We start from the raw sequence: 288,358 nt of genomic DNA, 5'->3' as shown, positions 1-288,358 counted from the left end.
ATATTTTAAAATGTAATTCCATGAGAGCCATACGGTATATTTCAAACTGGGACAGTAGGGCTCACGTCCCTGTTGCTATGGTGATGTGTATACAGTTGATCCACCAGGCAGCGGAAGTGTCAGACACGTCTTCAGCTTCTCTTGGGTTTCAGCAACATCAGCAATTTCCCTGAGAGCCAGACAGGAGAATTACTGACTAACATCTTGTACAATTAGCTAGCTGACTTGGGGGTTGATTAACTTTGTAGGATGAGATCCCCGAACTTTTGCCCAATAGGCTGCCTTTCAAGTGACAGGCAGCCTATTGGGCCAATCAAAGTGCAGGGATCTTGTTCTACAAAGTCACTGAACCTGACAGGGTCCAGAGTTGGACAGTTGGAGCAGCTGTTAGTTTTGGGATAGTGTGAGTAAGTTAGCAGTGCATGCTACAGCAGTAGCGTGCACTACTTTGAAAGTTTTTACATGCGCTGCCACACTAAGCTGCGCTGCTTAATCAGTGTAGCTTAGTGAACCAACTTTTACTGATTTGCCAGATGTAGCCATCAGAAGAGCCACACCTGGCTCCCGAGCCATAGGTTCCCTACCCCTGCCATAGAGCATTTGGTACTTTATTGTGGTGAGCACCTTAGGCAGCAGTGGAGAAGAGTGCAGAGCAGTGGACTCTGAGCCAAACACCTTGTTTTCCACTTTTCTCAGAGATCAGAGGCAACTCAGCACATAAAAATATATAAAATGCACCACCCCATAAGGGAGGTTCATAAAAGAGTGTGCTGTTATGGGTGTCAGAATTGGGGTGATGGGCATTACTTACCTATGGGGGGGGGGGGGGCTGCTTTGGCTTCCCTTCAGTATGTGATAAGCCATTTCCCCATGGAGAGACCACAGCTGCAGCATGTTGTGCTGTGCACTCCCTTCCTGGGGAAGATATATGGATGAGGGGGAATCATAGGCGCAGACCCCTGTAGGTAAATAATGCTGATCACCCCAACCCCCGCCCCCCAACAGCATACTCTAATTTTATATATTTTCATTCATTCAAGTAATGGTACACAGCTAGTAGAAAAACCTGTTGTTACTTTTTCTAATGAGATGGTTGGGGATACAGTATGGATTTCAATGTAGCTTCAGATAATCTTTTTATGCACTACTGTGTTTTCTTAATGAGGCACAACTGCTGGTGTGTGACCTCTTGGTCATCAGTGATCCATCCTGGTACCACCTTGGAGCTACAAGTCTTTAGAAAGTCAGTAAAAGGCCACCTGCTGGTGGACAGCAGTAGTTTGCCACAATACTGGCACACAGTGCCACTAGCAGGAAAAACAGTATACTGTGCAGTTCCCAACAAAAGCCAGTGCATATTTTTATGTATTATATTCATTAAAAGCGTAAGACCTTTAGTGTGATTGTTTTATTACTATTAACACTTTGGGTGGATGGGTAAGATATCTTGAAAAGATCCCTGTACTTACGGAATGGGGTAAAGGATGGCTATGCACATAAAGCCCCTCCCCTTATTACCAGTCATCTCCAAAGGCCAGGGTCTGAAAAGCCTATGTCCATAGGATGAATTTCCACGTTGGAGATTTAATCATTATAATGGTTCCCAATTGGCTGACTCACCTGAGCTAGTTTTCTCCTTTCTCTGTGATAGGATTTCTTCTGCGAGCAGTTAGTCTAAAGTTCATAAGGAATTAGTGTGGATGTAGTTTTTTAGGATGTTTTGATGCGCAAACTTTTCTCTGTCATGAAAATGGTTCTCCATTGACCATTTACCAGTTTAATGTGGTTCTCAAGATACGTGCGGGTTTTTTTGGGTTGCAACATTTACGTATTTATTCATTTAGGATTGAGGCGCTTTGGTGGGTCAGTTTTTTGGCAGATTGGTAGATGGGAGTCAGATCGAATGCTGTTGGGTGGTGGAATACTCTTTGCCTTCTGCATGAAATGAAAGAGGACCTGTCACTTGTTGTCCAGTGGTTTCCTCGGATCCATTAAGGTATTTAGCCTTAAAATAAAAACCCAAATAAACAGGAGGTTATAAAAATTCCTGCCCTTGTTAGGTGTTTTCTTCTATTGCCACAGGGGGTTGGAGGAAGGGTTTTTATCCTGGCCTTTTTTCTGAACGATAGAGTTTATTTATTAGATATTGGACTCAATATTATTCCATAACAACCTGTAAGACGCAATAGAGATGCCCACAGATTTGGAAGGGACTGGCCATTAGTGCCTGTTGCTTGGGAGATACCAACCTCTTTTAAGTGGATGAAGGCTCAGGGCTGTAATGTCAAGCAATGTTTTGAGAAGTATTGATGGATTTTAAGTGTTAAATGTTTGAAGTTTTTTTGGTGTATTTTCTATGGTCGGTTTATAAATACATTTATAGTTTACCCCCCTCCCCCACACCATCTATTGAACACTAATAAAAGGCAATGCTCATTTTATTGCATCTAGTGGTAGTGTCTTTAATATTTTTTATTTAATCTTGTTTATTGCAGGAGGTAAATATGGTTTCATGGGAAACCAAATTATGTCTTTTTCGGGCAGCATTTCACAGACCTGAGACTGCTTTTCTCCTAAAATACCATACGAGGCAGATAGACGCAGCATCGCGAACATCGGTGGTTGGCGTTCGTGGTGCACCGCGAACTATATGCGAGTTTGACCTGCCCCCTATACTACATCATTAGGCTAAACTTTGACCCTCTACATCACAGTCAGCAGACACATGGTAGCCAATCAGGCTGCAATCCCTCCTGGAGCCCCCCCCCCCCCGTATAAAAGCTGCAGTGTTGGCCACTTCCTCACTCTGTGTGTTGCGTAGGTAGTGAGAGAAGGGGGAGAGATTGCTGCACGGATTAGGGAAAGCTTAGTTAGGCTCTTGTTAGGCTTGTTAGTCACTGCATACCTGTTCACGGTACCTGTGTGTGTGACAGCTGCACATTTGTAATATCAGTCACTGCATACCTGTTCACGTTACCTGTGTGTGTGTGACAGCTGCACATTGTATTGACACCAGTCACTGCATACCTGTTCAGTGCACCTGCGTGACAGCACACAGTGTTACATTATATACCAGTCACTTACCTGTTCACGGTACCTGTGTGTGCGACAGCAATGTGTGCTGCTGTGCATCAAATCCTGATTTTTCCCCGGGACTTTTGGCATGTATCCCACTCCGCCATGCCCCCCTCCCTCCCCTTGAAACATCTTTTCCATCACTTTTGTGGCCAGCATAAATATTTTTAGTTTTCAAAGTTCACCTCCCCATTGAAGTCTATTGTGGTTTGCGAAGTTCACGTGAACCTGAACTTTTGCGGAAGGTAGCGTTCGAGGTTCGCGAACCTAAAATCGGAGGTTCGAGCCATCTCTACTTGCCAGCGCATTTCTCTCCAGAGAGAGATAGCAGCAAGAAATGCATCCCTTTTTAACACTGAGTGCTGAAGGGATAAAGGGGGTGAAATTATGGATGAGGTCAGCGAGTGGCCCATAAGCCGGAGTAAGAAATATTGTGTATATGTACAGTAATTGATTCAGAATAAAGGTCTTTACTTTCTATAGGCACTTACATTTACATGATGGACATGATGGCCAACATAGATTCATTTACTTTTCCACGGACTGTCCGTGAATATACAGACAGTTGGTAACCCCGCCCCACACTGCTCTGCCAGATCTCTTTAGAGGAAGAGAGAAGTACAGCAGCTAGAAGGATCTGCTCAACAACAACATTGACACCACGCCACTCTAACTCCCCAGGATTACATACTGTACATTTCCATAGCACAACTGCAGCGGATAAAGACTTGTATATTGCTGTCTACTGAAAAGCATCTGTTTTCTGCACTTATTAGCAACTACAGTCTTTTTAGGTCATGTTAACCTTTTGCCTTGTACAATTTTACAGTTACACTGCTATAGCCAAGGAAAACTCTAACATAGGAACTAATATGCTCAGGAATCATTCTGCTTTACTTGCTGCACTTCTTATGTCACAGCGCTCTTGGTTACTCTACTTTGCTGCAGGTAATATGTAAACCAGAAAGGTTATTTACTTCAGCTGTGACAAGTATTAGGGATGAATATATGTATGCACATGACTCAAATAAGGAAGATTCATGGTTAAGAACATTAAGAAAATACCCCAATCCTTTAAAGAGCATCTCCAGCATGCTCAATACTCAATTTACTGTTTAGCTTATTTAAATATAAGGTACAATCAGTTTGTAAAGATAAAATGTATTCACCCATTTGCCGGTAAAGCTCGAATACTCTGTCGACAAAACTGTCGTGGCGTTTTTTACTAGAGATGTCCCGAACCTCCAATTTTTGGTTCGCGAACTTCCGCGAACCGCAATAGACTTTAATGGGGAGGCGAACGTTGAAAACTAGTTGAAAACTTATGCTGGCCACAAAAGTGATGGAAAAGATGTTTCAAGAGGTCTAACACCTGGAGGGAGGCATGGCGGAGTGGGATAGAAGCCAAAAGTCCTGGGGAAAAATCTGGATTTGACGCAAAGCATCGTTTTAAGGGCAGAAATCACATTGCATGCTAAATTGGAGGCCTAAAGTGCTTTAAAACATCTTGCATGTGTATACATCAATCAGGGAGTGTAATTAGAGTACTGCTTCACACTGACGCACCAAACTCACTGTGTAACGCACCGCAAACAGCTGTTCGTGTAGTGACGGCCGTGCTGGACTGGTGCGCACCATGGCAAGAGTGCAGGCCGTGGCAGTTTTCAAGCCCATATGGTTGCCGGGCTGAGGTAGCTGAATGACAGAACAGTGACTGTCCAGCTGATCAAATTTGGTAAAGTGGGTGCACTCAACACAACAGGTAGGTATATGCAGTGATGAGGTGGGTGCACTCAACACAACAGGTAGGTATATGCAGTGATGAGGTGGGTGCACTCAACACAACAGGTAGGTATATGCAGTGATGAGGTGGGTGCACTCAACACAACAGGTAGGTATATGCAGTGATGAGGTGGGTGCACTCAACACAACAGATAGGTATATGCAGTAATGAGGTGGATGCACTCAACACAACAGATAGGTATATGCAGTGATGAGGTGGGTGCACTCAACACAACAGGTAGGTATATGCAGTGATGAGGTGGATGCACTCAACACAAAAGGTAGGTATGTGCAGTGATGAGGTGGGTGCACTTAACACAACAGATAGGTATATGCAGTGATGAGGTGGATGCACTCAACACAACAGATAGGTATATGCAGTGATGAGGTGGGTGCACTGAACACAACAGGTAGGTATATGCAGTGATGAGGTGGGTGCACTCAACACAACAGGTAGGTATATGCAGTGATGAGGTGGGTGCATTTAACACAACAGGTAGGTATATGCAGTGATGAGGTGGGTGCACTCAACACAACAGATAGGTATATGCAGTGATGAGGTGGATGCACTCAACACAACAGATAGGTATATGCAGTGATGAGGTGGGTGCACTGAACACAACAGGTAGGTATATGCAGTGATGAGGTGGGTGCACTCAACACAACAGGTAGGTATATGCAGTAATGGGTATCACAATGTGCACCTGTCACACAAACAGGTAGTCACTAAATGTGCTGGGCCTGGCAGTGGCACACACAGTATGAATTATCAAGGCTGTCTATGCAACAGAAGTGTCAGTGGGACACACATACACAAAAAAAAATAGATCACAAGAACAAGATTAGCTCTCAAAAGAGCTGTTGTGGGGTGCTATTTTAGCAATAACTACTCTTTCACTATGAGAGAGTCTACAGCAGCTGTCACTTCTCTGATTAGTGCAGGCACACGAGTGAGTGTAATGGCCAGCGGTGCCTGCCTTTTATAAGGGGGGGGGGAGTGGCTCCAGGAGGGAGTGTAGCCTGATTGGCTACAATGTGCCTGCTGACTGTGATGTAGAGGGTGAAAGTTGACACTAATGGTGCATTATGGGGGCGAACCGAACTTCTGGAAAAATTCGCCTTAGATGGTGAATGCAAACCACCGGAAGTTCGCCGGGAGCCGGCGAACCATCTCTAGTTTTTACCTAGAGCCTCTCTGAAGAAGTCAGGAGCTTTGTGGCTACCCCCACCTGTGTTGCCATGGCACACTCCCTGTTTGGCAGCCGCCCACAGCAACACAGGTAAAGGCCACAGAGCTCCGGCTTTGAGAGGTTTTGGACAAAAAATGCTGGAAGTTCGACTTAAAGGACCACTATCGTGAACAATTGTGAAAATGTAAAATACTTGTAAACATATACAAATAAGAAGTATGTTTCTTCCACAGTAAAATGAGCCATAAATTACTTTTCTCCTATGTTGCTGTCACTTACAGTAGGTAGTAGAAATCTGACAGAGCCGACAGGTTTTGAACTAGTCCATCTCTTCATGGGGGATTCTCAGCAAGGCTTTTATTCTTTATAAAGACATTTCATGAAAAGGATGTATACAAATCCAGCCTTCCTGCTCGCAGCACGCTTTTTGGCAGTTGGACAGAGGACCTGCCATTCAGGCTTTTGAAACTAAACAAAACCCTGAGCATCCCCTATGAGGAGATGAGCTAGTCCAAAACCTGTCGGTTCTGTCAGATTTCTACTACCTACTGTAAGTGACAGCAACATAGGAGAAAAGTAATGTATGGCTCATTTTACTCTGGAGGAAATGTACTTCTTATTTGTATGTGTTTACAGATATTTTACATTTTACAATTTTCGCGGTAGTGGTCCTTTAAGCTCCAAAAATGTAAAGCACTTTGCTGACAACTGAAAATCTGTTCTGAATCAGTCACTATTAGCTCAGCTGAATTTGTGGCAGTGTTGGAAACATTTTTTCTCATAAGCACTAGCTTTGATGAATTTAGGAGATACGTGTGCACCTTAAAAGGAACCCAAGGTGAGAGACATATGAAGGCTGCTCTATTAATTTCCTTTTAAACAATACCAGTTCCTTTAACCTCCTTGGCGGTAATGACGAGCTCAGCTCGTCCATTACCGTCGGAGGGCGTCGCTCAGGCCCTGGTGGGCTGATTTTCTTAATTTTTTTTTAAATACAAGCAAAGTGCTAGCTGCGTGTTTAGGACGATCGCCGTTGCTACCCGCCGATGCGCCGCTACCCGGCACATTACAGGGCCCCCCCGAGACTATGTGCGCAGCCTGACCAATCAGTGCCAGGCAGCGCTGAGGGGTGGATCGGGACTACCGATGACGTCACGACACCGATGACGTCATCACGATCGTCGCGATGGCGACAGGGGGAAGCCCTAAAGGATAGCCCGTTCAGAACGGGATTTCCTTATGGGCATACGCGCCGTCGGGGATTGGAGGGGTGGGAGGGTTGCCGTAGGGAGGAGGAAATCATGTAGCTAGCGCTAGGCTAGCTACATGATTTAAAAAAATAAATAAAATAAATAAATAAAAATCAAAAAATACTGCTGCACCGCCACCCTGGCGCATTTAATAGAACGCCAGGGTGGTTAAAGTTCTAATGATCTTTCTGGTCAACGCCTGAAACAAGCATGCAGCAGCTAATCTTGTCAGATTTGTAGATGAAATATCTGATTTGCATGCTTGTTCAGTGTCTATGGTTAAATGTATTTCACGCAGTGGATCAGCAGGACAGCCAGGTAATGTGCATTGTTTAAAAGGAAATAAATATGTCAGCCTCCATATGTCTCTCACCCCTGGTTCACATAAAAATTTAAAAGAATTAAGCCACCTCTTTCATCACCACTTTCACTGCTATAAACTGGACTTAAATCTTACTCTAAAACTTGTAGAAAGTGCAGAAGTGTAAAGTGTACATTGTTAAAGAAAAAATTCAATATATATATATAAATAAATACATATATATATATATATATATATATATATATATATATATATATATATATATTTATATATATATATATATATATATGGCACACCACACTTTTCTGAAGCAGAATGTATTAGTTGGCATGGTTCCTTTTTGGCTGAGCTCTCACAGTATGGCATCTTCAAATTAGAGAGAAAGCAATATACGCCAATAAATCAGTGACTAAACCATCTGCTCAAAGATAATGTAGCATTACCCTTATTAAATTGGCACTGAGTTTCTCTGCGTGTTCACTTTACGGGAAGACACCAGTAATATTTATGGCTTGAATCTTGTAAGAAATTTATAAGGTGCCCTTTGCACAAGTTGGTAAAATCTTCTTACCATTGAAAGGATGTTTCTCTCTTCTCACTCTGGCTCTTTTTTATGTGGAGATTGCAGAATACCTTAATGTACTTTGTACTGGAAGGAAATATGATGACATATGAGTTGGAGGGTGTGTTTGTGTGAGCGTGTGAGTGTGTGTATGTGTGTATGTGTGTGTGTGTGTGTGTGTGTGTGTGTGTGTGTGTGTGTGTGTGTGTGTGTGTGTGTGTGTGTGTGTGTGTGTGTGTGTGTGTGTGTGTGTGTGTGTGTGTGTGTGTGCGTGGGGGGGGGGGGGTACAGTAGTATCTAACATCAGGGGGCTGTCAGGATTATTTAAAGGGAATAATAATTAGCACCAGTTAACAGTTATTCTGGGCTTGGAAAGATGAGAGTAGTGTTTTATTTTTTGGGTTTTTTTGCACCTGTGAAATTATGCTATGCTTGGGGTGAAGGGTGGGGGGTATACTATTTTAGACCAGAGGGACTATGTTAAGATGTGTTCTTGGGGGGGGGGGGGGATTTGTGGTGTATAGCTTTTAGCTCTATGGGGAATTCAGTGGGGTTTAGTAAGGACTATTAGCCCAATCTAACATTTTGATTCCAAAATACTAATAATAAACCTGTCCTGCATGCTAAAATGCTCTTCTTGGGCAGCATGTTGGCCCTAGACTACGATACATACACTACACGATATAGACATAAGACTATGGTAGGGATTAGATTGTGAGCCCCTCAGAGGGACAGTTAAGTGATAAGACAATATACTCTGTACAGCGCTGTGGAAAATGTCAGCGCTATATAAATACGAAATAATTATCTTAGAAATTAGGCATATGGATTTATCTATCTCAGTTCAAATTCAAATAATTTCAAATTTAACTTTTGCAACAGATGACATTTTACATAAACCAATAGAGCACATCATTATTAGCAAATCACATTCTATTTATACTTAGAAAAAGGATTTATTAGTTGCGCTGCATAAAAATCTTTGCTCCTGTACTCAAGGCCAGGGTTCTACTTTTTTGTCCCTATGCCAACCTTCTTGTGTTTCCCCTTCCGTGTGCAGCAGCATCTCCCATTCCATGTGCAGCCCCCTCTTCCATGTGTAACATCCATGTAAAACAGTCCTTCTCTATTATATATTGCTTCCTTAAATATCAGCTCCCCTCTTCAATGTGTTCTCCCCATCCACAGCCTCATCTTCCATATGTAGCAACCCTCTGGACAGCAGCAATCCAAGACCCACACCTTTGAAACCTGACCCTCTTTGTATTGCCATTTCTTATGCCTAGGCTGCAGAAGAGTATAATGAGCAAGAATAAGAGCTTTATCTGCTTATTAACATTATCATTTTCAGACACATACAGTGGGAAGTGAAATGAAGTTTAATGTATTTACAGAAAGTGCGCAGTAATTGTTTAAATAAAATTAGGCAGGTGCTTAAATTTTATTGATTTCAAAACCTTTAGAACTAATTATTGGAACTCAAATTGGCTTGGTAAGCTCAGTGACCCCTGACCTACATACACATGGGAATCCAATTATAAAAAAGAGTATTTAAGGGGGTCAATTGTAAGTTTCCCTCCTCTTTTAAATTTATCTGAAGAGTAGCATCATGGGGGTCTCAAAACAACTCTCAAATGACCTGAAGACAAAGATTGTTCACCATCATGGTTTAGGGGCAGGATACAGAAAGCTGTCTCAGAGATTTCAGCTGTCTGTTTCCACAGTTAGGAACATATTGAGGAAATGGAAGACCACAGGCTCAGTTCAAGTTAAGGCTCGAAGTGGCAGACCAAGAAATTTTTTTGGATAAACAGAAGCAACTAATGGTGAGAACAGTCATAGTCAACCCACAGACCAGCACCAAAGACCTACATCATCATCTTGCTGCAGATCTAGTCACTGTGCATCGTTCAACCATTCGGCACACTTTACACAAGGAGATGCTTTATGCTGAAGAAGCTTTTTCTCCGCCCACAGCACAAACAGAGCCGCTTGAGGTATGCTAAAGCACATTTGGACAAGCCAACTTCATTTTGGAACAAGATGCTATGGACTGTTGAAACTAAAATTGAGTTATTTGGGCATAACAAGGGGCGTTATGTATGGAGGAAAAACAACACAGCATTTCAAGAAAAATACCTGTTACCTACAGTAAAATATGGTGGTGGTTCCATCATGCTCTGGGGCCATGTGCCCAGTGCAGGGACTGGGAGTCTTGCCAAAGTTGAAGGACGCATGGATTCCACTCGGTATCAGCAGATTCTGGAGACCAATGTCCAGGAATCAGTGACAAAGCTGAAGCTGCGGCGGGGCTGGATCTTTCAACAAGACAACGACCCTAAACACTGCTCAAAATCCACTAAGGCATTAATGCAGAGAACCAAGTACAATGTTCTGGAATGGCCATCTCAGTCCACAGACCTGAATATAATTGAAAATCTGTGGTGTGAGTTAAAGAGAGCTGTCCATGGTCGGAAGCCATCAAACCTGTATGAACTAGAGATGTTTTGTAAAGAGGAATGGTCCAAAATACCTTCAAGCAGAATCCAGACTCTCATTAGAACCTACAAGAAGCGTTTAGAGGCTGTCATTTCTGCAAAAGGAGGATCTACTAAATATTGATTTAATTTCTTTTTTGTGGTGTCCAAATGTATGCACCTGCCTAATTTTGTTTAAACAATTATTGCACACTTTCTGTAAATCCAATTAACTTCATTTCACTTCTCAAATATCATTGTGCGTGTCTCCTATATGATATATTTAACTGACATTTTTTATCGTAACAACTAGGGATGGGACGAATCCACAATTTCTTCGAATCCGAATCCGGATCCGAATCTAAAAAGGTTCTCGAATATCTCAAACCTTTCGAATCCCGAATCTAACGAATTCTGCACATAAGAATTGTGCGATCCGTGGTATAGTTGCCCGCAGTATAGGTACCCAGGCATAGGTAGCGAGGTGAACGTGCCTTCAGTATAGCTAGCTAGGTATGGGTGCCTTCAATATTGGTAGCTTTCAGTATAGGTAGCAAGGTATAGGGGCCTGCAGTATAGGTAGCAAGGTATATGGGCCGGCAGTATAGGTAGCAGGGTATATGGGCCTTCAGTATAGGTAGCAGGGTATATGGGCCTTCAGTATCGGTAGCAGGGTATATGGGCCTTCAGTATCGGTAGCAAGGTACGTGTGCCTTCAGTATCGGTAGCAAGGTACATGTGTCTTCAGTATCGGTAGCAAGGTACGTGTTCCTTCAGTATAGGTAGCACGGTACATGTGCTTTCAGTATTGGTAGGTAACTAGGTATAGGGGCCTTCAGTATAGGTAGCAGGGTATATGTGCCTTCAGTATAGGTAGGTAGCAGGGTATAGAGGCCTTCAGTATCGGTAGCAAGGTACGTCTGCCTTCAGTATCGGTAGCAAGGTACATGTACCTTCAGTATCGGTAGCAAGGTATAGGGGCATTCAGTATAGGTAGCACGGTACATGTGCTTTCAGTATTGGTAGGTAACTAGGTATAGGGGCCTTCAGTATAGGTAGCAGGGTATATGTGCCTTTAGTATAGGTAGGTAGCTAGGTATAGGGGCCTTCAGTATAGGTAGTAAGGTACATGTGCCTTCAGTATAGGTAGGTAGGTAAAGGGACCTTCAGTATAGGTAGCAGGGTATAGGGCCTTAAGTATAGGTAGGTATGTAGGTAGGTAGGTATAGGGGCCTTTAGGTAGGTAGGTAAAGGGACCTTCGGTATAGGTAGCAGGGTATAGGGCCTTAAGTATAGGTAGGTAGAAGGTAGGTAGGTAGGTAAAGGGACCTTCAGTATAGGTAGCAGGGTATAGGGCCTAAAATATAGTTAGGTATTTAGGTAGGTAGGTATAGGGGCCTTTAGGTAGGTAGGTAGGTAGGTAAAGGGACCTTCAGTATAGGTAGCAGGGTATAGGGCCTTAAGTATAGGTAGGTATGTAGGTAGGTAGGTATAGGGGCCTTTAGGTAGGTAGGTAGGTAGGTAAAGGGACCTTCAGTATAGGTAGCAGGGTATAGGGCCTTAAGTATAGGTAGGTAGGTAGGTATAGGGGCCTTTAGGTAGGTAGGTATAGGGGCCTTTAGGTAGGTAGGCAGGTATAGGTGCTTTTAGGTAGGTAGGTACGTATAGAGGGCCTTTAGGTAGGTAGGTGGGTAGGTAGGTATAGAGGCCTGTAGGTAGGTATAGGCGCCTTTAGGTAGGTAGGTAGATACGTATAGGGGGCCTTTAGGTAGGTATAGGGGCCTTTAGGTAGGTAGGTATAGGGGCCTTTAGGTAGGTAGGTAGGTATAGGGGCCTGTAGGTAGGTAGGTATAGTGGCCTGTAGGTAGGTAGGTATAGTGGCCTGTAGGTAGGTATAGTGGCCTGTAGGTAGGTAGGTATAGGGTCCGGTAGGTAGGTAGGTAGGTAGGTATAGTGGCCTATAGGTAGGTAAGTATATAGTGGCCGGTAGGTAGGTAGGCATAGTGGCCTATAGGTAGGTATAGTGGCCTGTAGGTAGGTAGGTATAGTGTCTGGTAGGTAGGTAGGTAGCCCCCCGTGCCTCCTCCGCTCACCCCCAACCCCCCACGGCCTCCTCCGTCCCCCGTGCCTCCTCCGCTCACCCCTGCATAAGTATCTACTCACCTTTCCCATGGAGTGCAGAGCGGCAAACCTCTTCATTACTTCCCTGTTCCCTCTAGTGGCCGGACCGGCTTTTACTGATGACGTCATTGTAAAAGCCGTCACTAGAGGGAACCAGGAAGTCAGCGAGAGGTCTGCCGCTCTGCACTCCGCTCTGGATAGGTGAGTTGATACTAAGTTTGCGGGTGGGCGGAGGAGGCGCGGGGGGTCGAAGGAGGACGAGTGCGAGCGGCTGGTGTGTGGCGATGCAGCGTCGGGATTCGGCGGATTCGTATAGTGGAAAATGGCGTCGGGATTCGAATCCACGAATCTCGAATATTTCCCAATATTCGAGGGATTTGTGGATTCGCCGGATTCGTCGTCCCATCCCTAGTAACAACCAACGATTTATACAGGAAAATCATGACGATTAACAAGGTTGCCCAAACTTTTGCATCCCACTGTATAGATAATGTATTGAATAGCTTTTTCGAAACTCTGTCTGAAAGAAGAAATGCGATAGACATAAAAGCACAACTATTTTCTAAAGCCCACCATTAAACATGCAAACACGGTTGCCTCATTCTGACTGGACTTTAGCGAAAAAGGGGAACAAAAATCAATACATTGCAAAGTGAGAAGTTAAAAACAGAAGAGAGATCAGGAAATTATTGATAATCGCCATGTCATTTGTTCATATTGTTTGATCCACAATGAGCCTGAACATAATCATCTTTACTACTGGAAGACATGAAAAAAAAAGAACCAACTGCCATTATTTTTAACCACACCCCCTAAAAATGCAATAGAGTAAAAGGTGTTTTTTATAGATACACATATGCACAGAGGGAGATACTGGTTGCTTGGCAGTTGGAAACAGTTGGTATCTCCCACAATGCAAGGAGACTTAAACTGTGTGAAGTCAGGACCTAGGTTCTGACATCACACTCTAGAAGGGTTTTCGGCACAATATCAACCATACAGATGTCCCTGATGAACTGTTTGCGAAAAGGTAAAGATTTCTTTTGGGAAAAGGTGTATCAGCTTCTGACAGAGATAAAGCTCAATCCTTGGTTACAGTTCCTCTTTAATTGGACAAAAGGCATTACCAGGTTGTGATTTCTGTAAAAATTAAATGGCTACTAAACATGATGTGGATTACTGTAGGGAAAGTTCACATTTAAAGTGGAACATCCTTTCTTTTTCAGACAAAAAACAAAACAAAACTGAAAAACTGTTTCTCATTTCAGATTAGTTCAGACTTTGAAGCCCTTTGTTTTTCAATGAATTTGTGAATCATAGCAGTTTAGCGCTTCAGAAGCCTTACAGCAAAATGTGTTGTGTCTGTGATCAATGGATTACAGCATGAACTACTACAGTGACAGGTGATATTAACCTCTCCTTTACAGTGCGTATTGAACGCTATATACAGCACATGTTTATGAACTTTCAATCCTTGGGACACGGATATAAGCAATTTACTATTTATGCTAGCAGTAGAACTGCGGAATTGAATAGAGACAATACAGAACTATAAAAAATAAAATTTAGCCTTTAAAATCACTTTTTAAAAACCCCGTAGGGTCTCTAATTATATATGAAATTAACTCATTTTTATATTGGACACCATATGACTCCCATGTATGTGTTGGTATTGCATGCGTGAGGGTAGTGCATGTGGAGTGTACATATTTCTGATTTTACAATAAAATATTTATTTATTTATTATTGATTAATTTTTTACCTATATAGTACAATCACCTGCGCGCCTAAAACTTGAAATTTTGTGTCTTCCTAATGTTAACATGTGCCTGATGCCTAATGTTGTAACCCACAGGCTGAAACCACACTTTCATCCAAGGAAACCACACTTTCATCCAACATGTCTGACATGTCCGACTGTATTTCTATCGAAAAAAAATGAGATAATCGTTCATTTTTCTTGATCGAAAAAAAAGATTATTTTTGACTTTCATTCAATTCGATCGTTTTTGTCGAATAAATGGGAAAATCTTCCCGTTTATTCGACCAAAACGATCGAATTGAATGGGAAAATCTTCCCGTTTATTTGACCAAAATGATCAAATTGAATGAAAGTTTAAAAGAATCTTTTTTTTTTTTGATCAAGAAAAAAAGAATCGATTATCCAATTTTTTTCAATAAAAATCCGATCGGACATGTTGGAAACATCTTTATATTCGATCTAACGGAGTAATCGACCAAAATTATCAAAATCGAAAAAAAATTTAACCACTTTAACCCGCACGGTACGAATTTCTCCATCCCTTTCCCCCCCCCCTAAAAAACCAAGGGACGGAGAAATCCGTACCTTTCGCGCTACCGCCGCTGTCCGCGCTCCCGCTGCTCGTGCGCGTGCTCCCGCCGCACGTGCACGCCGCCGCCCGCTCGCCCGGAGATCAATGAACGGGAAAATCCATTCCCGTTCATTGATCTAAGCCCCCGCAATGATCTGCTGCTTCTATGAGAAACAGCGTAATCATTGTGATTTTCCCAGCCTCGTAGTGCTTCCTGTCAGCGTCCTTCCGGACGCTGAGGGCCCGTTTCCACTATAGCGTTGCGGAATCGCCGGCGAATCACCGCAGGCAAATCGCATGCGGGTGCGATTCCGCATGCGTTTTTTGCCGCGATTTCGCATGCGATTTCGCATAGGTAAGGGTGATGCGATTTTAACCATGTCACTGCCTGTGTGAATTAACATGGGTACCTATGCGAAATCGCATGCGAAATCGCGGCAAAAACGCATGGGGAAAACGCATGCGATTTCCCTATTAAATACATTGCGTGCGATTCGCCTGCATTCCACACGCAGGCGAATTCTGAGGGCCCTACCCTGCAGATTTTTTCTGCACAGAAAAACATGCGGGGAAACGCACAAGTGGAAACAGTCCCATCCACTTGCACTGGCTATGCGAATTCGCATGCGGGCAACGCATGCGAATTCGTGATAGTGGAAACGGGCCCTTACAGGTCACATGAACACAAACTCACTGTGGCCATCTTGTGGCCAAATAGTAAAACTACACCCTAAAGCATTTTACATATACAAACACATTCGTTTTACACAATAAATTAACTTATTACCTCCCACACTCCCCAATTTTTTTTTTTTTTGTAATTAAAAAAAAAAAAAAATACAATAAAAAAAAAACATAATTAGTTACCTTAGGGACTGAACTTTTAAAATATTTATGTCAAGAGGGTATAACACTGTTACTTTATAAACTACGGGCTTGTAATTAGGGATGGATGCAAAACTGAAAAAAACACACCTTTATTTCCAATTAAAATATTGGCTCCAAACATTGTGATAGGGACATAATTTAAACGGTTTTATACCCGGGACAAATGGGTTTTCATGGGTTTTTATTACAGTAGCATGCATTATTTAAAAACTATAATGGCCTAAAACTGAAAAATAATAATTTTTTCCCACATTTTTTTCCTATTTTCCCATTAAAACACATTTAGAATAAAATAATTCTTGGCATAATGTCCCACCTAAAGAAAGCCTAATTGGTGTCGAAAAAAACAAGATATAGTTCATTTCATTGCGATAAGTAATAATAAAGTTATAGATGAATGAATGGAAGGAGCGCTGAAAGGTGAAAATTGCTCTGGTGTTCAAGGGGTAAAACCCCTCAGTGGTGAAGTGGTTAAAAATTGTACCATGTATCTGCACCATAACAGTTCATCTGATGAAGTTATTTGTTGACTAATGCTAGGTACACACCATACAATTTTCTGGCAGATCTACCTGCCAGATTGATTATTTCCAACATGTCCAATCTGAATTTCGATCGATTTTTCATTCTTTTTTAAAGGGACTCCGAGCAGTGCAGAAACTATGGAAAGATGCATATCATTTTAAAGCTCTTTTTCTCCTCTTTCTAATGATATATAAACCACCACCCTACGCCTTGTAGTTTTCGCTATTTTCGCGATCGAAATTGCCGCGGCCGCGACTTTGATCGCGAAAATAGAGAAAACTAAAAGGCGTAGGGCTATGATTTAGCTGTCGTCAGAAAGAGGAGAAAGAGAGCTTTAAAATGATATTCATCTTTGCATAGTTATATTGTATTACATAGGGCGACTTTTTCTCAAAGTCAGCAGCTCCATTCAGCAGAAAAAGTCGCCCTGTGTAATACAATGTAACTATGGAAAGATGGATATCATTTTAAAGCTCTCTTTCTCCTCTTTCTGGTGACACCTAAATCGTCACCCTACACCTTTTAGTTTTCTCTGTTTTCGCGATCGAAGTCGCGGTCGCGGCAATTTCGATCGCGAAAATAGCGAAAACTAAAAGGCGTAGGGTGGTGGTTTATATATCATTGAAAAGAGGAGAAAGAGAGCTTTAAAATGACATGCATCTTTCCATAGTTTCTGCACTGCTCGGAGTCCCTTTAAAATCTTTTGTTTTCAAAGGTTTTATTGACATTTTAAGGTTTTAAGAAATTCAAACAGTGCATAATATATCAACACAGAGGGAACAAAATGAATATCTTGAACAGGTATGCTCATCATGTAAACATTACATAAAAGGGGAGAAGGGTGTAATCATCAGTAGTTCAACTAGATAGTCATTTGTATCATTAAAATATAAACACTACTATCAGGAAACTTCAAAGTGCCCTCAGAGGACATAGTCCAGCTATCTGGGGCTTGCTAAAGAGAATCAAAGGGATGGGGGAGGGCCCAGGTAAGTAGAAGGCCATGCAATTACAATCCTTGGTGCCTGTCGTCCAGCGATCGACAAGCAGGGCAGGAAAGGTTATATCAATTAGCTTCATCTGGGGGTCATCTGGGTAAGAAGAGGGAGAGAGAAAGAGAAGAAGAGGAAAGAGGAAGAGAGAAGGAAGAAAAGACAAGGGGAAAGGTCCACCTCACAGCCTTGTGATGGAAAAAGATTCCAGACTTGGATGTTCTAGACCAGCCGTGCCCAACCTACGGCCCGCGGGCCATTTGTGGCCCGCGAAGCCAGTTTCTGTGGCCCGCGCGGTGTCTGCCTGCGGAGGGGGAGAGGAGCTGGCAGCCCCCTCAGCCCCACACAGAGCTGGCAGCCCCCTCAGCCCCACACAGAGCTGGCAGCCCCCTCAGCCCCACACAGAGCTGGCAGCCCCCTCAGCCCCACACAGAGCTGGCAGCCCCCTCAGCCCCACACAGAGCTGGCAGCCCCCTCAGCCCCACACAGAGCTGGCAGCCCCCTCAGCCCCACACAGAGCTGGCAGCCCCCTCAGCCCCACACAGAGCTGGCAGCCCCCTCAGCCCCACACAGAGCTGGCAGCCCCCTCAGCCCCACACAGAGCTGGCAGCCCCCTCAGCCCCACACAGAGCTGGCAGCCCCACACAGAGCTGGCAGCCCCCTCAGTCCCACACAGAGCTGGCAGCCCCCTCAGCCCCGGCAGCCCCCTCAGCCCCACACAGAGCTGGCAGCCCCCTCAGCCCCACACAGAGCTGGCAGCCCCCTCAGCCCCACACAGAGCTGGCAGCCCCCTCAGCCCCACACAGAGCTGGCAGCCCCCTCAGCCCCACACAGAGCTGGCAGCCTTCTCAGCCCCACACAGAGCTGACAGCCTCCTCAGCCCCACACAGAGCTGGCAGCCCCCTCAGCCCCATACAGAGCTGGCAGCCCCCTCAGCCCCACACAGAGCTGGCAGCCCCCTCAGCCCCACACAGAGCTGACAGCCCCCTCAGCCCCACACAGAGCTGACAGCCCCCTCAGCCCCACACAGAGCTGACAGCCCCCTCAGCCCCACACAGAGCTGACAGCCCCCTCAGCCCCACACAGAGCTGACAGCCCCCTCAGCCCCACACAGAGCTGACAGCCCCCTCAGCCCCACACAGAGCTCTCAGCCCCGCACAGAGCTGACAGCCCCCTCAGCCCCACACAGAGCTGACAGCCCCCTCAGCCCCACACAGAGCTGACAGCCCCCTCAGCCCCACAGAGCTGGCAGCCCCCTCAGCCCCACACAGAGCTGGCAGCCCCCTCAGCCCCACACAGAGCTGGCAGCCCCACACAGAGCTGGCAGCCCCTTCAGCCCCACACAGAGCTGGCAGCCCCACACAGAGCTGGCAGCCCCTTCAGCCCCACACAGAGCTGGCAGCCCCTTCAGCCCCACACAGAGCTGACAGCCCCCTCAGCCCCACACAGAGCTGACAGCCCCCTCAGCCCCACACAGAGCTGACAGCCTCCTCAGCCCCACACAGAGCTGACAGCCTCCTCAGCCCCACACAGAGATTACAGCCTTCTCAGCCCCACACAGAGCTGACAGCCTCCTCAGCCCCACACAGAGCTGACAGCCTCCTCAGCCCCACACAGAGATTACAGCCTTCTCAGCCCCACACAGAGCTGACAGCCTCCTCAGCCCCACACAGAGCTGACAGCCTCCTCAGCCCCACACAGAGCTGACAGCCTCCTCAGCCCCACACAGAGCTGGCAGCCTCCTCAGCCCCACACAGAGCTGACAGCCTCCTCAGCCAGCACACTACAGGCCACTCTGATACCATTGCTGCATTAATCTGCCCTGTGCATACACCCAAACAGCCACAAACTTCTCATTTAGAAAATGTGCTTCAAATGGTGAGTACAACAATTCTTATATTGTCGTTTTCTTTCCATTTCCAACACCATGTTAACTGTTACTAGAAAAACGTTAAACGTTTTACATCGAAATTTTGTATGCATGTGTTCCGGCCCTCGAGATTTTTCTTGATTTGAAGTTTGGCCCTCGGGCCAAAAAAGGTTGAGCACCACTGTTCTAGACGGATCCAGGGATCCCAAATTCCCTCAAACTTCTTGTGGGTATGTCTGAGGATACTGGTTAGCTTCTCGCTGACCATAATTGAGTTAATTCTGGATTTTACTTCGGTAATGGAGACCGAGGGCTTTTTCCAATTTCGCGCAATTGTCATGGTAGCTGCAGAGAGTACTACTGAGGCTAATTTATTTTGCGTTGAAGTAAGAGATCCTATTTTTTCATGTAATAAAGCTTGCCAGTGATCTCTAGCCATAGGCTGACGAAAGAGGGAGGAAAGTAACTTATATACTTGGCACCAGAAACGTGTGAGTCGTGGACAGGTCCACCAAGTGTGTAACATGTCACCAGGTACTCTACAGCCTCGGAAGCAATATGGATTTGCAGATGTCTTTTTTAAATCTTTTTTTGATCGATTTTCATAGCATTGTACGACGATTAAAAAACAATTGGTGAAATTGAAAAAACAATCAAAATTCAGATCGTACTTGTTGGAAATATTCGATCTGGCAGGTAAATTGTATGGTGTGTTGGTAGTAGTGTTGGGCGAACATCTAGATGTTCGGGTTCGGGCCGAACAGGCCGAACATGGCCGCGATGTTCGGGTGTTCGACCCGAACTCCGAACATAATGGAAGTCAATGGGGACCCGAACTTTTGTGGTTTGTAAAGCCTCCTTGCATGCTACATACCCCAAATTTACAGGGTATGTGCACCTTGGGAGTGGGTACAAGAGGAAAAAAAAATTAGCAAAAAGAGCTTATAGTTTTTGAGAAAATCGATTTTAAAGTTTCAAAGGGAAAACTGTCTTTTAAATGCGGGAAATGTCTGTTTTCTTTGCACAGGTAACATGTTTTTTGTCGGCATGCAGTCATAAATGTAATACATATAAGAGGTTCCAGGAAAAGGGACCGGTAACGCTAACCCAGCAGCAGCACACGTGATGGAACAGGAGGAGGGTGGCGCAGGAGGAGAAGAAGGCCACGCTTTGTGAGACACAACAACCCCGGCCTTGCATGAGGGCAAGAAGCATGCGGATAGCAGGCTTTGTACCGCCATGCAGTCATAAATGTAATAAAGATAAGTGGTTCAATAAACAGGGACCACGCGGCAACGCTAACCCAGCAGCAGCAGACGTGATGGAACAGGAGCAGGCGCAGGAGGAGAAGGCCACGCTTTGTGAGACACAACAACCCAGGCCTTGCATGAGGGCAAGAAGCGTGCGGATAGCATGCTTTGTACCGCCATGCAGTCATAAATGTAATAAAGATAAGTGGTTCAATAAACAGGGACCACGCGGCAACGCTAACCCAGCAGCAGCAGACGTGATGGAACAGGAGGAGGCGCAGGAGGAGAAGGCCACGCTTTGTGAGACACAACAACCCCGGCCTTGCATGAGGGCAAGAAGCGTGCGGATAGCATGCTTTGTACCGCCATGCAGTCATAAATGTAATAAAGATAAGTGGTTCAATAAACAGGGACCACGCGGCAACGCTAACCCAGCAGCAGCAGACGTGATGGAACAGGAGCAGGCGCAGGAGGAGAAGGCCACGCTTTGTGAGACACAACAACCCAGGCCTTGCATGAGGGCAAGAAGCGTGCGGATAGCATGCTTTGTACCGCCATGCAGTCATAAATGTAATAAAGATAAGTGGTTCAATAAACAGGGACCACGCGGCAACGCTAACCCAGCAGCAGCAGACGTGATGGAACAGGAGGAGGCGCAGGAGGAGAAGGCCACGCTTTGTGAGACACAACAATCCAGGCCTTGCATGAGGGCAAGAAGCGTGCGGATAGCATGCTTTGTACCGCCATGCAGTCATAAATGTAATAAAGATAAGTGGTTCAATAAACAGGGACCACGCGGCAACGCTAACCCAGCAGCAGCAGACGTGATGGAACAGGAGCAGGCGCAGGAGGAGAAGGCCACGCTTTGTGAGACACAACAACCCAGGCCTTGCATGAGGGCAAGAAGCGTGCGGATAGCATGCTTTGTACCGCCATGCAGTCATAAATGTAATAAAGATAAGTGGTTCAATAAACAGGGACCACGCGGCAACGCTAACCCAGCAGCAGCAGACGTGATGGAACAGGAGCAGGCGCAGGAGGAGAAGGCCACGCTTTGTGAGACACAACAACCCAGGCCTTGCATGTGGACAAAAAGCGTGCGGATATAGCAGCAATGCTTTTTGCCGCCATGCAGTCATAAATGTAATACAGATGAGAGGTTCAATAAACAGGGCCCGGAAACGCAACACCATCCCAGATGTTCATTGGTCATGTTACTTGGTTGGGGTCCTGGAGTGTTGCGTAGTCATTTCCAATCCAGGATTGATTCATTTTAATTTGAGTCAGACGGTCTGCATTTTCTGTAGAGAGGCGGATACGCCGATCTGTGACGATGCCTCCGGCAGCACTGAAACAGCGTTCCGACATAACGCTGGCTGCCGGGCAAGCCAGCACCTCTATTGCGTACATTGCCAGTTCGTGCCAGGTGTCTAGCTTCGATACCCAATAGTTGAAGGGTGCAGATGGATGGTTCGACACAGCTACGCCATCTGACATGTAGTCCTTGACCATCTTCTCCAGGCGATCGGTGTTGGAGGTGGATCTGCACGCTTGCTGTTCAGTGGGCTGCGGCTGCATGGGTGTCAGAAAATTTTCCCACTCCAAGGACACTGCCGATACCATTCCCTTTTGGGTACTAGCTGCGGCTTGCGTTGTTTGCTGCCCTCCTGGTCGTCCTGGGTTTGCGGAAGTCAGTCTGTCTGCGTACAACTGGCTAGAGGAGGGGGAGGATGTCAATCTCCTCTCTAAAGTCTCCACAAGGGCCTGCTGGTATTCTTCCATTTTGACCTGTCTGACTCTTTCTTCAAGCAGTTTTGGAACATTGTGTTTGTACCGTGGATCCAGAAGGGTATAAACCCAGTAATTGGTGTTGTCCAGAATGCGCACAATGCGTGGGTCACGTTCAATGCAGTCTAGCATGAATTGAGCCATGTGTGCCAGAGTCCTACCAGAATCCTCATCATCCTCTTGTGAGCGTTGTGATAGTTGTTGTGATGCATCATAGTCGTCACCTTCCTCCTGGTCTGCTTCTGCTGACCATTCGCGTTGAATTGTGGAAGTCCAACGTGCACCGCTCTGGCCCTCGTCAGTGGTGGCATGAAATTCCTGCTCCAACTCCAGCTGTTCCTCCTCCTCTTCTTCGTCATAGCTGCTGGGGCCAGCGTTCCCTGAGGCGGATGGCCTGATGTTGGTACCATCACGCTGATCGTTTTCTCCTTCAGATTCCCCCAGTTGCATCATGACAGCTGTTTCCTTGATTTTTAACATCGACCTCTTCAGTAAACACAGCAGTGGTATGGTAATGCTGACTGAAGAGTTGTCACTGCTCACAAGCAACGTGGATTGCTCAAAATTTTGGAGGACTTGGCAGAGGTCCAACATGTTGGCCCAATCGGATCCACAGAAGCTTGGCAGCTGGCCGGATGCGCCTCGGTACTGCGCCGTCATGTACTGGACCACTGCACTCTTCTGCTCGCAAAAGCGGGCTAGCATGTGCAGCGTAGAATTCCAGCGCGTAGGGACATCACACAGCAAGCGATGGTGGGGGAGATTGAAGCGCTCCTGCATCTTGGCGAGTGCCCCCGAAGCAGTACTGGAATTTCTACAATGTTTGGACACTCGACGCACCTTCAACAGCAGATCGGGCACGCCTGGGTATGTCCTCAGGAACCGCTGAACTACTAGGTTCATCACGTGCGCCAGGCAAGGGATGTGTGTCAGCTTAGCCAACCTTAAAGCGCGAATGAGATTACTCCCATTATCACACACAACCATGCCCGGTTTCAGGTCCAGCGGTGCCAGCCACAAATCCGTCTGTTCCTTTATTCCCCTCCAAATTTCCTCCCCTGTGTGCTGCTTATCCCCAAGGCAGATTAGCTTCAGCAACGCTTGCTGACGCATGCCAACAGCTGTGCTGCACTGCTTCCACGATCCTACTGCTGCTGGGTTAGCGTTTCCGGATGAGGTACAGCTTTGAGATGCGTTGGAGGAGAAGGAGTCAGAGAGGTAGGTGCTGCTGTTATCCAGTGGGAGGGACGGCGGTGCAGCTGTTTGTGGCGTGGGCAACACCCGTGCCGTAGCAGGTGAGGAATCGCTGCCAGGCTCCACAAGGTTCACCCAGTGCGCGGTAAGGGAGATGTATCGACCCTGGCCGAACGCACTCGTCCAGGTGTCAGTGGTGAGGTGAACCTTGCAGGCAACGGCATTCTTCAAGCTTCGGGTTATTTTGCTGACCACGTGCTCATGCAACTCAGGCACTGCAGAGCGTGCAAAGTGGTAGCGGCTGGGAACCACGTAACGTGGGATGGCCACTGACATCATGCCCTTGAAGCTGTTTGTCTCCACCAATCGATATGGCAGCATTTCGCAGGCCAGAAGCTTGGCTATGCTGGCTGTTACTGCCACGGCCCGGGGGTCATTTGCTGGCAATTTCCTCTTGCGCTCAAACATCTCCGACACAGACAACTGAACCGTAGCGCTGCACACGGAAGGGCTGTTGGTTGTTGTGTTTGATGAACACTGGGAGACCTCAAGAGCACTACTCCGGAAAGTGACAGTGTCAGCGTCGTCTGATGTTTGTGAATGTTGTGAACCACGCAATGGCTGGGCTACTGCTGCTGCTGAGGCGGGTCTGGTGGTGAGTCTGGTGAACCCAAGGGAGGCAGTGTTGTTTCTGGTACCCTGTCCTGACGCGTTTGCCCAAAGAGTGGGATGTTTGGATAGCATGTGACGGCTCATGCTGGTGGTGGAGAGGTTGTTAATATTTTTCCCCCTGCTCAGGCGGGTCTTGCACACCTTGCAAATCGCCATGGTAACATCCTCAGTGCAGTCTTCAAAGAAAGCCCAGACTTTGGAGCACCTGCCTCCTTGCTGGCGATTTCTGTTTGCTCCTCTTTTGCCTCTCACTTGAACTTCCACGCTTGTGGTGCCTGAAATTGCGCGCCGCCTACCTTGTGGCACAAGGCGAACTCGTGCAGCAGTGTGTTCTTCAACAGACTCATCTGTGCTGCTGCTACGACGGCGATGTTCTCGTTCACAAACAAAATCTGGGTCTCTGTCCACATTGTCCATACCCTCCTCTTCCATCTCCTCAAACTCGTCATATGTCATTGTGGGCCACCGCCGTGGAGTAGAGCTCCCCACAACAACCTCTGCGCAGCACACTCCAACGTCGTCTTCCAGATCTTGTCGGCCGACCTCCTGCAATTGCAACCCCTCCTGCCCAAATTGCTCTGGGATTTGGGTTTCCGAGTCCTCTTCGGACTCGCCTTGTATTTCAGTGCGCGGTGCATTTCCCACAGTTAACGGTTGTGAATCCAGGCACAACATTTCTGGCTGTTCCTCCATTGACCTTTGAAAGGTGGAAGTTTGTTGGGCTGGGAATAGCTCCTGCGAATACCCCATTGTGTCCTGAGGTAATTCATCGGACTGGTTATCTGGCAGTTGTGTGCGTGGTGTCGCTGCCGGTTGTGTCAGCTTTGTGCCCACTGGCTCCTTGTAACTGGCTGAGGACTCGGACCTCGTGCGTGATGTGCTGGTGCTGCTTAACCCACTGCTGGACGCTTGAGAGGTCATCCAAGTAATTATCTGGTCCTGTTCTTTTGGATTTGTGAGGGTTGTTGTCCTGGACAACATGGGCGGTATTGAGTGGGTTTTCTTGGGTGCTCCCCTGTGGCCTGTACGTGAACCGTCAGGGGAAACACCTCTTCCCTTGCCCCTCCCTCTTTCACCGGATTTCTTCCTCATTTCACTTATCCTTACAGTACACGCTGACTGGCAGCAGTACAGTGGCAGTACAGAAATGCTATACAGTACCACTATTCCCAGCAGCGACACAGAGCACAATGCTATACAGTGACGGGTGAGCGGTGTACCACTATTCCCAGCAGCGACACAGAGCACAATGCTATACAGTGACGGGTGAGCGGTGTACCACTATTCCCAGCAGCGACACAGAGCACAATGCTATACAGTGGCGAACGAGCGGTGTACCACTATTCCCAGCAGACACAGAACAGTACACAGAATGCTATATAGTGTGGCTGAACGAGCGGTGTACCACTATTCCCAGCAGACACAGAACAGTACACAGAATGCTATATAGTGTGGCTGAACGAGCGGTGTACTACTGTTCCCAGCAGACACAGAACAGTACACAGAATGCTATATAGTGTGGCTGAACGAGCGGTGTACTACTGTTCCCAGCAGACACAGAACAGTACACAGAATGCTATATAGTGTGGCTGAACGAGCGGTGTACTACTGTTCCCAGCAGACACAGAACAGTACACAGAATGCTATATAGTGTGGCTGAACGAGCGGTGTACCACTGTTCCCAGCAGACACAGAACAGTACACAGAATGCTATATAGTGTGGCTGAACGAGCGGTGTACCACTGTTCCCAGCAGACACAGAACAGTACACAGAATGCTATATAGTGTGGCTGAACGAGCGGTGTACCACTATTCCCAGCAGACACAGAACAGTACACAGAATGCTATATAGTGTGGCTGAACGAGCGGTGTACTACTGTTCCCAGCAGACACAGAACAGTACACAGAATGCTATATAGTGTGGCTGAACGAGCGGTGTACTACTGTTCCCAGCAGACACAGAACAGTACACAGAATGCTATATAGTGTGGCTGAACGAGCGGTGTACCACTATTCCCAGCAGACACAGAACAGTACACAGAATGCTATATAGTGTGGCTGAACGAGCGGTGTACTACTGTTCCCAGCAGACACAGAACAGTACACAGAATGCTATATAGTGTGGCTGAACGAGCGGTGTACTACTGTTCCCAGCAGACACAGAACAGTACACAGAATGCTATATAGTGTGGCTGAACGAGCGGTGTACTACTGTTCCCAGCAGACACAGAACAGTACACAGAATGCTATATAGTGTGGCTGAACGAGCGGTGTACTACTGTTCCCAGCAGACACAGAACAGTACACAGAATGCTATATAGTGTGGCTGAACGAGCGGTGTACCACTATTCCCAGCAGACACAGAACAGTACACAGAATGCTATATAGTGTGGCTGAACGAGCGGTGTACTACTGTTCCCAGCAGACACAGAACAGTACACAGAATGCTATATAGTGTGGCTGAACGAGCGGTGTACTACTGTTCCCAGCAGACACAGAACAGTACACAGAATGCTATATAGTGTGGCTGAACGAGCGGTGTACTACTGTTCCCAGCAGACACAGAACAGTACACAGAATGCTATATAGTGTGGCTGAACGAGCGGTGTACCACTGTTCCCAGCAGACACAGAACAGTACACAGAATGCTATATAGTGTGGCTGAACGAGCGGTGTACCACTGTTCCCAGCAGACACAGAACAGTACACAGAATGCTATATAGTGTGGCTGAACGAGCGGTGTACTACTGTTCCCAGCAGTGACACACAATGACTGGGGGGGACCCTGGCTAGCGTGGCTGGAGCGCGAACTACCCTGCCTGCCTACCCAAAGCTAAACCCACAGACAAATGGCGGAGATATGACGTGGTTCGGGTATTTATTTACCCGAACCACGTGACAGTTCGGCCAATCAGAGCGCGTTCGGGTCCGAACCACGTGACCCGTTCGGCCAATCACAGCGCTAGCCGAACGTTCGGGGAACGTTCGGCCATGCGCTCTTAGTTCGGCCATATGGCCGAACGGTTTGGCCGAGCACCGTCAGGTGTTCGGCCGAACTCGAACATCACCCGAACAGGGTGATGTTCTGCAGAACCCGAACAGTGGCGAACACTGTTCGCCCAACACTAGTTGGTAGGCCAGGACATGTTAAAGAGGAACTGTAACCAATGATTGAACTTCATTCCAATCAGTAGCTGATACCCTCTTTCCCAGGAGAAATATTTTCCTTTTCTCGAAAAGAAGGCTGATATTGTAGTTTAACACCCCCCCCCCCACACACACACACACAGTGGGATGTCATGACCATGGACTGTAAACCTCTGTATTGTGGAGAATAACGGCTTTTTCCACCAATGCCAAGCAAACAGTATCTCCCTCTGTGCATAGGACTCTTAGTAATGAACATTCCATACAGATCGCCTGACAGGACTAAAGATGTCCTCACCTGTGATATATTTCAGAGTGTAAATCAGAGTGAGGAAAGATTTTACAATAGGCAAACACTGACTAGAAAAACTATAAATCAATATTGTAAACAATAAACAATTTTATTCATTATGTTATTTCCGTCACTACTAAATTTAAACCCTTTTTGGGACATTTCATTGTTTGGGTTCATCTCAATGTTATTACTATGTATATCTATGGTAACTACCTGCTGATGTCAGAACTTTGTCACTTTTAGTTTCTGCATTTTTCAGTCTATAAATAGGCTGGAATAATTGCACATTATTCATGGTATTGTAATCACATGGTCTACATTTTAATGTTTAACTAACTCAATTGTAAAACATTGTTAATAAAACATTCATTTTCATTTAAAATAATTTTCATTTGGTTTATTATAATGATTGACTCAACTAGAAGACTGAACATTTGGAATTGCCACATGTCTAGGTACCGTTAGGGACGCCACATATCATCTAGGAAGATAGGTGAGAAGAAAACTGAAACAGCTGCACAAATCAGCCGATCAAAATAATTTGAATTCAGCAGCTGAAGACTGTTTGGTTGCTCAGAGAAACTGTTGATCCGGTCTCCTATACAACTATCTTGATAATTCATAACCTTATTTCTTTAAAGCCATCATAAGTGAGATGCTACATAATTAGATATGTTGGCCAAATATTATTATATTCATTTAATTCAAGTCAAAACTTTATAACATTTTGCACTTCTTAACCTGCTAAGAATTCTCCTTAGTCTGAATTTCACTTTAGTCAAAACATAACATGCAGCTATAAATAGTTTTTTCATTTGGTTGTAACCATGGTAACCCAAGGGCTTTTATACTGTGGTTCTAAAGGCACATGTTACAAACCGACTTTATTGTATGACAGGGAGACAAATGCTTTTTGACATCATCACACGTAGATGTATTGATTTAACACTGTAATGGCGTTTGTATCCCTTCACATCGAAAAGGCAGTGCAGATCTGCTATGTTTGGCGTTATGCCTTACTTTTAGAATCCTGTGTTTGAATCTCACTGCTTTTCAGTGTAATTTTGGCTGCTGCAATGGATCCCACCGCAAAGACATGCAGGAGTTTCTCTGGCTGTATCCCTTGTGTTACATCATTGGAACCATTGTCCAGCTGTTACTGTAACGTCAAGCAAAAAAACATATCCTGTCATCATCTCCAGAATTCATATTTACACAGTAAACCAGACTATCGATGGAAAAATTACCTTTGTTATACCTTGATTAAAAGTGTTCCGTGATAAAAATAGCTCTTATACTTTATTCTTTTACAATGACATTTTGGAGCATCAGCACCTTTACCTCAAGATGCTATAATTGTGACAATCCATTAGTTAACCTTTAGACTGGGGGGTCAGGGTAATTACAGGTGCCCACAGGCTGTGTGCACACTCCAGTCACATGACCTACACGGTGTAACGCTATCTTCTAGGTAAGGCTGTGAAATGATCTCCTTACTGCAAAAATGACAAGTCTGCATGTTCTACTTTATAATCCCTAAGAAAAAGGATGATTAAAGGGACCCTGAGCAGTGGGGTAAATTTTAAAGGATACCCGAACTGACATGTGACATGATGAGATAGACATGTGTATGTACAGTGCCTAGCACACAAATAACTATGCTGTGTTTCTTTTTTTCATTCTCTGCCTGAAAGAGTTAAACATTAGGTATGCAAGTGGCTGACTCAGTCCTGACTCAGACAGGAAGTGACTACAGTGTGACCCTCACTGATAAGAAATTCCAACTATAAAACACTTTCCTAGCAGAAAATGGCTTCTGAGAGCATGAAAGAGGTAAAAAGGGGAATTTCTTATCAGTAAGGGTCACACTGTAGTCACTTCCTGTCTGAGTCAGGACTGAGTCAACCACTTACATACCTGATATTTAACTCTTTTAGGCAAAGAAAGAAAAAAAGAACAAAGCATAGTTATTTGTGTGCTAGGCACTGTACATACACATGTCTATCTCATCTTGTCACATGTCAGTTCGGGTATCCTTTAAATTGGTACCCACCTGGGGCTTCCTCCAGCACCTGGGGCTTCCTCCAGCCCACCGTAGGCTGCGAGGTCCCCCGGCGTCCTCCTGGCTCTTTTCTAGGTCCCTTTGGTGGCTCCGTTACCGGTGAGTGTTAGGCCTTGACTTCCTGATCGGTGGCGCTCCTCGTCATCACGCCGGCCGCTACGCGACATTGCGGCGGCCAGCATGACAACACTGCACATGCATGGTTCATAGTTAGAAAACTGAGCAGGAGCATTACTGTCACGCCGGCCGCCGCGATGACGCGTAGCGGCCGGCGTGATGACGAGAAGCATAACTGATCTGGAAGTCAAGGCCCGACACTCAGCGGGAGTGTTGCCGGTAATGGGGCCACCAGAGGGATGGACCCAGAACGGAGCCAGGAGGACGCCAGGGGACCTCGCAGCCTACGGTGGGCTGGAGGGAGCCCCAGGTGAGTACCAATTTTAAATTTACCCCACGGCTCAGGGTCCCTTTAAATAAAATTGTAGAGCATTTTCACATAAAGAATGCATTTTCTGATTTCCGCAGGTACCTTTCTAAACAACTTGTTTTCATCTGTTTCTTACATGAACATTACTCATTTACAGTATACTAGACAGTGAGAAATGTGTAAAGAACAATTGAAATGCAAAATGTGGCAGAAATAGTGTATAGCTATTGATTTTCTTTTTTAAACTTTATTTGGAATTCTTTATTATTAAGCATTTATATGGCAATTACGTCTTCTGCACCACTTTACAGAGTATAGTTTTGTCACTAACTGCGCCAATTTTAGGGGGAAGCCAATCAAATTATCTGGTCCCCCGGCGTCCTCCTGGCTCTTTTCTAGGTCCCTCTGGTGGCTCCGTTACCGGTGAGTGTTGGGCCTTGACTTCCTGATCGGTGGCGCTTCTCGTCATCACGCCGGCCGCTACGCGTCATCGCGGCGGCCAGCATGACAGCACTGCACATGCATGGTTCATAGTTAGAAAACTGAGCAGGAGCATTACTGTCACGCCGGCCGCCGCGATGACGCGTAGCGGCCGGCGTGATGACGAGAAGCATAACTGATCTGGAAGTCAAGGCCCGACACTCAGCGGGAGTGTTGCCGGTAATGGGGCCACCAGAGGGATGGACCCAGAACGGAGCCAGGAGGACGCCAGGGGACCTCGCAGCCTACGGTGGGCTGGAGGGAGCCCCAGGTGAGTACCAATTTTAAATTTACCCCACGGCTCAGGGTCCCTTTAAATAAAATTGTAGAGCATTTTCACATAAAGAATGCATTTTCTGATTTCCGCAGGTACCTTTCTAAACAACTTGTTTTCATCTGTTTCTTACATGAACATTACTCATTTACAGTATACTAGACAGTGAGAAATGTGTAAAGAACAATTGAAATGCAAAATGTGGCAGAAATAGTGTATAGCTATTGATTTTCTTTTTTAAACTTTATTTGGAATTCTTTATTATTAAGCATTTATATGGCAATTACGTCTTCTGCACCACTTTACAGAGTATAGTTTTGTCACTAACTGCGCCAATTTTAGGGGGAAGCCAATCAAATTATCTGGTCCCCCGGCGTCCTCCTGGCTCTTTTCTAGGTCCCTCTGGTGGCTCCGTTACCGGTGAGTGTTGGGCCTTGACTTCCTGATCGGTGGCGCTTCTCGTCATCACGCCGGCCGCTACGCGTCATCGCGGCGGCCAGCATGACAGCACTGCACATGCATGGTTCATAGTTAGAAAACTGAGCAGGAGCATTACTGTCACGCCGGCCGCCGCGATGACGCGTAGCGGCCGGCGTGATGACGAGAAGCATAACTGATCTGGAAGTCAAGGCCCGACACTCAGCGGGAGTGTTGCCGGTAATGGGGCCACCAGAGGGATGGACCCAGAATGGAGCCAGGAGGACGCCAGGGGACCTCGCAGCCTACGGTGGGCTGGAGGGAGCCCCAGGTGAGTACCAATTTTAAATTTACCCCACGGCTCAGGGTCCCTTTAAATAAAATTGTAGAGCATTTTCACATAAAGAATGCATTTTCTGATTTCCGCAGGTACCTTTCTAAACAACTTGTTTTCATCTGTTTCTTACATGAACATTACTCATTTACAGTATATTAGACAGTGAGAAATGTGTAAAGAACAATTGAAATGCAAAATGTGGCAGAAATAGTGTATAGCTATTGATTTTCTTTTTTAAACTTTATTTGGAATTCTTTATTATTAAGCATTTATATGGCAATTACGTCTTCTGCACCACTTTACAGAGTATAGTTTTGTCACTAACTGCGCCAATTTTAGGGGGAAGCCAATCAAATTATCTGGTCCCCCGGCGTCCTCCTGGCTCTTTTCTAGGTCCCTCTGGTGGCTCCGTTACCGGTGAGTGTTGGGCCTTGACTTCCTGATCGGTGGCGCTTCTCGTCATCACGCCGGCCGCTACGCGTCATCGCGGCGGCCAGCATGACAGCACTGCACATGCATGGTTCATAGTTAGAAAACTGAGCAGGAGCATTACTGTCACGCCGGCCGCCGCGATGACGCGTAGCGGCCGGCGTGATGACGAGAAGCATAACTGATCTGGAAGTCAAGGCCCGACACTCAGCGGGAGTGTTGCCGGTAATGGGGCCACCAGAGGGATGGACCCAGACATATTTTTACTTTTTACTGTTGTGCTGTTATAAATCTTTTGAAAAATTAAAGCCAATGTTTTGTACATAAAGTAAGGCCATAATGTTGCATGCAGCTCATTGAAGATGCTGCCTGACATATATAATTGATCATCAATTAAACTAGCACTCAGTGCACACTTACATTTTACCCCCAGATAGGCCCCATACATCTAAAACCTCCTATACACCACTGGACTTTTTTTTTAAGATTTGACATTAGAAATGATTAAACAATAAATTACACAGAAGGATATTATAAAATAGAGGTTAATTGATTTATGATTTTAAAAAAGTAGATGCACACTGATTGGGAAAGACCTTGATTTTATTGATTTTGTAAATCAGGTGCACACGGGTGTGGGGGTGAGTGGTGGGTAGCTGATAGCCACTTAGCTTTGCATTGCATCAAATGATACATAGAGCCACCTATGCTACTGGGAGTCACCTGTGATTGCTGGATGATATTGGAGTCCATTTATGAATGCTAACAGATATTGGGGGCCATCTATGTCTGCTGGCTGATATGAGGGGCCACCAATTAATGCTGGGAATTGTTAGGGGCCACCTATTACTGCTGGTAGATATTGGGAGGAGTCATCTGTGACTGCTGGCTGATATTGGGGTTTACCTATGGCTGCTGGCTGATATTGGGAGCCACCTATTATTGCTAGGAAACATTGGGGGCCACCTTAGACTGCTGGGAGTTATTGGGAGTCATCTGTGACTGCTGACTGATATTGGGGTCTACCTATGGCTGCTGATTGACATTGGGAGCCACCTATTACTGCTAGGAAATATTGGGTGCCTCACATTTGACTGCCTGGGGATACTGGGAGTCAAATGTGACTGCTGACTGATATTGGGGTCCACCTGTGGCTGCTGGCGGACATTGGGCATCACCTATGACTACTGGCAGATATAGGAAGCCACCTATAACTGCTGGCCAATATTGAAAGCTACTAATTCTTGCTATCCTCCAAATTGTCATGTCACTGAGAATGAGGAAAGGCTGGGAAAGTCATGTCCTCAGGAGTTGCTGCTAACAGAGAGGACAACACAGGAGCAATGGCTGGATTAGTAACAGTGTGGTGTATGCAAATGTGCCCAAAACAAATACCTCCCTGTCCCTCCTGGATCAGTCTTACCTGACAACAGCTTTTGCACATCTCTTCTGCAGCCACTGTTGATGTCAGGGCTGGATTTACCATAAGGCGCAGTAGGCACGTGCCTACAGGCGCCTGATGATATAAAGGCGCCTCACTCTGCTCCTCGAGCGCCTTCCGGCCACCTTCCCTATGCAGAGTCCTGAGTGGAGTGTAAATGAAAGATAACTTGCCCAGCTCTCGAGATTCCACTGATGAGATCTCCCTTCCATCCGAAGCAACTTAATACTGAGGGCACCTCTGGCTACCTAATACTAAGGGGCACCTATAACTACTTATGACGGGCAAAGAAAGAAAGGAAGAAGTGACAACTTGGCCAACCAGCACACTTCCGGTGCAGTTTGGCAGGGGTTTGTAGGTTCATGGAGGGAGAAGTCTACGGTGCCAGGACATCTGTGCCTATAGGCTCCTGTGAGGTAAATCTGGGCCTGGTTGATGTTATTCAAGGACGTTGCTGCTAACCATGTTACATCAGCATTACATGAAACTCAGTAGACTTATATTGTGAAAGCAACAATCTTATGCATTCAATCGGAATATAACCCTGCATTTCAACTTTGCTCTAAAACATTATTTACAGCATATTATATGCAACCAGCATTTTTTTTTTACTAGACCAGCATTGGAAGGGTTACACTCAGAGCTTTACAATTCCGTGGAGAGAAATGCTGCCACATCCAAAGTTTAGATAGATACATTTAAGTAAACACAATGTAACAAGTGTGGAATGTGACACCCACTCTGACTGTGCAGGAGCTCCCAGACACAGAGAGAGAGTGAGTCACATTCCTCACTTGTTGCATTGTGTTTACTTAAATGTATCTATCTAAACTTTGGCTGGGGCAGCATTTCTCTCCACGGAACTTTAAAGCTCTGTGTGTAACCCTTCCAATGCTGGTCTAGTAAAAAAAAAATGCTGGTTGCATATAATATTCTGTAAATAATGTTTTAGAGCAAAGTTGAAATGCAGGGTTACATTCCACTTTAAAGAAGCAGATATACTACCTTAGGGGCAGGTTGTTGCTGATACAAGTCTATAAAGCATCAGGCTACTGTTGGTGTGACATGGTTAGCAGCAATTTCAATAGACAGCTTTAGTAGGGCTGAAGCTAAGCATACATCACCAATGCAAATATCCATGTTTATGTAGCATAGTCTTTAGTTTTGGACGTAGCATTGAATTGTTAAAATCACTGTTTGGATCCTAATGCTACAATGCCTAATGATGTTGATCCAGGGATTTTATCTGATTGCCATCTGGAGTCGGGAAGGAATTTTTTCCCTTTTGGGGCTAATTGGAGTTTTCGCCTTCCTCTGGATCAACAGGGATATGTGAGGGAGCAGGCTGATGTTGTACTTTGTTCTCTGGTTGAACTCAATGGACATATGTCTTTTTTCAACCCAAATAACTATGTAACTATGTAACCCAACTGTTTTTTTTTTTCCATATACTGTATTAATAATGAAAAGTCCTTAACTGTCAAACTATCAGGAACAATGCCACAACTGTCACAATTTTTTAAAATAGACATGTAGTGCTTATTCAGTCATGGTAATTGGTAATGTACAGACTTGTGCGGTTTGGCTGAAATTTTCCCAAATGTAACCATAATTTTGAAAATGACATTTTTTCTTGCAGTTGTATATTCAATTTGTGGTTTTCTTTTTTACTTGGCAGCACTCTCAACAAAAACACCCCAAAATCTATTGTACCATTTGTCACAGTAAAGTTTATAGGTCTCTGTAAGCAAAGTACACTAGACCGTATTTCCTCTTTATAGACCAGAGCAGTGTTGACATTTTAGCAGCAATAACTTTATCCCTATCTAAGCCCCTATGCCCCTTAAAAAATGTGTATATATATATTTTTTTTTTTTTTTTTTTATTTTTTTTTTCTTAAAGCAAACTTGATTTTCATTGGGCAGTGTTTTTCCCCCAAAACAATTTTGTTTTCAACACATTTTAGTGGGAGAAATAAGGTAATAATTAAAAAAGATAAATGAACTCAAACACAGACTAATATTCAAGTTGTTGCACTTTACAGGGGGTACTGCAATGACGTTAATATACTGTAACTAGGTAGCCAAGTGAAGTTAATACCAGTTGCCCGGCAGTACTGCTAATCCTTTTGGTCAGTAGTGTCTGAATCACACACCTGAAACAAGCAGCTAATCTTGTCAGATTTTGTCAGGAACATCTGATCTGCATGCTTTTATAGGGTCTATGGCTAAAGTTATTAGAAGCAGAGGATCAGCAGGACAGCCAGGCGATGTACATTGCTTAAAAGGAAATACATATGACAACCTTTATAGGTGTCCCACCTCTGGTCCCCTTTAAAGAAGCATCATAGTGACATATAGTAGAGTGCAGTAAATTATTGAGGATACTCACTTTAACGTTACGGTAATTTTCCTATTTTCAGCATCAGAAACGCTTCCTATATCTATATATTGCTGTTACGTGTATGTAACCCTGCCAGTGATGTGACAGCCTAGTCTGTTTAGCTATGCAAAATTTTCCTCCCAGAGCAGTCTGGGAGATCAGGTGTTATTTCTACTGTCTTCGTGAAGCAACCAGTAAACAAATATTCTGCAGAGATGCACCAGCAGCACTAAAGATGTTGTCACTTGTGATAAATGTAAGAATGTAAATCATGAGAAAAGATTTTTACAATGTGCAAACACTGACATAATAAAGTTATATTGTAAAAAATAAGCAATTGTATTCATTATGTTATTATTAAGTGCAGATCCTCTTTAACACACAGTTTTTCATGGAACCAAGGAGTAAGAGAAAGACTATTGAAAAGATGAAAACATTTCTGTCTATGTAAGAGTAAACAATGAGTGATGACTGTGCCAGGTATCTTATTCTTCCTAATTTTAGCTTACTGCAGAAAACCCCTTTTGTGGTCCTCTCATTGCTTCTTTCCAGCTTTGTGCACTGGCAGATGAATTATTTAAAGCTGTTTCTGATCTCAACGTTCCAAATGTACTATTTGCATGAATTACAAGTTCTTTGGGGAAGATATATCGATAACTCCAGGCAAAGTACAAATTTACATGCTCGGCTTCCAGCAAATATAAAATAATCACCATTAATTATGCTTATGTAATCAATAAAGAATGATTACAGTCATCTGTTAATACAGTGACTGGACCATTTATAGGGGTACCCCAACATGAGGATGACATCTCCTTCCTCTCGTCTGAGGAGCACAGGTACCGTAGTGGTAAGGATGACAATCTGACACCTGATGGTTGTGTACTGGCAGATTAGGGCATTTAAAATATATTTATTTTTTATACTCAAAAATAATTATACAGTACTAGACAGCGCATCTCTGTACTGCAAAAATTGTACCTCCAGATAACCCACCCTCCATAAAAACTCAACCATACTGTGGTAACGGTGTTGGCAGGTCAACCCCCCCAGTGGCATAGCCAAAGAGCTACAGACCCCAGTGCGAGTTTTACATTGGACCCCCAAAGCATTCTATACATAACAATTCATATGGCGCATCAAAACCTGTGTATGCAAAGTAAGGAAACAGTTGTTAATGACTACCACTATTCAAAGCGTATATAGAAGTGATCATTGCCAGCATAGCACAATTAACTAACTAAAATTGGGTTTGAGTGATGGCTTCTAATGGGGTCCGAGGGCCCGGAGTGGTCACAACTTCTGTATCCCCTATTGCTACGCTATTTCCCCTCTCTCTTCGTGGCTATGGTAGAAATGCCACTGTTGAACCAGTCCAAACACACCTCCACACTTCTCTCACTCTCATTCACACTAGTGTACTGACCACTGTGCAGAATGTGCAAAATTCTCAAAGTCCTAACGGCTAGTTGATGTCATATGGACTTTGAAGATCTTGCACAGTCTGCGCACTAACCAGTATGCTTAAAGAGAAACTCCGACCAAGAATTGAACTTTATCCCAATCAGTAGCTGATACCCCCCTTTTACAGAAATCTATTCTTTTTCACAGACCATCAGGGGGCGCTGTATGACTGATATTGTGGTAAAACCCCTCCCACAAGAAACTCTGAGGACTGTGGTACTCCTGGCAGTTTTCTGTCTGTGAACCTTGTTGCATTGTGGGAAATAGCTGTTTATAGCTGTTTCCAACTGCCAAAAAATCATGCAGCAGCTACATCACCTGCCAACAGTAAAATTGTCACCATGTAATAAATGTCTGAATGTAAATCAGGAATTTAAAAGAGTTTACAATGGGCAAACACTGACTAAATCATTTATACATAATTATTTAAAAAATGAAGCACTTTTTTTATTACATTATTTTCACTGGAGTTCCTTTTTAAGTGTCAGTGCGGGTGTGAATGGTGAGTTTTATAAGAGTGTGAATGATGCATGGATGTGTGTTTGGACTGGTTCATCAGTGACATACTAAAGGATATTCAAGGAAAACCTGAGGGGAAAAAATAAAGTGCTGAAACATGATGATCTATAGGCTCTATGGGGTCTCCTCACTCCTTTTTCTACAACTCTGCAACGCCTATCACTTTGCAAGGTGACAGGCTGTACATAGCATGGCTGCATTGAAGAGGTGTGCAGAGGTCCTGCCCAAGAGCTGGAAACATTTTCGGGGAGGGGGGGGGGGAATTGGTGCAGCATACACAGGCATCGGTTGCCAGCATGTTTAAAGAGGACCAGAACTTCCTCTCTGCTTTAAAAGATACACAACAGCATAATAGCATTTAAAATAAGCATTTCTTTGTCACAGCTAATACAAATTTGAATCTGCGCTGTTTTTACTTCCTGATTCATGGAAGAAGACATATTGTTAACATCCTGTGCTTTCAAATCAGCTTATCTGCCATTTCTGCCGTAGCAGTCAAGTGACACAGGGGAGAGATCAAATTACAACTTGTGATTAGACACAGATGAGGGGGAATTAGACAGACTAAACTCTCTAAATACAGTACAGTCTCGGTAATCCGAGAACCAACGAGGATCGGCTGATGCCAGATAAGTGTGTTCTCTGGTTGCTTGAGATTCAAAGTTAAAAATAGGCCTAGCTAATACAATGCAATACCCCACTCTATATACTGTACATATCATGAACTTGGGAGATCCAGGGAACCCTTTTACTATATCAGTTGCTGTCAGTTATAACTGAAAGGAAACTGATGTGCAAGGTAATGTCCATTTTACCCTATGGCTCAGGTGAGCGATATTACAAGTTAATGGAGTGTTGACCTGGAAGCTGTTTCGGGGTAATGGCCATTTTCAAGATGGAAGACAGAGAATTTTGTTGATCACAGTGGACAAACAGGACACATGAGAGGGAAAAGAAATTGATGAGTGGACTACACGGGAGGTAAGTATGACGTGTGTATGTTTATTTTGTCTTTTATTTTTCAGTTCAGGTTTCCTTTAACTGACAGGGCACTTAGATCATTTTCCATACTGCTCACAGAAACATGCTAGGTCTTCTGCTGCTGTTCTCAAGACAACTTAGCTCTTGCACACAAGCTTTGCTTTTATACAGTTACATGGTTACATGCATTGAGAAAAGATATACAGTATATCCATTAAGCTGAACCTCACTGTTCTGCTCCAGTTGTTTAATCCATAAGAAGACAAAACAAAATCCCCTGGAAACTTGTAGCTAATTTTACCTCTCAGGGGAAGTAAATTCCTTCCTCACTTCCCATGACAGTCTGATGAAATCCTTGAATCAAAGTCCCTTGCCTGGCATTGTACTCTTCTTATATTCCTTTATTGGAACAAAGTTAATTATACAGTATATTTGCATTTTTACAGATCAAAAAGTAAAGGACGTTTTTCCACTAAAAAAAAATATTCTTAGAACCACAATAAAAATTAAACCTCTGCTTCAATAGATTAGTCACAGTGAAAGACTTAATAGGTTTAGTTCATTTTCTCCTGGAAGCATTATAAGTGTATCCCAATAAAGCTACATACACAAGCTAGAGTAAAATTGGATGAGGCAGCATATAAAGACTGCCTTGAACAATCTAGCAGGTGTACAGGAGCCCCATGACCAGAGGCGGCCTTTGGGGATGGCAAGTGGGGCGATCGCCCCAGGCCCCGCACATGAGGAGGGCCCCCATGTCATGCCCGCCATACCATGATCATTTTGGTGGCGGTGAAGGAAAGGACTACAGAAGTCTAGCTGTTTGTGTTCTGAGCAGTGTGCCATTCACAAATACTCAGATTTTCCTATTTTGTTTTACACACCTTATATTTTGCACCGCCCCCCCCCCCCCCCTTTTATTGCTTAGGTTTTCGTCTTCAGCATGCTTTACTTTTGTAATGTATTTCAGCACTGACATGAAGCTTGCCAAATGTCAGATTAAGGTAACATGCAAGAGCCTCAGCCTGAGGGCCCCAGGGGCATTTAGGTCAGTCAAGCATGGACTGGAGCTAGAGGGGGCTCAGGCTGGAGCTTCCAGACTGGCTGGGGATTGGTGCTAGGTTTCATGGGGAGCTAGGAATAGGTAGAGGCTGGCTGGGGAGCTAGGGATAGGTAGAGGCTGGCTGGGGTGCTAGGGACAGGTACAGTTTGATTACATTACATATTGTAATTGTTCCTGTATTGGTTGGCTTAGGGGCCTTTAACAAGTTTTTAAACAATAATAAGGCATACTGCTTTAGAGGTGGACAAGCCCGTGACTGTGTTGGTACGGTACATAGCCTTCACTTATTCCTCTAGGCCCCACATATGACACTCGCCCCAGGCCCCGCGTACTCTAAGGCCGGCTCTGCCCATGACATTGGCTAAAGATTTCCCCACTTACCCCACCCAACAGAAGCTGCTCCATCATGCACTCCACATCCTTTTCCCCTACAAATCCCTGCCTGATCCCTGCTGGGCAACAGGAGACATTGGCAAAGTTGAGACAATATTTTATCTCTTACTGCAGGAGATAAGGGAGTTTTTTTGTTTGTTTGTTTTTGTTGTTTTAGCAGAGAAGTTCTGCATGCAAGGTAAACTAATAGAAAGCTGTACATTTCAGAAAAAGGTGTAGTTCTTGTAGACTGAACTGGATATAACATTATTATGCAAGATGGCAGCCTCCACATTGGCTACTAAACGTATAGAAGCTAATGCTGTACATTTTAGGAAAATAATGTGATACTTATAGACTCACCTGTATGACACAGATTGCAGCTATCACACTAGCTGTTATGGCCATGAGGGAATTTGCGATTTTACTGATTTAAACACAGAAAACATTTCTTTGGGTCAAAGGCAGTTTGAATAACTATATAAGAAATTAGGGAACAGGGTTTAGATTGTGTGTGATTCCAGACTGTAGCTCTGCATCCAATGCATAACTGTTACTGACACCCCACCCCTGTCGATATTTATTGCCTAACTCTACCCCATTCTCACACTAACCCTCCCTCTACCAATGCCTAACACTAACCTACCCACCACCACAATCTCTGATGATCCCAGCATTGCGTTCACCCCTAAAAACTCCCATCACTGATAAGTTTGCCGCCCAATACTGCTGGTGCACAAATTGCCCCCTAGGTTCCACTAGAGCCACAATTAACAGTGACCCATTTCTGAAGACCTCTAAGGTGGCAAATCCTGATAGTGTGCCCCGTTAACATCTGTTTAGGATTCAGCAATCCACTACTGGATCACTTAAAATGAATGGCTTTGCGGTACAACCTATAGCAACACATAACACACCATTGTTATATAATGTGCAAGATATTAAACTGTAAAGAAACCGAGAGCCCAATATAGTGTAGTATGTCAAAAGCAAATGGAAAATATGAACAGTGAGATGTGAATACTCACAAATATGGGTTACCACAGGGGCGTCGCTAGCCCTATTTTGGGGGGGCACGTGCCCCCAATCTGTCCTGGAGTGCCACGGATCTCCCGGCCGCCGCTGCCCCCTCTGTCAGCGGCTCCCTCCAGCCGCCGCCGCCGCATCTCAGACCTCATGATCAGGCGGCGAGCCGGCGACCAATCGTGCGGGCGCTAGGACCCAGCGCCCGCACTGATATGCGGAAGTGACATCACTTCCGCATATCGAGCGGGTGCGTCCGGCGCCAGCTGGTACTGGTCGGGTCGCCGCTGATCATGAGGTCTGCTACGAGGTAAGGGGGGGGGGGGGGAGCGGCGGCGGCGGCTAGAGGGGGGGGGCCTCCCTGTCACTCACTCCCTAAAGGGGCTCCCTGGCACTCACTCACTACCTAAAGGGCCTCCCTGTCACTCACTCACTCCCTAAAGGGCCTCCCTGTCACTCACTCACTCCCTAAAGGGCCTCCCTGTCACTCACTCCCTAAAGGGGCTCTCTGGCACTCACTCACTCCCTAAAGGGGCTCCCTGGCACTCACTCACTTCCTAAAGGGGCTCCCTGGCACTCACTCACTCCCTAAAGGGGCTCCCTGGCACTCACTCACTTCCTAAAGGGGCTCCCTGGCACTCACTCACTTCCTAAAGGGGCTCCCTGGCACTCACTCACTTCCTAAAGGGGCTCGATGGCACTCACTCCCTAAAGGGGCTCCCTGTCACTCACTCACTTCCTAAAGGGGCTCCCTGGCACTCACTCACTCCCTAAAGGGGCTCCCTGGCACTCACTCACTACCTAAAGGGGCTCCCTGGCACTCACTCACTACCTAAAGGGGCTCCCTGGCACTCACTCACTACCTAAAGGGGCTCCCTGGCACTCACTCACTACCTAAAGGGGCTCCCTGGCACTCACTCACTACCTAAAGGGGCTCCCTGGCACTCACTCACTTCCTAAAGGGGCTCCGTGGCACTCACTCACTCCCTAAAGGGGCTCCCTGGCACTCACTCACTACCTAAAGGGACTCCCTGGCACTCACTCACTACCTAAAGGGGCTCCCTGGCAATCACTCACTACCTAAAGGGGCTCCCTGGCACTCACTCACTACCTAAAGGGGCTCCCTGGCACTCACTCACTACCTAAAGGGGCTCCCTGGCACTCACTCACTACCTAAAGGGGCTCCCTGGCACTCACTCACTTCCTAAAGGGGCTCCCTGGCACTCACTCACTTCCTAAAGGGGCTCCCTGGCACTCACTCACTCCCTAAAGGGGCTCCCTGGCACTCACTCACTGCCTGAAGGGGCTCCCTGGCACTCACTCACTACCTAAAGGGGCTCCCTGGCACTCACTCACTATCTAAAGGGGCTCCCTGTCACTCACGCACTACCTAAAGGGCCTCCCTGTCACTCACTTACTTCCTAAAGGGCCTCCCTGTCACTCACTCACTTCCTAAAGGGGCTCCCTGGCACTCATTCACTGCCTAAAGGGGCTCCCTGGCACTCACTCACTACCTAAAGGGCCTCCCTGTCACTCACTCACTCCCTAAAGGGGCTCCCTGTCACTCACTCACTCCCTAAAGGGGCTCCCTGGCACTCACTCACTCCCTAAAGGGGCTCCCTGGCACTCACTCACTTCCTAAAGGGGCTCCCTGGCACTCACTCACTTCCTAAAGGGGCTCCCTGGCACTCACTCACTTCCTAAAGGGGCTCGATGGCACTCACTCCCTAAAGGGGCTCCCTGTCACTCACTCACTTCCTAAAGGGGCTCCCTGGCACTCACTCACTCCCTAAAGGGGCTCCCTGGCACTCACTCACTACCTAAAGGGGCTCCCTGGCACTCACTCACTACCTAAAGGGGCTCCCTGGCACTCACTCACTACCTAAAGGGGCTCCCTGGCACTCACTCACTACCTAAAGGGGCTCCCTGGCACTCACTCACTACCTAAAGGGGCTCCCTGGCACTCACTCACTTCCTAAAGGGGCTCCGTGGCACTCACTCACTCCCTAAAGGGGCTCCCTGGCACTCACTCACTACCTAAAGGGACTCCCTGGCACTCACTCACTACCTAAAGGGGCTCCCTGGCAATCACTCACTACCTAAAGGGGCTCCCTGGCACTCACTCGCTACCTAAAGGGGCTCACTGGCACTCACTCACTACCTAAAGGGGCTCCCTGGCACTCACTCACTACCTAAAGGGGCTCCCTGGCACTCACTCACTTCCTAAAGGGGCTCCCTGGCACTCACTCACTTCCTAAAGGGGCTCCCTGGCACTCACTCACTCCCTAAAGGGGCTCCCTGGCACTCACTCACTGCCTGAAGGGGCTCCCTGGCACTCACTCACTACCTAAAGGGGCTCCCTGGCACTCACTCACTATCTAAAGGGGCTCCCTGTCACTCACGCACTACCTAAAGGGCCTCCCTGTCACTCACTTACTTCCTAAAGGGCCTCCCTGTCACTCACTTACTTCCTAAAGGGGCTCCCTGGCACTCATTCACTGCCTAAAGGGGCTCCCTGGCACTCACTCACTACCTAAAGGGCCTCCCTGTCACTCACTCACTCCCTAAAGGGGCTCCCTGTCACTCACTCACTCCCTAAAGGGGCTCCCTGGCACTCACTCACTGCCTAAAGGGGCTCCCTGGCACTCACTCACTGCCTAAAGGGGCTCCCTGTCACTCACTCACTGCCTAAAGGGGCTCCCTGGCACTCACTCACTACCTAAAGGGACTCCCTGTCACTCACTCACTTCCTAAAGGGGCTCCCTGGCACTCATTCACTGCCTAAAGGGGCTTCCTGTCACTCACTGCCTAAAGGTGCTCCCTGTCACTCACTCACTGCCTAAAGGGGCTCCCTGTCACTCACTCACTGCCTAAAGGGGCTCCCTGTCACTAACTCACTGCCTGAAGGGGCTCCCTGGCACTCACTCACTGCCTGAAGGGGCTCCCTGGCACTCACTCACTGCCTGAAGGGGCTCCCTGGCACTCACTCACTGCCTGAAGGGGCTCCCTGGCACTCACTCACTGCATGAAGGGGCTCCCTGGCACTCACTCACTGCCTGAAGGGGCTCCCTGTCACTCACTATCGGGGTCCCTGTCACTCACTACCTAACTGGAGGCGCCTGTCACTCACTAGCTAACCTGGGGGTCCCTGTCACTCACTACCTAACTTGGGGGGCTACCATATTAAGGGGGCATTCTGCCTATTTATGTGAAATGCTGTCTATTTATGTGCCTCATGACTGCTGAATTTGTCTTGTTGGGAGCCTTATGATTTGTTGGGGGCCTCAAGATTGCTGAATTTGTCTTGTTGGGGGCCTCATGATTTGTTGGGGGCCTCATGATTGCTGAATTTGTCTTGTTGGGGGCCTCATGATTTGTTGGAGGCCTCATGATTGCTGAATTTGTCTTGTTGGGGGCCTCATGATTTGTTGGGGGCCTCATGATTGCTGAATTTGTCTTGTTGGGGGTCACATGATTGCTAACTGCGAGACTATGGGAAAAGCTGAATCCTTATCATATAAGACAATAGCATTAAACCTACTTTTTTAGCTTTTTAAAACAGAAAATAAAACTAGGAGGTTCTAAAAAATTGAATACATTTTTCAGGAGTAGGATGGATGAAATTGTTTATCTTCACAGTTTATTTTCAACTTGGATTTTCCATAATGTTCATGTATGAGTTAAAACGTTTGTACAGTATTTAGTTTAAATTGCTGTTGCCACTTTGCGATAGATAAGTGACTTTTGGGTTGCAGTTTGGGCACTCGGCCTCCAAAAGGTTGGCCACCACTGTCATAATCTAATGTCTCACCATTGCTAGGTTCATGTAAATTTGTCTCCACCCGTTACCACACCTATATTCTGGTCCATGGCCCACCCATTTTTCGGTGCGGCGCGATAAGCACGCCGCACAACGTGATCCGCATATTTTCGGCACGCTAGCTGCAGTGTGCTGAATTCTGCTGCCTACAGTATGTACAGTATACGCTGTTCTCTAGTGCCTGCACTGTGTGCTGATTTACCTCCAGTGTGTACAGTGTAAGGTGTTACTCTGTGCCTTTACTGATTGTAAACCAGCTATATTGTATGCTGATCCCTGCTACTTTCAGTATGTACAGTATTAGCTGTAAAGCCTGGTACACACATACAATTTTGATTAGCCAATTTTAGCTCTGTTCATAAAATTCATTGTCTGTTGGCCCACTTACTGCACGGGGGTGGTAAAATTGGGGGTCAGTGATTGACCAATCAAAATTGTATGCGCATATACATCTTTGATCTATGCCTATACTGATTGTAAATTATCTAAATAAAGGACAGGGGGCTCCATCCAATATTTTGATGGGCAGGCCCGTTATCTGTAGCTTACACCGCTGCTAAGTTCATGTACATTTGGCCCCCACCCATGGCCACGCCCACTCACATCATGGCCATGCCCATTTTTTGCCGCATATACCTCCCCGCCTGGTGCCCACAGGTGCCCCCGATCTCCAAGGACCCTAGAAACGCCCCTGGGTTACCACATAGGCAACCACTGTATAGGCAGGTGAGGAGATTAGACCTGTCCTCAATCAGGATTAAGAAGTTGCTCTCTGTAGGTCAGAAACAAGGGGGTAGGTCACCCCTCCACCAGGGGGATACACGGTATCGCAGTAAGAGAACAGAGAAGCCAGCAGGATAAAAATTGATAAAAATGTTTTAAAGTTGCTGGGAGGCTGCGGTGTACTCACCTCCGGAAAGCAGACACAAATACTGTCTGAATTAGTATAAACACATTTATTTAAAGGTACCCCAAAGATACAACGCGTTTTGCAGGCACAGTCCGCTTCATCAGGCAATAACGTGGGGACAAACTGTGGACAAGAGACAATAAACATTGCTATAGCGATTTCTGCAATAAATATCCTGCAAAATATATGCAAAATCTAGCTGAGATTGAAGGCAATTATGTGCGGAGAACATGATGTCATAAACAGTATTGATGTCATAAACAGTGATATATAACTGAATGTTCCTTAGGCAACAAACTCTGACAGAAGCATCTACTGAAGTTCTCTCCAGAGTAATTACAACATAGTACAGTTCCTGCTCAACAATTACCTAAAGAAGCCAGAAACTCATTATCAGCAATGACAATAGGAAAGCCGCTGAATACATATTAAAAAGATGCTCTTGTAATGCATGTGACCTATTTTAGTTTGTAACACTCTATGCTCGCTAAAATTTCATCACAAAAATGCAGAGGCTTTAACTTGTTGCAGAACAAAATAAAAAAATAAAAGGGGACTGTTTCAACAAAGCGATTCAGCACGATTTGTTTGTTTGCTTGTGATTCCCATCAATAGAATGATAATCACAGTGCAATCATCCCAAAGACGCTGCATGCTGCGCGTTTGCGATTGATTGAAATCACAAATGCTGCGGTGTGAATGTATCCAGAGGTATACATTAGTAGCAGCACTTTGCTGATCGCCGGCGATCAGCATAGCGCTGAAAAAACGCCCAGTGTGAACCAGCCTTTAGGGAATGCAGTTTGCATTTGTCTTGTACCTGATGCTCACTTCTGTTATGTTATCTGTTATGCTGCCCAACAATGTTTGGGGGATGCAGGCAGCAATCAGATGTAGCGGCAGTCACCAAAACATCTAATTAAATGCTAAATTATTGTCATTCTGAACAGCACAGTAAAGGCAATTCAGTAATCAGTTAATTTACTGAGCCAAAGGAATGCTATTTGTGATCATTTGGATTAACACACCTGTTGTTGGTTGCGATCATCAAGTGTTATCCTCCACAGGTGGCAATGCAGATGTTTAATATTCACCTGGATGAAAATGATAAGAATTTTTGTATTCATTATTTTAACACATTTTATCTTAAGAACTCAAGAGTTCCAGCTCAATATTACTTAAGCGCGCTGAATGAAGAACCTATTTTACAGGAAAAAAATGTTCCATTTCTTTGAACAGGCTGGAAAATTATCAAGGCTCTCTCACCCTTTTGTGTCTTGAAATTTGCTATACATTTTGTTTATCATGTTACATTTGATGCTGTAATTACTATGTCTGTCATTCTGTGTTATGAACCAATGTCTATATTTTGTGTATACCATTGTCGGTATTATTATGTACCCCATGTTTGTTTCGTACTCTGTACAGTGCCATGGCATATGTTAGTGCTTTATAAATCAATAATACAAATGTATGGCAGAACTGTACAGAGGGTTTGGTAGTTAAGATTATATTGCATTTGCAATGTTTAAATAAGCTCTGTACCACTCACCTCCTCCCTTTGCCCCTGATTGGTCGGAAGACATGGTTATCAGAGCCACGTACCTTACCCTCAGTATGCTGAGGAGTTGGGGAGGGGAAGCAGTGAGGTTACGTTAGGAAAGCTGGGGCAGTATTGTTAAAGAGACTCCGTAACAAAAATTGCATCCTGTTTTTTATCATCCTACAAGTTCCAAAAGCTATTCTAATGTGTTCTGGCTTACTGCAGCACTTTGTACTATCACAGTCTCTGTAATATATCAACTTATCGCTCTCTTGTCAGACTTGTCAGGCCTGTGTCTGGAAGGCTGCCAAGTTTTTCAGTGTTGTGGTTCTGCTATGAACTCCCCCTTCCAGGCCCCTCTATGCACACTGCCTGTGTGTTATTTAGATTAGAGCAGCTTCTCTCTTCTCTCTTATCTTTTACAAGCTGGATAAATCATCCTCTGAGCTGGCTGGGCTTTCACATAGTGAGGAATTACAGACAAGGGCAAAGCTGTTTGCTTTGCAGGAAGAAAAGAGCAGCCTGAAACTTCAGTGCATGAGAGATGCAGGGGGAAAGAAACACACAAATGATCTCTTGAGATTCAAAAGGAAGGCTGTATACAGCCTGCTTGTGTATGGATGTATTTTCTATGTGTGGACATACTGTACATCAACCTACTTCCTGTTTTGGTGGCCATTTTGTTTGTTTATAAACAAACTTTTTAAAACTGTTTTTAACCACTTTTAATGCGGCGGGGAGCGGCGAAATTGTGACAGAGGGTAATAGGAGATGTCCCCTAACGCACTGGTATGTTTACTTTTGTGCGATTTTAACAATACAGATTCTCTTTAAAGCTAGTGGGGTGTTCTTGCAATGCAGCCAGGGGTTGATTGGGGGAGTTATGAGGAGGGTAGGGGAAATACGACAGCACTGGTTGGAGCTGAAGTGGCTTGAAATGAAGAAGCAGGTAATTTTGGCGCACTCTCTGCCGCGCTGCTCCTGACCTGAGCGCTACCATAGGCGTAATGTTATTGCATCTATAGCTGCTCAGCGGGTGTAAAAGTGTAATCAGGGTCCTGCCAGATCCCAAATTACTTCTCCCTCTGAGTTGCATGACTTGGAGGGGGAATAGTATTTAATGCTGCCTGAAAATTCAGCGGCAGTCTCCCTGGATTATTTGTACTGTTGAAATGACTTTGGCACCATAGCTGTTTGTGACCCCAAAGTGGTTTCATTTGATCTCAAAGTGGAAGGAAAATGTGGAGGAATTTGGAGGGTGGGGAGTGCAGTTATAGTAGGAAATAGTTGGAAAATAACTTCTCAGAAACACTTGGGTCACATGACATCCTCCTATCACTTATACCTTTAATAGTGACAAGGAAATCTCCCACCTTATTGATGATCCCTGTAGGTCATGTCAGATCTGTACTCCCTAGTCCACATGATGTAAACAGACATAAAACCATGCACAGTGTTTGAGAATTGAGTCCCAAGCCTGAAACTATAAAGGGATCCCATGACCTTGCAAGACTTCCTCCATCCCCCCCCCCCCCCCCCTTCTTTATCTCTCTCTGGCCCATATGCAATTCACTTTTTCACCTGACTTTTTTCCCAGGAGATGATCTTTCATCTTCGATTTAAAATAACTTCTCAGCACTTTTCAGCTAAAAAAGTACTAAAAAGTATGTGAGATAGTACTATCAAAATTATTTCGAGTATGTTCTTGCTTTCTGGTGGCTCAAAAGGCATTTTATTGTCAAGTTTCAAAATATCCCCTAGGAGAAAACTCGGGTGAAAACGTGAATTGCATATGGGCCTCTGTCTCCAAATTAAGCAATTTTTCATAAACATTTGTGCTCTACAATATATAAATTATAAGTTCAAGATTATATTAAGTTACAGCCTGCTCATCTTACTGTTAGTGGAATGTGGGTCATGCCACCTTCTGGCTGAGTGACTGAGTGAAGAAACATGTAGGAAGCATCACAGATAATAGGAAACCCATTGTAGTAGAGCATTTTAATGAGGTCCATTCAGGCCAGACTGATCTACTTCTCATCCCAGGAGCTAAATGGGTGACAGTATTGGTAAAAGGCAGAGATATGCCTTGCATGTGTGTACATAGAATGTTTGCTGGATACACAGTCACATTATGAACATCCTGAAAGATGTGTAGTTTTACAACTATGTTTAGGCTACTTAATTTGTGTTCAGTGGCGTAGCAATAGGGGTGCAGAGGTTGCGACCGCACCGGGGCTACTGGACCAGAGGAGCTCTCTCTCAACCGCAGTATAAGCTCTCTATTGATCCTGTGCTTGTAATAATCACTTCTATAGATGCTTTGAATAGAAGTAATCATTAATAAACTGTTCCCCATCTCCTTCTTGTACCTCTGACACTGTGGCTGTCCTTGGCAGGTTTTGGTGCGCATCAGCTGTTATGTATAGAGTTATTTGTGGGCCCACTGTAAAACTTGCACTGGGGCCCACAGCTCCTTAACTACAACACTGTTTGTGTTAATTATGTGCCATCCAATATTGCAGGTGATTGGTCTAGATGATGTATTTCTGCAGTCCCAGTGAAATACCATTATAAAGGAAAACTCCACTCTGTTTTAAATAAAATTATCCTCAAGTCACACCAATGATTGTAATTTTTTTCTCATTAAACCAAGGTGTTTATTGAGTGAAGAATTATCACAATACAGCAGGGGTAGGGAACCTATGGCTCGGGAGCCAGATGTGGCTGTTTTGATAGCTACATCTGGCTCATAGTTAGGGGTTGATTCACTAAGCTACACTGCTCAAGCAGCGCAGCTTAGTGTGGCACTACTAACTTACTCACACTCCCCTCAAAATTACCAGCTGCTCCAATTGTCCCACTCTGAACCCTGTCAGGTCCAGTGACTTTGTAGGACAACATCCCTGCACGTTGATTGGCCAAATAGGCTGCCTGTCACTTGACAGGCAGCCTATTGAGCCAAAGTGCAGGGATCTCGTCCTACAAAGTGAATCAACCCCCAAGTCAACTAGCTAATTGTACAAGCTGTTAGTCAGTATTTCTCCTGTCTGGCTCTCGGGGAAATTGCTGATATTGCTGAAACCCAAGAGAAGCTGAAGATGTGTCTGACACTTCCGCTGCCCGGCGGATCAGGGACGTGAAACATATTGTATGGCTCTCAGGAAAATACATTTTAAAATATGTGGCGTTTATGGCTCTCTCAGCCAAAAAAATTCCTGACCCCTGCAATAGATCGACCAAGAGTCAGATCTCTAATGCTGGGCATTCACGGGAGTTGTGCAGCCTTATCAATCGAGCCTGATGGCTCGATTAATAATATCCGACAGGTCCGATGACCTGCCGGATAGATTTCCTGCCCGATCCCCGGCGGCGAACAATAGCGGGGAATCGAGCGGCTGATAAGGAGCGCAGGCGGGGACGAGCGGGGCTCGATCCAGCGCATAATTGTATCAATGTATGCCCATCATAATGCCTAGTACTCACCGTACAATTTTCTGTTAGATTTTTCTGTTAAGCCGGGTCTACACGGCACGATGTGTCTTTTCAATCGAGCCACTGATGAGCCGTGGACGATTCCCCGAACTAATCCAACGCACGCGCGGACGAGCGGGGACACGGCGGGTACGCGGGGGGATGCAGGAGAGTCGACCCGGCGGCTAATCGAGCCGGATCGCTCCATGTAGACCCGGCTTTAGATTTTCTGTAAGATTTTTTGTAATTAGATTATTTTCTGTAAAGTACTGGTAGAGACTGGTCATTATCTCTGGTGCATTGTCTTCTGGTTATCTCCTGCTGAGTAGAACAATGCCTAATTGCTCGTCAGATAGGTAGTTAGATAGATAATATCCAACATGTTGGACATTATCCATCTGGCAGGTAAATCTTACAGAAAATCTTACAGAAAATTGTATGGTGTGTACCTAGCATAACTCTGATCAAATCTGATCGTAAAGAGATCTGTTGCCTGCCCGTACACCGCAGACCGATTTCCGAACGTTTTCAGAATTGTGACGCAGCATCCGCCGCCTTGCTGGCCCCATGCTGCTCCCAATGTAAAATGTTTTCCCCTGGTGCAGTATACTTTACCTGTCCATATCAGCTGTTGGCTCCACTGGCATGGTTGCCGGCATATAGGTGGGCACATGTGTAATGTCACACATGGGCCCATGTTACACCGATAACCAAGTGGGGTGTGTTCATGTGGATTGCAGACGGAGCTCGGAGCCACTGGTGGACACGGACAGGTAAAATATACTGCACATTTTACATTAGGGGAGACAGCTGCAGGGGCTTCGTCCCATTTGTCACTCGTCCTGTTATTGCTCCCCGTTACCGCTGTACACCCAATCGACCACGACGGCCCGACATCTTGCAGCATGTCCGATTGACACATGTGGCCACTTTTGGCCCCAAATTTAGTGCATCGTTGATTGGGATTGCCCTTGGCAGCACCAATTTTCATCCAATACGATAATAATAATCGAATCGGATGGCCGATTGGCTGCAGTCGATAGATGTCGATAGATGTATGGCCACCTTAATATACATAGATAACAATATGTCAGCTCAGGATACAGTTACAAATGCTAGTGCAGGCAAATAACATTACACTTTTGTTTAGGAAAAGTATTGAGATGTAGGCAGGTAATGAAAACAGGAACACATATAAAGTAAGGATCCCTCCTGTAGTGTATTCTGTCCGTTGCAGTGGAGCTGCAAACGGACAGTTCTGACTTATCTGCTTGCATTCGGTTGTGCATTTGCTATGGGTCTCATGGCAAATGCACAACCGCATGCTTGATGGACGTTTGCTGCATCCGCGGTGAATCAGTGAAGTCCATTATCCAGATAGCTTGGATTCTGCCATCACCACATTGGTGACTGGTAGTGTTCCTGCTACTCTAGTTTCTGGGAACATAACTATAGGCTGCAGTTGCTATTGGTTACGTTCTATCCTGTAGTCTTGCCTGGGTGGATGCTTGCTGGTGACTGTTGTTAGCCAGCTTGCTCTGCTTTTGTGGACGTGACTGTGAGCTGCGGTTGCTACTAGTTAGGCTCCAATCTATAGTCCTGTCTTGTACCTGTCTGAAAGCTTGCTATCGCTAAGGCAGCACAGTGCGAACTAAGGCAGCGCAACATCGCACTGCGCTGCCATTGTGTTTCATTTGTAGCTATATCGGAAGCCCAGAGCTGCAGTTGCTCTGGGCAACCCGTGTAACCTCTTCCATTATCCAGCTCTTAGCCTTGTTATGCTGGGTGGTCAGAAAGTATGACCCCCCAGCATTACATATATTCAGTTAAATAGAGGACAGACTATTAAATATGTGGACTGTTCAGCCATCCATCCCAGACACGGGAGAATTTATGAAGACATCCCCCTGTGTTTGTAAATTAAATGTTTAAAGGCAGCATATTCTGTACCCTGGTCTTCCAATCATCGATGGAAGGGCAGAGTGGGGGATCATGAATGTCTTACTATTTTTGGATAGCCCCTCTTCATGTTTATTTAAAGTGAACCTGAACCAAGTAAAATTATGTAAAATAAACATGTACCTGCAAATGAAAGACAAGAAAAAACACAACCGAAAGCCCCCAATAATGAATTACCAATGGTATATGGGTTTTTAAAGACAGCGAATAAAATATACTCACAAGTATGGGTTGCCGAATATAGGCAACCACTATAAGCGCATATGGGGATGTTAAGCCCGTCCCCACTCAGGCTAAGAAGTCGCTCTCTGTAGTAGAAGAAATAGGGCGATCACACCCTTCCAGCAGGTGGATAGTACTTACGAGAAGAAACAGAGGCGCCAGCAGGATAAAATTGGATCATATATGAAAACAATAAAATCGGGGGGGGGGGGGGGGGGGGGGGTAAGGGTGGACTTACCTCCCTAGAAGTCACAACATAACCACTGTATATGGTATTACGTACCTGCAAATAAATACTACATACCTGCAAATGAATATTACATACTTACCTCACCATCAGTTCCTCTCAGAAGCTCACCATTTTCTTCTAACAATGATTCTTTCTAAATATTGATATGGTGGGTGACAGCCCTGGAACTAAGGATCAGTGAGGATCCGTGAAGGTTCCATAGGATCCAGAGCCTTCCCTCTCCTTAGTTAAGTACCTGTTTGTTTGTTTTCTTTCCAGGTTCCCATTACCTTTAACTTATCTCTCGGGAAGCTGAAGCATTAGGGTTTTCAGCTTCTAACTACTGTATATCTGGTGCTGTCAGTTATAACTGAAAAGACATCTGCTGTGTAAGGTAATGTGCATGTTTCCCTATGGGTCAAGCAATATTACTGGTTAATGGAGTGCTGACCCGGAACCTTTTATGGGTTCATCGCCATTTTTAAAATAGAAGATGGAGAATTCCATTGATCACAGTGGACAAACAGGATGCAGAAGAGGAGAAAGAGATTGATGAGTAGACTATGCGGGAGGTAAGTAGGACATGTGTATGTTTATTTTGACTTTAATTTTGCAGTTCAGGTTTACGAAGTACTGGAAAGTGGGGTTGTTTAGAGAGCATTTAGAACACATTTTAGAGGACTATGTGAAGTATTTTATAATATGGGCCAGAGTAAGATAGCTCTCGTGTATATTACAGAGCTGTGTAAGTCTTTTTTGTGTAAGACATATCTCCCAATCCTCCTCATCTAATTCAACACTCAAATTTGTATGGCAAAAGGGAGATTGTTGCCTTTCTCAAGATCTGAAAAGCCCAAAACTCAGGAGCTTGTGCAGAGTTATAAACAAGCCATTTTAACATATGTTCCAATTGAGAGGCCAGGTAACAGAATTGGGAGACATTGTAAAATGGTGTGTTTAAATGTGGGCCTCAACTTGCCACAGACAATGGATAATAAAAAGGATTTAAGTCTATGAAAAAATGACATCAGAAGAAAGACAGGGGAATTATGTAAAATATAAGGTATTTTTGGAAGCAGAACTAATGCTGCTCCGTAGACCCCCGTCTATAAGAGAGCATCTTCTCTGTCCCTGTGCTACAGAACTGCAGGTTGAAATACTTGTGGGAAGGATATATGCTCCCGACCACTGCAGTGCATGCTGAGAGATGAAGGCCATGCAGTTACACTTACCTGTGTTTTCTTTGATGTGCCTTAGTTCACTGCTCAGTTGCTCTGATGGTTTCATTGCAAATGTTTCCTTGCATGGCTGGGAGTGATGACTCCCATTTATGTGTTCAAATAGTGTGCAAGGGAGCCAGCAGCACCACTTTGCAATCCTAATCCTTTCGTATGCAAGCTTGTGTTCTGCAACTATATGTGCACATATCCTAAATCAATTTGGATGCATAGGAGCTCTCCTCCCAGGGAATGTGGAAAGCAGGTGGAAAAGCCTGATTTATACTCTTTCTGCCTCTAAGTCAACTTTCTTGTTGGTCCCTATTCATGTTTAACAGCTGTTGTCCCATTTCCATGTGCAGCCTACTTTTCTGCGTGTAACATTCATGTACAGTATCCCTCTCTTTCATCCATGTACAGTAGTCCCTTTCTTTCATGTATAGCTTGCCTGTTCAGCATCTTTTCTCTTCCACATGTTAATCCCCATTTGTAGCCTACCTTTTACTTTTGGAGCCTCCTCTTCCATATTCAGAAACCCTTTGCCCTCCTTGGAAGCAGCTGCTCAGTAACTGGGCCTTTGTGGCCTTACCTGAAATCTGGCCATGGTAGGTGGGGTGTGAAAGGATGCAAAAGTTTTATTTACTGCTTTGTGCAGACTTAATTTATGAACCAATGAAACAAACAGAGAGAGAATTCTGGGTATCATTTAACACAAAGCTGCACACTGTTGCCATGGTTTAGCTATACTCCATTACCAAGGTAGCCAGGAAATTTCCTACAAAAAGTTATAGCACCCTAAGGTTAAAAGATAATACACAGTGAAATTCAGTTACACCACTGCTTGTGTAGTGATGCCATATGTCATATAGATTTTTGTATTTATATGGGTAACACTTTAACATTTCTTCTCGATAAAAGACATGGCTATAAACTATAAAGCAGCATCACCTAATATTTGCTGGCAATCACTGCAGCCACTACCTGGGGCATACTAGCCAGAAGTGCTCTCTAGCAAATGCTTAATAAATCCATGCTGTCCCATTGTATGTCAGCACACAGTTACCCACAGGCATGCTTGCTGACTTCTGATAATAAATATTGCAAGATGGATTTTACCTGCATTATAGTGGATCACTGCTTAACACAACATTAGCAAGTCAACCTGTCTGTTGATCTATGCTTGAAAAATGTTAGATATTCATGTTCTCCACTGCCTCTAAAGCCTTCCTTTCTTTATGTTTTATCTGTATACATTGCTTTTCTGTACTTCAGCCCATGCTGAGTAAAGGTGGCCATTAACTATACAATTCCCTGGACGATCGACCATTTCCAATCACCATGGTAACTATTGGTCATTCCCATTAACGAGTGAATACTCGCTAAGCACTACTAACAGATTAATGGAATCAATCTATTTTTCAGATCAACCCCATCAATCTGATCAGATTGGTTAGGAGGAAGCAGAGGGACACAAGGACAACTTAATAATGGCTGGCAGGAAAGGGGCAGGGGTCATCCAAAATTTTGCCATGGGTTAGGAGGGACTATCTAGTTATGTTGCATGATACCCCTACACTACCAGCGCTAGGGGTATCATGCAACTAGCGCTGGTAGTGTAGGAGTATCATGCAACTAGCGCTGGTAGTGTAGGAGTATCATGCAACTAGCGCTGGTAGTGTAGGGGTATCATGCAACTAGCGCTGGTAGTGTAGGAGTATCATGCAACTAGCGCTGGTAGTGTAGGGGTATCATGCAACTAGCGCTGGTAGTGTAGGGGTATAATGCAACTAGCGCTGGTAGTGTAGGAGTATCATGCAACTAGCGCTGGTAGTGTAGGGGTATCATGCAACTAGCGCTGGTAGTGTAGGAGTATCATGCAACTAGCGCTGGTAGTGTAGGGGTATCATGCAACTAGCTGTGGTAGTATAGGAGTATCATGCAACTAGTGCTGGTAGTGTAGGGTTATCATGCAACTAGCGCTGGTAGTGTAGGCGTATCATGCAACTAGTGCTGGTAGTGTGGGGGTATCATGCAACTAGCGCTGGTAGTGTAGGGGTATCATGCAACTAGCGCTGGTAGTGTAGGGGTATCATGCAACTAGTGCTGGTAGTGTAGGGGTATCATGCAACTAGCGCTGGTAGTGTAGGGGTATCATGCAACTAGTGCTGGTAGAGTAGGGGTATCATGCAACTAGCTGTGGTAGTATAGGAGTATCATGCAACTAGCGCTGGTAGTGTAGGGTTATCATGCAACTAGCGCTGGTAGTGTAGGCGTATCATGCAACTAGCGCTGGTAGTGTGGGGGTATCATGCAACTAGCGCTGGTAGTGTAGGGGTATCATGCAACTAGCGCTGGTAGTGTAGGAGTATCATGCAACTAGCGCTGGTAGTGTAGGGGTATCATGCAACTAGCTGTGGTAGTATAGGAGTATCATGCAACTAGTGCTGGTAGTGTAGGGTTATCATGCAACTAGCGCTGGTAGTGTAGGCGTATCATGCAACTAGCGCTGGTAGTGTGGGGGTATCATGCAACTAGCGCTGGTAGTGTAGGGGTATCATGCAACTAGCGCTGGTAGTGTAGGGGTATCATGCAACTAGTGCTGGTAGTGTAGGGGTATCATGCAACTAGCGCTAGTAGTGTAGGGGTATCATGCAACTAGTGCTGGTAGTGTAGGGGTATCATGCAACTAGCTGTGGTAGTATAGGAGTATCATGCAACTAGCGCTGGTAGTGTAGGGTTATCATGCAACTAGCGCTGGTAGTGTAGGCATATCATGCAACTAGCGCTGGTAGTGTGGGGGTATCATGCAACTAGCGCTGGTAGTGTAGGGGTATCATGCAACTAGCGCTGGTAGTGTAGGGGTGTCATGCAACTAGCGCTGGTAGTGTAGGGGTATCATGCAACTAGCCCTGGTAGTGTAGGGGTATCATGCAACTAGCGCTGGTAGTGTAGGGGTATCATGCAACTAGCGCTGGTAGTGTAGGGTTATCATGCAACTAGCGCTGGTAGTGTAGGAGTATCATGCAACTAGCGCTGGTAGTGTAGGGGTACCATGCAACTAGCGCTGGTAGTGTAGGGGTATCATGCAGGACTATCTAGTTATGTCCCTGGTGGGAGCACATGCCATTTAATGTTTACATCCTGAAGAATATTACATTTTCACTGCATTATTATTATTATTATCAACATTAAAGCAGAATATAACCCAGCATTTCATCTTTGCACTAAAACATTATTTACAGCATATTATATGCAACCAGAATCTTTTTTTTACTAGACCAGCATTGGAAGGATTACACACAGAGCTTGAAAGTTCAGTGTAGTGAAATGTGGACGCATCCAAACTTTAGATGATGTTATTTTGTGTTTACTTAAATGTATCAAGTGAGGAATGTGACACATTCTCTGACTGTGGAGAAGCTGCTCAACACAGACAGAGAGTCAAAGCATCTCTGCGTGAATGAATGAATGAATGAATAAAACCAGTTATTAATAAAATGCAAAGTCAGCTCACAAAGCAAAAAAACTGTACCTTTGGGAAGCTATAACTTCTAAATGAATAATAATACTTATGCACAAATGCAAATATGATAACCGTATGGCATATAAAAAGTAGGAAAACATGTTTTTATTGAATATTATGTCAGGGTTTTAAACCGCTTTAAAAAAACGTCAACCTAGTGCATTATGCTTAAAAACAAGAAGAGAATCGAGAGCCCAATATGGTGCAGTATTGTCAGGTAAAATGAAGAGTTCAATACAATTTTATGTGTATATACTCACAAACACGGGTTACCAATAGGCAACCACTTTAAATGCAGGTGGGGAGCATTAGGACCTGACCCCACTCAGGTTAAGAAGTCGCTCTCTGTAGATAGTAGATGGGGATGCACCCCTCCACCCAGGGTGGACTAGAAGATCAGCAAAAGCTCGGTATACAGAGGCGCCAGAGTAGAGTAAAACGTTTTAAAAACCGTTTAAAAGCAGAGGGGGGTGTTAGGGTGGACTTACCTCCCTCTTACAAAAAAGAAAACTCACTCGAGTCTCGATAAAACAGAATTGACAAATGATTTATTCAACTCCACAAATGCAACGCGTTTCGCGGGCGTGACCGCGCTTCCTCAGGCAAAAATGGGAGCACAACTCAGTGGGTCAAGCAGTAGGTTTGAGCGCCTCTGTCTAGTGCATTAGAATGACTTTAAAGAGGAACTTGAACCAAGGATTTAACTTCATCCCAATCAGTAGATGATGCCCCCTTTCCCACAAGAAAACTTTACCTTTTCTGAAATAGATCATCAGGGGAATCTGTATGGCTGAAATTGCGGAGAACCCCCTCCCACAGTGTGATGTCATGACCATGTTCCTGACCGTTTGCTTCTTGTGAACCTCATTGCATTGTGGGAAATAATAGCTTTTTCCAACTGCTACACAAGCAGTATCTCTCTCTCTTATAGAACTCTTAGTAAACAAACATTCCGCACTGATCTCCTGGCAGAACTAAAGATGTCACCACCAGTGATAATCAATTTCAGAATGTAAATCAGGGGAGGAAAGATTTTACAATAGGCAAACACTGACTAAATAACCTAAAAAGAAGCAATTTTATTTATTATGTTATTGTCACTACAATTCCTCTTTAATCGCCTCCATATCACCTGTTAAAGTTAGTTTGTTGTTGTTTTTTGTGTATATATTTTTGTTTGTTCCACCATATATAAAAGAGCAAAAACTTTGACATGGAATATGAAGGGAAAATAGTGCATTATGACTCATCTTAAAAAGTTGTAAATATGTAAAAAAATAACCAATATTGTGCCAGAAAAAAATCGCTTGGTAATACCATCTCTCACTGACATTCACTACTATCTTGAAAATGGTCATGTTACTGCTGAGCAGCCAATTTAGGCAACCAAAAAGACTTAATGCACTTGTCTAAATTGCTACAATAACCTCCATACTGTGGCTGATTAGATGGCTAATATACTAATTATTGCTTCCTGATCAATAGGTTATGGTAAAACGTTATACAACGTGCTTAAGGCCTCTTTTCCATGCACTGTTGAGCTGGGTGCTCAGCAAGTAGTTAGCAGGCAGCAATAAGCAGTTAGCAGGCAGCAGTGAGCAGTTGTGAGAGTTTTAGAAGCATTTCACTGCCTATCAACAGTCCGTGGAAAGGAGGCCTTAAAGAGTTTGAACAGCACATCTTGAAACCTCAGTCTGCTTTAAAGAGAACCCCAGCTGACACCCAGTTAAAAAAAAAAACATACTACCTGACCCGGGTGGTTAATTGGATCAGGTACAGCCAGTTTTCAACCGCTCCCCGCCATTCCTCTGCCCCGTGTTTCATTACTTTTCATTACAACAGTCCGTGGAAAAAAGCCCTGAATTGAAAATAAATACATATTACTGGTCTATATATCTGAAGCTTATTGTTGTTATCATAATATGATTTTATAGCAACGCCCTCTTTTCCTGCTCTTTTCCTGCATGTCATACAGAGTGCAGTTCATGTCACTAAAATCTGACTGCTGTTATCCAGGGACCTCATTTACTATATTGTTCACACCAATAGAAGCAGCATAAAAATGTGTACAAGAGCATTTTTTTGGGCTGTCTCATTCACTTGCACAGAAGTGAACAGAAGTTTCTCTATGATGTGTTCAAACCTAATGACTCTGAACACAACCATGGACAATATTTAGGGAAGCTTATTAGCCTGCCAATATGTTTCGGGATGACAGAGGAAACTCAAACTAGGGGAGAACATACACATTCTATGCAGACTGGCTGTTTGTAAGGAAACGCGGAAAATCAGCCGCCTCTACTCAGCGGGAGGCGGCTGTTTCCATGGAGAGCATGGCGGTACGCGGAAAAACCGCCGAGTCTGACGCGGCGGTTAGCACGCATGGCCCTGTTGCTGACACTTTGACCCAGCGCGGGGAGGCAGCCGCCGGTGCAGATAGCGGTGCTACCAACCCCGCGCATGGGTCAGCAGAGACATTGCAAAGCAGTACTGGTGTGGCTGGGACTGATAGTCCACCTAGGTTCAGAATGACGCGCGTGCGCGCGGAAAGGCAGAACTTTTATGGCAGTCAGAGAAAGGTCAGCTGACCAGGCCGGTCAGCTGACATTTTCAGCAACTTTCATTGGTCCAGCACTTAAGGGAGGTGCTGGAGAGCACCCCCACATGGGTTCGTGTGGGAGGGTGGTTTTACGTGGGTGACCATGGATGTCACATCGCTTTATTCCTTCATCCCACACGACCTAGCACTGAAGGCCATGGATTTCCATCTTTGTAAATATTCTTCTTTTGATGCTTCTTTGCGGGCTTTCCTCAGGAGGGCTGTGGAGTACCTCCTCACACACAATTATTTTATGTTTGATTTGGGGTTTTATCTTCAGAGATGCGGAGCTTCCATGGGGGACAAATTTTCCCCCTCTGTTGCGAACCTCTACATGGGGTGGTGGGAGGAGCTCCGCATCTCTGGGGATGATAACCCCTATGCCTCCCATGTCATTTGGTATGGGAGGTTTATTGATGATTTGCTTTTGGTGTGGGGTGGCCCTCCTGCCCTCCTGGGGGAATTCTTGACCTACGCCAATGACAACGACCTCAATTTGAATTTTACCATGAGCTCAGATCCGGTCACAATTGATTACTTGGATCTCACCCTTAAGGGAGACCCTCTATCACACTCAGTTACCACACGAACTTTTCGGAAACCCACAGCGGGCAATTCCATCCTGCTTGCCAATTCGTGCCACCCCAGACACACTATCAATGCCATCCCCACAGGAGAATTTACTAGGGCGGCACACAATTGTTCGAATCCATGTGATCTGGAACAAGAGTGTGATCTGGTAGAAACCAGACTTAAACAAAGAGGCTACACAAAGAAACAATTGGCCGTGGGATGACATAGGGGTCTTAGGAGACCACGTTCAGATTAATTAAAGAGTAGAACCTGGGGTGAGACCGGAGAGGACAAGGTTACTTTTGTTACCGGCTACAGCCTGGAGTTCAATAAGATTACTAGTATTGTTAAAAAATATATTCCGGTGCTGCACCCGGACACAAAACTTAAAACCATCCTGGATAGAGGATGTCGTTTTTCTGCCAGAAGGGCCCGAACTCTAGGGTCCATTCTTTCACCAAGCCTTTTTCGGTCCCCCTCAGCTTCTCATACCCCTACATGGTTAGCCACAGTGGGCTCCTACCCCTGTGGTTTCTCCACGTGCAATTATTGCCAATGTCATAGAAGGGGCAACTCAGTGTTCTCTTTTGTGCATAACAAGAGCTTTCCAATCAAACAATATGTAAACTGTAACACCAAGTACGTTATCTATACTATTTCTTGCAACCTGTGTCGTATTCAATACGTAGGATGCACTACCCGCAATTTGAGAGCTCGCGTAGCGGAGCACTATTGTGGTACCAATTGGAATACTTTTCGTAAATCTGCAGTTTCAAAACATTTTGAAACTGTGCACAAGGGTGATTTAACTTCCTTCACTTTTCAGGGAGTAGAACGGATAGTGAGTCCTATTAGAGGGTGTGACATGCAAAGATTGCTATTGAAACGTGAGGCTTTTTGGATTCACAGACTGGGCACCCGCATTCCACAGGGTTTGAATAAAAAGTGGGATTTAAGCCTGGTCTATACATACTGAGGATTTGTTCCTCTTTAGATTATACCCATAATGCCTCTCTATTGTGCTGTTTTCCTTTGCTTATGTATCTTCTTTTCTTTTGCCCAGCGGTATCCATTATATGTGTATATATAATATATATGTATATGTATTTGTATCAACACTGCACGACTTTAATATGCATATGAATCTTTTGTCGAACTAAGTAGCAACACTTTTACATCTTTAATACGTTGTCTTTTGATGTTATTATTGTATTATTGTGTTTCCGATGTATGTCCCTTTAAGGAGTGATTTGTAGACTTCCAGGGGTGGAGTTCCTCCCTCCTGGTCTCATATAAATTTCTCCTTGAACAGGTTCACTTTTAACTATGATTAAGGGCAGATGGTAGGCCCAATATACGCGTGAGTTGATCCTGTGATTTTATTGCCATGTCTGTGGATTTTTCTAATAAACTACAAACTTTTTATACCTCTACTTGGTCTGGCTTGCGGATCCTCTATCTCTGATATCCTGTTGCCAAACTCTGCTCGTTCCTGGACTCAGTATTTGCCTCCTGATTCTGTACCCCGCTATTCTGATACCCCGTTGCCGAACCCTGCCTGTTTATTGTATTCCGTATCTGTCTCCTTAATCTGTACCATATCTGTCTGTGTGTTTACGACCTGGATTGCCCAACCTCGAGAACTGGCCTTACTGTTAGAGGCAGTTCCCAGACATGTTAGTGACACCCTCTCTCTGGTGTCACTCACACTCTGTCCTTCCTACTTTCAGCTTAGCTCCTCCCCCGGGAGAGTCTAGGCATACGGAAGGAACATACTTCTGTGCAGTACTCCTTACTGCTTCTGTACCTTCTCCTAAGGTGCAATACTCAAAGTATTACTGTCACACCAAAACACTCTTATCTCTCAGGTGTCCAGAGGTTAAAATATATATCTGATTATCGGTGATACTGCAGATCATCAATAATCGGGTATATTCTGCATTCTCGGTGATACTGCAGATCACCGGTAATCAGACCCTCACTGTGTTACACCGATCGTTACAGAACGACAGACCAAAACAATATGGACGCACGCTCTGACCATCTGGGCGCACTTGCCACTTCGGTGGATAACATCAACCAAGTGCTGGGTAATCACAAAGCGTTAATTGATGCCCTATTAGGGTCTGTACAAACCCTCCAGACGTCAGTGGACGAGGTACAATCTCCTCCTAGCATTGACATACGTATGCCTGTACCTGAAAGATTTTCTGGCCACAGATCTGATTTTCGAAATTTTAGGAGTAGAGTTTTGTCTTATTTTGAGTTGAGACCCCGATCCTCGGGGACCGAGACCCAAAGTGTCACATTTATTAAAACCTTGTTATCTGGCGATTCTCAGACGTGGGCGTACAGTTTGCCCACCGGAGACCTAGCCCTTACTTCTGTGGAAGAATTTTTTAAAGCTATGGCGGTAATTTATGATGATCCAGACCTTGCCTCGACTTCTGAGCAGAAGCTCAAGCTTTTGCGTCAAGGCAAGGGTCCGGTCGAAGATTATGCAGCTGAATTTAGGAGGTGGGCAGTTACAAGCCGGTGGGACACTTATGCTCTGTTAGATTGTTTCTTGTCAGGGCTGTCCGATGAGGTCTCTGATCTAATGCTAAGTCAGCCCAAGCCCAGAACAGTCGATATGGCCATTTCAGCGGCCATTCGAATCGACCGCAGGCTGCGCTATCAAAAACAGACCAGGGGTAGTCACCGTGTCTGAGTAGTGTCTTACGCCACGACCCCAGTGTCCCCACCTCCTTCTGCCTCACCTCCTCCCGTCTCGCCTCCACCCGAGCCAATGCAGATTGGTCGGTCTAAGCTCTCCCAGGTGGAGCGAAGACGGAGGATGTCTGAACAGCTGTGTCTGTACTGTGCTGAAGGGGGACATAGAGTACGAAACTGTCCTAATAAGCCGGGAAACGCTACCGCCTAGGAGTTGTAGGGGGTAACACCCTAGGCGCCCGACTCTTACCCCTAGAAGATAAACGGTTGCTTCTTCCTTGTACAGTTACATGGGAAGATAAGACCGAGGTCACTGAAGCCTTTGTTGATTCAGGCTCTGCAGCTAATTTTATGGATTTTGAGTTTGCTAAGAAACTGGGTATTTCACTCACCCCGGTAAAACCACCCATCCAAGTGACAGCTGTGGATGATTCCCCCCTGCAGAGGAATCATCCGTTATCACAGACACCAGAGGTGGAAGTCACTATAGGGGTGCTGCACAGAGAAAGACTGCAGTTCTTTGTGCTACACATGACAACCTCCACAGTTATCCTGGGTATGCCCTGGTTGAACCTCCACTCCCCACAGATCGATTGGGCCACCGGTCAGTTAACTAGCTGGTCAGATCATTGTGTTCAGCAGTGTTTAGGGAAGGTGAAGTTAGGCCAGACCAGGGTTCATTTGGAGGGTGTACCCGTGCAGTATTCCGAGTATTCAGATGTATTTTGTCCCAAAGCTGCAAATAACTTACCTCCCCATCGCCCGTTCGATTGCCCCATCGATCTCCGATCTGGTTGTATGCCTCCCAGGGGCCATCTTTATAATTTGTCTGGGCCAGAGAAAGTGGCCATGCAGGAATACATCCGTGAAAACCTAGCCAAAGGGTTCATTCGCCCGTCCCGGTCGCCCGCTGGCGCAGGTTTCTTTTTTATTAAGAAGAAAGACGGTGGCCTGCGTCCCTGCATTGATTACCGGGGTTTGAATAAAATCACAGTGAAGAATCGCTATCCTTTGCCCTTGATAGACGACTTATTCACGCAGATTACTGACGCTCAGATTTTTTTAAAATTGGATTTACGGGGTGCATACAACCTGGTGCGGATTAGAGAGGGCGATGAATGGAAGACAGCCTTTAACACGCCCAACGGGCATTACGAGTACTTAGTGATGCCCTTCGGGCTGTGTAATGCCCCGGCCGTCTTCCAAGAACTAATTAATGAGGTATTCAGAGAGGTGTTGGGCAAATTCATCCTGGTTTACCTGGATGACATCCTTATTTTCTCCAACAACCTCTCCGAGCACAGATCCCATGTCAAGTTTGTGCTGAATAAATTAAGGCAAAACATGCTTTATGCGAAACTGGAAAAATGCACCTTTGAGGTCACATCTGTTGCCTTCCTGGGATATATAATTTCCACCTCGGGCCTGTCTATGGACCCTGCCAAAGTCTCCGCTGTTCTGGAATGGCCGCAGCCAGTGGGGTTGAAGTCTTTGCAGCGTTTTTTAGGCTTTGCAAATTACTATAGAAGGTTCATAAAGGGGTACTCCACTGTCATTGCACCCCTCACCAGTCTCACTAAAAAAAGGGCAGATACCACCCACTGGTCTCCAGAAGCCCTGCAGGCATTTTCTACTTTAAAAGATCTGTTCTGCTCTGCACCCATCCTAAGACATGTGGACACTTCCTATCCCTTCATCGTCGAGGTGGACGCCTCAGAGGTTGGAGTGGGGGCTGTGCTGTCTCAGCGGTCTGGGTTGCAGGGAAGATTACACCCGTGTGCTTATTTCTCTCGTACGTTCTCCCCAGCAGAGAGAAACTATGATATAGGCAACAGAGAGCTCCTAGCCATTAAACTGGCCTTTGAAGAATGGCGTCATTGGATAGAAGGAGCAGAACATACGATCACGGTTTACACTGATCACAAAAATCTGGAATACATCGAGGGGGCTAAAAGGTTAAGCCCTCGTCAGGCTCGATGGTCACTGTTTTTCTCAAGGTTCAGATTTATTATTATGTACACGCCGGGTAGCAAGGATATTAAGGCAGATGCCCTCTCCAGGTGCTTTGAACCAGAGACAGCACAGCCCTCCGTTCCTGAGACCATTGTCCCACAGAAATTGGTGCTAGCTATAACTGAAACTTGGGAGGACTGGAAGGAGACTTTAACTCCCTTCCAGCTGGACATCCTGGAAGGGAAACTGGATGGGGTCATGTTTATTCCTCTACCATTTCGTCTCCAGGTCTTGGAAATGTTCCATTCACACAAGAATGCGGGACATCCTGGGGCGTCTAGGACGCAGGATCTTGTGGCCAGGTGTGCTTGGTGGCCTTCTCTGGCAGCAGATTGCAAAGAGTTTGTTAGAGAGTGTACGGTATGTGCAAAAAGCAAGCCCTCCCGGCTGGCACCTGTAGGTACGATGCAGCCTTTGCCCACCCCGAGTGAACCGTGGACCCACTTGTCCATGGGTTTTGTAGGTGAGCTCCCCAGGTCTGAGGGCATGTCGGTCATTTGGGTGGTAGTCGACCGCTTCAGTAAGATGGCCCATTTTGTGCCCTTGAAAGGACTCCCCTCGGCCCAGGAACTGGCCGATTTGTTCATCATCCACGTTTTCCGGCTGCATGGCATTCCGGAAAACATAGTGTCAGGTCGGGGAGTCCAATTTATTTCTAGATTCTGGAGGGCATTTTGCCACCAAATGGGCATGAAGCTGTCATTTTCATCAGGCTACCACCCACAGACCAATGGGCAGACTGAGAGAGTCAATCAGTGATTGGAGCAGTTTTTGAGGTGTTACGTTGCAGAGGCGCAGAATGACTGGGTCAAATTTCTGCCCTTCGCCGAATTTGCACAAAATAATTTGAAAAGTTCTTCCTCCGGATTTTCTCCGTTTCAGGTAGTGACGGGGAGATTGCCCAAGTTCTCCCCATTGCCAGTGGCCTCCACCCCGTTTCCAGCTCTGGAGGCCTGGCAAAAGTCTTTTTAAGACATTTGGTGGACTGTTAGAAATAATTTGGAAAAAGCGTTTCAGAGTGTAAAGGGTCAAGCTGACAAGAGACGTTCTTTAGAATGGAGATTCCAACCAGGAGACTTGGTGTGGGTGTCCACACGTCACTTGACTCTAAAACAGCCCTCAGACAAGTTGGGCCCCAGGTTTGTCGGTCCATTTCCGGTGGCTAGAAAGATCAATAATGTTACTTATGCCATTGATCTTCCTGCCAGCATGCGTGGCGTAAGGTCTTTCCATGTGTCACTGCTCAAGCCAGCAGTCCATGTGGGTCCCACTCCTCCTCCTGTGATGATAGATGACCAACCTGAATACGAGGTAGAAAAGATTTTAGACTCACGTGTGGTGCAGAATTCAGTTCAGTATTTGGTGCACTGGAAGGGGTATGGGATTGAGGAAAGGACATGGGTACCTGAGTGTCGCATGCACGCTGACAAATTGAAAAGGGAATTCCACGCCTTACATCCTGAGAAGCCGGAAAGGAGCTGTCCGGAGTCCACTCCTCGGGGGGGGGGGGTGTACTGTAAGGAAACGCGGAAAATCAGCCGCCTCTACTCAGCGGGAGGCGGCTGTTTCCATGGAGAGCATGGCGGTACGCGGAAAAACCGCCGAGTCTGACGCGGCGGTTAGCACGCATGGCCCTGTTGCTGACACTCTGACCCAGCGCGGGGAGGCAGCCGCCGGTGCAGATAGCGGTGTGACCAACCCCGCACATGGGTCAGCAGAGACATTGCAAAGCAGTACTGGTGTGGCTGGGACTGATAGTCCATCTAGGTTCAGAATGACGTGCGTGCACGCGGAAAGGCAGAACTTTTATGGCAGTCAGAGAAAGGTCAGCTGACCAGGCCGGTCAGCTGACATTTTCAGCAACTTTCATTGGTCCAGCACTTAAGGGAGGTGCTGGAGAGCACTGGTGTATATATACTGGGTGCTGGTCATTCTCTGGTTGTCTGTCATTGCGATCACATCGTGGTAGCACTCAGGCCTTGTCTGTATCTATGTTCTAGCATAGTTTCCAAAGGTGTTGACGATCACGGACCTCACACCTTAGCGTTAGGAAAATTGAACTGTATTATTTGTTATGACATTCTGCCTGCCTGACTATTCTTCTGTACTCTGATTCTGTACCTGATATCCTGTTGCCAAACTCTGCCCGTTCCTGGACTCTGTATTTGCCTCCTGATTCTGTACCCCGCTATTCTGATACCCCGTTGCCGAACCCTGCCTGTTTATTGGATTCCATATCTGTCTCCTGAATCTGTACCGTATCTGTCTGTGTGTTTACGACCTGGATTGCCCGACCTCGAGAACTGGCCTTACTGTTAGAGGCAGTTCCCAGACCTGTTAGTGACACCCTCTCTCTGATGTCATTCACACTCTGTCCTTCCTACTTTCAGCTTAGCTCCTCCCCCGGGAGAGTCTAGGCATACGGAAGGAACATACTTCTGTGCAGTACTCCTTACTGCTTCTGTACCTTCTCCTAAGGTGCAATACTCAAAGTATTACTGTCACACCAAAACACTCTTATCTCTCAGGTGTCCAGAGGTTAGAATATATATCTGATTATCGGTGATACTGCAGATCATCAATAATCGGGTATATTCTGCATTCTCGGTGATACTGCAGATCACCGGTAATCAGACCCTCTCTGTGTTACACCGATCGTTACACTGTTATTTTAAAAGTAGGATGTCTTATTCTGGTTCAGGAGTTTAGTTGTTGAAAAGATGTGGGTCTCCTTCATTGGAATTTTCATTTCATAATGTGCCAAACATTTTCAGTGGCTGACAGGTCGGGACTTCAGGCAGGTCAGTTAAAGTAAACCTGAGATGAAGGGAAATGTTGAATTTTACATACCTGGGGCTTCTTCCAGCCTCCTGAAGTCTGTTAGATCCCTTGGTGTCCCTCCTAACCCTCCATTGTTCAGCTGTTACATTGGTTAAATTGTACCCGAGATGGAGTGGAAAAGAGGAATTTTACTTTCTTGGGCTTCCTCCAGCCCCCTGAATTACCTGCAGTGTCCTCCCAGACCATACCATCAGGGTAGCAATTTGCTCTAAAACATGTATATATCATTCAGTATTCAATGTGCCTTCCCAGATGTGCAAGCTGCACATAGCAACCCACATGCACCCCTGTGCACTTACATCCAGCCAAGCGATGCTTCTCTTCTTTAGCCCAGAGGACACAAGACACATCATTTACACATCAGTGTTTATCATTTTGATAGGTCAGACTAAAGGATAATTTTCCAATCTCCCTCAATCCATCTGAAATGAGCCTGGATCCATGCATCCTTTTTATTTGGTAGAGTTTTAAAGGGGCACTGTAGTGTGAGGGATATGCAGGCTCCCATACATTCTTTTTTATAGAATGCTAATTACCTGGCAGCCCCGCTGAACCCCTTTTGTATCGGTAGAATCTGAATCAAATAGCATTTGGCTAATATGGCCAGACTTCAATCCTAGCATCGGATGTTCATACTCATTCTATGTCAGTGGTTGAAAATATTACAGACACAGTATCATCAGGACAGTCAGAAAATTGGCACAGTTTATAAGAAAAAAAGGCAGGCCTCACATCATTCTCACTACAGGGTCCCTTTAGCTTGCATTTCTGAATGCAACAACAAACCTTGTTCACTGAGAATAGCTTCAGAAGTGTCCGTGAACTCATAAAGTTATTTTCACTGTCAAATCATGTCTTTTGTTCAATGCAGTGCTGCCTGATGGGCCCAAAGATCACAGCCATCCTATAATCCCTTTTGGCCTTGTCCCTTGGGTATGGAGTTTTCTTCCGATTGTCGCAATCTTTTAATCATAGTATGTACTGTAAATGATATAATCTCCTTTTTCTGCAATTTTATGTTTAGGAATATTGTTGGAAAATGGTGGTTTACCCCTTACCCCTTTACTTCTGGGAGACTCGGTATCTCCGGGATGCTATTTTTGTATGCAGCAATGTTACTTGCCAATTAACTTAACTACCGTAATTGTAAAAAGTCCCATTAGGTGTTTTCCATCCTTTTGGTCCCAACCCCAATTTACTGTAAAAGCGTTACAGGCATTACATTAAAATAGGCATTTATTTTTCTAAAAACAATAACATTGCTTATTTTCAACATTACATTTTTTGTGCTGTTTTTAATTTAATGAAGGGATTAAAAAAATTGTAAATCAGTGCATTTGTTTTTCTCTATACTTTGCACAGTGTCCCAGCTGTTTTAGAAGCATGGTTGTTTTACCTAGTTACACATTGATAACTATTGGCAAAAATAAATAATTGCACTGCAGGTTAGGTTCACACTCATTTCTGAATAACCACATTATAACTATTTCTTACCATCTGCCTTCACTTTCCAGGCTAATGCAGTTACTAAATCAATTAAAAATTACTCTTCTGTACATTCCCCTATTGATTTCATATTTAGACTTTAGTATGAACTATTACTGTGTACTGAAACAGCTTTGTCTACAGTAAAAGGCAATGCTTTATGGTATGGTGAGTTATAACATATAACCACTACAACGGCAGACTGATATGAAAGAACTATGTGCATTATAAAAAGCACAAATAGCCATAAATAACTTAAAGACATTTATTTCCTTTTAGAAGTGAAAAATTCTGCCTAATTTATTCAAATACTAGTCGGAAGCCAGCTAGCCATTTTTTCGCTGCTGTCATATTGCTAAAAACAAATAAACAATCCGGAATAGCTTTTCAGTTCTCTGTGTTTACTATGATTATACAGGTAATGAGATTATATTCAGCCATGCAGAGCATGATCCCAATATCTTTTTCTACTTATTCTGTGTAATTGGTATTTATTGACATGTATGGTTGTGGGGAGGACTTGCAGATAGAGGACCCTCACTATACCTTATTTCATGGTAAAACAATAGATCATCAGTGGTGGAAATTCAGTATGGCCCTGCAGCGCTGGGTCCCTGGTTCGAATCCCAGTAGGGCACTATCTTCATAGAGTCTGGACGTTCTTCCTGTGTCTGCATGGGGTTTTTCCAGGCATTCGGGTTTCCTCCCATATCCCCAAAACATACAGATACGTTAATTGACTCCCCCCTAAATTGGCCCTAGACTATGATATATTCATTACAGGATACATACATAGACATATGACTATGGTAGGGATTAGATTGTGAGCCCCTCTGAGGGACAGTTAAGTGACAAGACAATATACTCTGTACAGTGCTGCAGAAGTTGTCAGCGCTATGTAAATACTAAATAATAATAATAATAGTGGCCGCTCAAAAGTCAGCCATTGCAAATCTTGCCCAAATCAACACATATTCCATGAAGCTGATATTAACACAGATTCAGGAACTTACACAAATATATTTATAATGCACATAAACTAATTTTTATTGAATACAAAATTAAATTAAATAGTGATCGTTTTACATTTTCATTAAATTAAATTCCAAACATAACCCATTCTTCATAAAATATAATGTTATGCCCATTATGTAATAGTGTGTCTGCTAAAAATGAAATATTGTGTGTTCGCTTGCATACATTATGGATAGTATGCAATAATCTTGACACTGTGACAGCTTTGGTGTCAAAAAATGCACAGTAAGCAGTATATCTACAGTGAACACCAAAGTCAGGAGCACCATGGTAACACACTGGACTCTGTCAATATAAGCTTAGCTTTCACTACTGTTAACCATACTTAGTAAGGATTATTTTCCCACTTCACCTTAAACAATGATAACAATGAATAGAGAGAGCCAGCTGTTACATGGTATACCCAGACATAGAAGACTTTCTATCTGGGGTATTTTTGCCTCATAAAATCCTCCTCTATAACATACAAAGAAAACTGTGCCAACTTTATGGCCTAATTCTCATGGCTGTAATTCAAAGTACGGTATGTTACTTTTTAACAATGCAGATGAGTAAATTATTTAAAGCGGATCCGAGATGAAAAACTAACTATAGCAAGTAACTTGTCTATATATCTTATCTATAGTTAGATCATGGTTTACACAGTAAATCTAGCTGTAAGCAGCTTCAACAGTACATGATTATTTCTTCATGTGATACAATGAGAGCAGCCATATTATGCTTGTCATCATTACACATGCAAGCTGCTCTGCATCTCCTCCCCTCAGCCTGAGAAAACTCCACTACTCCTCCCTCCTCTCCTCGTCACCCCCTTGCCTCTGAAATCTTGTGCATGCTTCAGCAAAAGCCTCCTCCTCCCCAGGCTGAGTTCCCATGAGCACTTGGGGGCTTGGATACTTTCATTTACAAGCAATTAAGTAATACATAAAATTAAAAAAAAAAAGCATTTGGGGGAGAATGCCCAATAAATTACAGTATATGTAAGGGGCAGAAAAATGAAGGCTGCAAAAGTTTGTCTTGGATCCACTTTAAGCAAGTAAAAATACATTGCTGGCATTACAGTGTATATTTTTACATAATGCAAAATTACATAGCATAACTTTACAGACATACGGTAACCAATTAGCTTATGAAATAGAGCATTGCTTTGCCTTTCTGTACCATAAAATTTGTGATATATGATAAGTGCTTTGGTGCATCATGTAAAACTTTGTGCTCTGCCTGGCACTAACATCCATGCACAAATAACTGCCACTATTGCTGCCCAGGACTTTTTTCTTTTCCAGCCACTCTCCCAGCCTTGTATTAGTGGATGTGGACTGGCCATGCATCAAGCATGCCTAGTGGAACAAAGCACTTGTGCACAGAGGAGAAAAGCCATGCACATGTAGCTTTGTTCTACTGGGCATGTGCAGATCTTACTTGCACATGCCCAGTTGGGATGTGCTCATGCACTGTGGGAGCACAGCCACAAAAAACTTATTAAACAAGCTCTTATCGAATATGTTTAAAGGGACCCAGTGCTGGAACCGTGGGCCCCAGGAAGACCCGGTAAGCCTGTCCAGTGACTTCCAACTACTATGGTAACTATCTCATTTTAACCAATTTTCTCACTTCAGGTATCTTTTTTTTTACTTCAGGCTGATTTTACTCCTCTGATAAGATCTGACAATAGTTACCTGCTGTTCCAAACACTTCTCCATACAGGGCCAGCACTGAGGTATTAGTAGCACTCCAGGAATGTGGGATGCAGGAGGGGATGAAGAGTAAAGAGTACAGCTGAAGTATATCTTGTATAGGGCCCACAACATGTTTATGGATTATATCTCTGTGCTCTTCCAATGTACCCTTGACACAGAATCACTAAAGAAAACATCTGTCTGAACAGCCTAATAAGCTGGCTTCACAAGTTTACATTTTAAGGGATTGTTCTAATGGTATCTATGTTCAATGTTATTTTATTGAAGGGAGGTGCCCTAAAAAAAACTAAAAATAGCTTGCCTTGCTTTAAAGAGATATTAGCTAAAGACAGGGCGAGTTTCCGGGGTATTTTGCAAGGGTGACAATACATCTGATCAGCAGGAAACTTCTAAAATATTTTTATTATACGTTTTATAATTTTTATTTTACATTTTGAAAACACCACATTTATATAGATGTGGTCAGCCATCACTTTGCCATTCAGTAAAGAGACTCTGAAGCGAGAATAAAACTCGCTTTTTCCCTTATATTCAGCAGGGGCATGTTTACCCCTGCTAAAACGCTGCTATCCCGCGGCAGAACGGGGGTCCTTTACTCCCCAAATCCCCCCCTGCAAAATCCACAACCAACTTGGTCGTAGATTTTGCTGCTCATGGAGGCAGAGCTTTCGGCTGTAGCCCTGCCTCCATGTGCATCTATCAGCGGCGGATCTCCGCCTCCTCCCCACCCCTCCCAGTGAAGGAAGACTGAGATGGGTGGGGAGAGGCAGCAATCTGCGCTGATAGACACGCTGAGAGGCAGGGCTGCGGCCATTAGCCCTGCCTCAACAGGAAGCGATCCCCGGACACCACGGAGGGGATTTGGGGGGTAAAGGACCCTCGTTCTGCCGCGGGTTAGTGGCGTTTTAACAGGGGCAAACATGCCCCTGGAATATAAGGGAAAAGCAAGTTTTATTCTCGCTTCGGACTCTCTCTAATAACACTTTAGTGCCATTAATTAAGAACACTTAAGTGACAATCACTGTACTTATAAAGTATTGATCAGTCTGACTGCCATTTTATAGATTACCAAATAGCGTGCAGCAACTGAAAAGGGCAAAGGGCTTATTATATACTGTTTCTGCAGATTGCCACATTAAAGTAACAGTAAGCAGTTGCAATGGAAATCTGTGGGTTGCTTACCACTAATTCTTGTAGTGAGAAGTAGAGCCCCATACACACGTTTGACAATCTTCAGATGACATGGTGCCCAAATCTAGTGTGTGTACAGCTGCCTCCTGATGCCATTTAGCGATCCAGCTAGTGCCTACAGGCGCCTGATTATTATTATTATTATTATTATTATTTATATAGCGCCGACATATTACGCAGCGCTGTACAGTGTATATATATATCTTGTCACTAACTGTCCCTCAAAGGAGCTCACAATCTAATCCCTACCATTGCAATATGTCTATATTATGAAGTGTAAGTACTGTAGTCTAGGGCCAATTTTAGAGGGAGCCAATTAACTTATCTGTATGTTTTTGGAATGTGGAAGGAAACCGGAGTGCCCGGAGGAAACCCACGCAGACACGGAGAGAACATACAAACTCTTTGCAGATAGTGCCCTGGCTGGGATTTGAACCAGGGACCCAGCGCTGCAAGGCGAGAGAGCTAACCACTACGCCACCGTGCTGCCCATGATGATGGAAAGGCAGCTCACTCCCTTCCCCAAGCGCCTCCCTCTCTGCTTCCCTGAGTCCTGATGAGAGTGTTAATGAAAGGTTACTCACCCTGCTCTCTGCATTCCACTGACAAGATCGCCCTTCGGTCATAGGCACCTCTAGCTATCTAATACTGTTGTTCCTCTAGCTACTTGGGGGCACCTGTAGATACCTGTGAAGGGGAAAGGGAAGTAAGGAAGTGACTGCTGGGACAGCCAGCACACTTGCGGGGCAGTTTAGTAGGGGGTTTGTAGGTTCATGGAGGGAGAAGTCTAAGGTGGCAGGACATCTGTGCCTATAGGCTCCTGTGATGTAAATCCGGGCCTGGATCCAGCATACAAGTGTATACGTCTTACAATCCTGGCTGCCAATCATTTCCAGTGAATAAAGCTGTGGATCACCCGTTTTGTTTAATTATGTTACTGATGATCATTCACTGATCACTAATGAAGAAAATAAGATCAACCTTTTATAAACAATACATTATAAAACTGGCGATCACCATTTCATTATGATTAACCCTTTCTGTGTACATTGGTATATAGGCGTTCTGTCAAAATACTGTAAGTCTCTATTATTTGTGTTCATCTAGCGCTCCATCTATCTTTGTAAAGGATAATTAGAAGATTGATACATTTATTATAGGGGAAGACATTGAGCTATCTGGGGAGGACGCCTGGCTATAAACCTGTTAATACCCCGAGACACAAGCACACGATCTCTAATCTATTTCACAGCTATTTCTCTATACCCAGTGGATGTGTTTGCCTGTCTCAAAGAGACTCTAATGACCTGCTACGCGCATGCTCTTTGTATTACTTACCCCCCTCCTCCTCCACCTCCTCCTCCTTTCCACAGCAAGTAGCTTTCTAATTCCATCTATTAATACAAACAGGGGAAGCCTGGAAAAACCAGGATCTACACTATTTGGAAACCACACAGATAAAGCGTTAGAGAGAGAGAGATGTTTGATTGATGCACAGAAGCAGGATTACAAGTCAGCCACATCAGCCCCGGCACATAGTCAACAAGAATATTGTAGCCCAGAGCTGCAATGAGAATGCCTTCATTTGGGATTTTGTCACATGCAAGTTGGACGGGGTATTGGGACTCCTAGCTGGACGTGCAGGCTGAAAAGGAGACAAAACAAAAAGGTAAGAGGCACAATGAGCTGTTGTGACAAGCAAATGCTGTTTGTATGGGGGGATGCTGCTGCCTCAAGATAAAAGGAAGACAAATCCTGCTGTGATTTAGGATGCTATAGTATGGAGAGGAGAGGTGCTGTTGTGCACCTGACTGTCTCTACATAGGAAGGGGGTTTTACTGCATGCACATATTCCCCTACAGATACCCTACAATGCCTTTGCTTTATAGCCGTGACAAATTATGCAAGATGCTGCAGCCTTGAATACCAGCACAGATTTATATTCTGTCACACACCAGCTAATTCAGCCTGGCATTCATAGGGTCTAGTTCTGCATATAGAGTTTTTTTCCTCCCCCTTATTGGATGGAGCTCTCTGGAATCTAGATTATGCAGGTTAGCCCAGTTATTCCTATTGTGTGGTCAGTTTGAAAAGTAGCAAGGAGGGATGCGTGAAATTCACTGTGAAATTGGAAAACAAAGCATCGTATTTACCCAAGAGATGAAGGGCCCCTTCACACTGTGTCCGTTGCGTCGCGTCAAAACGACGTTATCATCGCAACGCGATGCAGTTGTATTCCTATAAGGCTTTCACACTGAGTGCAGTGCACTGGGTTCAACACAGCGCACTGCATGCCGTGCATTAACCGGGCAGCACGCGCGTTTACAGTGGCAGTGAAGCATAGTTTTATTGTACTATATGCTTCACTGCATAGGTGCACCACACTTCTAATGCCTGGTGTGAGTTTTACACACTGTTGTGATGGTATTGCAACCTGCCCAGTGCAAAAGGACTCAAAGGCTCTCTCATTTTCTGTTTAATTACTGGACTGGAAAATAGAAAAGAAAGGGTGATGTTGAGGTCACCCATGGACATGATGACTTATTATTTAATACCGCCACAAACTGTCTGCGAGCTTGTGGGATAAACCTGGGGGGCTGGTGTTGCTTTCAAATAATCATTGGTGGCCACGCTCCCAAGGGAGGGAATGCAATCTGCACAGGAAAATTAGGTTTTAATGACAGGGGGGATGGATGGGATATTTGTGAGCATGCGACCCCCTATAGATGCCATGCAGAAGGGGAACATGGACATGTGACATCATGTATATACGCTATGCAGAACAGGAACATGGACATGTGATCATGTATAGATGCTATGCAGAATGTGAGCATGAACATGTGATCATAGATAGAGGTTATGCAGAATGTGAATATGAACATATAAAGATGTATGCAAAATCTGTTCAACATGAAAATGCAAGCTATTATGTCATATTAAATGCTTATTTATTTTTTTATTTTTTTTTTCAAATGTGCTGGTAGGTTACCTGACTAGTAATCAAATTGCTTCTGATTATGTACACCATCTGTGGATGCTGGTATGACTGCTACTAGTTTATAAGCTTATTTGTGGTCCACACTGATGTAAATGGTTCTATGCAACGTGCAAAGGTCTGTTTAATAATCAGTGCCGTATTATTATTATTTTATGTGTTATTATTATTATTATTATTTCATTAGCAACTTATTGATAAAGGATGTATCTTTAATCACAAGCTCTTCAGCTCTTGAATAAGCGGTGCATCTGCTGTGTGTTAATTTATAATGGAAAAGCGCTGTGCCCACTTTGCAGGGTGCACACAATGGGAAGGTTAGCAATGAATGGAGGAGGTGGATCCAGTCTGTTCACTGACAACTTGAGAGTTTTATTTTGGTGCCATTTAATTGGAGCACATGCTATGGACAGTGCAGCAGAAATGCCCCGACTCTGGCCTGGTCTATATTATTTTACAAGCAGTGTTTTAATTTAGTTTTAGAATTGGATTACAAGGCCAAACATTTGTCATGTTTATATCTCTAATTTAATCTGGGAAAGTAAGTGATTCACGGTGCTGTTGTGATTTACTGGATGCTTTACATTTTATTTGCGGAAATTGAATACATGCACTGTAGTTGCTGTTATAATTTCTGCGCTGGGACCAATTCTCAAGTCAATTGTCAGCAATCACATTACAGCAAATGACTGCTGTGGATGTAATGTGAACAAGCTGAGAAGGGGTGGTGTGAAGACCCCATTTTAGGCTATGAAGCTTGTTTGTACCGGACATTCTGGGTTGGGATTTATGTCTTGTATATATGGCTTTATTTACTTTTTGAATTTGTCACAGTCTGTAGGTGAAGTGGTATGTTAATGGTGTGCATATGCTGTAGATGATAAAAACCTACTTTTAACCCTTACACTGCTGCCAACGTCTATAAGTGTTTTGTGTTTTCGCAATCCATATGCCACGGACGTCTAAATGCTTCTTAATACAAAGCTACTTCCACCTGCTGCGGACGTCAATGGGCATTTTTGTATCCCTATGTTCTTTAGCCACAGACCTCTGAAAGGCATTTAGTACAAAGTTTTGAAATGGCCAACTTTCTACTCTACTTGAAATATGCAAATAATTCTAAGTTGATACAGAAATATGCAAATGTTACTGCAAATCTATGCAGTTTGAATATGGACCTGTGAAATGCTTTTACTGCAAGATTTGATTAGTCCATTTTTCAATAGATGTTCATAATAATTACAGTAGTATAATTTTGTATTGTATAATAATTAGTATTAGTATATATGTACTAGCATAATTCTCAATCATCTCACATTTATTTGCACCTTAATAACAATCCTATTGACTGATTTGGACTTTGATACATCTAGATTTGGGCAAGATATTTAATAAAAACACAGCACAAATATAGCTGGCAATGGCATGTAGCTTTTGTAAAAGCTGTTAAATTAAAGGACCACTATCTTGAACATTTTTAAATATAAAATACATGTGTACACTTACTTATATGAAGTACATTTTTCTCAGATTAAAATGCAGTATAAACAACTTTCTTCTGTATTCCTGTCACTTACAATATGCAGTAAAATCTGACAGATTTGACTGGTTCTGGACTATTACAACTACTCATGGGGGATTCTCAGGGTTTTCTTTGTCAAAATAGTATGCAAACAAGAAAGGAAGGCTGGTTGCAGTCTCTACATAGATCCTTTTCAGGGATTGCTTTTGTAGAGAACACGAGATATACTGAGAATCCCCCATAAGGAGATGGACTAGTCTAAAACCTGTCAGCCTGTAAGCAACAACAACATAGGAAAAACTTAATTTATAGTACATTTCAATCTAAGAGAAATGTTTTTTCTTATATGTATGTGTACACATGTACCGGTATTTTAAGTTTTACAATTTTTTGAATAGTTGTCCTTTAAATAGGTTACCAGTTATCACATCCTGTTAGCATTGCCGTCTATGCGGTGCCCATTTCACCAAATTACCTGCTTCGCTTGTAAACTATCGTTCCGTGAATAGTTAGATACAAACAGATTGAACATTAGGTGAGAACCACCATGTTGTTTGGATGGCTCTTTCACTACATATTTACCTGTAACGATTGCATTAGATATGCAGGAATAAGCATCCATATAGCTGACATCGGGTTTGATGGACAATAATTGATGATGACAATAAAACAGATTGATTGCATTTTTAAATAGACAGCATTCACTAGGTGTATTTGTAGCAGTACAGTCAAAAGACATTTGGACTATTTGTATGCCTGAAGAATGTTTCACTTGCTAGGTCAGTACAGTAAATGTAACCAGTAATACTTGCTTCCGGAAATCCATCAGCTGTTGTTTCCTGATGTGAGGGTCTCAAATATAGTTTAACCATTATTTTTAGTGTAACTAAAGTCTTGAGGGGAAAGAAATGGCAGAGTTACAGGATGTATTATTATATAGCTCACACAAGCTTTGTGACACACAGAAAAGAACGATAAACGTATCCACATTCAAGTTCCAATTTATCTACGACGCCAGATTCTAATGCCTGATAGCTACAAGTAGCCTGTCTTGCCATACTGTCACACTCTGCTTATCAGTACATATATCCTGTGAGGTTTAATACTAAATCTATAGAAATCTCAAATAAACTGATTTAACATTGAAACATTGACCAGATCTATCTATCTATCTATCTATCTATCTATCTATCTATCTATCTATCTATCTATCTATCTATCTCACAGCAGCTATGAATTACAGTTTTTAAAACAGAACAGTCAGTGAATTGATTACTTAGCATTCAAGATCACTGTAGAATTTGAGTGGACTGTATTTCTCAGAAAGTCTGTTAAAAGAGGCCAAAGTTTTCACCTCTGCCTGGGTTACATCCGAATATAACGATGTTGCATCCAGGACTTCTCACGAGTGTCACCTCTTCTTTGGAACTCTCTCTCACAGCCTATCCGTAATGCCCCAATCCTGGAAATTTTTAAACGTTCTTTTAAGACACCCCTTTTCGAGCAAGTTTATAATTTGCTATAGCTAGAATGTAATGCTCACTGCCTCATCTGCCAACCCCTTTGCCTACTCCCCAGTGTCTCAACTCCACTACCCTCTAGATTGTAAGCTTGCAAGGGCAAGGACCTCCCTTTATGTCCCCTGTTTGTATGCAATTCATCAAATTAATCAAATAAGCATTTATCGGTATTGGTGATGTTATTCAAACTACACATCAATTGTATGTATTTGTACTTGTGTCATTGATTGTTCTGATTGAATAGTATGTTGAGCTGTTTAAGTATCTATGCTCCCCATTGTTGTATGTTTTGTATGTTGTACAGTACTACGGAATATGTTGGTGCCCCATAAATAAAAATAATAATAATACTGTTGGTGGAAGGGTAGTTAATTAGCAGTTGGGCAGTCACATGTATGTACTCATCACAATAATCCATGGTACAGCACATAACTACAGTCACACAACTACTAATTTAATAGCCCAATTTACATTTTGAAATGACCCAGGGCCTGTGGGGATGCGGGAATATGATTTACTATTACAACTTGGTTTCCTTCAAAACAACCCCTCCTGTCTTTTTTTGCCAGGCAAAGGACCTCAGCTCTAAGAGAATGCTGTATTTATAAAACATTTGTTCCATAACATTTTGTTCTTCCATTTTTAGGAGCCATATTGCCACACAGACAGCACTTCACTTGTTGCTCACTTGTGTGTAGCAGAACTCATTTAGAAGCATGTGATCTGTTTGATCAGGTGACAGATTTGTAAGGCTCTGATTTGCTGCTTAATTCCTGCAGAAAACAGAAGTGACAGATGACTGTGGGCAACAAATCAGAGCCTTACAAATCTGTCACTCGTTAAAAAAGAATCACTTTTATCTATGCTTTCTGCTACACACAAGCAACTCTATTCATTGCAGGGGTTAAAGGAAAACTATCTTGTACACAAAATGTTCATTTGTCTGAGAGTAAAATGCACTATGGAATACATTTTCCCTACGTTGCTTACAAAAGGTAGTGAAAGATCTGACATTTTTTTTGACTAATCCATCTCCTCTAGAAGAATAACTGAACAGCGGATGATCAGTCCAACTGCCAAAACAGCGTGCAAACCAGTATGAAGGCTGGCTGGCATCTTTGTATAGATATTTTCTAGGGAGTGCTTTTGAGAAGCATTAAATAAAGGACCACTATTGCTAAGAATCGTAAAATTTAAAATAGGTGTAGACATATAGAAATAAAAAGTATGTTTCTTCCAGAGTAAAAGGAGCCATACATTACTTTTAACCTATGTTGCTGTCACTTACAGTAGGTAGTAGAAATCTGACTTAACCAACATGTTTTGGATTAGTCCATCTCTTCATGTGGGATTTTCAGCAAGGGTTTTATTTTTTTATAAAGACATTCCCTGAAAAAGCATTTATAACAATGATGGTGATCAGTTTTCTGGCTCGCTGCACACTTTTTTGGCAGTTGGACAGACCAACTGCAATTCACTAAGTGCTTTTGAAAATAAACAAAACCCTGAGAATCTCCCATGAGGAGATAGGCTAGTCCAAAACCTATTAGCTCTGTCAGAGTTCTACTACCTACTGTAAGTGACAGAAAAATAGGAGCAATGTAATTTATGGTTCATTTTACTCTGGAAGAAACATACTTCTTATTCATATGTGTTTACATGTATTTTAAATTTTATGATTTTCGCGATAGTGGTCCTTTAAGGAATTCTTGAGAATCCCCTATGAGGAAAGGGACTAGTCCAAAACCTGTTGGATCTTTAAAAAGTGATAGCAACATAGTATACAAGTAATTTATAGCACATTTTAGGCCTGACTCACATGGATGTTAAATGCAGCAGTCGCAACATTCATCGCTCAAGCTCTGTCCATGCAAATGAATAGACATCGCTTTTTAAATGTCAACACAGGCTTTTCTCATCATTTGCGCGAATGCCACACTCAATGCCATCATCTTCTTTCATGTAGCGTCCAGGATCGGCTGGACGCTACATGAAAGTCACCCTACGGTGATCAAAGCAGTACCCGGCGGCCGAATAATGGGAATTGATGCCACACACTTTTCTGCTTGCTTGCAGAGTAGCGTTTGGCATCGGGTAAAACGAGATGTGCTGGAGTGCCTCCCTGAACCGGCCTTAATCTGGGAAAAATGTACATGTTATATCTGTGTGTGCACATGTATCCTCAATTTCACAATTTTTTACAATATTGGTCCTTTAACCCCCATTTAGGTAAATATGCATTCCCTTGACTTCAAGATTTCCAAAAAAAAAAAAGAATAAACAGCGTATTTTGCAATACCAGTAGCTGGTGATGATTGCCAATGATACACAAGCAGATTGCTCACCTGTGTTTATGCAGATGACTGCTTCTTGTTTTCAGCAATTACCACATTTGTAGAAGTCAAGCCTGAGGTCACTGCAGTAAATTTAGCACAGTTCATAAGTTAACAGCATTACAGCGTGTGAGCAGTGGTAGGCTGAACGTGTCTCCATTGATCCATTTCCTAGTGGAGTTTAAAAACTTTTCTTTTTCTTTGCTGCCAAGATAAATTGTACTTTACTTTGACTTCACTTGGTTTCAGATCAAAACCATGGCAACGTGTGCTGCTACAGTATTAATTTTCTGCTAGAGACAACTTCAGTAAATTATAGTTAACACATCTGTGCTTATATATAAAAGGACTGACACTGCAGGATAGAGAACATAATGAAGGTATAAGTGAACATGTCTTGGTAAAGGCACAGTTCAAGGGATCTGCTGAGATGTACATAGCGAGAAGATAACTGAACATAAAGGACATTGCAAGGGTTATGTTAAGAGCTGAGTGACCTGATCCCTCTAAATTGGAATTTGTGATGGGTTGGAAGACTTCACCAGTTGGGTGGGCACAGGAAGCACCCTTTCCATTCTTACATGCCAAGTCTAAAAACCATCCCCATGTCCCTCTCATCAGGCAGGTGGCTGTGTGTGTTTCTGAGATGTGCGGCAGGGGAGGACTGGCCAGGGGGGAAAGGGGGAGATTTCCCCCCAGGCTGCCTCTCATTTAATGATTTAGGGCTGGTACAGTGCTTGCTGCATTCAGGTTTTTGTATAAGGCAATGTGAAACATTAGGCTGGCTGAGAAAAATAAAGGTGCGATTACGGAGCAATCAGAGGATGGGTAAGCTGGTAAATGTACACAGCAACATACAGAGCAGAGGCTTGCCTGCAGGGTCCATAGAAAAAAAACCCTCGGTCTGCTTTCACACCATAATCGCTATAGTAAGAGTGTGTGTGTGTGTGTGTGTGTGTGGGGGGGGGGGGGGGGGGAGTCTTGGGGAATTAAGCTGGCCATACATCTGTTGTCTCAGCAATCAACCAACTGTTTTGATAATCACTATCGGATTGGGTGAAAATCGGTGCCGCCACAAGCATGCCCAATGACGATTTGACTGATTTTGGGCGGAAATTGGTTGAATCTGAGATGCTGGGAAATCTCAGGCCGATGTGGTTGATTTGGTGTGCAGCGGTAACGACGTGCGATAATCACAAACGACGGACACAACGGAAAACCCTTGCTGTCATCCCTCCAAATGTATTATGTGACCCCCGGTCACACTGCCCTGGAAGTGGCCTTGCAGTATTTCCACATGGGCGCCCCACTTGACTACCAGCATGGAGCACGTGGGGTAAGTGTCTGACGTCATTTGGGCTGGGGCTGCCATGGAAACGGGCCTCTAGTTTGTGTTTTACCCCCAGGCTGAAAGGTCCCAGTCCTCCCCTGATGTGCGGCAACCCCTTTCTGACATATCGTAGCATATACTGCAGGAATCATTGCGGAGTTGAATGACACAATTAACCTGAAGTAAGAGGAATACAGAGGCTGCCATATTTATTTATTTTTAAATAATTCAAATTGCCTGGCTGTCCTGCTTATCACTTGTCTCTAATACTTTAAGCCAGTGTTTCTCAATCCTGTCCTTGTGACTCCCCAACGGTGCATGTTTTGCAGTCAACCTCACCTATGGTGGGGTAATTAGTGTCTCAGCTACATGGAATCTACCTAGCTGAGACACTAATTACCCCACCTGTGCATAGGTGAGGTTGCCTGCAAAACATGCACCGCTGTGGAGTCACACAAGGACAGTTTGAGAAATATTGCTTCAAGCAGACCCTAACCAAACATTTTTTAATTCAAAATATTTAGTTGCACCACTCTGACACATACAAAGATAAATAAACAGTCCTTCAAGCCTATGAGCATTTCAGTGCACGCTTTTCACCCTTCTCTTTTCATAACTAGAGTTATACTGGGGGCAGCCATTAGCAATTCCTCCTTTGCTGGATGCCACCTACTCCACCAGTTTGCCGGATTCTGTCCCTGCAATATGAAAGGAAGGGAGGGGTTCCTCCAATAAATGTAAAATATTTTATATTTGTCATCATGCAGCTGAAAAAAGGATTCTATTTATTATTATAATTTAAAAAATAGATTTTATTTCTGAAATCTTGTATTTTTAATTTGGGTCCACTTTAAGGCCTCTTGCACACTGCAAGCAAATCAGATTCAGATTCAGATTTTTAATCTGTTTTTACATCCGATTCCGATTCAGATTTTTAATCTTAACTGCATGCTGCGTTTTTTGATCCGTTTTTCTGTTGAATGTATTCAAGGAAAATCGGAAACGGAATCGGAATCGGAATCGGAAAACGGATTTGCAGTGTGCAGGGAGCCTAAGGCCTTGCTCACATTATAAATCGCCAGTGCTATTGCAAGCGCTGAGCGATTTATAGTGTGATTTTTACAGCACTTTTATAAGTGCTTTTGCTCAGTGATGATTTTTTTTAACCTTGAAATGAATAAATACAATGTATTTGTTCATAAAAGCGCTCGGGAAATCGCTATACACAGCGCCTTTTCAAGCATTTTGCGATTTCCCTATACCTTTCATTGAGCCAAAGCACTCAGAAAATGATACATGTCGGGCGTTTGCGATTTTAATAAAATCGAAATGCTTACATGTGAACACTGTCATAGGAAATTATTACACAAGCGCTTTTAGGGCCGTTTGCAAAATCGCCAGCGCTTAAAAAAAAAATCAGCAAACGCTGATAGTGTGAACAAGCCCTTAAGCCATAGTCCCTGAACAAGCTTGCAGATCAGATTTCTAACTGATGTTTGACTGGATTAGCTGCATCGTTGTTTTTGGTGTGATTCAGACACTACTAATGCATGAAAGTTCAGTAGGACACCAAGAGCCTGAAAAGATATATTATGTTGAAATTTTAATTTTTTAACCCATTAAAGTAGAACTAAATAAAAAAAGAGCCACCCTAATCATTTGCACTCTATTTTGGCAGTTGGACTGTCATTTCCAAAATTCCCAATCTGTAAAAGGAATAGTTACAGAATTGTGATTCACTGTGTGGGGGAGTAACAGCAGCCACTGCAGCCCCCACCGTTGCTGGGGCCGCCCGGGGGCTTCGCTGTCGAGAGATGCAGAGTGTGGCAGCAGAATTAGCATACATTACCTGTCATTGGAGCTAGTGGCACTTCTCTCTTCAGCTGCACCATACAGTGTAGCTCTGTGCGGTTTTTGTCCCTGCATGTCATGTGACGTGCATCAGAGAGCCGCAAGGAGTTACACTGTACTGCCAGGCTGAAGAGGACGTGTAGCTTGTTCCGCTGACAGGTAATGTTGAAGCAGGTTATTTCGGCGCCAGGCGCTGAGCGCTTGAATTGGATACTGCAATGGCACTACTGCTATAGTTCGCAACCCGCGCAAGGGTAATTCGGGGTTCCGAGACGGATCCCAAATTACTTCTCCCTCCAAGTTGCTACGACTTGGAATGGGGATAGTATTTAATACCATCAGGAATTTGGGTGGCAGCAGGGTGACCTGTCATTTGGCTCACCCTGCACCCGACTCACTGGCGACCACAGAAGAAGCCGGCCCCATCCGTTTGTAATATGCTCTTTTATTTAATTTAATATCAGACTGTCACAGTTATGTGACATTTCAGAGCATAGACTAGCTCCTTTCTCAAGCTGTGACCGCCAGAGATATGTCTATGCTCTTCTGTGGATGTGATACTTCCTGAGTGGCGTCCAGTGTCACATCCTACCACTTCATCTCCAGGTGTGCATTCCATTCACTTCTACAAGAAACTCACTGGCGACGACGTTATAATACGCACATGGTAATGTATGAGGCCAAGCCCTGCCTGCTCTCTTCTGGAAGTGGGGGGAAGGGGGTGTTAAGGGTTCTACAGGGGCCCAGTTGGCTCACATTTGCTGGGGGCCACTGGCTGTGGTTATGCTCCTCCTGTCACTATGAAAACATTTTTGAAGAAATATTTGCTGGCAGAGAATTTACATTTTTTGCTGAATACTAAAGCAAAAAAGAAATCTGCCTAGTGATACAGCTGCTATGTATGTATGTATCTATGTATAGTATGAATCCTTGCAACAGTTGTATTATTTAGAATCCTTATAAAATTGTCTTTCCTGCACCTTTCTTTGTTTTTGTGGCAGCTGTTTGTTAGGTCTATGTGGAATGGAAAAGAAGTGTTCATAAAAAGAGAAATCCCATTTAGTAAATGGAGAAAGTCAGTGTTCCATGAAAGCCTAGTCTGGTGCACATCCAAAATTTATTTAATTGAAAAAATAGAAATGACTTGTTGTTAGAAGAGTGCATATGAAAATGTTTAGTTGATCCAGAGACACAGGCTACCAATCTTAATGCCACTGGAGCTTATTCACAAAGCTTTTCTGTTGATTATCTCATTTTACTTATTAACTCTCCTTACCTCATGGTTTATCTGTATTTATTTGACTTGATTTATGATTTATCTCTCCTTAGGGCCCATTTGCAATTCATTTTTTCTCCTTAGTTTTCTCCTAGGTGGTATTTTCGCGACTTGTTAATAAAATGTTAATACACCAGCAAGCAAGAAAATACTAACAATAATTCTGATAGTAGCTTTTAATCTACTTTTTGGTACTTTTTATTTCAAAGTGCTGAAAAGTTAATCAAAGGCAAAGATAACAAATGAAGGAGAACATTCAGGAGAAAGCGTGAATTGCACATGGTCCCTTATCTGTTTACCTCACAAATTAGCTCTCCTAACAGTTAAGGTGAAAAATAAGTAAGCTTTGTGAATCAACCCCAAAGTTTGGGTGAAAGTTAAATGAATAAAGCTCTGTGTTGGTCAGTTACCTCATCCTTCACATTAAAGCATGTCTAAATTGAAAATAGTCAGCCATATTTTTGTCAATGCTCAATAATGCGGTCTGCAGGGACATCAGAAAGCGCATAGACTGCACTTTTTGATGTTCCCATTCATTTATTGCGATTCATAGTGGAATCGCAATGCATAGCTGCATGCATTTCTATGTGTTCGTGGTGTGATTCCTTTCACTATAAATGAATGTGATCGGAAATGCATTGCGGAGAATTACATAGCAATGCAGTGCCTTGTGTGGTGACAGGCAGCCACCTGTGTTGCACACCGCACAACTGTGGAAACGAGGCCTAAAATAATCAATAAATAATCCTCAAGGCTGGAAAAGATAGAGACAGGCAGCCTAAGCCTTTAGGATCAGTACAAATTTGATTTAAAGCTGTGTCCTGGCTGTCCAGTGTATCCCCAATAGGGTATTTTAGGTGTCCTGTACTCAAGTAGTATGCCCCAGTCTGTCAGTGCCTCCTCAATTGTGTATGCCAGGTTTCCTGTGCCTGTGTGGAATGTCCCAGTTTTCGAGTCCCTAACCAATAGTGTATGTCAGGTTTCCCGTGCCTCAGCTTTCCAGTGTCTCCTCAATAGCGACTTCCAGATTTCCAGTACTTCTAGAAGGGTATTCCAGCTTTCCAGTGCCTCCCCAATAGTATATTTCAGGTTTCCTGTACCCCCCCCCCCCCCACCCACCCATTAGTATGTTCCAGCTTAGTAGTGCCTCCAGTAGCCAATGCTAGATTTCCAGTTTCTTCAAAATGTTTCCCAGCTTTTCAGCGCCCTGGCCAGTGCTACTTCATTATGTTCCAGCTTTCCAATACCTCTGTAATATGTCCCACCATCTAAGTGTCCCTGTATTGTGTTCCAGCTTGCATGTTCTCGTGCCTAGTGATCCCCAGTGTGTCAATTACTTTTGTGAACTGATGCACTTTGCTGTGAGCCTGTGAGGAGCTTTTCAGACCTAGTAGTTTTTAGGTGATCTGTCACTCATCTGTAGCAGCTTTGGACTTCTAAAGTGGTCTTATATATCAATGCTCCTTAAGCTGACCATACATCTACTGATATTGTGACCCCATAGACCATCCAATTCAACAATTTTATGAATTGAAATGAAAATTGGTGCCGCATTGGGACGAAATGAGTTGAATGTATCAATTATACTTTATTTTCTGCTTGAACTTAATGGATGGATGTCTTTTTTCAACCCAAATATCTATGTAACTATGATCAAAGAAGCTGGAAATTTGCAGCTCAAAAGGGTTGACTGGTGCAAAGTGGTAACGGCGTGCGATATTGCAACCATCCATGAATGCGACAGACCCCCAGCCACTGTCTCCCCCTCTGCCTGTGCATTGTAGATATCCTTTGTCCAGCTGCGGCGACTCCCAGTCTCCTCTACTGTCACCGCGTGTGTGTGACACCACACATGCACCACATGGTATACACGCAACCACGTGATGGTGTTGGTACCAATTGGGTAGGTGCCAGGCGGGCAGCATTGGCTGATTCCTGAGAGATTTCATGCTGGAATTGATCGGTATTCGGCCTACGGTGTATAGGCAGACAACAGATCTCTCCCTGAACACATTTGATCAGAGAGAGATCTGTCTCTTGGTCAATCTGCCCATACATCGCTAGATATATGGGCCCCTTTATACGATATAGTTGTAGAACAGAAGCAATGGAACAATGGTCAGAGCCTATCACAGAATTTAACCTTTTAGGATGAACTGTTAAAGACCTCTGTAACAGCTGATAGAGTTGGATGGCAAAGGGGTGGGGTATAGGTAACATTTTAATTAAAATAGAAGTGTTTTTTTGTTTTGTTTTTAAGTTACAAAATAAATCACTGTATGTAAGCCATAATAAATATGTGGCTATGAATGTCAACAACATAGAGAACTATTTGTACTTAGACAAATTATAAAACTTGTCAAGCAAATAGAATGTAGGAATCATTTTTAACACTGAAGCGTATAACTATTGACGCTGTCATTATCACGCTCCGTTAAAGGGCACCTGTCAAAATAGAAATGTGAGGCGAGTTATCGACCTGGAAGCGTACATATCAGCGGTTCTGACACTTTTCTGGTTGCATGCTTGTTCTGGGTCACTGATCTGTTAAGGTGGCTCAGCCTTGGATGGCCTGCGCTTGATGTATTTTGCTTGGAACATTTATTAGCCTTTATGTAGCTACTCTGTAAATGTTGCACAGAGGGAATACTAGCGAATGCAGAAAAGATAGTGTGTGAATGTGTGGGTAATCCACAGCTAATCTGTAGTGAATCTCTCTGGATTTGTAACACAGAAAACTTAAAGCAGGTCTTCATAAGGTGCCGTTAAAGAGGAACTTTATGGCCCTTTCACACTAAGTCCATCGCAATGGATAATATCACTGTGATGCAATAATATTCCTATGGGGCGTTTCATATCTAGTGTAGTGCTTTAGATAAAAAAAATATGGAATAATACTAATCAATAATTTACAAGCAAATACTAATCTGGACAGTGTATATAGCAACCAGAGGAAAAAAAAACAGATGTATGCAACTATTGTAAAAGTAGCAAAATATCTTTTTTCGATAAGTGAGGTGGGATAACAATAAGTACATGATGACCAGCTGGCTTCTATGAAACTTTGATGGAGATAGCCTGGGGACATATGGTATATTAATAAAGTGCCTAGTGCGAAAAATTCTTAATGCAAGAAACTGCAATAAACAATAATAATATGCACACAGAAAGTGATTTAGAAGTAATTGTGCAATAGAACAATAATAAAGCAATTCATATGACATACTGTATAGACCATAAGAGTTCAAACCTTTAAACAATTAATGTAATAAATGGACCAAACAAAAAGTCCTACACAACTCAATTAATGCAATGAATAGGTGATCTAAAGAGAAGCAGGAAATTTGGGCACCCATTATTGACGGCAGAGTTTGTGCGCCTCATAGGTGCCCATACAATTTATCATTTATAGGGTGAACTTTGGGATCCAGTCACCGTTATTTATCGGCCGCCACCACCACCCAAATTTCACACTGTAAATGATCATTTGTATGGGCACCTCACTTTGCAGGTTTTGGCATCAGGATAGATAGAAAGAGGGAAGGATGGTACAGGTATTTTGAATAAGTGTAGTTATGGAGACACCTGTTCTGATGATCATACTCGATACTTAACCCTCCTTTCTTGGAAAAATATTCTCTTGTTATGTCTTTGGCGACAAAGTAAGTTAATATACAGCAAAACAAAGCTAACATTCGCTCAAATTAAAGAGTATGTGTGGTAAACAATCCATGAAGTGGTCACAGGTCTGCAAATTCAGGCAGTGCCGAGTTCCATTCATTACCATTGGGCTGCCGGCATATCATAAGGCTGTGTGTGGGTACAGCACAGTGAATGTGAATGAAGCTCAGTACCACTTGAAATAGCAGACTGATGGCTGGTTCCATCTTCCACAGGAAGAACTGCTGTAGTGACAAATACAATTTACCATGATTCATCTTTAATCGGGACATTAGCTGTAATTAATACCTGCACTTGTGTATTTTGCCAAGTCCTCAGACCCTATTATTTAACCACAAGCTTTAATAAACTAGTTGGGTTTATTGTTTCCATTGCGTCTGATTTCTTTTTAGCTTTTCCTTTGTGTCCTCAGAATACTCAGGACATTAACTTATGGCTAAGTTATTTCCATGCATGGAAAGGTTTCATATTTATAATCACGGTGATAGCTCTGGTAATTGTCTGTTCCCCAATCTGTCATCAACCATCCATGGCAGCAGTTTTTTGTCTATTCTGTCACCTTTATATTGGATTACTCATCAGAGCATTGCACTGTATACAGAAGCCAGGATGCTTTAATGTGTACATTTGTTATGCTAAGTCAATAACTTTAACTCTTATTTTTCCTCTTATCAGTTAGCTACCATGATATGACATTTTGCTGTTCCTATTTGAAAAATACTTTTTCCAGTTCAAAAAAATCACTTCTTTAACCTTATGGAAGCCGGTTTACGTTTTCTTCAATGTCTGCTGCAGTGTTTTAATGACGAGCGTCTCCATACTGCACATATGCAAGTGCGCGAGGGAACGTGCTCGCCAGGGCTGTGGAGTCAGAGCAATTTTGGGTACCTGGAGTCAGAGTCGGTGGTTTCAACAAACTGAGAAGTCGGAGTCTGATGATTTTCGTACCAACTTCTCAGCCCAGGTAACAATTAGACTAAGGAGTCAGAGAAGTTTTAGGTGCCTGGAGTCGGATTCGGTGGTTTCATAAAGGCGTCAGAGGATTTTTGTACTGATCCCCAGCCCTAATCCTCACGCATGCGCAGTGGCCCAACTTCTGAAGCCTCCCGAAGCGGAAGAGAGCAGTCTCCGACCCAGCATTCGGAGACTGCTAACAGGGGAGCGAGCACTGGAACTCAGGGACTGTGAGAGGAACGTAAAGGCACTGTAGAACTCAGAGCCTTCCCTATTCTTATGTATCTGTTTAGGGGCTTTTTGAGCCTGTGGCTGTTTAGTGTACTGGTTAAGGGCTCTGCCTCTGACACCAGGGTTTGAACTTCGGCTCTTCCTGTTCAGGAAGTCAGTACCTATTCAGTGAGGAGACGTTGGGCAAGAATCCCTAACACTGTTACTGCCTACTGAGTGGGCCCTTGTGGCTGCGTCTCTGGCGCTTTGGGTCTGTCTGGAGAAAATAAATGTTCTGTGTCTTGTCACCATACAATGACCATGTCTCACATCTGAAAGAGACATACACATGGTCAGCCAATCAGAGAGTTACTAATCAATAAAACTGATTATAGGCTGTATCAATCAATCAAACTGATTCTCCTGTACACAATATTCATTGGCTCTGCTCTTCACTAAAGACATCTGCAGGAAACCTGAAGGCAGGAAATGTGAGAAATGGCCAGATTAAGTGGCTGTCACCTTGTGGCTGTCAACACCTTTTACTTGAACAACACCCTGAGTTGAGTAATAGCTTTTGCTGGTAAATAAGTAGATTAAAACGTAAACTTTTGAAACAGCTCAGCTTTTTTTTTTCACACTTGATAGCAGCAAATTAAATTTTTCATAGTTTCTAAATAATAGAGCTGAAATATTTTTGTAACGTCTTCTATTTGGTAATCCTATATTTATGAAAGCACTTTGTTCACAATGGTTCTAATTTGGCGATTTCAGCTTTTCCCTAAATTATGCTAGTTACTTTCATGTTCACTACTTGAGAGCCAGCCTAGTCAGTAGAAAACACAATTTAAAGAAACCATTATAATACAGTAGCAGACATACAGAACATAGCCTACCCATTTTCAACTAAGCCTGGTGTTTTTACTGCTTTAGTTACGGTAATTTCCACCAACCATTAGAAACCTAGCTGAGAGTTTTACAGCACACAGCACCCAGAACAGGATTATGTGTAAAGAGGATACATGCTTGACTGGGATTTGTTTAATTAATGTATCTTAGATGCCATTAGCTGCTCACTGATGGGCAACATTCGTTCCTAGGAATTTACATTTAAAGTAGATGTCCAGGGAAAATAAATGTGGGGAGAACTGGTTGTACTCGTCATGTGGTACATATTCTCACCTGATTTCCTCTTCTTAGATCAGAGGACCAATGTTTTCTACCAACAGTCTTTCTGAAGTCGGTGAGAACCATTTCCAGTATGTCCACCACATTCTGATCTTTCTGGTTTAGGAGCTCTGAGGAAACAATGGGGACAGAATTGACTAACAACCTTTAAATGTTACCACAATTTGCTGAAACGAAGACAAAAGCTAATACAGCTATAATAAAGTATTACTTTAGGGCCCGTTTCCACTACTAAGTGATGCCAATGCAGCTACCTAGCCACATTGCATCACTTCCGCCTGCAGCCGCATCTCCTCCGCATCTCCCGATGCAGAAGTGTATTGGAGGAGATTGGACTCGGCTGCGGGCGGACGCGGCCGTGCGAGAATCTGCAGCATGCTGCAGATTCTCGGATCGCTCCGCACCGCTCCGCACAACATGCACGCAGTGGAAACTCTTCCATTGCCGTGCATGTGTTTCAGGACACCTGTGGTTGCGATGCGGCTATTTAGCCGCATCGCACGACTCCTAGTGGAAACGGGCCCTCACTGAAACCTCATAATAATATTGCCATAAATAAAAAATAGCATATTACAAGTGCAAAAACAACAACAATAGAGATACACTTTGAGTCCCGCCCTCAAGACTAGAAAAAGATTCACAGTGTTCCATCCCTTTGTACCAACTAGGAGGGTGCATTAAGCTGATTTAATGATACCTGTATTACTTGAAGACTACTACCCAGTCACATTAGTCTTCTGGATTGCAATAATGAGAACCCAGGGTACAAATAATAAATAATTAAACAAAACAAAAAGTATACCTTTTAACAAAATGCAAGTATTGCAGCAATGCATTGGTCCATTCCTGGAAGAGTGATCAAGCCAATAAATAAAGAGCAGGGGGAAAGGAGAAGACTAAGAGCAAAGAGTAGATAAAGGAATTGGGAAAGAAGACGAAGACAGTGCTGGATCCCAATGAATAGAACAGAATTGTTAAAGAAAACCCGAGGCGGCCTGGAACACAAAAGAGAGATTACCAAGGAACAAGCCTCTGGATACTCCAGAGGCCTACCGTGTCCTCCTCGCCCCTGCCACCACTTGCCAGGGCCCTCTGGCAGTTCATGCGAGCACAGCCAGCCACGCCTGTGCAGTAGCAAAGAGCCACTAGAGGACCAGTGGCTCTGGCTTACTTCACAAGCATGGCCATACTCACACAGGCGCAGTATGGCTAGATGCTTCACTCTTCCTCTGTATCTATCTTTTGTTCCCAATCCTCTTCAGGTCCACTCTAAGTGCAGCCAAATTGTAGGGTGTACACCAGGCTTTACGCTGCCTTGTTGGATCCATCAAATTGTGAGCTATCCTCTCAGTGAGGCAGAAAAGATGAGACAGAGAGAAGAAGAGGAGGTACAGTAAGATGGTGCATAACGGCAGCCTCCGTAGAAGCGCATCTGCGCGAAACGGTGTAAGGCTCTCATCCCCCAGCACCCACCGCACAGCTTTACCAGCAAACCAGTATGTTACTTCTCAATATGCATAAATTTGAATCCACAATGTTGCACCGTGTGTTATGAATAAACAAGCAGTTTACAGCAGTGCCGGCATTTCTCATCTTTTTATCTGCCTGCATATAACAATAAATCTATAACAGCCAACCTCTTCTCTTTGTAGCTATTCTTTTATTAGTGCACAGAAAGTCACTTTAAAGGAATTATGTCAGGAAGAAACAATGTATACAGTTTCTAGAACAGCAGCAGCGTAGGCAGGTTTAGATTAAGTAGCCTGACAACTAGTACACAGTAATAATTCACCAAACAGCTGCTTTCATAGGACTGGAGTCCAATTACTAAGAGATGGGTGTTACTAAACATTTTGTGTGTAGCACATATAACTTGTGGTGGGCCCAGTAGCTGTGGAAGCCTAGTACTGTTTGGTTATATAATGCTTTACGGCTGTATTTCATTCACTTAATAATTTAGTAAAGTGATTGCCTGCATGTTTAGCATTACTTACTGCTGTGTTAATGTAAAAAGTCTTATTTCCAGAACATATGTCATTGAAATGACTGTAATTTTTATTTGAAAAATGCAATAAAACATATTGGAACAGCATCACTTACTGCTGTAGAATAGCACACATCTTTTGCAATGTCTTGAAGATGGAGAGCTAGGAGGAGGTTCTATAATGGCTTTGCTATAAAGCCTTTCTGCGCCACGACACAAAAATGTTCTGCTTAGTGACAGATTCCTTTCATGATTTTCACAGCTGATTCTGCACTCTTTCTTAGCTCCAAAATGCTCATTTCTAGCTTTTCAGTAGTATTTCATTAACTATTCAGATCAATATAAATAAAATAACTGTCTATTTTTTGTTAGCCATGAGAAAATTCAACTGACAGAACTGATGATTATAACTTGTAATTAACACAGCAGAAATTCTGGATTGCTGCTAAACTGCAGAGAGATGTTCTATATACAGTTGGTGCAAAGACGCAAAGAATGCAGATGGCAAATAAAGGCACACTTTTTTATTTAAAGTGGACCTGAATTTAGAATTTCCTCTCTGCTCTAAAAGATATGCAACAGCAAAATAACCTTTAAAGAAAAATATATATTTGTTACAGCTGATACAAATCTTGCAATAAACCTGCAGTTTGTCTACTTCCTGCTTTTATGGAAGCAGATATAATGTTAACATCCTGCTTTTACAAATTAGCTGCTCTGCCATGGCAAAGGAGATTCCGGAGCTGACACGACTGAGAGATCAGATTACGGTGGTGATTAGTCACAGATGAGGGGGACTTAGACAGGCTAAATTCTCTATATACATACAGTGTGCATTTCTGTTTTCCATCTGTTCTGTGCAAGAGTTCAGGACCACTTTAAATATTTCCTATTCCTATATTATTTCCTATACTATAATAGTTTGCATAGATGGTTGATTCACAGCCTGCTAGTCCCTCCCATAGAGCACACTTGCACATGCTGATGGCTGGAAAAGTTTGGTGATGTTGTTGGTATGGCATATCTAAGCTGGCAGTAATAGCCCGTCACATGTTAATTGTGAATGCAAGGACATACAATGGCATAATTGTGTGGCCATAAACCATTTCTCAACAGACAGCACCAACAGCATATATAGAGGTCCCCATTCTTTGCTATGTTATTCTCAGCAGAGTGGCAATTGCTTCTAATCGAGGTCAGCTGACCAGCATGGTAGCCATGGGTTTCAACCGTCCAAGTGAACGGTCAGTACAGGGGTGCCCAGCCATGAAGTCAAGCACACATGTCACCTTTCATAAGTCTTAGTTATCTTAATGTACTTTTCCATAACTTAAATTTTAAATGTGCTAATTATAAGGCTTTTTGCAAGATACAGTCATATCAGCCTGTACTGATATTAACCAGTTGCCGCCCGCGTCACGCCAATGGGCGTGGCCGCGGTAGCAGCCCCAGGACCGCCTAACGCCAATTGGCGTAAAGTCCTGGGGCTGTGTTTTGCAGGAGATTGCGCGCGCATCTCCTGCTTGGTGGGCGGAGCAGAGCTCCGCCTTCAGTCTCCGAGCGGCAGTTGCCGCTCGGGAGACTGTTAGACGGCGCAATCGCCGTCTATTTACATGTACAGCGCTGCGATCAGCAGCAGCTCTGTACTGGGGACAGCCGTGTGACACGGCTGTCCCAACCTGAGCAGCAGAGGTGATCGGCTGTCATAGGATGAAGCCTATGACAGTTGATCACGGGGATTGGCTAGCGGGGGGAGAGAGGGAGGGGGGTTTACCATATTTAAAAAAAAACGACATTTTTGAAAAAAAAAACCACAAATAAACAAATACAAACAAACAAACAAACATTGGGGGGGCGATCAGACCCCACTAACAGAGAGCTCTGTTGGTGGGGAGAAAAGGGGGAAAGAATCACGTGTGTGCTGTGTTGTGCCGCCCTGCAGCTTGGCCTTAAAGCTGCAGTGGCCAATTTATTGAAAAATTCCCTGGTCTTTAGGGGGGTTTAACACTGCGGTCCTCAAGAGGTTAAATAAGCTGCTGCAGTCTGCTTGATTAATGTGTTCTGAAATTGTCCCAACTTAAAGGGAACCTGAACTGAGAAAAATTATTTAAAATAAACACGAGGTAACTTTAAATGAACATTACATAGTTACCTCGCCATCAGTTCCTCTCAGAAGCTCACCATTTTCTTCTGACAACGATCCCTTCCAGTTCTGACAACATTTTGTCAGAACTGAAATATATCAGTTGCTGTCAGTTATATATCAGTTGCTGTCAGTTATTGCTGAGAGAACAACTGATGTGCCATGTATCCCTATGGCTCAATTTGGCAATGTTACAGTTTAACAGTGTGCTGACTAGAAAGCTGTTATGGGGTAATGGCCATTTTCAAAATGGAGGATGGAGAATTCCCTTGATTACAGTGGACAAACAGGACGCAAGAAAGGAGAAGGAGATTGAGGAGTAGAATACACGGGAGGTTAGTATGATGTGTGTATGTTTATTTTGACTTTTCATTTTCAGTTCAGGTTTTCTTTAGGTGCTTTTACAGTTTAAAGGGACACTGTAGGGGGGGGGGTCGGGGGAAAATGAGTTGAAGTTACCCGGGGCTTCTAATGGTCCCCCGCAGACCTCCCGTGCCCACGCAGCCACTCCCCAATGCTCCGGCCCCGCCTCTGGTTCACTTCTGGAATTTCAGACTTTAAAGTCTGAAAACAACTGTGCCTGCGTTGCCGTGTCCTCGCTCCCGCTGATGTCACCAGGAGAGTACTGCGCAGGCCCAGTATGGTCTGTGCCTGCGCCGTGCGCTCCTGGTGACATCAGGGAAAGCAAGGAAACGGCAACGCAGTCGCAGTGGTTTTCAGACTTTAAAGTCTGAAATTCCAGAAGTGAACCGGAGGCGGGGCCAGAGCATTGGGGAGTGGCTGCGTGGGCACGGGAGGTCTGCGGGGGACCATTAGAAGCCCCGGGTAAGTTCAACTCATATTCCCCTGACCCCCCTACAGCATTCCTTTAACATCTGCAAACACTGAGTGCTGCTAATGACTAATTTTTGTAATGTAAACCTGGCAAACATAATGAGTACTAGGACTGCCCACTGCGGGGATCAGACTCAATCCCTTGGGTGACAGTTCAAGGCCGAATGCTGTTCAGATGTGTTGCTAGGTCAGTGACGCATTCTGTTGCTATAAAAATGAAGAAATCGAGAGCCCAATATAGTGTAGTATGTTAATAACAAATTGAAAAATAAATAGTGAAATGTAGATACTCACAAACATGGGTTACTGTATAGGCAACCACTGTGTATGCAGGTGAGGAGATTAGACCTGTCCTCACTCAGGATTAAGATGTCGCTCTCTGTAGATCGGAAAGAAAGGGGTAGGTCACCCCTCCACCAGAGGTAGACGTAGTATTGTAATAGGAGTACAGAGGCGCCAGCAAGATAAAAATTGATAAAACTTTAAAGTGAACCTAAAGCCGGGGGAAAAAATGAGATTAACTCACCTGGGGCTTCCCGCAGCCGATTGGTGCCCTCGCAGCCCCGCTCTGACGCTCCAGGACCCGCCGGCGAGCACTTCCGGTTTGGCTGTCACCGGCCGACAGGCATGGGAACATGAGTGATTGTTCGCGTTCCCAGCCTGTATATCGCCCCCTATGCTGCTATTGCGGCCTCCTGGCTGCAGGGGGCTGAGGGAAGCCCCAGGTGAGTTAATCTCATTTTTTCCCCCCGGCTTTAAGTTCACTTTAAACATTGCTGGGAGGAAGAGGTGGACTTACCTCTGGAAAGCAGACATGAAAAACTGTCTGAATTTATACAAACACATATATTATACGTACCCCAAAAGATGCTAGCATCTGTTCTCCTATTACGATTCTGTTGCTATGGAGATGTGGGCAGAGTGACGACGGTACAGAATGGAGGGAAAGGGATGAGTAGAAGAACAGTGGCTTCTGCCTGCACTCAGACGAGATGATCTAGCGTTCCGAATCTCTGACCTATGCGTCGGGGTCTGCAAATGAAAAAAAAGTAACTTTAATGGAAACATATTTTCAGAGCTATACTGTAGTTTGCATATGCTAGATTTGTATAATTATTGATGATCATTACTAATCATCTTGGGCAAAAAGATGTCCCTCAACGTTCCTTAGCAAACCATGAGCTACAGCTGCTGTGTTTTAGTGTTACTTCTGCACACAAGACACTCTCCTGTCTACTGCTTTTTGTCCTCCTCCTCTTTCCATAGAGCAAGCTGCTCAACCAGGGCAGATTCTAGCCTTTTTTCTGCCTGAAGCAACCTTGTCTTTTGAGGATGTGCCCCCTCCCCCAGAGAAACACTGCAAAATACACACACAAACATATATATTTTCTGTCCACTCCATATAATAACTGTCTGTAACATATAATTGTCAGTAACATATAATAATTGCCTGTTCCACTCTGTACAGAATGGATCCCCACAAATGGCAACCGAGCTTAAGGCTACGTTTGCAGGGGGCATTGTGGTGCAGCGTTCTGGACACGCTGAACGTGAAGTTCACAGTACATACAGTGTGTTAGCGCAAAACAGGTGAACTATTACAGTGAGGCATATATTTTATTGACTGTATGCTTCACTGTATGCAACCCAACAAGCGGAAAACATGCAGGCCAACTTTTCCATTCTGATGTGTTTTTGCTATTATGCTGGGAATACACGTTACCTTTTTTTCTCAAAGAATCGTTCCAATAGATGCCTTCGATGATAAAATTCCGACATGCCCGATTCTCCGCTCGATACTGTTCCGCACGATCTCTCATAGAAGTGAATGGAAAAAAGATAAGAAAAACAAAGATAAGATAAGAGAATCGAGCAGAGAATCGAATGGCTAAGAGATCGCGCGGAGAGAGAATCGAACGCGAAAAACGTACCGTGTATTCCCAGCATTACAGAGAGCGCAGCACCTGCTGTAAATCTACCCTTACATTATGTGCAAATGTGTGCGCATTTTCTGCTTTGCAACAAACACATGCAGTTTTAATGGGTGTGCTCCCTGCCTCTTTTCTCTCTCTGACAAGGCAGCTGAAGACAGTCATCCCATTTCCCAGTCTGTGTCTGACAGGGAGAAGGGAAGGGCTGAGGAGGGACAGCCTACAAATTTTTCAACCTGTGTCTAAAACCTTATTTGTGGCTGTGGACATGCAGTCATTAGAACATTAGTGCAGAGAGAGCTTTTTATATGAACCCTTAGGAGTAGCTCAGGTGAAGGGAGGGGAGAAAGGAGGGACAGTCTACAAATTCAACATTTGTATAATTACTTGTCTTTGGCTGTGCACATGCAGTCATTAAAACAATTGTGCTGAGACCTTTATCAGTCTCTATAGACCTGCCACCCCTACAGTTTGCCACCCTTTATTACCTTATTGAGGTCGCTTCATGGTAGGTCCAGCCCTGTGCGCAGCTGTAACTAAACAGTATGTCTATATAGCCATTGTTCTTACTGTCATTATCATCCAAAATGATCCAGTTAGTGAACTATCAAGCTTGTGTACTAGGTTTTATTGCTGCAGAGAAGAGTGCCATGAGTAGGGATGATAAGTTTGTAAACACAATTTTTGATAGCAGCGTTTCAGGGGTAGCAATTCATTCCATTGAAAACATTAGAGAATTGGCCAAATTGGTGCTAATTAAAAATAAAAAGCAGTGCTTTAATATTTACAAGATATCTAAATACTTCTCTGTATTGAAACATAAATCAAGCAAAGTTAGGGGAGAACTCTAACCTGCATCTGTTGTGTGCCCATAAATGTGTGTAAGAGTCTCTGGGGCTCAATTTCTGAGGTACTATACTGTTACTTGCTACCATGAGGTCGTAGGTTATGGGCCATCTCCAACAGAACTTGAAGGCATAGGAACTCCTTTGCTGTCAACCTCTTGAACTCCCTCCATGCATTCCTACCTTTAGCACCCACCTCCCTCACTCCCCCTCCCCACCCAAGGTTGCAGCCGCCTGACGCATAGACTGTCTAGTGAAACACTGTTTTCATAGGTACAAGCATATGTAGATCAGATGTTTATGACATTATTGTCAGATCTGACAAGATTATCCGCATGCTTGTTTCTGGTATTATTCAGACACCTCTGCCACCAAATAGATCAGTAATACTGCCAGGCATCTGGTATTGTTTAAAAAGAAATAAATATGACAGCTTCCATATCCCTCTCACTTCAATTGTCCTTAAAGGGACACTTAAGTGGTAAAAAAGCGCCAGTTTTACTACCTGGGGCTTCTATCAGCCCCCTGCAGTCGCCCTTTGCCCACGCCAATAGTCAACAATCTGGTCCTCCACCACGGCTCAGTTTCACTTTCAGCAACTGAGTCTGTCGCTGGCCACTGTACCGTACGCCCTTGTTTACACTTCCATTGCCGGGAGTGTCCTGTGCAGACACAGTACGAGAAAATCTTTTCTGTGCCTGCGCAAGACTCTCCCGGTGACAAGAGCGCAAACGAGGATGTGCGTGACGCAGTGGCCAGCAACAGACTCAGTCATTGAAAATGGAACTGAGCCATTTTTAACCAGTTTAGTATCTCTTTAAGCCTGTTTACCATAAATGATAGGGATTTGGGGAAATAATGGTTTAAAAAAAAAATACTGCACAGTATTAATATTATTTAGTATTTATATAGCACCAACATCTTCCGCAGTGCTGTACAGAATATATTGTCATGTCACTTAACTGTCCCTCTGAGGGGCTCACAATCTAATCCCTACCATAGTCCTATGTCTATGTATATTATGTGTAGTGTATGTATTGTAGTCTAGGGCCAATTTTAGGGGAAAGCCAATTCACTTATCTGTATGTTTTTGGGATGTGGGAGGAAACCAGAGTGCCCGGAGGAAACCCACACAGACACGGGGAGAACATACAAACTCCTTGCAGATGGTGACCTGGCTGGGATTTGAACCGGGACCCCAGCACTGCAAGGCAAGAACGCTAACCACTATGCCTCCATGCTGCAGGCATGGATGTATTATACACACACATGGCAATCTTTTGTATTTTATTTTCATCACAATGTCATCATGTACAGTACAGTGTGTCCGCTTGTTGGCTGCTTACTGGCAACCCTTGCTTGGAAACAGGCAAGGCAAACAGTTTGTTACATTGTTTTATATATAGAGCAAAACAGGTCTATTAGCATAGGTCTCAAGAGAGCACAGATACTGACTTGTTTGTGTTAAACTATATGTCGTCCAGTGACTTAAACAGAACCTTGGTAATGAGGTTGCATCATTAGTCAAAGAATTATGAAAGTGACAGGAGTACAAGTCATAATTTATGATGATGTACAGTGGGATGCGAAAGTTTGAGCAACATTTTGTCATGATTTTCCTGTATAAATCTTTGGTTGTTACGATAAAAAATGTCAGTTACATATATCATATAGGAGACACACACAGTGATATTTGAGAAGTGAAATGAAGTTTATTGCATTTACAGAAAGTGTGCAATAATTGTTTAAACAAAACTAGGCAGGTGCATAAATTTGGGCACCACAAAAAAGAAATGAAATCAATATTTAGTACAGGGGTTGGACAAAATAATGGAAACACCATGAAAATCAACAAAATATATTTTAATATGGTGTAAGTCCAACTTTTGCGGCAATTACAGCCTCAATTCTCCGAGGTATTGATTCATACAAATTGCAAATTTTTTCCAAAGGAATTTTAGCCCATTCTTCAGTTAAGACACCCTCCAGTTCTTTTAGAGACGATGGCGGCGGAAATCGACTTCTTACTTGAATCTCTAATAACAACCATAAATGCTCCATAATGTTGTGGTCTGGGGATTGTGGTGGCGAGATGAGATGCTCAACTTCATTAGAGTGTTCCTCATGCCATTCTTTAACAATTCTAGCTGTATGGATTGGGGCATTATCATCATCAAAGATGGCATTCCCCCCTTGAACCATAGGATGAACTTGGTCGCCCAAAATTCCTAAATAGTCTCGGCTGTTAATTCTTCCAGGAAGGGAAATCATTGGCCCGGCGTATTTCCAAGAAATAGCACCCCAGATCATCACAGAACTCCCGCCATGTTTTACGGTTGGGAAAAGGCAGTCTGGATGAAATGCTTCTTTCGGCTGTCTCCAAACGTACACTTGGCCGGAGGTCGGAAATAAGGTAACGATGATTCGTCAGAGAAAATCACATTTTTCCACTGCTCGAGGGACAAATTCTGGTGGTTTCTACACCGCTCTAAACGCTTTGAAACATTTGTCTTTGAGCGCAGAGGTTTTCTAATTGCAATTTTCTGTGGAATTCAGATTTGTGCAGCTCCCAACGAAAAGTTTTTGTGGAAACTGGGTTCTGTAGGTGTTCATTCAGCTCTGCAGTGATTTTAGGAGCCATGGTCTTGCTAGCTTTTCTAACAATTCGATTTAGAGTCCGACGGTCTCTCTCAGACAACGTTGACTTTTGGCAACAACTGTGCTTTGCTGAGGACGTTTTTCTTTCTCTTTCAAACGCAGTCATTACTTTTGAGACAGTACCTCTTGAAATGCCAAGCAGTCAAGCAGTTTCTGTTACAGTAGCGCCTGCCATACGAGCACCAACACGTTGGCCTCTTTGAAAGTCTGAGAGATCTGACATTTTTATAAATTATAACCAATTTTGTTTTAATCTGTAAAAAAAACAATTATTTGAATTAAACACATCAAATAAAAATAATAAACAAGAAATTAACATATGTCAAGTTTTTATTGCTTAAAACATGTTCAAAGATTATGATGCCAAAATGTTAGGTGTTTCCATTATGTTGTCCAACCCCTGTAGATCCTCCTTTTGCAGAAATTACAGCCTCATGTAACGGTTGGGTGTCGCAACTCACACGGGCAGCATGGTGGCATAGTGGTTAGCTCTCTCGCCTTGCAGCGCTGGGTCCCTGGTTCGAATCCCAGCCAGGGCACTATCTGCAAAGAGTTTGTATGTTCTCTCCGTGTTTGAGTGGGTTTCCTCTGGGCACTCCGGTTTCCTCCCACATTCCAAAAACATACGGATAAGTTAATTGGCTCCCCCTAAAAAATTGGCCCTAGACTACAGTACTTACCCTACATAATATAGACATATGGCAATGGTAGGGATTAGATTGTGAGCTCCTTTGAGGGACAGTTAGTGACAAGACAATATATATATATATATATATATATATATATATATATATATATATATATATATATATATACACACTGTACAGCGCTGCGTAATATGTCGGCGCTATATAAATACTAAATAATAATAATAAAATGTCTGATTATTTGGTGATCTGTAGAATCACCAATAATGCAGACGCTATACCTGATTATGTGTGATCTGCAGAATCACCAATAATACCAGTATAGCAACACAACGAGCTGAGTGTGTCGTGTTTGGTGCAACCGTAACTTTAATAGTATATGAGACCTCACCAGAGGGGCTGGTGAGGTACTATCGGTACACTGACCGTGTAATAGAGTTCAAGCTCCAGCAACCTGGAGATACAATACTGAAGAGACTGAATCTCCAGAGGAGCGGGTGATTCAGAGTGTACTGCAGCCGAGTGATCACCCGAGGAGCGGGTGACTCAGACTGTACTGCAGCCTAGGAGCAGGAGACACAAACAGTACTGCACTAATGATCGCCTGAGAAGCAGGTGATTTAGACTGTACTGCAGCCTAGGAGCAGAAAGCGCAAACAGCACTGCACTAAAGAATAACTTCACCAGAGGAGCTGGTGAAGCTAGCACCTCACCAGTGGCGAGGGCCCACTGGTGAGTAGAATGGTCTGACAGGCAAGGTTCGGCAACAGAGAGGTAAGTATCGGTACAGAATCGTGAGGCAGGAGAGTAATCGGTAATCAGGCAGAGGTTCAGCAACAGAGAGGTAAGTATCGGTACAGAATCAGAAAGCGAGATCAGAGTCAGAGTTTAGCCAAGAGTCATACACAAATAATCAATACAATATCAATAATTCCTAGTCTAGGTGTGAAGTCCTTGGCATCAACACCTGGGGTCTAGTCTAAGGCCTGAGCGCTAACACACGAGGCATTCACGACAACAGACAGCTCCAGACTGAAGCCCGGAGGCTTAAGAAGCAGAGGAGACCTCACTGGCGCGCCCCCCTGCGCACAGCCAATCCAGGGCGCCATGAGTCTCCTCTGCGATCAGCTGACCAGCAGGTCAGCTTCCTCCCCGTATAAAGGTCCCGCTTGTGCGCGCTCCCGTGCGGGACGGTGACCTCCCTACTAAACGAACGTCCCGTCCTCGGCGTCCTAGACGCCGGGAGGACGGGTGGCAGCATGGAGGCAGCTGCGGCGGCACTGTTCGCCACAGCTGCCCCGTTCATGACACCTCAAACAATGAGAGTCTGGATTCTGGTTGAAGGTATTTCAACATGGACAGCTCTCTTTAACTCACACCACAGATTTTCAATTATATTCAGGCCTGGGGACTGAGATGGCCATTCCAGAACGTTGCACTTGTTCATCTGCATGAATGCCTTAGTGGATGTTGAGCAGTGTTTAGGGTTGTTGTCTTTTTAAAAGATCCAGCGCAGCTTCAGCTTTGTCACTGATTCCTGGACATTGGTCTCCAGAATCTGCTGATACTGAGTGGAATCCATGCATCCCTCAACTTTGACAAGATTCCCAGTCTCTGCACTGGCCACACAGCCCCATAGCATGATGGAACCACCATCATATTTTACTGTAGGTAGCAGGATTTTTTCTTGAATTGCTGTGTTGTTCCATGCATAACGCCCCTTGTTATGCCCAAATAACTCAATTTTAGTTTCAGCAGTCCACAGCACCTTATTCCAAAATGAAGCTGGCTTGTCCAAATGTGCTTTAGCATACCTCAAGCTGCTCTGTTTGTCCTGTGGGCGGTGAAAAGGCTTCCTCTGCATACAGCATCTCCTTGTGTAAAGTGCAACGAATGGTTGAACGATGCACAGTGACTCCATGTGCAGCAAGATGATGTTGTAGGTCTTTGGTGCTGGTCTGTTGGTTGACTCTGACTGTTCTCACCATTCGTTGCTTCTGTTTTTCCAAGATTTTTCTTGGTCTGCCACTTTGAACCTTAACTTGAACTGAGCCTGTGGTCTTCCATTTCCTCAATATGTTCCTAACTGTGGAGACAGACAGCTGAAATCTCTGAGACAGCTTTCTGTATCTTTCCCCTAAACCATGATGGTAAACAGTCTTTGTCTTCAGGTAATTTGCGAGTTGTTTTCAGACCCCGACGTTGCTACTCTTCAGAGAAATTTAAAAGAGGAGGGAAACTTAAATTACTCAACTCAAATTAAAATTACAAGATTTCAGAAATAAAATCTATTTTCTAAATTATAATAATAGCAGCCTTTTTTCAGCTGCATAATGACAAATATAAAATATTTTACATTTATTGGAGGAACCTCTCCCTTCCTTTCATATTCAATAGTTAATTTGCATATATTCAGCAGTGTTGCTCTGGGAGACATCTCAAGCTCACTCCAACCTGAATTATCGCAAATTCTTTCTGTTTTAGGAAAGCAAACTTTTGTTTTCCTTTCATATTGCAGGGGCAGAATCCGGCAGACTGGTGGAGTAGGAGGTGTCCAGCAAAGGAGGAATTGCTAATGGCTGCCACCTGTATAACTCTAGTTATGAAAAGAGAAGGGTGAAAAGTATGCACTGAAATGCTCATAGGCTTAAGAAGCAGAGGAGACCTAACTGGCACGCCCCCCTGCGCACAGCCAATCCTGGGCGCCGTGAGTCTCCTCTGCCAGTGTTTATTTATATTTGTATGTGTCAGAGTGGTGCAACTAAATATTTTGAATTTTAAAAAAAATTGGTTTGGGTCCACTTTAAATACTCTTTCTTATAACTGGATTCACCCGTGTGAATCAGGGGTCAGGGGTCACTGAGCTTACCAAGCCAATTTGAGTTCCAATAATTAGTTCTAAAGGTTTTGGAATCAATAAAATGACAACAGTGCCCGAATTTATGCACCTGCCTAATTGTATTTAAACAATTATTGTGCACTTTCTGTAAATCCGATAAACTTCATTTCATTTCTCAAATATCACTGTGTGTGTCTCCTATAAGATATATGTAACTGACATTTTTTATCTTAACAATCAACGATTTATACAGGAAAATCATGACGATTAACAGCGTTGCCCAAACTTTCGCATCCCACTGTACCTTTTGATCAAGTGTACATGTAGCTGTAGTTAAAGCATTCTCGAATAAGACTTGCATGGCTTATTAAAATTTAGTTTAACATTAACTTTGCCTACTGCATTATACCTGGTCAATCTCTGTTGTATTTCAGACCATTTATATTAGATGATTGTGTGTGTGTGTGTGTGTGTATATATATATACAGTAATGTGTATCTATTTTCCAAAAGCTTTAATGTCTTCACTACTGTTTTCTCTTAGTATTCGTTTCTCCTTCTTCTGGCTTGATTGCAGAACGCTGCCCGCAGCCTCTACTCTCCAGAACACTAGCAGCACACTGACCAGGACCTGAGCATCAAGATTGCAGATTATGCAACAGATACTTAGGTTGTGTCATCAGCACTTCACACCTTCGCTAAAGCAGCTGCTGTCTCCTGGAGAGTAGACAGGCTTCTAGGAACACATGAAATGTCAGGAAGGTTTGCGGTGTTGTGGCAGACTCATCATCACACTTCTGTCTGCAATGCCGGATATAATAATGTGGGGGAAGTTTCTGAAGTAGAGTGTATTGTTTAGCTTTTTTGGAGATTGATGGATCTAGTCTAAAACATAATGATAGAGAGAAATGCTTGTTTTTTCTCCCCTGAAGACTTTATTTAACAGCAGATTTGTCATGTGCAAACACAATGGCATTGTAATTCATTTCTCAGTAGGCTCTTGCATAAAAACAAACTAATGAACTAGGCTGCATGATACATATTGTTGCTGGGCAACAAACTGTGTATACTCCTACACACTTGGCGATGTCCTGCCGATTGGCTGACCCCCCCAATGTGTCAACATCACCCCTCATGAAGAGCACGCCATTGGAGCGTGCTGGTTGGTGCAGAATGCATGTTAGAGTGTGCTTCAGCATGCATAGCTACCTTTTCTCACTCCAGCTTGCATCCTACTGTGTCCCTCTTTCCTGTGTTCCTGATATTAACTCTTTGTAGCCAGCACTACAGCTCTATCACTTTCTGTCTAGTTCCTCCATGCTTAATGTGAAGTAAAGCATTTACTCATCACATACACATTCCACATAGCCTTTATAAAACACACTAGGAAAGTTGTGAGAAATGTAAAATACTTTATTACCCGCCAGGCAGAGGGAAACTGCTGAACTGTAGTTTTAGTACTGTCTGGAAAGAGTTAATATCTCTCCGCAGTAGAAAGATGTAGCCTGGGTCAGTTGAACTTAATATCAACATTGTCACATGATCAAAAGCTATGCTAAGCTAGAAGCATTTTTTTTTTTTTTTACTCAACAGGTAAGGCAATGACTAAGTACAAGTATGATAATAAGAAGTGGTGCTGATGCCTGCTAATAATAGATTTAGAGATCAATTACTCGTAGAGATGTCTGCTTTAAGATGCAAGTAATTGTTGGCTTTTTGTGATTGTGAACCTCACCGTGATGTTTGTATTTCTGATGATGTGAATTGTGGCTTCAAATGGACAGAAAATAATACAGTAGTTAATAAATATGTAGTGCTCACTCTCATCCTCCCATGTGAATATACATACTGTACTGCTGGCGCTATATAAATAATAATAATACTATGGAAGATAGATCGATGAAACAGCACTCTTACTTTGCTGTGCTGGGTCCCTAGTTTAAATCTGGGATAAGAAATTATCTGCAGGGAATTGAAGGTGGCAAAAAGACGCCGGGGGTTGGAAGCTTGTGCTCCGATGAGCTTGGTAAAGTATTCCTGCTTTGCATGAGCAAGGGCAGTGTGGAACTGCAGCAAGTTGGTCTTGTACTGTAGGAAGTCCTGTTTAAGTCTAGTTTTTCTCCATTTCCGTTCAGTGGCACGTGTTTTCCTCTGGAGGATGCGAGTATGGGTAGTGCGCCAGGGCTGGGGGTTAGAGGGTCGGTTGCGGCGAAATATTGGTGGAGCAGCTTTCTCTAGGGCTGATGAGAGAGTTTGGTGATACTGAGCTGCAGCAAGATTAGGACAGGTTAGGGTGGGGAGAGTGGAGGAGAGGGCATGGAGGGGGTCAGCAAGGACACTAGGGTTGAGCTTGCGTAGGTCTCGCTGCCATCGACCAGGTGGGTGGGTGGCTAATTTGGAGGTGCCTTCCGTGAGGAGGTTGAAGGTGAGAAGGTGATGGTCTGAGGGTGGAAAGGGTGCGATGTCAAGGTCTGCAATGGTGGTAGATTTAGTGAATACAAGGTCGAGAGTGTGACCTGCAGTGTGAGTGGGGGTGTTGGCGTGTTGTACTAGTCCAAGTGAGTTGGCAATGGTGAGTAGCCGGGTCACAGCAGAGCTCTGGGCTTCATCGATGGGAATATTGAAATCCCCAAGGATGATGGTGGGGAGGTCAGAGGAGAGGATGTGAGGGAGCCAGGAGGCAAGGTCATCGAGAAATTGTGGGGTGGAGCCCGGAGGGCGGTATAAGACCGCAACAAAGGCAGGGAGGGGGTGGTAGAGGCGAATGGTGTGGGCCTCAAAGGATGTGAATTGTAGAGAGGTAGGTGGTGTGAGGACACGGAAGGTGCAGGATGAGGAGAGGAGCAGACCCACCCCTCCCCCGGTCCTGTTATCTGGTCTGGGGGTGTGACTGAGGTGAAGACCCCCATAGGAGAGGGCAGCCTCCGCGGCAGAGTCAGAGGGGGTGAGCCATGTCTCAGTGAGTGCAAGGATGGTGAGGGATTTGGAGAGGAAGAGGTCGTGGACTGCTGTAAGTTTGTTGCGGACGGATCTGGCATTCCAGAGACCGCAGGGTAGGGGGAGTATGTGTTTGTGGGTGGGATGGATAGAAATAAGGTTGGAGCGAGGATGGGTGTTAAGGTTACTTGTGGACAGAGGGCTGTGAAGTGTATGAAGCAGGTCAGCAGGGGATGCTTGTCTGGCAGCAGGCTGTGGCCCAGGATTGGGTGATATATCACCAGCTGCAAGTAAGAGTAGGAGGGAGAGAGTAAGCAAATGTGAATGGGATTTAAATGTTTGTGAGGTTTTTGAGCTGCTGGAGGGAGAGAGAGATTTCAGGAGAGCTAACAGCTCATGAGAAGCTGAGTAAGGTGAGGAAAGCAGAGCAGGTGAAATGAATATGGAGTGTGGTACACTGGGAGAGATCTTAAAATGACTGTGCACCATCGCTTTCCATCCAACCTGATGGAGCTTGAAAGGTGCTGCAAAGAGGAATGGGTGTAACTGGCCAAGGTGTGCCAAGCTTGTGGCATCATATTCAAAAAGACTTGAGGCTGTTATTGCTGCATCAACAAAGTATTGAGCAAAGACTTATGTACGTGGGATTTCTCATTTTTTTTTCATTTTTAATCATTTTGCCTAAACCTCAAGTAAACTTCTTTCACATTGTTGTTATTATGGGGTGTTGTGTGTAGAATTCTGAGGAAAAAAAGGAATTTAATCCATTTTGGAATAAGGCTGTAACGTAACAAAATGCAGAAAAAGTGATGTGATGTGAATACTTACCGGATGAACTGTAGATCTAGTGAAATGGCCGAGATAATCTACCTATATGTTGGCAGGGGCGTAACAATAGACCCTGCAAGGGATGCCTCCGCAGGGGGGCCCCAGAAGCCACAGGGGCCCCCATGGGGGAAATGTTTGACAACTAAGGGCATGGAGAGAAAACATATTCTGCTCTTGTACCATTGTTATATTGACTGCATGTGTCCACCACACAGATAAGGAATCACACACACTTTGGAATTTGCACACTATCCCAGCTCCCTAGGGTTTGTAAAAAACATCTGTCTCACACTGCAGCAAAGTTATGATGACTTCATGTACAACTTTACAAACTAAGGACATCCTCCTGGACATAAAGTCACAATATCAGGTTGTTATTATTTTTATTGCATTTTTTAATAATCATTATGTAGTCTGTGCAGACACACAAATAAGCAAGTGGTCGAGATTTGCGACACTCTTTTCAGTACTTTTTAGGAAGTTTGAGACAGTTTTGACTCACGTGACTCCCGTGTTGTACAAACTAAGGAGTCACAGGTTGAAAAAAGTTGTAGACTGGCTCTTATTCAGCAATCCCTCAGAAGAGATTTCTAGATTCTTATCACACACAGGCTAGTGACCTTATTGTGTCCGATTACTGACACAGTGGAGTGGGTAAGATTGATGTCTGACTGTCGCTGTCTCATTGAGAGCTTGTTGTCCAAGATCCTGTAATAACAATATCAATCAGTTACATTCTGAATGTTTTGCCAAAGTTACAGTGAATACTATATCTTATGTTCAGCATGTCATTGTTGTTCCTCCATATAGCATGTGCTCTCATGTAGTAAAACACGGCTGTGTGTATATATGTACTGGGAAAGAGCTGCAACGAGGGACTTGACGGCTGCAAGGTGCTGGAGGTGGCCCGGGTAAGTAGATCTGGGGGTAGCATAGATTGCCTGACGTTTCCTTTGAGTCTAAGTGTTTTTATCTGCATGGGCAAAACGCATTGGTCCTCAGTTTTCCTGTGCAGCAAGCGAGGGAGGTGGGGGTGGGGGAGGGCCCATCCAAAGTTTTGCAGGGGGCCCAGTGATGTCTAGTTACGCCCCTGTATTTTGGGTAATGCTTACTCAACCTCAGTTATAGTTGTATTGCAGTCCCTGTAGTGTCGTGCCTCTTAACTCACTTCGCCCTCCCCATTTCTCACCATAGAACAGAATATTCTGCAGCTAGCATGCCTATATAGTAATTGTTCCTAAACTGTTATTCAAGAGTATTACATACTCTCATTTTGATTAGAAGTCAATCTAGCATCTGTCTATATATTTAGTAGTTGGCAGTGCACTCCAGCCTTCATACATTATGCACCATCTGTATGTCCAGCAGCTATTTGCATAGTGTGATTTTGTGTTACCGTCAATAGATAAGCCAGCTGTTGTAAACACAATCCTGTTTGAACAAAAATGTACACGTACTGCGCTGTTTTATATGCTGCTGATAGGGAGAAAATACAAAATATTGCCTGCCACACATTGATAAGATACTGGTAAACATGAAAAACGTACAACATACGGATGCTGTCTCTCTCTATCTCTCTCACACACACACACTGTCTCATGCAAAACCAAAAATATTGATTATGTTTACTATTGCTTTTCATATATTAAATATTATTTTTGATGGCACCAAAGAATTATTATTAGTATTTATATAGCGGTGACATCTTCCACAGCTCTGTACAGCGTATATTGACTTGTCACTTACTGTAACTCTCCCTCAAAGGAGCTCACAATTATTCCCTACTATAGTGATATGTCTATGTATGTATCGTATAGTGTATGTATCGTGATCTAGGGCCAATTTTAGGGGGAAGCCAATTAGCTTATCTGTATGTTTTTTGGGAATTGAGAGGAAACTGGAGTGGCCGGAGGAAACCCATGCAGACACATTGAGAACATATAAACTCGGCGGCGATAGTGTGCTGGCTGAGATTTGAAATTAGGGACCCAGCACTGCAAGGCAAGAGCACTAAACACTACTCCACTGTGCAGGCAAAACGTGCTGCCCACTGTGTATGCATGTGTGTGTGGCCACGCTTTTATGCACAGAGGTGTATCAACAGAGGTTGCAGAGATTGTGGGTGAACCTGGGCAGAGATTGTGGCAGCGGCGTAACTAGAAATGATTGGGCCCCCCTGCAAAACTTTGTTTGGGGCCCCTTCCGCCAACCACCACCCCTTCAACCCCACCTCCCTTAAGAGATGCTGGGGGTAGAGCAGCGCTGTACACAAGACCCTGCTGAACACTGAATAGGGATTGTCTACAAATCTTTGTCTGCAAAACTGTGTATGATTCCTTATCAGTAGCTGAGCAGATGCAGGCATTAGAACAATTGTGCAGAGAGCCCTTAGTTGTCAGTCTCTCAGGACAGGGAAAATAAACTTCTCCCCCCACAGGGCCATATGTGGCTTCTGGGCCCCCTGCGGCTGCATCCCTTGCAGGGTCTTGTGTTACGCCCCTGGATTGTGGGTAAATCTGGACCCTTGCATTATCTAGGAGTCTTCTGCAGCTGTTGTGTTGTTTTTTTTAATTTACATTATTTTGGCATTATCGTGGTAATGATAACGTATCCAGTGGTGTAACATCAGCGGCCTGGGCCCCCTAGCAAAATTATCTTGGCATATTTATATTTCCCAAGTCCATGTGCCAGTGCCACATGCTACATCTGAGAGACAAAGGGAGCTTAGGGAGTTAAATAAGTGGCTGAGAAATTGGTGTAGGAAGGAGGGGTTTGGGTTACTGGAGAACTGGGCAGACTTTGCAGTTGGCTACAGGTTCTACAGCAGAGATGGTCTGCACCATAATGGGGAGGGTTCAGCTGCATTGGGGGAGAAGATGGCTAAACGGTTGGAGGAGATTTTAAACTAGGATCTAGGGGGAGGCGGGAGGGTAAAGTCTCAATATGCAGACAAGATAAGGTAAAAAAGACAGTGGGAGCCTAACATTATGGGAGGTGGAGAGGGGGGTGGGGACCGTGTAAAGAGTAAGGAGGTTGGTAAAACTTCAAGTAGCCCATTTTAGGTAACCAAAATTGGAAAATGTGGTGGTAAAAATATAAAGTGCATGGTAACCAATACTAGGAGCCTTACAAATAAAATAGACGAACTAGAGTTCATTCTGATTGACAAAGGCTATGGCATTGTGGTAATAACTGAGACATGGATGGATGAAAGCCATGACTGGATAGCGAATTTAGAGGGATACAATGTGTTTAGGAAGGATAGAACAGTGAAAAAAGGTAGAGGGGTTTGTCTCTTTGTTAGGAACTCTTTTACAGCTGTCCTCAACGATGAGATGGATGAAGATTTCGAAGATGTGGAGTCCATTTGGGTAAATATTCATGGTGAAAATAAAGGTTGGCAATTGCTTATTGGGGTATGCTACAGGCCACCACATATTCATGAAGCTGCAGAACTGCAACTACTACAGCAGATTGAAAAAGCTGCAAGTAAAAATGAGGTCATAGTTATGGGTGACTTCAACTTTCCAGACATTGACTGGAGTATTGAGGTTACCCATTCTGGTAAAAGCAGCAGATTTCTGGCATCACTACAGGACAGTTACCTGACTCAAATGGTAACAAAACCAACTAGGGGAAATGCGTTACTGGATTTGATCATTTCAAATAGACCAGATAATGTATCAAATGTGCAGGTTCAAGAACATTTGGGAAATAGTGATCACAACATAATAACGTTTGATCTGGTGAGGTGACTGATAGGCCGCGGGGCAGCGGGACCACTAAAACTATGAATTGTAGAAAAGCAAAGTTCAAACAACTCAGGCAGGCACTAAGTTTGGTGAACTGGGATAATGTACTACAAGGGGAGAACACTGAAGGGAAATGGCAAGCATTTAAACTTATTCTCAATCAATATTGTAGTAGGTATATCCCACATGGAAACAAAATGTCTAGGAATAAAAAAAAAGGCCTCTATGGATGAATAGAAAGGTTAGAGATAAAATGAAGGGGAAAACGAATGCCTATAAGGTCCAAAAACGTGAGGGGACCGAGGCTGCATTAAGCAATTATAAGGAGTGCAATAAAAGTTGTAAAAAAGAAATTAGGCTGGCAAAGATTGAAGCTGAAAAAATTAAATCGCTAGGGATATCAAATCTAACCCAAAGAAGTTTTACAAGTACATCAACTCTAAAAAAGAAAGGTTGACTGTATTGGACTCCTAAAAGATGAGGGTGGGAACTCAATGGTGGATGACCAAAGTAAGGCAGAGTTATTAAATGCTTTCTTCGCTTCTGTCTTCACAAGGGAAACATCACGGTTGCAAATTACAGATGCAGAAGAGTCTCAATCTTCCAATTGTAATATTAAATACTCAACGCAGGAAAAAGTGAAGGCAAGACTAAATAAATAAAAAATAGACAAGGCACCTGGCCCGGATGGCATGCATCCTCGGGTCCTAAGGGATTTAAATTCAGTTATAGATAAACCCCCTTTTCTTATCTTTTGTGACTCTCTTTCAACTGGCAGAGTCCCAGTGGATTGGTGTACAGCCCATGTTTTCCCATTATTTAAGAAGGGCAAAAAATCAGATCCAGGAAATTATAGACCTGTAAGCTTAACATCAGTTGTATGCAAACTATTTGAGGGGTTACTAAGAGATACTATACATGACTTCATAGTAGAAAATAATCTTATTTCTCAGCATCAGCATGGGTTTACTAAAGACAGGTCCTGTTTGACTAACATGCTCATCTTTTATTAGGTAGTGAACGCTAATGTGGATATTGGGAATGTTGTAGATGTGATATACTTGGACTTTGCAAAGGCCTTCGACACTGTTCCACACAAAGGTCTGGTGCAAAAGTTGAGGATGTAAGGACTGGGGAAGAGTCTGTGTGCATGGATAGGGAACTGGCTAATGGACAGAAAACAAAGGGTTGTGGTCAATGGATTATACTCAAAATAGGTGGCTGTTAGCAGAGGGGTCCCACAGGGGACTGTACTGGGTCCTGTGCTCCTCAATTTATTTAATGACCTAGTAGATGCAGTAGAAAGCAATGTTGCTATTTTTGCAGATTATACAAAATTGTGCAGAATCATCAACTCTCAGGAAGATAGTGACATATTGCAACAGGATCTGGATAGGATGGCTATATGGGCACATAAATGGCAGATGAAATTCAATGTTGAAAAATGTAAAGTCATGCATTTTGGTTGTACCAATGGTCTAGCACCATACAAAATAAATGTGATACAGTTGGGATACAGTTGGGGACATCAAACTTGGAGAAGGACTTAGGAGTACTCATCGACATCAAGTAAATAATCATATTCAATGCCAAGCCGCTGCTGCAAAAGCTAATAAAATTTTGGGATGCATAAAAAGGGAAATAAAAACTCGTGATGCTAGCATAATATTGCCCCTGTTTAACTGTCTAGTAAGGCCACATCTGGAATATGGAATTCAGTTCTGGGCACAACATTACAGGAAAGATATTGCAGTTTTAGAGCAGGTGCAGAGACGAGCAACAAAATTGATACGTGGGATGGAAGGCCTCACTTACCAAGAAAGGTTAGATAAACTGGGTTTATTTAGTCTTGAGAAAAGACGTCTTAGATGGGAACTACCTAACATGTATAAATACATCAGAGGGCAATATAAAAGCTTTTTGATGAGCTTTTTGTCCATAGGCCTTCTCAAAGGACTAAAGGACATGATCTGCGCATAGAGGAAAAACATTTAGCCATTTATTTGTGATTAAGATGTGGAATGCATTGCCACAGGAAGTAGTTATGGCAAATTCTATAGCTGCATTTATAGGGGGCTGAGCTGCTTTCCTTGCGTTGAAAGACATCCATGGCTACAATGACTAGGTAATGCCCAGTGGTGTTGGATCCAGAGATTTTATCTGATTGCCATCTGGAGTCAGGAAGGAATTTTTTTCCCTTTTGGGGCTAATTGGACCATGCCTTGTAAGGGTTTTTTGCCTTTCTCTGGATCAACAGGGATATGTGAGGGAGCAGGCTGGTGTTGTACTTTGTTCTCTGGTTGAACTCAATGGACGTATGTCTTTTTTCAACCCAAATAACTATGTAACTATGTAACTCTGCATTTGGTCTTCTCTTCCTCCCCGCACGATCTATGCTGTCATGCATCACATGAGCCTTAGGATGTCAGCTTGCAGCATGCAGATACCAGGCGGAAGAGGTGACCAGATGCAGTGTGGACTAGGTAAATATAACAGTACTCCCTTCATTAGTCTGCACAAGAGGGGTAGGTAAAAGGAATGGGTCTCTATAGCCACCGGCCCCACGTGGTCGAGGGGGCTATTGTTACATCACTGCATATATCTATATGTTCTTTGGAGGAGCAGTATCATATTTGCACTGGGCCCATGACTGTTTCTGCCGCTAATCATTTTCATACATGATCGATTTTCCAAGGTGCCTCTGGGTTATTGAAACACTGTTCTCCCAAGTACAAATGTTACGTCTGCTCTGCCTCTTACATATTTTATTTCATCACATTCTTCAAAAATGTCTGCTATGTAGAAATTGATCGACCTATGAAAAGAAGATTCATCAGAGCAGCTCTAATGCATTATTGGCAAAGTACCTTTAAACAATTCATTAGTATGATATAATAATTACATTTTTATAAAGCATAATCTAGGTAACAGAAGGAATCCTTTCTGGGATTTCTGTTTGATAGAGAACTGAAAATATAGTGCAAGAAATTAGGATAGTTGACAGATAACACACAAGCTTGCTTAACCTTCCTGGCGGTAAGCCCGAGCTGAGCTCGGGGTAAGCCGCCGGAAGGCACTGCTCAGGCCCCGCTGGGCCGATTTGCATAATTTTTTTTTTGCTGCACGCAGCTAGCACTTTGCTAGCTGCGTGCAGTGCCCGATCGCCGCCGCTACCCGCCGATCCGCCGCTATCCGTCGCGCCGCAGCCGCCCCCCCCCCAGACCCCGTGCGCTGCCTGGCCAATCAGTGCCAGGCAGCTCTATGGGGTGGATCGGAATCCCCTTTGACGTCACGACATCGATGACGTCGGTGACGTCATCCCGCCCCGTCGCCATGGTGACGGGGGAAGCCCTCCGGGAGATCCCGTTCTTTGAACGGGATCTCCGGATCTCCGATCGCCGGCGGCGATCGGAGGGGCTGGGGGGATGCCGCTGAGCAGCGGCTATCATGTAGCGAGACTTTGTCTCGCTACATGAAAAAAAAAAAAAAAAATTAAAAAAAAAAGATTTGCTGCCCCCTGGCGATTTTTTTGCAAACCGCCAGGAGGGTTAAAGGGAACCCAAAGTAAGAAACCTATGGAGGGCACTATATTTATTTCCTATAAACAATACCAGTTTCCTGGCAGTCCCATTGATCCTTCTGGCATCAGTAGTGCCTGAGTCACACACCTGAAACAAGCATACAGCTAATCCAGTCACATTTTTGTCAGAAACAACTGATCAGCATGCTTGTTCAGGATCTATGGATACAAATATTACAGACGAGCAATAGGCTAGTTAGGAAATGTGTATTGTTTAAAAGAAAATCAATATGTCAGCCTTCATACGTCTCTCACATCAGGGTACTGTTAATTGCGTTTGAACACGCTTTAAAAAGAAATTCCAAATGTCAAAGGACTAAACAACTCCAGGAGTAGTTATGTTATTAAACCAAGAGAGACATAAAAAGAAACCGGACAGCAGGTGTATTGCTTCCGGATACCCACGTTTACAATAAGAAGCTGTTTTCCTTCAGAAGCCCTGACTGGTCAATTCTAGGCCAGTGCTGAGAAGACAAAGGCTGAGTAGCAATACTGTCTGTTCACAAGTTCACTTTTCAGGTTACAAGCATAAATACTAATTGTTGAAAGGTGATGTGATTCTTAGGACTGGTTCACACGGTTTCGTGGCGTCTCGGCTGCAAGGTATTTGGGCTTTCGTCAGCTTTCGGTTTCTTTCCTTCGCGATCTTAATTTTTTGTCCCCACAGGGGGACATTAGACGCGGCAGTTAATGGACCCAGGATGCTAAACGTAGCATCCAGGGCCACCTCAAATGTCGGGGAAAATCGGGATTGGAACTCCACGTTTGCGCAAACGACGGTAAAAGTCCGGTACAAACACTCCCATTCTCTTGAATGGGAGTGCTTAACAATGAGTCATGGACGCCAGCAGTAAACGCCTCTGTGAACGTCCCTGTGAACCAATCCTTAGAGGAAATAATGCAGAAAATTTTATGACATCATTATTGGGTGAAGATTCCAATTTAGCTTCCTTAGCTACCAGAGATATAAAATTAGATATCCAGGGCTGGTTCTAAACTTTTTGCTGCCTAAGGAAAACTGGTGAGAATGCACCCCCACCCCCTGATTTGGAATGATCGCACTGCACCCAACAATTTACTCTGCTTTATTTAATGTTCTCACATGACATGCTGCAGCTCAACTCAATAGCACACTGGCTGGCTGGCTGTGACAAACAAACTGCTCACCCTCAGCCACTCCATTCCTCCTCAGGAAGGTACACACAGTACAAAAATGCTGTCCCTCTGCGCCTGATGCAAATGTTTCACCTTGCCTTATGAGAGAACCGGCCTGGCAGAGATCCTCTTATTAAATTCTTCTCAATTAGCTGAGAATAGGTTTCTGACTAAGAAAAAAAATTAGCAATACTATTGAATCCACTAATATGTGTGCTGGGTTGTGTGGTCAAAAGCTTAATGGCTTATGAAGAAATACCACTAGCTAAAGGGTGGGGGGTGTAGGCAACTAGGTGTAACAAAATATAATAAAAAATCAATAAAACTGAAAGGGTGAGTGGGGGGCTTACCTTAACAGTTGACAAAATAATATGTTCAGTTATTAATTTTGTTTGAGCAATGGCGACAGATTTCATGGGAGGAAATAACACTGCCTCAGGCCAGTTCAGCGTCAGCTGAAATATCCAGCCAAGGCTTGAGCCCTCAAAGAATATAGCTGCTTTCAGTATTTACTATGCCATTTGAGCTCCCATTGTTCAAAGTTTTTCAACATCCTACCTCTCAAGTTGATCTGTAGGAAGGCACATTTTCCATTGTATACAATCTGCATTTGTAAGGGAAAAAAATGTGCACGTCTGTATCTGACGAGCCATGCTGTTAATAATAAAGACCCAAAGCTATTTCTGCAAATGGAAAACCACCTTACATGTGAACCATTGATTTACATGGGCTGCCAATTCTTTTCATTGGGGAAAAATATAGGTAAATAGGGCAAAAGTGATCCCTGCCTGAAAGGTTTAAGTTGCTAGTAAATAGAGCTGTGGGGACCCCCATGCTTTTTGGGTCTCTCTTTGCTTGTTACCAGCTGTCAGTAAAATGTCAATTCATCAAGGTTGTTACCGCATGGCAAGTTGAAATTACTGTGCGGTATGCTCACTAAGTGAGCCTACGCAGCTTGAGGAAGGAGTATACCTCCAAACAGCGTCTGTCTTTTTTATGCTGTCCCCGGGCTTTATCTCTTTCATGCAATAAAGAGCTTTAAATACATCTACATGATGTTACTGATGTCTGCTCTTCTCGTGTTGGGGTGCTGCTGGACTACAGCAAAATATCAGCTTAGCACATGTCTATCCTCACTGGAGTGCTTATCAACCTTGCCTAAGAAAGACTAATAGACAGATTCAGAGCCAGCAGAGGCAGTATAACAAACATGTAGATCTAAAGGGATGTCAGGATGCCTCTTACTATTGTAATGCCGTCACTTCACGGAACAGCATGTAACAACACAGAGACAGCCCCACAGTTAGTGAATAGGTTCTTGTGAATTAAAGCATAGTATTTTGGTAAATTACTGAAATGTGAAAATATTGATGAATTAGCAAAAAAAGTCTGAAATACCGAATGGGGTATTTTTTAGACTTTTTTTTTATTGTACAGCCTTTGATGAATTGATGCCAATGTGTGAGTATACTCAACGTGGCATTTCTAGGTTTCTGCAATTAAATCAAAGTTGAATCCTGTAAGCTTAGGGTTAATGTTAAATTTCACAGCGGGCTGTGTCTAGCAATTTCAAAGCAATGCACCTAGACAATAACTGCTCCTACGCAGGGCGCTGCAACAGCAAGAGTGCGACTCTGTTACTGTTATGATCTAAAATACCTTGTTTTCCATGCTAATTAGCACACATGAAAAGAAAGAAAGAAAACAATTACATTTAAATTGCTTTTGAATTCTGTTTTATGTTACATTTTACTATGCATGGTGTTTATTTTTCAAAGGATAACTGTACTCTACATATAGATATTTCTTTTAGCAGAATTCCTCAGAATGGAAAATGTACATGGAAAATGTTTTTATCAATTTGCAAGTTTTTTTCCTTATGTGTTTTATTTATTCTGCTATGTATCTTAAAATATAATAACAAAAACAACATTATTTAACCTCCATTGCATTCAATTTACCCAGGATTTTTGTGCAAAAAGTGGTTCATTTAGATTCAAATAATTTTCAATCATTTGCTTTTGTAATCAATTTTTTAAATATTGAATTCAATACAGGTTATTGTATTAAATTCAATAAAAAAAATTAGTTTGGCGCCAGATGTTGATGACGCTGCATGTCCCTGGCGTCATCAACACCGATCGCCAGGGAACAGGGAACTGTCATCGCAGAGGGAGAATCAAATCTGCCAAGGGACATGGAAGAAGTCACGGGGGAAGCTATCAGAGGTACACGACGAGGGATCAGCATGCCAACAGTGAGCCCCCCAGTACAGGTAGCCAGGTATAGGTGCCACAGTATAGGTAGCCAGGTATGGGTGCCATAGTATAGGTAGCCAGGTATAGGTGCCGCAGTATAGGTGCCGCAGTATAGGTGCTTCCCCCTCCCTTCCCCCAGAGATCCCCCACGCTGTGCAGGAAGTGAGGCTTACTCTTAGTGCCTCTGTCCAGCAGCAATCGCACATCCTCTAACACTGTACAGCTCCATCTACAGTAGCGGTATGCGACTTGATTACATCATCAAGCCGCGTCCTGGTATTGTAGACAGTAGATGGAGTTGTATGTGGCGGAGGAGGATGTGCAATTGCCTTTGGACAGAGGCAAGGTGAGTAATCCTCACTTTCTGCAAGCGCCGGGGATCTTGGAAGAAGGAGAGGGGGGTCAAAGCCCCCCCCCCTGATCGCTGCTGGGTGTGTATGAAGGAGAGAGGGGGTCGGTACGGGGCAAGGGGAAGAGAGAGAGAGATCGCTGCAAAGAGGGTAGGAAGGAGGGAGATGGGATCACTGTGGCGGAAGAAACTTCTCCCCCCACAGTGGGCCCACTGTGGCTTCTGCCCCCCCCCCCCCCCCGCCAGCTGCATTCCTTGCAGGGTCTATTGTTACGCCCCTGACGCCATATTTATGTTATGCGGTGCAGCTGCGCAGAGTGGGGCCAGCAATAATCAAACTGTTGGACTTACACTTTGATGTAAAGGGCTGACAACGTGCCAGACTAGATCGAGGGCACCTTTAGTGACAGTAATTATGCTATGCCATCGGAGCTGAAGGGGAAAAAGCCAGTGTTGCACATTGGATTGGAAGGGGTTAAATTCATGAGAGACAAGACCTTCATACTTTTTGTACTCTTGTTGTGTAAAGCAACTTATGTAATTCAGGCAACTTGTCCAATGTAGCTGATCATTTTATTTCAAATTCATGTGCATCCAATGTGTAAAATGAGTACTCCCCGTACTATACATTTCAGTGCAATTGCTGTGCAGCACAACCCCCTGAGGCTGTACAAAAGATGAACAGCAGGTGCATTATAACACAGAGAGTAAGTATACTCTCAGGGTGCCATTTAGAATAACAAGTAATCATTACAGCAGTTTATTTAACTTGTATGAAAACCTAATTGTTTAAAGTTAAACTGAAGACAGGATAAAGGTCTAATTTCCAGAGCAGTTCTGATAGAAATCTTAAAATGTGCTTTAGTTAATTGTCTCTATTGTCTATGTAGAAGTCACATTTTAAGTAGTGGTGTATTGAAACCTTAAAATGTGAGCATAATGAAGCACTCTAGGATCAATTGTGAGGGCAACACTTTGGTATGGATATGTCACATGACATCTTTATCTACCTGGCCCAGGGTTGCCACCTCATCCCTTTAAATACAGGCACATCTAAGTTATACAGGTTCTGGGGCTACTCACACATAATCAGTGCCTAAACTGCATCTAACTAGCCACAAGGCATGTATAGTTCTTATGTGCCGGTATTTAAAGAGGCTCTGAAGTGAGTCTAAAAGCATGTTCTTTCTGTAAAGCACCTTAGATAGTGCTAAACCGCCACATCCCCATGGCAAAACGGGGGGTTTATACCCCTCAAATCTCCTCTGCAAAATCAACGACTTTCTTGTTCATGGATTTTGCTGCTCATGGAGGCAGAGCTTTGAGCTGTAGCTCTGCCTCCATGCGCGTCAATCGCCGCACAGATCTCTCCCGCTCCTCTCTGTGAAGGCAGATTGAGAGGGGTGGGGAGAGGCGTCGATCAGCGGGGATTGACGCGCTAAGAGACAGAGCTACAGCGCTCATCAGGAAGCACTCCCCCGAGTTTGTAGAGGGGATTTGGGGGGTATAAACCCCTCGTTTTGCCGTGGGGATGCGGCGGTTTCGCACTATGTAAGGTGCTTTACAGTAAAAACATGCTTTTAGACTCGCTTCAGTCTCTCTTTAAAGGGATGAGGTGGCAGCCCTGATCTGGCCATGTTATCTCTATTCTTCAATATAGTGACCATAAGGAGGGAATGAAAGGGTACTATAGCAAAATCTAGGTTACTGTGATATGTGTGCATGTTGCTAATAGTAAGAGCAGCACATATTAAGTACTGTTTTGCTTAAAAAGGACAGTTGGAAAGGATATTTTACAGTGCTCTGTCCGTCACTAACAAGCTTAGCGACTTGGTCTCCCACTCTGCTCAGCTGAGCAAGTACGGTAATGTGCTGTAGAAGGTCTTAGATAAATAAACAGGCAGCTAAATAAAGTATAAGCCTCTGCAAAAGTATTAGCACCCCCCTCCCCCACGCTCTTCAGCAGTAATTTTTTAGCTGAAATCTATCCCCTTCACATATCAAAAAGTTGGGAGGCATGGGACATGGAGAATGCATATCTGGGGAACTGCATTATTGCCATTAAAACTGGGCCATTATGACACAGCTAAGGACATAGCATAGACAAACTAAGATAAGCAAGTAAGGCAGAATCACTGTACTGCAATATTCCATACGAAGTACAGCATGTATATGTAATTTACAGATATAACTGCATCATGTAATATCTCTTTGGTAACACAGAGATGCTTTTAATTTGATTTAGTTCCCAGTCTGTACAGTTAACATATTAAGGGTTACAAGAGGAAGAGGTGAAACTCCTTTGTTCCTTATTCTGTACCATCACTAAAGGCGTAGCAGGGGGATTCAAGATGTTGGACTGGGTGCTGGGCTGACACTTGACTTCAGTGCACCTATTAGCAATTACCGTAGTTGACGATTTAGAGTTTAACAGTAAAGATCTGTTGACATCGCGTCAACGTTTTCGGCGCTGGCATTCGGCACAAATGATTTATTCGATTTATGACAATAGCTTTGGCGCCATGTACTGAAGTCTAATGGATGACAATGAAAACTATTTAAGGTTTAGGTGTTGATAGAGAGGGTTAAAGTTAAGGGATAGTATAGTGAAATATTAGTTTTAATGATTAGGGTTAAGAAGTACTGTCATTAGGGTGAGGCAATAGGAATACAGATTTTTTAATGGGGGTCGTTTATTGTTAGGTGTCAGGTAAAGGGATTGCATTAAAGCGGATCTGAGATGAAAAAATAACTATAACAAGTAACTTGTCTATATATCTTATGTACAGTTTAGATGGTTTAAACAGCAAATCTGCCTGCATACAGCTTTAATAGAATATGATTATTTCTTCCTGTGATACAATGACAGCGGCCATGTTGTTTGTAACATTACACACAGCCAAGCTTATCTGCACCATCAGCACTCAGACTGAAAAAAAACTAACCCCCCTCCTCCTCCCCTCGGCCTCTGAAATCTCTGGCTAGTAATACCTCCCCCTCCTCCTGCCCAGACTGAGCTCCCATGAGCCCTTGCTACTGCCAAGGCTCTCTGAAAACTGTGGGCGAGGCTTGTTTAGTTTATAGGGAATTAGAGTATTAAAACAAAAACAAAAATGTATTTGGCTTGAGGAATGCCCTATAAACAATAGGAAAGGAGCTCAATTATGCAATGAGTAAAAGTTCATCTCGGATCCACTTTAAGGAGCGAGGGTAGGCGTCAGAAAGTGCCGTGGTTAGGGTAAGGTCATTGAGGGGTGCAAATATCAAAACTTCCAATTAAACAGCATCAAATCGTGTAGTCAAACTACACATGTTGAACTCATACGTACTACCCTCAGGGGATGTGCACAAATCTGTTAAAAAGCCATATCACCCACCATAAAAATATTTATTACACCTCCTAGATACTTTGATGATTTTAGGCACCATTCACATTCTGCATACATGCAAAAACGGCACTGGGAAATTTAAGAGCGTGGCGAAGCTGAAAAACCTCACCCTGCTCAAGTAAAAGTCCCTGTGGCATTAATTACTATTCCCCCTCCAGGCCACCATGGACTCTGTCTTTTGACAGCGCTCAAATTACTATCTGAGCACTGCTATAGCTATGATTCACTTTCTGACCTATGGTAGCTCATAGTGTACCCAAATTTCTCTGCACTGTTTTGCGCATTCTACCATTGGCTCCTATTCAGTTACTGTAACTTTTTCTCCTAAGTTCTCTCCTAGGTGATATTTTAACCTCTTATCAATGAAGTGCCCTTGAAGCCACCAACAAGTAACAAAATACTCAGAATAATTTTGATAGTACTTTTTTACTTACTGTACTTTTTGGTACTTTTCAAATTGCAGAGTGCTGAAAAGCTATATTAAAGAGAATATGAAATATGATCTCCTAGGAGAAAAGTCAGCGAAAAGTAAATGTACCAATTGCAACTCTAGGTTTTGACTGCCACATGGCTTCCACTGAGTTAAGTACCATGAGATAATATGAAAAATCAGCAAAGTCAAACAACTGTAAAGTCCGCCCCACACTATACAACTGCACCACCGATCAGCACGGCAAACTACATTGCTGTTGACATCACAATCACCATCACAAAGAACCTCCATTGCCATTTGCTTAATGTGTTGCTGATGAAAAACACTTTTGCCCAATTAGAGGTTTTCGTCTAATGAAATGTCTATTTGGGCAAAAAAATCGTTTAGTGTATGGTCAGCTTAAGTGCGGAGGAATGGAAGATAATCTACACAGCAGATAAATACAAACCTGTTCTAAAAATATTACAATGCATAGTATATAACTGTCAGTCAGTCAGTGCTGATTATATTTCACAGCCATACCTAATATAATAGTAGAATGTTTTTATATAAATTGCTGTATGTTTGGAGTGATTTGAAAATATATTGCCATGCCGGGTAGATGAAGACTTGAATTTATGCCTGCGGCTTGATCCAGTTCCATTTACAGACTCCAGCAGTTCTGTGGTTCCACGTATAAGTAATCCCACATTGTGAAGCATGCCGCACCTGTGCTCCCTTGTTAAATGGAGAGAGCAGTGGTCGCTTGGCTGCTGCTGTGCGTTTCTGGGATTCAGTCATTTCTGATACAGATCTACTCTTTATGTCTCGTGCATTGTCATTACCTGCTTCTGTGGAGGATGACAAGATAGGAATAACAGTCAGATATTTTCATCTGAATACCGCTCAGTAATATAGAGCTAGATAGGCAGATGTTGCCACAAAAAAAGATCAGGTAAGAAGAAATCAGCCTATTTTCCTGAATGTCATATCCTGCTGCTCTGCACTGTGTGTGTCGGTTGGTGAATACTCCCTTTCTCTGACATGAGACACCTTGCAGGTTGGTAAATGTAAGTGTGTATGGGAGATATAGCGAGTGTTACTGACAGTTGTAAGCACTCCTTCTTTTATCTCTGTAAAGTGGCCCTATATGGTCTGGTCTTCAGCCAAGCACCAAATTAGTCTTTTAATTCAAAACCACAAGCAGACTGCTTTTAGCTGCTTACGCATTGATTATAGATATACAGAGGCAGTCAATAGGAGCCTGTCAGACATCATGTGACTTATTTATAAACAAAAATCTTGTTCATTATTACCTAGCAAAAAGAAAAATCACATTTTACTCCCAGAGTTTTTTGGTCAGCAGGAAGTATATTATGGATCCATTCATTGCCTCAAATGGGTCCTGTTTCACTTCCTCGGCTGCAGTGCGCAGCACAGGTCAATGCAGTTCACAGTCTGAAAACTTCACACGAGAATTACAGTCTGCCATAACATTCACTTGTCTCTTAAAGCCTCATTGACTACACAGTGTTGCTATTCTACCTGCCTTCAACTCAGAGTACTAATGCATTATATTATCCTAAGGGGGATCCTACAATGGCTAGTATTGACAGAGACAAATCTGCTTAATAATGCAGTATCCAGCTCAATCTGTAAGCACAACATGTTATAAGAATTATCTTATAAATGCAGACATAAAACAACAACCTTTTAACAGCTTGGAGAATTCAGTGCAGCTCATTGTTGTACAGTTATTAAGCTCCCAGCTGAAAATAAAAGTAAATCTATTAACCCTTTCAAGCATATGTTCATAGAACTTATGTGACTAATGTACTGAGGGGAAATTTTGAAAGAAATTCTATTTAAAACAAAACATTCTCAGTGAAAACAACTAAACTTGTGTTCTGCATGCGTTTAAAAAAACAGTAGCCTGCACAACTGATTGAAGGGCCCGGTTTATGCATATTTGTAGACATGATAGGGTGGACACCGAATGATGTTATTTATTTGATGCGCTTACTCTGCTTTGTATTGATGTTTGACACGTGGTGAGTGAGGTTAGAGAGCAACAGATGGACTCTGTGAAAGTCCAACTTTGAAAAAGGAAGAGCCAGGCTTGTGTAGTTAGCCCCTCCTGATCCTGCCCATTCCCAGCCTCCTTCACACCTCTTGCTTACTTCCTTGTCACTCACTGTGCTTGTTTATGTGCTTCCTCCTGGTCCCTGCGCATGCTCAGTGCAGCCTATGACTTGTCCACGAGTGTTAGGGCCCTTTTACACTTGATGCGTTGGTATGCGTTAGTGTGCGTTAGTATGCGTTAAGTGCGCGTTGGTATGCGGTTTTTCCATAGCAGTGCATTGTGAAAAAGCTATCAGTTAAAACGCGTATAGTGGGAACTGTGCCATAGGAAAACATGGGCATTACTTTAGGGTGGGAACACACTAGGCAGAATCGCATATGCATTTTACATAGCACATAGTGAAAACTGCATATGTATATACTAGTGTGTTACTACCCTGAGGGGCAGATGTATTTTAAAGAGCCTTTCTATCATGCTTACAGCACAGCTCTAACTTGCTAGTAAAAGTGTTACTGATTATCAAATCTCAGTGAGCGTCTGTAGAGTACCAAATCTCAGTGAGCGTCTGTAGAGTACCAAATCTCAGTGAGTCTGTATACAGTACAAAATCGCAGAGAACATCAATACAACCGGATCTCTGTGAACCTTTCCAGATAGGCCTTAGATAATAACTTCATAAAAACTCACCTGAAATAGCGTTAATGCATACCTGAGCTGAGGGGAAGATGGAAGCTGACTTATTTATTTAATTTTGAACAGTGCAAACTGCCTGGCTATCCTGATGGTCCTCTGCCTCTAATACTTTTAGCCATAGACCCTGAACAAGCATGCAGCAGATCAGGTGTTTCTGACTGAAGTTTGACTGCATTTCCTACAGGTGTGTGATTCAGACACTACTGATGCATGAAAGATCAGCAGGACTGCCAAGCAACTGGTATTGTTTAAAAGGAAATCTGGCAGCCTCCACATCCCTCTAAATTCATGTGTACTTTAATCTAGGTAGGATTAAATTACCATTATCACAAAAAAAAAATCTCTCCCAGAGTACAATGCACTATGAATTAATTTCCTTCTATATTCCTGTCGTTTACCGTAGGCAGCAAAAATCTGACAAGTTCCATCTCCTTGTGGGGCATTCTCAGTATCTACTTTATTCTTTACAAAAGCAGTTCCTGTAAATGATCTAAACAAAGATGTCAGCAGGCCCCCCTTCTCTCTTGCACACTATTTTGGCAGTCCAGCTGAGAAACTACTGTTAAGTAAGTGCTTTTAAAAAATTAAAGAAAACCCTGAGAATCCCACATGAGGAGATGAACTAGTCCAAAACCTGTCAGATTTTTTACTACTTACTGTAAGCGGTGGTAAGATAGAAAAAAAATATTTTACAGTGCAGTTTAATCTGGGAGAAGTTTACTTTTTGTACATATGTATTTTACATGTACCATTTTTTCACGAGTGGTTCTTTAACTACTTTGGCCTCCTGGACGTACTAGCTATGCCCAGGAGGCCATGTGCGCTGCCGCGCGCCCCCGCGGCCGATCGCGCGCATGCACGCGCACTCCCTGCCCGCGGTTCGCTAGCCAGGCAATCAGTGAATCGGGCTATGGTGCCCGATCACTGATTGCTCTCCCCCCGAGAAAAACCGTCAGCTTCGCACAGAAGCTGAGGTTTTTCTGTTCCTATTTCCCCCGACGTCACTCTAAGCGTCCGTGTTATGCTTAGAGTGACATCATTGTAAACAAACTCATGGCTGCCATCTTGTGGCCAAAAAGCTAACTGCATGAAAATGCAAAAAAAAATTTAAAAATAGACCTATATGTACAAAAAAATGTGATTTGCATCCCACCCTCCCAAAAATACCCACATAAAATGTTTAATAATAATAAAAAAAAACATTACAATAAAAAAACAACAACACATAAATATTTACCTAAGCGTCTAAACTTTTTAAATATCTATGTAAACATGAAATATTTCTATTTTTTTTTTTAATTACAAGCTTGTAAATAGTGATGGATGCAAAACGGAAAAAAATCACTTTTATTTCCAAGTAAAATATTGTCGCCATACATTGTGATAGGGACATAATTTAAACGGTGTAATAACTGGGAGAAATGGGCACATACAATACATGAGTTTTAATTGTGGAGGCATGTATTATTTTAAAACTATAATGGCCGAAAACTGAGAAATAATGAATTTTTCCGTTTTTCCCTTATTCTTCCTGTTAAAATGCATTTTCAGTAAAGTGGCTCTTAGCAAAATGTACCCCCCCAAAGAAAGCCTAATTGGTGGCGGAAAAAAACGAGACATAGATCAGTTCATTGTGATAAGTAGTGATAAAGTTATAGGCTAATGAATGGGAGGTGAACATTGCTCGGATGCATAAAGTGAAAACGACTGAAGGCTGAAGTGGTTAAATGAATACTCTACAAAAAAAATAAATAAATCTTATATGCTTTGCAAAGAGACAAATAAAACTTAATCTGCTGCTTACAATAATTCATACCATTAAAAAGTTTTCTGCTAACTGGAGTCCTTATTGCTGAAACCTGAATTGTTTGGTTTTCATGGGTAAATTGAACTTTGCTCTGAATAAGTGCTGTGTAATATTTTGGTGCTTCACACACATAAAGTAGTAATAATAATGATCACTGTTATTATCATCTTGTATGATTGCAGCCGCATCAGTGTTGATTTAATTCATCAATTCAAAGATTATACTGGACAGGAAACACCCTAGGATGTTTTTCCCTGTATTGCTGGCAGGCACACATGCAAGTCATATGGAGATTTAATTGCGTGAAGAATTTAGGCATATTTAGCATGCACCAAACCATCTTAATTGACATGTTACTGTGTTAAGTATTTCGAAACACTCTCTTCCGTAATAGTGTACGACAGCCGGTTTAAGACAAATGTCCATTGAAAGGGTTTTATAAGAACACTCTTTGTCTGTTCTCCTCAGAGAGGTCTGATTATAGAATTGTGAAGAGTAAAGGCTGCAGTTCACACTGTCCATTGTTCTTCAGCTTGTTACCCACTGCTTCCCATATGGCCTATTGCATTCTCAGGGTGGCAGTCTTCCAAAACAGCAATGCATTCAGACAGCATATATCTTTCCTTACGGAAAGGTAGAAACAACAATTGTTACATTCAGTATGATTCATTCCTAAATTAGAGTGTTAAGTCATTATAACTTGCATAGTATCTTAAAACATGTATACTTTATCATAAGTTATTTCCTGTAATCTATTATTGTTGTTACAGTTACTTGTAATTTATTAAACTACCACAGATTTTTCAGGGATCCAAATTCAAAAACTTACTAACTATGATTCAGGAGAAAAACCAAGAAGCTAAATCGGGCTTGTAATCTAAGATGGAAGAACAAAGGATACATTTGGTAGAGGAAATATGACTGTCTTTTTAGCAATGAAGATTAAGGAACTGAACAAAAAAATGCCCAGGTCCGAATGGACTGATTAATGAATATTATAGTATGTTTTTACACCTTTCATAACCACATCTCAACAACTTGTTTAATTTAATAAAAAAAGATAAAAGAGAAAGCAGGCAAATTCGAGTGATGACCAAAAAAAAAAAGGTTGACTAGGGCCTGTACTTTCATACAGGCGAACGGGCAATTGTCCCAGGACCCCCGAGCATTGCCGGGACTCTCCAGGTCTCCCCCTGACTTGTGCTCTCTGGGGCCCCTGCAAAGTTTTTTAAGCATTTCAACTCACCTGTCCTCCTGTGCTGTCCATGCTTGTCTTCTTCATCCCCTCTGGCTGCCTCTTCTCCATGACCTGATACATGTCATTGCGCAACAACATGGGTAGGGTCACTCACAAAAGGCAGCCAGCGGGAATGAATATAAGGAACACCGAATGGAGCAGTACCCCAGGACAGGTGAGTTGCTATGCTGACAAAAACAGCGCGGGTCCCCGAGAAACACAGTATAGTTGAGGAGGAAGATCTGGATTAATTTTGTCCCAGAGCACTATCTGTGGCTTGAGCCCATCCTGATATTGACAGTTTATTGTCACAGTAGGAAGGGGTCACACTTGTCGGAGTCCACATATGTTTTCCCACAATGGGAATTTGCATTAGAAGTGACAGCCCATATAAATCAAAGGGCTCATTAATATCTGATACAAATGTACATACTGTATGTGGTAAAAGAAACTGGCAGCCTGTTGCAATGTTTCAGACACAATGCATGGTTTAGTTTTTGTACATTAGCTGCTGCAAAAAAATACTAATGTTTTCCACATATAAACAGGTTTGGTGTCTGAAAAAAGGCATGCAAAAATATTAGCGCGTGTTCCAGGCGTGCAATTGCGAGCCCTGCCTCAATGTATTTGCTCATCTCAAGTACTAATTAGTTTGTATTACACAAAAGACTAAACCACCAAACACCTTTTATCTGACAGGATGCTGCAGGATATTATGTAGCAGTGCCCAGACATGAACAGGTATGTTATCCAGATAACCCTACCACTTCTTCAAGAAGACGAGTTAAGTGATTTTAGAAAGAAGTATTAGCCATTTAATCCCAATGCTGCCGTCGCTGGTTAAATTCGCTTTTGTCAGCAGATCATGAATATTTATGCCACAGTTGGGTTCTATGGTAATTAATTAAGAGCCATAAATCTGAAGCAATAGAACAGAGATAAAGAGGAACTTTAGCAAAGAGGGGAGAAAAAAATAAATCATTGAAAAGTGACAAGTTAAAAAAATAGAAGAGAGATCAAGAAATGATTGATATTTGCCATGCAATTTGTTCACATTGTTTGATCCACAATCAGCCTGCACATAATCATCTTTACTACTGGCAGACATGAAAAAACCCAGACAGCACCAACTGCCATTATCTATACTATAACCACACCCCCTAACAATGCAATAGGCTAAATAGTTGTTTTTTTATACATATACATACGCACAGAGGGAGATACTGCTTGTTTGGCAGTTGGAAACAGCCGTTATTTCCCACAATGCAACAACGCATGCGGTAAAGCAATGTGCTATTCTGGTAGGTTTTAGTCAGAATTTACTGCATGTGGTAAATTAGGTCATAAAATGTGCAGTAGTTTAGTAGTATTTTACCAAAAATTGGAATTCTCATGAAAAATAAGGGTATGTTAGCACATAAATTACCGATCAGTTTAAGCCCTGCCTGTACCTGGCAATAAAGTCAATTTGTATGCATTTTGCAGTTTTTAATGGAGTTCCTATTCCTGTTTTAGTGGAGTTCCTATTCAGGCTGTGTAATAGAAAAGAATAGTAGAAATAAAACTCCAAATATTTACTGGCTTTTTTTTTTTATAGGAGATGCCTATAAATATACTTTCCATAGGTTTTTACATAATCAAATTCACCCCCCCCCCCCCCCAAAAAAAACAAAAAACAAAAAACATCTACCTAAGTGTATCCTAACGTATGGAAAACAATTAAAGACTATTATTATTATTTACTGAAATAACTTTTTTCCACACTTTTTACATTTCCTGCACTTTTTACCACATGTTTGGACATGCGGAAAAATGTTTCTGAATTGCCCCCCCCCCCCAAAAAAAATAAACAAAACTGGTAAATACCACGTGAGGTATTTTACCAACAACAAAAAATAATTACTGCACATAGCTACCAGAATTAAGGCTATTCTGTCTTATAAATGGATCCCAATATAGTCCTTACTATGAGAAATCAGGTCTTTTTCTCTCTTGCTGTGGTATATAACGTGATTAGTAGACCTGTACAGTGTTAAGAATTTGTAGTCTCCTGGGATTTTTCCAACTGATATAACCAACGACTCTTGAAGAGCGTCCTTGAGGAGGGTAAAAACAAAGCATGAAACATTTTAAGATTTAATTAAGCCATTCTAGCTTTGAATGATGAATAACAGAAAGGCAGTATTCAACGTCCTTGAAACTACTGGGGTATCATCAGGCAACTTTACAGACGCAGATACACATCCCTCCTGCATTAGGCAGTGTGCTCGTCCACAGGCAGAAGGGTTAAACAGAGAAAACCCTGCTCAGCAAATCATGCTGGCTAAAGCATCTCTTACTCCATGTTGTGCCGGGCCCTTTGTGAAAGCAGCTGCACAGCAAGCCACCACTTTACAGGAAAAGCAATGTATCTTTTGTGCTAGCAGGTAGGATTTCTGTAGAGGTAGTCAAGGATTTCATTTAAGTCAAGGACAAAATCTGCAGTTACAAAATAAGTCACTTGGATTATGGACATTTCTAAATGAATCTTATTTTTTTCCCCTGTTTAAATTATAGATTTTTCTAGATAAAACTCAAGCTATTTATTGTTAACGTGAACACAGAGCAAAGTGCATTTCCTTTTGTTGTAGCTGAAATCCAGGCACAGATGTATTCCTAGACATTTGCACTGTAGGCACTGAGCTTGTGTTTCCGTGTAAAGGATCTTCATTGGCTGCTAGGAAATAAAGGAGTTGTTTATAGCCTTCCCCAGCCACTTCCTGCAGTGCAATGTTTCATATCTGTAGGCTGCAGTCTTTTCAGACACAGCACTCTTTGACCTAACCCACTGCAATTTGGGTTTTTGAACAGAGGCACCAAGATAGAGTAAAAACGTCTAAAATCAGTTTAGACAGAGGCGCTCGGCCATGCTACAGACTTTTTGAGTTTCCCCAATTATTGCCTGATGAAGCGGGACTGTGCCCATGAAACGCGTTGCAAAGTGGAGTTTTTATAATACATGTTATCTTTTGATATAAAATAACGAACCCCTGTCTGTATTTCCTTGAGGGAGGTAAGTCCACCACGTCCCCCTTTTTTTAACTAATTTTAGACGTTTTTACTCTATCTTGGCGCCTCTGTTCAAAAACTTCAGCATTATCTAGTCCACCTCAGGTGGAGGGGTGTTACCCTGCCTTTTTTCCTATCTACAGAGAGCCGCTTCTTAACCACTTGCCAACCGCCCACTGCACAGGGGCGGCCGGAAAGTGGATCCCGCAAGGACCGCCGCATGCACAGAGGCGGCAGTCCTTGTACGGGCATGGGCGGAGCGATCGTGTCATCCGTGACGCGATCCTCCGCCGGGGATCGATGGCCGGGGATTCAGCCTCCAGCTCGCCGGCCACTTAGCAGCGCCAGCGGGTGGAGGAATACAAATCTACGCCGATCCATGCTTATAATAGGCTTTATAATGTATACAAAGCCTATTATACAGGCTGCCTCCTGCCCTGGTGGTCCCAGTGTCCGAGGGACCACCAGGGCAGGCTGCAGCCACCCTAGTCTGCACCCAAGCACACTGATTCCCCCCCCCGGCCCCCTGATCGCCCACAGCACCCCTCAGACCCCCCCTGCCCACCCCCCAGACCCCTGTTTGCACCCAATCACCTCCCTAATCACCCATCAATCACTCCCTGTCACTATCTGTCGACACTATTTTTTTTATTCCCTAAACTGCCACCTGCTCCCTCCTGATCACCCCCCACCCCTCAGATTTTCCCCAGACCCCCCCCCCCAGACCCCCTGTGTACTGTATGCCTCTATCTCCCCTGTAATAACCCACTGATCACCTGTCAATCACCTGTCAGTCACCCATCAATCACCCCCTGTCACTGCCACCCATCAATCAGCCCCTAACCTGCCCCTTGCGGGCAATCTGATCACCCACCCACACCAATTGATCGCCCGCAGATCCGACGTCAGATCACCTCCCAAGTGCATTGTTTACATCTGTTCTCTACCCTAAACACCCACTAATTACCCATCAATCACCCATCAATCACCCCCTATCACCACCTATCACTGTTACCCATCAGATCAGACCCTAATCTGCCCCTTGCGGGCACCCAATCACCCGCCTACACGCTCAGATTGCCCTCAGACCCCCCTGATCAATTCGCCAGTGCATTATTTACATCTGTTCTTCCCTGTAATAACCCACTGATCACCTGTCAATCACCTGCCATTCACCCATCAATCACCCCCTGTCACTGCCACCCATCAATCACCCCCTGTCACTGCCACCCATCAATTAGCCCCTAACCTGCCCCTTGCGGGCAATCTGATCACCCACCCACACCAATAGATCGCCTGCAGATCCGACGTCAGATCACCTCTTAAGTGCATTGTTTACATCTGTTCTCTACCCTAAACACCCGCTAATTACCCATCAATCACCCATCAATCACCCCCTATCACCACTTGTCACTGTTACCCATCAGATCAGACCCTAATCTGCCCCTTGCGGGCACCCAATCACCCGCCTACACGCTCAGATTGCCCTCAGACCCCCCCTTATCAATTCGCCAGTGCAATATTTACATCTGTTCTTCCCTGTAATAACCCACTGATCACCTGTCAATCACCCCACAATCACCCCCTGTCACTGCCACCCATCAATCACCCCCTGTCACTGCCACCCATCAATGAGACCCTAACCTGCCCCTTGCGGGCAATCTGATCATTCACCCACACCAATAGATCGCCCGCAGATCCGACGTCAGATCACCTCCCAAGTGCATTGTTTACATCTGTTCTCTACCCTAAACACACACTAATTACCCATCAATCACCCCCTGTCACTGCTACCCATCAGATTAGACCCCTATCTGCCCCTAGGGCACTCAATCACCCGCCCACACCCTCAGAACGCCCTCAGACCCCAGCCCTGATCACCTCGCCAGTGCATTGCTTGCATCTATTCCCCCCTCTAATCACACCTTGAGACACCCATCAATCACCTCCTGTCACCCCCTAGCACACCTACCCATCAGATCAGGCCCTAATTTCCCCCGTGTGGGCTCCTGATCACTCGGCCAAACCCTCAGATCCCCCTCAGACCCACTTCCGATCACCTCCCTAGTGCATTGATTGCATCTATTTTCCCCTCTAACCACCCCTTGAGACACCCATCAATCACCTCCTGTCACCCCCCTAGCACTCCTATCCATCAGATCAGGCCCAATACAACCTGTCATCTAAAAGGCCACCCTGCTTATGACCGGTTCCACAAAATTCGCCCCCTCATAGACCACCTGTCATCAAAATTTGCAGATGCTTATACCCCTGAACAGTCATTTTGATACATTTGGTTTCCAGACTACTCACGGTTTTGGGCCTGTAAAATGCCAGGGCGGTATAGGAACCCCACAAGTGACCCCATTTTAGAAAAAAAGACACCCCAAGGTATTCTGTTAGGTGTATGACGAGTTCATAGAAGATTTTATTTTTTGTCAAAAGTTAGCGGAAATTGATTTTTATTGTTATTTTTTTCACAAAGTGTCATTTTTCACTAACTTGTGACAAAAAATAAAATCTTCTATGAACTCGCCATACACCTAACGGAATACCTTGGGGTGTCTTCTTTCTAAAATGGGGTCACTTGTGGGGTTCCTATACTGCCCTGGCATTTTAGGGGCCCTAAACCGTGAGGAGTAGTCTAGAAAACAAATGCCTCAAAATGACCTGTGAATAGGACGTTGGGCCCCTTAGCGCACCTAGGCTGCAAAAAAGTGTCACACATGTGGTATCGCCGTACTCAGGAGAAATAGTATAATGTGTTTTGGGGTGTATTTTTACACATACCCATGCTGGGTGGGAGAAATCTCTCTGTAAATGGACAATTGTGTGTAAAAAAAAATCAAACAATTGTCATTTACAGAGATATTTCTTCCACCCAGCATGGGTATGTGTAAAAATACACCACAAAACACATTATACTACTTCTCCTGAGTATGGCGGTACCACATGTGTGGCACTTTTTTACACTCTAAGTACGCTAAGGGGCCCAAAGTCCAATGAGTACCTTTAGGATTTCACAGGTCATTTTGCGACATTTGGTTTCAAGACTACTCCTCACGGTTTAGGGCCCCTAAAATGCCAGGGCAGTATAGGAACCCCACAAATGACCCCATTCTAGAAAGAAGACACCCAAAGGTATTCCGTTAGGAGTATAGTGAGTTCATAGAAGATTTTATTTTTTGTCACAAGTTAGCGGAAAAGGACACTTTGTGGAAAAAAAACAATTAAAATCAATTTCCGCTAACTTGTGACAAAAAATAAAATCTTCTATGAACTCACCATACTCCTAACGGAATACTCTGGGGTGTCTTCTTTCTAAAATGGGGTCATTAGTAGAGTTCCTATACTGCCCTGGCATTTTAGGGGCCCTAAACCGTAAGGAGTAGTCTTGAAACAAAAATGACCTGTGAAATCCTAAAGGTGCTCATTGGACTGTGGGCCCCTTAGCGCAGTTAGTGTGCAAAAAAGTGCCACACATGTGGTATCGCCGTACTCAGGAGAAGTAGTATAATGTGTTTTGGGGTGTATTTTTATACATACCCATGCTGTGTGGGAGAAATATCTCTGTAAATGGACAATTGTGTGTAAAAAAAAAATCAAACAATTGTCATTTACAGAGATATTTCTCCCACCCAGCATGGGTATGTGTAAAAATACACCCCAAAACACTTTATACTACTTCTCCTGAGTACGGCAATACCACATGTGTGGCACTTTTTTGCAGCCTAACTGCGCTAAGGGGCCCAAAGTCCAATGAGCACCTTTAGGCTTTACAGGGGTGCTTACAAATTAGCACCCCCCAAAATGCGAGGACAATAAACACACCCCACAAATGACCCCATTTTGGAAAGTAGACACTTCAAGTTATTCAGAGAGGGGCATGGCGAGTCCGTGGCAGATTTCATTTTTTTTTTTTGTCACAAGTTAGCAGAAATGGAAACTTTTTTTTTTTCTTGTCACAAACTGTCATTTTCCGCTAACTTGTAACAAAAAATAATATCTTCTATGAACTCACTATTCCTCTGAGTGAGTAATTTGGGATGTATTCTTTCCAAAATGGGGTCATTTGGGGGGTATTTATACTATCCTGGAATTCTAGCCCCTCATGAAACATGACAGGGGGTCAGAAAAGTCATAGATGCTTGAAAATGGGAAAATTCACTTTTTGCACCATAGTTTGTAAACGCTATAACTTTTACCCAAACCAATAAATATAGGCTGAATGGGTTTTTTCAATCAAAAACATGTTTGTCCACATTTTTCGTGCTGCATGTATACAGAAATTTTACTTTATTTGAAAAATGTCAGCACAGAAAGTAAAAACAATCATTTTTTTGACAAAATTCATGTCTTTTTTGATGAATATAATAAAAAGTAAAAATTGCAGCAGCAATCAAATAGCACCAAAAGAAAGCTTTATTAGTGACAAGAAAAGGAGCCAAAATTCATTTAGGTGGTAGGTTGTATGAGCGAGCAATAAACCGTGAAAGCTGCAGTGGTCTGAATGGAAAAAAAGGGTCTGGTCCTTAAAGCGGAATATAACCCTGCATTTCAACTTTGCTCTAAAACATTATTTACAGTATATTATATGCAACCAGCATTTTTTTTACTAGACCAGCATTGGAAGGGTTACACAGAGCTTTAAAGTTCCTGGACAGAACTGCAGACGCATCGGAAGCTGACATGGATACATTTTGTTTACATAAATGTATCTAAGTATTGAATGTGACTCACTCTCTCTGACTGAGAAGGAGCTGGAGGACAGCCAAAGAGTGTGTAACATTTATCACTTGTTACATTCTATTTAGTTAAATGTATCCATCTGAACTTCTGCATATCTCTCCATGGAACTTTAAACCTCTGTGTTTAACCCTTCCAATGCTGGCTAGTAAAAAAAGAAATGCTGGTTGCATATAATATGCTGTAAATAATGTTTTAGAGCAAAGTTGAAATGCAGGGTTATATTCCGCTTTAAGGGGGGTAAAGCCTACGGTCCTCAAGTGGTTAAACCTGAGTGGGGTCAGATCATAATTCTCCCCACCTGCAATTACAGTGGTTGCCTTTGTGGTAACCCACACTTGAGAGTATAATTTCACGTACTGTATAATTTATATCTGAATATCAGAATTACTACACTATATTGGGCTCTCGGTCTACACCGTTTCTTTTCTTACAAAGTACAATTATTATGTTCAGTAATCACTGATGCCGATGCTGATGCTGGAACTAGGTTTATTTACAGGTTTCAGCAGTGCTGTACACCAATCCAGGCTTTGCTTTGCATCCAGTACACACAGACAGCAGGAAGAGGAATTAACAAGTCTAGAACAGCATAGATAGATGCCATGCAATCATGCAGTATAGCAGCAGTATATCATAGGCCAGAAGTATGAACACCACAACATTGATGCAAGCTAAGCAGAAAATGCAGCCTAACCCACAGAGCTTGCTACTAATTTCTCCAGCTCTGTCTCTTCAGGGCAGGTAAGAACATTTTTAAAATAGGACTTTTATCTGCTGAGTCTTCATTTCCCACTAATACTATTATAACATTCGGCCATACTGATTACTAATATAAAATAATAAAAAACATTGTGAGCTTTCCATTAAACTAGTAAATAGACAGAGTTTGTGTTCTTTTTCTCACTGTAAAGGTTAAAATTCCATAGCTTTGAATGATAGTTTCTTTCTAGTTGGACTTTCACTGATAACTAATTACAGGCTATGAAGCGTTATTAGCTTTTAAACACAAAATGAGACTATAGGATTCAAAGAACATTATATTTAGGAGTACAAATAGAACTATATATATGTTATATCATATCATAATAAATTATGCTATTTCATCAGTTTATTTTCCGATCAGTTTTGCTTTAATACTGAGTATGTAGGGTAGTAATTGATCGCTCTCTGATTGTATTTCAGTTTTATAGGGCTAAGTCGGTTTGGTATATCAGACCATATTTGCCCGTGGATGGCTAGCTTTAGTTTCCAAAATACAAACATCACCAATCCTTCACCTGAAATTCTGTTAAACTGTAATGAACAAGAAAATGTCCTCCATTCTATTACAGATAATTGGAATGTGGCTGATACATTAGCTCGGTCTGGGCCGGTTTAACCCTCAATGGGGCCCTGGGGCAAAGGTAACCTGGGGCCCCCATCCTCCAGAAAAATGTCACTGCCCAGATGCCAAGCTCCCCCCCCCTCGCCAGAACCCCGACCTCCCCCCTAATTTATCCACATTTGTAGTTTACCTGTCTCAGCTGCTGTGCTGGAGCCGCTTGCCCATCTTCATTCCACTTCCTGTGTGACCTGACACATCGTATCATATTTAACATGCGCTGGGTCACACAGGAAGTGGACTGAAGATGGGTAAGTGCCTCCAGCACAGCAGACGAAACAGTTAGACTACAAATGCTGCTGTCATGCTAGGGCTCCACTTGCGTAGATCTCTGTCAGTGCAGATCAATTAGGGTTCAGGTTGGAGTTCTGGCAGCGCGGGGGCGGCGGTGCAACCACATTGTTAAGTGCTCTGGGCCCTGGGGCCATTGCCCCCCTTGCCCTAATGCAAGAGCTGGCCCAGTGCTCAGTTGTTCTCCACTTCTGATAGCATCTGCAGGCCATCTTGCCAAAACCAAGTATCCCGATTTTAAAGACTCTATTTACTCTATTTAAGGAGCAGGAGAGCACAGGTGGAAGGTTTTGGAAAGCTGTCCATATAATTTAAAGTAGCACTATAGAACTGTACCTGTTGGGAAAGTGCAGTGCATACTAGTATAGAAGCGATTGCTTCTGAAGCCTTTAGAGGGGTCTCGAAGGTGCCAGTTTTGAATGGGGGAACGAGGAGACGGAGCCTCCCCTCTTCTTAGGCGAATAGGTAAGTCTTTTTTTCAGGTCACTTCAGGGTACAGCATGAGGGATGCACATTTTGCTAGGATGGTCATGCTAGCTATGCCAGAAAAATAACATTTTTGATGAAAATCAGATGACCTGATATATTTCTCTCATTTAGTTCCATTAATCAAATCTAGCTGATTTATGAAACTTGCTGAATAGCTCCACTAATTGCTAGTTTCTGACCTTAGGCTGGGGTAATCTACCACTTGTTCCCTTGACACTGGGAATCAGTTTTAATTTAATGCTCGTTATGCAAAATTTATAAAGTTCAGATTCAAGACAAACTGTCAGCGAATTGTTTAACCTACATTGCATACCCAAGTGCACATTCACACTGTCATAGGTCTCCAGATGCATATACTGGAATAAGCAATGAGCACCGAATTAAACTGAAGAGAATGGTAGATAAAACACTTGCCTATACTAATGCTATCTTTTTTACAATGGTCCAGCAAATGTGTTCCCATTTTATAGCCCAAGTTCATCATAGTTTTTTTTACAAGCACAATTCATTCAACCATTTTTTCAAAAAGCTGCTTGTATGACTTTTGCTTATATTTGTAATATTGCATATTTGGAACAAATATGCAGACAATTGAGTCAGAACACCGCATACTTGTCCTGGGACTGTAACTCAGCGACTAAACTCACAATTAAACAAAGCAAATATTTAAATCAAACTTTAGCCTGGCATCTACCTGTTCTTCCTACTTTGGGTGTCACATGGTCATACTGGATTGACCTGCCCCATGGCTGCTTCCAAAGAGATGTAGAGAGCCGCTGCAGAGTTTGAAAAACATATTAATCTTATGAAAGAAGTATTGTGCCCACCCCTTTGCTTCTATACACTGTTTATATTCACTTATCAGAGTCACTTCAGTGACTCATTTTAGATACCATTTAAAGTGTTCCTGAAGTGACATGTGACATGATAAGACATGTAAGGCATATACACTTTTAGAACTATCCCTACTAAAAAATCATCTGAAGTCCCTTTCTGTTTTCCAGTACAGCAAGAGTAAAAAAAAAAAAACTTGAATTGTTATTTATGCAAAAGAGCTTGTCAGCTTGTCGAAGTATTTTCCGGTTTTCTGAACTGTGAATAGAAGCTAAAACAGCTGAAACTCCGTGAGATAAAGATTCTAATGAGGTTTTACTGCAGGAAAGTTCAATGGCTTATTAGTTCTGTATCCTTTTCAGTTAAATAAAGCAGAGTGTGGGTTCTAAACAGCAGCAGTGGCAGTCTGATTAACCACTACACAACTGAGGGGTTTTACCCCTTCAGCATCCCAGCAATTTTCACCTTTCAGCTCTCCTCCCATTCATTTGGCAATAACTTTAACTCTACTTATCACAATGAAATAAACTTTATCTTGTTTTTTTGTCACTAATTAGGCTTTCTTTGTGTGGTACATTATGCCCTGAATTATTTTATTCTAAATGTTTTTTAATGGGAAAATAAGAAAAAAATTGGAAAAAAATCCTTATTTTTCAGGTTTCAGCCATTATAGTTTTAAGATAATGCATGCTACCATCATTAAAATCCACATAATTTATTTGCCCATTTGTACCGGTTATTACACCATTTAAATTATATCCCTATCACAATGTCTGGCGCCAATATTTTATTTGGAAATAAAGATGCATTTTTTTCTGTTTTGCGTCCATCACTAATAACAAGCCCATCATTTATAAAGTAACAGTAATATACCCTCTTGACATACATATTACAAAAGTTCATTCCCTAAGAAAAATATTTAAGTATTTTTTGTAATTGTCTTTTTTTTTTTTTTTTTCTTCACAAAAACAAATGTTGGTAACTATTGGGGAGTGTGGGAGGTAAGGGGTTCATTTAAAATGTAAACATAGGTCTTTGCATTTAAAAAATGCTTTTAGATGTAGTTTTACTATTTGGCCACAAGATGGCTTCAGTCATTTTTTTTAATGGGTCCTGTAAGCGAAATATGTACGCTTACAGGAAGTGTACTGAGGATGGGAAACTTTTACTTATTAGAATGATTGCGCAGCTTCTCATACAAGCCGCCGATCATTGCTATGGGGACTTAGATTAATGAATGGGAATTGCTTTCCCATTCATTGATCTCCTGGCGAGCGGACGGCAATGTGAATGAGCGCACAAGTGAGCGGGAGCGCAGACAGCGGTGGTGGCAGCAGGGGTACGTATATTTACTCCCCTGGGCATTTAAATGAAGTCTAAAGGGGAGTAGATATACTGTACAGAAGCTGTGAAGTTATAATTCTCCCAACGCCCAAACTCGTGCATATATTATGAAGCCCTCTTGGGAGCAAAAACGTAGGCCCTCTCATGGATGATGAATGGGATTTTACACTCTCCACTGTTCTCAAAGTCTCCCCACGTCTCCAGGTAGCCTGATTAATCTTTACGTTATATATATATCCTTCCTGATGCTGAGTTTGTTGTCTAAATATAGGCTTGAGGTCACCCCTCTATGCAGGGTCGGACTGGGCCACAGTAGTACAGTTTTTTCCCTCGGTGGGCCCCCCTCCAGGTCTCTGGTGGGCCCCCCCTCTTTGTCTGACAGAGCTCCAATTGCTGCCTGCAGCACAAAAATTATCTTCTCAGTGCTGTAATCACTCATGCTGAGAGCAGTGGTGTAGCTAAGGAGCTGTAGGCCTCTATGCAAATTTTACAATGGGGCCCCCCAAGCACTCTATACATAACAATTGATACAACACACCAAAACCTGCCAATGGCAACTACAGTGTCAGAGGTGCAAGAAAGGGATGGGAAATAGCTTGTTAATGATTACCACTGTTCAAAGTATCTATAGAAGTGATTATTATGAGCAAAGGACCAATAGAGAGGTAATATTGTAGTTGACGGAGGGCCCTTCTGGGCCCCTTTGGCCCAAGGGCCCCGATGCGGTCACAACCTCTGCGGTCGCAACCTCTGCAAAGTAGGACATTACTTTATATTGAAAGAGGGGACTCTATGCAAAGTTTTGCTGGGCAGTAGTGTCTCTGAATTACAATGCTGCTAAGATCATGTACATTTGGCCCTGTCCATAATACATCATGACCACGCCCACCTTCCAGTGCATGGTCACGCCCTTTTTTCACCACAATCAAGGGATGTGTGGGCCCCAGGTTGAAATTTCTTTGGTGGGCCCCCAGTGTCCCAGTCCAACCCTGCCTCTATGTCCCAAATGTTCATTTTGTGAGGGATCATTCTACCATATGGTGTGGGACTGTCCTACGATTGCTGCCTACCGGCAGCAGGTTACCAAGTTCCTGCATGATGTCATGGGAACCGCAGTGCCACTCTGCCCCAAGCTTTGTCTGCTAAATAGTATGCCTAGTCACATTAAAGATAAGCATGTCAAAGCATTTCTCCTATATATGTATATGACTAGGAAAACTCTCACTAAATATTGTATATGTCCTACAACTCCTGCCTGTATAGACTGGATCTGCTCTGTAAATACTGTCCTTCCATACCAGGGCTGTGGAGTCGGTACAAAAATCATCAGACTCCAACTCGGACTCTAACTCCTCAGTTTATGAAACCTCTGACTCCGACTCCAGGTACCCAAAATTGCTTGGACTGCTCGACTCCGACTCTTTAGTCTAATTTTACTAGGGCTGTGGAGTTGGTACACAAATCATTTGACTCCAACTCCGCCTCCTCAGTTTACTCAATCCACCGACTCAAGGTACCCAAAATTATTCCAACTCTTCTAGACTCCGAACTCTGACTCCACAGCCTTGTTACATACTGCAGGCTTGTATATGAACTTAGGGGACTCTTGCTAAATTTAATAACAACTGGTCAGTTTGGCAGCAATCTCTCCAAACAAATACTGTATATAGTTCAAAGACAATTCCCCCCTTACTGGTACATTTATCCCTTTGCAATTTATCTCCCGCTTATCTCCCGCTTTGTTGCAAAATGCTCAGGTAGGTGATTTATGTACCCTGAATATAGTGCACTTTATTTTTGTGTATTGGTTAAGTCTTGCTTAGATTGATGGTTTAACTGTATTGGACTCATGATTAACATGTGTTATGCATCAGGCTAGATTCCTGTTCTATTTTACCATAGTAAACTGTACATTTATGCTGCAATAACATGCTATTGTCAATTGTAACAGTGGGGACAACAGGCACTACAACAAAGACCCTATTGGAGGAGAGAAAACCAAAAGCTCCCAATTACAAACAAAGAAAGCAACTAAGATCAGATATCAATAAGCATAAAAGCAGAACTATTTATAATTCAAACCATCAAGTATGGACTTTATCACCCGAACCCATACCAAACCAAGATACATCCCAAGCTCAAAGACAAGAGGTAGAAAACATTGAAATTGATCCCATAACATCCAATAGTATTCCAACAAGTGTCAATCCGGAAACAAACCAGGAGATCGCTAAACTTTCACTCTCTGATACCTCATGGGATTCAGACTGTTCATACACAGACTTGCCCAATAACGTACCATGAAGCCCAGTAGTCACAGTTATATGTTCACTCACAGAAAGCAATACACTGAATCCCAATGTGCCACAAGTTAGTATTTCGAAGCCATGCCCTGAATCAGGAGTCAATACAAGAAGTACAACTCGACAAAACAATGGAGATCCCAGTGCTGTACCCTCTCCTTTTTTTAGGGTTAGGCCCCATTCAAACACCCAACAAAAGTATAGCCAAAAAAGGAAAAAACACCAGTTACAAACAATCCCCAGCAAACTCCCAATACTGGTGAATGCGTTCATAGTGAAATGTCTATGAAAACAATCTCCCAGAAACAGCCAGGTAAACAGAAAAGAAGAGGCAGAAGAGGAGAAAAATACATCAGAGCCAGGGAAAGGCAAAAAAATCAGAATTAGAATGAAAGGAAACAAGAATTTTTAGCTTGTCAAACCATGTACTATCCAAAAGTGAGACACAAGGCCTATCCTACTGTCCAAGTATAACAGCAAAAACGTATGACCTACTGGTGGATGTACACGCCTTCATTAGGAAACTCTACTTACAAAGGAACGTAATCACTCAAGAATTAAAAAGAAACGTCACCAAGGGAGTGGTACACCTGGCAGTAATTGTAGAAGAACCAAACACACAGGATCCATTATTATTCAGATGGCTGGGCCAATCAGCACTGGGAGCGTGTGAGTACTAGGAACCAGTTACTTGCTTTGCTAGTGACTCACTCGCTCCCTAGTGAGTAGTAGTTACCATATGAATAGTTCATACCTGGCTGGCCAGATTTGGATCTTTTCTACAGTGTCCCTGAGTGTGATAGTAAGAAGGAGGAGTAAGCACAGGACTTTCCCTGCACTGTCTATTCTTTCCTTCAAGAATCCTGGTTGCTAGTAGAGATGGCCCGAACCTCCGATTTTCGGTTTGCGAACCGGGTTCGTGAACTTCCGTAAAAGTTCGGTTCGTGCAAACTTTCGCGAACCGCAATAGACTTCAATGGGGAGGCGAACTTTGAAAACTAGAAACACTTATGCTGGTCAGAAAAGTGATGGAAAAGATGTTTCAAGGGGTCTAACACCTGGAGGGGGGCATGGCGGAGTGGGATACATGCCAAAAGTCTCGGGGGAAAAATCTGGATTTGGCGCAAAGCAGCGCTTTAAGGGCAGAAATCACATTGAATGCTAAATTGCAGGCCTAAAGTGCTTTAAAGCATCTTGCATGTGTATACATCAATCAGGGAGTGTAATTAGAGTACTGCTTCACACTAACACACCAATCTCACTGTGTAACACACCGCAAACAACTGTTTGTGTAGTGACGGCCGTGCTGGACTGGTGCGCACCATGGCCAGAGTGCAGGCCGTGGCGGTTTTCAAGCCCATATGGTCGCCGGGCTTTGGTAGCTCAATGATAGAACAACAGTTACTGTCAGGTGGGTATTATAATGTGCACCTATCACACACAGACAGGTACCGGACAGGCTCAGTGACACTGCGTGCGCTCACGTAGGTAGGTGGGTGCACTGAAGTGAACAACAGGTAGTAGGTATGTGCAGTGATGGGTATTACAATGTGCACCTGTCACACACAGACAGGTACCGGACAGGCTCAGTGACACTGCGTGCGCTCACGTAGGTAGGTGGGTGCACTGAAGTGAACAACAGGTAGTAGGTATGTGCAGTGATGGGTAATACAATGTGCACCTGTCACACATACAGGTAGTCACTGAATGTGCTGGGCCTGGCAGTGGCACACACAGTAGGAATTACCAAGGCTGTCTATGCAACACAAGTGTCAGTGGGACACACACAAATAAAATAAAAAATAGATCACAAGATTAGTTCTCAAAAGAGCTGTTGAGGAGTGCTTTTTTTTAGCAATAACAATCAGCCAGGAGCAAGCTAACAAGCCTACAAGAGCCTAACTAAGCTTTCCCTATGACAGTCTGCAGCAGCTATCCTTTCTCTAATTACTGCAGGCACACGAGTGAGTCCAATGCCTGATGCTGCCTGCCTTTTAAAAGGGGGGGGGGGGGCTCCAGGAGGGAGTGTAGCCTAATAGCCTACAATGTGCCTGCTGACTGTGATCTAGAGGGTCAAATTTGACCCTCATGATATTAATGATAGATGGTGCACGGATGTTACAGTTATTAAGAGGACATGCTCAGCTGGGCTGGAAACACTCTTCATAAACTGCAGACCCTACTATTCACCCCGTGAGTTTTCTTCATTTATTTTGGCTGCTGTGTACATCCCTCCACAAACATGTATGCAGCCTGCGCTCCAAGATCTCGCAGATCAAATCACCGAGGTGGAAAGGGAGTAGTACCCAGATTCTTTTTTTTATCATACTAGGGGATTTCAACAGTGCTAATCTTTCCAAAGAACTCCCCAAATACAGGCAACACGTCACAAGCGCAACTAGAGAAGTTAAGACACTTGATCACTGTTACACTACGACTAAGGACTCGTATCACGCTGTCAGCAGGGCAGCTTTGGGGAACTCTGATCATGCTGTTATACAGCTTATCCCAACATACATCCAAAGACTAAAAACTGCCAAACCTGTAGTGACCACAGTTAAGAAATTGACTAGTGAAGCTGTAGAAAAACTGCAGAGCTGCTTTGATTTAACTGACTGGAATTTATTTAAAGAATCCTCCAGTGACCTAAATGAATACACTGACGCTGTGACATCATATATTACCTTTTGCGAAGAGTCCTGTATCCCCACAAAAAAGTGCACCAGGTACAATAACGATAAACCCTGGTTTACATCACATCTTAGGAAGCTGCGCCTCGATAAAGAAAAGGCATATTGTACTGGCGATAAAGTCCTCTACAAAGCTGAGAAATACAAACTGCAGAGAGCCATTACCGATGCAAAAAAAGATTATTCTCAAAAACATGAGGAAAATTTTTTTAACGCCGACTCATCCACAATATGGAAATCTCTACATGAAATTGCAAACTACAGGAAGAATAAATCTACCCCCTCACTACATAACCTGCAGCTTGCAAATGAACTGAATACATTTTATTGCAGGTTTGACACTACCAACAAAAGCCAAACACAACAAGTCAATTTGCATCTCTGCAACAGGCAAACTGAGCACTCCTCCAACCAGCCATCCTCTCCACACCCTGCAGTGCCTCAGTATGTACACAACACAGCAGACCAGACACAATCTGCTAACCTGTCCCCAGATGTGCATGCTCTAACAATATGACAATCAGATGTAAATAGACTCTTTAAAAGACAAAACACCAGGAAAGCAATGGGGCCAGACACTGTTTCTGCGAAATGCTTGAATCTCTGTGCCGACCAATTAGTGCCTGTATTCACAGACATATTCAAAGCATCTCTAGAACTCTCATTTGTTCCTGCCTGTTTTAAAAGCTCAACTATTGTACCAATTCCAAAAAAAACAAAACCTACATGCTTAAATGATTACAGGCCTGTTGCTCTGACATCACTGGTCATGAAAGCATTTGAAAAACTGATAATGACTTATCTGAAATCCATCACAGATCCCCTGCTGGACTCTTTGCAATTTGCCTACAGGCCTAATAGGTCCGCAGACGATGCCGTGAACATGTATATGCATTATGTACTACAGCATCTAGACACCCCAGGAACCTACACCAGGATTTTATTTATAGATTTCAGCTCTGCATTTAATACCATAATTCCATCACTGCTGCACAGCAAGCTCTCCCAGCTACACATACCTGAATCCATCTGCAAATGGATAACCGACTTTTTAACCGACAGAAGACAGCGTGTTAGATTTGGTAAACTCACATCAAGCTCTCTGACAGTCAGTACTGGTGCACCCCAGGGCTGTGTGCTTTCCCCACTGCTGTACTCACTTTACACCAATGACTGCATCTCCACAGATTCATCTGTTAAGGTTCTGAAGTTTGCAGATGACACAACAGTTGTTGGTCTCATACAAAACGGGGATGAGTCTGCATACAGGCATGTGGTGGGACAGCTTTCCTCCTGGTGCAGCAGCAACAACTTGGAACTAAATGCTCTCAAAACCATGGAGATGATAATAGACTTTAGGAGATCTCCCCCCCAGCACCTCCCCTTAACCATAAATGGATCCACAATAACCCAAGTAGAGTCATTCAAGTTTCTTGGGTCCACGATCTCAAACGACTTATAATGGGACAACAACACTGACACAGTATTGTCAAGAAAGCACAACAGAGAACAGGGCCGTGCAGAGGGTCCTTAAGTGGGGGGTGCTCAAATTTAAAAAAGCGGCCTGGCAACGTCTTCCCCTGCATGCCCCCCTCCTCGTTTCTGGCTATGGGGGTATTGGTTGTCATGTGGGTGCTGAATGCAGATACTGGGTGCGATGTGGGTTCTGAGTGTGAGCACAGAGTGTCATGTGGGTTCTGGCTACAGTTGGGTATCGAGTGTGATGCGGGTGTGGATTGCAAGTACTTAGTGCCATGTAAGATCTGGGTGCATGTACTGGAAGTCATGTGGGTGCTGGGTACAGGTACTGAATGTGACATGGGTGCGAATACTTGGCACCATGCCTGTACTGGGTACTGGCTATGGGTGGGCTTTGGTTATCACATGGGTTTTGAATGCAGGTACTTTAGGTGCGGGTACGGGTTAAGTGGGTGCTTGGTGCAGATAGTGGGGGCCATGTGAAAGCTGTGTGCAGGTGTGAGTACTGGGTGCAATTTTAGGCCAGGGTGCAGATACTTGGCGTCATGTGAGCGTGAGTACTGGGTGCCAGCTATGAGGGGAAGGGGTGGGTGCTTGGAAAAGTAGAGGTCAGTGTGGGTGCTGCAGGAAGGGGCAGGGCCATGCAGAGGATCCTCACAGGGGTGGTGCTCAAATTTGAAATTGATAAATCATGCTAAATTGTGTATGTAATATCCCCTCTCTAAAAGCAGAAGGCAGTTTTAACACACACACACACACACACACACACACACACACACACACACACACACACACACACACACACACACACACACACACACACACACACACCTTTATAGCAGTATCAGGCAGACTTTGTGTCTCCTTTCAACCAACTCTTTTGGCGCCACCACCCTCAAATCACCAGTGGTAGGTGCCCACTGTTAGTAGGTTAGAGTGGGCACAGTGGAGCCCACAGTGGAGGCACATGACTCACCTTTCATTACTGGGACCTCTGTCCCTCTTGATCAGCACCCAAGCCTCTTTTCAGGCAAAGAAGAAGGGGTTACCAATACGCAGTGGTTGCTAAGCATTAGTAGATGCAAAACTGCAGTAAGTGCCAAGGTGCAGTGGGTGCCCAGATACAGTGGGTGGTAAGATGCAAAGGTTCACTTTGTGCTAAGTTGCAGTGGGTGTCGAGATGCCAAAGTACAGTCTGTGTCAAGCTGCTGTGAGCACCAAGGTCCAGTTTGTATTGGGTGTTTATTTGCAGTGGGTGCTATGCAGTATTGGGTGCTGAATGAGTAGCAGATGGTGATAAACAATAGTGGGTGCCATGTGAGTGCTAATTGGTACAGGGAGACATGTGAGTGTTGGACATGTTAGTAGGGAGTGCCATGTGTGGTCTGGATGTGTGCCATGGGAGAGTACTGAGTCTCATATGGGTTCGGACCAAGGATGGGTACTGGGTGCTATTTGGGTGCTGGCCATAGATGGGTACTGGGTGCATATAATGGCTTTGGAACTTGGTGACGTGTGAGTACTGTGCCATGTGGGTGTTGATTATGGGGGTATGTGGGTCTTAGGTGCCAATACTGAGTGCCAAGTGGGTACTGGGAGTGAGTACATGGTGACATATGGGTGATGGATGCTGGATAGTGGGGTATTTGTTGTCATGTGGGTGCTAAAGGCAGATGCCGGGTGCCATGTGGGTACTGGGTGCTGACACAGGGTGTCATGTGGATTCTGGCTGTATGGGTGTGTATCAACTATCATGTAGGTGTTGATTGCAGGTACTCAGTCCCTTGTGAGTTCTGGGTGCAAGTACTGGATGTCATATGTGAGTGCTTGGTGTTTGTACTGGGCTCTAAGTGGAGGCTTAGTGCAACTGGAACTACTGCAGATGAAGCATGTGGGTGTTGGGTGCAGGTACTAGGTATCATAGGTGCGAATACTTGGTGCCATGCCTGCACTGGGTGCTAGCTATGGGTGGGCATTGTGTGTTATGTGAGTTCTGAGTGCAGGTACTTTGGGTGCTAGTACTAGTTATGTGAGTGCAGATAGTGGGTGCCATGTGAAGGCGGTGTGCAGGTGTGAGTAGTGAGTGCCATGTTGGGGCTGGGTGCAAGTACTGTGTCATGTGGGTGTGAGTACTGGGTGCCAGCTATAGGGTGAAGGGGTGCAGGTACTGGGTGTCATGTGGCTGTTTGATGCAAGTACAAAGTGTCATATTGAGGCCAGATGTGAGTATTTGGTGCAGGGTGCAAGTACTGGGTGCTTGCTATAGTGGGGGTTACTGGTTGAGTGTAATGTGGGTGCTAAACATTGGTGGAATTGTTGTGGGTGCAGGGGGTGGGAGATCACTGTGGGTACTGCTATGAATGGCATAGTTGCTGCTAGGGGAGGTAGAGGTTAGTGTGGTTGCTGGGTGAGGTAGAGCTCAGTGTGGGTACTGGGGGAAGGGTAGGTCACTGTGGGTGCTGGGGGGAGTAACTGTGGGTGCTGAGGAAGGTAGAGGTCAGTATGAGTGCTGGAGGAAAGGGAGGTCAATGTGGGTCCTTTGGGGGAGGTCACTGTGGGTCTTGGGGGAGGTAGAGGGGGAGGTCACTATGGGTGCTGCTGTGAATGGCATAGTTGCTTGCTGCTAAGGGAGGTAGAGGTCAGTGTGGGTGCTGGGGGAAGGGTAATTCACTGCGGGTGCTGTGGAAGGAAGAGATCAGTATGGGTGCTGGAAGAAGGGGAGGTGACTGTGGGTGCCTGGATAGTCAGTGTTGTTAATGGAGGAGGGAGTGGATGCTGGGTGTTGGGAGAGGCCCCTGTGGGCGCTTGCAATGGGAGAGATCACTGTAGGTGCTGCTTTTGGGATGGGAGGTCCCTGTGGGTGCTGCAGGGGAAAGGAGTGTAGCCACTGGGGGAGGGAAAGATCACTGTGGGTGCTGGAGGAGGGATAGGTCAGTGTGGGTGCTGGGGTAGGCAGGATCACTGCTAGAGCTGGGGAGGGAGAGGTCACTATGGGTGCTGGGGGAGGGAGAGGTTACTGTGGGTGCTAGGTGGAGGGAGAGGTCACTGTGGGTGCTAGATGGAGGGAAAGGTCACTGTGGGTGCTGAGTAAGGGAGAGGTCACTGTGGGTGCTAGGTGGAGGGAGAGGTCACTGTGGGTGCTAGGTGATGGGAGATATCACTGTGGGTACTGGGGAGGGAGAGGTCAGTATGGGTCCTAGGTGGAGGGAGAAGTCACTGTGGGTGCTAGGTGGATGGAGAGGTCACTGTGGGTGCTAGGGGAGGGAGTGGTCACTGTGGGTACTAGGTGGAGGGAGAGGTCACTATGGGTGCTGGGGGAGGTAGAAGTCAGTATGGGTCCTAGGTGGAGGAAGAGGTCAATATGCCACACTAGGATTCCTGTCTGGGCCTCTTCACTTCAAAGTGTCCCAGACGGGGGCGGAGCTTCCCGCGGGTGGGCGGGGCTTATCACGGTCAGGGGCAGAGCTTATTTTGCCCCGCGAGAGGGGCCTTTTTTGAAGTTTTTTAAAAAGAGGGGGTGCCTGGGCACCCAGAGCACCCCCCTCTGCACGTGCCTGACAGAGAATGTACCATCTACGGCAGCTGAAAAAGTTTGGCCTACCTCAAAATCTAATGGTGCAGTTCTACACTGCATTCATCAAATCCACCATAACATCATCTATGACTGTATGGTTCAGCTCCTGCTCAGCATTAGAAAAGGGGAGGCTGCAGCGCATCATCCGATCAGCGGAAAGGATAATTGGCTGTAGCTTACCTTCCCTGCAGGATCTTTACGCTAGCAGGTGCAGAAAGAGAGCAACCAAAATTGCCTCTGACCCCTCTCACCCAGCTCACTCCATCTTCCAGCGCATGCCTTCAGGAGTAAGATTCCGGTCAATCGCTACCAAAACCTCTAGTAGCAGAACAGCTTTTTTCCTCAAGCGGTAGCCATACTTAATGCTGAACCACGTTAGAGCTGCTAGGACTGAAAGTAATCAGCACAGAACTAAACATGAACAATTCTCACATTGCTTACTGCCACTAGACTTATAATGTCCTTAACTTGTAATTAGTGTTGGGCGAACAGTGTTCGCCACTGTTCGGGTTCTGCAGAACATCACCCTGTTCGGGTGATGTTCGAGTTCGGCCGAACACCTGACGGTGCTCGGCCAAACCGTTCGGCCGCATGGCCGAACTAAGAGCGCATGGCCGAACGTTCCCCGAACGTTCGGCTAGCGCTGTGATTGGCCGAACGGGTCACGTGGTTCGGGCCCGAACGCGCTCTGATTGGCCGAACGGTCACGTGGTTCGGGTAAATAAATACCCGAACCACGTCATATCTCCGCCATTTGTCTGTGGGTTTAGCTTTGGGTAGGCAGGCAGGGTAGTTCGCTCTCCAGCCACGCTAGCCAGGGTCCCCCCCAGTCATTGTGTGTCGCTGCTGGGAACAGTAGTACACCGCTCGCTCAGCCACACTATATATAGCATTGTTTACTGCCACTGTGTACCTCGCTCAGCCACGCTATATATAGCATTGTGTTTTCTGACACTCTGTGTACACGGCTTAGCCTGGCTATATAGCATTGTGTGTACTGCCACTGTGCACCTCGCTCAGCCACGCTATATATAGTATTGTGTTTTCTGACACTCTGTGTACACGGCTTAGCCTGACTATATAGCATTGTGTGTACTGCCACTGTGCACCTCGCTCAGCCACGCTATATATAGCATTGTGTTTACTGCCACTCTGTGTACACCACTCAGCCAGACTATATACCATTGTTTACTGACACTCTGTGTACACCGCTCAGCCAGACTATATACCATTGTTTACTGACACTCTGTGTACACCGCTCAGCCAGACTATATACCATTGTTTACTGACACTCTGTGTACACGGCTCAGCCTGACTATATAGCATTGTGTGTACTGCCACTGTGCACCTCGCTCAGCCACGCTATATATAGCATTGTGTTTTCTGACACTCTGTGTACACGGCTTAGCCTGACTATATACCATTGTGTGTACTGCCACTGTGCACCTCGCTCAGCCACGCTATATATAGCATTGTGTTTACTGCCACTCTGTGTACACCGCTCAGCCAGACTATATACCATTGTTTACTGACACTCTGTGTACACCGCTCAGCCAGACTATATACCATTGTTTACTGACACTCTGTGTACACCGCTCAGCCAGACTATATACCATTGTTTACTGACACTCTGTGTACACCGCTCAGCCAGACTATATACCATTGTTTACTGACACTCTGTGTACACCGCTCAGCCAGACTATATACCATTGTTTACTGCCACTCTGTGTACACCGCTCAGCCAGACTATATACCATTGTTTACTGACACTCTGTGTACACCGCTCAGCCAGACTATATACCATTGTTTACTGACACTCTGTGTACACCACTCAGCCAGACTATATACCACTGTTTACTGACACTCTGTGTACACCGCTCAGCCAGACTATATACCATTGTTTACTGACACTCTGTGTACACCACTCAGACAGATTATATAGCATTGTTTACTGACACTCTGTGTACACCGCTCAGCCAGACTATATTGCATTGTTTACTGACACTCTGTGTACACCGCTCAGCCAGACTATATACCATTGTTTACTGACACTCTGTGTACACCGCTCAGCCAGACTATATACCATTGTTTACTGACACTCTGTGTACACCGCTCAGCCAGACTATATACCATTGTTTACTGACACTCTGTGTACACTGCTCAGCCAGACTATATACCATTGTTTACTGACACTCTGATTCTGCTGGGAACAGTAGTACACCGCTCGCTCAGCCAGACTATATAGCATTGTGTTTACTGCCACTCTGTGTACACCGCTCAGCCACACTATATAGCATTGCGTACTCTGCCAGTCAGTGTGTATATTGCTGGGATCAGTAATACTCCACTCACCGTCAACCACTATATGAGCTCAACATGAGTTCCCCAGAGACCTCCGCTGTGAGCAGCACTCCCAACAACAGCAACAGCCAACGCCCCACGCAAGCTATAACATCCACCCCAGCAGCCAGTGGTCAGCAGCAGCCCTCCCCGGAGGAGAACGTTGTGTCCATCGGTCCGTCGCCAGAGCGATTAATGAGGGCTGCCATTGAGGAGATGATGGGGCCTGATGTGGAGGAGGAGGTCTGGCTCAGGCCAGCATCTCAAGTTAATGTTGAGGACGATGAGGGGTCTGTGTCTGGGGATGTTGGGGTGGCAGAGGTGGTGGGTGGGTCAGACTCAGGAGAAGAGTTGTATGATGAGGATGATGATCGGGACCATCTGTATGTGCCTCAGAGTCTGACCCCGGAAAACATGTTGTATCGTGTGTTTAGGTACTACAATCTGCGTTCCCTCCCAGTAGTGTTGGGCGAACAGTGTTTGCCACTGTTCGGGTTCTGCAGAACATCACCCTGTTCGGGGTGACTATATAGCAGACTATATAGCATTGTGTTTAATGCCACTCTGTGTACACGGCTCAGCCACACTATATAGCATTGTGTTTACTTCCACTCTGTGTCTGCTGGGAACAGTAGTACACCGCTCACCCGCCACTGTATAGCATTGTGCTCTGTGTCGCTCCTGACAATAGTGGTACACCGCTCACCCACCACTGTATAGCATTTCTGTACTGCCACTGTACTGCTGCCAGTCAGCGTGTACTTTAAGGATAAGTGAAATGAGGAAGAAATCCGGTGAAAGAGGGAGGGGCAAGGGAAGAGGTGTTTCCCCTGACGGTTCACGTACAGGCCACAGGGGAGCACCCAAGAAAACCCACTCAATACCGCCCATGTTGTCCAGGACAACAACCCTCACAGATCCAAAAGAACAGGACCAGATAATTACTTGGATGACCTCTCAAGCGTCCAGCAGTGGGTTAAGCAGCACCAGCACATCACGCACGAGGTCCGAGTCCTCAGCCAGTTACAAGGAGCCAGTGGGCACAAAGCTGACACAACCGGCAGCGACACCACGCACACAACTGCCAGATAACCAGACGACGTTGGAGTGAGCTGCGCAGAGGTTGTTCTGGGGAGCTCTACTCCACGGCGGCGGCCCCCCACAATGACATATGACGAGTTTGAGGAGATGGAAGAGGAGGGTATGGACAATGTGGACATAGACCCAGATTTTGTTTGTGAACGAGAACATCGCCGTCGTAGCAGCAGCACAGATGAGTCTGTTGAGGAATCCACTGCTGCACGAGTTCGCCTTGTGCCACAAGGTAGGCGGCGCGTAATTTCAGGCACCGCAAGCATGGAAGTTCAAGTGAGAGGCAAAAGAGGCGCAAACAGAAATCGCCAGCAAGGCAGGTGCTCCAAAGTCTGTGCTTTGTTTGAAGACTGCACTGAGGATGTTACCATGGCGATTTGCAAGGTGTGCAAGACCCGCCTGAGCAGAGGGAAAAGTATTAACAACCTCTCCACCACCAGCATGAGCCGCCACATTCTATCCAAATTGTAGCGAAAGAAGGTGTGCAGGTTGGCACTGCAGCAGGTGTACAATCTTGAGTGGGGAGCTGGCAGGACCACTATGCTTCAAACAGCATGGTTGCAATTGCGTGCTCTGGTATAGGAAATAGTAATGCTGTACAACAAGAGGAGAGAGAGGAGAGGAGACCGGCACTGCAATCGACTTATTTATTCCATGCTGTAAAAGGTGCATACAAAGAGTCACATACTCAGTGCAAAATAGTAAACATACCAGGTGGATGAAGCAATGTGGGTGACGGTGGGTGCTGGGCACTGTGGGCCTGACGGCCGTTTCGCGCAGACGTGCGCTTCAACGGAGGCTCTAGTGCGGGCTGGGCGCTGGCCGGGGATTAAATACATACCGGGGTCAGCATTCGGCGTGTCCACGCCGATAGAAACCGCCCACTTCCTCCTGCAGTCTCCATTCCCATGCTGGAATGCATCTGCACTCCAGCTGGGACTTCCTGGAGGGCGGCACCTCCCCTCTACGGTTGCCTGAGCAGTCCACACTTATTAGGTGGCTGCTGAATGCTATTGCATATAAACGGCAATCCGAGAGCGGATGTGCGCCATCTTGTGGCCAATGTTGAGAAGGCAGTGCAAATAAGAAAATTGGATAAAGCATGATCCAACATATGGTGATTAAGGGCAGGAATCTGCCTATGTGACACTGAACTCATACGTGAATAACATATTATAGCAGCTTAGTGACTAAAGTGTAAGAATAACGTTATCAGGTGCACGTAAACAGTTAAATATATTGCAAACTGTGTACTCATTAATGGCGTATCAAGTGGAGGTAGTGGCTGAAAATAAGGACAGCGGCAAGCTGCGCTTACTATGATAAAAAGTTGGGAGAGGTAGAATGAGAGAGGGAACTCCTGGACAAAGGGACAATATAAATATTATTATGAATACTGGTACAGTGGCACTATGTTAAAAACACAAGAGGATAAACAAGCACAAAAAAAACCAATAAGTATCCACATTGGAGACATAGCCCATTAGCCTTCAGTGTTCCTGTATACTGAGTTCGGTCCACCAACTCCTGGTAATGGAGTATAACGGCTTCTATTTCCTTGACCGTTTCGGCATGTTTCTTTCCAGATCGATCTAAGACAGTGTCCTGGGGTCCTGCCGCATGCTCTAGGAAGGCCATTTTCCACCTCTTAACGAATTCCTCGTCCTCTTGATGTTCAGATGGTTCAACGTGCCGTCTGAAACCTCTTGCTGTTATCTGGTCGTCCTTATATTGTTGTAGTGCCATTACAATCCAGAATACTTTTGTCTCCCTCTCGCTCGATCTCTCCAAACTGGTCTCTGCAACCCTAGCACCCACCGTTTATTGGATAGTGACGATGATGGAGAGCTCTAAAAGAAGCTCTTGACGTCTTTCCTGCCAGTTGCTACTGCAGCCGCTCCCGATTCATCTCCACTGTCCGAACTTACAGTATCAGATTCTGAGTGGATGTCGCAGTCTTAAGCAGCACTCATAGACATGCTGCGTGCTCTAACCTATTTACGTAGTTAGGAAGTTGTAGCGAAAGAAGGTGTGCAGGTTGGCACTGCAGCAGGTGTACAATCTTGAGTGGGGAGCTGGCAGGACCACTATGCTTCAAACAGCATGGTTGCAATTGCGTGCTCCGTTGAAGCGCACGTCTGCGCGAAACGGCCGTCAGGCCCACAGTGCCCAGCACCCACCGTCACCCACATTGCTTCATCCACCTGGTATGTTTACTATTTTGCACTGAGTATGTGACTCTTTGTATGCACCTTTTACAGCATGGAATAAATAAGTCGATTGCAGTGCCGGTCTCCTCTCCTCTCTCTCCTCTTGTTGTACAGCATTACTATTTCCTATACCAGAGCACGCAATTGCAACCATGCTGTTTGAAGCATAGTGGTCCTGCCAGCTCCCCACTCAAGATTGTACACCTGCTGCAGTGCCAACCTGCACACCTTCTTTCGCTACAACTTCCTAACTACGTAAATAGGTTAGAGCACGCAGCATGTCTATGAGTGCTGCTTAAGACTGCGACATCCACTCAGAATCTGATACTGTAAGTTCGGACAGTGGAGATGAATCGGGAGCGGCTGCAGTAGCAACTGGCAGGAAAGACGTCAAGAGCTTCTTTTAGAGCTCTCCATCATCGTCACTATCCAATAAACGGTGGGTGCTAGGGTTGCAGAGACCAGTTTGGAGAGATCGAGCGAGAGGGAGACAAAAGTATTCTGGATTGTAATGGCACTACAACAATATAAGGACGACCAGATAACAGCAAGAGGTTTCAGACGGCACGTTGAACCATCTGAACATCAAGAGGACGAGGAATTCGTTAAGAGGTGGAAAATGGCCTTCCTAGAGCATGCGGCAGGACCCCAGGACACTGTCTTAGATCGATCTGGAAAGAAACATGCCGAAACGGTCAAGGAAATAGAAGCCGTTATACTCCATTACCAGGAGTTGGTGGACCGAACTCAGTATACAGGAACACTGAAGGCTAATGGGCTATGTCTCCAATGTGGATACTTATTGGTTTTTTTTGTGCTTGTTTATCCTCTTGTGTTTTTAACATAGTGCCACTGTACCAGTATTCATAATAATATTTATATTGTCCCTTTGTCCAGGAGTTCCCTCTCTCATTCTACCTCTCCCAACTTTTTATCATAGTAAGCGCAGCTTGCCGCTGTCCTTATTTTTAGCCACTACCTCCACTTGATACGCCATTAATGAGTACACAGTTTGCAATATATTTAACTGTTTACGTGCACCTGATAACGTTATTCTTACACTTTAGTCACTAAGCTGCTATAATATGTTATTCACGTATGAGTTCAGTGTCACATAGGCAGATTCCTGCCCTTAATCACCATATGTTGGATCATGCTTTATCCAATTTTCTTATTTGCACTGCCTTCTCAACATTGGCCACAAGATGGCGCACATCCGCTCTCGGATTGCCGTTTATATGCAATAGCATTCAGCAGCCACCTAATAAGTGTGGACTGCTCAGGCAACCGTAGAGGGGAGGTGCCGCCCTCCAGGAAGTCCCAGCTGGAGTGCAGATGCATTCCAGCATGGGAATGGAGACTGCAGGAGGAAGTGGGCGGTTTCTATCGGCGTGGACACGCCGAATGCTGACCCCGGTATGTATTTAATCCCCGGCCAGCGCCCAGCCCGCACTAGAGCCTCCGTTGAAGCGCACGTCTGCGCGAAACGGCCGTCAGGCCCACAGTGCCCAGCACCCACCGTCACCCACATTGCTTCATCCACCTGGTATGTTTACTATTTTGCACTGAGTATGTGACTCTTTGTATGCACCTTTTACAGCATGGAATAAATAAGTCGATTGCAGTGCCGGTCTCCTCTCCTCTCTCTCCTCTTGTTGTACACATTCTATCCAAACATCCCACTCTGTGGGCAAACGCGGCAGGACAGGGTACCACCAGCAACACTGCCTCCCTTGGGTTCACCAGACTCACCACCAGACCCGCCTCAGCAGCAGCAGTAGCCCAGCCATTGCGTGGTTCACAACATTCACAAACATCAGACGATGCTGACACTGTCACTTTCCGAACTAGTGCTCTTGAGGTCTCCCAGTGTTCATCAAACACAACAACCAACAGCCCTTCGGTGTGCAGCCCTACGGTTGAGTTGTCTGTCTCTGAGATGTTTGAGCGCAAGAGGAAATTGCCAGCAAATGACCCCCGGGCCGTGGCAGTAACAGCCAGCCAGCATAGCCAAGGTTTTGGCCTGCGAAATGCTGCCATATCGAGTGGTGGAGACAAACAGCTTCAAGGGCATGATGTCAGTGGCCATCCCACGTTACGTGGTTCCCAGCCGCTACCACTTTGCGCGCTCTGCAGTGCCTGAGTTGCATGAGCACGTGGTCAGCTAAATAACCCGAAGCTTGAAGAATGCCGTTGCCTGCAAGGTTCACCTCACCACTGACACCTGGACGAGTGTGTTCGGCCAGGGTCGATACATCTCCCTTACCGCGCACTGGGTGAACCTTGTGGAGCCTGGCAGCGATTCCTCACCTGCTACGGCGCGGGTGTTGCCCACGCCGCAAACAGCTGCACCGCCGTCCCTCCCACTGGATAACAACAGCAGCACCTACCTCTCTGACTCCTTCTCCTCCAACGCATCTCAAAGCTGTACCTCATCCGGAAACGCTAACCCAGCACCAGCAGCAGTAGGATCGTGGAAGCAGTGCAGCACAGCTGTTGGCATGCGTCAGCAAGCGTTGCTGAAGCTGATCTGCCTTGGGGATAAGCAGCACACAGGGGAGGAAATTTGGAGGGGAATAAAGGAACAGACGGATTTGTGGCTGGCACCGCTGGACCTGAAACCGGGCATGAAGCTAGACACCTGGCACGAACTGGCAATGTACGCAATAGAGGTGCTGGCTTGCCCGGCAGCCAGCGTTATGTCGGAACGCTGTTTCAGTGCTGCCGGAGGCATCGTCACAGATCGGCGTATCTGCCTCTCCACAGAAAATGCAGACCGTCTGACTCAAATTAAAATGAATCAATTCTGGATTGGAAACGACTACGCAACACTCCAGGACCCCAACCAAGTAACATGACCAATGAACATCTGGGATGGTTTAGCGTTTCCGGTCCCTGTTTATTGAACCTCTCATCTGTATTACATTTATGACTGCATGGCGGCAAAAAGCATTGCTGCTATATCCGCACGCTTTTTGTCCTCATGCAAGGCCTGGGTTGTTGTGTCTCAAAAAGCATGGCCTTCTTCTCCTCCTGCGCCTGCTCCTGTTCCATCACGTGTGCTGCTGCTGCTGGGTTAGCGTTGCCGCCCAGTCCCTGTTTATTGAACCTCTTATCTTTATTACATTTATGACTGCATGCATGGCGGTAAAAAGCATGCTATCCGCACGCTTTTTGTCCTCATGCAAGGCCTGGGTTGTTGTGTCTCACAAAGCGTGGCCTTCTCCTCCTGCGCCTCCTCCTGTTCCATCACGTGTGCTGCTGCTGCTGCTGGGTTAGCGTTGCCGGTCCCTGTTTATGAAACCTCTTATCTTTATTACATTTATGACTGCATGGCGGTACAAAGCATGCTATCCGCACGCTTCTTGTCCTCATGCAAGGCCTGGGTTGTTGTGTCTCACAAAGCGTGGCCTTCTCCTCCTGCGCCTCCTCCTGTTCCATCACGTGTGCTGCTGCTGCTGCTGCTGGGTTAGCGTTGCCGGTCCCTGTTTATGGAACCTCTTATCTTTATTACATTTATGACTGCATGGCGGTACAAAGCATGCTATCCGCACGCTTTTTGTCCTCATGCAAGGCCTGGGTTGTTGTGTCTCACAAAGCGTGGCCTTCTCCTCCTGCGCCTCCTCCTGTTCCATCACGTGTGCTGCTGCTGCTGCTGCTGGGTTAGCGTTGCCGGTCCCTGTTTATGGAACCTCTTATCTTTATTACATTTATGACTGCATGGCGGTACAAAGCATGCTATCCGCACGCTTCTTGTCCTCATGCAAGGCCTGGGTTGTTGTGTCTCACAAAGCGTGGCCTTCTCCTCCTGCGCCTCCTCCTGTTCCATCACGTGTGCTGCTGCTGCTGCTGCTGGGTTAGCGTTGCCGGTCCCTGTTTATGGAACCTCTTATCTTTATTACATTTATGACTGCATGGCGGTACAAAGCATGCTATCCGCACGCTTTTTGTCCTCATGCAAGGGCTGGGTTGTTGTGTCTCACAAAGCGTGGCCTTCTCCTCCTGCGCCTCCTCCTGTTCCATCACGTGTGCTGCTGCTGCTGGGTTAGCGTTGCCGGTCCCTGTTTATGGAACCTCTTATCTTTATTACATTTATGACTGCATGGCGGTACAAAGCATGCTATCCGCACGCTTCTTGTCCTCATGCAGGGCCTGGGTTGTTGTGTCTCACAAAGCGTGGCCTTCTCCTCCTGCGCCTCCTCCTGTTCCATCACGTGTGCTGCTGCTGCTGCTGCTGGGTTAGCGTTGCCGGTCCCTGTTTATGGAACCTCTTATCTTTATTACATTTATGACTGCATGGCGGTACAAAGCATGCTATCCGCACGCTTTTTGTCCTCATGCAAGGCCTGGGTTGTTGTGTCTCACAAAGCGTGGCCTTCTCCTCCTGCGCCTCCTCCTGTTCCATCACGTGTGCTGCTGCTGCTGCTGCTGGGTTAGCGTTGCCGGTCCCTGTTTATGGAACCTCTTATCTTTATTACATTTATGACTGCATGGCGGTACAAAGCATGCTATCCGCACGCTTCTTGTCCTCATGCAAGGCCTGGGTTGTTGTGTCTCACAAAGCGTGGCCTTCTCCTCCTGCGCCTCCTCCTGTTCCATCACGTCTGCTGCTGCTGGGTTAGCGTTGCCGCGTGGTCCCTGTTTATTGAACCACTTATCTTTATTACATTTATGACTGCATGGCGGTACAAAGCATGCTATCCGCACGCTTCTTGTCCTCATGCAAGGCCTGGGTTGTTGTGTCTCAAAGCGTGGCCTTCTCCTCCTGCGCCACCCTCCTCCTGTTCCATCACGTGTGCTGCTGCTGGGTTAGCGTTACCGGTCCCTTTTCCTGGAACCTCTTATATGTATTACATTTATGACTGCATGCCGACAAAAAGCATGTTACCTGTGCAAAGAAAACAGACATTTCCCGCATTTAAAAGACAGTTTTCCCTTTGAAACTTTAAAATCGATTTTCTCAAAAACTATAAGCTCTTTTTGCTAAATTTTTTTCCTCTTGTACCCACTCCCAAGGTGCACATACCCTGTAAATTTGGGGTATGTAGCATGTAAGGAGGCTTTACAAAGCACAAAAGTTCGGGTCCATTATTGACTTCCATTATGTTCGGAGTTCGGGTCGATCACCCGAACATCGCGGCCATGTTCGGCCTGTTCGGCCCGAACCCGAACATCTAGATGTTCGCCCAACACTACTTGTAATATTCACACTGTCTGTCCTTGTATTGTTTTTGTTTGTGTTTGTTAAGCAACTGCCAAGACAAATTCCTTGTAGGTGCAAACTTACTTGGCGAAAATAAATTGATTCTGATTCCGATGATGCATTATGGGGGCGAACCGAACGAAAAGTTCTTGGTTCTCCGTGATCACGGAGAACTGCGAACCCTGGAAGTTCACCTGGAACCATTGGCCGGCGAACCGTTCGGACCATCTCTAGCTGCTAGTAGCTATGTCAACATTGAATCACTGCTGGCTGCTTTAAATAGAGCAGGCACACATTTTTTCCCCCAACATAAAGAAAAAACGTCATTTTTAAAAATAAAATCATACATAGGCAAGGCTATTTTACATGTGTCCTGGAGTTCTGTTTAAGAAATGATATGGACACCCAGTGCAGGATGATAAGATAACCTTCCCCCACCTCCCCCGCCCCAAAGCTTGTTTTTTTCACCCATCCCCGAATCCCACTGTCTACTGCAGATTACCTACCACCTAAAGTGGCACCCAAGAGAGCAGCACCATCTGGCGACGACTACACAGACTTGCACAGTATTGTCAAGATCGCTCCCTCTGTCCAGCACAGGGGTTTAGGCTCCATTTCGAACCTTTCTTTAGACCCTCATCTTGAATTTAGCCCCTCTATAGCCCTCTTTGGCCTAGACAGATCTAATCCTTGCTATAAGAACAAACGTATTTATATTCTCTCTTTGACAGCTAGAAAGGTCCTAATTGATAAGTGGAAAACATGTCCATCTTTAAGAGAGTGGATCAACTACACTGCATCTTTCTTTAACATGGAAGTCGCTGACAGTTGACAGCCAGGTCCAGGGCTTTTATACTTAAGGCAAAGGCGGCTTTGCACTCTGCCAGTTGGAGGGCCGCAGAAAACCAGTGTTTCTAATTTTCTAATTTCTTACTTCTAAACGAAATCACCTACTCACACGAATCACCTATACGGTTTGTCATAACTACTATTATTTATTTATAATTATTATTTTTTTCTTCTTTTTTTCTTTTTTTCTCTTTCCCTTATAAGATATGCCATTTTTACATTTTATATTTTTTCTAAAGATATTACGTATATATAAACTACAGACATAAAATAAAGCGCAAACAATGATGCAAATCACTGCCATTGGATGCAGGCGTACAGCTGTGAAGTCTGGTTAAAGTGTACCAGAGCTGAGATAAAATAAAATTATACATACTTGGGGCTTCCTCCAGCCCCATGCGCATGGATTGCTCTCACGCTGCTGTCCTCAGTCTTCTCCGTCTTTGGTACTGGTTCCCGTGACTTCAGCCAGTCATGGCCAGAGTGATAGGCAGCCGCTGGAGAGATACATAGAGGGCGCACTTCTTTTGCACAGACTGGCCGCGACTGGCTGAAGTTACGGGACCTGATACCGAAGAGGGAGAAGACTGAGGATGGCAGCGTGGGAGCGATCCATGTGCATGGGGCTGGAGGAAGCCCCAGGTATGTATAACACTTTTATTTTATCTCACCTCTGGTTTCCTTTAATTATGTCTCGGCTATATATAAAAATGAGCGATGTTTGCGGTAAAAAAAAATTAAAATAAAATTAAACTGAAAATAATAATAGGAGACTCTTTTCTATACTACTAACTAATCTTTTATTTATCATCCATACTGCATACTATATAGTTTATTACCTCACAAGTTTATTTACACTTCAGGTTCACATTAAATTGGTTGGAGGAAGTGAAATAGGACTAAAAGCAATGTTTGAAAGTTCAATAAGAACTGGAAGTAGCAGGCGCTTACAGTCACTCTTAGGATCTTAGGCCTGCCAGTAGTAGTTCTTGTAACCTCTGCAACCTCAAATTCTATGTTATTGTCTGAGGTCCTTGTTCCTGCTGACTTTCCTTGACTTATGTAGTTGAGTGGAAAAATATATATCTATTGTAAGTGTTGCATGATTAATTTGTTCATGCAATACGAAAATCTCTGCTACAGAACAGTGATTCATAGCGACAGAGCTGTCTTCAGTCTAGGGCTGCATGAGAATAATGCTTTAACAATAAAAAGTAAAGGCAGGCATTGCACAAGGTATATGAAATCCATGTATTCTATTGTTTCTCTAGCACAGGCAGAAGAACATTAGAGTAGCCATGATTAGTGATACTAGATGATGTCATATAAACTTTTCACTATGGAAATTGGTGTTGATGTTAGAATTCAGCAGAACAACTCATGCTGTATTAAAATCAACATAGTTTCCTATAAAATTATGTTGAACAAACATCAGGTTTATCTAAGGCCTTTAGGCGAAGCCTCATTTTCACCTGTATTCAGATGGAGGGAAAAAGTTTTGCCATATATTTAGAAAGGAGTTCTTTGCAGTTAGGAGGATTAAATATGTTTTCCTTTTTAGGGCTAATTAGCCCAGGCCTTGCAAGGGGTTTTCACAGCCACATTCACAGTTATGGATTGTGTGTTGTTGTACATTCATTATATGACTTGAAAAGCAATGCAATACACTTCAGAACAACACTAATAATGCAGGATGCAGCCGTGAGGCAGCTTAAGCTTGAATGGCAGACCTGCCTGCTGTGTAGAGTGCAGACAGAGGCAAGGCTAGTACTGTCCATCCAAAGAACATACAGTATGATAGGAACACTAGTTCAAGTTATCCTGCAGCCTCACAATTAGAGATGTTGCGAACATTAAATTTTCGGTATGTGAAGGCGAACTTGCTGCAAACCTTCGCAAACCAGCGAACCATGCGAACTGCCATAGACTTCAATGGGCAGTCAAATTCTAAAACTTATAGGGACTTTTTCTACCTACAAAAGTGATGGAAAAGTTGTTTCAAGGGGCCTAACACCTAGACGGTGGCATGCTGGTGGGGGATCCCTGGCAAAAGTCCCATGAAAAATTGCGTAGTTGACGGAGAGTCATGTTTTAACCTCTAAAGGGCAGACATCACATTACTTTCCTACATTTGTGGAATAAAGTGCTGCTTTAAAACGTCCGGCGAGTGTGCATGTGGATAGAAACTTGGCTGGGGGCAGATGAGCAGGAACTGGTCAAGGTGAGAGGAGGAGTGGAGGGTGGTTGAGAAGGGATAAGGAGAGCAGAGGTTGACGTGGCTGAAGAAGTTGGACCAGGAGGAAGGTGTCTTTGACTTTGTGTGCTACTTATCCTCATGTGTTGCTCCCGATGTCATTTGTGATGGGAGATCAGGTGCCCTCGCAAAACAGTTGTACCTAGGTGATCATCCCACAACTTAGCTGTTGTCAGAGGCACACACATAAAAAAATGCCAGACTGGTGAGCTTTGTGATGACGGCATTCTGGGGGTGGTAACAGCAGAAGTTGGTGGGTGTGTTGACTGGCTGACCCCAGGTGCCGATACATGCTGTTTGCGAGTGCCACCAGCTCCTTGCGAGCTCTCCCTGCTTCCAACTCATCTCTTCCTTTTCTCTGTCTCCCCAACTGAATGGTCTTCCATTTCATCTATTCTTGTGGGCACTCACATCACATCCATGGACACATCGTCTGCATCAGCTGTTTCATTTGTATCTGACAACTCACAAAAGGCAGCAGCAGCGGGGACATCATAATCACACCTTATGCCCATCTGTATAAAGCCGCCTGACTGAGACATATCAAGTGTAACATCCTTATCTCAATCCTCTGGCAACAATGCTTGCGCATCACTAATTTCTACAAACTGATGTGTAAATAACTCCTTTGACGCATCAAGTGAAGTGGCTGTGGTGCTAGTGGTGGTGGTGGGGTGAGTAGTGAGTTGTTGGGTGCCCGAATCAGAGCGGGAGGAGGATGGTGTGGCAAGGTCCTGAGCGGAAGCGGTAGAAGATGAGGTGTGCTGTGTGAGCCTGTCAGCTACGTCATCAGCATTTTTTGAGTTCATGGTATGTGCCCCTTGAACACTGGGCATTATTCTAGGGCCACAGGAAATCACAGCAGCATGACCCCTAAAACCCGTGTGGTGTGGCCTGCCTCTTCCTGACATTTTTTTTATTTCACAATATTAAAAGATCAAGAATAAATACACTGCCAGTGAGAAGGAAATGATTGTCACTTCACACAGGTCAGGTGACTGGTGGGTTTATATAATACTATCTGCAACAATCACTCACAATATAGGCCCTATATATAGGGCACTAGTGGTCAGATACTAGATGATGCCAGTAGTGGTTCACTCAGCTGTTTTTATTTCTTTTTTTGGAAAGTGAATGTCACTCCATGCAGGTCAGGTGACAGATTGGTTTATATAATGAACTTATGAGGGGTATTGTGCAAGGTACTGTACCACTAGCAGCAATGTGCACACCTGTGTCCAACAGCTAAAGTCAGTTCACTGGACAGTCAGACACAAATAACTGCAAAATAACAATTTCAAGAAAAACAATGTACCAGCCCTCATAAGGGCTCTTGGGTGCTTAGGATGCTGTACTAACAGCAAGAAACCCTACCTGGGGACACAGAACAGAGGCCTAACTAACACTTTCCCTAATAGCAGCACAGCTCTCTCCCCACACTTCTTAACACACAGGCAGAGTGTAAGATGGCTGCCATGCTAGTGTTTTTATATGGAGGTTGTGGTCCAAGAGGTAGTGCGAGCTGATTGGCTGCCATGTGCCTGCTTACTCTGGGGTGAGGGGTCAAAGTTTGGCTCCATGATGATGTATAGGGAGCGGGTTGAACACTCCATGTGTCCTGCCCAATGCGAGTGTACATACGCGTTCTTACAGTTCAGGCTATCTCTAGTCAAAATACGGTATAATCATAATTACAAGCTTTGTAAGCCCTCCTTAATATGATGTGATGTAAATAACATTTAAGGCAAAGCCTGCACTCTCTGAAAACATGGCCTTCTGCTTTAAACAGCTGACCTCATACTGATAGTGAACTACCAAGTTGTACTTTGGTAAGTGTATTTACATTAAATAAGATAATTTTTTATTTTGCTGATTTCAGTCCTGATGGGTGAATACCTGGCAGAATGAATGTAGCACTGTTTACACTTTGTACAGCTCATGCCTAGAAATAACATGTTGTTGTAATGTTTTAGCCAGATAAGCAGTTTAATCCCTGATGCCATACGGATATTTCTGTGGGTGTTTCTTAAAGATGTAAATACAGATTTTTAGTCATAAAACACCTAAGGACACTAAAGGCTTTATTTGTAACCTTGCCACCCAACTAAAGCACTTTTATTAAGGTCTCACTTTCAGTTCAATGAAGTGATCACATCTATGCACAATCTGAGAAACAGACAATTTCACAATGGTTGAATAATATTTTTAAAGTATACCCGAAGTGACATGTGACATAATGAGATAGACATGGGTATGTACAGTGCCTAGCACACAAATAACTATGCTGTGTTCCTTTTTTTTCTATCTCTGCCTGAAAGAGTTAAATATCAGGTATGTAAGTGGTTAACTCGGACAGGAAGTGACTACAGTGTGACCCTCACTGATAAGGAACTCCAACTATAAAACACTTTCCTAGCAGAAAATGGCTTCTGAGAGCAGGAAAGAGATAAAAAGGGGAATTTCTTATCAGTGAGGGTCACACTGTAGTCACTTCCTGTCTGAGTCAGGACTGAGTCAGCCACTTACATACCTGATATTTAACTCTTTCAGGCAGAGAAAGAAAAAAAGGAAAACAGCATAGTTATTTGTGTGCTAGGCACTGTACATACCCATGTCCATCTCATCATGTCACATGTCACTTCTGGTATCCTTTAACTATGCAGCCTTGGGCTACTTTCACAGTGACACACTGACGTTACATTGCATTGCAAGGGACACTGTTTTGGGTCTGGTAATAGGGTGCAATTGAAAAAAGTATGTAAAAAGTACCATTTTAAAAAGTACCTAAAAGTTGGTGAAAAAGTACTATCAAAATGATTCTGAGTATTTTCTTGCTTGTTGGTGTTTTAAAACTCATTTTGTAAGGAACAGTAGATCCACAGCCTTATATCTGTCCCTATGCCCCAATCTACCTCCTCAATCAACACCCTGTGTGGCGCATCCCCGCTTGAACGGGAGACAAGTATGGTCTGTCCGACTTCTGTTACACCCAGGCCTTAATGCGCAAGGTATAGGGACTGCACTGGGGTGAGATCATGACACATTGCATGACAAGGTGTAAAATATAATCTAGGAGAAAACTCAGGAGAAAAAGCCTCAGGACTACTGTGCCTACGCAGTACAATCTAGATGACATCAGCGCCACTGCAAGTGTCTCTCTCTCGCAGGCGCAGTGGATGCCGACCTGCCGAGGTCACCATCTTTCACCAGAGGGAACCCTGGGCCATGGGCGGGAAGTGGTGCTGCACATTCCTTTTAAGGAGGAACTCCAGTGAAAATAATGTAACAAAAAAAGTGCTTCATTTTTACAATAATTATGTATAAATGATTTAGTCAGAGTTTGCCCATTGTAAAAGCTTTCTTTTCCCTGATTTACATTCTGACATTTATCGCATGGTGACATTTTACTGCTGGCAGGTGATGTCAGTGGAAGGAGATGCGGCTCGCTTTTTTGGCAGTTGGAAACAGCTGTAAACAGCTATTTACCACAATGCAATGAGGTTCACAGACAGGAAACTGTCTGGACCATGGTCCTGACATCACCCTGTGGGAGTGGTTTCACCACAATATCAGCCATGCAGAGCCTCCTGATGATCAGTTTGTGAAAAGGAATAGATTTCTCATGGAAAAGGGGTATCAGCTACTGATTGGGATAAAGTTCAATTATTGGTCAGAGTTTCTCTTAAGAAATATCAAGCATTATGGAGCTGGCTTGACTCCGCTCTAACAACGTCTAAAGATCCTTCTGTATTATTCATAGTTGTAAGGCATTATGGGTTGCATGCAATAAACTGTAGTAAGCAGAATAAAGTGCGTAAAGTTTTACTGCACGGTGAGTAGAGCAGAGTGCAATACATTATATGCAATACATTACACTCTACTCATTGTGCGGTAAAACTTTATGCACGTAATCCTGCTATTTTGTTTATTGCATACACCCCTATATGATATACTGTAAAGTTTACCTGGGCTTAAGATAGGGTTCATGTGTGTGAAGGAGGTGAGATGAGGAGTTAAGTTGAATGATAGTTTTATTAAAGAGACTCGAACAAAAAAAAATCCCCTGGGGGTACTCACCTCACCTTGGGAAGGGGAAGCCTCAGGATCACAATGAGGCTCCCCCCATCCCTGTAGCTGCAGGCAGTCCAGCGCTGGCTCCCCCGAAGCATCCCAGAATCCTCCCCCGACAAGCTTGACAAGCGCTGATTTATTTACTTTCCCTATCTCCAGCGGGGGCGCTGTTGCAGCTTTCAGCACGGAGATAGGCAGAAATAGCCGATCTCTGTTGGGTCTGCTCTACTACGCATGCGCAGGAGACTTGTGCCTGTGCAGTAGAGCAGACCAACAGCGATCGGCTATTTCCCCCTATCTCCGAGCGGAGAGCGGATACCGCGCCTGCACTGGAGCCGGAAAGGTAAAAATTTACATCCCCGCTGTTCGGAGAGGCACAGCGAGACCGCCGTGGGACACAGGGGGACGGGGAAGCCTCGATCGGATCCGGAGGCTTCCCCCACCCGAGGTGAGTACCTTTTTTTAGTTACAGGTTTTCTTTAAAGGATAACGATCGCAAAAAAAGTTAAAATTTAAAATACACACACACACACAATATATATATATATATATATATATATATATATATATATATATATATATATATATATATATATATATATATATATATATATATATATATATATATATATATTAGATTTCTTCCAGACTAAAATGTACTTTAAATTACTTTTTTTTCCCAATGTTGCTGTCGCTTACAGTACGTAGTGAAAACCAGACAGATCTGATGTTTTGGACTAGCCCATCTTTTCATGGGGGATTCTCAGGTATTCCTGCAATTACAAAAGCACTTACTGAATGGCAGTTGGTCAGTCCACCTGGCAAAACAGTGTGCAAATTAGTAGGGAGGCTAGTCAGCATCTTTGTATAGACCATTTTCAAGAAATGCCTTTTTAAAGAATAAAAGTAACACTGAGAATCTCCCATGAGGAGGTGGACTAGTCCAAAATCTACCAGATCTGTCAGCTTTTTACTGCCTACTGTAAGTAACAGCAACATAAGGAAAAAATAAATGAGTGCATTTTGCTCTGGAAGAAATGTACATTTTATATGTATGCATTTAAAAAATGATTGTAATTCTTGAATTAAAAACAAATGTAAAAAAAAAATGGTATGGTGTGGGGCCAATGATTTGTAAGTTGGCCTGTAGATCAGTTACATTGTGTGATTTTCATTACCAAATTTCAATGTGAGCTTTGCCGCTTGTTCTGTCACCTGTGTGCTCATTTATTAATTAACTAGTAACGTTATGATGATGGTAGGCAGTATTTAGTGATCAGCCAGGTGTCATAGGATGCTGCAAACTGGGATGTCAAGTGACTGGCTATGTAGTCCCTGTGAATCATAGTCTGAAGACAAATATAAATCCTTTGCCACATGAATATTTCAACTCTAATTAAATTGCAATAGTAAAATAATTAAATGTGATATGCAGTGAAGTCTGAAAGGAAAACTTTCTCAACATTTAACTTCCATTATCGACTATCAAAATGACCAGCTATACAAATGACGCTTCCTATTAATGTTAATTTGCTAGATAGAAATGTTTTCTCTGATTTAATGACAAGAACATTTAATGTCAAAAATGTTTTTGATATTTCTAATATGCACTAAATGTTAAGAGTTTCATTAAAGTCATTATCAACTTCTGCGACTCACATTGTTTTGTCTTTTGCCTGAGTAAAAAAGAGCATATACTTAAACCATTTTTTAAATCTATTTTGTTTTACGTCTATGTAATTTAACTGTACTACATAGTGAACCTATCTGTTTCATTCTGCAGAACTGAAATGTTTCCATAGTAAAGAGTAAGATCGAAGGTTTTTTTTTTCCAATTCCTGGCAGTAAAGCCTGGTACACCTTCAATTTTGATTGGCTAATGATTGGCCAATTTTACCACCTCCATATAGTAGAGGGTCAACAGATGTTGAATACGATGAGCAGATTGTGTAGGTAAACTATTATACTACATGGGGGTAGTAAAATTGGTTAGTGATTGGCCAGTCAAAATTGAAAGTGTGTACCAGGCTTAAGAGTGCATATACACACATCCAATTTTCATTGGCCAATCACTGACCAATTGTGCTACCTCCATGTAATATGAGGGCCTACAGATTTTGAATATTATGAACATAAGCTCTCATACTACATGGAAATGGTAAAATTGGCCAATCACTGGCCAATCAAAATTGGATGTGTGTACGCACACTAAGGAGCTGTACAGATATGTTGCTAGCCTGTATTCTTTGCTATAGCCTGGTACACACTTTCAATTATGATTGGCCAATCACTGACCAATTTTACCACCTCCAGGTAGTATGATGGTTTGGCTACAGAATCAGCTCATAGCATTCAATATCTGTTGACCCTCATACTACATGGAGATGGTAAAATTGATCAGTGATTGGCCAATCATAACTGAAAGTGCGTACCAGGCTTTAGGAGGTCGGCAGAGAGATGATGTGTCACACAGAAGGGTGCAGAGTGAGGGAGGGAAGAGAACAATACTGTAAGGCAGCATTCGGGTGAGATGATCCGGTGTGGTGGACCTCTTCCGATATATCTGGACCGCTGTACACATGCTAGATTCTCACCTCTTTAACAACCATCTTGGTTGAGTTTAATTTAAAGTGTGTACCCACCTTAAAGACTCTCCTGCTGATCCTGTGTCTCTAATACTTTTAGCCACAGCCCCTCAACAAGCATGCAGATCAGGTGCTCTGACTGAAGACAGACTGGATAGCTGCATGCTTGTTTGAGGTGTGTGATTCAGCCACTGCTGCAGCCAAAGAGATCAGCAGGACAACCAGGCAACTGGTATTGTTTAAAAGGAAACATCCATATCCCTCTCAGTTTAGGTTCCCTTTAAACAAACAAGAAACAGTGAGAGTCGGGTTGAGATAAGTGCTTCAGAAAACAGCACTGTAGCTCACCCAAATTGGGTCAGAGAGCTCAGTGAAGCTCTTTTGCATAGATAACAACTGAAAGTTCTTAACTCTTCCTGTACTGGAAACAATATGAGGCTCATATCTTTGCTACTAATGTTCTATTTTTTAGCTGTACTACACATATAAATCAGTATAAGTTTATTTTCACTTCACATTCTCTTTAACTCACTATTTGGCTATTATTGATTTTTCCTGATATGATTCATTTGAAAGTCATACATATTTGCTACCACTTTTTTTTAAACATCCAATTTATGCTCTCTGGTGCTCTCCAACCTTAGCAAATGAACTGCATTTGAATTTAAATGTGCTAAAAATCACAATGTACTGCTTACTGAACTGGTAAAAACTGGATGTTATACTAGGTGATTTAACCCTACTGGAAACAACTGGAAAAAGTGTCACAATATTACATTTCACTGTCAATGCCCTGAGCTAAAGCAGGTTAAAATCTTAAAAGAATCTCATCTCTTTCTTCCCTGCTCCAGACATTTTCGGTATCACAGACCTCTGCAGCTGAAAGGAAATGGCTTTGGAGAATAATACCCATCGCAGTTATTCAATTATACCATGCTTCATTTTCGTGGAGGTAAGTGTGATGATTTGTGTTGGAAAGCAGCAGGGTTTCCATGGTTACAGCTGCAGATCAGTAAACAAGTCACTGTAATGTTTCATACTCGGTTGATACTGTACCTACTAGATTTTATTGTTATTGCATTGCCTGTGTCCCTGAAAATTCTGTGCAATGGTTGCTAGACAAGGCATCCAGTTATATACAAGCACCACAGCATTTCTGTCTGCCGCAATACATTACATATCAGATGAATATCTCACACAAAAGTGACACAATCTTATTTCACTATTAAAGCAATCCTTTTTTTTATACAGAGCCTTTTAAAAGGCATCAGGAAGCTGTTTACATGCATTCAGTGCATTCAGTGAGCAGAACGGGTTGTGGAGATCGATATAAGTGCAGTTACACAGAAAATCAATGGGAATTAAGACAAGCAACCACACAGATAATTAAAACAATACTCATGCCACATCTGTTGTCTAATAGATGTCATTTGTGTCCTGAGAGGGATTTCATACAGCTGGAACACAAAACATGACTGTCACATTAAGCACTGCAAAGTTATTCAACTGCTGTGTATAGTCCAGATGGAGGCAAGAGGTTTCTCAGCAAGTTGTATCTGAAATGATTAACCTGTCTCAAAGGCAGCAATTTATAAGTAATAATCATCATACCATGTACAGTTTGGTGATAATAGTTAAAACCCCAGGTTAAGCACATTTTTGTTCTATGCATTTCATAGAACACTATTTGAAATTAATTATGCATGTTTTTGTTTTCTTAACCTACCCCGCGGTATGATTACTTCTAGAGTTTGGGGTCTAAAAGTGGTGCAATTTTTTCACAAGCTTTTAGACCCTAAAAGCCGGAAAAAAAATCCTACAGCTAGATAGATCTGCAGCAGCTCTGCACTTCATTCACCTCCCCCGCATTCAGCACTGTAATTCTCCCTCTGCCCATCGGGTGGTGCTCTACCCCTATAGTGTGATAGCCGTCTGTTGTCATGTGACAAACGGCAATCTAGTCAGAGGAATTGAGAACTTTTGAAAACCAGAGGAAGACTGTCTGCCGGCGTCTGTATCCTCGGGGAGGTGAGTAACAAACGCCTGCTGCACAAAGGCTCAGCACATACCTCCCAGCGGGTACCCCAAGGCAGGCTCTGGGTCTCCGCTCTTAGCTGTCGATTTCTGTCCCGAACCTGACTTGGGGTTACCGCTAAGGAGGTTAAAATGTACCTGAAGGCAAATTAGGAGAGAAATTTAGATACCTCAGTAGAGGCTTCCCCCATACTCCTTGAGCTTGCTGTTCCAGCACTGGGATCCTCTGAACCTATTTGACAAAAGCTTGTCGAGTAGATTTGTGTGGCTGCGCTTCTATCCTTTAACGAGCATGGCTGCACAATGGCTAATTGGGCATGGCTTTTTCCTCCGTGCATGAGCAGCTCTGTGCTACTGCGCAGGTGTGGGCGACGGTGCTCCTATGTGGTGCAGCCATGCTCTTTCACATCTTGAGGGCCAGCAAATAATAATAATAATAATAATAATAAACAGGCAAAAATGTCATAGGAAATGTGTGTTGCCGTAGCTCGCAATGTGAATTACAGCTATACCGGCACTCAGATAGTAATTTGGGCACTGTCAAAAGAGAGAGCTTAAATTACTATAAAAACAGCATAATTTGACAGCCAGCATAGCCGAATTAAGTCTTTCCTCTGAGTCCATGGCGGCCTGGACAGGGAATAGTAATTAACGCCACCGAGACTTTTGCAGGAACAGGGTGAGACGTTTTTCGGCTTTGCCCTGCACCCAAATTCCTGTGCCTTCATTACATGCATGCTTCTTTTGTTTTTAACTTATGTCTCTGAGCAAGTATTGTTTAAAGCAAACCCGAGGTGAGAGGGATGTGGAGATTTCCATATTTATTTTCTTGCCTGGCAGCCCTGCTGATCTATTTGGCTGCATTGTGTCTGAATTACACCGGAAACAAGCATGCAGCTAATCTTGTCAGATCTGACCATAATGTCAGAAACACCTGATCTGCTGCATGCTTGTTCAGGGTCTATCGCTAAAAGTATTAGAGGCAGAGGATCAGCAGGACAGCCAGGCAACTGGCATTGCTTAAAAGGAAATAAATATGGCAGCCTCACCTCGGGTTCACTTTGAAGTATGATCCCTTCCACATTCTTTGCGTTCCAGGTTTAATTTACAGCAACCAAGAATGTAATAAAGTGGAGAGGTTTTCTTCTGTACAAAGTGTAGATTTTCTTTTTACAGAACTTTAGGAAGAAAGTCTGCCTGTTTTTTTCATGAAGAGGTGCCTAAAATACAACAGTAGACAGTGGGATGCGGGGGATGGGTGTAAAACAAGGGGGGGGGGGGGGGGGGAGAGCATTCAGGTTGTCATCCCCGCATCTCACTGTTTATTGCAGATTATATACCACCAAGAGTGGCACCCAAGAGGGCAGCACCATCTGACGACAACTACACAGACTTGCACAGTATTGTCAAGATCGCTCCTTCTGTCTAGCACAGAGGTTTAGGAATAGGCTCCTTTGTCCTTTCCTCTTCACTAGAATACAACATGCGGTTTTTAAAATCACATTACGTTAATAGAAATATAACCACCTCAAAATAAAGTATTACATAGAGCATTTGAAATAATTCAGCTTAATGTTCTTGGAAAGTTTTCTATGTTGAATAATTTAATCTTCTGATCACCCACCATATGGGGTTATGACTGTGAGAGCAGGAGGGGCAGCACATGTAGAGTGTGGATTAGTAGTGATGGTTTTTGGGGGCAGAGCAGGCATATGTGATGGATAAGGTATGTCCCCTATCTGCTGGTGACATTATCGTGTTAATATGTATTGACAAGCAATAAACCAAGTTGTTTAGATTTTATGTGGTCTATTTAAGTGACGATCAGCTGAAAAAAGTGTAATTATTTCTACGAACAAGATTACCAGTATTAAGCTGGATCAGGACCTATCAGTGATCCTACTGTAAATACTTTAGGGATGATCGCCATTAGGGATACTCAGTAACATGAAAATAACTCCAAGCTGATCCAGAATTATACAATTTTAGTGCAAGCATATGCAGCTTGAAAAAGGACCAATAAAATATCACTATAGGTTCATCGGATTGGTCCATTTTTAGGCCTCATAAATCACCACCTAGGAATTACTTGCATCTTAGTGACCATCCTTAGCAGCCATGTTTATAATGTTCTATAGTTGGTTCCTTAAACTAAAATTGCATTTTTGGTAGGAAAATACATTTTGAAATGGATCAGGGGTGGGGTAGAATTAGCAGTTTTAGTTCTGTATCATACCAATACTGCAGTTTACAGGTTTTTTCTCCTCAAATACCTTGGTGAAACTTTCTAACTGCAAACCTACAGTACAAATTAAAGAAACAGCTTGTGTTATAAACATACAGTTATAAAAATATGCATTTAAAATAGAAACTTAGGGTTAGGCATCAGGTAGGTAGTTTGTGGGGCGGGGGTTAGGTGTCAGGTAGGTAGTTTGTGCAGGGAGGGGGTTAAGGTTAGGCATCAGGTAGGTAGTTTGTGCAGGAAGGGGGTTTAGGGGTAGGCGTCAGGTAGGAAATTTGCATTTGTGCAGGATTGGGGGGGGGGGGGTGACAGTTAGGATTAGGCACCAGGTAGGACGTTTGTGTGGGGGGGGGAGGTGTTAGGTGTCAGGTAGGTAGGTTGTGTGAGGGGGGTTTAAGGTTAGGCGCCAGGTAGGAAATTTGTGCGTGGGGGGGGGCAGTTAGGGTTAGGTGTCAGGTAGCAAGTTTGTGCAGGAGGGCTAGGGTTAGGTGTCAGGTAGCAAGTTTGTGCGGGAGGGCTAGGGTTAGGTGTCAGGTAGCAAGTTTGTGCGGGAGGGCTAGGGTTAGGTGTCAGGTAGGTCATTTGTGTGTGTGTGTGTGGGGGGGGGGGTGTAGAGTTACGCGTCGGGTGGAGGGTTTGGTGTAAGAGTAGGCTTAGTTTAAGCCATAGTAAATAATCGGTATTTAATATTGTTATATTAATATATTATATTTAATCTATTATATTAAGATACTGTATACTTTACTAGTAAAATATTGATATTAAATACTGCTATTTTACCATCGGCATTTATAGGCACCCACATTTCCGTGTGCTTTTTTTGATAGATGTACTTGCTTTGTTTCAAAGTAAATGATCATGACTGCCTCCATACCCCTCTCATTTCAGGTGACCTTTAAAGAGAATCTGTACTCTAATATTCTTACACTAAAAAGCATACCATTCTATTCCTTATTTTCTCCTGTGCCCCTCTGTGCTGTTTCTGCCACTCTCTGCTGCAATCCTGGCTTGTAATTAACAGTTTTAGGCAATGTTTACAAACAAACTAACCAGCTTCTAATAGGCTCAGCTAAGCATAGTGTGTGAGTATGCAGGGGGCCTGCAGAGGGTGTGTATCGCTTCTACCAATCACAAGCAGCCCTGCACATTCCACACAATCAAAGCCTTAGCCCGACAAACAGGACAGAGGAAAGATACATTGATTTATTACAGAGACAGTGTAATTAGGAAGAGCTGCAGTAAGCCCCAGCACATTAGAACAGGCATAGGAACTCATAGGATAGAAGAACTAAGGCTGAAAAAATTGTTACAGAGTCTCTTTAAGAAGCTTTTAGTCAATATGTAAAAAAAATGCATTGCAAGTTATAATATTTTTCTCAGATGTTAGTAAAAAAAACAAAACAAACAAACAAAAAAAAAAAACAAGATACTTGTAATGTATTATTTGAAAATAACAGAAATGTTTAATCATTTTGAATTCTGTGCATGAACTAGTCAGTTTCCTCTAAGAATGCTGTATACTTGCAGAGCAGCATCCTTAATGACTGACTAACCAACATCATTTCACAGCCGCATAACAACGACATATTGAGGGCTGATTTGTGTTTGCTTGCCAGTCATATCTTGCACTTTACCTAGAGGATTTATTAACTGAAATAAGGTGATAATGCAGTGTGAAGTGTGCACATTTCTTTCCCCCTCAATAGTGGGAATACTTGTTTCCTGTATTAACTGCTTATCGGCACATTTCTGTAAACACAATTTGTGATTCAGCTAAAGGTGGCCACTAACGGTCCAATTTCTAGCGAAAAATCATTTGAGCGATTATAAATTATAATCGGAAGAAAAATCATTCATTACACCATCAACGAACCAATCTTTGCTTCCTATCTATCACAAGCAAAAAGAAAATCCAAATTTTGGTTTGACAAAAATCCAATCAGACGACTATTTTTATAATCGTTCATAATCGATTGGGCCCATCAACTGAAATTATTTACAACCAATCCGATCAGAATTTCTAATCACTCAAAATATTTTTTTTTGCTAGAAATTGGTCCATTAGTGGTCACCTTAAAAGAAACCTGAAGTGTGGAATAAGGCTGATGCCATAACTGACTTCTTTAAACAAAAATCCTGCATGATGCTTATACTTTGTTTATACTGCTTTCTGAGGATGATTTAATCATTATATACAGTGGGATGCGAAAGTTTGGGCAACCTTGTTAATTGTGATGATTTTTCTGTATAAATTGTTGGTTGTTACGATAAAAAAAGTCAGTTAAATATATCATATATGAGAAACACAGTGATATTTGAAAAATGAAATTAAGTTTATTGGATTTACAAAAAGTGTGCAATAATTGTTTAATCAAAATTAGGCAGGTGCATAAATTTGAGCACCACAAAAAAGAAATGAAATCAATATTTAGTAGATCCTCCTTTTGCAGAAATTTCAGCCTCTAAACGCTTCTTGTAGGTTCCAATGAGAGTCTGGATTCTGGTTGAAGGTATTTTGGACCATTCCTCTTTACAAAACATCTCTAGTTCATTCAGGTTTGATGGCTTCTGAGCATGGACAGCTTTCTTTAACTCACACCACAGATTTTCAATTATATTCAGGTCTGTGGACTGAGATGGCCATTCCAGAACATTGTACTTGTTCCTCTGCATGAATGCCTTAGTGGATTATGAGCAGTATTTAGGGTTGTTGACTTTTTGAAAGATCCAGCCCTGGCGCAGCTTCAGCTTTGTCACTGATTCCTGGACATTGGTCTCCATAATCTGCTGGTACTGAGTGGAATCCATGCGTCCCTCAACTTTGACAAGATTCCCAATCCCTGCACTGACAACACAGCCCCACAGCATGATGGAACCACCACCATATTTTACTGCAGGAATCAGGTGTTGTTCTTGGAATGCTGTGTTCTTTTTCCTCCATGCATAACGCCCCTTTTTATGCCCAAATAACTCAATTTTAGTTTCACCAGTCCACAGCACCTCTTTCCAAAATTAAGCTGACTTGTCCAAATGTGCTTTAGCATACCTCAAGCGGCTCTGTTTGTGCTGTGGGTGGAGAAAGGGCTTCCTCTGCATCACTCTTGCATACAGCATCGCCTTGTGTAAAGTGTGCCAAATGATTGAACGATACACAGTGACTCCATCTGCAGCAAGATGATGTTGTAGGTCTTTGGTGCTGCTCTGTGGGTTGACTCTAACTGTTCTCACCATTTGTCACTTCTGATTGTTATATGACACAACTAGCGCTCGGCTTTATTCCACCAAATATTTTTTTTTAATTTAGCTCGAGTGGCAGTTTTTGATACATTCGTCACTTCTGTTTGTCCGAGATTTTTCTTGGTCTGCCATTTCAAGCCTTAACTTGAACTGAGCCTGTGGTCTTCCATTTCCTCAATATGTTCCTAACTGTGGAAACAGGCAGCTGAAATCTCTGAGATAGCTTTCTGTATTCTTCCCCTAAAGCAGGGGTATCAAACTCAAATACAAAGTGGGCCGAAATTGTACACTGGGACCTAGTCGCGGGCCAAACCTTAAGTCTACTGGCCAACTTCCTCTCTTATAAAGTTTCCTGGTGTCTAATGGCCCCCTTACATCCCTATACAGTTCCCTGGCGTTTAGTGGGTCCTCCCTCCATTGTACAGTTCCCTGATGTATAGAGGCCCCCACCCTCCCCTATACAGTTCCCTGGAGTTTAGTGGTCTTCCCTCCCCTGTACAGTTCCCTGATGTATAGAGGCCCCCACCCTCTTCTATACAGTGTACAGCCTAAAGCCTGGTACACACTTTCAATTATAATTGTCCAATCACTGACCAATTTCACCACCTCCATGTAATATGAGAGCTTACCTTACCAGTCAGGATTCAGGAAAAGGCACAGCACTGAAACAGCATTAGTCCGAGTAATGAATGATCTACTTACTGCAAGGGACAAGGGTGATTGCTCAATTCTGATTCTTCTTGACTTGTCAGCAGCATTTGATACTGTGGACCATGAAATACTAATCCAGCGACTGAAGAATTACTGTGGCCTAAGGGGTACTGTTCTTAGCTGGTTTCAGACCTTCCTATCTGGCAGGACACAGCAAGTATGTCTGGGCACACACTACTCTAATCCACTGCCACTTGCCTATGGAGTTCCACAGGGTTCTGTACTATCACCATTACTCTTTGCAGTCTACATGCTCCCACTGGGCAAAATAATCCAGAACTATGGTTTAGGATACCATTGTTATGCAGATGACACACAACTGTATCTGTCCTTCAAGCCTGGCACCCAAGACCCATCAGCATCCATAAATGCGTGTCTAGTGGATTTACAAAATTGGATGAACACCAGCTGGCTGAGGCTGAACTCTGACAAAACAGAGGTGTTGGTGGTAGGTGGTCCACACATGATGGATAAAGTTCAAAACGCTCACCACCTCAAACTAGCAATTGGGGGAGATACTGTACAGTATAAAGACTCTGTGCGAAACCTTGGGGTGATCCTGGATGGAAATCTAAAACTCAGACAGCAGGTATCAGCTGTCGTCAAGTCTTCCTTCTTCCATCTAAGAAATATAGCGAAAATAAAACACCTAATCCCAGCTGAAGACCTACCTGCCCTGGTTCACGCATTTGTATCCTCCCGCCTAGACTACTGCAACGCCCTGTTAATCGGATCTACAGATAAGGTTCTGCGCCCCTTACAGCTAGTACAGAATGCTGCAGCCAGACTCCTAGCCAATGCCCCCCGCAGCTCACACATCACCCCAGTACTGCAAACTCTTCACTGGTTGCCAGTAAAATGGAGAATCAATTTTAAGATCTGCCTGCTGACATTCAAGGCTCTACACCACATGGGACCCAAATACATAGCGGATCTATTGGAACTTTATGCCCCTCCACGCACCCTCCGCTCTGCCAACAAGATGAAGCTGGTTATTCCCAGGATACACTTAACATTTGGTGCTCGGGCCTTTTCCTATGCAGCCCCTACTCTATGGAACTCACTTCCACAATCAGTACGAGAGGCTCCTTCTCTGGACAGCTTTAAAAAAAGGCTAAAAACTCACCTCTTTTCCCTAGCCTTTGAGACTGCATAATGCAGGGTCACAGCGCTTTGAGTCCCCAGGGAGAAAAGCGCTATATAAATATTATTGTTGTTATTGTTGTTATTGTTACCTACACAATCTGCTCATAGTATTCAATATGTGTCTGCCCTTATACTACATGGAGGTGGTAAAATTGGTCAGTTATTGGTCAATTATAATTAAAAGTGTGTGTGGCTTTAAGCTCAATACACATATCCAACTTTATGGGCTAATCATTGACCAATTTTACCACTTCCATGCAGGAAGAGAGCTTACCTACACAATCTGTTCATAGCATTCAAAATCTGTTGGCCCTCATATTACATGGAAGTGTAAACTTGGCCAATTACTGGCCAATAAAAATTGTATGTCTGTACGCAACCTCGATGTCTGTACGCACCCTGGATGTCTGTACGCACCCTGGATGTCTGTACGCACCCTGGATGTCTGTACGCACCCTGGATGTCTGTACGCACCCTGGATGTCTGTACGCACCCACCACTGACGCTAAAAGATCAGTACAGCAAAAAACGCCCCTTGTAAGAAAATGATCTGCTTTCTTTTAAAAGCTGTTTAGAGCATGTTATTGGTTTGCTTTATGTAAATACAGTTTCATATTGTGTTGGCTAGGACAGTTTTGGTAAACACACTTGAGCTACATAAGGTTTAATTCCCCTTTAAAAAATAGAAAACATATTTTTTTCACATGAGATTTAATGATTTAAGTTATTTACAAAAAAACAAAACTTTTTCCATTAAAAGTTTGCAGACTTTTGTATTTTTTTTTTAGATACACAAAACGGTTACTGACATGACAACAGTGAGCATCCTCATATTTTTATTTGCCTGCTTGCTTGTGTTTTAGCAGCCAAAATCAATCATTACAGCTGCAGATTCAAATGCAAAGGTCATTTTAGCTGTGTTTAAAGGAACTGTATGTTTTTTGTTTACTGCAAAGCATGTGGAAGAGATCATTTTTTATTCTACAAATAATCTTACATATTTATAGTTTGAACATGCATACTGAAATGGGTTTGCTCAGAAGCTGTGCTGGCTCTGCTCTCGTTTTATCTTGCTGATATACAGATTAATAGCAAGTGAGGCTGTAGGCAAGGCAGCAGCTTTGGGTTCTTCTGCTTTGATAATGTATTTCAGTGTTAGCTTGTTGCCCACAAGCTCTCTTATTTATCACTCATCCTCATTCCTACTCCTTTGGATTTGAAAAGGTCACAAATATCAGCAAATATTTTGAAGTTTTGGCTGAATAAGTGTCCAGTGCAAACAGTAATGACGAGTGGGCTATACCTCAAAGGACTTGCCATATCCATCTAAGAATAATGATGTTGGCATTGGATGATCTCAGTGCAGTACTACAGAACTAAAGTGACAGCATTTTGAGGGTGTAGATATTGTAAGGGCAAGGTTTTAATTTGTCTAGAATATGGGTTAAAGAAAGGGGGAAGAGAAAACAATTATATATACCGGGGGCTTCCTCCAGCCCCCTCCAGGCTGATCAGTCCCTCGCCATCCTCCTCTGCCTCCTAAATTGTCTGCAATTTGCCCTGGAAAGAGCCCCGGTGTGGGACATCCTGCGCAAGTGTGGCCTGGACATGAGCGCCCCAGTCGTGCTCCTGTAGCTGTGAGCGATCTGTGCCTGTGAAGTACCACTGCACAGAAAGCTTGTGGCCACGGGAGTGCCTGACCACACTGTACCTGTGCTGACTACCCTGACTGGAGATCTATCTGGGGCGAATTGCAGATGTTCCAGGAGGCAGAGGAGGACGTCGAGGGAGCAATCAGCTTGGAGGTGGCTGGAGGAAGCCCCAGGTATGTATCATTTCTCTCTCTCTCCCCCCCATCTCAGGTACCCTTTCACCTCTTCCTATCACAGCACAGTAAATTCATGTTCTGCAGGTGCAATTCCATTGCTTGGAGAACACAAGTTTTTTGTAGTGCTTAATGCACTTGCATGCTTCTTTATGTCAGCTTAGCTATCTTCGGAAGTGGTGGGTTAACTGCCCCTGTGGACCAGGACTATGAGAGCCTAAACTTCTTACCAACACTTCCTCTTGATGTAGAAGGCTCCTCTCTAAAGATCCCTCAGCAGTCTGCAATGACAGCCATGCAATGCAGCCATGAATCAAACTCCAGTCCTTGAGGGCCATATCCATGCCAGTGTGAAGGATGGCAGGAATTTTTAGCAAGAGAGTGATCCATGGTCAATTCAAAGAACACACAGGTATGCTGCCATCTGCTAACAAGACACTGCAAAACAGATCAAACAAGGTGCAAGGTAAAAAAAAAGCGGACACCAGAGGCCCTCCCTCTGTGTAAAAGTATCAAAAGCGAGAGGCACAGATATTTCAAAATAAATAGCTCTCACCTCCTTTGGTGGCTGAAGCTGTAATACTGCTGGATCAGCAAATGTGCTTCTGCCATTTACACTCTGGCAAGAGCATCATCAGGATGGGCAGCAGCCATCTTTTTCACTGGAACTCAGCGTAAGTCTGCAAGGGGCCACTTACAAAGAAGTTCAACAATTAAAACTTGTTTATGGGATAAAATAAATAAATACAATAAAAAAAAGGGATACTGACACTAAAATGTTTCGCAAAGAGCTCTATCGCTTCCTCGGGGTCCTTTCAAACTAGGAGTTGTTCCTTCCGTTTTGACGGAACGCACCTAGGATGCAGTATTAAAGGCATGTTACTATTCACATTAGACAAAGTGTTCCACAGCTTACGTTGTAATGCCTCTGGGAGCTTTCAATCGTACAACACAAACTTTTTCCTGTCTGGTGAATTAGAACTAGCTCTGCTGATAAGCGTCGAACCCGCAACTTCTGCTTCTCATGCTATGCCTCATAACGCATGCAGGGAAAGGACCCTTTAGAGTGTATATATTGTGGTGTAATTTATACAGCAAAAGATTTAGGGAGGGAATCACACTTGCCTCTGTGGGAGTCGCAGAAGATTCCCCGCAAGCATTTTGCCGCACAATAGTGTGTTCTGCAAAGAGTTTTCACTTTAGTTTTTTTTACAGTATTCACTGATTTCAATGTAAAAACGCAATGCGCAATTGCATATGCCTCCAGAAAACGCACAGGCCCCTTAGACTATAATTACATGGGATTCTGCATGCGGTTTGTGAACGTGGCAAAACGCTGCGGGTTTGTTCAAATGTGACCCCTGCCTAACAGACACAAGTTTTTCTTTGCAAATCCTATACATGCAGCAGCAGTACAATTCATTTTAGTAAAAATATTCCTTTAACCTGGATATTTTTTACTTTCCAACTACAGTTCTTCTAAATAGCTAAAATCTCAATGGCATAAAAATAAACTGTATATTTATACCTTATTAGAAATCAAAATATAGTTATTTGTTAAACCCTATATTCTAAAGGAGCTTTGTTAAATGGCTGGGGGACATTGATTTATCAAACAACAATGATCCTTCTTCACACCTAAATATTTCATTGCAGTGTAACTCAGAAGTGATTTAGCAAACCAATTACATTTGTCTGTAGTAATCTATCACATTGATCGCATGGGGTATTGAATTTTAATGTGCATGTGCTGCCAGGTATTCTCTGTAAAAGCATATTGCTCAGCTGAAACAAATATATATCCCCCCATCTCCCAGTTTCACCTTTTGCAAATATATATTTTAGTCAATTTCTTTTATAATTATTATTTTATAACCAGCGCTGGAGAATGGTATCTGCCTCCCTTCTCCATCCACCATGTATATTTATGAATGTATGCTTGCAGAAATATGTTTCACAATACAGCCCTTACAGTAATAAGATTGTAACTGCAAGCCTGACTGCCCTCTGCTGTGTAAGGTGCTGAAAAATGCCATCATTCCTCTAAACATGACACAAGCGCACACATACATACACATAAACACACACACCAGTACAATAGGGATGGCAAAACACACAGAATTCATATATAGCAGTGTTAAAGGCCTGAGATTTTTTAGGTTAAGAACAAAGGAGACAAATTGTATAAATAGGGCAGAGGCTGAAGACTGAGGTTTATGTAACTGCTTAAAGGGACACTGTAGGGGGTCAGGGGAAAATTAGTCGAACTTACCCGGGGCTTCTAATGGTCCCCTGCAGACATCCTGTGCCCGCGCAGCCACTCACCGATGCTCTGGCCCCGCCTACGGTTTACTTTTGGAATTTCAGACTTTGAAGTCTGAAAACCACTGCGCCTGCGTTGCCGTGTCCTCGATCATGCTGATGTCACCAGGAGCATACTGCACAGGCCCAGTATGGTCCTGTAGACATACATTAGTTACCGTTCTGCTAAAATCGTTGCACTGTGAGTAATTGATAATGAAATGGCCTTTAAATATCCTTTCTTCTGACTTGATCGTGACAGATTCTGTCCTGTATTACTAATGTTCTATTTATCATTAGTACTACACATACAATGAATTATCTCATACGTTTATTTCCACTTCAGGTTTGCTGTAAACAATGACACAAACACGAAGAGTTCATATCACTAATAAACACCACATTAGACATCAGCACGATTTCAGCGTTCATATGTACATATTAACACATCAAATATCTCCACATACAGAGTCAACTTGTTACATGCATTAATGGTATAGTAACTTATGTCATAAGAGTAATCATTCCACTATCCAGTCTGCCAAATAGACACTTTTTTCCTAATTTCATCAGTCTTTTGACTAACCAATTAATTTAAGATGTGATCACAGAGTGTCACAGTGTCACAGGACCTCAGTAAGAGCTCAGGGTCAGCTCATACTGACCTTTCCTGAAGCCACACACATAGCTCTGCATGACCTCTGTACTACAGACATAATTTAGGGCAGCAAGATATAGTGTCATTGCCCACACGTACAACTGACCACCAGGGCCGGTTCAATTAACAATTGGGCCCTAGGGCAAAATTAGCCTGGGGGCCCCCCAATAGACACCCCCCAACCAAAAAGCGCCATTAGAGGCCCTTTGTTGCAGCTAAATTTCCCTCCTGGGCCCCTGAGCTGGCTGCTGACCCTCCCCCAATCACCTCCCAACTTAACAGACTCTACAGAGTCCCTGGGGAGCAACAGTTAAGAAGAGGGAGGGACAACTTGGGGGCCCCTACAGGCCCTGGGGCAACTGCCCATTTTTTCCTATGGTAGCTCCGGCCCTGCTGACCACACCAGCAGTATTGAGTGAAAATGCGGATACTCTTTTTGCATTATTGTTAACAAAAATAAGGAAATATTTGACTTTTGCGCGAACAGGCCATCGACAATCATTCTATAAAACATTTTCAGTTTTGTGCTATTTTGTCACATTTTTACACCATTTTTGCCAGTTTATATTTAAAAAGTGTAATTCACTGCTGCGTTTGCAGACATCGTACATGTAGACCGTCATTGGTTGCCTATGCTTTCCAAAGTGAAAGTAGAGCGCCAACTATTATCTGTCTGTAGATGCCCCGTACACCCAAACATATCCCAGTTTCCACAAAAAATTGCTGTTTCTGCAGTATTTGTTTTTCATTGACCATATATTGACCAAAATATTTAAAAAAAACGAAAAATCCATGTGTGCTTCAAATTTTAAAATAGTATGCTGTGTGCTCTTTGCACATGCCAGCTTTAACAAGGCACAGTAAAAAAAATTCTGACAAATGCAGTCACCAGAAAAATTGATTCTAAAGGTTTATATCCCCCAGCATGACACTGCTCATAAAACTGCTATACGCCTAAACCTTCAGAATTTCCTTTTTCTATAGACAGAAAATGGTTAAATGCATACACATTACTGTTAAAATCAGCTTTCTTGTGGATATGTTAGTGCTGTCACAAATGTTGTCAGACTCTTGGCCAAGTAAACAAATACAAGGATAGAAAAGGAATGAAAGAGAGATTTGAAATATAAAGAAAGTAGGAAAGAAGAAAGGGAAGGGTTAGGTGCACTATTTCCCAAGCCATATATTTCCTACAAAACACCTACGGTAAATTGCTTTTAAAGGAGTGGACACCATACCCATACTTTATTGCAGTTTGGCAAAATGTGTTTCATCCTGGCTAGGAGCAGTTCCACTGATATTCTTGCCATGATTCTCAGTATCATCCATTAATTCAGTCAAAACTAGGATGAGGGATTCCCATGGTTTATCCACAGATGTTAGGACCTTTATTGGCCTCACAGTTATTTTCATTAAGTTTGAGCCACCAGGCAGTAGTGCCAAAACATGTGTGGCAAAGAGCCAATATGGTCACAATATCACTAAGACACAGGAAGAAGCTTGATGGTAGATCTGAGACAGATGTTCTGTAGTAAAGTGCCATTGATACATCATTTTATAAATTTTCTGTTTGTGGAGCAGAGTGATGTCTGTGCTGCACTCTAGCTTATCAAGTCTGATAGGTTAACACCATCATACATAATTAGATCAGACAAATGGTTGGTATCTACCTCACTTGTGTACCTTATTGCCAACTTGTACCACAGCATGGGTCTGGTGTTGCACAAAAGGCTGGTCATTTTGCTGCACAACAATTTTACCAGTTCCTATGTTATATCAGATTTCAGCAGAGGCTTCAAAGCTAATGCAGTGTGTCCCATCCATGTTCCCATTTAATGTTTGTATCGATAAAATTCGATAAACATTGATCACGAGAGACATAATTTTTAATAGATTTTTTTTTAGATTCAATGCTTTTCATCAAATCTATTGAAATGTTGCATAGTATATTATGGCCTTAACATTGCTTAGAGTCATAAAAATATGTGTGGTGAGATCTCTGTCCTAAAATGTGTCTGTTTTCATATAGTTAAAAAAAAATGCATATTGAATTGATAACATATTGAATTTATTTATTATTTTGTAATGTAATGTTGTTAAAATTAACATTCCAGCTCAGTCTTCAGCCAAAAATGATTTTTGAGGCAGAGTAAATTATGCTTTCTTTCACCAATAATTTCCAACCTTCATTTATTTAATCCTGTTTCTCATTCCAGTGCTTCATATATGCAGGTCAGTTTTCTCACTGCTCACTTCTGCAGGGAAATTACCATGACTAATTAGTGTTTAGCTCAAGTGAGGACACTAATTCAGTTTCAGCTAGGTCTGCTGGAGTAAGGATAATTATAGTTACCTGATGGGAAAGCTCTTCCTTTCACATGGCTTATTTGTCACGTCCAATACATTCCGGGAGAGAGGAGGACAAAAAGGATGAGCATCGGATCAGACAACTATATGGATCCAGCACTTCACTGTCTACTCTGCATGACTCGTTGAGCTGGCATACTCTAATGCATATTCTGCAGAGAACAGACTATAAGAGTCCTGTATTCTGTTTTATACACTGCAGTGGCGTAGCAAAAGGGATTGCAGAGGTTGCGACCGCATCGGGGCCCTTGGGCCAGAGGGGCCCTGTAGGGCCCTCCCTCAACAGCAGTATTAACTCTATATTGCTCTTGTGCTTGTAAAAATCACTTCTATAGATGCTTTGAATGGTAGTAATTATTATCAAACTGTTCCCCACCCCCTTCTTGCACCTCTGACACTGTAATTGTCCTTGGCAGGTTTTGGTGTGCCGTATCCATTGTTATGTATAGTGTGCTTGGGGGGCCCAATGTAAAACTTGCACCGGGGCCCATAGCTCCTTAGCTACGCCACTGATGCACTCTATGTTGTATAGCCCTGTGCTAGATCATGCTACTCACTGAAAACAGATTGCAACTTTCTTGTTCTCCAAATTGTCTTATTCCTTCCTTTATATTGCCATACCTTTATGAAAAGGTGATCTGGTTTTATGCACTGGGAATCAGGTTGCAAACAAGGCCCTGTACAGTAATTAACTACAGTAATTAATTAAAAGTGTACCTGAGGTGAAAAATAAAATAAAATGTTAATACCTCAGTAGATGTTGATACCTCAGTGATCACCTCCCCAGTGCATTGATTGCATCTATCCTCCCCTCTAATCACCCCCTGAGACACCCATCAATCACCTCCGTTCAACACCTATCACCCCCTAGCACTCCTACCCATCAGATCAGATCCTAATCTGCCCCTTGCGGGCACCCAATCACCCGCCTACACCCTCAGATCGCCCTCAGACCCCCTCAGATCAACTCGCCAATGCATTGCTTGCATATATTCTCTTTTGTAATCACCTACTGATCACCTTTCAATCACCCTGTCACCATCTCTCACTGCTACCTATCAGATCAGACCCTAATCTGCCCCTTGCAGGCACCCAAACACACCCTCATAGACCCCTCAGACCCCCCCTGATCACCTCCCCAGTGCATTGATTGCATCTATCCCCCCCTTCTAATCCCCCCCTGAGACACCCATCAATCACCTCCTGTCACCCCCGGGCCCCTAGCAGTCCTACCCATCAGATCAGGCCCTAATCTGCCCCCCTGCGGGCTTCTGATCACCCGCCCACACCCTCAGATCCCCCTCAGAACCCCCCGATCACCCCCCTGTCACTATCATAGTGATCTAAAAACAGTGATCGGTGAAAACTGTCAATTTTTAGTATCACTAGTGTTAACAGTTACGCCAGTTATTTAGCTAGGGCCCTTCATTAGGTAGTTAGCGTCAGTTAGCTCCCAGCCCACCACACCGCAGTCACTAATTAGTTGCTGATTAGCATCATCACTGTCGCTAATCAGCATTGCTACTATATAGTATCTGTAAGTGATCATTACTGATCGCAGTCAGATCTATATTAGGGTCACTAGGATACACTAAAAACGCAGTGTCAGGCCTGATCGTTCGCCTGCACTTGCGCTCAGCCCGCCCCACCACAGTGACAGAATTTTTTTTCTGATCACTGCAAAAGACACTGTACAATAGCTGTGGCGCCGTAAAGATCAGTTTTGATTTTTTTTAATCAAAACTCAGTGACCACAGCTTTCTATTTCACAAGTACTCCCTTTTACTAGGTAGGTGCTCTTTTTCTTGGGTAGTCTCAGAGGAATACCCCCTAAATTTAGCAGTCCACTATGGCAAAAAAAGAAGTATTCCACTGAAGAGGCCGCCGAGATTCTGGCCCAGTGTGGTGAGTGCGATTGGGAAGCCTCATCCGAGGAATCATCTGGGTCAGAATACAAACCGGTGAACAGAAGTGGCTATCTGACCGATAGCAATGATGAGGTTGAGGTCCCAGCTAGAGCCAGGCGTACCACACCCCATGTCACTGGACCGCAGGTGGCGCAGGATCAGACTCAAGGGCAGCAGAGTGGTGCTAGAGCTGATCTGAGTTTTCTTGGTGAGGCATGCACCAGCAGCGTAGCATCTCCTGGTCCTAGCACCAGTACTACTATAGACCCTGGTGAAGTGGCGAGCACCAGCATGGTAGTAGAAACTGGTTCGGTGGCACGTGCATTAAGACCCGAGTCACAGCCACCAGCAAAACGGGTCCATACTACACATAGTCTCCCAGAGGTGCTGGCAAATCCCAATTGGCAATCCCCTGGTTCCGCCACACCCGTACTGCCCTCTTTCACCGCCCAGTCTGGAGTCAAGGTGGAGACAGATAATCTAGGATTGGCCCTAGACTTTTTTCATCTGTTCTGCACCTGGGGATCTCTACGACTTAATTGTGGTTGAGACCGACCGTTATGCCACACAATACGCAACCGCCAATCCGAGAAGCTACCATGCCCAGCCTTTTCAGTGGAAACCACTCCAAGTTTCCAAACTTAACATTTTTTTGGGCCTTCGCCTTAACATGGGCCTAGTCAAAAAGAATGTATTGCGGTCTTATTGGTCTATGCACCCAATACATCACATGCCCATGTTCTCTGCTGCCATGTCCAGGTCATGATTTGAGAACATCCTGCACTTCCTGCACTTCAGTGCCAATACAACTTGTCATCTAAGAGGCCACCCTGCTTATGACCGGTTGCACAAAATTCGGTCCCTCATAGACCACCTGTCATCAAAATTTGCAGATGCTTATACTCCTGAACAGTCATTTTGAGGCATTTGGTTTCCAGACTACTCCTCATGGTTTTGGGCCACTAAAATGCCAGGGCAGTATAGGAACCCCACAAGTGACCCCATTTTAGAAAGAAGACACCCCAAGGTATTTTTCGTTAGGTGTACGGTGAGTTCATAGAAGATTTTATTTTTTGTCACAAGTTAGTGGAAAATTACACTTTGTGAAAAAAACTATAAAAATCAATTTCCGCTAACTTGTGACAAAAAATAAAACCTTCTATAAACTCACCATACTCCTAACGGAATACATTGGAGTGTTATCTTTCTAAAATGGGGTCAGTTGTGGGGTTCCTATACTGCCCTGGCATTTTAGGGGCCCTAACAGTGAGGAGTAGTCTGGAAACCAAATGCCTCAAAATGACCTGTGAAATCCTAAAATTACTCATAGGACTTTGGGGCCCTTAGCGCACCTAGGCTGCAAAAAAGTGTCACACATGTGGTATTGCCGTACTCAGGAGAAGTAGCATAATGTGTTTTGGGGTATATTTTTACACATACCCATGCTGGGTGGGAGAAATATCTCTGTAAATGGACAACTTTGTGTAAAAAAAGAAAAAAATACTCATTTACAGAGATATTTCTCCCACCCAGAATGGGTATGTGTAAAAATACACCCAAAAACACATTATACTACTTCTCCTGAGTACGGCGATACAACATGTGTGACACTTTTTTGCAGCCTAGGTGCGCTAAGGGGCCCAAAGTCCTATAAGTACCTTTAGGATTTCACAGGTCATTTTGAGGCATTTGGTTTTCAGACTACTCCTCATGGTTTAGGGCCCCTAAAATGCCAGGGCAGCATAGGAACCCTACAAGTTACCCATTTTAGAAAGATGACACCCCAATGTATTCCGTTAGGTGTATGGTGAGTTCATTGATATTTTTTTTGGTCACAATTTAGTGGAAAATGACACTTTGTAAAAAAATAAAATAAAAATCAATTTCCCCTAACTTGTGACAAAAAATAAAATCTTCTATGAACTCACCATACTCTTAACGGAATACCTTGGGTTGTTGTCTTTCTAAAATGGGGTCACTTGTGGGGTTCCTATACTGCCCTGGCATTTTAGGGGCCCTAAACCGTGTCTGGAAACCAAATGCCTCAAAATGACCTGTGAAATCCTAAAAGTACTCATAGGACTTTGGGCCCCTTAGCACACCTAGGCTGCAAAAAAGTGCCACACATGTGGTATCGCCGTACTCAGGAGAAGTAGTATAATGTGTTTTGGGGTGTATTTTTACACATACCCATGCTGGGTGGGAGAAATATCTCTGTAAATGGACAATTGTGTGTAAAAAAAATCAAAAAATTGTCATTTACAGAGATATTTCTCCCACTCAGCATGGGTATGTGTAAAAATACACCCAAAACACATTATACTACTTCTCCTGAGTACGGCGATACCACATGTGTGACACTTTTTTGCAGGCTAGGGGGCCCAAAGTCCAATGAGCACCTCTAGGCTTTACACGGGTGCTTACAATTTAGCACCCCCCAAAATGCCAGGACAGTAAACACAGCCCACAAATGACCCCATTTTGGAAAGTAGACACCCCAACATATTCAGAGAGGGGCATAGTGAGTCCGTGGCAGATTTCATTTTTTTTGTCACAAGTTAGCAGAAATGGAAACCTTTTTTTTTACTTTTTTTGTCACAAAGTGTCATTTTCCTCTAACTTGTGACAAAAAATGAAATCTTCTATGAACTCACCATGCCTCTTAGTGAATACTTTGGGATGTCTTCTTTCCAAAATGGGGTCATTTGGGGGGTATTTATACTATCCTGGAATTTTAGCACCTCATGAAACATGACAGGTGCTCAGAAAAGTCAGAGATGCTTCAAACTGGGGAAATTCACTTTTTGCACCATAGTTTGTAAACGCTCTTTTACCCAAACAAAAAAAAAAACAATAAGTGTCTACTTATTGATCAAAGACATGTAGCACAATAAATTTAGACAAAAATGTATATAGAAATTTTACTTTATTTGAAAAATGTCACCACAGAAAGTTATGATGAATATAATACAAACTAAACATCGCAGCAGCAATCAAATAGCACCAAAAGAAAGCTGTATTAGTGACAAGAAAAGGAGGTAAAATTCATTTAGGTGGTAGGTTGTAAGACCGAGCAATAAACCGTTAAAGCTGCAATGGTCTGAATGGAAAAAAAGTGTCTGGTCCTTAACCACTTGAGGACCGCAGTGTTAAACCCCCCTAAAGACCAGGTTCTTTTTTACTTAATTGGCCACTGCAGCTTTAAGGCCAAGCTGCAGGGCCGCATAACAAAGCACATGAGTGATTTCCCCCCATCCTTTTCCCCACACCAACAGAGCTCTCAGTTGGTGAGGTCTGATTGCTCCACAGTTTTTTTATTTTTTTTTTATAAATATTTTTTTTTTAAATAAAAATCCCTTTTTTATTTCTATTCCCATGCTACCTCCCTCCCCCGCCAGCCAATCAGGGTGATCAGCTGTCATAGGCTTCAGCCTATGACAGCCGATCACTGCCTAGCCTATGGAGGGGACAGCCGTGTCACACGGCTGTCCCCAGTACAGCGCTGCTGCCGATCGCAGCGCTGTACATGTAAATAGACGGCGATCACGCCGTAGTAACAGTCTCCCGAGCCTGAAAGCAGGGCAGAGCTTTGCCCCCCAGGCAGGCTGCGCGCGATCTCGTGCATTAGCCGGCTCCAGGACCTGACACCAATTGGCGTTAGGCGGTCTTGGGGCTGCCACCGCAACCACGCCCAATGGCGTGGAGCGGTCGTAGAGTACTTAAAGAGGAACTTCAGCCTAAACAAACATACTGTAATTAAGTTACATTAGCTACGTTAATTAAAATAGATAGGTAATATAATCTCTTACCCACCCCGTTTTAAAAGAACAGGCAAATGTTTGATTTCATGAGGGCAGCCATCTTTTTGGCTGAAAGGAGGTGACAGGGAGCATGAGACACAGTTCCAACTGTCCTTTGTCCTGATCACCCCTCCCAGTTGCTAGGCAACACGAACAACAACATAGGAAATCCCATCATGCTTTGCACAGCATCAGGGGTAAAATGCCCCGGCAGTTTTCCTTGATGGGGCGGAGCTTAGCTTCTGTATAGCTAATAATTAGGCTTAGGTAATTAAAACAAAGTTCTGATGCTGTGAAATTGTTAAAGAAACACCAAGCCTTTTCAGTGCTGCTGAGTAGATTTTTAGTCTGGAGGTTCACTTTAAGGGGGTTTAAGGCTGCAGTTCTTAAGTGGTTAAAGTGGCATTACCTTAAATGGAGTAACTTGAATGCCGCTGATGCCATTTTCCTTTTTGTTGCAGTTAAGTACTTTTTAAAATGGCTATCTGTGGAACCTGTGGAAAAGTGGCAAACACAATGTATTAAATAAACATTAATGTGCTCCATTGTTCTACAACAAAAACAGTTAATTCCATTTGGTTATAGTTAAGTGGTGACAAATCACCCCTTTCTAAATACGACAATAGCAAAAATGTTGTTAATTAATGGAAGTGGTGACTGAGGAAAAACTGCAGTTTTTTGTGTGAAATCCCCATATTCACAAATATAGAGATCAGAAAAGTGCCATTATTATGAAGTAATTATAACACTTTCTTTGGCACATAGACCATATAGGATCTGTAGTCAGACAAATTAAAGCCACAGATGTGTTCTCTGAGCATTTGGTTTGAAATCTATGGAAGGTGTAGATAATAATAATATGTCCAGAGAATGTTTTACAGTGGCTTTTGGATAATTCTAAAATAGGCAGTTACATGCCATAATAGGTTATTTCATTTCAGAATGACCACCACACTGGAAGCTGTATTGGCCCTTTGACATGACTGAATTTACACATTGAAGGTTATTAAATCAATGAAATCTGCTGTGCTGAATACAAAAGTTAATGGCACTGCCTTTGAAAAAGCTTACATTTCCTTTCTCCCCTGCCTACTGGGTTGGGGCTGCTTCAGCAAAAAAAACAATCCATTTATCCTCAGTGGTGTTGGGCATGTGCGTGTGTGTTTGTAAGGGGGAGCGGGACTTGACAACGCCTCATATAAATACCTCTCAATGAACAGTTACCTCCAACTTGCAAAGATGCAGGTTGCTTTTCTTTGAGGTGGCATCAATATGGCTACAGGGACTTTTTGTGGAAGGGAAAAGAGAAAGAACAAAGGATATGATAAGTTAATGAGTTCATTTTAAAGTGCCTTGACTAATATAAAACTACAAACTTTGTATATATATTCACTGAGTGATGATATCTTCACTTTTAATAGATTTTTTTGGCAGTAAACTTTGTTTTTTAGGCCAGCAGTGTAAATCCATATACTTCGTGCTTTGCAACATTCATTACTTTCTGCTTCTTTGCATTTTTTGATGCAAGAAGTGTTGAAGGCGCACTGTGGTCAAAGGTTTATAGAATTCTCAGAAGACTTCCTGGAAGAGAACAGTTCTGAGTGACACACAGATGTATGGCTCGGAGCTTCAAGCCAAAAAGCTTAGCTGGCATCCTTATTTTTTAATTCTGTTAAAAGCCTGGATATATTTAACTTTTATTAAATGTCTGTAACTTCTTCACATTTTAATAACACCCCTCCCCATAAATCTAAAAAGTATATGGGCATATTACCACCTAATCATTAAAGGAAAAATATGCAGTACTTACAAAATACACTTACTGAAAATTGAGCCTCTATCACCAACATAAATGCACCCGATACTTGTTCCTCAGGATTTGAAGAATTAAGCTGGCCATACACTGGTGGATGTGGCCAACAGTTAGATCCCTCTCAGTTCATAATCTGATCAGAGAGGGATCTATCTTCCCCAATTCCCCCTACAGTCCACACATTGTACACAGATGTTCAATAGATTTCAGCATGAAATCGATTGACAATCTGCCCTGTCTCCCCCCAGACTATGCAGACTGCGGGGGCAGCAGAACTAACCTCACCTGTCTGCCGGCGCTTCCTCCTGTGTCTTCTTCCCACCACCGGGGCTTCTTACAGTCTCTTAACGTTTGGTTGTCGTGTGACTAAACACTAGAGGCCAAAAACTACAGACACCGTGTCACATACCTTACGTGACCACTAGAAGCCTCTACTGTTGTCACCTGATACACAGCTCCCCAGGAGTGAATAGACAGGGAGAAGCCTGTTGGTGGAGAAAAGACACTGGAGGAAACAACGGCAGACAGGTGAGAGTAGCCCCGCTGCTGCTTTAGTTAAAATCAAATGCCCCTAGCAATGCACTCCTGACCTGCCGCTTATCAAGGAAAAATATTCCATCTGGCACGATCGACTGAATCATTCGATTTAGGACAAAAATTGATCGGGAATCATTTGTGTCATCTATTTCTAGCAATCAAATTATCAAATTAGCTAGATATCGATACAAAATATCAACCAGTGTATGACCACCTTTAGTGTAATATTTAAGTGAGCTAGCAATAACTTAAAATGAGGCTCTGGTCAGCAATACTATGCACTTTTATTACAGACTTGTCTCTGCCAATGATTAAATTACAAAATGAATCAGGCACAGCCAGGCCCATATACCTGTGCTCACTGTTTACAGATGGTATCAGCACTTCAACAAAGGTATGCTAATTAGTTTACAGGGTCAAATTCGCCCTGTAGAACTTAAGGCGCTTACACATGTCCAACATGCATATGACCACACAACCAACACGACAAACTGCACGACCTGACAAACCGCACACACTGTATGTCCACACGTCTAGACGGCTAAACGACCAACTCATTTACATACTGTGCACGCAAGCGGAATGAAATATGACACATTCAAAACAAGTACAAGTCGTTCAAACAACTTGTACACACACACCAACTGCACGATATCAGACCAACATAGATCCGACAGTTGGATCGGGAAAACCGCCTGTTATCAGTCGCTCGTCAAGTCGTTTGCCCACCACTTGTCAAGTCGTTTGCCCGCGTACACATGACTGATTATCGACCAACAAACTAAAGTCAGACAATAATCAAGCTGCAGATTGGTCCGTGTGTACTTAGCTTTAGTTAGGATAGCTTCAAAGCACATTACTAAAAGCACGGATCAGCACAGACTGTAGCTTATTTGCTGTCACTATAAGCACAGCATAAAAGCTCAAACTATACAGTTCAAGTGATCTGCTTTCTCTCCTGATGGGGCATTTTGTTGGTCACCAAAAACTACTCATGTGATGTTACCTTCTAATGTTCCTGGGGTTTATCATAGGACTACAAAAATTATTTTGGAATTTGTAGGATGTATTCATAAAACTCTATAACTAAAGACTACATCTAATAAACACACATCTAATTTTATGATATTTTACTCAATATAGATACCTGGTTTTGAACCTGAGGACCCGTTTCCACTTGTGCAGTGGGAATCGCCGCGGAAAAAATTTGCATGCGGATGCGAATTTCGCATGCGGTTGTATGCGAATTTTCATGCGAATTCGCATACGATTTCGCATGGATAACTATGTATGTGAATTTAACCATTGCAGTGCCTGTGTGCTTTTCCATTGTTTCTATGCGAAATCGTATGCGAATTCGCATGAAAATTTGCATTCCAAAACCGCATGCAAATTAACTATTAAATACATTGTATGTGATTCGCATAGCGGTATGCGGTATGTGAATTCTGATGGCTCTGCCATGCAGATTTTTTCTGCACAGAAAAACGCTCAGAAATCCTGACAAGTGGAAACAGTCCCATCCACTTGCATTGCAGATGCGAATTCGCATGTGGGATGCGCATGCGAATTCGCAATAGTGGAAACAGGCCCTGAATGTTTTTTTTTTTAAATAACAGAAGTTAGTCCTCAGGAGACTAACTTTTCTGTTTATTATACTTGGACAGTTACCATCCTTGCAGAAATGGGCTATAAAGTCAATCAAGTCATGCTGATAGCAATATAGATGTGATGGTTTGTAAATGAACAAAGAATATTGGGGCAAATGTGGAGTAGTTGCTTGCAACAGTCACTTTTTGGAATCAAATCCCCAGGCCTCTCTTAGGGCAAAACAGTCCACTCTTTCGGGCTCCTGCCCTTCTTCCAGTTGCCCAAGTTGGTCCGCTACACAGCTACGTACTCCCTGCTTGCCATTGGTTATCAGGTTGACCCAATGGGCTGTGTAAGTAATGTACCTGCCCTGACCATGCTTGGCAGACCAGGCATCCGTGGTCAGATGGACCCTTGACCCAACGCTGTGTGCCAGAGATGATACCACTTGCCTTTCTACTTCCCAGTACAGTTTGGGTATCGCCTTTTTTGAAAAATAATTTCTGCCTGGTATCTTCCACTGCGGTGTCCCAATAGCCACAAATTTTCGGAAGGCCTCAGAGTCCACCAGCTGGTATGGTAACAGCTGGCGAGATATCAGTTCCACCAAGGCAGCTGTCAGACGCCGGGCAAGGGGGTGACTGGCAGACATTGGCTTCTTCCGCTCAAAGATTTCCCTCACAGACACCTGACTACTGCTGTGGGCAGAGGAGCAGGAGCCGCTCAAGGTGAGAGGCGGAGGTTGGCTGTGATTGTGAAGGTGCAAGGGAGAAAGCGGCTGAAGATGATGATGCACCTGAAGGAGGAAAAGGAAGGCGGCTTTGCTTTTGTGTGCTTCTTATGCTCAGGTGGTCTTCCCAATGCAGTTTGTGCCTTTTCTGCATGTGCCTTTGTAAGGCAGTTGTCCCTACGTGGGTGTTGGCCTTTCCATGGCTCAATTTTTGGTGGCAGAGAGTACAGATGGCATTGCTCTGATCTTTGGCATACACACTAAAAAATGTCCACACCGCTGAGCCACCCTGGGGTGTGGGCACTATGGTGGCGTCAGCAGCTGACGTTGAAGGGCATGTTGGCTGGTTGTCCATAGGTGGCAATACATGGCACCGGACACTGCCACCAGCTGTTTCTGATGGCGAGCTCCCTCTGCTTCTTTCAGCAACTCGTTTCCTCCTACTCCTCTCTCACTCCCCCTCTGAACTGTCCCCTTGGTCAGCTTGTCTCTTAGGAACCCACATGGCATCCATATCATCATAATCATCATAATCATCCTCCCCAGCTTCACTTGTATCAAACACCTCCAAAACTGCACCAACAGCAGGTACTTCATAATCCTCCTCCTCACACGTTACGTCCATAGTGTCGCCTAACTCAGACATATGAGGTGATGTAACTTCCTTAGCGCCTTCATCTTGTTGTAGCAATAATGGCTGTGAATCAGTGATTTCCCCACCAAATTACTCCTGCAAAATGTCAAATGTAGCGGATGTGGTACTTGTAGTAGCGCTGGTGGCTGCAGAAGATGAGGTGTTCTGTGTTAAATAGTCAACCACGTCCTGACAATCTTGGGAGTTGATGGGACATGCCTTCTTCTGAGCACTGTACTTTGGGCCAGGGCCACACAAAATCACGTCAGCGTGACCTCAAATAGACCTGCCGGGTGGCCTGCCTCTGGGTCTGCCTCTGGCTCTGCCTCTTGTTTTGTCCATATCGGGGGGATGAAGTGAAAGGTATGCACTGACTTGACTAATACATTGTGCAGTCACACAGGTGCAGTGAAAGGTATGCAGTGACTGGTGTTATAATACAATGTGCAGCTGTCACACAGGTGCAGTTAACAGGTATGCAGTGACTGGTATTATAATACAATGTGCAGCTGTCACACAGGTGCAGTTAACAGGTATGCACGGACTGGTATACAAAACAGCATGCGGTCACACAGGTGCAGTGAACAGGGATTGTTATTGCAAATGTGCAGCTGTCACACACAGGTACCGTGAACAGGTGCAGCGACTGGCGGTATTAACAATGCGCTCGCTCATGTAGGTAGGTAGGTAGGTGCAGTGATTGGGATTACAAATGTGCAGCTGCCTGTCACACACACACAGGTACCGTGAACTGGTGCAATGTCTGGTGGTATTAACAATGCGTTCGCTCACGTAGGTAGGTAGGTAGGTGCACTGAACAGTGAACAGGTGCAGTGATTGAGATTACAAATGTGCAGCTGCCTGTCACACACACAGGTAGTCACTCAATGAATGTGCTGGGCCTGACAGTGGCACAGTAGGAATTACCACCAAGGGGCCAAAGGCCAGCTGTGACTGACTGACAGGGCTGTATATAATGCAAGTGGGCCACAGAAAAAAAAATAGATCACAAGAACAAGTTAGCTCTCAAAAGAGCTGTTGAGGGGTGCTTTTTTAGCAATACGAATCAGCAAGGAGCAAGCTAACAAGCCTACAAGAGCCTAACTAAGCTTTCCCTATAGCTCTCTCTGCAGAAGCAGCAGCTCTCCCTTCTCTAATTACTGCAGGCACATGAGTGATTCCAATGCCTGACGCTGCCTGCATTTTATAAGGGGGGTGGGGCTCCAGGAGGGAGTGTAGCCTGATTGGCTACCCTGTGCCTGCTGACTGTGATGTAGAGGGTCAAAGTTGAACCTAATGATGCACTATGGGGGCGAATCGAACTTCCGGAAAAGTTTGCGGTTCTCTGTGATCGCGAACCCCGGAAGTTCGCCGGTTCCCGTTCGCCGACGAACCGTTCGGGCCATCTCTAAAAATGTAGTGTAGCTATGCTCATTTGGTCCTTCTGATCATCATTACTCCACTGATCATCCTGCTATGGGGAGTGCATATTAGCCTAAGCTTTAACAGCAGAAGCTTCCACTGATCTCATTCTGTAGCAGTGCTGAAGGGACAGCTCCCATGGTGTTATGTGCTAAGATCTACACTGATGCAATTCCATCCTCAGTATCCTCTCCACACCCCCTATTATGGTCTGATGGATGATTAGCATAGTTGCAAATATTAACCATCCGATAACAGACAATTATTAATAAATCCAGGCTAGTTCTGCAGGATAATTTGTGATCTCAAAGCAACTGCAGCCCAAAGATGCCTCAGTAAATCAGGCTCAATATGTGCGTTGTTCTCAACTTTCCTTTCTTTAGTCTATTGTACATTTTATTTGACTGCATCTTTTCTCCAAGATCAGATTTAAAATTTGGCCTGCTTTCAGCTGCTCTTCCATTCACCTGTGGTTTTCTTATTTTCCATTTTTTTTCCATTGTGGATCAAATGCTACTCCCCCTGTTACTCCCCCTTACTCCCCTCCCCCATCCAACATTTCAGCTGAATGACCCGTGGGAAATTTAGGTGTCAGAATGATTTGTATACGTTGTGTTTGTTTCTTCCTCCAGGTTAACATTAACACAGGCTGAGTTTATTCAAAGAAAGAAATCATAACATGTGAAAAATATATAATGACTTGCTGACTGACTGTGACATTTTGGCAAAACAGAAGGAAAACTCTTTTATTCAGTGCGCACAATAAAGAGACAAAAACAATTACACTGCCTGGATTTATTGATTCCAGTTATAAGCAATACTCAGGGTACTTAAACTCTTCACAGGATTAAAACTGAAGCATTAACTGTATTCAAACCCTGCTATGGTTTTTTATTAGTAGCAAAGAATTTATGGTACTTGTCATTATTAAAAGGAAAAAAAAACAATAATTTTTCATTTGGATAGTGAAGTACCTAACCTTATCTTCCTTACTTTTCATGTTACCCCCTATTACCCTATCCCCTAACAGTAATCCTTCTAGCTCTAATACTAACCTATATACTATTCATGGCACACATTCATTTAGCCATTGCCAATATCCATAGCTCAGCAGTATAGCCAAGCCCTGGAACTGGTATCTGGAACTAGGCTTTGTACTCCTGCCACATACGAATAAAATATACAGAACATGGCTATGTATTAGCCAAGCTCTGGTGCTGATATCCAGAGCTTGGTTATGTGAAAGCTGAGCCTCTTCATCCCATATCGCTGGCCTCCAATTAACATAGTGCTGTGTGCACAATTTAACTGACTCACTCTGAGAAACCTCTGACTGCCTGGTGTCTACAAGTACTTTGCTGCTTACAGCAGTTTGTAAGACTACACCATTGTATACAAGCACTGCTGTCCGTCTGGCTGCTTCCCCTGGAAAGGGAAGTTGATTGGACAGATTCATCTTTTCAAGACTGTCCACCAATCTTCTCAATTGCGTCAAGCCCAAGTTTTCTGAAATAAAATATTTACATTGCAATGTGACAGGAGGCAGGAGAGCTGATTGGAGAGCCTTGACAAGCTCACCTCACAGATTTTTGAGATAAGAATGAGAGACTTTTTTTGCACCTCCAGTCTATAGTGTCTATAGTCTATAGTCTGGCATGACATAAAGAATTCATGAGTTAATTTTCAGATCTCATTGGTCATGTCTTCCATAACTAATATTAACAGCCGAAAATTGCAATAATTTGGAAATTGGAACTAAATATTTACCACATTGTAACCGTTTTTATGGTATACGTAGCATGCAGATAATTATTCAGATCTGTACATTAAACAGAAATGCGGAACCTTAAAAGGGGAGAAAGGGACAAGGAGGGTTGCTTCCAAAATGGGACAATGAACTAGTCTATGATATATGAGCAATGGGACATCACAGAGATACATTTAAAATAAGTACTGTAGCTAATCATATTTAAGTGAAAAAGAGAGAAATATCTTTTATTTACAAAAGACATCCAAAGTTCATGTACACTTAAAGTATGCTTAACAGGAAGACGTCCGCTAGCTTCCTAGGTAATAATGGTCAGCGAAATGCAAATCAGTCAGATGATGCAGGATTATAATACATAAAAACATTAATAACATGCGCTAATCGGGAAAAATACCATGTCAGGATTTATTCAAATTTTGTTAAAATCACAATGCACCAGGTGCCGATTGTTGTGCAAATACGCAAATAAATCACCCTTTCATACACTCACACATACAATAGAAGGGCCCTTCTATCTATTTAATTCAGTTTCCCCTAATAAAATCAAATCAACTTCTGGCAAAAGTGTCCCTTCCTAGAGGATTAATGCTCCTGTATGGTTCTTCCGTTGCGGCATATACGGTTGTAACTACTTAAAGTTCCTTTTGGGAAGAATGCTATGGTGCAAGCTTCCAAGTTCAGGTATATATTTCAACTCATTTAGTTTATCTTAAAAAGTGTCCACATAGACTGGTGTGACCAGTATTATAGATAGTCCGCAGTGGTTCCTCACAGAGATTTGTTCGTATGCATAAACATCTTCGCTGGGACCTTCCTCACTCGTATAAGCTCCTTCTGCCCGCTGCCTTCCTCAGCGTCTCTCGGCGTCCTCTTGCGGCATACGTGGGTTCCGTCTGTAGGACTCAGAACCCCGCTCGCCGCACTTCCGCTCAGCTGATCCGGCTTGCGTGTCAGGTTGGGTGACGTCACCTCGTAAGCCTCTGGACCTTCGTTCACGAGCGGCTGCTGCGTGCTTACACAGCCTGCTCTGTCCTGGGGCTCCTTAGCAGATTACTTTTGCATTAAGACGACCTCTACGCGTTTCAGCCAATAGCGTTGGCCCTCATCAGGAGGATTTAGTAATGCTAGAGTGGTCGGTCAGTTCATCTCTGTTTATATTGCAATATCTCCATTTTGCTCCACCCTTATGCAAATAATCCATGGAATCCTAAATTCTTAAGGGGAAATGCTCCCAAGGAAATACTGCCATTGCACATTCCTTTCACTTTCTGTAATCACTAATAGAGCATAGCATCCTCACCCCACCATTACATTCATACTATTAATAATAAAATACACCAACATTTATTTAAAAAATGCAAAGAGTTCCATTTCACTATTCAAACCTTTGGGGGCTAGTGTTTCTAGCTGGTAAATCCATTTTGACTCATTTTGTGACATTTTACAGATATAGTCACCACCCCTTTTCCCAGGTTGGATAATTTCCAAACCATAAAAAATAGTACCCTTTAAAAGCCCTCCATGTTTCTCTTTATAATGTTTGGACAACAGATGTCCCTCACTTTTCTTTTCTATATTATTAAAATGTTCCCCAATCCTCCTCTGCAATGACCTTTTGGTCCTCCCCACATACCTTTTCTGACAGGGGCATTGAATGCAATAAATCACACCCATTAAAGATTAGCTCTGGTTTCTCAGGAATTAGTTCCCCCAGAATCTTATCCTCCTTTAATACATCCCAGTAATCTTTAAAAAGGCACCAAATATTGGCTTATCGATAGCTACAGCGGCGAATGAGTGTAAACATGAGGGGGTCACACCACGGGAATCTAGGGGGGTTCGTTAGATGCGGTTTTTGTTTAAATTGTAGGAGAACAGAGAATCCAGGAAAAATACTGGAGGTGGCAGCACCAGATCAGACTACCTACAGAATCAAAGATTCTATTACTTGCACAACAATGGGTGTGATTTATTGCATTCAATGCCCCTGTCAGAAAAGGTATGTGGGGAGGACCAAAAGGTCACTGCAGAGGAGGATTGGGGAACATTTTAATAATATAGAAAAGAAAAGTGAGGGACATCCGTTGTCCAAACATTATCAAGAGAAACATGGAGGGCTTTTAAAGGGTACTATTTTTTATGGTTTGGAAATCATCCAACCTGGGAAAAGGGGTGGTGACTATATCTGTAAAATGTCACAAAATGAGTCAAAATGGATTTACCAGCTAGAAACACTAGCCCCCAAAGGTTTGAATAGTGAAATGGAACTCTTTGCATTTTTTAAATAAATGTTGGTGTATTTTATTATTAATAGTATGAATGTAATGGTGGGGTGAGGATGCTATGCTCTATTAGTGATTACAGAAAGTGAAAGGAATGTGCAATGGCAGTATTTCCTTGGGAGCATTTCCCCTTAAGAATTTAGGATTCCATGGATTATTTGCATAAGGGTGGAGCAAAATGGAGATATTGCAATATAAACAGAGATGAACTGACCGACCACTCTAGCATTACTAAATCCTCCTAATGAGGGCCAACGCTATTGGCTGAAATGCGTAGAGGTCGTCTTAATGCAAAAGTAATCTGCTAAGGAGCCCCAGGACAGAGCAGGCTGTGTAAGCACGCAGCAGCCGCTCGTGAACGAAGGTCCAGAGGCTTACGAGGCGACGTCGCCCAACCTGACACGCAAGCCGGATCAGCTGAGCGGAAGTGCGGCGAGCGGGGTTCTGAGTCCTACAGACGGAACCCACGTATGCCGCAAGAGGATGCCGAGAGACGCTGAGGAAGGCAGCGGGCAGAAGGAGCTTATACGAGTGAGGAAGGTCCCAGCGAAGATGTTTATTCATACGAACAAATCTCTGTGAGGAACCACTGCGGACTATCTATAATACTGGTCACACCAGTCTATGTGGACACTTTTTAAGATAAACTAAATGAGTTGAAATATATACCTGAACTTGGAAGCTTGCACTATAGCGTTCTTCCCAAAAGGAACTTTAAGTAGTTACAACCGTATATGCTGCAACGGAAGAACCATACAGGAGCATTAATCCTCTAGGAAGGGACACTTTTGCCAGAAGTTGATTTGATTTTATTAGGGGAAACTGAATTAAATAGATAGAAGGGCCCTTCTATTGTATGTGTGAGTGTATGAAAGGGTGATTTATTTGCGTATTTGCACAACAATCGGCACCTGGTGCATTGTGATTTTAACAAAATTTGAATAAATCCTGACATGGTATTTTTCCCGATTAGCGCATGTTATTAATGTTGTTATGATTTAATTTTATTTGTTTGAGGGTGGAGGGATTCCCTCATATAACGTGCAGCTCAGGAGTTGGATTGCTTAATGCCAATTGTGACAGATATTTAAAGTATTATAATACATTTTGCAAAATAATTTATGTAGCTTTAAAATAGACAAAGCTAATCCCTCCTTGACGCAACTTGATTGGTCCATTTTCAAGCTGAATAATGTAAATTTGCATATGAAATTTGCATAACCCTGCATCAACTCAGAATTATTAGCATCTTGTTGACCATCCCTACTCACAGGCGCAATGGTGTTCATTCATGCCCAGGGTGTGTTGGTGTTTTAAAGGCGTTGGATTCCAAACCATGTAGTGCCAAATTTGAACACCAGAAGCAGAATGTATAAAGGAGGTTAGGAGGAGACATAGGAAGCTGGGAGCTGCAGTAATACTGGTGTAATCTACCTGACTACATAGTTTGATTTAGTAAGCGAATCTGAAGGTTGGCTAAACAGAATTACAAGAATATTTGGGCAGGTTGTGTTTTCATTTGGAAGGCAAGATCTTTATTTCAAGTTGATGAAGTCATTTATGCAGTATGCAGTCTCTTTACTGTAATATTTTCAAGCACTTACCAGATGTTAATTGTGAGCTCTATTTTTTTTAACATGTTAATTACCATAGCAAATCTAGTATGTGAAAATGTACTTGTCACAATAGAATAGCATACAGATCATTGCACAGTTGTCAGCCTTTTTACTATAAATCATAGCACCTTATTGAAGTGTCCTTTGTGATCATTCTCGGCATTGAGGAGAGCAAACTGTCTGACGCAATTGTTCTTTCTTTGTCATGTGCCTGCTCATCAGTAGCGTAGCTTAGGAGCTCTGGGCCCCAGTGCGAGTTTTACATGGGCCCCCCTCAAGCGCAGTATTCATAACAATTGATATAGAGAACAAAAACCTGCCAAGGACAGCGGCAGTGTCAGAGAGGTATAGGCTGGGGGGATGAACAGTCTTTAATGGTTACAACTAATCAGAGCTCACCTGTGACTAATTACAAGTGGAATTTGATCTCATCTGTGTCAACTCAGGAGTCTCAGCAGTCCTCAGCAGAGCAGCTAATTTGTAAACACAGGATGTTAACCCTATATCTGCTTCCATGAAAGCAGGAAGTAGACACACTGTAGATTTATTGCAGAATTTGTACCAGCTGTAACAAATAAATATTTTTCTTTAAAGTTTATTTTGTTGTTGCTTATCTCTTAGAGCAGAGAGGAAGTTCTGAGTTCAGGTCCGCATTAAGATGCCAATCAATTATGTAATCTGTATAGGACAATCTTACCACTTCTATGTAATATGATGGTTTCCTAAAATATCCATTTAAAATGCATTCCCTTTGTTTCCCCTTCTACTAAATAGATAGGGTAAGATTGTACAATACATACAATGTATCATTGATTGACACTACGTGTTCTGGTGGTTGCCATGTGGGAGGTAAAAGAATCCCTAGTGATTTTGCAAATAAAGACTTTAATGAAAGTTTGTATTTTCATGTTAAAATGAAACTGGAATTTTAAAGTAAAACAGTAATGCTGCTTTTCTGGCAGCCACACTTACTATTCCCAGGCATGACTTATAATAATGAGTCACAAATGTTTTAAGGAATATATTCATAACCCTCCCATGTGACCCAGTCCCAGTATCTGTATTGATGTAGTGTCAAGTTTAGAGCTCAAAGGTAGGTGTGCCTTCTTTTCCCTTTACTACTATGTGTGGTCACTAATGGGACCTGTAAGGGCTCAGGAAAAGACTGCTGTTAGAAAATGACTATTGGGAATATTAAGAAAGACCATTAGGTCTCAGGCATAAGAGAATGGTATTTTGTTGAATGTGAATATATGTCTGCACCTTTAACTATTGCACTTTATTTTTACACCCCTGACGAAGCCCTGCCTTGGGGCAAAACATGTAGGTATTGATTAGGGTAATTAGCATAGTTTTAGGCTAATTCATACAAATTGGGTTGTTATAGATCGAGAATCCTCCAGTGTCTTTTATAACCTCTAGTATACAGTAGCAAGAAAAAGTATGTGAACCCTTTGGAATTAGATGTATTTCTGCACAAATTGGTCATACAGTGTGATCTGATCTTCATCTCAGTCACAACTGTAGACAATCACAGTCTGCTTAAACTAATACCACACACATCATTAAATGTTTCCATGTTTTTATTGAACACACCATGTAAACATTCACAGTGCAGGTGGAAAAGGTATGTGAACCCCTAGACTAATGACATGTCCAAGAGATAATTGGAGTGAGGTGTCAGCCAGCTGGAGTCCAATCATTGAGATGAGATTGGAGGTGTTGGTTACGTCTGCCCTGTCCTATAAAATACATACACCAGTTTTGGGTTTGCTTTTCCCAAGAAGCATTGCCTGATGGGAATGATGCCTCGCACAAAATAGCTCTCAGAAGACCTACGATTAAGAATTGTTGACTTGCATAAAGCTGGAAAGGGCTATAAGAGTATCTCCAAAAGCCTTGTTCACGTTAAGACAAATTGTCTATAAATGGAGAAAGTTCAGCACTGCTGCTACTCTCCCTAGGAGTGGCCATCCTGTAAAAATGCTTGCAAGAGCACAGTGCAGAATGCTCAGTGAGGTAGAGAAGAATCCTAGAGTATCAGCTAAAGACTTACAAAAGTATCTGGCATATGCTAACCTCCAAGTTAGCGAATCTATGATAGGTAAAACATTAAATAAGAATGGGGTTCATGGGGGCATACCACAGAGGAAGCCACTGCTGTCCCTCCCCCCCCCCCCAAAAAAAAAAAAAAACATTGCTGCACATTTAAAGTTTGAAAAAGAGCACCTGGATGTTCCACAGAAGTACTGGCAAAATATTCTGTGGACAGATGAAACCAAAATTGAGTTGTTTGGAAGAAACACTCAACACTTTGTGTGGAGAAAAAGAGGCACAGCAAACCAACATAAAAACCTCATCCCAACTGTAAAGTATGGTGGTGGGGGCATCATGGTTTGGGGCAGCTTTGCTGCGTCAGGGCCTGGATGGATTGCTATTATGGAAGGAAAAATGAATTTCAAAGTTTATCAAGACATTTTGCAGGAGAACTTAGGGCCATCTGTCCACCAGCTGAAGCTCAGCAGAAGATGGGTATTGCAACAGGATAATGACCCAAAGCATAGAAGTAAATCAACAACAGAATGGCCAAAACAGAAGAAAATAGGCCTTCTGGAGTGGCCCAGTCAGAGTCCTGATCTCAACCTGATTGAGATGTGGCATGACCTCAAGAAAGTGATTTACAATGGACATCCCAAGAATATTGCTGAACTGAAACAGTTCTGTAAAGAGGAATTGTGTACGTCTGATATACAACTACAGGAAACATTTGGTTGAAGTTATTGCTGCCAAAGGAGGTTCAACCAGTTATTAAATCCAAGGGTTCATATACTTTTTCCACCTGCACAGTGAATGTTTACATGGTGTGTTCAATAAAAACATGGAAACATTTTATTATTTGTGTGATATTAGTTTAAGCAGACTGTGATTGTCTATTGTTGTGACTTGGAGATCAGATAACATTTTATGACCAATTTGTGCAGAAATCCATCTAATGCTGGATACATACCATGCGTTTCCGCGTTTGATGCGTCCGTCGATACGCGTCGATTCGATTATTTCCGACATGTCCGATTCAAGCTTCGATGGATCGTTAGGTCGATTTGCCATACTTTACATGGCAATCGACCTAAAAATCATCGAAATTCATTCGGAAATGCTCGGAAATAATCGAATTGACGCGTATCGACGGACGCATTCGACGCGGAAACTCATGGTGTGTATCCAGCATAATTCCAAAGGGTTCATATACCTTTTCTTGCGACTGTATATGTTAGTGTAGTATTTTCTATTCTATTTACAAGAAAAAGGACACAGTTTTTAATGCTTATTTATTAAAAGTTATATTTTACTGCTATTATGGCTTAAGCCTCTAGTTTGGGAGTTTCCTCTTGTTTGAGTATATTTACTGCACATATGTTCCTTAATTATAAGCCATTTATTGTCCTTAGTCTGCATGGAGTAAGCTACAGTTAGTGACACCAATACACCCTTTATATTTTACTAAATCCCTCTGTGACTGTGAGGCAGACAGCACTGACTTCGATCAGGCACATTCATTAAAGCTTGCCAAAAGGCTTTTGTAAGCAGACATTGTACAAACACTAGCTAGTCCGCTGCAGCTATGGAAAGATTGTTTCAGTCACAGGCACTGTACTGGTCAGTGGGAGTCTGTTTGAAATGAAGAATGTTATTTCCCTGCTTTAATTTGCCATGCTTTATTTTCAGCTTGTCATTATGGCTGGCACGGTGCTGCTTGCATATTACTTCGAGTGTACAGACACCTTTCAAGTGCACATTCAGGGCTTCTTCTGCCAAGATGGAAATCTGATGAAACCGTACCCAGGAACAGAGGATGAAAGCTTCATTTCCCCATTGATACTGTACTGTGTTCTGGCTGCAACACCAACAGCTGTTGTAAGTACTTCTTCATTTGCTGAGCGTGCTCCCTGATTCTGGGACACATGTAGATCATAAGTCTACATAACTGTAAAAAAAAACAAAAAAACAAAGACCAGCATAGAGCAAAACTAAGCTTATTTCATATAATGCAACAAAGTATATACGTTTATCTTTTTAATGTATTAGAATGTCGTGAGGAAGGTGTGTCATTTCTGTTATTATCACTTTTGAGTAAACGTCACCTTACAGTATCTTATAAGCGAACAACAATGAAAAGTTGTTTTTTTTTGTTGCCAACAATATGCAACTCGAAACAGAGGCAATCAAAATGAGGAGCTACTATATATGATTTGCTAATTTTCAAGTTACATGCTATTTACAACAAACTTGTAACTCTAAAAATTAGCTTCTCATTGATTGTGTGTTTTTGTTTTTTTCTGGATGATTTTCAAAAGTAAAATTAATGGAATTTATTTATTCGTGTTACCAGGTACCAGGTAGCAGTAAAACTGTATACTAACTGTAATATTAGTGTATTTTATGTCTCAATTAAAGCTGAATCCCAAGACGTTAGCTATAAATGTGTTAATGCAGTCCCAGCTTCACCCACCCAGATTTTACATTGTCAGTAGAGGTAAACTGGGGCTATGCTGTCACTCACACAGCTTTCATACTTTATATAGCCAGTCCAGAGAAATTCCCTTTAAAAAAGGTCATGTCATGTGACCCAGACATCACAGAAAATTTACAGAGCTCAGCCATCTGACTCCACCTACCTTCTAGCTGATCCCCTCAGTCATGTGAAAACCTTCCAGATTAGCTACTCCTAACTTTACTTCTCCCCTAGAGTTATTTAACCCTATTCAATAAAAATGGAAGGACAAAAGGAATACTACGTGGGATCATTAATTGTCCGGGAACTATTGTAGGGGGTCATAAAGGGTATGTATAAGGGAAAAAAAATATTGGAATTTTTTTATCACAGTGTCACTGTTTTACTTTTACCTCTTTATGGGAGCACTTAAGTATATCTATACTCATTTCCCTGTGGGAGAGAAGGGGCTTGGATATCTGGGGCCTCCCTTATTAACGGGGGTCTTTTACTCTTCCCCATGAATCCCCTCCCTAACTACCTCCACATCCTCATGCGTACCAGAGGTAGATATGAGCCCCTTGTCCATACATTGAATCCGGTCTCATGGATTCTGAATAGTCTGAGGAATAAGAGCCTGCAGGGGAGACAATGGTTAAAAGTCCTGGGAGAGGTCTTTGTTAAATTTAAAAAGTTTCACCAACTGACTCAGTGGTATTGGCCTTTAAACTTTTCATAGGAACAATTCACTAATGTGCATGACTTACTGTATATACTTGAGTATAAGTCTAGAAATTCAGGTCTGATTCACTTTATAAAAGTATAGAGGTCGACTTATACACGAGTCACTGGCAACCCTGAGTCATGTGTGTACTAATAGTGACATTCCCATTTGCAGAAATTTACCTAGTGGTAAGTAATACTTTGTTGTGGTTGTGGCCAGGACTTTCATACCTGTGTTTTCTTGCCATTCCCTTTCCTCAATTAACAAGGAAAGGGGCAGGGGGAAATACTGGGCTGCATAAAAGGGAGTGAATAATTGCAGCACTTGGTGGCCTGGAGGAGGCATTGGCTGCACTTAAAAAGAAACTCCGACCAAGAATTGAACTTTATCTTATTCAGTAGCTGATACCCCCTTTTACATGAGAAATCTATTTCTTTTCACAAATAGACCATCAGGGGGCGCTGTATGGCTGATATTGTGGTGAAACCCCTCCCACAAAGAAATTCTGAGAATGTACTCTTGGCAGTTTCCTGTCTGTGAACCCTGTTGCATTGTGGGAAATAGCTGTTTACAGCTGTTTCAAACTGCCAAAACAGCAAGCAGCAGCTACATCACTTGCCAGCAGTAAAAATGTCACCATGTGATAAATGTCAGAATATAAAACAGGGATTTAAAATATTTTACAATGGGCAAACACTGACTAAATCATTTATACATAATTATTGTAAAAATGAAGCACTTTTTTTTATTACATTATTTTCACTGGAGTTTCTCTTTAAGGGACATGTGGGATTAATGGCTGCAATACTGTATGTGGTGCAGTCATTAACCCCTCCTGAGCCCCAAGTGCAGCCAATAACTTTACTGGGTAGACTTATACTTGAGTAAATAAAACATTCCAGCTTAAGAGGGTTGAATATTGGAATCGACTGGACTTATAAACGAGGTCAACTTGTATTCGAGTGTATATGGGTATGTGTATTCTTTCTGTTGTTTTATTTGAAAATGTTTTGCCTGGAGCAAGAGGTACACTATTTTAACATTATTGTGCACGTACTGATTTTTTGTTAAGAAAATGTATCTACTTTTTAATTTTATTTGCATTCTTAGATCTTTATCGGTGAAATAGCAACATATTTCATTAAGTCTACAAGAGAGAACCTGATCGTTCAAGAAAAAATGATTCTGACAGGGGAGTGCTGTTACCTGAATCCACTCATAAGGCGAATCATACGATTTATAGGTAAGTAAGGTGCTAAAATAACTGACTTAAAGGAAACCTGAGATGCACAGGTACCTTTAAAATAAACATACCCCCCCGAAAGTGTATGCCAAATACCGGCTATTCCTGTAAGAGGAAACTGGCAAATAACTTTTCACATCACTGTAAGTGATTTAAATAATGTGGCATGAAGCTGTAAGTTGTATGCTTCCAGCCAACTAGAATGCAGTATAGACATAGATATATCTTACAACCTTATAATTAATTCACCATGCAAAACAAAAGCTACAGGTAGTCCCCGGTTAATGAACCAGATAGGGACTGTGGGTTTGTTCTTAAGGTGAATTTGTTTGTAACCCCCTCTGTGCCACTTCTTACCCGTGACTCCAGTGTCCCACTGTGTAGCCTTCTGTGTTACCAGTGTTCCCCTCTGTGCCTCTACTACCCCCCTATGTGGCCCTACTGCCCCCTTGTGCCTTCAATGTCCCCTACTGTGCCCCTGTCCCCCTCTGTGTCTCCTCCTATCACCCTTTGCTCCCTCCTCCTGTCCCTCTATGCCTCCTCCTGTTCCTCAGGGCCTCCTCCTGTGCATCTGTATCCCTTCTGTGGCTCCTTCTCTCCCCCATGTCTCCTTCTGTCCTTCTCTGCTGCCTCCTCTCCCCCTCTTCCTTTGCATCTATATCCTCCATTGTGTTACCTTTGTCCCCCGTGCCTGCTCCTTTCACCCTGTGCACCCTCTGTGCTCTATCCCGTCTTTCGGCATCCTCTCTGTGTCTTGTCCTGTCCCTCTGTGCCTCCTTCTGTACTTCTGTGCTCCCTCTGTGCTTCCTCCTGTGCATCTGTGCTTCCTTCTTTTCACCCTGCTACTGCCACTTACACACTCTCTTGTCTCCAATAATGTCCCATTACTCTTCTGGAAGTTCTCCATCTTTATCACTTTTGTCATGAAAATTATGTCAGCGGGCTGGGTGCAACGTTCATAATGGCAGGTCATTTGTACATCGAGGATTACCTGTATATTGGTTAGCCACTACAGATTATATAAATATCCTTAAAAAAGTACATGTAGCATTCTTACTCTAAAAATGTATCTGAAAAAGATTAATTAACGGAAACATTTTTAGAAAGGTAAAAAGGGTACAGACCTCTCTAGTAAGAATTTATGTAACTTTATAATCAGTATATACAAAGAAAATTCAAATAGCTTCAACTAGATACCCTTTTGATTTGGACAAGATGTAACTTCCTCAGTTTTAAGAAGGAAACTACTGGGCATATCATAAGTAAAGGTAATCTACTTATTTCAGACAGTAGTCTAACTAACTGACACTATTACATAGATGTTAACTGCATAACAGTATTAATTAGTCTACTTAGTAGAACTAAAAAAGTGACTGTAAAAGTGATGCAATGTCTTCTAAAACAGGAAAAAGTGCCTTATATCACTATGGGTGATACCATGACCTGGATAAATAAGAAACTTCACTAACATATTTTTGCTCAGTGCAAAGCATACTTTAACAGTTTGTGGCATTATATTAGTTTACAGTCAGTTGTAGTGCCTTTTTAGTGCTACTTGGTTTTGGACATGAGAATAGAAGTAGAATTGTGCATTCATGCCTGGTGCTTGTAATTAAATTTAGGTGCTAAAATTAGCTGAATTGGTAAAGTGTCTGTAATTACAACTGTACCAATTTATTTTACATTTGTTCCACTGAACTAGCACTACCACTATAATATGCTCTTCACAATGATAAGTCTCCAGTTAAACTTTCACACCATAATTGACAGCTGTGTGGAGGTTGATAACATTACCAGTTGACAGTGTAAGTCTTGAAATAACTTACTCCTTTTAGTCACATTAATATGGTTGTACGCCCACTAAAAATGACTAGCTTGATTTTGTACTGAGTTAGACAGCTGTTCGTTTGGTAGTGTGTGTGTTAGTACTACAGCTTCAAGCACAGATCATTGTAGCATTCACCACTTGTAAGAATGTTAGCATATATCTTGGAAATGAACCTGATTTCTATAACAGTCTTCCTGCTATCCATCTGTATGACTGCCGTTTTCTCACAGTGTATAATGCTGAATTTATCATAAATAATCAGCTGCAATTATTATTGAAGAATCAGCTACAAACAGTATATTTTATCATTGTGCTGTAGGTCTAACAGCGTCTAAGGCACCATGGTCATTTATCCAGTGAATGCTAACACCTTTCGGATGTCAATGCACATATGTCAGTGTCTTCTGCATTGACATTCATGCGGACTAGACTAAAGGCATCTATGTAAAAAAAGGTGGCTGGACAATTAGGCGCGGGCGAATGCTGCTAGTAGATTATCAGTAAAATTACTGATATTCTACTTCTTAACTCCAATAGTAAAATATTGTTAATCTTAAGTGATATTTTACTATGTCTTAACCTAACCGTACTCTCACACAGAACCCTCCCTCTACCAATGCTTAACTCGAAGACCTCTCTCTACTGATGCCTAACTGTAAGTCCTACCTCTGCCGATGCTTCATCCGAAGACCTACCTCTACCGATGCTTAACCCCAAGACAGATAATCAAAGTGCAATTTTTATGAGCACTGGAAATGTGCATGCGATACGATTTTTAGACTGGAATGCAATCAGTGGAGGAGGGGGTCTTAATTTCTGACAATTTTAAATTGCCTCTTATTATAGTGCTGACATCTACAGCACTTTACAGAGTCCATAGTCAGGTCACTATCTGTCACTAAGAGGAGCTCACAGTCTAATCCCCACCAGTGGCGTTCCTACCATTGGGCGCAGGGGGGCGTGGCGCCTCGGGTGACTGACAGCCAGGGGGTGTCGCCACGACCCCCCATTGTTGCAGAGCAGGAGGGGAAGAGCAGCGCTAGAAGGAGGGGTGACAGGGACAGCGTCGGGGAGGGGGGACAGATCCCCCCCCTCACCTCGGTCCCTTCCTTCTGCCTCTCTTCCCCTCCAAAATGACAGTGGGGGCATCGGGCACCAAACAGGCAGAGCGGGCAGGCGGGCGGAGAATACTCACTTCAATTCCGCGTTCCAGCTGCTGGAACGCTGCATCGCTGTCAAGTGCCTCTTCTGTGCCCCCAATGCCGTGACCAGTATTGAAGGCGCAGAAGAGGCACGTGACGGCAGAAGGAGGGGACCCAGGTGAGGGGGAGGATCTGTCCCCCCTCCCCGCCGCTGTCCCTGTCACCCCTCCTTCTAGCGCTGCTCTTCCCCTCCTGCTCTGCAACAATGGGGGGTCGTGGCGACACCCCCAGGCTGTCAGTCACCCGGGGCATCGGTGCCCGATGCCCCCACTGTCATTTTGGAGGGGAAGAGAGGCAGAAGGAGGGGACCCAGGTGAGGGATGGGGGGGAATCTGTCCCCCCTCCCCACCACCCCTCCTTCTAGCTATACTGGGGGGCCACTATACTAGCTCTACTGGAGGGGCACTATACTAGCTATACTGGGGGGGCCACTATACTAGCTATACTGGGGGCCACTATTCTAGCTACACTGGGGGCCACTATACTAGCTACACTGGGGGGGGCATTATACTGGGGACCACTATACTAGCTACACTGAGGGGGGCACTATACTAGCTATACTGGGGGGGGGGGGCACTATACTAGCTACACTGGGGGGCACTATACTAGCTACACTAGGGGCCCACTATACTAGCTACACTGGGGGCCACTATACTAGCTATACTGGGGGGCCACTATACTAGCTATACTGAGGGCAACTATACTAGCACCACTGGGGGCAGCTGTACTACTTACACTGGAGGGCCACTATACTACCTGTCTTGGGGGGAGCTATACTGGGGGCCACTATACTAGCTACACTGGGGGCCAGCAGCACTACCTACATTGGGGGCAGCAGCAATACTTCCTACATACATACAGCTATGCTGCATATCCTGGGGGTAACTATGCTGCCTATACTGGGGGCAGCTATATTGGGGCAACTATACTACCTTCACTGGAGGCAACTAGTTACCTATACTGGGGGCAACTAGCTACCTATACTGCGGGAAACTGTGCTAGCTACCTATACTGGGGCAACTTTATTACATATACTGGGGCAACTATATTACCTATATAGTGGGCACCTATACCTGGCATTACCCGCCGTGGTGTGCTTAGTATGCCACACTCGCTCCTTTAGTTTTTATTTGGGGGGGTTGTCATATAATACCCAGCACCGGGTGTCAAATGCCCTAGGTACGCCACTGATCCCCACTATAGTCATACACCTATGTCCCTATCATAAAGCTAAATGTTTGTAGAGAACCAGTTAACTTATAAGCATGCTTTGGGGATGTGGGAGCAAACCAGAGTACTTGAAGTCAACCCACACAGACACAGAAGAACACACACACTACATATAGGTGTCCAGGCCCAGATGTGAACCTGGTATCCTAGCCAGCGCTGTACCTAAGCAAATGGTTGTTTTATCACTCAAACCACAAGGGGCCTTTCTATCATCCTTTACAGTACCTTTCCTTCATATTAACATTCAAAATAAGAAATACATATCAATTTAAAGGGTGCGAATAAAGAGTGCATAGGGGGAATATAAAGATATATGAATGTATGAATAGAAAAATAGATAGATCGTAACTACAAAGGAGGTCGCTGGGGGGGGGGGGGGGGGGGGCGAGCTTTGAGGGGTCCCCAACTACTACTTCACTTGAGTAATAAACCAACATGCTTCAGAATTCAGGTCAGATGTTTTTGTGGCTATACTTGTGTGTGTGTGTGTGTGTGTGTGTGTGTGAAGATTATGATGGTCATCCTTGTTTTATGACCCTTGAAAGATGGGCCTCCAGGCTGTGAGGGGTAGGTTAAGAAAATGGTGTCAACATGGGAGGACCCCTATATATATATATATATATATATTTATATATATATATATATATATATATATATATATATATATACATATATATATATATATATATATATATATACACACACACACACACAGACAGGGCCGGTTCAAGCCACAATGGGGCACCGGGGCAAAATTAACCTTGGGGGCCCCTGCATACCCACCCCGGCAGCATATTCAGCCCTCTGGGCCCCTGAAACGCCTGCTCTGGGCCCCCACACTATGTAAGGTTTCACCGAGAATCAGTGGTCCATGGTAGAACTTATGCACAGGAGAGGGAAGACTCTGGAGTCTGTAGAGCATTCCTGTGTCCTCCCCGCCCCTGTCACCACTTGCTGGGACCCCCCAGAAGATCCAGGTCACTCTCTTCTTCATGCAAGAGCTGTGCTGTGCAGGGATGGCCATACTCTCGTTGGTGCAGTACGGTCACACTTGTGCATGAAGAGGAGCATCACCTAGATCTTCAATCCGACAAGCTCTTTTTGGATTTATTTGGTGGTTCACGAATGGCAACGGAGGTCCATGGGACAGTGTGTGAAGGCTCTATATAATCCAGCAGTTTCCCTCTCCTTACGTAAGTATTGTGGTTTTGAAGTGAGGTTCGCCTCAGGTACACTTTAAAAATTTGCAAAACTTTGTAAGCAGCTCGTTGTATATTTTTTTTCTTTTTACCTTACATAAACTTAATGCAGTTTCTATCTACAAGGGTTAATCGAATAACTTTCAGGCACCCTTGAGCCTGACTTTTATGTGGACCTCCATGGTATTGATGACTGGCGCTCTGCCACAAAGCTCAGTTGTATGATTCCCTTTGGGCATCAGGCATTGCACTTTACCAGGACGCACAGCTTATTGTAGCAGAATAATCAACTACTTGTGCTACTAGCAATGTTGACTTTGGACATTTAATTAATTTCCAAACACTGCACAGTCATTACAAGAGCATTATCTATACAGCGTGCTGCACTGAAAATATATCACTGTAACTGACCCATAACTTTTACTAAGAATTTACAACACAATATCCATGTATTATTTTCTCAAGATGTGGAAATGAATGCACAATACAGTATTTTATTTATTTTTTTGTTAGAAAATGTTTTTTCTTTGTTGTAAATTGTTTGGGGAGAGTGGATGAGTAATTATCACGTGGCCTTACACACTAAAACAACTCACAGAGCAATAAACAGCTTCATGTGAAACAAGGTTGTGTCTTTTACGTGAAGTTACAGGCACATAAATCTTGTCTTCTGCTGTGTGCCTTCACTAGCAGTTGCTGACTGAAAGGCCTTGTTTACACTTAAAGGAATTATCAGGCAAAAAAAAAAAAGAGTTTCACTTACCTGGCGCTTCTCCCAGCCCCATGCAGCCATCCTGTGCCCTCGCAGTCACTCACTGCTGCTCCAGTCCCCCGCCACCAGCTAGTTTTGTTTTTGCTGACCTCGGGGTAAAAATGTACGCATGAAACCACTGACACGTAAAAATGTATGTGTTAATGTTCCTGCACCAGCAGGAATGCGTAAAAATGTACGCAATGTGGCCCGCAGCAGTGAGTGACTGCGAGGGCACAGGATGGCTGCATGGGGCTGGGAGAAGCCCCAGGTAAGTGAAACTCTTTTTTTGCCTGATAACTCATTTAAAGGACACCTGAAATGAAAGGGATATGGAGGCTGACATATTTATTTCCTTCTAAACAATGCAAATGGCCTGGCTCTCCTGCTGACCTTCTACCTCTAATACTTTTAGCTATATGACAACTGCAGATTAGAGATGGCCCGAACGGTTCGCCGGCAAACCTTCGTGGTTCGTAATCGCGGAGAGCCGCAAACTTTTCTGGAAGTTCGGTTCGCCCCCATAGTGCATCATGAGGGCCAACTTTGACCCTCTACATTACAGTCAGCAGGCACGTTGTAGCCAATCAGGCTACACTCCCTCCTGGAGCCACCCCCCTTCCCGACCCTTATAAAAGGCAGGCAGCGTCAGGCTTTGCACTCACTCATGTGCCTGCATTAATTAGAGAAGGGAAAACTGCTGCAGACTCTCATAGGGAAAGCTTAGTTGGGCTCTTGTAGGCTTCTTAGCTTGCTCCTTGCTGATTTTTATTGCTAAAAAAGCACCCCTCAACAGCTCTTTTGAGAGCTAATCTTGTTCTTGTGATCTATTTTTTGTGTGTGTGTGTGTCCCACTGACACTTGTGTTGCATAGACAGCCTTGGTAATTCCTACTGTGTGTGCCACTGCCAGGCCCAGCACCTTCAGTGACTACCTGTGTGTGTGACAGGTGCACATTGTAATGCCCATCACTGCATATACCTACCTACCTGTTGTTCACTGTGCACCCACCTACCTACGTAAGCGCACGCAGTGTCACTGTGCCTGTCCGGTACCTGTCTGTGTGTGACAGGTGCACATTGTAATACCCATCACTGCATATACCTACCTACCTGTTGTTCACAGTGCATGTCAAGAGCCTTAAAGACAATCTTCAGATTTTTTTTTACCGCTTATTGTTGTGCAGGCATCTTCAGCATTAAAATCTAGGTTGCTTTGTGCATTCCCACGGCAGAATGAGTATCATGTCCCCCAGAAATTCCCTAAATAGATTCCAGGACTTTTCAGTTGCAGATTTTGCTGCTCAGAAGAGGCAGAGCTGTGCCTAGTAGCTCTGCCTCTTCTCCAGTCAATCTCTGCCGATCTCCACCTCTCCCCACCCTGAAAGAAGACTGAGAGGGGCGGGGAGAGGCGGAGATCAGCGGAGATTGACTGGAGAAGAGGCAGAGCTGCTGCGCACAGCTCTGTCTCTTCCAGGAAAGAAAATTCTGCAATCGTAAAATCTATTTTATTTAGGGCATTTCTGGGGGACCATACTTGTTCTGCCGCGGGGATGCGGTGAAACAACCTGGATTTTAATGCTGAAGATGCCTTCACAACAATAAGAGGTAAAAAAAATCTGCTTCAGATTATCTTTGATGGGTAAAAACCATGGAATGTGAACCAGTTAATGGACCCTACTTTGTACCGTTTATGTCTGTCTATTTAATCCTCTGTTGAATGTATATTAAGGTACCATGGCTCCCATTGAACACTTTCTGTATATAATATATTGTTGTTAAGTGCACATCCATATGCTTTAAAAGTTCACATATAAATCATCTTGCTTCCAGTGACTTTATATTGTGATCTTCCACCATAGTCACCCGATAGCAAACAGGCTCACCAGATGTATTGGCCACTGCTAGACTGGCAAACTGTGCAGTCTATCAGTGGACAATACATCTGGTGAGTCTGTATGCTATCGGGTGTCTATGGTGGAGGATCACAATATAAAGTCACTGGAAGCAAGATGATTTATATGTGAACTTTTAAAGCATATGGATGTGAGTTTAACAACAATATATTGACTGTGAGTGGGTTTGCCAAACCTGATGATAGAGCACTCTATGGATCATTTGAACTGTCCATACCTCAGCTATAGCACTTTGATGTTTTATCAACTTTCTATATATACCTAGGTGTATAAATCTGCCACCCCCTTTACCACCTCCCTTCACTCCATCATTAAAATGCACTGGTTTTGACTATGCATAGTTGAAGCCTATTGCCAAAACATAGTATCCCGGAATTAATACCAGAAAACTATGCTTGTGTGGATTTTAATTTATTCAAACATGTCCCTTGCTTTTCACCTGTGTTCATCCAGCCATCATTTTTCAAACAGTTTTACTGATTACAGAGACTATGATTAAATAAATGAAAATTTTGATCATAACACTTTTGCTGTTTCAGAAACTGTTTCTAATTTTGTCCTTATTGTGTTTGTTTCTGCACTTTTTTAGGGGTCTTTGCATTTGGCTTATTTGCAACGGACATTTTTGTAAATGCTGGCCAAGTGGTAACAGGCAACCTTTCCCCATATTTCCTGACTGTGTGCAAGCCAAACTACACTGGAACCGACTGTCTTGTACACCACCAGTTTGTCAGTAATGGAAACATCTGCACTGGTGACCCGGAAGTGATAGAGAAGGCCAGAAGGTCATTTCCTTCTAAACATGCTGCTTTAAGTATCTACTCTGCATTATATACCACAGTGAGTACAAACATTTCAGCTATGCTTACTTAGATAATAAAAACCATTAGGAAAGACACAAAGCCATGAAATATCTTTTTCATGTTGGCATTGAAAATATAGATGTAGTATTCTGTACACTATGTCAAGTTGCTTCAGTCTGGCTAGAAAATTGGATTTGTGATTAGTGTTGGTGTTCAAATTTGTCATAATGAATTCAGGACACCTGAATACTGCTGAACATCAACACTTCAGCACCATTTCAGCACCGATCAAGCAGAGAGAGTCAGGGGAGATCACTACTTACACTGTATAACGCCCTTCACGTCACTCCGATACTTACTCCTTCTGGTGTTGGAAGGAGGAAGCATTGCAGTCATGTGAAACGCACTGTGAAGTGCAAGAGGTGAACTCTTCCTGACTGTCCACTTGTTCATACTGATATGGTGCTGAAACGTGGCTTTCGGCAGTATTCGGGTGTTCCCACTTCTTTATGCTGAATGCAAACACCAACACTACTTGGTGATACCGCTTTTTCCTTAGGTTACCAGTGTGTAGGTCAGAGAGTCTCTAGGTCCCAGTCTGCCCATCTGATAATCTAGGCATAAAAGCATATCTCTGAAAATACTTATGTTGTCATTACACATACTGTAATTTGTGCTCTCGGCATTCAGGTTTAAGAAATTTGAACATTCTAAACTTATAAAATATTCATGCCTAGAACAGCTTCACTGTAGGTCCCTCTGTGAATTCCTTTAAGGCTTTCAGCACACTATGCAAACTCATAAAAGGATGCATAAATCAACAAGAAATCACAATGCATGTGAGAATGATTGGTTGTTTATTGCAAACGTTTTGAAAGCTTGCAATAAGCAATGCACAGTTAGCCATTATTAAGGCCTCGTTCACATCATTAGCGCAGATGGCTGTGCGATTGGAACGCAACGCGTCCGATCGCACGCCATCTGCGCTCCTATGCGCTGCGCTGCAGATCCCATTCATTACAATGAATGGGATCTGCGCTGCGATTCCCAAAAATGCATGCAGCACGCGATAGCGCAATCGCGCTGCCACGCAGCGCATATGATGGGAACGGTAGAAGGGCTGTCTATGCCCTTCTACCGTTCTTGCGTGTCGCACACTATACGCGCTGCCAAAATGCGGACGGCAGCGCGTATAGTCTGAACGAGGCCTTAAGGTATCACAGGAATCAATGCTTGTTAGTTTGATGGCAGCATACTGGTTCTCCTAAAATGTTTTTCCTGGTTCCAACTATCACCCATAGGGCTTGATTCACTAAACCATGATAACACAAATATCACACCTTATCAAAGATATCACACGTTATCAAAATATCACACCTTGGGCTTGATTCCCTAAACCGTGAAAACTCAAATATCACACCTTATGAAAAGATATCACACTTATGAAAAGATATCACACCTTATGAAAAGATATCACACTTATGAAAAGATATCACACCTTATGAAAAGATATCACACTTATGAGAAGATATCACACCTTATGAAAAGATATCACACTTATGAAAAGATATCACACCTTATGAAAAGATATCACATTTATGAAAATATATCACACCTTATAAAAAGATATCACACTTTATCAAAGATATCACACATTATCACAGTTAACACGCCTTATGAGAGCAGCATAGCGAGCACTACGAACCCACAGGGGCTCAGGGCAGGACGAGTGCCATTGCCATTTCTCATGAAAGGGAGAAAGCCACATTTGGCCAATGGAAGCAGCTTACTAAGTCAGGAAGGGCACAATGTACAGCTCTTGATGAAGTCTTATTCCAACACATCTGGACAGGATTTCTTTAAGCTGCTCTTGACAACACATAATGTTTTCCTGTGACATGTTGGGACACTGTAGGATTATACCTAAATATTCTCCTTGTGCAATCAGATAAAGGTCTGATAGGTAGGTATTATTCTGTACAAAATTGTGGCCAAATAAATAATTATGTAAAAATACAGAGAACCTGTTCTTGCCATAAGTAAATAAAATATAACCAATACATTCAAATATGTTCTTTATCAACATGTGTACTGCAATAGTTGAAGTGTGCTGCCCTCTAGTGTTGAATGTATGAAAATAATCTCATTGTATAAATCATTGGTTTTCCACATCTCATTCTCTGTGTACTTTTATCTCTCAGTGAGGCTGATACAGACTTTCAGTGCTGTCTTCTGCCATTGCTGATGACTGATTTTTAAAAAAAATTAAAATAACACAACGCCTTTAGTTTTTTGGGGTTGTTGTTTTTTTTTAACAAAAATTCCTATTTACATTTTATGTGGTGAGATTTTCACTCCCTGACACCTTTAAACTTTAAAGGACACATGAAGTGAGAGAGATTTGGAGGCTGACATACTCTTTTAAACAATACCAGTTGCCTGGCATTCCTGATGATCTTTCAGACAACAGTAATGTTGCCAAATACTAACAACTTACTTTACCTGTCGGTGGGTTTAATGTTGTAGCTGCTCTACAGTATGTATGTACAGTACATTCACATTACAGATGTATTTGGGGGAAATATGGAAAAAAACATGCAATGAGTGATGTTAAATTGCAAAGAAACCATATCAACAATAAGGTTTGGCTAGATTATAAGGTTTCACAAGGTTTGGTTTATTCCCTCTGGTGTACCATTGACTATTACACAAAGCACACAACACAGCTAAACCATCAGTGAGTTGAATAAATATTCCTAGCACTGACTTCTGTTTCATACATTTGAATTTTCAAGATTAGCTGCGTTCTGTGCTGTTTGAATAATGTATTTCTCATAGATTTTTTCTTATTCCATTCAGACATGTTTTAAGTCCTTTTGACAGTGAGTTAAAAGCCACACAATCTCTTGAAACTGACATTGGATTCCCTTTTGTTTCAGATGTACATCACGAGCACAATTAAAACAAAAAGCAGCAGACTAGCCAAGCCGGTCCTTTGCCTTGGAACACTGTGTTCTTCTTTCCTTACCGGACTGAACCGAGTGTCAGAGTACAGGAACCACTGTGTTGATGTGATTGGTGGCTTCATTCTGGGCACAGCTGTGGCTTTGTTTCTGGTACGTATCAATAATAGCAGATGTCTCGGGGAGCATGCATAGTGGCTAAGTGAAAGCCTGAATCTGCAATGTAAAATTGCATTGTGAGCTCTATGGGTTGATACATACAGGAGTTGGACAAAATAATGGAAACACCTTGAAAATCAACAACATATATTTTAATATGGTGTAGGTCCACCTTTTGTGGCCTTTACAGCCTCAATTCTCCAAGGTATTGATATCCATCTTTCCATAGTTACATTGTATTACACAGGGCGACTGAAAAAAAGTCGCCCTGTGTAATACAATGTAACTATGGAAAGTTGGATACCATTTTAAAGCACTCTTTCTCCTCTTTCTGGCGACACCTAAACCGCCGCCCTACGCCTTTTAGTTTTCTCTATTTTCGTGATCGAAATTGCGGCCGCAGCAATTTCAATCGCGAAAATAGCGAAAACGAAAAGGCGTAGGGCGGCGGTTTATATATCATTGGAAAGAGGAGAAAGAGAGCTTTAAAATGATATGCATCTTTTCATAGTTTCTGCACTGCTTGGTGTCCATTTAAAACACTCTCTAGTTCTTTTAGAGACGATGCTGGTGGAAATCGACTTCTTACTTGAATCTCTAATAACGACCATAAATGCTCAATAATGTTAAGGTCTGGGGATTGTGGTGGCCAGATGAGATGCTCAACTTCATTAGAATGTTCCTCGTGCCATTCTTTAACAATTATAGCTGTATGGATTGGGGCATTATCATCTTGAAAGATGGCATTCCCCTCTGAAAACCGTTCTGGAACCATAGGATGAACTTGGCTGCCCAAAATTCCTAAATAGTCTCGGCTGTTAATTCTTCCATGAAGGGAAATAATTTGCCCAATGGATTTCCAAGAAATTGCACCCCAGATCATCACAGAACCCCCGCCATATTTTACGGTTGGGAGAAAGCAGTCTGAATGAAATGCTTCTTTTGGCTGTCTCCAAACGTACACTCGGCCGGAGGTCGGAAATAAGGTAAACGATGATTCGTCAGAGAAAATCAAGTTTTTCCACTGCTCGAAGGACCAATTCTGGTGGTTTCTACACCACTCTAAACGCTTTGAAACATTCGTCTTTGAGAGCAGAAGTTTTCCAATTGCAGTTGTTCCGTGGAATCCAGATTTGTGCAGCTCCCAACGAACAGTTTTTGTGGAAACTGGGTTCTGTAGGTGTTCATTCAGCTCTGTAGTGATTTTAGGAGCCGTGGTCTTGCGAGCTTTTCTAACAATTCAATTTAGGGTCTGACGGTCTCTTTCAGACAACTTCGACTTTCGGCCACAACTGTGCTTTGCTGAGGACATATTTCCTTCTCTTTCAAAGGCAGTCATTACTTTTGAGACAGTACCTCTTGAAATGCCAAGCATTCGGGCAGTTTCTGTTACAGTAGCGCCTGCCATACGAGCACCAACAATTTGGCCTCTTTGAAAGTCTGAGAGATCTGCCATTTTTATAAATTATACCCAACTTTAGTTTAAATATCTGTAAAAAATTAAATTAAACATATCAAATAACAAAAATAATAAACACAAAAAAATTAACATATGTCAGGTTTTGATTGAATAAAACATGTTCAAAGATTATGATGCCAAAATGTTAGGTGTTTCCATTATTTTGTCCAACTCCTGTATTTCTGTGTTTGTGCAAGTGTCCAATATTGTACATCAAGATGATTGAAGAACTTGTATACATTGTACACAGGTGGAGGTGAACCGTACTACAATGCATGCCCATTAGTGGTGCTGTGTGCTGTAATTCTGACCCCAAGGGTGTGACTTAGATTGACCGGGTACCGCAGCAAGGTTCGGCTGACTGGCTGTAACCTCCCCACATACACAAAGTGCCTGTTGGCTAATTAAATAATAATAATAATTAAAAAAACATGGCGCCTCTCAACCCCTCCCCCCATGAGTGCAGTTCCAAACTCTCCTCCCCCTCCTATTTCCAGACCTTGCAGAGCAGCTGCAGCGAGTTTAATACTTCACCTCACATTAGTGGGGGGACAGGGCCTCCTCACTCCACCATGTAGCCGACGCACAGCCTATCACCTTGCAGCTTTTAATACGTGAAAGACATCGGGAGCCGCAAGGTGTTAGGTTACACAGAGGAGTGTGGAGGACGTGTCCTGCAGCCGAGATGAGGTAAAGTATGAAGCTCCTGTTACTAATCTGGTCCCCTTTACTCCCACGCCATTGTTATTGTCCTGTGTTACCCCATTTATTATTCAGATTGGGACAGTACACAAAATGCATACAGCCAACAAGGTAATATCATACTGAAATGCAACCACCACACTAGTGTGAATGACAGACATTGCTTACTATGCATTTTCTGATTTCCATGCATATCAGGCACTACAGATCTAATTTACTAACACATTGACTGGGACCTGCAGTTATCTCCAATGGGGATATCACAAGGCTGCTGTTATTAGGTAGAATATTTCAGCCCTTGACTCAGCCATATTGAAATACAGCAGAGGCTGCTAAAAAGTTAATAGATTAGCAGTTGTGTGATTGCAGCCTCATGCAGGTCTCCACAAAGAGAACGCTTTTTATCTAATTTAGGTTGTACTAGGTCAATTAAAAAAAACAAACAAACAAAAAACTACATAGGGATCGATTCATAAACCATTACCGCATTCGGTAATGCAGAAAACAGCTGACTTTACCGATTACTTAAGAAAATGTCAATTCATGAAAGCCGTTACTACATGAAAAGCTGAAATTCCTAAGCAGTGAGGTAAATTACCGACTTGTGCAGTAATAACCTTAACACATGTCAGTAAATGTCAATTCAAAAAGATTAGAGCAGGCGGTAATGGCACGGAACATACCGCCTGCTTTGAAGAGGTGATGAGCAAAATTAATGGAGACTCACAAGCAGAAGCAGTGAGATCTCCCCCTAGGCAGCAGCAGTGAGATCGGAACAAACAAGGGTTCCCCTGAATACCTTATTCTGTGTGTTTAACCTCTTGGGTTCCTGCTTTTAAAATGTGTATTTCACATCACAAAGCCTGCCATTGTAACGATTGTGAAATTCTCTCCTTGATCAGCGCACAAGACGTGCGCTGACACTGCGGAAATCCTCCACAAGCGTATAATTTGAGGGAACCTAGCAAAAGGTGCAATGCACCTGTAGAGGGAAATTCCTGTTGGCAGGTGGAGCTGTGGAGTGCAGAGGAACAGCTCCTCTGCCCTGCCACACACGCCAGACAGGAATTGCACGAAGGGAAGAAACGCAGGGCAAGATAGCCCTGAAAGAGAGAAATCAAAGTGACAGAGGGTATGTGTGTCCACCAATCTAGTCGCCACCCTGCGACGATGAACACACAACCATGAAGAACAGGTGAGAAGGCAATCGCCAGAGATGGCGATTGCTAACAGCGACACAAGACTGAATAAGCACAGATGAGGAATGTATGTATGTCCACCAATCTAGCCGCCACCCTGCGACGGCGGACACACAATGGAGGAAACCAAGTGAGAACGCAATCGCAAGAGAAGCGATTGCGAAGAGATTGAGCAAAGGGACAGATTGTATGTGTGTGCACCAAACTAGTCGCCAACCCGCGACGATGCATACACAACAGCAGATATGAAGTAGGAACGCAATCGCGAGAGAGGCGATTGCCAGAGGTGACACAAGGCTACAGCAAGGCAGAGCACGAGAGTAGCAAAGGCACAGCAAATCATACAATGAGAAGATAAGGAAAATAACAAACGCTAACTAAACGCGAACACCGCACTCATTCGCAACAGTGCACGCGTTTATGCGCGGTCTCCGCGTGTTAAGCACAACAGAGACAAGCACGCCTAACTAACCACCGACAGACAAACATGAAACAGAGGACGTGAGCGCTTGCTTCACGGTTACCTCACCGAGCCTCCAGCAAGTGTTCGTAGCAGACAAGACAGATACACGAAAACAGGAATAAGTGAGAGAGACGGATCCACAGCACTAGCGCAAGGCAAGTGCGATCCAGGCAAGACAGATTAGATGAGATAGCTGGTAGCAACCGATGCTCCAGTTTTACTCCAAGAACAAAGATCAGAACGACTTCCTGTCGACCACCGCTGGGACAGAACAATCGCAACAGACAAACAAAACAGATATGCAATCCTAACTGCACTAGGGAACCTGCCTAGTGCAGTCCCAGGAATTACTCTAAGCTAATCTTTAAACAATGAGCAAGGCTGACACTCCAGGAGTGTTTCACAGGACTAACCCTTATGACCAGCCCAGGTCTGTGATATCACATGGTATTTATAGTACAAACCTCCAGAGGATGTGGCTAGGAAATTTGCATGACCAACGTATGCAAATTCCCTAGCAGCAGCAAGCTGCAAAACTGACAAAAGGTCTCTCTTCCAGAGACCTGCAGAATGCAGACCTGAACAGTGGTCAAAAAGCTGCCTGCCTGCGCAGGCAGCTGAGCGGATCATTACAGCCATATGTAAAGATACTTGAAGTTCTTCTACGCTGTGGCAATTAAATAGATTGTTACGAAATATAATAGACAGATACAGAGCAGATTCAGGGCAAGCAGAGGCAGTATAACAAAACATGTACATCTAAAGGGAAGTTGGGGATGCCTCTTATATTGTAATGCTGTCTCTCCATGGAGAACAACTGTAACAACTGAATACAACAACTCAGACAGCTACTGTTCTCCTGTTACCGCCAGATTTCTTCGGTAAATCCCTGCACTTCTATAGCAGCTGTGAAAAATGTTATGAATTAGCACACAAAAGTCTAAAATACCGAATGCGGTATTTTCCCGACCAGATCTTTTTACCACACAGCCTTTTATGAATTGACCCCAAAGTGTTCTCAGATAGCTACTGTATCTTGGATTACAGTGCATCAGGATTTACTTGAACCATTTAAATTGGGTCTAATGAGCTCTATAATGCTATGTCAAAATATAAGAGAAGACGCCGAGAGCCCAGTATAGTGTAGTATGTACTGTAAATTGGGTATGGAAGGTAAGTAAAGGTAGGTTATACTCACAAACAAGGGTTACCGCGTCCAGGTAACCACTATGAAGGCAGGTGAGGAGATTAGACCTGTTCCCACTCAGGATTAAGAAGTCGCTCTCTGTAGATCGGGAAAAAAGAAGAATTCCCCTCCACCAGGGGTGGAAACAACTGCAAAAGTAGTACAGAGGCGCCAACAGGGTAAAAACAATATTTCTTTAAAATGGATAAAATGAAGTAGGTAGCGGTGGACTTACCCCTCCAAAACAGACACAAAAATTGCTGTTTTAAGCAAAAATCTGTTTATTTACATACTCCGAACAAGGTGCAACGCGTTTCGCGGGTATATCCCACTTCCTCAGGCAATAAATAGGAGCATATCACCAATGCGGTCCGGTACATAGCCTGGCATTCAGTTGTAATTCTTGAATGCTGCATGAGATGCACATCATTTCTCCTTCATTCAAAATTAAAGTGGACCTTGCACAAGGCGGAAGGAAAACATAGAGAAATGCACCCTGTGTGTATTTAGAGAGTTTAGCCTGTCTAATTCCCCCTCATCTGTGACTAATCACAAGTTGTAATTTGATCTCTCATCTGTGTCACCTGACTGCCACACTAGATAAGCTCATTTGAATGCACAGGATGCTAACCAATATGTCTGCTTCCATGAGAGCAGGAAGTAGATACAGTGCAGATTTATTGCAGGATTTGTTGAGTTCAGGTTTAATGTAAATGTTATGCAACTTGAATGTACAGGAAGTTATTCTGATCCCATTTTCAGTTGCTTATAATTTACATAAAATTTGAATACAAGGAGAAATTATTTGCCTCTCGTTGATCATCCCTTATTAATCTAATTTGTGACTATAAATTATTAATTCTGTGACTGTAAATGTGAGATGTCATTTTTCCCAAACAGAACATATCCGAGCAGTAAATAAAACCAGTTCATTATCCGCATGCATTCACTCCTCTTTAATCTCCTTCTTGGTTCTGTCAGTGTGTGCTGTGCTGTCACTGATGGCTTCTGGCCGTGAATGAATAGGATTATTGTTTTATGACAATAGAATAAAGGTTATGTTTAATCAATTCTCTCTGAGCGCTGGGATACCTGCGGCTTGGAAAAGACATATGACAGCTCCTTGTTTATCATCTCAAAACACTGGGTGGTAAATGGAGCATTTGGCATGATGGAATCCTATTAATACCAGGAGTCCAAGTGACCTTTTTTTTTCTGTACAAATATTATGACAATATTTCACTCATCTTACAAGTATGTCACATTTATGCCGAAAATCACTGGGAGAAATTCTCAGTACAGTCCTTTGGGCTGACTCTGGCAGAATATTTTGTAATTGTTCTCCATCTAGTGGTTTAAAGTTGAACTACAACTATTTCAGCAAGCCTATGTGCGCTTGTTTTAAAAGAAAGACGGAAAATAAATATCAGCATGCATTTGTCAGAATGATATGCGTCCTTCTATTTAAAAAAACCTTAAAATCATGTGAAGGTTCTGAAGTCACATGTCAAAGAAAACAGTACCATTTCTTTTTTAAAGGTGGCCACACACTATACCATTTTTAATGTGGTAAAATGTTCTTCAGTTGTGAAAAAAATGACGCAAAACTCTAAAAATCAATTGCTTGGCAGAGGCATAGCAATAGGAGATGCAGAGGTTACGACCACCCCAGGACCCCTTGACCAGAGGGGTCCACCAAGCGCCCTCCATCATCCATTAAATTGTCATTAAATTGGTGCTATGCTGGTAAAGAACACCTCTATACTGTATGCGCATTTAATAGCAGTAATCCTTAACAAACTGTTTCCTTACTCTCATGACACCTCTCTGACTCTGTAGTTGTCCATGGTTGGTTTTGGGGCTTCATATCAATAGAGTGTTTGGGTCCCCTCCCCATGTCTAACTCGCACTGCCTCCCCAAGCTCCTTAGTTAGGCCACTGTCACTTGGGTCTATAAACCAACAAATTCACTATATAATCCACACCATTCCATTTTCAGAAAAATATATCAACATTTTCTACCACATCTAATTGAAAAATAGATATAAAAAAATCCAATCGCATGTCCTGATTGAAAAACAAAACAAAACATAAAGTGTGTTTATTAAAGAAAAAAGGGGGGATATCACACATTTTCTTGTATCGTTTGTGGTCACATATATTTGCAGTGGAGAAGCATAAGTCAAGCTGTAGAGTAAATCTCACTTGGCCAAGGATTGATTGCCAGCCTCTGAATCCATCACATCTGGCTGAGCTTTGATACTCCATATTTACATGACTAATAACTTTTTTAATTATTGTGCATTTAATACAATAAAAAAAATCTGAGATAAAGAACAGGAATTGTGTTGCTCCATTGCATATAATTGCATCATGTAACATTCTGTGAAATACAAGATTATACTCTGGAGATTGAACCGCAGTTTACTTGTTATAATCTCTTTGTAAGCACTCCAAGCACATTAATTATGTTATGGCTGTATATGCAGCTCTTGGCTCTAGTATTTATTGCAGATTTATCCATGGCTGATCACTATGCATGTAACTGTGGGATAGCACCTATTTGCCCCACGCGCGTCTGTCAGCACGTATCTCCGCCTCTCCTCCGCCCCTCTCAGTCTTCCTTCACTGAGAGGGGCGGGGGAGAGGCGGCGATGCGCGTCTGATAGACGCGCTGGGAGGCAGGGCTGCAGCCGTTAGCCCTTGCCTCCAGGAAGCAAAAAGTGCGACCAAGTCTGCGACCAAGGTTTGCGGGGGGTGGGTTGGGGGGTCAGGGACCCTCGTGCAGCCGCGGGATTGCGGTGTTTTAGCAGGGGCACACATATGAGAGCTGAAGCGAGATTTAGTCTCGCTTCAGTGTCTCTTTAAAAACCCTAACAAATAAGCAGGTGGAACTATGACAAAATATATTTTCTTTTGTGATATTAATACTTTCCATTTCCAATACCATTTAATACTTTAATACACAGTACTTAAAAAAAAAACTGAGTTTAGTTCTAAATCTTAATAAATAAGTAAAAGAGCAGTTAAAAAAATGATATATACTGTGTTCCCCTAAATAATATAAGCAATTTTCATGCTTTTATCCACATTTGACCACTCGCACACCTGGATATGTGTTTTCTGATCTGCTCTTTCAGCAGCAGTGCAGATTATAGTTTGGTAACAGAAATTATAGCTTAATAGATGTTACAGTCTCTTTTAGGCCTGGAACCCACTAGCAGGATTTTTTAAGCCTTTTTTAAGCACTTGTGATTTGAAAAGCTCTTACTAATGTAATGCTATGGGTGTGATCCCACTTGAGGGATGTTATTCTTTAAAGTAAACCAGAGCTGTCGTAAAAAAAAGAAGATTTGATACTCACCCGTGGCTTCCTCCAGCCTCATAAGCACTTGTGAGTCCCTCACCGTCCTCCCGTGGTCTGCTGTTCAGCCCCGATCAGCCCCGGTAACTGGCTCAGTTGGGAGCAGTCTGGGTCTTCTGTGCATGTGTGGACCTCCCGCCCATGCGCAGTAAACCCAGACTGATGCGACTGAGCCAGTTACCAGGGCTGAACGGCAGACCACGGGAGGACGGCGAGGGACTCACACGTGCTTATGCTGCTGGAGGAAGTATGCTGTTGGAGGAAGCCGTGGGTGAGTATCAATCTTCTTTTTTGCAACAGCTCTGGTTTACTTTAAAATTCCCCCATAGCATTACATTAGCAAGAGCTTTTCAAGAAAAGTGTTGCTACTGGGTCCCAAGCCTAAGGCATCGTTTGCAAGATAAAGTTAAAAAAAAAAACTTTTTTATATTTCAGCCTAACTATACTGCAAGCTGTAGATTTGGTTTACGTGCCTTGATATTCACTTTACCGCATTTGCTGATTTATAGCCTGGTTACAATACACTAAATTTATATAAGGCAATTTTCAGCAATGTAGTAGTGCAAACAAAATATGCAAATAACTATTATGGACATATTATTACACATTAGGTTCAAACATCTGTAACCTTTACATGCTGTGTTTGTGTTTTTCAATGCTTTTCTTAATTTATCTACCTGTATCTTCCCACAGGGATTATGCGTTGTCCATAACTTCAAGGGAACACACAGTACTCCATCTAAACCTAAGCCTGAAGACACCAGGGGGATGCCCTTAATGGCCTTCCCCAGAGTTGAAAGTCCTCTGGAGACTTTGAGCGCACAGGTATTATCCAGTGTAATTACAAATATGCACAAATTCTAGGGTGTTTTTTGCTATGATGGATGACTTACAGATTGCCTACATTTCCTTATATTATCTGAGAAATTGTGATCACTTACTGTGATCTGTACTGCCCTAATGATCTCTTTTGGTTTTAGTACTTTCACATGCCTGCAACAAGCATATACCTGTTAGGTTAAGGTCAGAACACCTGATCTGCATACTCTTTTTTTAGATCAAGGAATAAAAGGTAACACTGAATAAAAGGTAACACAACAGCAACAACGATGCCTTCCTTATTCCTCTGACTTCCTTTAAAGCAGGGGTGTCAAACTCAAATACAAAGTGGGCTGAAATTGAGCCATGGGACCAAGTCGCGGGCCGACCTCAATGTCTAGTGAACACCTCCCTCCCTTATAAAGTTCCCTGGTGTCTTATAGCCTCCTTCATCCCCTATACAGTCCCCTGTAGTTTAGTAATCTTCCCTTCCCTACACGGTTTCCTGGTGTCTACTGGCCCCCTTCTTCCCCTATACAGTTCCCTGGTGTCCAGTGGTCCCCTCCTCTATACAGGTCCCTGGTGTCTAGTGGCCCCTCCCTCTCCTATACAGTTCCCTGGTATCTAGTGCTTTCCCCCTTCACATTTGGCTTCCCAGTGATCTGGGGCTTACCCTTCAATATAGCTTCTCTGGTAGTCTAGAGTGGGCCAAACATAATGCAAAGTGGGGAAACCACCTGAGGGCCAAATCTGATGGCTCCGAGGGCCAGATTTGGCCCATGGGCCAAAGCTTGACATGTATGCTTTAAAGCAAACCAGAATAAAGTTACATACTAACCTAGGTAGATGGAAGCCTCTTGATGTTTCAGAGGCTTTCTATGTCTTACTTAGCCCAGGTCTATGTGGTCTTTCCAGAAATCCCGTCCTGTGTACAAACGCCCCTGTACTGTTTATACACGAGCATGACCATGCCTGTGCACTACAACCGCACTGTACATGGAGGGGAGAGAAGCCACAAGAGCATACCTGGCATGCTCTTGTGAATGTATTCAGAGGAATCCTGTGCAGGAACTGTGGGCTCCTGGATTGATTAGGAAGTTTATACAGGGGCTTTCCTCTACTGAAGCATCAAACTTTTTTGATACTCGCTTAAGACATTCATCAAATAAGTGTGACAGTATCTGGTGACGTTTGCACAATGCAGAGAACATGGAGAATCCACACCATTGTTTCCCTTGCTGTGCAGTCATCCTGCCTTTGATCTAAAAGTGTTAACATTTACTACACAAGCAGCATTCTTTTCACTTATTTGTGCAAGGAAGTTATCAGTCTTTGCTAGCATCATAAATCCTTATTATATGTTCACTTCTCCACGGGACCTTGATTGATGTTAATATGAACATGTGAGTATCCGGTCGGCTTTTGAATTTAAAAACATTTTATTTTTCTGGAACAAGGGTTTATATAAGAGAGAGTGAAAAACAGGCCTTGGCAGCTAGAGATAGCATGTCCGTTTTTAGGCATAGGTAAACCAGGCAGATGCCTGGGGAGACAACTGTGGGAGGGGGCACCACAGAGCTAGTCTTGGCACACTGTACTTTTTGGAATTCTTATAAACAACTGCTAGTTTCATTAAGAAAAAAAAAGGATGGTGATTTTAACACCTAAATGGATGCTGCTATGTCAATTTTTGCTTCTCTGTTTGGATTTCCAGGACAGTATTCTTACCTGTGAAGACCCAGGCTACACATAAACAGTATAATGTTTATAAAGTGGATACACACCTCTCAAAACCATTATTGGAAGGCTTTGTTATATGGGTTCAGTGAGTTTGGGCCATTGAGATGTATAGCCTAGTATTAGGTAATCATTTCTGTATGCTTTACAAACTTATTTTGAGAAACATCATTATTTCTATTTAACTTCTAACTACTAATTTCTTATTGGTGCCCACAAAACTAATTGATGTAGGATTTGTAGGTTATGATCTTCCTGTTCACTAGAATGGGGTAGGGAAATAAAAGGTATCTTGCCTGGAGTGTCAAAATGGCCAAAAACTGCCCTGAGAGGTAGTCAAGAAAAGCTAATAATTCCATCATAAAATGGAATTATTATGCTATGCTATGCATTGTATTGCTTGGAATGGGCTGATGAAAATCAGCAGAACATGCATTTGATTGGCCCAATTCTAAGCTACATTAAATTGTTAGCATCTCATTCTCATATCATATACAAAAATCCAAGTAAGGACCGGCACTGCAAAAAAGAGTATTATAGCTCAAATACTTGAATTAAGCATATACAGGGAATGCAGGCATAAACTGCTCATATGTGTTTTACTTATTAAATAGTTTTAGTTCCAGGCCTCCATTCTTGGGGTATTCCTGTCTTGTAAAAACATGCTGTGCAGTTACAGGTAGATATAGTTTCCACTGATAAGGCACGGAAAACATTTTAGTTACACATGCTGATAATGTTGAAGTGACACACAATTTTGTTATTACTTATTAGAGCAGTGAGAGAGACTGGGTGGAAAAAGGGATCTTACAATGCAGAAACAAGTGGTATATTTATACAGGGCGGGAACAGAGTCTGAATGGAAGAGGAAGCCGACTCCCACTTATATTATGTGTACTTACCACGCATAACAAACTCCCAAATGTCCACAGCGGAGACTCAGTATCTGAAGATGTTGTGGGAAGGGTCAGATGATGTGCTCTATTTACTTAGTGAAAGACTGGCTGGTGGCCCTCCCAGCTTCTCCCTGACTACATCGTGTGGATGCTGATAGTATAGTGGGAGGAGTTTGGATAACTCACAGAGAGATTAGTACAGCCAAACTGCATCTGACATCTGCACAGAAGGTCAGCATTACCATCTCAGCAAGCCAGGTAATAAAAAGAATATAGTAATGCAGAACATTTTTTCTGATCAATGCATACATGTTTATGCATTGAAAAATGTGATATATTTCACAACAAAATGCATACAAAAATTAGCCTAAACCAGTGCTTTAACCTATCTTTATCCATTTCCCATGCATATCTGCAGTTTGATATCAAACAACAGGAGCGCTTCTACTGCTTCCTGAAAAAGAAGAGAAAACAGAAGCCTTGGCTTAAGGTACCCATAGATATTGTAGTTAGTTAAAATGGCTGCTATTGGCCATTCTGTATAGTTATCTGCTACAAGAAAGATCTTTGGTCCTCAATGAAAGATCTTTCTTGATGGAAAGCAGATCTGCTAGGATGGATTCTTTTGGCTGGGGGAGCAACCCATACCATGAAGCTCTATTTCCTGCTGCATCAATCCTAATACTGACTGAGGTAAGGTCAATAAGTGTGCTGTAGTTTATATGGACTAGATTGTAAGTGCTTGCCGGCCTATCATCTGCGTATGGAAGTTTCAAGGCTCTGGCTACCTTAACTCCTCCAGTTTTTGACAATCTCCCACTCTTTAGAATGTTGCCTTCCTGGCCATTGATTACATGGTGGCTGAACTATGCAGTTATCAGGCAATTAAATCTCCCACCTTAGAGCCACTATTTGGGTGCAATTAAAATGCAGCCAAATGGCAGAGTTTGTAACACCATGTGTGCCAGTGCTTCACATGCGGTGGTGTTACCTGGTGACAGAGGGGGACATTTTTCAAGAGTTTCTGAGACAAAATATTAGTAGGTTTTTAGAAATCCGTGCAGAACTGTCTCAGACAGCCTAAGAAATCACTAAATAGTGCAGATTCCTTCTAAAACTGTTGTATACTAGGAGGAGCTAGAAAGATCTCTCAGACAGTGCAGTGTGTGAGGGTAACTGCTGTTTCTGAGGTAACCAACAAACCTTCTGTACTGATAGCAGCAAGCTCTGAGGAGGAATTCAGCAGGGGGGAGGAGCACCACACAAATCATGTCTAGCCAGCACTCTGCAATCATGTCTAGCCTGCAATTCTACATCTGTAGAACTGCTATCAATCACTTCTTATTCTGCGCCAGTTTAGGGATGGATTTGCACTGTTCTTAACTGTAGTGCAGGTCTAGAAATCCATGCTAAATTGCCACTATTACCTAGGATTTAAGAAGGTTGTTATTATTATGCAGAACTGTTCTCCCTGCTGGTTAGAACAGATTAAGAAGAAAAAACTGTCAGTAATGTTTTGATAAATCTGAAACAGAGAACTGGCACATACCATATGTGAGCACTACCGCGCTCAGATGTTACTTCATGGGGGGTGGTAGCAAGTGCGCAATGGGTGCAAGGGAGCTTGACCTTGGCTTTCATTTTGTTTCTTATGGGTGCAAGTGTTTTGCTAATGCATATAAATATGCATGACTGCTAAATCCCACAAACTCTTTTATAGTACAGGGTGAATTATGTTTGCGCTGTATTGACATTTATAACAATTAATCCTACAAGTTTTTTTGTTTTTTTTTAAATGAGTGCTTTGTATTTATCATTGAATTAGATATCAATGTTAATATGAGCCCAGTGCCACAACTTTTATGTAAACACAACAATTCTCAGGTAGGCTGTAGGATTTGAAGGATGCTCAGTTGGTCCTAAGCCCAAAGTGTACCAAGAAAATGTTGCCCACACCATTACACCACCAGCCTGAACAACTGACTTAAGGCATGTTGAAACCTTGCTTTCTTAATGTAACTGCAATGTTTTGCTGCTTCACACTACACAAGAAAGGTATGCATTTGGGCTGAGGCTGCTGGGAAAAAGCCTCTAGGTTTGGTTTTCCCCCCAGTCCAAAAGGTCTTAGTCCTCCTCTGGTACTGATGTATGTCGGGCACAAAGCAAGTTTTATCAAACTGTGTTTTCATTCATATACAGTAGGGGAAATAGTTATTTAAACCCCGGCTTAATTTGTAAGTTTGCCCACTTGCAAAGAAATTAACGGTTTGTCATTTTTATGGTAAAAAAACTTAAAGCTCATGCTCTTTAGGCCCTCCGCCTATATCATCCTATTTTTTCTATACAACACCTCCCATGTCCTTCTAGCTTAAACTCAAGCATATGTGTAGGCTCTTATGGTGTTACTTAAAATGAGTAGGTTAGGCAGCTAAAAATTGTTCAGTATATGGGCCTTTTCACAACGAAAATTAAATCGCTAGATCTTAGCTATCATGATTTTTCGTTATTTGCGTTTGCGATTCTTGTTCCCAAAATGAGAATAGCAGCATAATCATTCCTGAAATGCTACATGTAGCACCTTTGCGATCACGTTCCCATAGGGAGACCCTGCATTGCCAGTGATCAGCTAGCACAGCACAGCCGTCCTTGAGTTGCTCACAGTGTAAAACTGGCCAGAAGGTTGGCCTGCTGAGCAATACACGTAAAATAAATGGTTCCATAATAAACAGGTGGAAAAAAATGAAATAGCTTCATATTTTAGTGTGTACACCCTTTGTCACTGTAAAGTCATATATATTAAGTGATTTCTTAATTGGAGGTGACCTGAACAGGTAAGAGAATTCTGTTGACCCTTTTCCCTCTGAGGTGCCTTTGGCTGTTTTTACTGCATCTACAGCTTAATTACTGCCATTGGTTGTAGCCGCGCTGCCCACTATCCTCTTTTCTCTATGACCTGAAGACCTCTTGCAACTCATTATGACTATGATGGTGGATAAAGTGCCTCTAGAATGCACCCCACTGACTCAGAGACATAACTACATTGAGCTGGGCCCTCTTGCAGTGATTTATGAGCCACCCCCACCCCCTCACAGTTGAGAGCTAGGGGGCTTGGTCCTGTACATAATACGTTATACATTACCTGCTCCCAATAGTGATACAGGTCCCTCTTCAGTTTGAAAGTGCTGTGTAGTCAGCCAATCCACATGTGGCTTCAGTCTCATGTCCTGTGACAAGGCCCGAAGGCACATGGTGATTGGCAAGCTGCATGGTAAACTGAAGACGACCTGTACTGCTTTCAGGAGCAGGTAATGTATAATGCTCCACTCCATGGCCACTCTGCATTAACTACGTACAGGACCGTCCCAGCCCCTGCACGTGAGCTGCCTTAGCTCTCCTCTGCTGTATACAGCTTCTTTGCCATTTTTACTTTTATAGTTAAGTAGACAGGTTGTTAGAGACATGGTGGTAAGTAGATGAGTAACTAAGGTTAAAAAAATTAAACAGTGTTCTATTTTTTTTTATTTTAATAATATAAGGTGAAAGAGTGTGGTTATCGGGTGTAAAGCAATAGAAAAGAAAACTCATATTTGTAATATATGTGGAAAAGGAACAAATGGGTCTAGAAAAATCTAAATATGGTGAATACATGGTTAAGCTAAAGTAGGAAGCAGGACAAAAGGACTTAATTAGGGTTAAATGGCTATCAAGGTGAGACCATGGGTTAATGGGCTAGGTATGAGGTATAATGTGTACTTTTTCTTGAAATTGATGGAAAAACATTTATTTTTTAGCTCACAGTACCTCCAGCAGCCCCTGTCACCTCAGAACACAGAATGACAGCATTCTAAGGTAACTCAGCTGCATTAAAAGAAAGTTGGTAGTCATTTACAAACTTTCACTGAATGATCACTGCAGTTGGCTGTGCCAGTGATCATTCTAGCAGGAGGCACTTTGATTGGCTTTGGGAACAAATGCTCCCTTCCCATTAACCAATTAGTGCTCAAGCCGGTCCCATCAGAAGATCTTTCTTGTGCCCTGCTGGCATTCATCTGCATAGACTTTGCAATTACTGGTGACAGAAAAAAAAACTGTGCTGATGTCAGCAAAAGGTTATTGTAACTCCGGCTACACTTTTTTTTTACGTTATGTCTCCTGTCTCTGTCCTTGTTGGGAAGACGTCACCTCAGTTCCCATCCCCATGATAGCTGCCACTAAGATACACAGGTAGCTGCATTTCAAAATGTTACTGTTGTCTTGAACACATGAATTGGGGATAATGCTTACAGCACACCTTAATTTGTCTAAAAAAATGGAAACCACATATAGGGATATAAATTGCTACCTACAGACACCAATGGATAGGTGTCTATGTCCATCTTGGTCCTCTCATTCCATGCCATTCCCCTTCAGTGGATCCTTCGACTGGATCCCAGTCACAAAGGTCCATGCACCAGCTCTTGTGCACTGGGCATGTGCAAGCTCATGCATACCTAGTGCACAGGAACGAGTGCATCTGAACTGGACATGTGCAAAATCTGTACTGTGCATACTGGCCAGCAAGATAGCCAGTGCTCGTGCATGAGCTTGTTTTCATGCTGAAGTCAAAAGCTCACTCTACATCAATGAAAACACTTCTGGTCCAGCATCAGAAGAGACACTGCATGGAGGAAATGAGAGACATGGATCGGGAGGACCTAGGTGGAAACAGACACCTCTCCAGAGTTGTGCCTAGGTAGGAATATAAACCACAATATGTGGTTTGCAGCTTTTTAGATCAATTTGGGTGTAGTTTAAGAGGGGATACTCATGTGAGAAGATATAAAGTCTTCTTATGGGCAAATCTTTTAAAAGTTCATGTTGTCTTTGTACCAGGAAGAAACAACAAGGACACAGACGGAAGTAAATAGAAAAAATGTTTTGGCTAGATTTCCACTTTAAATTACATACACATCTGATGGAGCCTTCCATAGTTAGTTATTAAGTAATATGCTAGATGAAAGGAAGCATCATAAGATTATTACCTTTAAATGAAAATAGTGTTGTTTAGACAATGGTACACTGGTATATGTGAGCTGCAGATGGATGCTTTACATAGAAGAAAAGACTGCTGCACATAAGGGCTGCCGGTGGATTAGAGGGAAGCTGTTGCTAGTGTAAGATGGGTTACTGCTGCATCTAGGGGTAGGAAGAGTAGCAAGAGAAACATTTAATACATATGGATGAACTTTTCCAGAGTGCAGTTCTCTACATTTTCTGTGTAGCAAGAGAAAGTTGCCATAGGAGGAAGATAAATCTGCCCAGTAATAGAGAATAGATCTTGCTTCTTAATTTAAAAATAAAAGAAGACCTGCACCATACATGGATAAAATGACATCCAATTTAACATCTGAGAGAGCTGATGATGAATTAAAGCATACAAAAAAAGAAATAGCTCAAGCAGCACCAAACCAGACCAACTAACCAGTGTATAATCAAAAGTTTATTGAAACAAATGACAACCAGAATAAATAACATTAAAAAAATCACCAGATCTTTCTCTTCTGGGAAGGCTGGGATTCATTCAATTTTGAATAGATACAAACATTCAATGTACACATAAATATGACTATATTATAATCATCCGGGCATTACACTCAAATAGGGGGAGGGGAGTTGAAATGGGATTATGCAAATAGTTCAATTAAACACCAACATCAAAGAAAGTGTAGTGCAAGAAATCAATACTGTATATTGCAATTTTATGAGATGACTGAGTCACAGGATGAGAATGGCAAACCACCAATAATGATTCATTCACAAGTACGTAATATATATATTTAAAAAAAAACACAACTTTTAACATTGATCAAAAAAGGTGCATGTGCGATAATTGCGCAATGTATTTCAGAATCGCCTCGCCTATACAAACATAATACAGAAAATACCTCTACCAGTGATTAAGCAACAGTGCAAAGTGTAATACAATAGTAAGAAAGATGTTAGTGATGAGAGCAGCTGTAACAAGTGAGCAAGTAAGAAAATAATATTACCCATCCGCTGGGTAATCCTCTTTTCTTACTTTCTCACTTGTTACCACTACTCTTATCTCTCTGTTAGTAGTATTTTCTATATGTTTGTATAGGGAATTCTGGAATACATAGTGCAATTATTGTACGTGCACCTTTTTGGTTGATGTCACAGAATGTGTTGTTGTTTTTTATATATTATCTATAATTATAGTGTTATCATATAGTGATATCATATAGTGGCTATACTGTATATCATGTAGTGGTTAGCGCTCTCACCTTGCAGCGATGGGCCCCCGGTTCGAATCTCGGGCCAGGTCAACATCAGCAAGTTTGTATGTTCTCCCCGTGTTTGCGTGGGTTTCCTCTGGGCACTCCAGTTTCCTCCCACATCCCAAAAACATACATATAAGTTAATTGTCTTCCACCTAAATTGGCCCTAGACTATGATACATGCACTGCACAATATAGACATATGACTATGGTAGGGACTAGATTGTGAGCCCCTCTGAGGGACAGTTGGTGACAAGACAATATACTCTGTACAGTTCTGCATAATATGTCGGCGCTATATAAATACTTGCATAAATAAATAAAATAAATAAAATTATTGGTGTTTTACCATTTTCATCCTGAAACTTAATCATCTCCTAAATTGCAATATATTGATTCTTTATACTTTAGTTACTGTGATGTGGGTATTCAATTGAACTCTTTGCATAATCCCTTTTTTAACCCTGCCTTCCCTATTTGGGTGTAACCACCTGGATGATTATAATATATTCATACTATGTGTATATTGAATTTTTGTACATATTCAAAATTGGATACACCCCGCCCTTCCCAGGTGGGAAATATAACCTGTTGGTAATTTTTTAATAATTTTTTTTTTTATTCTGGTTGTCAATTGTTTTTAATAAACTTTTGATAATACACTCATCATTTGGTTTGGTTTGGTGTTGCTTGAGCTATTTCTTTCTTTTATGCTTCATTTCTTAATTTGACTGTTTCCACATGAAGCACTTTATATATCAATGCTGCTACCAAAAACGATTGAACTTTGCAGATGTGCAGGCATAGCCAGTAATTTGTCAGGTCTGTGACACGCCTCCTGAAGTGCTTCTCCTGGCGAGAGGCCTTGTTACAGAACTACCTGCTGCCTCATTAATGCAGGCAGAAGAAAGCATTGCTTGTCAAATGATTCTTCAGACTACAGCTACAGATTCAGATAATTTCTTTGTAACATTTACAGAAATGTTTATGAGTATGCATTTGGTACAAATTGTACAGACAGGCTTTCAATCAGGTAGTTTCATAGGCAGAGGTTGCAAGGACGTAGCAAAAATTGAGACAGATTTAAAATAACATTTTTAACACAGATCAACCTAAAGTAGTGAATTCAGTTCTAATTCTACTTTTCTTTCCCATTGTCTATCATTTAGAGACAGCTTTACTGCCTCAGATAATGACTAGTCAAGAAATTGTATAAACTGGAGATAATACTCACAGGACATTCTAAATCAGACTTTCTCAACCAGGGTTCCAGGACAAGCCTCTGGTGAAAGAGGACTTTGGAGGCATGTTGGCAGGGACATTTCAAATTTAGCACCACAGCTTCTCTGTGTCCTCTTCACAAATTGTCTGCCCATCCAGAGTTCCAACCTCCCTACTTTTTTCTCATAGTTGTGCGACTGTTGTGTCACATGACTATCATGCTGTGGTTATGCAGGTGACTAAAACTGAAGATAGCTGTACAGCAGACGAAGAGGAACTAGAACAACTAAAGCAATAAAGCAAGTAACTAGTACCAAGGTGTTCAATGCCGGTCTCTGCAAGGGCAACTTGCTGCACATAAATAAGAGGTGATAAAATGGAAGGTGGTAAAGTGTGGTGAGGTACACTATAATAGGGAAAACGTAAAAAAAAATCAAATTATTTAATAGGTTCCTTTCAGAATAAAAAGGTTGAGAAAGTCTGGTCTAGATGATAAATTCTGTGACTCGGTCTAAAAAAAGGCTAGAAAAAGAAAAATGCAGGTTAGGTAGGAGAGAGAGCAATTAAAGTGTACCAGAGGTGACATGTGACTTAGTGAGATAAACGTGTATGCACAGTGTCAAACACATAAATAACTAGGCTGTGTTCTTTTTTTTTCTTTTTCTGCCTAAAAGAGGTATTACATTAGGGTATGCGAGTGACAGTTTCTCTCTATTCGGGACCCAGTCGTACTATAGCATATTGTAACCTCCCACTGGTAAGGAATCACAGACATAAAAATATTTCCTGGAAAGAACAGCTTCTAAGTGCCGGGGATAAATACAAATTCAACAGTTCATATATTTTAAGTTTGGGACACTTGAAAGACGCATTAAATCTTGCTGGTTGCATATAATATACTGTAAATAATGTTTTGGAGCAAAGTTGAAATGCAAGGTTATATTCCGCTTTAAATCTACTTTTTACATTTTTTAAACATAAAATAAAACTGTAAGATATCTTAAAAAGTCATATTTAGAAATAGGAGGATGGATACGTTTATTTAACCTGCTTGTTTATTTTCATCTCAACTTCACTTTAAACTTGCAGACCTTCCTTATCTAAAGCAATCAGTACAGATTGATTTGGATAGCAGATTTGTACAGGCATGCTGTGTGGCTCCTGATTAATCATTCAAAGGAGAGAGTGTGCAGGGCTGCCTTCAGGGCATCACGGGGGGACTGCTGTATGGGGCCCTAGTGAATTTGGGGCCCAGCGAACAGTGCCACACAGCTGCAGTCTGTGCCTGTCCTTCTGGCTGCATTAATTTTGTGAAAGGTGCCGGGAGGCTCATCCAGGAGTTACCTTCGTCAGTCAGTGAATAAAGTAAACCTGAGACAAATGGGAAAACAGAATTTCTACTTACCTGGAGCTCCTCCCAACCCCCTGTAGTGTGTCTTCTCCCTCAATACCCTTCCGGCCTTATACGTTGTGCTCCTGTAAAGTCTGCACAATCCAGCTGGGCACTGCACATGCATTGTTCTGGGCCGCACACCTCCTCCATCATTCTCCTATGGCAGCGAGAGTTCTGCACAAGCGCAGTTACAGTCTTAAAGGAGTTATCAGGCTGTTTTAAGTAAAATAAGTGCTACTTACCCAGAGCTTCCTCCAGCCCCAAGCTCCCAGCATGTCCCTCGCCGCAGCTCCCTCCCGGTCCCCAGCGATGACGTCAGGCTGACCTCCAGGTCGGCCTGTACTGTGCCTGCGTGAGCAGCGCTGTCAATCACTGCCACATAGACCAGAGCGCAGAACTACTGAACCTGCGCAGTCCGCTCCGGTCCACGTGTCGGTGATTGACAGCGCTGCTCGCGCAGGCACAGTCGGCCTGACATCATCGCCGGAGACCAGGACGGAGCTGCGACAAACGGCTGACTGCAGAGCTGCGGCGAGGGGCCATGCTGGGAGCATGGGGCTGGAGGAAGCCCCGGGTAAGTAGCACTTATTTTACTTAAAACAGCCTGATAACTCCTTTAATGAATTGAGCATACTCAGAACGCTCCCAGCCATGGAGTGTGTTAAAAGCAGGCGCACAGACATTAGTGTGTTCAGGCCTTCAAAAATTGTGATTTGCCATGTGGGGGCAGAGGGGAGTGGAGGGGGGGACGGGGGGCAGTACGTTTTCCTAGTATGGGGCCCAAAAATTTCGGATGACTGGTCTGAGAGGGTGGAATGCTCAAGAAGCTCAGAGCTGTGGGAGCTTACTTTAAAGTTACCGCAGTGAACAGTAGACATTTAGAGGTCAGCAACATAGTGGAACAACTGTACATCAACAAAGGAGAATCAGATATTTGTATGTAACTTTATACAGTAATTTGCAAACCAATATTTCATAATATCTTGAACAGAGTAACCAAGCAGCTCAGGGTGACCCAAACTACTAGGAATGTATAGGGGGATAAAAGGAACCAAAAAGCCCTCCTACTAAAAAAAGCAAAGCTTGGTGTAATTGCCTTCTTAAAACAGAAGGAAATTTGCAACAATTCAGTTATAAATGAACATTTGTGGTTACCCACAATGCACACCTACTAAATATGCAAATTATCCCTTTTCGCCCTTGTTAAGCCAAGCAAGCATCCAGAACCGCTGGTTTATAGCAAGCTTTAAGTTTTACACAGCCATATCAAACCCACATGTAGACAGCCTGTTTCAGACTTTTGGTCCTCATCAGTACATGGCAGGGATTGATAAGGCTGTATGAGATAGGGCTTGGACGAGAACAACAGAGTAACCAAGCAGCTCAGGGTGACCCAAACTACTAGGAATGTATAGGGGGATAAAAGGAACCAAAAAGCCCTCCTACTAAAAAAGCAAAGCTTGGTGTAATTGCCTTCTTAAAACAGAAGGAAATTTGCAATAATTCAGTTATAAATGAACATTTGTGGTTACCCACAATGCACACCTACTAAATATGCAAATTATCCCTTTTCACCCTTGATAAGCCAAGCAAGCATCCAGAACCGCTGGTTTATAGCAAGCCTATAGCTTTAAGTTTTACACAGCCATATCAAACCCACATGTAGACAGCCTGTTTTGGACTTTTGGTCCACATCAGTACATGGCAGGGATTGATATTAATATCTTGAAAACAGACTGGACATACGCTGTTATCTTTTTCCATGCTTGGGAGGTTAGCTTCTATTTCATAGTCTTATGCCACTGAGCCCTTCCCTACACTATCCAAATGTTGGATTTCTACTATCATGGGGCAACAAGCATTGTACATACTGCACTGACCAGTAGAAGCATAGTTATTGTTGTCCAGTTTGATGTCAAAGTAAATGTTTTTACTTACTGCATTTAGCTCTCTCCAGGTATCTAAGGTACCTTACTGGGAAAGTTTACTTTTTTATTATATTTGATTACATTTTTTAATTTGCTGTTAATAGATGTTGAAATATTTTTCTCTGTGTATTCTTGTTTGCAGAATCACTCCTCATCAATGACTGAAGTCACCTGAATTCTTTAAAGGACATATAAAGAACTGTTTTTATACTACATTAGCGCAAGAACAACAAGAACCACAGTTGCTTAATGTTGAACTGTGATTATCAGTATTATGTTATACCTAGTTAGAAGCTGATGTTTTGTACAATTTTGTTCAAGGAAGTGATGTAGCTTGCCCTGAGGTTTCTTTTACTCTATTGTAGTGTCAACTTCCACATCCCACGTTTATGCCATAATACAATTTCCAACTGTTATGTTTTATGGTGCACTAAAAACAAACATCTTTTTGACTCGTCAATGTTTGTGATCATGTTTGTATACAATTTTTGTATTATTTTATATGCATTAAACTGCAGTGTAAATTAAAATGCTATCATATGTTTTAATTTAATTTCTTTACAGAAATGGAGATTTTTATACTTGAAATGTGAATAGGAATGAGCATTTTGTTTTTTCTAATGTCATTTGCAATTTTCTATAAAGTTGCAAATTTTGCTCCATATACCTGAAGAGGGAGTGGTCGGTCATCTTAGCAGCAGACAGTTACACTTATCAGAGTGGGCATATTTCTTTTTCTTGTATGGCTTATGATAAAACTGAGGAAAAACAAAACAAAACAAAAAAAACTGGAAAAAACGACATCCATGCTTCAAACAGTATAGAAAGACAATGCCAGATATGCAATTACATTTTTCTCCTGAGTTTTCTCCTAGGTGATATTTTCACAACTTGTCATAAAATACGTTTTAAGCCACCAGCAAGAAAGAAAATACTCAAAATAAAATTGACAATTGTTTTTCACCTACATTTGAGTACTTTTTTTTATAAAATGGTGAAAATTTAGTTTAGAGAGAAGATGAAAATGATCTCCTAGGAGATAAGTCAGGTGAAAAAAATTAATTGCGTTTGGCCTAATAGCTCTTTTTCTACTAAGGTTTCTCCTAGGTGATATTTTAACGTCATGGCCCACATGTAACACACTGGCCCATATGCAATTCCACTTTTCTCCTGCGTTTTCTCCTAGGAGATAATTTTTCATCTTCTATTTAGAATAACTTTCCAGCACTTTTCAACTGAAAAAGTGCTGAGAAGTAAGTGCAAAAGCCCTATCAAAATTAGTTTGAGTATTTTCTTGCTTACTGGTGGCTTAACAAGCATTTTATTGACAAATTTAAAAATATCACTTAGGAGAAAACTCAGGTAAAAAAAGTGAATTGCATATGGCCCACTTTTTCTTCTGATTGTTCTCCTAGGAGATAATTTTCATCTCACTTTTTCACATGAGTGTTCTCCTAGGAGATAATGTTCATCTTCTCTTTAAAATAACTTTCCAGCACTTTGAACTGAAAAGGTACCAAAAGTAGGTGAAAAAGTACTATCACCATTTTTGGGGGAGTATCGTCTTATTTTCTGGTGGCTTAAAAGGCATTGTATTGAAAATTTATTGACAATAAAATATCACCTAGGACCTACGTTCTACTTCAGCTAACATCTGGAAATATGCCTGAAGAAGGGAACTAGATCCCAGAAAGCTTGCATTATTTAACTTTATCAGTTAGGCATTTAAAGGTATTGCTTTAAAAAAAATCACCTAGGAGAAAACTTGGGAGAAATGGTGAATTGCATATGGGACCTTGGGCCATATGCAATTAACTTTTTCTCCTGAGTTTTCTCCAAGGTGATATTTTCCCAACTTGTACATAAAATGCCTTTTACACCACCAGCAAGCAAACAAATACTCAAAATAATTTTGACAGTATTTTTTCAACTATTTTTTTGGTCATTTTTTTCATTACAAAGTGCTAAAAAGTTCATTTAAATTGGAGATGAAAAATTATCTCCTAGGAGAAAACTCAGGTGAATAAGTGAATTGCATATGGCCCCTTGTCATAAAACACATAAAAAAAACCCAACAAGCAAGAAAATACTCAAACTTAATTTAATAATACTTTTTCACCAACTTTTAGGTACTTTTTCAACTGCACATTGCTTGAAAGTTATTTTAAAGAAAATATAACAATTAACTCTTAGGAGATAACTCAGGAGAAAAAGTTAATTGCACATGGGCCATTATCAATAAATTGCATTTTAATCTACCACCAAGCAAGACAATACTCAGGATAAGTTTGACAGTAAATTTTCACCAAATGTTCACCAGCACCGAGTGCTGAAAAGTTACCATATTTTAAACAGAAGATAAAAAATGATCTTCTAGGGAAAAAAAACATAGGAGAAAAGGGGAATTTAATTAGGGCCAATGTGCCTAATTTTCTAAGGCATTGGTGGCTCAGAGATCATTAGACATCTTAAGTGATCCTGCAAAACCAGATTAAATTTAATATGAAGTAGTATGAGATTGCAACCACACCTGGGTTATTCAGACCATAGCAAGTTATGCTGAAAAGGTAGCGAATAAATTGCGTGATTCTAGGTTTATACAGAAACCCTAAAATATCAAAGAAGGTGGAGTTCTGCTCAATGGTCCACAAAAAATATCAAAATACTAACATGTTTTGGACACGCACTGGTCCTTAGTCATAGCATGCTATGACTAAGGATCAGTGCGTGTTCGAAATGTTAGTGTACTTTTTATTCCGTGTGACTTGTATTTAATAAAGATTATGATATTTTTTGTGGACCATTGAGCTGAACTCCACCTTCTGTGAGATTTTACGGTTTTGGGGAATGAGTCACCTGATTCCAGCTCTCTTCCCTATATCAAGGTAGATTGGACATCACATTGAACTGTATACAGAAACCCATTGTGAACGTTAAAAATAAATAAACTTTATACAATTTGATCCTGTTTTTTTAAAGTGTAAGTTCAGCCTAACTTTTATTAAACTAATACTCCTGTCTAGTCCTCCCCAGTAATAAAGATGATTGTAATATAGTCAGTTCACTCATGTAAAATACGATTTCAAAATTGAATTGATTTTGTGTAATACATTCGTAAATTTTGCATGTTATGTGAAATTATGAATACAGCAGCCATAAATTGGTTAGAAGGAATAGTGGGAACAAGAAGAACATTTTTTTTCTAAAAGATTTTGTAGTTTTTGAGAAAATCAATGAACAAAATCAAGGAAAAATGTTTTTTAAACTCTGTAAAATGGCATTTTGCTGCTGTATAATCTATACAGAGTTAGAAGTCCTGTATACTTATTTTATACAGTTTAAGATAATGGACAGTGTGGTGTCTCCACTCCTAAGCTTTTTTAACCCCTTGTCACCCAGGCAGGTTGGTATAGTCCTAATTCGGAGCTTGGGCCATGGGGCTCCCCATCCCTCTCTTCCAGAGGCTCCCCACATCATGGACCATGTGGGCTGATATAGCCAAGGGTGCATGGTCCCCATGGAGTCGAACTTGGGTTAGATTAAACTTGCATTGAAACGCATGATTTGTGATTTTGCATTGAATGATATCGCACTAAAGTGTGGTACCAGCCTTCTAGTAAAATGAAAGCTCAGATACTTTGACACAAACTTCACCTTGATACTGTGAAAAATCAAGGATAAACCAAGATGGATAACTGCCATTTATGAAGCCATGAAAACTCTCACAAATGCTACAGAGAGTAGTGGCTGATAGCCAGGCTTGGTGTTCTAAAGTCCACAAGGTATCAAAAAGCTGGAGAGAAAAAAGAGAGCAAGTTATTCGGAATTGTACCAAAGTAAATCAGACTCATGATCTCTGAGGACCTCTGGTCCAGTGGTGCCCTAGAAACTCAAGCACAGTGCTGCAATTTCCTGAAGTGTTGTTGTGGAAAGGGGTGGAAATGACTGTTGAGAGACCTAATAGCAAGACATATGACCTCAGTCTTCAAAATATGAGATCTCAGAGGATGGAGGGGAAAGTAAATGCAATGTGGACCCTTTCACACTGAACACGTTACATTGCAATGGCATTGCACCGCAATGTAACTGAAAAGTTGGATAGCGTGGGTATCGTTGTGGTGTGACCATACAGTGAAGCATACAGTACAAGGACAGTATGCCTCACAGCCATTGCAAATGCACCCAGTTAACACACAAGTGTGTCAGAACCTGCTGCACCGCAATCAGTGTGAAAGTGCCACAGGAATATCATTCCACTGTGATGCAATGATATTGTCTCTTGCAACGGAACATAATGGACACAGTGTAAAAGGACCCTTAGGCCTTGATTCACTAACCGGCGCTAAGCCGGTTAGTGAGCATTAAAGGGAAGGTCCAAGCAAAAAAAAAAAAATGAGTTTTACTTACCTGGGGCTTCTACTAGCCCCATGTAGCCATCCTGTGCCCTTGTAGTCACTCTCTGCTGCTTCAGTCCCCCGCTGGCAGCTTTCTGACCTCGGAGGTCAGGGCCACATTGCGTACATTTTTACGCATTCCAGCTAGTGCAGGAACAAAAATTTACTCGTTGCACCACTAACGCGTAAAAATGTATGCGTTAATGTTCCTGCACTAGCGGGAATGTGTAAAAATGTACGCAATTCGGCCCTGACCTCCGAGGTCAGAAAGCTGCCAGCGGGGGACTGGAGCAGCAGTGAGTGACTACGAGGGCACAGGATGGCTGCATGGGGCTGGTAGAAGCCCCAGGTAAGTGAAACTCATTTTTTTTTTTTTGCTTGGACCTTCCCTTTAACAATTTGTGGGCGCAAACCAGGGCATTAGGTTGTTTTGCACACAGCACCGTGCACTTCGTGTGCAGCGCGGTGCGCCGATAATGGCGCTCGGTGCAACGATAACGTCGCATGTGGTGCAAAGAAAACGGAGAATATGGTGCCCTTTTAACGGCGCACCAGTGCGCTCGACGGTGCGACCTTTGTGCGCAGTGCGACGTTTTCACCGCGATGTAGCTGTGCACGCAAAGCTACTCTTTGGGCACTAAGTGGCTTTTCACTCCGGCACTAACACTTAGCGCTGGTTAGTGAATCAAGCCCTCAATGTCTGGTTTAAGTGCTATATGTTTTTTTTTACATCAAAATCCTGTTTCTGCAAGAGCTTGCCTCCCAGGAGAAAAATGTTATGCAAACTAAATGCAGCTTGAAATTGAGGTATTTCAACTTGGCTAAAATGCCCTCTGATTGGCCCAATTCCAAGCTGCAAATAATTTGCATTCAATTTTGCTGCAAAAAGGGTAAAATTAGGATCTCATCAACCATCTCTATTAAGCCGGTACAAGGCACAATGTTTAAAAAAAAATCAGTTGAATGCAAGAAAGTTATTGAAAAGTAAAAAAAAAAAAAAAAAAAAAAAAAGAAAGAAAAAAAACAGCATTCAGTTTTTGTTGTTGTTTTCTAAATGAAAAGTCTGCCTTTTGTGCAGAAGCTGGACAGGCGAGCGAAGGCAAGTGGGTTGTCAAGCGTTTATTTTTAGGGCTGCTTTTCAACTCCAGAATGTATTGAGTTACATAAGAATACTTAGCAGACCAGTTTTCAATGCCAAATCACCACCTGCGCAAATGATTACATATTCGGCACTCCAGCCTCATTTTTCTACATTATAATGAAAAGAAGCGGAATAAAGCTCTGCAATTTTCAAACAAAAAAAGAAAAAAAAAATCCATTTGTACTTATTTGTGTGAAAAACAACCTGATCACCGATGCAATCATGGAAAAATGTGCCCATACAAGTGTGTTGCCTTTATAAAAGTCAGCTGCTTTAGGCCTCTTTCAGACAGGCAGCTGAAGGCAGTGAATTTGCCGGTTAGCGCTCAGCATTAGTGGTCAACAGGCAGTCCCCCCACTTGAATGGCGCTCGTGGGCGGCATACAGAACTCTGAACAGTTCAGTTGTCCATCTGAGAGAGGCCTTAAAGAGAACCCGAGGTGGGTTTGAAGAATGTTATCTGCATACAGAGGCTGGATCTGCCTATACAGCCCAGCCTCTGTTGCTATCCCAAACCCCCCTAAGGTCCCCCTGCACTCTGCAATCCCTCATAAATCACAGCCACGCTGCTGACAAACAGCTTGTCAGAGCTGGCTGTGTTTATCTCTATAGTGTCAGTCTGCTGCTCTCCCCGCCCCCTGCAGAACTCCAGTCCCCGCCTGCATCCCTTCCCTCCCTGCTGATTGGAGGGAAGGGACTGGGGCAGGGACCGGAGCTATGCAGGAGGCAGGGGAGCAGCTGAGACTGACACTACAGATGTAAACACAGCCTCACAGCATGGCTGTGATTTATGAGGGATTGCAGAGTGCAGGGGGACCTTAGTGGGGTTTGGGATAGCAACAGAGGCTGGGCTGTATAGGCAGATCCAGCCTCTGTATGCAGATAACATTCTTTAAACACACCTCGGGTTCTCTTTAAGGTGTTTGCTTTCACTACTTTTACAATCCATGCAGAGTGGGGACAGACTGCACCTTCAGAGCTGCAGATTGATGGCTCTCTTCAGTTTCTCACCAATGGGCACTCTGCACATTTCTATGGACAAATCCAGCAATGCAGCATGCAGCAACATGCATAGTGTGACTTAGCATAGTGTGACACCCTGACTTAGCCATCCACTGTAATGGAATTGCAAGATGAAGTGGTTTATTTACCAGGGGAACAGAGACAGCAGCATGCCAGAATTATTAGTCTTGGGCACTCTGATTTTCTGAATAGTGCACCTCAGGGAGGCAAATTAATAACTCAATCTGCACAGTAATGTTAGGGCTCTTTCACATCACAACCACTGCTCACATTTGGTCTCTGTGTTTGTCTGGTGTGTCCAAGCACATTGCATCTGCCGAAGTAAAACGCAATGCTTTATATCAGATGACACAGAAAGAATGTTGGATGAATGCAGATGGAATTGCAAAGCATTTGCTTCCCCTGAGAAGTAACATGCAATGTTTTTACTTGGTAAGCACAAGAGAAATGATTTAAAGGAATTGCAAGATAAAATAAGTGTATGCTTTTTTACTTACCTGGGGCTTCTTCCAGCCCCTAGAAGTGTTTGTGTCCTTCGCTGTAGCTGCATTCTTCTCCAATGTCCTGCTATCAGCGTGTAATGGATCGCTGACCCAATGGGATCAGCGGCTTCTGCACATGCGTGGAGGTACGAGTACTGCCTTTAATCGCGCTCATGTCGCCTGGAGTGTTGTGCGCATGCGCAGTAGTATTGCGCATGACTACAACACTCCCAGCAACAGGAGCGCAATGAAGCCCCAGGTAAGTAAAAAAGCATATGCTTATTTCACCTTGCAACTCATTTAAGCATTGCCGATGTTAACTGTGCATGAAACCTTCATAGAGTGCTATGACATTTGTTTTCTGTGCAGCACAGTAAGACCCTCTGGTGCCTTATTTACATCATAAGTCGCAATCACTGACGCCAGCATTTTTGCGATTTTGTGAGCAATTTTTTTAGCGCCTCCCGGCAATTACCTGCGCGATAGTGATTGTTAGTAAAGCGCTTTTCTAAGTGCTTTTGCAGAGCGATTTGTTTTTTCACTTCATGACGTCAGTCAGGAAGTAATCTCTTTGACCCAGAAAATAATACATACTATGTATTTATTCTAAAAAGCGCCCAGGAAATTGCTATACAAAGCGCTTTTTCAAGCGCTTTACGATTTCTCTATACCTTCCATTATATGTGAGCGGATCGGAATCGAACCGCTCATATGTGAACACTGTTTTAGGGAATCATTGCACAAGCGCTTTTAGGGCGATTTTGAAAATCGCTGGCGCTTAAAAAAAACCACAAAAGCGCCCTTAGTGTGAACAAACGCTTACACCATATGCTGAGAAACTGATGCATTTTCACTTTCCATTTCAGTGCATTGTGAAAATGTTTTCAGTTAAAGTGCTTATAATGTGAACTAAGCCATAAGGAAACACAGGCATTACCTTGCACATCAGTTGTCCTTTCAGTTATAACTGACAGTAACTGATTTAGTGTAAAAGGACCCTAACCGTTTTTCAATAAGAAAACTGCCAGAAAAAGCAAGGCAAAAATGTTTGTTGAATGACATGCTAAGTATGTTGCAATTATGCCTGCCACTTTGTGCACATTTTGCTAACAGTTCAAGTAAGCTAAGTATGGCTTTTACCTATTAACTAGTGCTGCAGCTCGTACACTGTACATGCATTGCAGCTTATGTTCACCAAGGAAGTGAAGCAGAGTATAGAGCATAAACCTAATGAAGCCATCAAGCTGCAAGTGCAACTGAAGCTCTGTAGATCATTTCCTGTCTGCATGGATCCTTTATTGATCTTTCCTATAGAACCACTATTGCTGTGAATATTATTGGTGCTTCTATGGAAAGCACTGACTTGAATCATTTACATACATGAACCTTAACTGGCTCTTCTGCTGACATTTTTAATTTATAAAGCTGTTTTTACATTTACTGAAATAAAGTTGAAACTGTAAATTCTAATTCTGACAAATGTTGCAATATTAAGAGGTGAGGTTTGTCAGATCACTGGAGATCCCTTGTAAGTCTACTGTTTACTCTCAAGCATGATTGAAATATACTGGGATGATGCGTGTCTTTTCAGAGCAAGAGGAACTTGCGATGGCTGATGCAAGACTTGCGACGGCATATACATTTTCCTTGGTATTGTTATAGTACAGTTGTTTTATTTCTTAAAAAAATACAAAATTAAAAAAATGTTCATGTTAAAAAATTTAAAGTCAACATTATTTTCTGACTTATACGTTTATTTTCTTGGTAATATACGATTTTCAGCCCTTACCAAGGTATATCACTTTCGTGTTTTGAAATGTCTGTATTTTATTCTGGTTTAAACCAGTAAGTACTTGGTGATGTTTACATTTTAAACGTTTTTGAGCAATAAACTGTTCAATTTTAACCTCTGTGGTTTCTTTATTTTAGCAGAAGTGTTGAGTAGTTGTGCACTTTATGGTGGACTGTTTTGTATATATATTGCAATACCACTCAGTATTGCCTAGTTTCTATCATTGGCCTCCACCTTCATTGAATACATTTAATGTTGCATTTATAATTGATTCATTACCCATTTTGTTATTTGATGTTATTAGAAAAGGCAATTCCTTTTTAATCTGCTGACAGACAGTTATCATTTTTTTTAAAAAAGGCAAAAGATTCAACGTTTGCTTATGTAACCAAGGCCCACTGTGTGTCATTTCTCCACACAATAGCCTCTATTCACTAAGCTTATCTCCTGTCTTCAATAACGGTTCTAGTCTTATCACTATGGGGATAAGGCATGTAGTATTCAGGAAACATTTTACCTCAAGCAAACCTAAAGTTAACTCTTCTGTCTTTAAGTTAAGGAGAGATCTCTAAAGTTAACTCTTCAATTCTTAAAATAACTCCAGAATTCCATAGTTAAAGACAGGCTGTTAATTAACTGCATGTGAAAATAACTACAGAGGAGGTAACTTGAGGGCTGAAGAGATAAGGTAACTCTCTCACTGTGAAAACTTATCTCTACACCTTAATAAGGCAACATCAATGTGTGGAGGTAAGTTTTCTCTTGCCTTATTATCTCCAGCATAATCTTGGTGAATTGAGGCCAATATCCTTAGGGCCCTTTTACACTTAATCAGTTGCTCTCAGTTATAACTGAAAGAAAACTGATTTTCAAAGTAATGCTCATGTTTTCCTTTGGCTCAGTTCCCACTATACACATTTAACTGAAAGCCTTTTCACAATATACTGCTATGGAAGAAACGCGTATCAACTCATACTAACGCATACCAATGCACACTAATGCATTCCAGTGCATTAAGTGTAAAAGGGCTCTTAGGTTTTCTGCAGTAATAATTTGTATAGATGTGGACTCTGGGGTGAAGCAGCTAAAGTGGGTGTCACCATAGGCACTTATCTATAGAGTTGGGCCGAACCTCCGATTTTAGGTTCGCGAACTTCCACGGAAGGTTCGGTTCGCGTTAAAGTTCGCGAACCGCAATAGACTTCAATGGGGATGCGAACTTTGAAAAAAAAAAATTATGCTGGCCACAAAAGTGATGGAAAAGATGTTTCAAGGGGTCTAACACCTGGAGGGGGGCATGGCGGAGTGGGATACACGCCAAAAGTCCCCGGGAAAAATCTGGATTTGACGCAAAGCAGCGTTTTAAGGGCAGAAATCATATTGAATGCTAAATGACAGGCCTAAAGTGCTTTAAAACATCTTGCATGTGTATACATCAATCAGGTAGTGTAATTAAGGTACTGCTTCACACTGACACACCAAACTGTTCACTGAACAGAACAGGTATGCAGTGGCGGGTTCACTGAACAGAACAGGTATACAGTGGTGGGTTCACTGAACAGAACAGGTATGCTGTGGCGGGTTCACTGAACAGAACAGGTATACAGTGGCGGGTTCACTGAACAGAACAGGTATGCAGTGGCGGGTTCACTGAACAGAACAGGTATGCAGTGGCGGGTTTACTGAACAGAACAGGAATGCAGTGGCGGGTTCACTGAACAGTACAGGTATGCAGTGGCAGGTTCACTGAACAGGTATGCAGTGGTGGGTTCACAGTACAGGTATGCAGTGGTGGGTTCACAGAACAGGTATGCAGTGGTGGGTTCACAGTACAGGTATGCAGTGGTGGGTTCAAAGAACAGGTATGCAGTGGTGGGTTCACAGAACAGGTATGCAGCCAGGGACAAGCTAAGCCTAACTAATCTTTCCCTATGAGAGAGAGTGTGCAGCAGCTCGCCCTACTCTCACTAATGCAGGCACACGAGTGACCGTAATGGTCGCCGCTGCCTGCCTTTTAGTAGGGGGGAGTGGCTCCAGGGGCTAGTGTAGCCTAATTGCCTACACTGGGCCTGCTGACTGTGATGTAGAGGGTCAAAGTTGACCCTCCATGGTGCATTATGGGGCGAACCGAACTTCCGCAAAGGTTCGCCTGCGAACCGTTCGGCCCAACTCTACTTATGTACACTGACCATATAGGGGGACACAGGAAAAGCAATTGGCTGTTGCTGTGCCCTCCTACGTGGTCAGTGTAATGAATGGCTGTTCTCATGTCATCTGTCTGTGTTCCCCTATGTGATCAGTGTAATAATTGGCTGTTCCTGTGTCCCCCTACATGGCCGGTGTAATCATTGATTGTTCTGTGTTCCCCTATACAGTCAGTGTAGCTTATGTTAATAGTCGTGATTAGTGGCTATTACAAGTAATTTGTGCGCTGGAAGCTAATGACAGCTATTGAAAATATGGCGGATCCTTAGTGTTAGGCACTGGGGGAGAGGCTTGGTTACCTTAACAGTCAGGATGGGCTAGTGCTTTTTGCCTATTGCAGCCACATATCTGCTGCCTAATGGTATTTCATTATATCATTATTTCATTTTCAGGACTAACTCATCCCCACCCCCCATCAATAGACAAACAGTCATGAAAAATGATGCTGTACATGCACTAGAATCTAGAGAAAACTTTAGTAGCCTTTTCCAGGCTTTCCTCTCATCCTATCTGGATGCTGAACCCTGCCCCCCCCCCCCCCCCCCACACACACACACACACAAATACTCTTCTCCCTTGCCCAGTACAGAAAGAAAACCGGTCAATAGGTCTACCTACCCATCTCCACTGCACACTGTGCCACGATTCATAGTAGGAGGGAGGTTGACTAGCAGCCTGTGCTCTCTCATAGTGAGAACACCAAGAGGGAGTGAGTGTCAGCTTGGGCTGCAGCACCTCCCAGTAAACACTGCATAAGGTATTGAGAACCAGCACCAGACCTTCTGAAGATTATGGAGCATAACCTCATCTCAGTTAGATTTTAGCTCCAGTATAGGTGGATGTACAGCTTTTTATTTTAACTACCCTTTATTTGTTCAGTAGAGGGGGTAGATGTGAGGAGTTTTTGTTTATAGAGATCAGCTTTAAAAAAATGATCTTGCTTGGCTTGCAAAAATAATTGCAAATTTTCCCAACATAAGCCACCTCCCCATAGGTATCAAAATATGGACAGAATGTAAGTAGTTGCGTAACCTTCAATCCTTTCTTGGCTCTGCTCTGCAACTAAGCCTCCAGCTCCTCCACAGATGTCACTGTGGTTCCAGTGCCAGCCTCCTGTGCTCCATGTCACCACTTGTGGTAAGTATTTGTCCCGAGGTTCTCATGCTCCATATTCATTGTTGTTTCCCACCTGCAAAGTCATCATGGAGCAACTTGCATTGCTGATGTTCAGAGACTTGCCAGGAAACCAGGAACACTTTGCAGTCTGGAAAGGCACAGAGCCAGATCGGAGAGCCTGATGATTCAGAATCAGGAATTATAAATACTAATAATAATAATTATAGTTTTGAATAAAATATTTCACAAAAACCTGCATTAATATTTATGTACTCCTTGTATTAGCTTACAGTTTCTTCACTGAGTCATTTTCAAAATTCTTAAATGTCTAAAAATTGGCTGCAAAAGACGCGATTTGGGAACAGAGTCAATCACATTATGGCATTAATTCCTCTCTATCTGCTTCCTCTCTCAGAAGTGCATCAAACCATCAAGATCAAGTGCGTTATGAGAAAATGCCACAGATAAGGCAATAAAAAGAAAACCTAATCAAGATCCTCTACTAAATATTTTAACATCAGCTTTCATTAGTAAAACAGGCATAATAAATATAAGACAGTGCTGGATTTTATAGATTTGTGACAGTGCAGCTGAGAAAAATAAAACATAGGTAATTGGAGATGCCAGTGTCTTCAGTTAAAGAGACACTTAAGCCAGAAAAAAAAATGAGTTTTACTCACCTGGGGCTTCTACCAGCCCCCTGCAGCAGTCCTGTGCCCTCGCAGCCACTCACTAATCCTCTGGTCTCCCGCTGCCAGCTAGTTTCATTTTTGCCGACAGGCCCATCAGGACTGGCCACGCGTAGCTTTTTCCGCATTCCCGACTGTAATTAGTGCTATTGCGGGCTGCAACGCGTACAAAAATACGCGTTGCCGCATTACGCACGCATAGATATTGTACGCGTTGCGGCCCGCAATAGCGCTAATTGCAGTCGGGAATGCGGAAAATGCTACGCGTGGCCAGTCCTGACGGGCCTGTCGGCAAAAACGAAACTAGCTGGCAGCGGGGGACCATAGGATTAGTGAGTGGCTGCGAGGGCACAGGACTGCTGCAGGGGGCTGGTAGAAGCCCCAGGTGAGTAAAACTCATCTTTTTTTCTGGCTTAAGGTTCACTTTAATGAACATACTGGGAAGTAAATGTGTTTATACAGTTTTGTTATGCATTTGGGTCAAAAAAGAGAAGTGTGTTGATATTAATACCATATTTCCGGGTCATTTTCTACAATGGACTGTCTGCCAGTCATAATGGAGGTGTTACTGATTATGGCCACAATCTTGTGTATGTGGCTGTTCCCCAGAAGCAATGCCAAGGCATTATAGCTGCATCACTGAATGGGAGTCCATACCAACCTCATTCATTCATTTTTCCCATTTCCTCCATTCATCTCTTGGTGAAATGCAAAACCCGGCAATATATGTAGTTCACCTGGCAGCCAAACACAAAAATGTGGCTGGAGAATAGTATTTATGTTAGTGTGAGTTAGGGCTGGTGCAGAGGGAAAACCTGATTATCAGAGCCACAATCTGGCATTAGCTTGCTCCACCAAAATTATCCAACCATCCCAGTCTTGGACTTATTGCCCTCTACCCTTACATCCCAAAATTATGCAAGTCTTCCTCCTTGTAAACAATCTATTTCTTGTGTGGTCGGCTATGGATTTGCTTTCATACTAATTTTGGATACAGCAATTGGAAGCTATCTTCAGGTAAGTGCTCCAAGTGGCCAATTCCACGTAATCATCCATTCTTCAAGGATAAAAGAGGGATCTGCATGTAAGCAGGAGAGGTCAGAGGGAGAGGTTAGATCATGTCCACCATACACCATCTTCCTGTTCAGGCCCATTATTTTTATTTATATTTACTACCTTCCATGCCCAACCCCCATAGGCATCTTCATCCTATTTTGTGAGAATGCAGGTATTGCCGGTATAGGTGACAACTAGATTAATAATTCTCTGTGTGTAACGTTCTCATTAATTCTTGACATGAGATGTAGTCATAGCAGGTGTTTTAGGCTAAAATAGCTTTGATGTCTTTTTCTGTTTGTTGGTTGCAGATCCCAGGCCTGCTACTCCTTCATATTTAATCCAGGTGATGCAATCAAATTCATCAGGGAAATAGCAAACATGAAGATGGCAGTTGTGCTGGTTGCTGTTTAGCAGTTAGATGTCAGGTGATTAACAGGCTGGAGCCAGTGAGCTTATGCAAGCAAACATGAAATCTAGCAGGTTTCTGAAGATAGTGAAGCCAAGTCAATCATGTTACATAAGGAGTCATGAATCCCATTCCACAATTTAAACCTTCTGTTAACCTCCTTGGCGGTATGAAAAATACCGCCAGGAGGGAGCGCAGCAGTTTTTTAAAAAAATTATTTTTTTTTATCATGTAGCGAGCCGAGGGCTCGCTACATGATAGCCGCTGCTGAGCGGCATCCCCCCGCCCGCTTCGATCGCCTTCGGCGATCTCCGATCAGGAAATCCCGTTCATAGAACGGGATTTCCTGGAGGGCTTCCCCCGTCGCCATGGCGACGGGGCGGGATGACGTCACCGACGTCACTGACGTCGGGACGTCATTGGGAGTCCCGGGCCACCCCTCGGCGCTGCCTGGCACTGATTGGCCAGGCAGCGCTGGGGTCTGGGGGGGGGGGGGGGGCGCGCGCCGCAGCAGATAGCGGCGATCGGGCGGGGGCCGGCGGCGATCAGAGTGCTGGCGCAGCTAGCAAAGTGCTAGCTGCGTCCAGCAAAAAAAAAATTATGAAAATCGGCCCAGCAGGGCCTGAGCGGCACCCTCCGGCGGCTTACCCCGTGTCACACACGGGGTTACCGCCAAGGAGGTTAATGTCTTGAACATTTTCATACATTTGTACTCAGAAATCTTTCTTGCTTGTTTATTTTTGAAGTTACCCTTAAAGGGACTCTGAGCAGTGCAGAAACTATGGAAAGATGCATATCATTTTAAAGCTCTCTTTCTCCTCTTTCCAATGATATATAAACCGCCACCCTACGCCTTTTAGTTTTCGCTATTTTCATGATTGAAATTGCAGCGGCTGCGATTTCGATCGCGAAAATAGAGAAAACTAAAAGGCATAGGGCGACGATTTAGGGGTCGTCAGAAAGAGGAGAAAGAGAGCTTTAAAATGATATCCATCTTTCCATAGTTACATTGTATTACACAGGGCGACTTTTTCCTAAAGTCAGCAGCTCCATTCTGCTGAATGGAGCTGCTGACACTGGTGAAAGTGTCATCCTGTGTAATACAATGTAACTATGGAAAGATGGATATCATTTTAAAGCTGGCCTTTAGCCGAAGTGCCCATTAAAGCCTATGGGACTTAGCGCGCGCATAGAACTTTGCGCGCGTAAAACTTTGCACGCAAAACTTTGCGCGCGATCTGATTGAGAAATCCGGTGCTAACCTACTTAGCACCCTTCTTAGCGCGCCTTAAGACTTTAGACATGCTAAGTAGGTTAGCACCTCTTAGTAAATCAAGCCCATAGCGTTTTGCATTTTGGCCAAAACGTTCCATTTTGGTCTCATCTGACCAGAGCACCTTCCTCCACATGGTTGCTGTGTCCCCCACATGGCTTGTGGCAAACTGCAAACGGGACTTCTTATGCTTTTCTGTTAACAATGGCTTTCTTCTTGCCACACTTCCATAAAGGCCAACTTTGTGCAGTGCATGACTAATAGTTGTCCTATGGACAGATTCCCCCACCTGAGCTGTAGATCTCTGTAGCTTGTCCTGAGTCACCATGGGCCTCTTGACTGCATTTCTGATCAGCGCTCTCCTTGTTCGGCCTGCAAATTTAGGTGGATGGCCTTGTCTTGGTAGGTTTACAGTTGTGCCATACCCCTTCCATTTCTGAATGATCGTTAACAGTGCTCCGTGGGATGTTCAAGGCTTTGGAAACCTTTTTGTAGCCTAAGCCTGCTTTAAATTTCACAATAACTTGATCCCTGACCTGTCTGGTGTGTTCTTTGGACTTCATGGTGTTGTTGCTCCCAATATTCTATTAGACAACCTCTGAGGCCATCACAGAGCAGCTGTATTTGTACTGACATTAAATTACACACAGGTGCACTCTATTTAGTCATTAGCACTCATCAGGAAATGTCTATGGGCAACTGACTGCACTCAGACCAAAAGGGGCCGAATAATTATGCACACTCCAATTTGCAGTTATTTATTTGTAAAAAATGTTTGAAATCATGTATGATTTTTATTCCACTTCTCACGTGTACACCACCAGAGCAGCCATCAGGGGGGGGGGGGGGGGACAACTGACATTGCAGTGAGGGGCTCGGGGCTTATGAGGGCCCTTGGCCCCCCCAAAGCGCTGGAAGGGCCGCATGTGTTGGCTGCGGGCCTGTGGCACACTAACCAGCACACCGCGTTCCAGCACTGAGAGAAGAGTGACATCAGCGCTTAAACGTGGGGAGCAGATGAGTGAGCCCGCTACAGTGGACTTTCTATACTGGGGCACCACCAATATATGGCTATAAGCTACCTATACTGGGCCACCACCTATACCTGGCTACCTATACTGGGGCTGGAACCACCTATACCTAGCTACTTATACTGATGCACCACCTATACCTGGCTATCTATACTTTGGCACCACCTATACTTGGCTACCTTTTACTGAGGGCACCACCTGTACCTGGCTACCTATACTGGGGCACCACCTATACTTGCCTACTTATACTGGGGCGCCTGTACCTGGCTAACCTATACTTGTGCACCACCCATACCAGGCTACCTATACTGGGGGCATATACACCAGGCTACCTACACCGGGGCACCACCTATAGCTGGCTGTTTATACTGGGGGCACCTATGCCTGGATACCTATACTGGGGGCACCTATACCTGGCTAGGGCAGCGGGATGAGCCCAAAAGACACAAAAGAGGCACAAACTGGGGTGAGATAGAGAAGGACAAAAGAGGTACAGGAAGAAAAGAGAAAAAAGAGAACAGATAAAGGATAAGAACGTACCTACAAGTCCCTATCTCATTTGTTAACTGGGGACTACCTGTATTTTTTTTTTAGTATTTGGCTCCACCCACAACATGCTATGGTCACGCCCACTTTTTGTCACATCACGCTGTGCATGCTGCTTTCTTCAGTGCTGGAGCCATGCACATTTTTAGACGCAGCGCACTTCGTGCATGGACACAGGGGTGGGGTGGCTAGTGGGCGGGCAAAGCAACCATTGGGTGGGCCCAGGGAGGGGAGGCCAGGCCTGATGATGTGTGAGGGGCCCAAAAATTTCTGATGGCGGCCCTGTACACCACTTTGTATTTATCTTTCATGTGGAATTCCAATAAAATTGATTCATGTTTGTGGAAGTTGTGTGACAAAATGTGGAAAATTTGAAGGGGCCGAATACTTTTGCAAGCCACTGTATATATATATATATATATATATATATATATATATATATATATATATATACATATATATATATATATATATATATATATATATACTGTACTGTACTTTAACTCAGGTCAAAGGCCGGCCGTGGTTGCTGCTGACTTTGCGTAACTAAGTGCAGTGTCAATTACTTGCACCATAATATTTGTGCGGATCTTTATTCTGGAACTGTGTGTGTTCTTTAGTTACATAGAGAGAGAGAGAGAGAGAGAGAGAGAAAGAGAGAGAGAGAGAGAGACAAAGAGACAAAGAGACAGAGGGAAAGACACAGATAGGGATGGATGGATGGAGAGAGAAGGACACAGATAGGGATGTATGGATGGAGACAGAGAGAAGGGCACAGAGATGGATGGATGGATGGATGGATAGATGGATGGGTGGATGGATGGAGAGAGATGGACACAGATAGGGAAGGATGGATGGAGACAGAGAGAAGGACACAGACAGGGATAGATGGATGGAGAGAGAAGGACACAGATAGGGATGATTCGATGGAGACAGAGTGAAGGACACAGAGAGGGATAGATGGATGGATGGATGGATGGATTGATGGATGGAGAGAGACAGAGAGAAAGACACAGATAGGGATGGATGGAGGAGTGACTGACCTGCCTCTGTGCTGAAGTCCCCCTTGCTTGCAGTTTGCTGTGCTCCCCAGCATTCTGGGGGAGCTGGGGCGATGTGCTCCTGCATACACAGACCGTTGGCTGCATTAAAACAAGTTCCCCTTACTCGTGGCTCCCTCCATCCCGGCACTCAGACTTCCAGGACACACACTGACCGAATGGTTACCAGGGCAATAATAAACAAACACTATGGGCTTGATTCACAAAAGAGTGCTAACTGTTAGCACGGCCGTTTTCGCGCAAATTTTCGCATTGCGCGCGAACGCGAATTTTCGCACGAAACGATAACGTTTTCGCGCACAAACACGAATTTTACCGTGAAATCGATAACGGTTTCGCGCGAAAATTCGCTATCGCGCGCAATACGAAAATTCGCGCGAAAACGGCCGTGCTAACAGTTAGCACTCTTTTGTGAATCAAGCCCTATGTCTAAAAAGACAGACCCTATGGGTATAAATAGGAGGTAGAATGAGCTCCAAAATAAAACACCAAATGGTGATAATATAGGTCTACAGAGGTATGGGGCCTATACAGTGTGTTTAACCTAATGGCGTAAAAGGTCACACCTGTCCAAATGGTGAGGGTCTTAGCTGATCCCCCCCCGTTCAAGATGAGACGGGGTGTAGCTATCTCACATATGGCAGGTGCTAACACAATGGGATAGCAGAAGCAGGGTATGAGGGCTGCCAACCTCTGACCAGCTGTGCATCAGTGATGACCAGAGGGGTACCCAGGGTGCTACCCAACACTGCTAGTCCCAAAATGGGGAAATAGACGAAGGGTAGGAAAGTGCACAGTGCTATACAATAGTGAATCACCCTAATATGAACATATTTCACCCTAGACGGGCTTCCTCAGAGAGTGCTATACAATATATACAATGCTGTACACGCTATATACAAAAAAAACCCAGCATCATCCCCAATAGCTTAAGTCAAAGCTACCTGTATGCTGACAAACTGCTGTTTAAATACCTGGGGTGGCAGGAAGTGAATCACACCCGATGGGTGGAGAGAGAGTAGCCCATCCCTCCTCATTACCTCGTCCGTGAGCCCAATAGGAGGCAATCCCTATGTGTATACAAAGCCCAGGGCGCAATATAAAGTGGCCCAGTATGGTTGACCTAAGTAGGTACAAGTCCTGGCCGATCTGTACAGTGAGCGCCCGGTGGCTATAGTTGTATAACAGGTGGGCGGGCCGGTGCGTCACTTCCGCCCCCTGCTACTGCCATATGCGTTGTAGTGCTACCATGGCAATAGCTCCACCCCTCTGATGCGCCACGCAGCTGGACCAATGGGCGAGGTGCTCGGCTGCGCCTCATGGTGGATCAGAGTCCATGACGCGTCGCGCCACGCGATCGCGTTACTACGTACGTGCCCGACTGGCCGCATGCCCTGTATGTACCAGGGTAGTCATGGCAACAGACGCCTACTCCCAGTAGGCGTGGTGAGGTGTCGCATACCGCAGCAGCGACACTCCCACCCGTATCAGATAGGCCGGTAAGGCTGTGTGTGCAAGGCTGCCATGGTAACTGCCCCTACCAGACATGCGCATCCTGAAACAGATCGCCCCATGGCTAGTAACCAATGAAAGGCTAAAAGTTATATATATAATAATTGATGATATGTAAATAACTGAAGGCGCTCGGACTGCAAATGTTAAAACATACATATAGAAGGTTGGGGCTGAGAACCAGAGGGGAGGGGGGGGGGGGGCAGATGGAGGGAGACCCATCCTGTCTAACCAGAAAAAAGCAGGTGCAAGATAGCTACACCCCGTCTCATCTTGAACGGGGGGGATCAGCAAAGACCCTCACCATTTGGACAGGTGTAACCTTTTACGCCATTAGGTTAAACACACTGTATAGGCCCCATACCTCTGTAGGCCTATATTATCACCATTTGGTGTTTTATTTTGGAGCTCATTCTACCTCCTATTTATACCCATAGGGTCTGTCTTTTTAGACATAGTGTTTGTTTACTCAGACTTCCAGCCCTGTAGTTCAGCAGTGGGTGGCCCAGCAGCATTGATGACAGAGCGAGTGAAGCCGCTGTATACTTCAAATACAGGAAGTGCTCATTCAGGAAATTAGCACTTCCTGTATTTGAGGTACACAGCGCCACCACTGGGCTCCCTCTGTCATCACTGCTACCGGGTCGCCCACTGTTGAACTACAGGGCTGACAGCATGTTCCGGGGATGGCGCATGTGAGGGGAATAGTAAGCCCTGCATATGCGCCCTTGGCTGCCGGGCGCCCTGAGCGACCGCTCCGGTCCCTCAGGTCAAAGGCCGGCCGTGGTTGCTGCTGACTTTGTGTAACTAAGTGCAGTGTCAATTACTTGCGCCATTATATTTGTGCGGATCTTTATCCTGGAAGTGTGTGTGTTCTTTAGTTACAGTGATGGGAGTGTGTGTGTGTGTGTGTGTGTGTATTTGGGCCTATGGAAGTGTGTGTGTGTGGGGGGGGGGGGGGAAGAGAAGAGCTAATACATGGCTACTTCTGACATCATATGCAGTTGTCTGCCATGCAGTACTATATGATTTACTCCTTTTATCTGGTTCTGGGCCATGGTAATTGAAATCGATGTCCTGTCTGGGACATGTTATCCCTGCCCTGGACATAGATTTCAGCTACTCATGCTGTGCAGTCCCGTCATTCTAGCCAATTGTTTTGACTGATTGTTTTGTTGTCACTGCAACCTGCTTATTCTGCTGTCACAATGACAGCAGAGCTCCATGTGTTGGTCAGCAAATCGCACTGTGAACCAATAAAAGTGATCAGAGCTCAGTTTAAAAAAAAAAAATCTTTGGTCCGTACAGGACAATTGAAGTGAGAGGGATATGGAGGCTGCCATATTTATTTCCTTTTAAGCAAAACCAGTTGCCTGGCTGTCCTGCTGATCCTCTGTCTCTAATACATTTAACCGTAGACCTTAACCTATTTTGGTTTCTGGACGTAGAAACTACGTCCAGAAACCATGTGCGCTACCGCGCGCCCCCGCGGCCGATCGCGCGCGTGCACGCGCACTCCCGGCCGCAGATTCGGTAGTCAGGGAATCAATATATCGGGCTATGAAGCCCGATCACTGATTCCTCTCCCCCGCTGAAAAAGCGACAGCTTCTCTCGGAAGCTGCGCCTTTTCTGGCCGTTCCCTTCCTGATGCGCCACTCTAAGCGTGTGTTACGCTTAGAGTGACGTCATGTAAACAAACTCATGGCGGCCATCTTGTGGCCAAAAAGTAATACTACACCTGAAAATGAAAATAAATTAAAATCAACACACATTTACATTATAAATCTATTGTTTACCCCCCACCCTCCCAAAACTACCCAAATAAAATGTTTACTATAAATTAAAAAAAAACATTACAATAAAAAAAAAAAAAACCATGTAAATATTTACCTAAGGGTCTAAACTTTTTAAATATCAATGTAAAGATGAAATATTTCTATATTTTTTTATTTTAAACTTGTTAATAGTGATAGATGCAAAATGGAAAAAAATGCACCTTTATTTCCAAATAAAATATTGTCGCCATACATTGTGATAGGGACATAATTTTAACGGTGTAATAACCGGGACATATGGGCATATACAATACGTGAGTTTTAATTATGGAGGCATGTATTATTTTAAAACTATAATGGCTGAAAACTGAGAAATAATGAATTTTTCCATTGTTTTCTTATTCTTCCTGTTAAAATGCGTTTACAGTAAAGTGGCTCTTAGCAAAATGTACCCCCCAAAGAAAGCCTAATTGGTGGTGGAAAAAACAAGATATAGATCAGTTCATTGTGATAAGTAGTGATAAAGTTATAGGCTAATGAATGGGAGGTGAACATTTCTCTCGTGAAAACCACGGAACCTGAATGTGTTAAACAAGCATGCATTAGATCAGGTGATTCTGACATTTTTGTCAGATCTGACAATATTAGCTGCATGCTTGTTTGTGGTGTGATTCAAATACTGCTGCAGCCAAATAGATCAGCAGGGCTGTCAGGTAACTGGTAATGTTTAAAAGGAAATCAATATGGCAGCTTCCATATTCTTCTCCATTTAGTTGTCCTTTAAAGGGGAACTGAAGAGAGAGGTATATGGAGGCTGTCATGTTTATTTCCTTTTAGACAATACCAGTTGCCTGGCAGCCCTGCTGATCCTCTGCCTCTAATACTATTAGCCATAGCCCCTGAACAAGCATGCAGCAGATCAGGTGTTTCAGTGGTTCAGACTTATAAGTCTGATCTGACAAGACTAGCTGCATGCTTGTTTCTGGTTTTAATCAGGGCTGCCAGGCAACTGGTATTGATTAAAAGGAAATAAGCATGAAAGCCTCCATATACCTCTCTCTTCAGTTCCCCTTTAAGGGGCCAGAGAATGTCAGTGCACAAGTGGCTAATAAAGAGATAAGAAGGAAAGTTTTCTTATTCTAATGCCGCATAGATTAAGCATGGTCTTATGATTACATGTTTTCTTGCTTGACCAAATAATCTGAAACAATCCAACCAATGTACTATGCAAGTATAATCTATTTTTCTGAAAATGTAAAACAAAAGGATCACATTTTGTTTTTCTTATTTGTCTATGTGATTTTTCTAATACATCTGATCAAATAATTATTGAAAAATTAAGTGTTTTGATTGAGAAAAAAAATATTTTCAATACAATCGATCATTTAATCAAGTAAAGGAAAAAATATGTCTATTTGATTGAAACAAGTATGACCACCTTTAAAATGTTGTAATTGAGTTGCTGCATCAAGTAAACAAAAGAAGAAATGCCCCGATAAAGCTTTTGTGACCATGTTACTGTGAGGAGGGGGAAGCATAGTTCAGCTTTAAACGGGATCTTATGGTCTTATCTTAAGTGATGGATTCTGTTACATGCCTTAACTGCTTTTGTATGTCTATATATACCCCTTAGGCATTAGAGTAAACCGTATCTTAAGTGTACTGTGTATCTGCTTTTAATGATAAGCATAAACTTTTAATAGTTTCTATTAATTGGGACCATGATTGTGTCTAATTTTAGGTTACAACAGGAAATTACCATCATTAATGTTGGGCATTTTATTACATATTTATGTTTAATACTGTCTTTCTATTATGCCCTAGAGAAGTTTTGCTTTTAAGCTGCAGCGTTGTTTATTTTATCTTCTCCAACATTTTCTTAGTCCAATTTTTAGAAGATAACATTTTATAATTCAGCTTTGTTTCCCTTAGATCGTGTTTACACTTTTAATGCCTGGATCCTTATTTCTAGGGTTAAGCACTAAAAAAGTCTGGGGGTTATTCACAAATAAATAACAAGAACTCATGATAGCAAGATTACATCAGTAAGGACCTAATGTAATTAGAGGCTATGACATCGCTTACAGGCTTATTTGGGCGCCAACTATCATGAAGTCCAACTCCAGCTAGCTGAGGGGAATGTGGCAGTGACTTTGGCCAGAGTTCGGCTATAGTATAGCCTAACTCTAGCTATGGGTACCAGTGGTGCTGTGGCAATGGGCTCTCAGTTATGGTATAACCGAGTGCTGTTTGGCTCCAGCAGTTCAGCCAAGCGTTGTTCAGCTCTATCTGTTCAGCTGCACCCATGGTTTCAGCAGTTTGGTTGCGGGCATCAGTGGGTCTGTTTTTTTTTATTTTGTGATTTGCGTTTGGCTATAGAATAGCGCTGGAAATAGTGGTGGGTGCTTGGAGGGTTTGTGGTTAGTGTTAGGCGTAGGCATAAGTAGGGGTGTTAATGTTACGCATAGGTAGGGGAAGGTTAATGTGAGGATTAGGTCCGGTTAGGTCTTACACTTAAATTAACAGGTGCCCCTATTAAATGCACTCAGCAGTATAACCCCTTTTTTTTAAAGCTCAAGAAAGGATATACATATTCAGATTAATCTGCATCAAGAATTTATGCTGGAATGTCTTATTCCTAATATATCTGTCTTTAAAGTGTTGTCGGTTTCCATTTCCTTCTTTGTAGTATAACATTTACATCACAAAATAGAGTAGAGCAAATAAAGAAATACATAATTTCAGATGAAATACAGCACTCATATTGTTTTCAGCAAAAAAGAAAGCAAACAAAAAAACAAAAACAAAGGCCTGCCAAAACTCCTTCCCACCTTCTGGGAAGTGGAAACTATATTGAAGACACAGTTTGACTATTTGTAACATTGACAATAAATTTTCACAGCAAAAAACTGCAAGCTTTGAATTTTCGACAAGGTAGCAAGATGAATATGCTTTTATAATGCTGGTAGTCTTCCCCAGTGTGTGGTAACATCAAATCTCTGGTGGATTCTTGGCACTTCAAAGTTTCAAAATGATTTTGCAGACTGTACCCTTCACTTAAAAATGTAAATGCTTATAAAACAGTGGATTTCCAATTAACCAACAATCTAATCTCCAGGGGCCTCAAGTTAATCACATGTGTGCATTAAAATATAGTGACCTACTGAAAATCGTGACATCTGCTTTAGCTGTGTTCCAATGCATATTCTGACCTAAAAACCTTTAAGGTTTCCTTAATCCAGGCAACTGGAGGCATCTGTCAGCTGTGTGCCCTAAGTGTTAGTGTGCGCAAACCACGGCGTTAGTTGGTTTGCGCCCACACATTTGAAACAATCCCGCCCACTGCGCGTGCAGCACGGGTAATAGTGCACGCTGCTGGCCTTTAAAAGTCACATTCGGTGCAACGAAAATGGCGCATTGGGTGCCCGTTAAGCAGCGCTATGATGCGCCACTTCGAGGGCACCTGATGCACCATTTTCGTTCGTTTTGTTCCACCGCGCACTAATGTCGGCGCACCCGCGCTGCGCGCGCAGTGTACGGGGCTGCGCGCAAAGTAGGTTTGCGCACACTAGTGGCCAGAAAGGGCTTTTCACACTGGCGCTAACACTTAGCGCCGGTTAGTGAATCAAGCCCATCGTGTTTTACCTCTAAAAGCTGAAAATCAGAAGAAGCACATGTACAGCTTTGAAGTGGTAGTGTACTGTTAATTAAATCTGCTCAAAATAGCATAAAACAGGGATCTGATCAATAGTTCAGTATAGTTCTGTTACTAACCTGTCTTCCAGTCCATCTTATAACATCATCTATTGCTTCTGTTGACATGACAGAATTAATCCAAACCCCTAAAGTGAATGTGTGCTTCACTAATGTTAAACTACAAGGCACCTTTCATAAGAAGCTGTATTTTGCAATGATGACAGGTTCCATATGACAGACTTAAACCCTACTACACTGGTCCATTATAGAGGGAAACTAGAATTCCTAGAGGAGTATTTTACAACATGCAAATACTTATTCAGTGTATCAGCCTACAAAAGCTCTACACAGATTACAGGACAAATGGTCCTTGAAAGGAATAATAGTGTTTACTGATGTTATGTGTAACTTCTGTCTCTAATGCTTTAATTATCCACTAGCTAGATAACTATGCTTCAATGCCCCCCCCCCCCCCCCAGTACACACACACACACACACATACATGCCACATCAGTAGTTATGCAGAACTGTAAATGTACAAAATAGATGGTGATTGTAGTCATGAAATAAAACGTTGGATAACCCTCGGCAGAAACGCGATGGTAAGCATGAACCAAGTATGGAAAAGCAAAGACATTAGCATTAGGACCAAATGTAGACTGGTTCATGCCATTGTTTTCCCCATAACCATGTATGGCTGCGAAAGTTGGACCCTAAGAAAAGCAGATAGAAGAAAAATTGACTCCTTCGAGTTGTGGTGCTGGCGACGGTTGCTTCACATTCCATGGACAGCAAGAATGACGAACAAAGAAGAATTGGAACGTATAAGACCAGACATGTCACTGGAAGGCAAGATCACCAGACTCAGACATATTTCGGCCACGTGATGCGATCAAATTCCTTAGAGAAAGACCTAATGCTAGGACTGATCAGTGGCAAAAGGTGACAAGGCCACCAGAGAACGTGTTGGCTTGACACCATCAAAGCTGACACAGGATTGAGCTTAAGGCAACTGGCAGAAATGGTACAAGATCGGACAGCATGGAGAGAACTAACCCATAGAATTGCCAAGAGTCGGATACGACTCAATGGATAACATCATCATCATACTATTAACCTTTATGATGACAGTAGTTACATAGAATTAAGCAGAACTATGAACAATATTAACATTTATGATGTCAGTAGTAATGCAAAATTAGATGCAAATGTGCAGAATATTAGGATTAAAGTTGAAATGTGCATAGTATAAGCCTTCATGATAACAGTAATTCGCAAGTATGTACAAATGTGCACAATATTAACCTTGAGGGTAAAAGTGGTAATGCATAATTAGGTTCAAATGTGCACATTATGGTATTATCCTTTACAGTAACAGTAGTAATGAACAATTTTATGCAAGTGTGCATATTTTTAACCTTTTGTTTATAATTACTCCAAAAATAATTGACACACTGACATATTAGTAATGGCAGTGGCTGACTACAATGCCTGTATAGTGTGTAAAGTAAAAAAACACTACTGTCCCTATACACTCACTGACCCTGTAAATTCAATACAAGTCTTCCTGGGTCTCTTTCTCCCTACAGTGAAGGCAGGAAACAAAATGAAAAAAAAAAAAACCCTTCCACTCTCCCCTTTATAAAGACATGAGGTTGTCCTAAATGCTACTGTATGCTAAGTTCAGAATCTGTATGGTCTAATTCCTTTTTTTTTACTAAGTTACCTGAGAACACTCCATTATATTTAATAAAATACATGGGCAACAACCCCCACAAAACGTGAGAATGGGAGGGTGATAGGAAGGAACATCGCTGCGATCCTGCCTTTTCCTGTTTGAACGTCTGACCTTAGGGCTCTTTTCCACTAAAAAAAGTTTACCAATAAATTGTGTTAAGAAGTGATAAAGTTATTAGCAAATGAATGGGAGGTGAAAATTGCTCTGATGCATAAGGTGTAAAAATCCCCTATGGCTAAAATGGTTAAAGAGGAACTGTCGTGAAAATCTTAAAATTTAAAACACATACAAATAAGAAGCACATTTCCCCCTGAGTAAAATGAGCCATACATTACTTTTCTCCTATGTTGCTGTCACTTACAGTAAGTAGTAGAAATCTGAAATTACCGACAGATTTTGGACTTCTCATAGGTGGGTTCTCAAGGTTTCCTCTATTTTTAAAAGCACTTGGTGAATGGCAGTTGCTCCATCCAACTGCCAAAATAGTGTGCAGCGAGCAGGGAGGCTGGCTAGCATCTTTATGTAAATCCTTTTCAGGGAATGTCTTTATCCTACTAATATAATAAATGGGAAAGTTCGGATGTTTGGATGTTTGTTACTCGATCACGCAAAAACGGCTGAACGGATTTGAATGAAATTTGGCACACACATAGTACATTACTTGGAATAAAGTATAGGATACTTTTTATTCCCATAACCAAAAAGAGACAAATACAAATTTCACTGGCCATTTCGCGGCCATTCTTACACTGTTACACTGGAGGTGTGTTTAGCTTCTAAGGGTAGAATGGTTAATTTGCATATATTCAGCAGTGATGCACTGGGAGACATCTCAAGCTCACTCCAACCTGAATTATCGCAAATTCTTTCTGTTTTAAGAAAGCAAACTTTTGTTTTTCTTAACATCTTAGTAAGGGGGCTTTTAGGACCATTGTAATCCCTTACACACTCCAATGAGTTCTGGGTAACCATGAGCTTGCTGGTTAGTCTGTACCTCTCGGCGTTACAAGCCCTACTGCATAGAGCCAAATTAATCTATGTCATGCACTGATGAAGATCAAACAATCCAAAACAGTCTGTATGCATGTTGGATTATTATGGCTCTGTACTAATTAACAAGCTGACACATCATTGCATTCCAGTGGTTCTGGAGGTGTGTTTAGCTTCTAAGGGTAACAATGGTTAATTTGCATATATTCAGCAGTGATGCACTGGGAGACATCTCAAGCTCACTCCAACCCGAATTATTGCAAATTCTTTCTGTTTTAAGAAAGCAAACTTTTGTTTTTCTTACACTGTTAATGGTAGGGTTCTCAAACTTTGCACAGTTGGTCGTTGGGTGACTAGGATTATTATTCAGAAAAGTGGTTGGAGCCTATTCATATTGATTTTCAAGGGAATATTTACATTTCTGCCATTCTTGCACTGTTAATGCCACAAGCCTCAAACCTGGTATAGTTGATCATTGGGTGACTGGGGTTCAATTTCAGAAAGGAGGTGGAGCCACAAATAGCCAATCAGATTTGTATCATTCCAATGCAAATTATTGTTGCCAAACACCGCAAAGCTCACAAACTTGGCAATTGAGTAATTGAATAATTGTGTGTTAGGGTTAGGAAAGTGGGCACAGCCAACACCAGCCAAATACATAAGTGGGCAATGCAGGGTCATAAGTGGGCGGAGACAAATACAAATTTTACTGGGAAAATGTAAACAGCAGCCATTCTTACACTGTTAATGGTAGGGTTCTCAAACTTTGCACAGTTGGTTACTGGGTGACTGGGGTTAATATTCAGAAAAGTGGGTGGAGCCTACAAAAAACAATCAAAAATTACCTATTGATTTTTCAGGGGAATATTTCATTGCTGCCATTCTTGCACTTTTAATGGCACAAGCCTCAAACCTGGTACAGTTGATCATTGAGTGACTGGGGTTTAAATTTATATAAGGGGGTCGAGCCCCAAACAGCCAATCTGATTTGTTTTATTTTAATGCAGGTTATTGATGCCAAAGACCGCGAAGCTCACAAACTTGGTCCCTTAGTAATTGTGTGTTAGGGTTAGGAAAAGTGGGCGCAGCCAACACCAGCCAAATACATAATCGGGCAATGCTGGGTCATCAGTAGGCAGAGACAAATACAAATTTCACTGAGAAAATGTAAACTGCAGCAATTCTTACACTATTAATGGTAGGGTTCTCAAACTTTGCACAGTTGGTCACTGGGTGACTGAGATTAATATTCAAAAAAGTGGGTGGAGCCTACAAAAGCCAATCAAAATCCACCTATTAATCTTTAAGGGGAATATTTTAATTGATGCCATTCTTTCACTGTTAATCACCTGTACCTGGTACAGTTGGCCACTGGGTGATTGGGGTTCACATTCAGAAAAGGGGTGGAGCCACAGCCAATCAGATTTATTTTATTTCAATGCAAGTTATTGATGCCAAAGACCGCAAAGCTCACAAACTTGGTCATTAAGTAATTTTGTGTTAGGGTTAGGAAAAGTGGGCGGAGCCAGCACCAGCCAAATACATACCTGGGCAATGCCGAGTCTTCAGTGGGCGGAGAAAAACACAAATTTCACTGGGAAAATGTAAACTGCAGCCATTCTTACACTATTAATTGTAGGGTTCTAAAACTTTGCATAGTTGGTCACTGGGTGACTGGGATTAATATTCAATAAAGTGGGTGGAGCCTACAAAAACCAATCACAATTCACCTATTGATTTTCAAGGCAAATATTTAATTGCTGCCAGTTTTGCACTGTTAATGGCACAAGCCTCAAACCTGGTACAGTTGATCATTGGGTGACTGGGGTTAAATATTTAGAAAAGGGATGGGGCCACAAACAGCGAATCAGATGTGTTTCATTTCAATGAAAATTATTCATGCCAAAGACCACAAATCTCACAAACTTGGTTATTGACTATTGACAATTGTGTGTTAGGGTTAGAAAAAGTGGCCACAGCCAACAGCAGACAAATACATACCCGGGAAACATTAGGACATCAGTGGGTGGAGATAAATACAAATTTAACTGCCAGAATATAAACTGCAGCCATTCTTACACTGTCTGTCAATGGCAGGGTTCTTAAACTTTGCACAGTTGGTCACTGGGTAACTGGGATTAATATTCAGAAAAGTGGGTGGAGCCTACAAAAGCTAATCAAAATGCACCTATTGATTTTCAAAGGAGTGGAGCCACAGCCAATTAGATTTATTTCATTTCAATGCCAATTATTGATGCCAAAGACTGCAAAGCTCACAAACTAGGTCATCATTGAGTAATTGTGTGTTAGGATTAGAAAAATTGGACAGAGCTAACACTAGCTAATTACATACCCGGGCAACGCCGGGCGACCAGCTAGTAAAGAATAAATGCCATGCTCAGAATCCCTTATGGAGAGATGGACTAGCCCAAAACCTGTCGGTAATGTCAGATTTCTATTACCTACTGTAAGTGACAGAAACATAGGAGAGAAGTAATTTATGGCTCATTTTACTCTGGAAGAAAAGTACTTCTTATTTGTATGTGTTTTAAATTTTAAGGTTTTCGTGACACTTCCTCTTTAAGGTGACCACACACCATACAATTAAAAGATCAATTTTTTCACCAATTCGATAATTTGTTTGTTTTTGAATTTCCCATTTTTTCCCGGTTTTTGGAGATTGGACATGTTGGAAATTTCAGACCAACTTTATCAAGAATTGTATGGTGTGTGATGCATTGTCAATTACTTGATGTACAGTTCCAATCATTTTTTTCTGAGCTTTCAACTATTTTATTTAAAATTGGGGAAAATTAAACATATGTGTGTGGTACATTGGTAAGGTTTTTGAATTGTTACAATCAGTCAGAGAAATTGATTACTATTCATGAATTGAGCAGATATTTAAAAACATTGTATGGTGTGTGGCCACCTTTAGAGTGATTTCATGAATCTGAGGGATTTGAGTAGAGGAATGGACAATGCACAGAGCTATGTGGATCCAGCATAAACATACCTCTGTGCCTACGTTAGGTAGCTTTGCCTCAGGTCAGGTAAAAGGTCAGAACCTCCACCTGTGACTTAAGCAAACACAGCCATTGAATGACAGTGCCTCAGCGCTGATTAGAAGATTTCACAGTCACTTGCATGCCCAGGTTCAGTGGCTAGTAGAGATGGGTGTCCAGATGCAGATTCATGTGTCAAAACATAGTCTCAGATGTAGCGTCACAAACGGGTGTGTGTTTCAGAATTTGCGGCATGGCATCAGTCTCTGCATCACACGAGCTGGGTGAATGTACAATCGAGTGTACACATTTCCAATTGCATGCCAGATGGCAGAATTAAAGGGATACTGTAGGGGGGTCAGGGAAAAATGAGTTGAACTTACCCGGGGCTTCTATCGGTCCCCCGCAGACATCCTGTGCCCGCCCAGCCACTCACCGATGCTCCGGCCCTGCCTCCGGTTCACTTCTGGAATTTCAGACTTTAAAGTCTGAAAACCACTGCGCCTGTGTTGCCGTGTCCTCGATCCCGGTGATGTCATCAAGAGCGCACAGCGCAGGCCCAGTATGGTCTGTGTCTGCGCAGTACACTCCTGGTGACATCAGCGGGAGCGAGGACAGGGGCGTGCAGGCGCAGTGGTTTTCTGACTTTAAAGTCAGAAATTCCAGAAGTGAACTGGAGGCGGGGCCGGAGCATCGGTGAGTGGCTGCGCCAACACAGGATGTCTGCGGGGGACCATTAGAAGCCCCGGGTAAGTTCAGCTCATTTTCCCCCAACCCCCTACAGTATCCCTTTAATCCAGGGAGCACCAATTACCATTGCTGTAGTATTGTAGCTAGTAATGAGTGAGTGTGCTCCTGTGTCTTCATCTTGTATCTGCCTGTTGATGGTAACCCTTGCTATTTACTTTTCACTATTCACTTTGTTGCCAGACCTGTACTTGTCTGACTACCGACTCTGTTTCTGACCCCTACTTGTCTGATAACACTCCACTGGATGTAGGAGGGTCATAGGCAACTTCCCTAACAAAATCTGCCCTATGGCACTGTTGCTGAACCTCCGTCTGGCCTACTTTCAGAATCATTACTGGCTCCCAGCTCATCTAAACTGTTGCTGACTGTCCACCTGCGTGAGTACCAAGACTGTTGCTTATTTGGCAGGCTGTCAAGCACTCCTGTCCCTTGCTGTCTCATGGTACTGTTGTACAATGCCAGCATTAGTAATGAGCAGATCTAACCTTTTTCATTTGCCAAATTTTTGTGCAGATGTGACATTTTCACACAAATAAGAAAATTCAAGAAGGCATACGAATCTGAGAAAACTCATTTTTCACCAAATGCACTGAAATCTCTGGACACATCTTTCCACATATGTGCATTATGTGTATTCAAGTGAATGAGCATGAGAAAACATTTTTTTTCCAAGTGTATTGAAGTGAATGGACTTTTAAGTAAGTTTAGATTTTTGTGAAAATGTGTATTTTGTTAAATTTCAATTACGTATTTGCGAAGATTTTGAAATGTAAATTTTAATGCGAAAATTACTTCAGCACAAATTGGGACTCATCCTTATTCTCTAATGAATGAAAAAGTAGCACAGGATGTTTTGTGCCAGCATCATTTCTCACTTAGGCTCCTTTCACGCTTTGGGGTTGATTCATCATTTTGCCTTAATATTAACGTGCACCCACAGACCACATCAATGTTACCTGTGGTTACTCGCAGAAGTGCCGCACTCCATTAGTGCAACCAGTACTATGGTAATGCGCAATACTTGAGTACCACACAATAACCAAGCAGCTCGGGTGACTTTCAGGGGCATAAAGAGATAATTTGCATATTCGGTAGCGGTGCATTGTGGGTAACCACAGATGTTCACTTAAAGCTGAATTACTGTAAATTCCTTCTTTTTTAAGAAGGCAAACCAACATGAGTACCATGTAACCCTGTTTATTAACACCTACCTGCAGCTGAAACTCACCTTTTATCACTTTTATTTTGGCTTTAACAACTGGTATCAAGCCTATCTCCCCTCTACCGATAATCTTCATGAGCTCCCAAACCACTGCCCCTCTCACGATTAAGTGACTGTGCCAAAGCCACCTACTCCCATCATGACACACATTCAACAACCAATTATCCTCTCAATCTCTTCCTATGCACCTAGCAAGTCGTTGTAAATTCCAGGCTCAAGCTTGCTTATTTTACATGGTGCTAGAATCTAGGTCACAGCCTTCATTATGCAAAAAACAGATATATGCGGTTTATTGGTTATCAACTTTTGTAAGGCCTGCTTTATTATAATCATTACCCATTATCGTCACTCTCTCTTCTCCTAGTACACAATATCTTCCTACTTACCAGTGGTTAGTTCATGCGCACCATTTTCTGCTTGTAAATCACCCTGCTTGTGAACCATTAGTCAAACCCCCACACACACACACACACACACACACACACACACACACACACACACACACACACACACACACACACACACACACACACACACACACACACACACACACACACACACACACACACACACACACACACACACACACACACACACACACACACACACACACACACACACACACACACACACACACACACACACACACACACACACACACACACACACACACACACACACACACACACACTCTCACACACACACACTCTCTCTCTCTCTCTCTCTCTCTCTCTCTCTCTCTCTTTCTCTCTTTCTCTCTCTCTTTCTCTCTTTCTCTCTCTCTCTCTTTCTCTCTCCCTCCCTCTCTCTCCCTCCCTCTCTTTCTCTCTCTCTCTCTCTTTCTCTCTCTCTCTCTCTCTTTGTCTGTCACTCGCTGTCTCTCTCCATTTGTTGGTTCTACTCCACTACAACCCACACATTGATATACCCCACACATTCCTAATTCACTTCTCAGTTCAGTTGCTTTTCTTGCTCTTCATAGCTGCTGACAGTTTTTATGTCTGTTGGTTTCTTCATGATCTTGCACATTTTTTATACTACTGTTTGATTGAAGAGCATAGATCCAGTTCCCATGCCTCATAAATACAGAGAAACAGGCTGTAAAAAGATAGACTGATTCCAGTGACATTTGTTAAAATCAGGTAATGTAAAAACACCTATATCTCTCTAGATTTTTTCTTCTCACCATCGTCTTCTATGCACATTACACATACACATACAGTGTAAAATGAATTGTGAACCTGCCAACATTGTTTTTTGTAAATTCATTTCTGTAGTCTCATACTTGTTATACAGACCTTTTTGCAACTGGTTGCAATAACCTGACTTGGACACTAGATGGAAGTGTTGATCCATTCACTCTTTTCATGGAAATTCACTGAAATGTAGGTAAAATGACAAACTATGATAGCATGTTACCTGAAGCAGTTATGGACCATGTCATAATGATTCAGTCATTATCCTCATAGATAATATTTAGCATTAATGTATAAAATGATTTTCCCTGCCAACATTTTTCTATGCTGTTAAGTCTACCAAATACGCTGTGATTGAATATCTAGTTGTAAATAAGACCTATTAAACAGCACAGCCTTTAATGCCATCAGAAATAACAGTTTAATGAGGATATTAAATATTTCATGAAATATTTTGTTCAAATCAATAATATTTTCACAAACTGTGCACATTTGATCAGAAAGCCAAACATTAACATGGTAACCTGAGCTTCTTGTAGTATCTGCAAAAGTTCAAAATAGGTCTAACAAAATAGGGGTGCAAAGTAAGATTGCAACCAAGCTGGGTTCCTCTGGGTCTGGTGTCAGTGCTGAGGATCTGAAGGCGGTGTAAACACTGGGATATAACTATAGCTTTCAGCAGCTACTGTCAGAGAGGGCTGTTTGGTTGGAGCAAGGCAGGTCTGAAATAAAAACCATGCTCTGTACTCCTTTCCATCTCCAATTGACTCCCTTTGACTTTGCTTGAGTGATCATGATAAGTGAGGCTGCTCTCTGTATTTGCGATATCTATTGGCTCCATATCAATCTCAGTTATAGAGGTGAACTGAACCAGGCTACATACCATTACTCATCAACTAAGCAGACTACACCTGATTACCAGTCCGCAGAGTCCACCTGGGTTGAGGATGATAGCTCAAAAAAAGTATATATATATATATATATATATATATATGCATATATATATATATATATATATTAGTTTAACTGGCAAACAATTTTCTTCCTTGCAAGCAGCAAGGGAGTTGATGCCACAGATAGTAATCACGCAATATCCTACCACTATAACAGTCAATACACTTGGTCCATGCAAACTGTACCACTAGAGCCTCCCCTACTCCCCTCAAGGTGCAAGTACAGCATACAGTCGCAATTTGGGAACCACCAATGTAAATTGCGGCTATGGTGCTAACTGTTGGAATTCAGCAAATGCTAGAGCATGGACTTCCCCATAGTAGCTAGGAGTTTTACATAGTAGTCAAACTCCAGATATTGGGGGAGATAACAGCGGTGGTGCAGAGAGTTCTGCTATTGTGTAGCTGAACTCCAAATAGTGGTGGAGGTCTATTAGTGGCATCAGGGGTGGGCTGCTATGTGGCCAAACATTTGATATCGGTAGAGGGGGTCAGTAAGCAGCACCCGGAGTTTGGCTACCAAGTTCTAAGTTTGTGTATTTATTTTATACATTTTAAGAAAAAAGATAGACTGGGGTCCCTTCTCCCAAACTTCTTTAACCCCTTCTCGCCCATGCAGGTTGGTATAGCCAAAATTTGGAGCCTGGACTGCGTGGAACTCCACACTCTGAGCTATACCAACCCAGGTGACAAGGGGTTACAAAGGCTTGGGAGGAGGGACCCCACATTGTCCCTTTTCTTATAATGTATACAATGTGTATACCAAACTCATGAAGCATTTTACATTAAAGTGTACCACAGCAAAATGCCATTTTACTGAGTTTAAAATCCATTTTTTCTTTGAAATGTTATAAAATCTATTCTCTCAGAAACGACAAGGTCTTTTTTGAAAAAAAATGTTTTGCCGTATTCCCAAAGGATCCAATTTAGCATTTTTGCATGATTACGCATAATCTCAAAATTACATAACTACATGTGAAATTAATGATGAATTTGCCAGAAATTATGGATTACGATTTTGCAGCGTTAGGATTCTCCCAGGTCAGGGAACGGTCTGTGTCAGCAATAATTCAGGGAAGGAAAGTGTTAAAAAAAACTTTGTTTTTTTCTATGAAATTCCACACCTGTGGAAAAAGCATTTTCCTCCAAGGCCAATTCTACATATTGAATAGTATTTCTGCAAATATTACTTCAGCTGCTATAGGGAGATGCATATAACAATATTATTTGATATTCATTTATTTTAGTTTTATGCAAATGTATGCAGCTTGAAATCAGACTATGGTAATTAACCTCCTGAGCGTTACGCCGCTCAGGCGGTTTTGTTGCTTTGTGCCCCAGGATGAACTCATTTGCTGCAATGGCTGAAAAACCTTTAACTAGCACTAGGCTAGCTAGTACAAGTGTCCAGCACCCCCCGATCCCCTGCAATCCCTCCGTTTATACATTACCCAGCCTGGATCCAGCGATCGCGCAGCCTCCCCGGACAGCTCCGGTCTTCACTATGGGGAGGATTGCACATGATGTCGCTGACGTCATGATGTCATGAGCAAACCCAATCCTCCCCACAGAGCGACCAGAGCTGTGCAGGGAGGCTGCATGATCACTGGATCCAGGCTGGGTAATGTATAAACGGGATTGCAGGGGATCGGGGGTGCCAGACACTTGTACTAGCTAGCCTAGTGCTAGCTAAAGGTTTTTCAGCCATTGTAGCAAATTAATTCATCCTGGGCACTCCTGAGGACAGAGAGCGGTATGCCCGACACAGTGTGGGGCATACCGCTAAGGAGGTTAAAGTGGACTTGAACTCTTGCACAGGACAGAAGGAAAACATAGAGATGCACCCTATATATATTTAGAGAGTATAACCCGTAAAATTCCCTTTCATCTGTGTCTAATCACAAGTTGTAATTAGATCTCTCCCCGTGTCCGCTGACTGCCATGGCAGATAAGGTAGGTAAGCTCATTTGAAAGCACAAGATGTTAACAATATGTTTTCTTCCAAGAATCATAAAGTAGAAACTGTGCAGATTTATTTTAGGATTTGTATCGGCTGTAACAAATACATATTTGTTTTGTTTAAAGGTTATTATGCTGTTGGATATCTTTTAGAGCAGAGAGGAAGTTCAGAGTTCAGGTCCACTTTAAAGACTCACCAGATACAGCATTTAACTTATTCTATTCTAATTTGCTTGAACTGCAGAAAATTATTATAAAATTTGCATCAAATTAAACTATGCAAACTTAAAGGAATACTATCGATGTATGCATTTATTTTTAAATGCTGTATGTTGTAGCACACATTAGGGCAAGTACTAGGAGCAATTTGATTCCTCACACAGCTGTTCCTCTCAGCTGTAAAATCCTCCGTCAGTTTTGGCGTCAGTGTTGGATACAAAATGTATCTAAATACTGGGCTCCCAGAGGGCTAGACCATGTCTCTGCAAAGGGGAGATGCTATCAACTCCTCAGTTTATAGTTTAATTATCACCTTGCTGAAAGAATCTTGTTGATATGGTGGTAAGGGGTTAAAGATTCTAGCAATGTGTGTTTATTATCTTTGCTTCTCTTTACTGATAAAAATACTAATAATGCTAATTGTAGACAGTGGTCTGCCCCTCTCAGCAGCTTGTAAAGTGGATGCAGCCTGGAGTGAATCGCCTCAAGCAGGCAGCCAGTCTGAGTGTAAACACAGACTCCTGGTATAGCTAGTTATATTCCAGCAATATTCCAGCTCATTTAGTTACCTGTTACCACCTCAGATCAGCGTATTTCTCCTCATGTCCTCTGCATGCTGTGAGTGACACAGTGAAATATATTTGTGAGCTGTGTGACAGAGTAACCAAGCAGCTCAGGGTGACCCAAACTACTATGAGCTGTGTGAGAAATGAATTTTTAAGCAGGGATAGCGAGAGAGAGACCTGGGTGAATAAATAAAGTGCCCCTAGCACTAGTGGTAATGTGTACACTAATATAGAGTATTAAAAAAAAAAGTCGTTTCAATCGATAGTACTCTTTTAAACAAAGCATTATTGAGAAAACTTCTAAACTATAAAATACATACATACATGAA

General features: G+C 43.1%; 1 protein-coding gene and 1 long non-coding RNA gene across 5 annotated transcripts; one reads left to right on the top strand and one right to left on the bottom strand.

Annotated features, from left to right (window-relative positions):
- The first annotated feature begins 75,825 nt into the window (after positions 1–75,825).
- On the top strand, positions 75,826–254,610 carry PLPPR1 (phospholipid phosphatase related 1). Of its 4 annotated transcripts, XM_068234343.1 has the most exons (10): positions 75,826–76,119; positions 175,308–175,408; positions 212,803–212,991; positions 215,403–215,535; positions 224,250–224,500; positions 227,403–227,579; positions 236,652–236,783; positions 239,829–239,900; positions 243,202–243,259; positions 250,373–254,610. In XM_068234343.1, the coding sequence occupies exons 2-9, from the start codon at positions 175,346–175,348 to the stop codon at positions 243,256–243,258; spliced, it is 1,074 nt and encodes a 357-aa protein (XP_068090444.1). In that variant the 5' UTR covers positions 75,826–76,119; positions 175,308–175,345; the 3' UTR covers position 243,259; positions 250,373–254,610. The 4 variants fall into 4 exon arrangements, with proteins under 4 accessions (XP_068090444.1, XP_068090446.1, XP_068090445.1 ...); XM_068234345.1 differs by lacking the exon at positions 239,829–239,900; XM_068234344.1 differs by lacking the exon at positions 243,202–243,259.
- A 7,488-nt stretch (positions 254,611–262,098) lies between these two features.
- Positions 262,099–277,608, bottom strand: LOC137551701 (uncharacterized). Its single transcript, XR_011027053.1, has 2 exons — positions 277,531–277,608; positions 262,099–262,560 (listed from the first exon to the last, which is right to left on the bottom strand). It is a non-coding gene; the product is annotated as an uncharacterized lncRNA (long non-coding RNA).
- Positions 277,609–288,358: the final 10,750 nt, after the last annotated feature.

This window comes from Hyperolius riggenbachi, chromosome 1, assembly GCF_040937935.1.
Source record: "Hyperolius riggenbachi isolate aHypRig1 chromosome 1, aHypRig1.pri, whole genome shotgun sequence".
Classification (NCBI taxonomy): Eukaryota; Metazoa; Chordata; class Amphibia; order Anura; family Hyperoliidae; genus Hyperolius; species Hyperolius riggenbachi.
Note: the sequence above shows the minus strand (reverse complement) of the source record. Positions and strands in the feature narration are given on the sequence as shown.

Bases quoted from the DNA above. Each gene is read 5' to 3' on its own strand.
- PLPPR1 (XM_068234343.1), top strand. From the start codon at position 175,346: ATGGCTTTGGAGAATAATACCCATCGCAGTTATTCAATTATACCATGC. The intron at 215,536-224,249 runs GTAAGTAAGGTG...GCACTTTTTTAG, and splicing joins GCGAATCATACGATTTATAG to GGGTCTTTGCATTTGGCTTA. The intron at 227,580-236,651 runs GTACGTATCAAT...ATCTTCCCACAG, and splicing joins CAGCTGTGGCTTTGTTTCTG to GGATTATGCGTTGTCCATAA.